Below are 285,895 nucleotides of genomic sequence, written 5' to 3'. Positions count from 1 at the left end.
TTCTCAGAGCCAATAAACAATAAAAGGACCTTTCATTCCTGTAAACTCACTCTCTCTCTCCCCCTTTCTAGCTCCTATTACCACCACCCCCCCCCCCCCCCACCCCCCAACACACACACACACTCACTCCTACATATAAGGGCAGATTCTGGCTGGGCAGGAGCATGCCTTGCCATCTGGTGTGCAGGCAGTGGAAGGGTGAGGGGGATCTGAGTGGTGGGGGGAGGGGGACCCAGGGGACAACACACAGCAGGATACAGTTTCACCTGAGCCCCACTCCCACACACACACACACAAGGACAGCCAGTCAAGAAGCTGTAGAAAGAAATAGGGGGGGGGGGGGGGATGGTAGAGAGGGAGTGAGAGAAAAGATGTAGATGAAGTTGAGATGTAGAAGACGGAAGAAAGACGGGAGACACACACAAAAGAGCAAGGGCAACTTTTCTGCCCGGGGAGAGGTCACACTTACATACAGAGGCGCCTCTCTGCGGTCCAGCTCCATCCTCTGTGCATCTGATGGAATTCTGGGAAGAAAACAACAGCCACATACTAAGTTCTTACACTATAGTACTTTCTGCAGAGTAACATCTCTGTGAACCTGCCCAGCAATAACGCAACCAAGACATGCAGTCCCAAACACGAGGAAGAACTTGTCCTCTTCTGACATTGGTCTTCCAAGGCACTGATATTACATCTGACCTGCTCTACTCTTACAGTTGAGGAAAACTGGCAGAATCACAAGACTCTATGTGTGACCCCGTCTAATCCTCTCTTCTCTCCACCGTGTTTGGGTACACAGCGTCTTAACATGAAAGACCATCATACCATTGTAATATTCTTCTCTGGCATTCATGTTGTTTCCATGGGAAACTCGAGAAAGCTGATGGTTATCTGAGAAATCAAGACTTGTAAACTACTTTGAGTGTGCCTGTGTGTGTGTGTGCCTGTGTGTGTGTGTGTGTGTGTGTGTTTATCTCCAGCGACAGGAAACAGCCATGACTGTCTGAGTCCTGCTGCTGTAACTGTAGAGAGCCACAAAGTGCACACACACACACCTGATCGGCTGTGACCTCACCCTGGTCTGTGAATACTGCATGGACAGCCTCGCATAGCAGGGCTCAGTCTAGTCTCGGACGGCGAGATAGCCAGCACTCAGAGACTCCCGTCACCATGACAGGTTGGCACCCCTGGCCTGTTGATTTGATCATTTACATTGGAATAGGCTAGAATCAAGAAAGAGGGAAACAACATGATCTACCGTCCTCCTTAACTTAGCTGTTTTGATTACTCTTGCTGCCAACATGTCTGTGCGTTCCATAAATCCACCGTTTGTGTGACATGAGTATATATTTGAGTGTGGAATGATCTGGAATGAGGCTACACTATTATATCCAGCATCTGCTTCCCTAATTTGCATGCTTATTTTCCTATGAGGAGCAGGGTTGAAGTCCAAACCTTTACACTCTCCCCACATTACAACCCCAATATAGGCTGAAGCCATTACCAGTTAGGTCCCAGGGGTTAAGAACCCTGCATCCACAACTAAAATGTTTATGTCGACTAAGTTGAGCGGGATATGTCTTCAGCATGTTTCTGAGAAACAAGGTAAAAAAAAAAAAAAAGTGACGGTTCTAAGGAAATACAAGGACGTAATCCGAGTTGATAGACCTGGGAGCTTTTCAATGGTTGAGCTAGCAAACGAGCTAGCTAGCTGGTTGGCATGTTCAAAAGGCAGACAACAAAAGTCCAAGGTGCGTGTGAGGGAAGGCGCAAAGACGAACATTCTCGAACATTCAAAGTCTCGTTTCATTCCCAGCCTGCCCCGTAAGTGGAGCCTAGCCTGAGATCAAAGGGTATGACGTGACAAGCTCCTGTCGGTTCGACATCCAGTATGTCTCGTCTAGTCACTTAGGTGTAGAGAGGTGAGACCACGTGTGGCGACCTGACCCCTGACCTTCTCCAGTGTCTACGTCAGAAAAAATGACCCTGGCCACTGGCCAGAGACTCAAGGACACAGGTTGAGGAGAGAAGCTGACCGCTGACGCACAGAGACATGCACACACACACACACACACACACACACACATCTTAAACATACACAAACAGAAGGGGAAAGAACACCATCAAAACCAGAGGAGGAGATCCCCCCTGACATATCTACCCATCTGGTCATGTGCCCAAAATATTTTCAGCCTCGAAATGTGTCCAAGTTCTCTTTTCTTGAGGTCTTTGGAGGTCACCTGTGAATAATCCTATTCCTCTCACATGGCCTAACTCACTTCAGTCACCCACACCTGGCAAGGCTTCACTAACCACACTACTGGCATGAGGAGGCAATGTATTGACAATGTACTTTTGTTTCGGGCCAATCTCAAGGACAAGGGCGCGGTGCCTGTCAGATATCCTCAGGAACACCCAGCTGAAATGTTCAGCCTAGCGTCGGAGGGTGATTTACGGCTCCTGAGAAAGTGATGCTTGGGTGGAATGACAACCATCCAAAGGAGCTGCCAAGAGCAGTACGGCGCTGCAATGTCTCATTCTCAGAAAAACAAAAACATTTAAAAATCCAGATACCTGAGCAGCAGGTGAATCTTGAACTACAATAGATACAGACACGCCTCGTTAGACGCGCCAAGCATGTTCGGATGCATGTTCATCTTTGAGAAGCGGATGTCTCTCACATTTGTAGCGAACCAAAAAGCATACTAAAGCAATTCGTTTCAATACGTGAGAGAATGAGATATAGGATTATTCTCACTGTGCATTTCACACCTGAAGGGATCATGATTAACCCAATTATGTTACGCCCACCCTTCCTCTTTGTCCAAAAGGACTAAACTTCTGGGACTAGGCCACTAACAGTATATCAAGTCTCATACAAGGAAGTGAGTGAGCTCTCAGATAATAAGCACACTGGCTTATTAACGACCCTCACTAGTTTCAACCATTGACCCTTATCGTATCCTTATTTAAACAAAATTATATTCTTAAATATTCAATATTTATCTTCCTGAAAACAGTGTTAACGCCTGTAACTTCTTTTCAGTGCTCATACAAGGCTTTTGAGTGTTTGAGCAGAAAAAATAATTCAGGTGTATTATTCATGAAATCAAGAGACGTTGGGATAGGCTACATTCAAATATTCAACACAAGATTCAAAACAAGCATAAGGCCTACGGGATCACACAAGGAGAAAAGGTTGTTTCTGTTCTAAACTTCTCAAAGCATGGCAACAAGTGTTTGACATTACCTGTAGCCCGCGCGCACTGATGTGAAAGCTGCAAGTGACGTGCTGCACACAAAATAAACTGCAATACTTTCCACTGTTCGTTTCCTCTAAATGACTGATGGTTTTGGATCGCACATATTCGCCATAAGACAGCTGTCAAGTCACTATAAGCCTTTTGTTTTCAGCTCCGTCCGTCCTTAGATATGATGAGAGGCATACTGAGCTTAAAATGTGTAACGACTGCCGCTCCGCTTCTTCTCTGCTCGAGCCCCGCCTTTCGCTTGAGCGGTGGCATAGCAGAGGTCTCCCTCGCGGAGGGACAATAACATCGTCACGTGTCCACGAACTGGTATAGATAAGTTTTTTGGGGGTAAAATATCTGGTTGACATGAGCCTTCAGAGGAGAGGTAAAATCTTTAGTTCATCAATCATGTCTCGTAGCATTTGGAAGTACAGTTTTAGTTAGATTGTATTTTATCAGGCTACCTACTTTCCACGTCACGTCTGTTCGTCTACCTATACTTTAACACTACACAGTAGCCCTCTGTCCAGAGAGCTTTAGAGAGGAAATGGCAGAGACCAAATGTAGTGACCCACCCTTCCTGCCTCATACCCACTAACTCTGAAAGTGTGCAAATAAACAGAGCACGTCTTTAGTTTGCAGACAGAGTAATCATGCATCATTGTAGCTAAACAGCCTGGTCCCACTGAAGCAAACCCTAACCCTGCAGCAAGCCACCACTGAGCATGGCGTGGAACACACACATTGCCTCTGCAGTTAGTCTGCTATATGAACGAAGAAATATGTGCAATGTAGGCCAGAGGAGGGGGGCTTGGGCAGCTCCAGGATGACTGGACTTAGTTCACAAGGTAGCAGGTGAGTCTGAGAGAGTGACGCCATCTACAGGCACAGAACACAACAAACATCTCCCATAAGCATAGCTGTTAATCATGAATAGAAATTAGGCTATATTGCCATCATGTGGTCAATATTGTACATTACATATAAAACATCACAGGAATAAAAGAAACAGTGTGTTTGTACTACCTCAATGATTTATATGGGACAGACAAGAGGAACAAAAAGCAGTAATATTTCTACGCTATGTGGTCTTTGACTGTACAGTGAATATGCATGACCAAACCTAACTTTGTGCATTTTCACCTTACAGTCGTAACACGATGACTTGTGAGATTCCCCCCCCCAAACGAACGAAATGTACAAACTCACAGAGCAAACACTTGAAAATATTTTCAATGTGCTTATATAAGGCCCTGCCTCCTAATGAGAGAAGTCAACACACACACACACACAGGGCTAAATCCTGGAGATGGCGTGAGCAGCATGAACCACGGACGCAGCGATGCGGAGGGGCCTTATCACGGAGACGAGGCTCCCATGCTCCTGGAAACAAGGCTACTGAGACCGAGAGTTGCGTGTGATCTTGACATAGATATTAGCAGTGAGGAGATTTGCTCAGTGCAAATGACCTGGAAGCTTTTTATTCTCCAGACCCCCCGGTGCCTCCACTGCGGCAGGGAGAGGCCGCAACCCTTGACCTCCTCATTAGAGACTCGGGGGAAAACAAACAAACAAACAACTAAAGCACAATAACAACGGCACAATGGGAGCCTTCTGGGGACATAAAGGCCTCTCTCGATGCCTAGCTCGGCTGTGTTGTGTGAGGTCACGTCATGGCCCACGGTCTTCCACGGCCAGACAGCAGGAGGCAGAGCCGCAAGCACGGGAGGCACAATGGACCTAGGCTCCATGAGCGGCCCCGTTGGTGTCCCTGGCACCCGGGCTCCGGAGCCGACTGTTGGGGGTTTATGGACTGGAAGAACCAGCAGTACCATCCAGGAGTCTCCCACGTCAGCCCACATTCAGCCTTTTGTTGCCCATCCTTCAGCAACCCTCTCCAGTCCAACACCTCCCCCCCCCCCCCCACACACACACACACACATACACACACCACCACCCCTCCCTGTTCAAAGGCCCGGGTCAACCAAAGCTGTAGGGATTTGAGGTGCACTTGATTGACCATTGCTAGGGCAATTACATGAATGGACAAGACCCAGGTCTGCTTCTCTGGCTCTTAGCTGTCTCTGACCCTTCCTGACTTGCTAGCGAGACATTTTGCTCCAGTTTACCTTCCGATTGTTTCTGCAAAAACACAGTTGCCCTCCAAGAACAACAGCTTACGAGGTGAGCCACTCTGAATTGACCATTAGAGTTTTAATCTCTGCAAAAACATTTGGCATCCTGCTCAAGACAGGTGCTTGAGATGGCATGCTGCTGCCCAAGGCCGGTCCTAGGGTTTTGGGGGCCCTAAACAAAAATAGAGTATGGGGCCCTTTATTGGCAATTATTTTAATGTTTTTTTTTTATGTTTTTGGGGTTGAGGGGCCCCGAACTAATCATGGGGCCCAAAACAAATGTTTGTTTATTGGGTCGGGCCAGCCTTGCTGCTGCCTGAACGGCAATATACAGCCTACATTCTAATCGCAGCAATCTAGTTACCTATGCTATCTTTTTGGAAAGGGACGTTCATTTTCCAACATAAAAAAACATCAACATCGCATAAATGTCTTGTAGGTCAGCATACCAACAGACCCTGCAAGACATTCCCCTCACAGATCTGTCAAAGGTTTTTGTGACAGGTCAAGAAATAGGTTAGCCTACTGTATGCTTGATGGTTACATTTTTCTAAGAAGCCTAAGAAGCATTAGTCATGGAGGTCACATGTTTGCTTAACCTCCCGCGAGCTGTCACCTACTTTGGTTATGAATTACTGCCTCACAACTCTGCATTAACTGGAGGGTAGCCTGGTCCAAATGTGAGGCAAGGCGATTGCTCGCAACATGAAAGGACAATTATGTTTTTTTTGGGGTGTAAGCAGAAAGCAGATTAATCCCAGCAAACAGGTTGCTTATGCCAACTCCAGAGATTACAGGACTAATGAACTGCATAAATAGTCAAGGGACTCAAAAAATAAATCCAACAAAGCCTTATAATGTTGTTAGGAAATCGCCACTTTGCAGCTTGGTAGACATATGTCGATAAGCCTCACACAGTCACCTCAAAATAAACAAACACTGGAAGCCGAGGGGGGAAATCAAGTCAAACAAACAATAGATTTTAATCTATAAAATCTACCAACAGTTACAACACATTTCATCACATAAAGTTCTGAATCATAGCCACAGGTTCAAGTAGGCCCGCAATGCCCTCCATGTTTGGGACAAATATATATTTGTTCTGAGGGTTTATTAAAGAGTATTTTCATACTTTTTGATAGAAATTACAACACCATCTATACACAGTGCTCCCCATTTCAGGGCACCTCAATGTTTGGAACACAACAGTATTATGTTCATGATGAAAGTATATTGGTGTAGTATATTGTCGCAAATCTTTTGCGTGAAATGATTGATTGAAGTGTGTGACTCATACGTCATCCGATGCTGAGTGTCCTCTGGTGATGCTCTGACAGACCTGTGGCTTCCTTAACTTTCATTGGTTCAAATCAGTTTTTCATGATGACAAACAGCAACAACACACTCCAGAGGTCATCAATAGCCTGGAATGAAGATGCAATGCGGAAAGCTATCTTATACCTGCAACCTATAAGCGCACCTGACTAGTCACAAAGTCACCTGCGAATCCACTTGTTCTAAACATTGTGGTTTCTTGAAACGGAGTGGGGAGACTGAATAAAAGGTGTTGCACTTTTGACATGTTGAAATCTATGAAAACACCACTTGTGAGTTGTTTGATTACCAATTTAAAACTGTGGAGGACAGAGGAAAGTCAAAAACGTATGTCACAAATTTTTTATGGAGGGCACCATATCTATAGCTTAATGCATGTGACATTCTCATGCTATGTATGAAGCTTTTGACTTTCAAACTTAAACACTATTACGCTTCAGGGAGCATAATGCCCTGAGAAATGTGTTTGAGGACTACGAAGAGATCTGTCGTTCAGGTTTTCTGTTGTCAAACTGTTCACTGTGTCTCACTATGTTGCAACCATAAATGGCAACATACATTTTCAACTAAAAAACGGAAAATAAAAAGAAACTATCGATTGAAGTCCAGAAATGATGATGGGTCAGGATTATAATAATACAATTTATTAGCTAAATATCCTAAGTTTTTAGGATGCCATAAATTGGTTTGCAACATGAGTCGAAAGGTCTGGCCCCAAACTCCTTAATCTGGAAAAGAATCTGTAAAAACAAACTGAAAATAAATAAATAATAATAAAAACAAAACTGAAAACAAGCTCACAAAATGTTTTATGCTTCTTAAATCCCTCTATAAAAGGACTTGACAGCTGATTAAGAAATATTTGCCATATCCCCCTAAATCAGATTAGCATGTTGCAACTTTGACCAGTGAGGGAGAAACCCCTTCAACAATGAGTGATTCCAGATTATTCATGCAGAAGAAAACGTTACAGAAAGAGGCATGGTGGTCAGATGGATGGACTTTGCAGCCATGAACAGCATGCCTGTGTAGGGTCTGAACTTGAAGTCTTGACTTGAAGTCAAGCGGTGTTCCTGTTTTACCTACCACAGACCTTTCCCCAGTACTGGCTACACTGTTCCCAGTATGGGCTACACACTAAAACTATATGTTATTGAAAATGTACTGAATCGTTCGTTTTAACGGAATTTTATAATGTTATAATCACATTGTTATTGTTTACTAACGAGCTGCGCTTCCCATTGCATGACACCATTAACATTATATAGTTATGAGTTATATTAGAGTTATGGCGATAACAAACAAACAAAATTGGTGACTATGCATTCAATGAAGGTTTTTGACGTCTATGTAAATAATTGTGATAGAACAGCTGAGTAAGAATAAGAATCAGAACAATTAGAATCAGTTTAAAATCCGTCCCAAAAATATTGGACGGATGCACGTATTGCGCATGCGTTTTATAGTACAACAGTCAAAACAAGACGTCTCTACAAATCTGTGCACAACAACCCACAGTTAAGGTCATACAATATGAGTTGAGTATGAAATTATTATTTACTATATCCAGGTCATTTATAAAGGTGGTCTTGAGAAGTGGTCATTGAAAATGTAGTCACAAAATATTGGTTTATTGGTGACAGTCAGTGGCTAACGTAGTCTAGCTTGCGGCTAAGCTAACACGTTAGCTCTAGCAAGCTAGCGGGAGATGTTGCTGCTTGCAATGTGTTAGCTATCTGTTCGATAACGTCTGCTTTGCAGTGTTGTGGTCTAACTACAGTACGTGTTAACGGACATATAACTGATATAAGAAATTAAATCTAGATCTGTTTGCATGCTAACAGAAGTATATGTCTTCTAACCTAGGCTTGCATTGACAACACACAAGCTAAAGGATAGAGTCATCTGATGACTAAACGGAGTAACCAGGCCACAGACAGAGTACGTTTAAAAAACAAAAAAACAAAACACCGTTCCTCTTGTGTGGCCAGTCATGGATACGGTCTCTGGCCCAGACAGGACTGCTGAGTGCCCTCTTGTCTCAGAGGAAATGGAGTGCGTGATGCCTGACATTACCACCATAAAGACCGAGCACCCTGGGACTTCGGACACGGACGACACCGGCGGTGCCCAGAACGTCGCCATGGGAATCAAGTTCATCCTTCCCAACCGCTTCGACATGAACGTGTGCTCGCGTTTCGTCAAATCGCTCAACGAGGAAGATAGCAAAAACATCCAAGACCAGGTTAACTCAGATCTGGAAGTAGCTTCTGTTCTGTTTAAAGGTAAGCTACCAACTTAAAGCCGGTTCATCTTCGAATTGTATCCGCTATGCTTGTCGTTGCTTCCTGTCCTAAATACGCAAATATTATGATGCTCTTTGTTAGAACTTCATCTTTGTCTTAAACAAAACAATGACTGCCTAACGACCAAGGAACCCTGCGCCATGTCACTTGTTTTAGGCACAGAGGAGATAAGAAACTTAAATGCAGACAGTATCTGCAGACACAGACAATATCTGCTTTTAAAATACAACAGCAGGCTGTCACCTATACACGTGCACACACACACACACAATACGTACAGCACATGCACAGACTGCCATCACCCACCTAATTGCACACTGCCTATGTGATGGTCAGTATGTTCAAACAGTAGCAAGTGACCAACCTAAAGCTTTGTTTCTGTTTCAGCTGAGTGCAACATTCAGACCTCTCCTTCTCCAGGGATTCAGGTGCGCCATGTTTACACCCCCTCCACCACCAAGCACTTCTCCCCCATCAAACAGTCCACCACGCTCACTAACAAGCACCGGGGGAACGAAGTCTCCTCCACGCCTCTGCTGGTGCACTGTAAGTACATGAGCGGACACCTCAAGGCAAACGTGAAGCTCTGTTCTGACGTGATGTGAGATTGTAGAGCATGTTTAAACCCAGATGGTCTCTCAAGGCTGCTTGTAGTGCAGTTGAACATTCCCCTCGGCCCTGGTCTGATTGTCTAGAAATGTATCCTTCCTCCCCTCAGGGACGTTGCCCGAATGGACATAATCGCATGGTAAAGCTATATAGAGAAGCATGCGTTCACCTATCCATGTTGGATCAGAGGAGCAGGTTTTAGAAAGGAGTGGAGGATGGGAGAACACACTTTTGTGCGTAAAATTGTAACCAAACCCTTCAGTTGTCCCACCATAGCTGTTTAGCAAGATCCCTCAGGTCTTCCTTGAATCTAAGACTAGTATTAGAATGAATGCTGCCTTCAAAAGTGCACCCATATAGAGTATTTGTATCTTTTTCCTAGCCTTGTCCATCCACCAGCTGGCTGCCCAGGGGGAGATGGTGTTCCTGGCAAGCAGGATAGAACAAGGTGATCATCTTATCTGGGTGCTGCTCAAATGAGCATTGGATGTTGGGTCAGGTCTTGTTCAGCATATACTGAAGGTGCGTGTGTGCGTGTGCGTGTGTGTGTGTTAGAGACTGTGATCAACCTGCAGGATGAGGAGGGTTTCACTCCTCTGATGTGGGCTGCGGCACATGGTCAGATTGCCGTGGTGGAGTTCCTGCTACAGAATGTAAGAACAGCTACACACACAAAACAGTCCCCAGCCATGGTGTAGGAATACACATCTAACCTTTCTTATAGGGGCTTCACTAAAAGTAACTTGACACATGTAGTATACATTTACATTTAGTCTTTTAGCAGACGCTCTTATCCAGAGCGACTTACAGTAAGTACAGGGACATTCCTGCCAAGGCAAGTAGGGTGAAGAGCCTTGCCCAAGGACACAACGTCATCTGACACGGCCAGGAATCGAACCGGCAACCTTCTGATTAATAGCCTGTTTCCCTAACCGCTCAGCCATAGTAAAAACTCTAAACTATGGACTAGAAGTTGCATTTGACTTTGATGTTGTCCGTGAGGTTGACAGGGTTGTAAAATTGCAGTCAATGTATTTCAATGCCATTGAATGCCATGAAAAAAAATATTATGAGACATTTAATAGTTTTAATTTTTATAATGAATAAATTAAATATAGGAATAGTGACAGGGCAAACGCATAGATTATGCATTTATGGCTGGAGAGAAAAGATGAACAGAGACACCTACTGTGGTCAGTTTTCATGTCAACACCACATGAAGCAGATACAAAATATCAAAAGTAAATAAATTGCGGTGACAGTGGAGCCACTAAAAACACTTTGGCCATTGTGACTAAACAGGCAAATATAAAAATGCAATTTTACAACAAAAAGACTATTACAATAGAAAGTGAACAAACCATTTACAAGAAATAAACTCAATTGATTTGCTGTAGTTCCACCTGTAGTTATGTTCGCTCGCCCTCGGTGTTCTAATTGGTCAACATGACAGACTGCCAGATTTTTCAGTCATAAAATAATTATAAAAGACATTTGCTATGGATATGGCCGAGTTTGAATGCTATGGTTGTTTATCCAGGGAGCTGACCCGAACCTTTTGGCCAAAGGCAGGGAGAGTGCCCTGTCTCTGGCCTGCAGCAAAGGATACACTGACATAGTCAAGATGCTCATCGACTGTGGGGTCGACGTCAACGAGTACGACTGGGTGAGTAGTCCGATGTCACGCGGCACTTTACCTTCCGATCGACAATGCACCGCACACCCCGTAAACAGATCCCGCCTGACGCTTCAAGGAGTTAGAATGAGATTGCGTTGGCGACTGTGTGAAAGGCCAACGGCGTCGTTGCATTTGCGAGCCGGCGTGCTCCCCCGCACGGCCCGCCTTGTCGTGACGCAGCGTTGTTGTGACTCGCAGAACGGCGGCGCCCCCATCTTGTATGCTGTCCACGGGAATCACGTACGCTGCGTGGAAATCCTTCTAGGTGAGGACATGCTGATCGTTCCCCCCCCCACACACACACACACGCACACAGACAACCAACAGTCATCTCTTGGATGTTTCCAATGCTCAGAGAGCGGAGCCGATCCTACCATGGAGTCCGACTCGGGGTTCAACGCCATGGACATGGCTGTGGCCATGGGCCATCGGAATGGTAGGAGGACACCCTGTAGATCTTCATATCCTGCACTCTGCTGCTCTTATCGACGGGATCAACGAAAACCCCAATTCCCAAAAAGTTGGGACGTTGCGTAAAATGAAAAAAAAAAAAAACTGAATACAATGATTTTGTAATTCCCAATCAATACCCATTTGCAACAAACATAGTTAGTTTCAAAATGTTCCTCCAGCTGTTCATTTTTAGTAACACTTACTTTTTCTAGCCTTTTATTGTCCCCGTCCCAAATTTTTGAGAGGTTGTTGCAAATTCCAAATGACAAATTTTTTTCCTTAACATTTTAAATGCCTCAAGTTGAAGTATTTGATATGTTTTCAATAATTTCTTGTGAATTAAGTGACTTGCTGAGATTCGCAAATCATTGCATTCTGTTTTCATTTCCATCTTACACAGCGTACCAACTTTTGGGGAATTGGGCTTGGACTAGTTAGTATATGAAATAAACGTAAAACAGGGAAACATTTTTCTTCTGTGTTCAGTTCAACAGGTAATGGAGGCCCACTTACTGAAGCTGCTGATGGGAATAAGAGAGTGAAAGTGGCTTGTCCTGAAGCACAGGGAGATACTGGTGTCTCTCCACAAGGTATCACTGGGCTTCTGGATGGATGCCAACACATTGGGGCTTGGACCCTGGACAATCGTGTAATGACTCAACAGACCTGCTGGCTTATCGAACCTCATGCTTGGATGGTTTCGATGAAGCTTGTCACAATGTGAATATTGATGAATTTCGAAACAAGGATAAACACCTGAGACATGTAGCTTAAGATATTTCCCTTTTGTCAATTTTTGTTTCTTGAAACGCCAACTTCGGGCTGAATATCAACGTGAAAAAGCTGATGATGGGAATCAGTCCAAGGCAACGCGTTTGTGAAATGAGTTGGCCGACAACGTTCTCAGACCATGGAAAGTGCTGTGTGTGGATTCATTTGGTGTTTGCAGTAAAAACCTTTTTTTTTTTTTTACAATATCTGAAGTGTATTGTATAATTGTGGTGCTACTTATTGTAAATTATTATAGATTCATTTAATAAATTAATAAAACTGTCTTCAACTTAGTGCTATTTGAGATGTGTTTTGTGGAGGAATCAGTCTTTTCACCCAGGCTATTGTCACATTTGACTAGTTACAGATGCAAACATTGATACTGTGTGATGCATTTTAGGATATATTCCTAGAATATATTACTTGATTTCAACACTTTATTCCTTAGATTTCAACACTTTATTCCTGAGATTTCAACACTTTATTCCTTGGATTTCAACACATACACAGTTTTGCCTTGCCAACAGTCTGTCGAAAGGAGAGAAAGATACAAGTTCTAAAACCTATAGGCAATAGAAAGGGTTTATTTAGGATAATGTGGGTATCAGCCAGGCTTCAGACAACAAACTGTTTGGTAACGGACTGAGTTCATCCCTTAGAAACGGACACCTCACATGGGTACGACCTCTCTATGACCTGGACACGGACAACCCCGGAGCACCAAAAATATATAGATATCTATATATAAGTAGAAAATATATTCTGTCCCGTCACCCAAGTGTTAAGCCTATTCAACAACCCCTGTCCTTTAGATTGCCTCCTCCTTGGAAGCCTCATCAAAATTCTCCACCAGATCTGAAATGAAAAGAGATTTGACGGTGAGCTGACTTGAATCAGACAGGCGGGTTCATGAGAAACCAGAGCCAGGTATAATTTCTTCCCTGACCTATCCCCCATTCAATCTCTCTTTCTCTCTCCTCTGAGGGTGAACAGTGCTCGCTGAGAAACTGAGGACCCCACTGAACTGCCGAAAAACAGCTGTGAAAATCCTGGCAGCTGGAATCAAAAAGAGGGCCCTAATTGCTCAATGAAATCTGATCAATCTACCCTGTCCATATTTGGCTCTGAGGCGGTTACGGGTTCAAATGGAAACAATTCAGAGGTTTGAATATAATGGGAGGGGGGGGGTAAAAATGACAAAAGAATGCAAGTACAAAAACAACATGATGGCATAGGCTGTTAACCCTGTGTCATCAGGGCTTCGACTGGCCACCCTCGCGGAGAGTGGACGTAATCATTTGTTACGTTTGAAAGAACTTGGGTTACAGGAAAAGGAGAGCCCAGGGACAGGCAGATGGAATTGTAATGGCAACCTCATGTGTTTGGCCCCGTTCTCCTCACAAAGAAAAGCAAACGGGCCTTTCAGAACTCATAAACAACGAACAAAAGTTTCAAACGCTAAACGCTTCGTTCACACCACCCACTACAGTCACTGATGTACTCCCCCCCCCCCCCCCGCCCTCGCTCCTTAGAATGACCCCTTCCACTTCCAAAAAGAAAGCAAACCTGTCTTGGTTACATTATCTGAGAGAAAATACGAACCCAGATGTAAGTTATTCAACAGTCACACAAACTTGCAAAAGGGTATAAACTACCACATGTAGTCATTTAGCAGACGCTCTTATCAGAGCAAGTACAGGGACATTCCCCCCAAGGCAAGTAGGGTGCAGTGCCTTGCCGAAGGAAACAACATAATTTGGCATGGCAGGGAATTGAACCTGCAACTTTCTGATTACTAGCCCGATTCCCTAACCGCTCAGCCACCTGACTCCCTATACCACTAAATGAAATAACATCGGAGGAGAAAGTCAGAGAGCAACTGGCCTGTACTTTAAGAGAACAAATGACAATTAAAGATGGTGCCGGAACTGGACTGAACCATCATTATAGGGAGAATTTCTTACACCGTGACTCACCTGGAACATCGTCATCCTCTTCCTCCACTGTGGCAATGGATGCTTTGCTATCTCCGGCTGCAAAAACAGCAATACTTCAGTTAGCAGCCAATTAAAGAGTGATAAAAGCTTGTGCATTACTCAGACTAGCTCTCCATCAATCATGCCTTCATGTGCCAATGCACATGTCAAACTTTACAGTGGGCAAGTCAATGTGTTTCAATGTTTCAAAATCATGACATGGAGTGGGAAAACGATACTGAAATAACACAGACAGGGTTACATAAGGCAGGTTAACTTAAAGTTCGATTTAGAATTGGAATTAGAATTGATTTGTATATATATATATATATATATATATTTATGATTCTCTGGTACTAGTCTCTGTCTTAAATGGCCCATCACTGGTCCAGTTAGTTTGAATCTATGTTCTATAGCTGAGTGTACTAATAACATTTCGATTTGTGTAGTACAGTGTCTACTTGAAAGAAGTATAAATGATCAATATTGGGTTTAAGTGCTCAGGCCTCATTCAGTTTGTGTGTTCTCACAAACCACCGGAGACCTGTTTGAGTGCCGACGTGGAATCCATCCGTCTCCCTTCCATCTACAACACCTTAAAACAGGACTTCTATTCAACCTAGGTTTTCCTTCTATTCAACCTAGGGTCTCTTCTATTTAACCTAGGGTTTCCTTGAAGCCTACTCCAGTACATGTACCCTGTTTGGGAAGGGATTCTGCCAGTCTCCTGAGGCTGGTCAGGCTGTCAGCTCCCAGCTGGTTCAGGATGCTGGGTAGCATCTCGGTCAGCTGCTTGTTCTCTGCGTGGCCCGTGATGGTGAAGGTGTTGGCTGCAAGAGAGGCCTGCACTTTGGGGTTGTTGAAGTGGATTACCATCCCCTGGTTTGTGAACATGTTCACCTGCCAAAAAGAGGATTATGAAAAGATATTGCCCACAGACAGACGTGTTTACAAAGTAAGGCATGACAAGAGTCTCTCTCTTGGAAGTCGCTTTGGATAAAAGCGTCTGCTAAATCAATAAATGTAAATGTAAGAGTGACATGTTGGAGGTGCCATAACCTACCTCTTCAATACCAGATATGTTGTTGACTCCGAGTTTCTTAAGGGAGAACTGAAGTTTCTTGTCGTCTGCAGAAGCTGTTCTGTGTATGACTTTCTTCTTTCTGCGAGCACTGCCCTAAGACAGTGACAGGAACAAACATGCTTGAACAAGGACTCTCCTGGGGCAGGAATACAGACAAGGAATGTAATTATTGACTGTTCACAATGTAACATTCAAATAATCTCTGTTACTATTACTGCATGAACCAGTAAAGACTGATACATAACTGACAAATGTAAAGACTGTCTTACCTTGCCCCCAATGCGGACTTGTGCTTGAAGTTTGGCAAGTTTTTCTTGATTCATTATAGTTTCTTTCATCTGAAACAAAAATGTCAAATAGCGGTTAGAAGCACAGTACTCCTTTCATTAAGTAATTACAACCCATATATAAAGTAACAGTAGTTTTGGTAACTGTGTTGGTGTAGTTTCAAATTTGCGAAGGGCTTTCAAACAACACATTCAAAGTAAACCAAATGTCCAACCGTTGATTGTCGGGAAGGGCGGTGTAGCCTATGCCTGCTGGGCGATAAGCGGCCTGATAACAGCTAGACTGACGTTAGTCTCACATAGGCGTTCTAAACATCACCAGCTATAGTAAATGGGCTCAGTTCAGCCTTAGCTAACCCTAGCTAATTCAGTGATCACAAGCTACTAGCGTTGCATGTCAGTTAGCAACAAAATCCAAACGAGTTCTGTCACGCCTGAAAAATGTTGGTATGTCAATCGACCTAGTTTTACGCTAAAAGTACAACATTAGCTAGACATATTGAATAGTTAGCAAGCTAACATACTGGCTGAGTAACAGCTGCAGTACACCTTGTGAGTTCAGATAGCATTTAAAAACAGAAGGACCAACCATGCTGGTATGGACTTACTAGTACACTATAACGTATACTATATAACCTACATTATAACGTACAGTGTAACTAGCATAGTTTAGCTAGCGTTAGTTCACGACACAGCAACATGCTGACGACGACGACTGAACTTGGCTTTGGACATTCGGATACTGACAGTAGTACAGTTGAAATAATAATTAATTTAATTTATATTGGATACGGCCAACCTATACTTAAAAAATGCTCGCAGTGCTATTGTTGGTACAGTACAGTAGCTCTAGCAACTGTGGATAACGCATTACTGTTTATTGCTAATATCAAATCAACGTTACTGTAGTGCTACAGTTAAACTCAAAGTTTCAGCTACTGTAGCTAATAATAATTGAGGGCCTGTCACCCCGACACTTCCATTTCCAGAACTCACCGTTTACAACGATTCAGGACCTTCTACCATCGGGCGGACAAGGATTTTGTTTACCTTGTTTTGATGGAGCAGGGAAGAACAAACACTGCTGGAAAAAATATATTTTGGAACTCCTCACTGATATACATAAGAAAGAACTCGCGGGGAACAAGATGGAGCGAGAGAGGCTGGGGGAAGTGACGTGCGGTGTGCCTCCGAATGAAGCAATTAACGCTACCTTTTTTCAGAATAGTTGAACTGTCATTGAATTTGTATACATTATTGCGAAAAAATCATAAAATAAGAATAAATAAATAAATAACAAGCAATTACCATTCGTGGGGCGCCTACTTATGCCTGGTCTACGGTAGCCAGCCAGGCAAGTGTAAGTCACCACAGTGAGAAAGATTAGTTAATCATCTCAAATCATTTGATTTGTCAGTATTATTCTACATCACAGGCTGTTTAAATAAACTTAATTAGCTACATAGCCTAGTTAATTATCTAAATATAGAAGTGATGATTCCTATCACTTCACTAGTTTAACTGTCTAGTTCACGTCTCAAAGCCCAAATGTCTGAATAAGACCACTAGCCGGCTCATGCAAAAAAGAGGCGCATGCATACACCCACACCCACTTAGAGAGAGATAAACGCACGCTCAGGGGCTCATCCGTGCAGCAAAGTAAACCCGCACGCATACAATATCGTATACCGATATTTTCTTGTCTTTTATGCATGTGATACAGTGTAATCCCACGCCTTAAGTCCCCCTGAGACGAACTGTTTTGGTGACATTCATGGGATTTGTCAGAGCGAGAAGCAGGGAGGCAAGAATTGCGTTCAGCAGTTAAGTGCTTTCTTGGTACTCCGTGGCACGGAAACACCCTTCGATCGCAGAAGGAAATTTAGAAACACTTTAGAAGTGGTTAACCACACATGAAAGATTTGCTTTAAGTGTCTGCTCAAAAATGCACCCTAATTTAGCTCCAGAGGGCCTTTTGTCAAACAAATAAATCATTTGTGGGAATTACTGATTAATAATAGGCCTTTGGGTTATTGTACATTTGAATGAATCAGCTAAATGATAGGCTTTATAATTCGATAGGCTGTAAGATGAAATCATAGACTTTCACAAATGGCTGATATATATTTCCAAATGTACATGAAGGGGGCTAACACAAGTATGTGGCCCTAATCTGCATTAGGCCTACACGTGGTTAAAAAAAATGTATAGGCTATACTTTGCCACAATTGCATTAATTGTTTTGACAATTTACATATTTGATAGATAAAATAAACTTAAACTATGCTAAATGTAGGCTATAGCCTAATTCTATGCTACTGAATAAACAAGGCCAGTAGGCCTATCTCTGGTAACCAAACGATAAGTCACAATTACAGGTAGGGCGATTTTTTTTAAACAATACATTCATCAGTTTCATTTGAAAAAGTAATTCGCTGTTGTAAAGTGCAGCAGGATCTCATTATTTATTAATAAGGTGAATAAATAGAATGGCAAATGTGGCAAACAATGCAACAACATATGGCAAACAATTCGATGCATATTTGTTCCCGTAGACTATTGGTTTATTTTTCTAAATGTCAGGTAGTTAATATTTCAAAATGTTTCTGATATATTTTGCCGTCACTATAATATCGTAGAATAAGCCTATAGAAAACAGTCCCTATACCTGTTGAAGGTACAGGCTAATTGTATAGGAACAGTCCATGTATATCCAGACCTATTATACAGACAGACAAGGGCGTGGCTTCATAACGTAGCCCATATATAATAATGTGGTGATTTTAAGAAACAGCCTCACACATGGCCCAAACTTTTCTGAAGTTCACGGATAGTACCCTGTCTATAACGTTCTAGACGCTAGGTGGCGCTCGTCAGACGAAAACGTTTCAGAATGTGTCCAAGGTAGGCTACACAATCAAATTGACCCACAGAGATAAACAGATATTTTAGTTTATTACCTTTAAACTGCCCAATGATTGGGTTCCAAAATATTGACAAAATTCTTAGTATTTCAAGGCCATTTTGCCTCCATCATAAGTGACCTGTGGGCGAGAAAGCAACTCAAAGTAGGCTCTGCTGATAATATAATTTGCAACTTTTTCCCACATAAAATGTTCCCATACAAAATGATGTATACATTTAGGATGAAAATGAACTGTAATGTTATACTTTTTTTTATTATGAATGCACTTTCTCTTTTACTTGAACATATTTCTCAAAATTTTCAGAAATTCCACAGTGCGACAGAAATTACTTTAAGTCTGCGCCATTGTAATTAAGTCTCATTCCATTTATACATGGTGTACTACTTATCTTATATAGAATATAATGAAATACTTATTCTGAAATAGCCAAGCTATATGTTTGTGCAGAGTTTGGCAAATCTAGGTAAAAAACAAACTAAAGCACACGTTTGATAGGCTATAAAGTTTCAATTCAATTAGAAGCCGGTCAACGGTTAAGGCTAAAACCGCAAGGGTACGGGTTCACATCCAGCCCGGGCCTTTTCCTGCATGTCCTCTCTCTCTCTCTCTCTCTCTCTCTCTCTCTCTCTCTCTCTCTCTCTCTCTCTCTCTCTCTCTCTCTCTCTCTCTCTCTCTCTCTCTACATTTTTTATCGTTCTTAACTATTTCTATCCAGATAAAGTGCAAATGCCCTAAATTAAGAATATTAAATTTCCCAATAAGTGAAATACCTACCTAATAACCTGTATTAAATATGAAGATATTTCTCTCTGGATTTAAATATACAAAATGTTGACATTTGAAACAAAATACATTCTGTTTTAAAGCTAGGCTATAGACCTTTGTGAGGTAGGCTAATAGCATCCATTGTCAGGATTTACCAAGACAATTTTCGTTAAGAAATTAAATAGGATGACATCTGAAAATGTGTTTATATCATGTGTTTGTTTGGTTGAATTGAAGGCCTATACCTGAATGATAAAATAAACGAGAGTTCTATGCGTGAAACGAGTGCGCACAGCAGATAGACAAGTTTTAAGGTCGGCACTCTCTTTTGAAATCTCTGTCACGCAATCAGGTTGTAGCTTCCACTGCTTAATCCTGCCAATTTGATGACATTAAAATTAGCCACACATATTTTTAACAAAGTACCCTAATCGTTAAAACACTTCAGGACTGTCATATAACATAAACATCCTAAACAGCAGACTTATTGGTACAAAACATAAAATACTCAACGCAATAAAGTCTGCATAGCAGTGGCCCTTATTTCTCGAGCTCGCATGCTCTGCTTGACCCGTGACTGATGCGAGTTAACAGCTGACTCTTTTCCATTACAAATGGCTCGCGGATAATCTAGATAACTACCGGATCACGCAAACTATAAAGCTTGGATAGTGTGCTTGGAAGTATCTTGAATTAAACTCACCTAATAAACGCACGTCGTTGAATTTGATTTTAAGATGTAATTACATGACGTATCCTATTTTATTATGAATATGAATAAGACAATAACAATCTACGCTGCTTTGTAGTTTGAGCTGAAATGTAAAATTAAAGTCCGCATTTCGGCTACGTTAAAGCCCGCTATCACACTAAATTACGATCTAAAAGGGATGGGTCATACCATAAGCTTTGTTCTGACGGATTCTTTTTATCCTCAGTCTGGCCTATTTAAAGTAGCCCATCCATTACTGAGTCAAAAACTGAAATGGAACGGGAGGTTCAGATTAGCCATGTGTGCACACAAAATGACCACTAAAAAGAGTAAAGGCCTTACCAAAACTTTTTAAATCGTCCACAGTTCTTTTTCAAAGACCGTTTCTGGATATTTTTTTCGTTTCTTCATTTATGCCATGGTGACGTCCTGTGGCCATGTGATCAGAGCGCTGGTATAAAGGACGAGGGAAGATCCGCCCTCTTTATGATTCAGGTTTGGCCTTTTCCAGGTCCCGTGCGCAGTAGACTAAGGCATCCGGATGATGTGTGATCCACAAAAATAACGGAAACCTATGGAAGTGGCGAGAATAACGGGACAGCATCTCTCTCCACCGGCGCGCTCCTTTCATTCCCTCATATGAGAATCTCATCATCTCCGCCGTAGCTTCTGGGAGCGCAAGCAGCCGTGAGTCATGACTCTGAGTTCCGAGATGTCGGATGCCTCCATCCTTTCGGAAGAGACCGACATAGACGTGGTCGGCGAGGGAGAGGACGGGGACAGCCAGACGCGCTCCTACGTAGATGAGGTGGCCCAGATGCACGACGATATCCTCCTGGGTGGGTCCCCGCCATGCATAGACAATGCTTCTTCCCGGGATTCCTACAAACCAGCGAGTAAGAACACTCTTGTGAAGCCCCCCTACTCCTACATTGCCTTAATCACCATGTCCATCCTTCAAAGCCCAAAAAAGAGACTCACCCTCAGCGAGATCTGCGACTTTATCAGCAACCGTTTCCCGTACTACAGAGAAAAGTTTCCAGCTTGGCAAAACTCCATCAGGCACAACTTGTCCCTGAATGACTGTTTCGTGAAGATACCGAGGGAGCCCGGGAATCCCGGTAAGGGCAACTACTGGACCTTAGACCCGGAATCGGCTGATATGTTTGACAATGGCAGCTTTCTGAGAAGACGGAAACGCTTCAAACGCCAGCAGACGCAGGATTTGCTTCGGGAGCACAACAGTTTTCTCCCCGCCGCTGCATACGGCTATGGACCCTACGGCTGCGGCTACGGTATCCAGCTGCAGTCATACCACACACACTCGGCGCTCTTTGCGTTTCAGCAGCAGCAGCAGCAGCAGCAGTCCAGGCATTCTCACACGGGAACCATTATCCCTGCACCTTCTTTGATGCCTACTTCCACAGACTTGGCCAGGACCCGGTTTTACCCTCAGCTCAGTCCCAGCTTGTCCTCCCCCATACAGACGGCAGCGAAGTCCATCTCGCCTGTCCAACGGTCTCCCTTCTCCATAGAGAGCATCATTGGGGGGTCGTTAAGCCCCGCGCACACTCACTGTGCCTCGCGGACTTCTCCTGTTGTACCAATGTTATCGTCCTCACTTGGGCCACATTCGCCCAACCTTCCACCGAGCGTGCACCAAGGAACTGTTTTACATACAGTCGAGAACTTTCCCAACAGAATTGTGAACGGCACTAGTGGCTGTTAAATTTCTTAACTTCAAAGTTTTCGACAGGCACAAACCCGCCCCTCTTTGAAGGTAGGATTATTTTTGTATGTTCATTTGATAACACGCAGCTGAATGACGGACATAAACACTATTCGTGCCTATATTCATGCTGTAAAAGGTAGTTGGGCCTATATTTATGTTATCATTCTTAGTGTGAATTAATTATTTTCACGGACTTTTCATTTTCATAAGTGATTCGTTCAAGTCACTGTGTAGGGTGTCTCAGGGTGACTTCTGAACAGTTTATAATGGTCACGTGTCTAAAACTATGTATTTTGTGTCAAACACACCCATGTTTTTAGTTTGACAAATTGAGACATTTGAACTGTTTTGGTTGATTTTTTGGTTCTGCTTTGTTTTGAAAAGACACAATGAAAGAGAAATTCATTTATTCAGTATGCAGTGTGTGTTTCTTTCAATAAAAAAACATTGTACATTCGTTGGCAAGCATTGTATAATCGGAGTGTGATATTTTTACACGATTTGTTTTTCAATAAGAATAAATATCGTTTTGCAAAAATGAAAGATGGTTTTGAATTAACTTATTAAAATATTTATTCCAAGTTAGCAATAAGTTTGGTATTGTGCAAATAGCTATAGGGCCCTATATAGCCTATTTTTAATACAACGTTCCACTTTAAATGGCCTGCATAGGAGTTAGCTTGGAAATGATTTGTTATGAAGTTCATTTGATTTATCTACTTTTAAATAACTAGCTAAAAGGAACAGGCCTAATAGGTTACATCTAATAACAGCGAATACCACTACTAGAGCTTAACAAGAATAGTTTACTATTAATGGTATTAATAATACAACTAATAGCCTACTTGAACATTGTGTAATGTTCAGAAATAGTGATACAACTTACAGTACAATGGGCTATGTCAAATGGGTACAAATTGCCATTTTGTATACAATATATACAATTAAACCGAAACATGAAATACTATCCTTAAACTCTGTGTAAGCCTGTGTGTGTGTCATAAACAACATAGATCCTATTCAGTAAACCATGCAGTCTATTCACTTCCCAATATGCTCCCTTTTGTTGCTATAAAAACAGCATTCCACAAACACACGATAAACACTGTGATAAACCTCGGGTCTATGTCAATTTGCCCTTTCCCACATTCATCCTCGTAATTACAAATTGCTGGACAGCTCGGTGTCGTGACAGAAAATGTATTTTGCTACCTTCAGATTAGTGATTATCGGTGCTGATTCAAGGCAGATGTCCCTGCTTGAGAAAACAGTCGTCCTTGTCCGTTTTTATGAGGTCATTGCCTATTTGTCACCACCACATATTGTCCAGCGCGACTACTACTTCCCAGTGCCCAAGTTAGGTACAAGCTACACGGCTAACGCCTTACAAGGTAGGATTATCATTAGATGCACATCACGAGCCAAACGGTCATTAGGAGACGTGAGCATAATAGTCGTAGGCCTATTGTAGGCCACAGCTCATAAATTGTGTCTTCAAAGTATCATGATGACCTTTGTAATACATAGGCCCAGGCTATTTTGGGTGAAAGTCCACCTATAGCAGCATGTGTCATTCTCTGATGAAAAGACAGGATTACTGGATCGTCATTCGTGTTTTTGTCTTAGGCTAGTGCTGACGTAAAGTTGACCTACAAAGGTCTTTCTCAAAATAGACTATAACAATATCAATAATTATGTCTGGGGTACTTTCAGACAACGTCCAATGATATAGGCTACTGGTCAAGGGAATACCCGTCCCTAGATGATTGGACAAGTTCCGTGACAATTAATAGTCCTACGCATCCACGTCAACTGCGTTACGGTCCCAGCATGCGTGCTCCTCTGATAAACTGCGGAGATGCGTGTAGTAAGCTAAAAACCCATCAGCGCTCAGAGACAGTTCACTAGGCCACAGGAGGACAGCTCTTGCGTGATGATGTAACACGCAACCACAGAGAGCTTTCTCCGACTTCAGTCACACACGAACTCAGGTCGCGACCCGCAACCAAGGTCACACAGGGCCGTTTTTTTTGTTCGTTTTTTAAGGGAGCAGGGGGAATATATAACTGTAATAAAATACAGAAGCCTTATAGATTCTGAGACATAGCACTAGGTTATAGAACCTATATCCATATTCGGCAGGTATCTGCAATACAGTCACTGACCTGCAAATGAGCAACGCACACACACACACACACACACACACACACACACACACACACACACACACACACACACACACAGACTGTTTCTGACAGACATACATGCAGAAAATTCCTGTAGGCCTACTCCTTTTGGACCTATAAAATCTTCTATCGAATCAGATAAACTCTGATTAATACGACTTCATCGAGATTGAAAGACATGCATTTGGGTGCAGCCGGTTGTTATGTTCTCATCAAAGGTACAATTCGGCCAGGCCTACAGCCGTTGGCTGAACGGACTATGTTGTGTTACTGATGATGCATCAACTTAATTGATAAGGCTACTTGATCTCACTTCGTAACTTACCTTTTGGGGGTAAGCATGTTCCACATATCTCCACAATTTTGACAGTACATGAATGGCCTGGAGCTTCAGGTAGGCAATTGTTTGTAGGCAAAATATTCTGGAAGTGTACATGTTTAGGGCTACCACATTTTTGGGGGGGCTGGAAACAGGCAAAAATGTAGGCTGCCAAGTTGGCCTAATTTTAAAAGTTTAAAACCCTAGGCTACTGCTTTTGCTTATTTTTGTTTGCTATGATCTGGCATATTTGCATTTTCGACGCCCCGTTACCAAATGAAAAATATCCCTAAACGTAGCCTATTTCTTTGTCATTTTTAGTTTGATTACAATAAATAAATAAATAGGATAGGTTACATAAATAAATTATAACAATATAAACATGGCGGCGCTATGGTGACTAAAGTAGGCTAAGCATAGTAAAAAAGAAGTGTGGATGGTGCATCCCAAAATCGACCACAACAGAACCAAATAGTATGGAAACATTTCAGTGCTTTGAAAGACCTGAGAGAACCAGAGGTGCTCCAACGGTTGATAACCGGTTTGTCCAAAACGTCACCTAACATGTGGGTATCTCGTTCCATGAGCGTGGCTGAAGCTCCAAGCTCCGCTGTATATCGACGGTCAGGAGGAGTGGGGCTGAACAAATACACTCACCCCATAAAAACAAGTTAACAGTGCAAGTCAATTGGTGCATAATAACATCTGAAAAAAATTCAAGATATTAAATAAATTTAAAATGTTTGTTTTTTTAATTTACACATTAATTGAATACAGATTGACATAAACTATTTTATGAACGAAATTACGTTCTACAGGTTGATATAAATCAAAGTAGATTATTTAACTGGAAACCATAATTATAAAGTTAAACAAAAAACCGATTTAATTTAAAGGGATATTGCAGAATTTCAATAGAAGTATGAGGTGTAGCATCAGTGCAAAGATGAATTTGGAGAGTACATTTGATCTTGTGTTTAACACTCTGACCTAAATTAACAAAAAAAAAATATATATATTTGTGATAATAATTAAACAAATCAACATTCAGCAGAATATACCCAACACAGTGTGCTGACAGTTTGTCCTACTCTCATAGATATGTGTGCATTTACGAGTCTGTTTTTCCCATTCTAGACGTGGGAACAGGCTTGGACAAAAAAATCTAATACATTTTAAGTCATGAAAAAACATTTACAATTTTGATAGTTGATCCTTTCACAATAACTCATTTTTATTTCTCCGGTATTATACAGTTTATGATCTTTGGGGTAAATGTATTACAAGTGAGCTCATGTCATGAATACATTTCATCACAGTAATGTGCTTTAGTTTTTAAACTATTACATTTTTATTATTTCAATAGAAATAATATAATATAGATTTATTTTCTAGACTTCAATAGATCAGCATCTAAAATATGGATTTAGAGGATATGTCTCTTCTTTCTTTTATTTCCTCCAGGAGTTATACATAGCTCTATAAGTTGTATACTTTTTAAGTGAAAGTTCCCCTCGCTCTTGATACAAGTGAAATGCAAACTAATTCTGCGAACATTTAGAAGTTGGAACCCATTCCTCTTTCCCGTGTCAGCATCGTTGAGTTTTATCATTGTTTTGATCACATTTTTTATTTAAGTCATGTGTTCAAAAGTTACAGAAATAAAACAGATCCTTTGTAGAAAAATAAAACTAACATTTGAAGTCACATGCTGTTCATCTTTCTTTTGGAATGCATCTCAATATTTGCTAAAAATCCAAGCATAATAAAATGATGGTTGTGTCTCCTACACTTTGTTGATAGTGTCTCACTTTTTCAGCAATTCCGGAAAGCAGGAGAGATGGGTATGTGTACAGGGAGCGAGTGAGAGAAGGAGACAGATAGGAAAAGGAGGAGCAACAAAGAAAACATGGTGGGAGAGGAGAGAGAAGTACAGAGACTGCAGGCCTCCCAGTGAGGTGTAGAAGCCCTCCATCTGCTATTCAGTGTATGGAACACTCGCTACACTTATCCCCTCTCTTTAAAAAGAGCTCCGCTTTCCGCCCCATTAAAAAGTTTGGGAACTAAACGTCGCTCCTGAATAGAAGCCTAATTAGAGAGGTGCCCAGATTTGCAAGGGCCCAGTTGCACAAGAGAAGCTATGAATGTGGATGGATTTTGCCTTTTCCCTTTTGTTATGGCAATCTTTTCTCTCTCTCTCTCTCTCTCTCTCTCTCTCTCTCTCTCTCTCTCTCTCTCTCTCTCTCTCTCTCTCTCTCTCTCTCTCTCTCTCTCTCTCTCTCTCTCTCTCTCTCTCTCTCTCTCTCTCTCCTTCTTAATGCCACCCCCTCTCTCTTTCTTCATGTTATGTGTAGAAATCAGGGACCCATATCTACATCTAAACAGATCTTTCATCACACAAATGTTTTAGTCTAGCAGTCTTATCCAGATGGACTATGATAATATGAATGGTGTCAGTCTCATTGGAGCCACAGGACACAACCAATGCCCTCTTACGAGGTCACCAGGGTAACCCATTGGTTTTGGTAAAGTTTCAAAAGGGTAAGATAGAACAGAGATAGACAACATGACGTCATTAAAGAGTATCCTGTCACTAAAGTTCACTAATTCATAAAAAATACATTGTAGTAATAAATGTATTTGTACTCTTTGAGCACATTTTTGAAAGAAGAGATACCTTCCACAATAATGTTGGATAAAATGGATAAGGGGATTACAGTTTTTAGAATGTAATAAACAGCCATACCATGACACTACTCAAATCTCTGTCGGGGATTTCGTACATGTGGGAATATAAAGTAATGGTCTCCCTCCTCTCCTCTACCCCTTCCATCCATTTAGTCCATGACATCCAAGAACTCTCTTGCATCTGACCTGTCATAATTCAATGTGGGCGGGGTTTAACTCCAAAGGACCAATGGGCTCCCTCCCCTGTGACAGCATGGTTGGGCAGAGCTGTGAAGGTTTTGTAGTGCTGCCCAGTGGGGTCAGGTCAGTTTTAGTTACGCATTATGAGATCCATTCAAGAAGTGTGGCTTAATCAACTTAATTGCAAAAGGAATACACAGGGGCAGGCCTTTATTAATAAACCGAACAGTGTTGATTAAAGGTATGCTAATCCCCCTGTGATAATCCCTACTAGAATTGTTTTGCAAAATGGGGTTTTATATCAGGTAGAGGAGACACATACATGTTTACCAACAACTGTGAAGCAGCGGATGTGATGATGGGATGAAAGACCTTGGCGTTGGGCCATGACCCCCCCCCCACTCCCCCCTCTCCCCCTGCCCCACTCCCCCCTCTCCCCCTGCCCCACTCCCCCCTCTCCCCCTGCCCCACTCCCCCCTCTCCCCCTGCCCCACTCCCCCCTCTACCCCAGGCCCCACGTAATCCATGTCAAAACCTCTGCTCGGTCCGTGCCGCCATGACTTCTCCAGACGAAGAGTTGGAGGCGTGTTTGTGTTTATCCTGCATCTCCGCCGTCTCACCCCGACGTGAACCCCCCCAATCCAATGCAAGATCCTCAGCCGAGTTATGTTGCTGCCTCTCAATGTCGTTTTGCACCCCCCCCCCCAGCCCAACTGTACCTGTTTGCTTTGGCAGAACAGCCTCTCGTACAAACACCCACAGCCCATAGCTTATTCATCACGCTTGCGCAGAACTTGATGATAAAATAACAGGCGCGCTGAAACAAACCATTTGTTACAGGCGCAGATTTATTATGCTGTCCACTTGAAACAGAGTACAGAGGCTTTCCAAGGCATCTGCTACTTAGGCTGCAACAACAAATATAAGCTAGCAAGGTCGGCTTGGCGCGGCCACAGCTGCCCCCGTAGCTTGGAAAGTCCCGCGTTCCTGGTCACCCCGAGAAGAGTCACAGCCACACAGATTGGCCCAGCCGCTTTCCGACATCTTAGCAACCTACCCGCTCCTGACGGTTTGCGTCCAACACATCATTAAGCATTCTGCATTACAGGGTTCAGAGGGGCCGGCTGGAGAGCTGTATGGCTCCTGGCTACCAGCCTCCGACCTGGTTAGTTACATGCAACAACACCACTGAGCTGTAAACACTTCAGGGAGCACCAGCAGCCCGTTCATCATAGTGACACCCAAAGGTAATCCACACCACAGGCCTTAGCTGACAGTAAGCAGGAGCTACAGGCTTCTCTCAGACCCCTAGACCCCCATGACTAGACCAAGACGCAGACTCCTAGACCCCTAGACCCCCATGACTAGACCAAGACGCAGACTCCTAGACCCCTAGACTCCCATGACTAGACCAAGACGCAGACTCCTAGACCCCTAGACTCCCATGACTAGACCAAGACCCAGACTCCTAGACCCCTAGACCCCCATGACTAGACCAAGACCCAGACTCCTAGACCCCTAGACCCAGACTCCTAGACCCCCATGACTAGACCAAAACCCAGACTCCTAGACCCATAGACCCAGACATACATCCAGACTCTTAAGCCTAAACCTACACCCAATCTCTTAGGTCCAGACCCCTGGGTCTAGACCTGGACACCCAGACTCTTAGACCCAGACCCAGACATGGGTCTATCCACACATGGATAGAAATGTAAAAGTACGAAAAGTTGTTGCAAGATTCAACAATACGTGTGAAATGGTTCTAAACGTAGCAACACAAAAAAAAACCCCACAACAGTAAATTCCTATGTGCGTGATTTTAAGTTCACATTTGAAGTCCGCGTCTGCATCCACTGCACTATGTCATCCATTTGCTTGTTTCTCAATGGCGACGCCCCTGTCAGTCAAGAGAACAACATCAACATTGGAAGCCACCCATGAAGGCCGACTCCCTCTGCCTGTTTTTCTCTCAACCGGCAGCTCCTTTTCTCCTCCCGCTCCCTGACTCTCCCCTCTCCGGCCCGCCTCCCTTTTCTCACTATATCTTTCTCTCCCTTTCTCTTGCTTTCCGCCTCATTGACTCGACCACAAAGTGTCTGTTGCAGATGCCCCAGACCTCTAAAAGGACTAGCGAGACACCAGAGCTAAGCATTTAAGTGGGTTGATTCTCCCCCCCCCCCCCCCCCGCCCCCCCCCAACCCCTTTCTCTCTCCATGCCTGTAATGTACTGTCTATCCTCACCGTAGTTTGGAGTCTGGCCCACAACTGTCTGAATCCTGGATCACTATTTGACAAGCGTTCCGTTAGACGGAGCCACAATGAGATCCAGAGGCGTTCTGATACACACAAGCCCCCTGTCTCGGACAGAGCCCCTGACACCCCCAACCCCCCCCCTGCCAAAAAGGGAGCCACATCAGAGGCAGAGCCCACAGGCCCTCTGTAACACATTATGGAGCTGGGGCTTTGATTTTTTTCTGCAAGATAGTGATCACACCACCACGGGTTATGTATGGGATTTTCGAGGTGAGGGAAATCCCTCAGAACGACGTGTGCCTCGCTAAGTCATGACAACGTGATCTGAGAACGGCGCAAAGCTCTTGAACCAGCTGCCTTGCACTGTTCAAAACGAGCTCGCGATCTGCTCCGAAGATTACAAACAATTTTGCACTTCTTCACTTTAAACCACGGCCCAACGTTCAAAGTGATCATTTCCTCTCCCTGTGTGTGTGTGTGTGTCTGTAGGCCAGGTTCCACAGGGCATCGTGTGTGGCTGCATCTGGTCTCACAGTGACAGACAGTGGCAGGACCAACCGTACTGTGGTATTGTGGAGATGGATTGAGAGAAGAATTTCTCTTTCCTTCCCTTCTTTCCCCCATGTCTGTCTATCCCTGCGCCATCCCTCCTGAGGTGAGGTAAAATAGTAGCAACAACAAAAAGAATATACCTCGGGAGCAGCGTCAACATTGACTGAGTCAGAGGGAGGCCATAAAAACACGTTTCCTAGCGAAAGCCCGTCTCAAAGCAGTCTTTTGTTCGACCCCACGCAACATGTTTACATTATGTTTAGTCATTTAGCAGACACTCTTATCCAGAGCGACTTACAGTAAGTACAGGGACATTCCCCCCGAGGCAAGTAGGGTGAAGTGCCTTGCCCGAGGACACAACGTCATTTGGCACGGCGGGGAATCGATCCGGCAACCTTCTGATTACAAGCCCGACTCCATCACCGCTCAGCCATCTGACTCCCACACAGCGCATCTCCCCGTCTGACGGAGCATTACGAAGCGAGAGAGAGGGGAAAAAAAGAACGGTTTTATCCAGAGAGATCGCGCCAAAGTGGAAAAAGACGTTGTTTGATTTGATACTTCCTCTCACCGGTGGCGGACACTTCCTGTGTCCCGTCACAACATTTCGGCAGTCAGAGTTCGGCCTAGTGGTGCTTGGGAGGGTGTGTGTGTGTGAGGGGGTACAGTGGGTGCTTCAGGGTGGTCAGTACAGCAGATTTTGAGCAAATCCCCGTAGGAGATGTAAAGGGGGCTCCACAGGCAGGTAACTTGATATATACTCACTGCGGGAAGGGGTGCAGCGCGCCTGCTGAACCTGAACACTATTCCACTGTTAACAGGGCTACGTTGACCTCGGCACCAGCTGGGGATGAAAACGCTGCTCTTAAACTCTTTGGTTCCTACGGATTGCATTGGTTCACAGAGTTGTTGTATGTGTGCGTGTGTGTGTTTGAATCTCTCACGGTCTTTCCTCCCACCAGCTTTTAGTGGCTCACTTATGGTCTCATCCTGGCTTCTCTCGCATGGAAAACCTGAAGAGGCTTTTGGCTTTTACAATCCCCCCCCATACACACACACATACACAAACACTCTCTCACACACACACACACACACACACACTTTCCCCCCCTCGACTCTTCCACAGAAACACACACACACACTCTCACCCCCTCACACACAAACTCTCACCCACCCACCCACACACACATTTACACACACTACACACACACACACACACACACACACATACACACTCTCTCGAACGGACAAAGCAAATGAATGCACAGCACCAAAATGGGAATCCAGCCACCACACAGACTTCTACAAATGGTTCCAAAACCCTTCACATTACCACACATATGGTGGTTGGATTCTCTGCTGATATCTCCGAATAAACTAAGTTGTTTACAACAAATGTCTGTTATTCGTCAAGTCATAAATGCACCATTGTGTCACAGCACAAGCGTCCTCTATCAAACCTTGATCTAAACTCTGTTGGATTTCATCGACTTAGTGCTTAGGGCTCCCACCAGATGAATGAACTTGTTCCCGAGGCCTGGTGTAGACCTGGAGTGTAACTGAAATGAAAGAAACCATGTCTGAATGAGATTAAAGCCCAGGGGTCAGAGGTCATTTCACTCCCGTCCTCTCAAGACCAGTGTTTGGTCAGGTGCTTACTCACAATCTTGTGGGAGTGCACTGTGCTCTGAGAGTGTGTGTGTATGTGCGGTGTGTGTGTTTATCTGCATTTTGTTTGCTGACAGAGAAGAAAATAACTGGCATTGTATGTTTCCAAGTGAATGTACAAACTATACAAATATTTAGTTTCTGTATCTGACAGGTTTTTGCAAAACACATGCTGGGATTCACTAATTGTGGTCCACAGTATTCGCAGCCTAAGACAACAATCTCTGAAATTTGTTTCAACTTGGTGTTTGTTGGTTTAGCCAGGGATTCAGTTAGCCTCAACATACTCTAGAAAGTTCCTGGGTGGACCCAAGTGGCTGTTTTTCTTTTACAGATTCATGGACTCCCGTATGTTTTTGCCAAGTCAAACAAGACAGAATAATATATTTGGAAACTTTCAACAAAGCTCGGAGGGAATTAAAAATGTCTCATGTTTCAGTAGAAATTGATTTGATGAACTTACCCATCTATAATATTTCCACAGATTAGTGTAACATTGCAAAGACCCGACATTGTACATGAGCATGTACACAAACTCCTAAACAGGCATGGATCAAAACGGGCAAACTGACAGTCAAGCTAAATTATGCTTACACACACACCTACACGCACAGACACAAATACCACTACACAGAGATGCAATCAAATATATGTGGCAGTAAAAAGCATACATGTACAATTAGAACAGGCAGGCCAGATGTAGGAAGCCCAACCTGACCGCAGAGGAAAAGACTTATAAAATAATTACCCTGGAAAAAAGTGAAACATGCTCAGCAAGTGCACTCATAGGAGCATGGAAGAAATTCAGAGAGCGCCCAGGTACTTGCGGTTAGCGGATTAGCCAAACCGTGTGCGAGTAAAAAGACCATAACGAAGGCGAGATGTCATATGCACGGCACACAGACAACGGCGACGTACGGTGCATGTGAAGGTTTCAAAATACAATATCTGGTGTTCGACATTTCCCAGATGGCACACACACACACACACACACACACTTACTCGCACACACACATGCAGCGTTTGTGGGTACAACCGAGACACAAACAACCAAGCAGCTTTTGAAAGAGTGACATTCAAACATCACACCGGGGAAGACCCAGGACACTGGAGGGACTATGTCTCTCGGCTGGCCTGGGAACGCCTCGGAAAGCCCAGGAAGAGCTGGTGGAAGTGGCCGGGGAGAGGGAAGTCTGGGCCTCCCTGCTTAGGTTGCTGCCCCCGCGACCCGACCCCCGGATAAGCGGTAGATGACGAGACGAGAGAGGAGAGACGAGACATTCAAACACCTCCTGTGTGAGTGGCTAGTGCGACAGGATCAGTGGGAGCTCTCCAGACGCAGCGTCAGACACTACTCCACTACTTCTGTCTGTCTGGCTGGGCCTCCTTGTTTTTCCAGTAGGTAATTGATTCCTATGCCTGCCATCCTCCTCTCCTCTTGATCTCTCCATCCTTCCCTGTCACTCTGCACTCAGGTGGAACCGAGCAGTCGGGGGTCTTGGGGTGGGTGTGTGTTGGGGGGGGGGGGGTAGTGTCCGACGTGAGCACATATGCTACACAGATTAGTGTGTTTCCGTACAATTCCCCCTTCACCCCCGACCCCCGTGAGGGGATAGAGTTTCTGAGGGTCGACGAGAGAAGAGAAGTGAAATGTAGCAGTGGTCGAACGGTGCTAGGATGTCACAGAGCAAACGCATAAATCTGTGCATCTGAACACCGGACGTTTTGTTGGCTTTGTGTGTGCGTGTCTGTGTGTGTGTGTGTGTGTATTTTGTGGGGGGTGGGGGGTGTGGTTGGCCAGACCTACCTCTCTATTTCACCTCCCCTCTATCCCAACCCCCCCCAATATATTTCTCCATCTTCTCTCATTCTATTTTTCCTTTTTCATCTCAGTATTATTTGGAGGGTGCTAAAAGGTTTTCCATTTCGACAAAGATGGAGAATACTGCTTTGTAGATAAATAAATGTCTCAATTCCGTGGGATAACACTTCAGGCAAAATGACGTACAATTACAATTTCCCTCAATTCATCTCACGGAGCACTGCTCAATAACAAAATATGATTTAAAATCATCTTTGATTATTTATTCAATTTTTACATTTCAAACTACAAGCAAACAGATTACCTGTAAAGTGATTATCAATAGCCGTCACAGCTAAGCCATGTCCCCTTTTTCCATCATTCAGAGTTTCAGAGTTGGATGGCAGGCAGTCGTAACGGGCTGTCAGATTGATGCCCCCTCGTTAATACTTGATGACTTTACCAGTCTAAACAAATAATCAGTCGCTCGGAAGCTGAGCGCGGGGATTCATGGCGCTATCAATTCATTCTTTCGTGCTGGGGAGGGAGGGAATGGGGGAGGAGCGTGGCAGAGGGGAGGAGAGAGATGTACAGAGAGAGAGAGAGAGGGGGACATGTGTGTGTATAAAGAGAGAAAGAGAGCGCAGGGGATAACTGGGAATTCATCCCCGTCTTGGACCTTCTCCAGGGGCGCTCCTGGAGGGGCGGCCTGCAGGATGACCTCTGTCAAGGAGGAGGGGTGCCTTGCTGACCCCTGTACTGCACCCCCACCCCCCACCCAAAAGCGTGCCCCCCACCCACCTCCAAACCCCCACCTCCCTCGAGGCAAAGCTCAATGCACACCATTCATGGCTGTGTGTTTATCCTGGAGATGCTCTATGGGGACGGCCTAGGAGAGAGAGAGAGAGAGAGAGAGAGAGAGAGAGAGAGAGAGAGAGAAGAGAGAGAGAGAGAGGGGGGGGGGGAGCTGTTGGTAGAGACAAGTTTCCCTGGCAGCTAAGGGACCTGAAGGAGGAAGTGTGAAGGTTTTAACTACCCTGTGCGCACACACACACGCACACACGCGCTATTGCGTCATCCCCGGGAACCATTCTATCCACCCATCGATGGGGAACTCAACGTTATTTGCTTTTCCAGGCCTTGCTTTATAAACGTGTTAAACTTTCACCAGCCAATATGCTTTTTGCAAACTGGCGTGGTAGGTAAATGTGAAAAGAAGGACTTTAAAACGTACGCCTGAAGAAGAAAAAAAACCACACTCTCACTTTCTCAGTGCCCAATACAAAAACATACGCACGCACGAAAACATACACACTCAGAAGTGTTGAAGTGTGTCCTAACGCATTTAAAGCGCTGGACCCTGGAACGATTGGGTTTCCTTGGAACCAAACAGCCCACATCCCCGTCCACAAACAGCTGCACCTACGCATCGTTCACCCGCGGCCGGTCCGGTCGGGGCCTTGGGGAGGTTGGAAGGTCAGAACATGGGTGTGCGTCCGTGGGTGTCTGTTTTCACATCCGGGGTCATGCTTAAAGTACACAAGAAGGACCCGATGCACACAGTCAATCAGTCCCACCTCCAAACAGGTCTTCTGTATTTGAAAACGCGTGAAACGAGGTTTGGCTGTGCGTCCCGTTTTGGGAACATTTTGCAAGCGTCTAGTCGGCCTTGTGAGAGCTTCGAGCGTGCGAGCGTGCGTCTTTCTCCACTAGCTAATAAGTTAGCCCCCCTCGTGTTGACTTCGGAATCCCCATTTTTCTAGCAACCACTGTACACACAGTCCGCCCCCCCCCCCCCCCTCCGTAACTCCATCTGATATTTTAACACCTCTGGACCACATAAACGTGTCTGTGTGCATTCCTCTACGACATGCTGCAGAAATAAATCCGGCCAGTGCGCCACTTCCCATCTGTCTTCCTGATGCTGGCACACATCGGTCAGATCAGTCGATATGTTCATCCTGGGAATCTATCAACGGCATCCCTTGGCTGTTTTTCCACTCCCTCACAGCTCCATCACAGTTTCGGAGGAAAGTAGAACTCACTCAGCGGGGAGGTCTGCCCCTTACCCATCTCCTCATCTAGCCCCCAGCATGAGAGGACATGCTCCACAAACTCTCCCCCTGACCCCTCACTGCTTGGCATGTTTGCCTGTGTGTGTGTGTGTGTGTGTGAGTGCACATAAGTCGCTCTGTGTGTGTGTGTGTGCCTGTGTGTGTTTGACGTTCAAGTGTAGACTTGGACATCTCCCTCCCCAGCTGACTGGACACAGATGAGATAGCAGCAGTGATGGAGAGGGGAGATGGCTGGTACGGACATTTCCAGAACGCAGACATGCAGACATGGAGGAGGGACACATCTTTATTAACCCTCGGAAAATACGCCAGGTCATGAGATCGACAAGCCGACTGGCAGCCGAGGGCCTGACAAGGGTAACGTGTCCCTACTTCCCGTATGATCTGCTCAACAATGCAAAACACAAACATTTCTCAATGAGATCTGACACGACCTTTCCAAACGACTGTGAAAACACAGGGCGGCTGTTTGGGTCTCCAAAGTATTGTTCGCTTGGTCTAAACGGCAACACAACGCCCCCGGTTCCACAGTGAGAGTGTCCCTAGCTGTCGGCTAGATATACGAGCCTGGTATTCCCCCAGTGGTAGCAAAACAAGCAGCCATGTTTTTGTAGGCCTTTCAGTAAAACCGTTGGACAAACAAAACTGAACTCAGAGAAGCGGAGGAGTCCAGTTCTAGGGGGTGGTAGAGCGGACAGCGCTTCCACGATGAGTAAACACTCGTGGCAGGTAGCCATTAAAGCAACACCAGCATGTTCCTCATCCCCAAACTTGCTCCAGGTTGGATTTTCAAGAGGGACATCTCCGCTGATGCGTCATCATACGCACGTGTAGTGGGAGTAAATCTAAGACGTAAATTGTATTCAATTGTATTTTTTATTGCATTTGATAAAATCTTTGCATATTTTGTTTTTAGATTTTGTATTGCACCTGTCAATGAGTTACAGTGCAATTCCCCCTCCCCCCCACACACAGATCAATAAAGTACTACTCTAGAGTAATCTATTCTACCTACCCATTGTGCAACCAATTTAAATATATAAATGCATGTTAGAAGGAAAATAAATGTGGGAAAGTGTTATGACACTTGCGTGATAATGGCTTCTTGTTACCTTATCATGTGATACTCGCTTTTATAAGGTACCATCATGTAAGGGTGTTGTGTCCGCACAAATGCATCTATGCCCCACTCTCACGATGTGTATAACCTTGCTATCTATAGTGTCTTTGGAAGTATCCCAAGGACGGCTTAACTGGTCACATCCATTAAACTCCCACTCCGAGGGTACGAGCTGTCTGTGCCGTAGCTGCGACAGGCGAGTAAATACAAATGACTTGACTGTGATGACTCATGAGAAAATGTGTACTAATACCCAGAAAATCATTCTGCAAATCTTTGAGAAACGACCTGTCCCACTCTCTTCTCCCCCGTACGTCTCATTCTATTCCGGTAGCTTCCATCTAAACTGGCGTCCGTTAGACCCGGGACGAGAGAGATCTCGATAATGCCGCATGGTCACAGCAGCGGTAGACACTTTAAATGCCCTTTCATCGTTTTATATAGTTGTTGCGCAATACAGGAGGGTCCTTGGCATTAACCAGTGTTATACTCTCAGAGCCGTGCACTTCTAGGCATTGCTTATCTGGTGCACTTATCATACGCGCCTTTATATGTTGCTTTGCATTTTTATGTCAATAAAAAGTGCCTCTCTTGCCATATCTATTGTGCTATTACATCTTTTTGAACTTTCACTAACATTTTCCAGTCACAGGATCCTTTTGTGCTTGTGGGTGCTCCACATCGGTTCACCCAATGTGCATTCAATGCACTCGCACGTCCACTTTGCTTTTGACAACCCCAAAAAATATATTCTGGAAGAGGACCAAAAAACTCATCGTCTTACTCATGAAATCATAAATCCACAGCTGCTGTGATCTTTTTTTCCCATGGGTACATCACCTCATCCATCAACCGGAGTTTGGGAGCTGATGCATTTCGTCTCTGCGCTTGGGTCGTGGCGAGTCACCTCCATCATGAAGCCTCGCTAAGCCCTTTACACCCAGAGCCTGGAGGGGAGTCTTATCAGTGGGCCGAGCTGTCCGAGTGTCTGCCCGCCCCCTCGCTGATGTCTAACTGAGCTCTCTGGGTGGGCAAGGTGCCAGGCCAGATGAAGAAGCTCAGGGGCATCATTCGATCTACGCTCGCTAATTCTGGCACCCGGGAAGTGTAAAAAAAAATCCAATGACAACTGCAAAAGGTGAAAGTGTCATCCGTTACCCAGAAATCTCTCTGGCAGGCCATGTGCATGCTTGTCCCTGTCAGTCACGGTCGCCTCCCTGTGAACACTGTAGGACCCAGAGTTTGGGGTGTGTGTGTGTGTGGGGGGGGGAGGGGGGGGGGGATGTGTAGGATGGATCTTGGGTGGGTTCAAGGCCTCTCATCGCTCAGTAACTGGCCATCTCTCCCACTCCTCTCACTCTCACAGCTTTCTCTCACCCCTTGTACAGCCTAGCAGTGATGCTACACATCCATAATGCCAGAGACAGACACAGACATACCCACGCGAAATTCTACCCACACACACGCGCGCACACACACACGCATGCACGTGACACACGACGTGACACACACACAGAAAAACACAAACACACGCCACACACACACACACACTGAGCCGGAGTGAACATTCCTCCCATCCCCCATCACCTACATCCTCACCCAGCCAGCTCAACATGTCTGCTAATGCATATCTCTTTTTCCTCCCCATCTCCCTCCCTCTCCCTCGCCGACTCCCCCCTCCCCCATTCTCCTCGACTCCCCCCCCCCTCATCCTTCCAGGTGAGGTTTTAGGAGCTCCAATACAACGTGGCCAAACCTCTGCCAACCGCCTGCCCAACCCCTCACTAACTTTATCGGCGAGATGGATGGCCTGTAGTGTGATTCATCCGGCTAAGCGAACTGTCAAACAGATAAGCTGTCGGGGTTAGGGTTTGCTTCTTTCGCCCATCAGCTCACTCCTCCACTGCAACATGCCTCAGTGTCTTTGTTTATGGAGTCGTTTTAGGGGGCAGTGATGCATGGTGATTGGGGTTGGGGGTGGGGGGGGGGGGGGGGGGGTGCATATGAATGCATCAGAGAGGTTGAGGCGGGCACCGGGACCGAGAAGGAAGAGGAGGAGGGTGTGTGTGTGTACCCACACTGTGTCCTATATGATGACTCCATGGGCCTGGCCAATCTCGTGCAGCGAGCGCTCGGGGACTGCGGAGCCACGCGCAGTGTTTCTGAGGGGTTATTAGAGCGAGAGAGATTGAGTCTGTTCTTCAGGGAGGGGTTTCCTAGAAGGACCACGGCAACGTAGCCCTCGCCAGTGTGCGTGCCCTTGTAGGAAAGAGCAAGGGTGTGTATGCGTGCGCGTGTGTCTTTTTTCGTGCACGTGCGCACATGTGCGCAGAGGCATGCAAGCAATTACACCCCGGACGTGGATCACAATATTGCGGCGCCCAGAAATATCGGCGGCGGTAATCGTCGTGACAGATTTGCCAACAATGCTTTACCACCCTTGTGGTAAAGCACGCCGAGAAAAATCACAATGACTTTGGGATCAAGTCAGAAGTTTGAAGTGGCTGCCAAGCATCACATGTTCCGTAGGCAGCTCCCGACTCGCACTGTCCCGTCTAGTCATTGTTTGATTTGGCTTTACCACAGGGTTCTGTCACACCCCAGCAGGAACAACAACTCTACCTCTGCACTGCCCAGGGAACGGGCTGGAGTCTGGAGAACTCATTTTGTTGGGGAACATGTCACAATATATTAGATGAATGTTCCTGGAGTGTAACCTTTAAGTGCTCCTTTGTGTTTTGAGACCACCTTTTAAGTGGTTCCATTTTCTAGTTCCTGGGGGGTGTTTATGTTAGGATTTTTAAGAACGATGCTAACATACACACGTGCTCACACGCACAGCGCCACCAACACACACACACACACACACACTAAAACACAAATCGGACTGCTGAAGTGGTCATTTGTACATCAGCATTGAAGCAATGTTTGCATAGCCTTTTGTAGGAACTTGTTTCATATCAACACGCTTTCTCTAAAAAAAGATTTTATCAACTACCTTAAGGCAATTGGTCGGTCGGAGCTGTCAATCAGATGAGAACAGGAAGTGGTTTGTAGAAGCTTGTTTCTTCAGCTGAAGAAACAGCAACACTGGTAGCAGGCCACAGAGAACAGCACATTGACAACAGCTAAAATGGAGGTATGGGAGGGATTGAGAAGGAAATACCAAGACCAATTGATAAAGTAGAGAGAGAGAAACACACAAGGAAGAGTGAGTGAGAGAAAGAGTTACAAGAAAGAGTGTGGAGAGGAAGAGAGAAGGAGGAGGGAGGTGGAGTTGCAGAAGTGTTTCAGACGAGGAGGCAAAAAGCATGGGGCGGCTTTGGTGAATTCCGAACGCCCCCTTCTTTGAAAGTTTGCGTGAGGCAGCTCAACGGAACGCCATGTCGTTTTTACGCTCGGTTGCTTTCAGGACTGAACTGTAAACTAAAGACGACATGCTCTCATTAGTCCGGCCGCCATGGCCTGGCCGGGCCATTTAGCGTACCCAGAATCCCATTGTTTAATTGTGGGGGTCGTGTCAAAGGTCAACCAAAATATTGATGAACTTTTTTAAGGGGGTTAGTTGTGGGGGTAGGGGTGGGGGGGTATCCACTAAGGCTTAAAGCGGCAGGGGAGGCAGGCCGGGTTAGAGGTGGGGAGGCCACAAACACAGCTGTACATAAAGCACACAGATGCTTGACTGACTGGGGAGTTTCACAGGAAAAGGATGCATATCTGTGTTCTGCTGTTTTAAAATAAAATACTGCGCTTTTTTAAGACCTCGGGAGAGGTGAGAAAGCATGAGCTCCTGAATGACAAAAACTCGAAAACTTTCCAAAAGTATCAAAGCGAAGGAAAATCCTTGTGTGATGGAATGCAACGGGTCTGGGAATGTGACTTCACACACAACTGCACTGTGTAGGAGTAAACAGCAAATAAATAAAGAAATAAGTCACCACTGAATAACCATGTCAACAACATGAGGATCAAACCCTCTGAGCTGTTCAGTGTTGTGAGGATTAGAGTGTTGGTTTGAATCCATGTTGGGTGGATTAATTGTCCTTCACTAAAAAGGACTGGGGAGGTCAAAGACCCTGGTAAGGTCGTCAAGCCACCTCCTGCCTGTGGATCTGGCACAGTTACACAGAGAATCTGGTGCAGTATGACTGGGATATTAGTTGGCTAGAGGATGGTGACAGCAACATTGTGTAATACTTTGAAATGAACACTATGTCATTTGACCAGAGATGTTTACAGAATGTAGCTATCTTGTAATGTATCTAAGTGACATATTTAGACAGAGGACAAACATTTTGAAGGCACGTGTTTGGCAGTAGTTAGGCTATTTTTAGGAAAATATTATTAGTTTTGCCTTGTTTTCTGATCTTTATAGATTTACAAACACACCCAAATGTTCTCCTATCCAAGATAAACTCACAGCCACTGAAAACATGAAAAGAATTGGCAACTGAAAAGATGAGCTTTCTCGGACCACCCTCCCGCTTACAGCATTCTTCAGAGACACAGAAATCTGAAAATAATACCCTCAATATTTATGCACGTGGTCCTGCCGCGACCCCGTCCACTGGGATAGATTAAGTGAATATCTGAAATGTTTTCTTTTCATGTGTGAAGCAGAAACATCTCCGTTAGTGCCACAGTTTAAATCGGTTTAATGAAGGTATTGCAGAACTCCAGTCAAAGCTATTTGAAGATATTACTCTAAACGCTCAACTTGTTGAGTTATTGTTTTGACGTGACGGGTTAACATAATCCCGGGCCAAATTCTCACGAATGCCTTTAACTTGAATTTACTTGATTTCTATGCTGTGTCAATTGATTGGTTTATTTAAATGTTGATGTGTACAGACAATAATACATAGCCTACATAAAAACTATAGTACCTACTTACAAATCATTTAAACACATCCACAAAACGTAATTACATTTAAAATAGGCTAATTTGGGTGTCACTGAGCGGTGGGCCATCTCAAATTTCTTTGTTAAGAAATAACCATTAGTCAAATGTTTGTGTTATCCGTTTAGGTAAGGCGAAGGAAACGTGCACACACATCTGTATTTAGTCTCGACTTGATGAGCTAAACGCGTGTGCTCTTCTGGGAAACTGCTATTGAGGTTACCGAGACGGATTTAAGTACACAAAACAAAAACAAAGTGGTCACTTTATGCTCCAGGCGCATTTCTGGTGACATTTAACAGCAAGGAAAGCTATTTCCTTTACCATTCAAAGTAAAATGTTCTTAATTGGTCAAGAAGTCTGTTGCCGTTTGGGGAAATGTTTGTGATATCCCATGTGCTTTTCACTTCATCTTTGCCGTCCAGTTGATTCTGTGTTTATCCCCCTGTGGAGAAAATTGGTTTAAGCACCAATTTTGATAGGACACTGAAATATTCCCTTGAACTAACGCGCACCATTGAGAAGCCTTTGTAGTTCTAATGGATATTTATTACGAGTGTCAAGATAGGTTTATGTTGTCACTGAATACGACTAAACACAGAAACAAACATATCATAAAGCGCACCTTATCTGTACAGCCGACTACAATGATACGCCATTAGGCTGGGGGAAATTATCTGACAGAAAACAGATAGTCATCTGTTAACCGAGACTGAACAGTGGATAATTTCACAGATAAACATCTTGGGAATTTGTACTCTTGTAAAATCACTTGGTAAAGAAAATCAGCGTGTGTGTGTTTGCCGGCAACCGTTTGGGTTACACAGGGGAAAGACCGGAATGTTATCTTTGTTGATGTATCCTACAACTTCAAATGTCAATTGGGAGCGCACTAAAACAAACGAGGTTACATTTTAAGATAATTAAATCTTGCGTTATCAGTGACTAACTGAGGTCGGTCCATGGTCGCTACACATTACAGTGCGCTTTTGTGGGGCAAAGAGGGAAGATTGAGGTGGGATGTACGCATGTGGCGCTCAGATGTGGGGTACAGGTAGGAACATACATGGTCTTTGAAGAAGGGGTGGTGTGGAGCGGTATGGGGGGGGGGGGGGTGCTGTAAGAGCGTGCGAATAGTAATAAAAGCTTTTAATGTATTCAAAATGGACTCTACCAGAACGTCTCCCATCCCAGTAAACACACAATTAACTCACTCTGCATTAGGGGCACTGCGCATGATGACGGTGAATTAATTATTGAACCCTCACATCTGCTCACCATTACGCATTGTGCACAGGCGCTTCAGCCTATAGGCAATGGCAGGTTTTTTGCTTGATGTTTAGCGGGACGAATTTGGTGTGTTTGGCTTGTAATTAATAACAATGCCCAAATAATAAGGAACAATAATTGCATGCCGTGCACTAAGGATTAGCCAAAAAAAAAATTGGTTCATAAATTCACGAAATAGCCCCACGTGGAGATGCTAGTATTATGCAGCATGCTGTAGGACTAGTATGCTGTGGATTTTGGCAATATTTCAATTCACTTAGGCTTTGTCAAAACAATATGCCATGGTTTGACTGCAGTCTAGCCCATTTGTACTTGCCTTGCCGACTTCAGGCAAAGGCCACACCACAAAAGTGAAATATTAATGAGTAGAAGCCAGCTTGATGAAAAGTCTCTTTAAAAATGAATGGTTTGTTTTTCCACGATTTTCGAAATATTTCTTGGACACAAACATATGGGGAATAATCATTGTAGGTGGTTGATAAAAACAGACGAGGCTGTAGCGCCTGCAGCTAAGGAAATTCCGTTTCCCCCTCTTGTCTCTGATTGAAGAGTTGCCTCTGGTTCGCTTTGCGCCTTTCAGTATGTGTTGCTCACATGTTTGCGCCTGTGCGATTGGATTGTTGTCCCTGTAAGCAAATGCTTAAACATATTTTCGTGTGAACACATCATGCTGGCTGATGCGCATGCATCTTTTTTAAATATCTGTTTTGTTTTTGTAAATCAATGTCGGCATTCGACCAAGTTTATGTTTGCAGAAGGTGACTCACACGTATTGAATGAAAACACTGTAATAGGCTTAAGCATCCTTCCTTAGAACATAGGATCATACTGAGGCACGACATATCGATCTCGGTTCTGAGTATACTAATTAATAATAAAAGGCTGACAACCTGACAACCACATTAATAACCTTTAGAACTGATAGATAAAATAATTGTTTCAAATAACTTTTGTAGAATATCTTTATATAGCTTATTTATTTTCTTTAGCCTATAGATATGTTAGAATTTTATGTAATTAAAATAAACCTCAATGTGGCCTATTCCTGTTTGGCTGTTTGTGCATGTTACCCACGGGTATCAACAAAGTGCTATACCCTCACTTGACTCGACCTGATTCTTTCCTCAAAAGTGAGTGTAGCTTGTGATGGAGCTCAACTTCTTTAAGCCATGACACTACTTTTCTGACCTGTATAGCTTTAGAGAAGATTCAGAGCCCCAGTATTGGTTTTCTTGACACCAAAGACTCCCAATAAGCTTAGGGCTAAAGCCTAACTGTCAAGTCAACAAGGAATCACACACAGGCCTATGTAAACACCCCGCATATAGCCTAGTACGACAAATGTGCCTATAGTCTACATTTTACATGTGAAAAACTTCATATTACAATGTTAATTGGATACAAAGTTATTTGAGCTATGTGCACTTTAGACTATAGCTTTACATCAATATCTAAATTATGTAAACGAAAAGACAATGCATGTTTTTCGTTTAATAGGGTCTAAAATGTAACGAAAGTTAGATAAATCGTTAAACATTTAACATTAACGATTAAACATTAATCGTTAAACAAATAAACATTTTCCTTGAAACACCGGTGCTGTTAGTAAAAAAGATAGGCTAGATGTAGGTATATGTAGCCTACAACATCAACAACAACTCAACTTTATATCTGTGCGTTGACAATTTTGTTTCGTTTTTGTCATATTAACAATGTAATTATTATTCATAACATATTTTACAACTATTTATGAGTAGACTTGGTAATAATTCATAGTCGGCTTTTTCGTTAATTCAGATTAAAGATGAATGTAGGCTATAGTTATTGAAAGTTATGGGGTGTGATTAAAAAATATATAAAGTCGAAAGAAAATAACATTGGCCCTACCCACTAGGCCAGTGTGTGCAGGGGGTGCGTGCGTACATTACAATGTACACACAAGCTAGTAGACTGATCCAGATAGTGTTTTGTTTTCCTTCATAATTGACTGGTCAAGTTCATAGCAGACCATTCTGCGGGAGGGCCTAAAATCTGGGCCGAAACTCCCCACAGGGCAGGTGGGAGGAGACACTGGAACGTATAAGTGATCTGAGCTCACCATTACTATTCAGAAAAATATCTGGTTTCCGACTGAAAGTTATTTTTACAATACCCAATTCTCTTTTTATATAAAAAATCTCACTGTGAACTATGAAGTGCACATCATAGACACATTCGCAGGAAGGGAAAAGAGAGGTTTGCCTTGAAATGTGAGTCTAAATTTATAAATCATCTCCGTAGTCTAAATATACTAAGCCAAAAGGTTGGCAAACATATAACATGAAAAGGACCGAGTCGTTTACCCACAGAACGTTCCCAAACCCCACCATAGAGTTCCATAAAACTGCACGAGGAACTCTAGACCCGGTCCAACCCTTACATCACATCCACTTAACCTAATTAACAATAGGCACAGGTTGGAGCAAGTCACTTTTTCTTCCTCGCCAAAGCTATTTTCTCTCATAATTACCTCACTCTGTCACCCAGGCATGATTGAAAGTCTGAAGTTTGATCAGCCCCCCTACGACTTTTCCCGCAGATGTTCAAATATGATCTGCACATGGTTTGGCAAAACGGCACACAAACCAATTACACCCAACTTGAGTCATGAAATCACGGGTCTTCTAATTATAGTTGTAAACCAACTAGATAATGTTAATAGCAGACGCCAGAACACCATATTTCTTAACAAGTGCTCCATAACTCTGTGCAGTTCCACTTGAGGAACGTTTGATATAAGCCGAAGTTTCAGGAAAACAGAAAAGAAGGAAATTGGGTTCTCTCGGGATCCTACACTTGTGTGGCCCTGCTTAAGTAACATTATTACATAGCCAATAATAAGTTATATTTCATAATGTATTGTCACTTCTATTAAGCCTACTGTAATTATTAAAACACTATTAGCCTACTGATGCTACTGTTTGCTTATTTGTGTTGTTCTTAAGTAGCTACCCTAGCCTAAAACAACCAATTTTGCCTTAAGTTGCTCAAGACTTCAAAGATCGTCACGTTTTAAGGGGAGGCCATTTTACTTTGACCTACATAAACATTTTATACCTGTCAGTGTACATTTTTTTACATTTTAGACCTGTCTAAAATAATCACTGTGAAATAGAACTGAGCACATAGCATAGCATTGCTGATTGCTCAAAGATATGATATGAAAGATATTCATAAAATGCTGGTGTGAAAATAATTTTACGCAGATTTGCAGTCTCTTTCAACGTTAGACTAAGTTTGTTATCGAGAGTTCCGGTGAAATCTAGGTTTTCTCAAACAAAACATTCGATTATTTGATTAAAGTAACACTAACTTTAAAGAGGCACTATGTGCGCAACGATATGTAGGCGAAAACAAGTTATTATGAAGTTATAAATAAATTCATAAAAAATGTAGACTATGTTATATGAACAGGCTATATTTATACATCATAGAAATCCCTACGGTTATTTCTTCAAAATCAAGTTCATAACATTGAAAACACATTTTAGTTCCTTAAAGAAGTATACTTCTTTGTACCAACTCGCTTAACGTTTCATGAAGGGCAACCTTATTGCATAAAATGACTCCCATTCTTCAACCAAGACTCAATATACATACTGAACTTTTCCTTCCCAAACAAAACCAGGCAGCGCTTTAACCTCCTAAATGAGGTTGGAAACATGATGTCAGACCTCTCTACATTCAAATTAACCTCCAGGCATGTCCATTGAGTTGCAAATCACCCGAGCGCGTAAACCTCGATGACTCCTGGTTGCCATTCAACTCAACAAGCGTAGAAGCTCACCTGCCTCTGCTTTCACGGACATGGGCTGTCAATTAACACCCCTGGCACGTTAATTACCCCGCAGTGCCTCAGCACTTCAGCGGGCTTCTCAGGCCCTTCACTACAAGAGCCTCTATTTTCTCAAGAGCCCAAGGAATCTGCATACGCATTTCAGCGCGGAAACAAGACGGATGCCGAGGTCGTACGGTGTTGTGCTATGGCTGTGTATGCCACGTTCAGTGTTCAGTTTTTTATAAATATAACATATTCACAGACAGTCTTAAACTTGGGGGAACAATATATAATTTCTTGGCTTGGATGGCCTGGATAGATGGCATCTGCATAGTTGTAGAAGATATCGTGCAAAAACAAATGACTTATTTTCAGCAGTCTTCAGGGTCTGTAGGAGAAAAGCTGTGAGTAAGCATATGAAAGTGTTGTGTACTTGTTCCTCTTGAGTCATGCTTAATGAGGAGCCCACCAACCCAACAGAGGGAGACAAAGGAAGGGTGAGGGCAAGGGGCATGAGGATGAGGAAGAGGAGAATCAAAGCCATCCAAATGACAGAGGTGAAATCCAATGAAATGTTTGTATTTGGCACAGTTTATTCTGTAAATGGCATGCTAGCATATTTGCACCCCCCCCCCCCCACACACACACACACACACACACACAAACACACACACACACACAATATAAAGTTAAACAAGTCAACAGCGGGCGGTCTCTTCGCACGCACAAGCTTGCGTGATTCACGGTGAGAAATATGTGATCCATCGGGTCGCCATAATGTTATAAAGATATTGTTGATGAGTTGAGGAGCTGGTGTTTTTGTCAAGACCTGAGGCGCCCAAACACAAATAAAAAACAGATCTAACATTGAAACCACTGAGACAGAGATGAAGTGGGATAGATAAGTATTGAAAAAAAGAAAGGAGGGAGAGGCAGAGAGGGAGGGAATACAAACCCATCGCTGTAGACGTGCCTCATAGAGAAGATGGCGCCACCTAAAAGACTCCAGAACAAGAGCAGGACACATCAAAAGGAAAAACCTGAAAACGTCTGCACAATAAGACCAATGAATACGCTTAGATCCTTTTGGAGCTTCTGTGTGTGTGCCCGCCTGTTTTGTTCAGAGAGAGTGTGTGTGTGTGTGTGTGTGTAGGCCTGTGTGGTTCTGAGAGTGTGTGTGTCAGCCTATTTGTTTGGGTGTATGTACACGTACACACCAATACATCTGTACGTGTGTGTTTCTGTTACTAGTTAATGATTGGAACTCCCTGCTGTGTGTGTGTGTGGTGTGTGTGTGTGTCTGTGTGAGAGAAAGAGAGGTGTGTGTGTTGGGACTGTGTGTGAGTGTGTGGAAAATAAAGTATTCCAGTGAATTGTCCACTCTGGTGCTCTTTTGTGTTGTGTCCATGGTTTGTCAGTCTTGTTTCCTTTAGCTCTGCAGGGTTATAGGCACATAGCAGCCAGATACACTAATGATTACTCCTTCATGCTGTTTTACTTTACTTGTGTTAAAAGGGAGCTCCGCTAGCACACAGAAAATATACAGAAGTACACACAGGTGCAAGCGCACATGCCCGAACACACGGATCCACACTAACCCTGATTCCCATGCAAGGTAGTACTATAACAAACCTTGACATGACCGAAACTACAAGAACTACAAGTTGATTTCGGATACTTTGGATATCTTAAAAAAACGAAATGACAAAACTACAAATCAAAATATAATCTAAGACAGCAAATTCGATTTTTTTGTTGTATGGAGCCAAATTGGGCTATTCAGGCTTTAAGAGACTAGCTGAGGCCATCGCAGAAAAATCAGTTTAGAGTTTTACAAAATACTTCAGTTTATACCTAGACACCTAATGTTAACTAGTCTATCAACCTTCACTGACACTACTTTAATGGCATCTTGTCTTTTTCTCTGTTCAGATGAATCTCTCTTGCTGTCTTTACTTTCTTTCTCTCTCTGTCTCTCTCTTTACCCTAGTCTCTCTCTCTGTCTCTCTCTTTACCCTAGTCTCTCTCTCTTTCTCTCTCTTCACCCTAGTCTCTCTCTCTCTCTCTTAACCCTAGGCTCTCTGTCTTTTTCTTTACCCTAGTCTCTCTCTTTTTCTCTCTCTTTACCCTAGTCTCTCTCTCTGTCTCTCTCTTCACCCTAGTCTCTCTCTCTCTCTCTCTTAACCCTAGGCTCTCTCTGTCTCTCTCTTTACCCTAGTCTCTCTCTTTTTCTCTCTCTTTACCCTAGTCTCTCTCTCTGTCTCTCTCTTTACCCTAGTCTCTCTCTTTATCCAGATGTCTCTTTTTCTGTCTCTTTTCCTTCCCTGTCTATTTCTTTGTCGTCGTCCCCCCCTCTTTCTCTCTCCCAGCAAGACCTGTAGATCACCCCTGAACATGGTTCCCTGTGGTCCAAGCTGTGGTCCAGCAGAATTCTACTTCCTCTTTTTTGGTCTCACCGCAACGTCAAAACAATGTTGCTTCGGACGCTGTCAGGAGGCAGAACAGAAGAAACTCAGCTCAGCCAACCAGGAAGTAAACAAAGCCACACAGCTTCGCTTGCGGCCCTGCAACACTGGATTTCATCAAACTGTGTTTGATCCATTTTTGGGGGGAAGGAAACAATTCCTTTTTTTATTTGTTTTACGGTTTGTCAACAAAAGCTTGTTTGGAACGACCTCCACTTTTATGGGCCGACCCCCTCTTTAGTTTAGTATGACATAATTTCCTTATGGTCAAAATGGCAGTTTTCTGGTTTTAATCTAAGCACACAAAAAAGAACCATGCCAAGTGTTGGGCTAATCTCTACTGTAAATATTGTAGAGCCCAACGTCCGTAACTCGTCATCATTGACAAGTGTTCATATTGGGTGGGGGAGCCCCTTTTCACTGTGTACACTGAAAGTCAAACAAGTCGTCGCTAGTGTCAGCCTCTTAGCTGTGTTTTCTACATGTGCTACCATATTGTGAACCTCCCAACAAAACCATTATCTCAACTATCTGTGGTAACTTCAGAAGTCAGCGGCACTTCCTTTGCTTCATGGCCACAATCTCTCCCCCACCAAAAAAAACAGCCTGCAAGGTTTTTATCTAATTTGATACAGAACTGATCAATTCCTTGCTTTTCAAACATTTGTTATTGTTACTTGTCATGGCATGAGGTGAGAAAACGGTCTTGGAAATTGGTTTATGTTACGGTCCAGGATCTGACAAGCACGTTTGGTGTGGGGTTTCCAAACGTTCCACACACTTATCAAAAGAAAAAGGCCAACTGGGGAACCGGGGGGACGTAAGTGGCAAACACTCCGCAGGCCGGCCCAATTTTCAAGGCGATTTCCTAACTTGAGACACGTTGTTCTGTGAGTGATTGTGGTCCACTTCACGCTGGTGATAATAATGTTTTTCCAATGGGGGTGAATGTGGTGCAAATGGAGAGAAAAACCCTTAAGAGAGAGAAAAAAAAGAAGGTAGGACGTCATTAGAAACCACACATTCTAGGCCCTTTGCTTTCCAAATGACACATTCATCATTCTGGATTGCAGGACATTTCCTTTGAAAATCAAAGCAACGTAAAGGTCATGGTAATCCTTACTACTACTACTACTTCTGCTACACACACAAACACACACACACACACATATAAACATAAACAGACTAAAACAGGCTTTCCTGGAGCTTTTCATTGTGATAAAGTATTCCTAAGCTCTTGTAATGAAAATGACCTCACTCTGAGGGGAAAGCCCACCTGGACTCAACATGTGCTCACAGCTCCTCCCATGAACTAAGACAGCAGACAGACCCACCCACACACACACACACACACACACACACAGACACACTCACACACACACACACTCAAAGTCGGCTGCCTAATGAGGGATGACCGAGATCACCCAATCAAAAGACTGCACTCCACCCAGAACATATTACTGGATTACTGTTATAGGTTACCATGACGATGTTGTACTTACAAAGGCAAAGCTGGAGTTCACAACCTCAACCAGTCCAGTGATGTGTGGGATCTGCAGTTACAGCACAGAATCCATGACTAAGATACAGTACACCATTCACTTATATATACTATGTGGATTTCTAGAATGTTGTCAGTCTGCCTGAAGTTATGCAGATTATTGCATTTTTGTATGAGAACGCTATTTCTTTTGCGGGCAGGTGTCACCTTAAAACCATACATATTTTTGCATTAGGATGAACACACGAGTGAATCACGACTGGCGTTTCTTAATGAACGTACACATCACACGACACTTCGTAGGACAGACATGGTAGATGTGTGCGTGTGTGCAGTCTCTGTATTGCACGTATCAGATGTGGGTGAATGTGAACGCGTCATGCGTAAATGACTGTGTATGCACGCTCAGTGTTTAGTCTGGGTTTGCGTGCATGGAGTATTCTCTTCAAGGGGATGTGAGGGACTGTGTGTGTGTGTGTGTGTGTGTGTGTGTGTGTGTGTGCATCAAGCTAATACCTCAGAGAGTACTCCCTGAGTCTCAGTGTACAGACTGAATAATGCATCAGGAGATTCCCCTCCTCTCTCTGTCCTTTTGTCCCTCCATCTCTCTCTCTCTCTCTCTCTCTCTCTCTCTCTCTCTCTCTCTCTCTCTCTCTCTCTCTCCATCTCTCCTTTGCTCTCTCCTTTCCATCACTCTCATCTAAGTGTGTCACCCTCACTCTTAATATCCCCATCTCTCTCTCCCTGGTTGTCTCGCTGTCTGTGTGTGGCTGTCTGTCCAGGCCCCACCCCCTCTTGTCTATCTTCCCTCCCTCCCTCCCATGCTTACTCATGCGTTAGGCGGTGGGTGAAAATGTTACGTTCTCAATGCGAGCTCTGCACGCGATAGTGCCAGGGTTGTGTGAGAAGGCCAACGGCCATGAGGCAGCCCCACGTGGTCAGGGCAATGCAGCTACAGGAGAAAGGAGCAGGAGAGGAGGGGAGGAGACGAAAGGAGGAAAAGAGAGGAGGAGGGAGGGGAGGTGAGGGGGCGAGGAGAGGAGAGGAGGGGAGGGGGAAGGAGAGGAGAGGAGGGGGAAGGAAAGGAGAGGAGGGGGAAGGAGAGGAGGGGAGGGGAGGGGAGGGGGAAGGAGAGAAGGGGAGGGGGAAGGAGAGGAGAGGAGAGGAGGGGGAAGGAGAGGAGGGGAGGGGGGGGGAGGGGAGGGGAGGGGGAAGGAGAGGAGGGGAGGGGGAAGGAGAGGAGGGGAGGGGAGGGGGAAGGAGAGGAGGTGAGATGGCGAGGAGAGGAGAGGAGGGGAGGGGGAAGGAGAGGAGAGGAGGGGGAAGGAGAGGAGGGGAGGGGGCGAGGAGAGGAGAGGAGGGGAGGGGGAAGGAGGGGAGGGGGAAGGAGAGGAGAGGGAAGGGAAGAGGAGGAGAGGACACTAGCATGGCGGGCAGGAGAACTGACCCCCGCCATCCCCCTCGCCAACGAAGGGGGGGGGGGGCATGGGTCCAGGGCCGACTGAAACCATGGCAACAGTTCACACAGATGAGGATTTTTTTTTTCTCCTCTGGGTCTGCCGTAGCCGAGGTCAATCAAGTGGGTCAAGGTGAAACGGCAGAGAGGCGTGCGGGGAAGCGGGCAGAGGGGGGGGGGGGGGGGGGGGGGGGCGAGGAAATAGTTACAGCGCTAAAACATACTTTCCACATGTCCCGGGAACCCCAGACCCCTGACGCAATTAAGGCGGGGACCACAGACTCAAACAGGAGGAGGGGAGAGGTCACATCAAACCCATCGCTCACTTTCTCCATCCCCTCCCTTATTCTTGCCCCCCACCCTCACCTATCTCCCCCCCCCCCCTGTCCCCCCGCCCTACGCTCCCCAGGCCCCCAACCACCCGCAGGTCTCCCCTCACCCCCAGGTCTGGCCGACCCCGAGGCCCGGCCCACGCCTGTGATGTGAGGGCACAGGGAGGGGTTGGGGGGGTCTGATGTATGATCCCCCGGTCCTGCGGGCCGTGTGGCCCCGCCGGCTGATCCAGGAAAGGCCTCTCCGTGGCAGACGGGTTAACGTCTTGTGTCGGACCGCGGAGCCGCCGCCGCTGCAGTTGTGATAACAACCTAATGACTTTCTGCCTCTGATTACCAAGGAAGGCCGAAACACCGCCAGATCAAGGTAAACAAAGCAGAGTAGCACCTTCGGCTAGAATAATAAACCTCCCTCTGAACTGGTGCATTCTGGGAGGATTACTCATATTTTCGCGTCTAATTAGGACAATACATCATTTCCATGCCTACACAGGGGGGGGTGGGGGTGGGGGTGGGAAAGGGAGTGCGGCAGGGAGATTGGGGGTGGAGGGGGCGGGGGGAATAGACGAGATAGACAGGAAAGGGTGCGTGTGTAGGGTAGGTCAGCTCCAACACAGGGCAGTGTAAAAGTAGGACTTTTCAGCACACAGCCAATGATCTCTTCACCTTCTCCTCTGTCTTGCTCTCCTCTTTCCCTGGATCCACGTCTACCAGACACACACACACACAGCAGGGAGTGTTCCGGGCCTCTTGACGTGCTGCCTGTACTGGAGCTGTGGGGTAGAAGACGCTGACATGGCTTCTTTTGCATGCGACCCCTTTCACCAACGACGCATGCAATGACATCGGGGTAGCAATGGCACGCACGGGAGGGTTTTCGCAAAGGTGAACAGCAGACTAGGCGGTTAGGAAATGGTTCCTCTTTGGATATGAGGTCAGGTTAGGTTCCTGCCATTTGTCCCTCTGGGCGGTTCTCAAGTCCGTAAGAATTGGAGTAGGTTTCGCATAGAATTATGTGAGGTATTTCACAAACCAGAGAATGGTATTCGATCTCGTAGAGAATGATAAAATCATGACGAATATGGCTTTGAAGGCTTTGTATCATTGTATTGTATGTCCCAGTATTGTGACTATTCAAAAGTGAGTTGGCACTATGAGTTGGCGCACGGTATTCACTGGTGTGCGTCTGTGCGCTTCGACAAGCGTGCGCGTGGGCACAAGCCGTGAGCGCACAAGTGTGTGTGTGTGTGTGTCTGTGTGTGTACGTCTGCAAGTGTGTTGGTGTGTCTTTAGGCGGCTGCAGGAGTGTGTCCTTAGAAGACGCAGGTGTCAGTGTGTGTGGTCCCACTGTGGTGGTGGTGGTGGTTGAGGGCCTCAAGGGGAAGGAGGCCTCTTTGAGGACCGTCACTCGCGGGGTTAATATCTGTTTCCCATCTTTCCCAAGTGGCTCTCGAGGGGCTGCGGGTTTCCCCCGTTTCATTTTCGAGAAGAGGGGGAGAAGAAAAAAAAGGAAAGGAAAAAGGGGGAAGAGAAAAGGAAAAAAACCTCCCTTATGAAATTACAAGTACTTGGAAAGATCTAATGTGGTCTTAATTGTCTGGCGGCATTGACAAGGGGGTGGGTGTTCCTGAGCATGTTCCACATCACAATAGGAAACGCGATAAAGAAGAAAAAAAGGGGAGTATGTTGTTGACGTGAAGAGGATTGCGAGAAGTGAGGGCTGGAGTGGGACGCACTCTCACACACACAGGCAAACACACAGGCACACTTAGAAACATTCTTGAAGTACTAAGGGTGAGTTTCTCCTGATTCTGTGGCACACAAAGAAATGCTCTAGTGCACAACCCAGCATGAAAACAGCACATCTAATAAGAGGCCAGAGTTGGCACTATAACTCTCAATAGATCCACTTAAGACCTGGCAAAGGACCTCCAAAAGCTCCACGAAAACTCGGCTGCAACATTACTACAATGTCCAGTCTTCTTGATCATTGGCTGCCCTCTGACATCTGCATCCAACCACAGAAGGCCGATGGTCCAGCCCTGTTGTTTGCAGTCATGGTCAATAATAGTAATGATATGTCATGTATGATTGAGAGTTTGTCATTGAACTAATGGCTACATTCAGGTAATCAGCCAATGCATCTTTGTCTGGCCCACAGTAAACTGTAATAACCAAATGGACAAATCGGTTGTGAGAGATGAGGTAAACCGGTTCCACCCGACACTTGCTCTTGATAACCATTCGATAAATGACTTCCTTGACCCAGGATTTGACTGTCCGTCCTCAATGACCTGGTGTGTGCACATGCAACTGACCTTTCTGTCTCTCATGCATCCTGTGAGCCTTCACGCGGAACCTGGATACCTGAAGTCCAGGAGCGTTTGCTGAAAACCTTCAGGAAAACAGGTTCCTGGGTGAAAGAACCCTCTGGGAAGCACCTCCAATGTGCCCATTCCTCCTTCTCTGTTCATGCACACCGCCCGCTCCGTGGCTTAATTAGCGAGCTCGGGGTTTACGCCGCCAGAAAAATGTGTTTTTAACTTGTATGCGAATTTTCTGCGGTATAATTCCCCCTCATTCCCTGCACCCCCACCCTCTACCACCGTGGCCCACTTCACCCATTCTCTCCATCTGTACTTGTTGAAAGCAGCAGACCTTCCCACCCTGCACTGCTAGGCTGCTGTTTGTGGTGCACAGTCACCCCTGGGAACAACATCTGTGCCACAAGATGCTGCGATGGAAGTCTGGAGGGAAAGGAACACACAGGGTGGGCAACGCCAGCTTTTTTGTGCTCGTGTTGAAGCCAAATGCTTTGGAGGTTTGGGTTTTCCCACTGCAGACATCAGGTAGGCCTCTGTGTTGCCTTTCATGTGTTTGCATTCACAGTGATATCTAATTGGTGTGTTCTCCTTGTGGAGGTCTATAAGGGCTTTTGTTGTCCAATTGTGGAGCAGAAGGGGCGTGTGGCCCAGGACTACCACACACATTGTTCTCTGGTCTGGCAATTAGCCTTTATGCTGGGGCTTCACATTTGGGACGGTAGAAAGGGCTTTGATGGCACCCTGTTGTCCGAAAAAAAAAAATCCTGCTTTATACTAACACCGAAAACATGCGCACTTCATCACGTCATGGGTCAGCACAGCTCTTGTGGGAGATACTCTGAGCGTGCAGTGTACCCCAACACAGCTTAAAATAGAGATGCAACCGGTGCTTGTTATATCAGGGCGCTCAGTCATTCAGGGCCCACTGTCACCTGTCAGGCCAGACACACACACACACACACACCCTGCCCCCCCAGCCTGGAGTCTGGTGTCTGCTCCTCATCTCGGGCTGCTGATGGGAGACCACCATCCCTCCTTTAGTTTGGGTGCAGTGGGCCGCGTTTACGTGGGGCAAGCAGGTCTCTAACCCCAACCTCTCCCAATCCCACCTCTCATTATCAGTCAAACAGTCATTAGTGGGAGAGAAAGAGAGCCTGGGAGAGACACAAACAGAGAAGGAGGGAGGGAGGGAGGGAGGGAGGGAGGGAGGGAGGGAGGGAGGGAGGGAGGGAGGGAGGGAGGGAGGGAGGGAGGGAGGGAGGGAGGGAGGGAGGGAGGGAGGGAGGGAGGGAGGGAGGGAGGGAGGGAGGGAGGGAGAAAGAGAAAGAGAAAGAGAAAGATAAAGAGAAAGAGAAAGAGAGGGAGAAAGGGTGAGAGAGCTACAGAGACCCAGAAAATGAGAGAAAGTACTCCTGGAAGGGTGTTGCGACGAGGCATCCTCCTGCACCCAGCCACCTTCAGTTTCCATCACTAGGTTATAATGAACAGGGGGGAGTGTGGGGGGGACCAGAACCCTAAGCCAGATTCTGGTTTGATTTATACAAGATTTTGACATTGTGTGGGTTTAAAAACAATTTCGAAAAATAGTTCCCCCACTGACAGTGGTCTTAAGTTGTGGGTTCCCCCCGCCGTGGGTTCCCCCCCCCCGGGTCCCCCCCCCCATTACACAGAGCAAGTGCTAGGGGAGAGGGCGATAAGGGTCTCAGCTGACATGACACGACTCCACTGCTCTGCTCGGCGGTGCAGTGAAGATCAAGGCACTTCAACACTCCACCGGGCTGCCAGACCTGGCAGCCGTGCACAGAGTGACACTCTGTGACACGTCAGTGAACTGCGTGTGGCAGCACTGTATCCTCAGAGCAACAAGCCATGGAGCTGATTTGGACGGCGAGGATGAATTGGATAAATGCTGGTTGAGGTGCCGTGACTGTATATGGCAGATGTATGGTACTGGATTGGGATCATAAAGAGTGCGTAGGAAATAGGGTGTGTTAAAGGAAGGGGGGGGGAGTGAACTGGCAGAAGTCTTTATCAGCTGCCTCGTTTTTGCCACACAAGTTGATACTATAAAAAAAGAATCAAAAGTAATCACTGACAGAAAGAGACGGGGAGAGGAGAGGAGAGAGAGAGAGAGAGAGAGAGAGAGAGAGAGAGAGAGAGAGAGAGAGAGAGAGAGAGAGAGAGAGAGAGAGAGAAAGAAAGTTAAATAAAGAGGGAGAAAGCGGGGAGAGAGACAGTCAACAGCAGCTACAGCCTGGACTGGCTGCTCAGAGTTTGGAAGCATGAAAGGCCACATTGAAAGCAAAGCTAAGTTGTTTGGTGTCCAAAATAACACATTCACTGAGGTCTGTGTTGGAACACATTACATTAATCTCAGCACATCTGTCCGTCTGTATGTAGAGCTTTGTCTCTGTCTGTCCCCCCAAAAAACAAAGGGAGAAATATTTTTTGTAATGTAAAAAGTATTCTTTAAAAAGGGTTTTCATATGGAAACCTTCTTCTTCTTCCTTACTTGTGGTGCTGTTTAGAACCCCAAATTGTTTCTTTAGACCTTAAAATACGTGTTCTGTTTTTCAATTGTTATAATTCATTAAACATCATTCCTTTGCTTTTAGTTTTTTAGGTATGAGAATGTCTTATCTTCTTGTAATACTGTACAAATTCTGCAACAAAAAAAATTTAAGAAAAGAGAGAGGAATGTTTGTTGCGCTGACAATAAATAATAGAAAACTGTTGCTCAAAATGCAAGCTGTTTTTTAATGGATTTGAATTGTGTGTGAGGCTCTGAAAGGACCTTCAGTGAGATCAAACTCCCATCTCCGCTCCGCTCGCCTGACTACAGCTTGGAATCTCTAATTACGCTGCCCCAAAAAGAGCGAGGGATGACGCTTTTATGATGGGTGGAGGAGAGCCTTTCGTTCCTCTTCCTCCTCTAAGTCCATGATGGATGTTGTAATTCATAGAATAGATGCCTTATCCAGCGCGAAGACCAAGCATCTGGCTGCTTGTGTTCGCTGGTGGTCCTCCCGTGCTATGGTTAAGGACGTTTGTGTGTGAATGTGCTGTATGTGTGTGTGTGTGTGTGTTTATGGTTAGGGAAATAATGTTTTGTGAGATTGTACGTGTGTGTGTGTGTGTGTGTGTGAGTGTTTTGGAAGGCACTCTTGACAAAGCCTGGCTCATGTGATGTCTATGAAGACCACATGTGGCTTGGTCAATGGGAGGAAAAAATATGACTTCCTAAATCACTTGTGGCACTTTTCAACAGAAGTATGACGATGCAAGCACACAGACACACACGCACACACACATGCAGACACATGCAGACACATGCAGACACTTCGCATCTTTAAAAGAATCCAAAAGGATGTATGAGCTGTCAGTGTACGGTGGGTGACAACACTTTCTCTTTACTTTTTAGAGGGCCATAAAATTATGAAAGTAATTACAGACTCACCCACACCCTAAAACGTCATGCTGCGAGATAGGAGGCTGACATCTGTCAGCAAGTAGATGATAGTGTGCACTTTTATCATCATCAGTTTCAATTTAGGCAAAAACACTGGTGCTCTCGTGTGTAGAAACAATTAACCACAGAAGGTTCCGCGGGCCAAACATCTACCCCAATACTTCGCCCGCTTTTGAACATTGAATAGGCGAGAAAAGTAACATTGAAAGTGAAAGAGAGAACGGCGTGAGGAAGACCTCCCTAGGGCCGTGGCGTCCAGGGGCCTGCGCGTCAGCCAGGGAGCCCACCATGGGCCCAGCGTCAGGAGCCCACCATGGGCCCAGCGTCAGGAGCCCACCATGGGCCCAGCGTCAGGAGCCCACCATGGGCCCAGTGTCAGCCAGGGAGCCCACCATGGGCCCAGCGTCAGGAGCCCACCATGGGCCCAGTGTCAGGAGCCCACCATGGGCCCAGTGTCAGCCAGGGAGCCCACCATGGGCCCAGCGTCAGGAGCCCACCATGGGCCCAGCGTCAGGAGCCCACCATGGGCCCAGCGTCAGGAGCCCACCATGGGCCCAGTGTCAGGAGCCCACCATGGGCCCAGTGTCAGGAGCCCACCATGGGCCCAGTCGGGCTGCACGGGTCTGGATCAGCCCTCATGGAGGACCACACGGAACCACGTTGTCTGCCATTAGTACGTTTAAAGCCGTCGAGACCGACGTGCAACTCCCATATTCACACAACACGGACTGATTGATGTTGTGGTTGTGTGGGAGCCTCGAGGCTTCACATGTGTAAGGTGGCTGGTCTTGGGAGTCCATGTTTGTGGTAGGGACTTCATCTGGCAGGAGGGTGGATGGGGCGCTCCATCAAACGAATAGGCTGGCACTTCTGAATTGGAATGCTCAAAAGATTTGATCAACCGTCTCCCATACAAGACCAAATCAGCTCCTACAGTATGGCCTTTTCTTTTTCAAACGCCTGTCCATTTGTCCTGTACTGTACTGCTTGCTGTCTTGTTTTGAATAGGATTCTTTTTACACGTGTCTGCGGTTCACTTCGGAGGGTTGTTCCTGAATGACGGCATGAAATCCCCCACTTTCCTGTTTACAGGTTATATTACCCAGTTCGTTTTTTATCCTCCTGTTGAAATGCCAGTTCATGCCCGGGACAAGCCAGGGTTAGCTCTGGACCAAAGTCCACACATAAACCAGAGTCTGTTTTGAGAGGGAAAATAGAGATCTTTTCACCGTGACATCTCAGTAATTCCGCGGCTCTCCTCCTTCGACCAGCCCACCCCGTCCTCTGCTACATACATCTCAGCGGGCTGTGTTTTTACGCGTGTGATCCATGTATAAATGAATACATAACACCACTATGTGTTTCAGCACTTTCACTCCCTTGTGTTGCCCAAATAAAAGCTTCATTCATGATCAGTTTTAATGGGGACTAAGACGTAGGTCTGGGTGCCAGGACAGTGTGTGTGTGGCTGTAGTGTTCCCCCGAACACACACGGCTGCATTAGACCTCCACCATTCCGCCTCCTGGCAAGAGTTCCAGCTATACAGTTGTTCCCAGGGCCAACTCCCTCCTTCCCGCAGAATAATTCAAATTGAGTTTAATGTAAAGTGTGTGTGTCCTTAAAATGAGGGCCAACCCATACCATAAAATTTCAGCAAAAAAAAAAAGGTTTAACTATAAAGAATAATTGTTTTGCATTTCAACATTTTCTAACTCGACAAAGCCTTTTTGTTTTGAATTAAACTGTTACAGTAAAATTCTCTTAATGTGTCATTTCAGGCGTGTAGTTTGTTCCAGTAAATATAGTAAATGTTGAATTGTATTATATAGGTAATAAATAATATTTTGATTGATTTTTATGTAATAATTATATGTACTGTCTTTCCTAGGAAATTAACAGTTGGGATGAATCTTTGAATGTAATGATTTAAACCTGAAAAAAATGTTTCAATGATTATAATCGACATCTGTTTAGCTTTCAAAACAAAACATTGGAAATAGTGGGCCATAATTAATAACACACTCAGACTTATGAATGAATAATGAACATAGAAGAATTATGAATGGCAACAAATGTGCTAGCATTAGGGACCAATGTCTGCTTCCTGTGAACTCAAGCTGACTCCACCAGATACATAACTGGAAAAATATAAAAATGATAAGTTAGAAAAAAGTGTTAGAGAAAAAGAGAAAAAAAGACAGACAGAAAGACAGAATCCCCAGTGGATAACAAAGATGACAGATAAATCGAAAACAACGTCGGATACACTTGGGTTGCCAGACTCAAGTCGCGGATTTTGTTCAATCCTACAGGGTCCCTCCGGTTGTTTTGAAGGGGCGCGCGCGGGAAACGCAAACAGTATTAATCCTCGGAAAAGTTCAAAATATCCTTCTGTCAAAACAAAAGATCGGGGCCCTTGTTCCGCACAAAGCCTACAAAATAATATTAACTGCAGATGTGAAGGAAGATGGTGGTATAAACACAAGATCCCGCCGTTCCTAAATGTTTAAAAGTGAGCCCAAACGCAGAAGGGCTGCGAGTATTTGCCCAGCTGTTGAGTAAATAAGCAGAGAGCCCTTGCAGGGCTGGATAACCTACAGCAGTGCCCATCAAACCAAACAGATCAGAGACCTCCGATAATCTTCCACTAGTCTGAAGTGGGACAGAGCTGACTCCAATTAGCTCAGCTCTGGTTCCACTGTCGGGATGACAGAAGACGGTGTGTGTGTGTGTATGTGTGTGCGTGTGTGTGCGTGTGTGTGGTGGCGGTGGTTGAGGGGGGTGCTTTAAACAACTGTTTAACATTACACCATCATTGAAGAGTGTTGTTTAGCCTGGCATCTGTGTTTAAGGTAGATGCTTTGTGAAAGCCAGGATTGATTATACACAACAGGCCTATACACTGGTCTCACCCTGACCAAAGCTAAAGACCATAGTGGAGAGACGTCTGCTATTATACAGGTCTACTCCTCTTGCGGTCTTTAGCCTCATGTCCCATTATATTTGCAGATATGGATTTTGGATGCAAGGTCAAGAGGGTTGCAATTTGTTCACCTGTCATTTCTTGGCCTGTACACCATATAAGTAAATGTACAGCAGTTGAACCTTGTGTCTTTTTTGCTCCACTTGTAATCACAGATGCATTATTAAGAAGATAATCAAACCCTACAAGCTGGTTTTATTTAGAAACCTCGCTGCCAGACCCATGAACCTCATTACATAACAGAGTCCCCAGACTTGAGCTCATGACACCTTGCTTGGCAGTGTGTCAGGCTGGATGTAAACAGAACGTCTTCTTGGTTACATTTGGAGCTGAAATGCATCAACGCAAGGAAACAGGCAATGGCTACAACAGCGGCAGGAGCGGGATCATTCTGGAAATATATCGATGTGCCAACGGATCGTGGACCAGGCGGGCTGAGAACAGAACTGGAGAGAGAAGAAAAAAAAAGGTTTTCTACTGCTGAGCCCATTGGCTCTGGTTCGGCACTGGAGTGGAGGCGACAGAGTCCACAAAGCACTAATCAAAGCGAGGTGGAACATGTGAGCAGCTATTCATCACTGGGTGGCGGGGTGTGTGTCACTGCGAGTGTGTGTGTGGAATTAGGCCAAAAAGCACGACCTAATTCTTCATCTACAGTTATACGCTTGGCCGTTCTCTCTCCTCTTCAGTTTGTTTTTTCAAGGTAGGGCCAATTCTTTAGCCAACTCCTCGTACTTCCTCGCTTAATCCAGAGAGTTTATTGTACAAATACAATTTCAAAGTTATGATATAATTAAAATCGTGTTTCGCTGCTGGAAGCTTCAAAGCTCCGGCCGATTCCTAAGACGTTGTTTGCCGATGATGTAATAATTTCCCCGGGATATTTAAAATAAACACATTAGGCCTGAAAGAATTCAAAACTTGTCTCGGACTATAACTCCCCAGCCCCTTTGATTGGCATGGGGCGTGGAATGCCACTTTTTCTTTTCAGTGGAAACCTATGTCCGTCTCTAACGGCTTTCCAAGCTCCCATGCAGTGTAAATGATAGGATAATAGAGTGCAGGCGATTGTAGGCTCTGTTTGTTCAATCCATTTCTTCACACAAGTTCCCATTGGCTTTTTCCTTCCCCCTGCCTGTGTGTGTGTGTGGTGGTCTTCTGATCCGGCTGACCCCGACCATGTGTTTTCACTTTCTCCTCTGATCTGGGCTCGGCGACCAGCAGGGAACCAAATACAAATTGAATAGTAACCATTCACAGGCCACCCTTTTCATAGCGCCGTTAGGCCCGCTTTGTCTTCCCCCGGGAGGGGCTGAAAGATAGATAGATGTTCAGTGTTTGGCCACAGGCCTGCACTCTCTCTTTCTCCCATTCTCTCCCTGAGACCTTGAGGGTGTCCCGTCCCTACAACAAAGGTTTACAGGCCCGTTTTCCAGCATGATGCAGTTTCATTGCAGCCCGTAGTGTACATTTGATAGCTCTTAAATCCATATCACACTTTTACTTGCCTGCACAGATTACCGGGAGTGCAAAACACAAGCTACCAATGGAAAACAGTTAACCTTTACCGGAGTTTAAAAAGATTTTTAAATAGGAATCTGCATGGAACGAATGTGACCTAGGGAAAACACACCAATGAGAGAAGCAAAATGCTGGCGTTTGGGTGGTGGGCCTTTTATTATTTCAGTTAAGGTGAAGTTTTCATTAGGTCTGTAACCCTCTTCCATCCCCCCCCCCCCCACCCTTTTGAAAGCAATATCTTTTTTCTTCTTCTTGTGAAACTCACCGGACAGCAGCGGCTTGCTAGTGGCTGGGTATGTTTGTTCAGCTTTTATTGGAAGACGTGGTTTGAAGAAGTTAAAAAGAACCCCCTTGTTGTTTTTTGGCTTTTGTGTTTTCTCTGGACCTGGTCCACGTGCAGCGTTCTCTCTCCACGCAGCAAGTGAAAGGAGTGGAAAATGAATCCAATAACTCACCTAAGGAAAGAACAAACTCGAGTTGCCTGCGTGAATAATCTGCTAAAGATAGATAAGAGGAACTGCGGAGTAGGTCAAAAACAGTGAGTCTAGTTATTTGTTTGAGGGAATGATCAATCCGTTTTTTTGGGGCACTTTGGTTGGCCTAAATGACATTTAAAAATCACTTACACTCTTGTTTGCCCATAAGAATCATACATATTTCTGACATTTTTTTAACTAAATGATAAAAAATGATCTGTGTATTTTGTATATGATAAGATCTATTGGCTTTTCACCTGATTTTGCTTTGGCCCCCAGTAGAGTTCTACTGTAGTGGCTGCAGGCTAGTGAATTAGCCGTACATATATTTGAAGTGTGAGTGTGTAATGTCATTTTCAAACACTTTTGTTCGCTAGGAATCCTTCTCAGACAGCTTTTACTGGTGTAAAAACACATTCATCACCTGTTTTGCATTAAAGTTTCACGCATTTTTCCCCTCTTCTTCTTCTCCCCCTTTTAAATGATTCTTGTAAACTGGGCTTCGTTTACTTAGCCTGGCTTTCATTGCGGCCGTTTTGCACGGTTTACCTTTGTTTGGTTTATTAACCCAGGGGGTTACTCAACCTAAACATCCCAGTCGAATACTTTGGCTTTGGGTTTCTGCGTTTTTAACAAAATTCTTTTTCTTACGTCGTTGAAAGCGACGGGGGCCGAGGGTGTCCAAGTTTATGGTCCGCATTTACAAACCGTTTCGGCTGTCAGCTGGGAATAACAAATGGAAGAAGTGACATGTTAATCAAAGACATATTTGTGGAATATTCTGCTTATTTGAAACTTCAACAAATATTCAATCACAGCTTTATGGGAAGATGCCACACATATTGCAGAGTTTGGATAAGTTAAATTCAGATCTAATAGCTGCTTACACAAGATTAGCCTTTCAAGTCTGGACCACTTTATGTATTCTTCCATTGTGATGTTGACCATAAAATTACTGTTGTTATTGAGCCAGTCATTGTTTCATAAAGCCAAACTTGACATAATCCTTTAGATTACCATTTTTTCATATTTCATGCACCATCAAATGAAATAAAGGAACAATGGACAGAAAGTGTGCCTGGTCTTTTTCTTAGCTTGAAGATTTTCAACTCCAATTTCTAAATATATTGCCCCTTTCCTCTCTGTTTCTGTGAAGCTGCATCTATTTCAACACCACATGCCTGGAATCCCCAGTGGAATAGTCTTAGACAAATAAAGGCTTAGAGGGGCATTACAGGGAAGGCGAGGGGTGTAGGCAAAAGACAACATGGGCTTGCACTGAGAGTCAAGTGAGACCGTCCTCATTTACAAGACCCCAAAATATCCCCGTAAATAAGGACTAAATGCCGGGTGCTGGGTGCTGGGCGTTCGGTTCCCATGCTCCAACATTGTCTCTCCCTTCTCCTCCAGCTGCAGATGGAGGGAGAGGAGGAGGAGGGGGGAGGGGGGGGCACACTCTCATGGGTGGTCCGCCCCACATGGTCTCACACTCTTGCGGTTTGTGCCATACATCTGATAGCAGTGGCTCTCAGCTGGGGCCCCGGGCTGGGCCCGGCTTTGGTATATTGCGCAGTGACAAAACGACGTGCCTGAGCCCAAGGCTGGGACTGGCTCCACAATACCTCCACAGCACCTCCACAAGGCCCCCATGTCGGCCATGAGAGCCAACGAGGAGAAAGTATAAGGGATGAGGGGGGGGACTTTGCCGCCACGGCCCACAGTCCGCACTTCGATCAAGATTGGTGCATCTAAATGGAGGAAGCTTTTGATCCTTCCCGTGGCCCTCCACTGATCGTGGGCTTCGGTGATCCAACAGCCCTATCGTACCACATCGACCATCAGCTTGTGCGATGTGCTCGTAGACTTTCGTAAGCGTCGGTAGAAATCGAGCTCTGGTTCCAAATATTGCTAAACCAGACGGTTTTACTATATCAACGCAAATGATCCGTCATTATATCAAAACTGACGGGCTGATAGTCAAGTTGGTATGCGAAAGGCCTGTTGGATCATTTATGTTGAAGTGGAGTTGTCCACAGGCCCACAAATACCACACTTCAACTTAAGAGGTAACCCTCCAGTAACCACATTTTATTGAGTCTCTTTCCCTTGCAGTGTAATCTGTGGAGGCACAGGAACACAATTAGCCTCATAATAACGTTTTATGGAAATCATCTATATAGAGTAGAACAGCCTTCCTAGGTTGAGGCGAGGTCCTTCTAGTGTGGTCCTCTAGTGCACAGTGCAGACACTGAGCCTTTCATCCTTCACAAAGTTCTCTTTAGCGGAGAAGCCAGGAGCAATCATCCCTTTTACCCCAACCACACTTGCACAAAGACAGGGTCAGCTGCTATGTCACCACAAATTGTCCTTCATTTTGTTTGGAGAAAATGGGACAGGGCTGTGGGAACTCAATTGAACTGGAAGGGTTGAGTTGTAGAAACATCCGTGAGTTGTAGGTTTTTCAAATGGAGACTTCTCAGTCGCTTACGACTGATGGATCCCAAGATGAGTCTGCTACTTTTTTTCATGGCAGACGTCGATTAATCGGCTGGTAATTACTCACCAGCACACACTCCAACACGTCGCCAAAGACCAACTGAATCGCCTTAGAGCAAAGCATTCATTGCATCCCACACTTCACAAACAGTAAAACTCTGTCTTTCTGAAGGCACAACGTCAACGACTATGACTACTGTCGCACTGAGCGAAACAGAGCAGGGAAAAAACAAACGCCCCCAAAACATTGGACTTCAAAGCGAGCACTTAATTAAAAGGACATGTTTGGGAGGCTTCTTGAGCGCACAAATAATGAAAAAGCAGCAGGAACAGACAGAACATTGAGCCTCACGCTCGTCGACAGCCCAATACGTATTGTCATCTTTTGAAAGATGCATTGCTAGCATGACTGTGGCACTGTTTGCTCGTCGGACCATGCTGTTTGAGTTAAGTCTCTGTCCCCCTCTGCCTCTTTATTTTACGAGCTGACAATTGCCATTTCCCTGTCTCCACGGCCACTTGTTTGCCATCCTGGTTAAGCACTCGCTCTCCACTCCAGTCACCTCATCGTGGATAAGTGCCAGGGAGACACGGGTGAGAGGCGAGGAAGGTGAGGAGGAGGGCGGCTACGAGGCTGCGGGCCGAGTCCCCGCGCTGCCAAGCTAGCGGTGGCAGCGTGTTTTACAAGTGTAATCCAATAGTGGTAAGAATGACCCAGTCTTTGTTCAGCCTGGACACCACAAGCAATTCCAAGGGTACAGTATTTACTTTTCAACTTTGGCCACTACAGTCTCCACTTTGTGCAGAGCGTTTTGGCGGTGAGTTTCATAGGGGGGGATGTGAAATGGGTCATTTGCGTGTGTGTGTCTGTCAGTGTCTGGCGGAGTGTGTTTATGTAGTGTTTGTTTCAGTCTTCCTGATGTTCACTTCCTTTGGCAGGGAGGCCGTTCAGATGTGGCTGCTCCTCTCTTTCTTTCTGTCTGCACTTGGTGTGTGCGTAGATGTGTGACAGGGAAAAAACTTGTGGATTTCTATGTGTGTGGTGGGTTTGTGTGTGCATGTGTGTGTGGTGTCTTAATTTCAAAGGTAAATGTAACCCAAGACTGAAGCAAAGCTGACTAAACACACCCGGCCCAGGTGGTTAATGGTGCTCCAGAAATGACCAGTTGACCAGCACCATAGAGGACCCCATTCTAAGGTACCCTCTCTCCCCTCCAGCTCTCAACCAGCTCCCATCTGCAAGATATTACGCCCAGAAAATTTTCTGTTTGTCCAACACATGTTATGGATGGGTGGTCTTGAGATAACACGACACAAACTCTATGGTGTCACTAAATTACAGGAGGGCGTTGCACTTTATTCCCTAGTTGTCTACTCTCACTACTCCAGAACTGAAAACTTCACTTGGAGCTTCATGTCTCACTCGTGATTGGCTCATTGATTGGGGATCCCATGAGGACCGTGAAGTCAGTCGGCCCCACACGCACTCAGGGTACAGACTCTCTCTCTCACACACCCACACACACCACAGACTCTCACTCACACACACACACACACACAGTGCAGACACACACATGCTCATTTGTGTATAGTGGGGTCATTTACGAGCACCACCATGTGGAAGGCTGGTGGACGATGAGGATGAGGAGACATTTTACAAACAGACAATTTCCACCTGATGATGGAAAAACGGCAGTGTCTCAGCCTCAGCCGTCACCAAGCAATTCATCAAAAAGACAACTGTTGGAAATGCTGGTCTGCTTCTTCACATGCTTCAAATGGTCCGTAATCATATCGAAATGGCTGGATAGACAGTACAGAAGATGGGCGCAGTGGAAGGAGTGAGCTCTTGTCTTCTCTCTGAACACATCTGACAATAGGATTGAAGCCAACAACCATCGCTTTACTCATGTAATCTGTTGCAACCCGTGGTGGGGGGGGGGGGGGGGGGCGGGGGAGGGGCAACGATGCGGTCAGGGGTCAGCGGTTGGAGGCTGGAGTTCAGAGTGGTGTGGGTGGTTCTGATGAGGCCCTGCTCAGAGGTTAGAGAGGCTCGGACAGACACACAGATCATCCCTTGTAATTGACGGAGGCTAATCGCTGCAGATTCCCTTGACAAGAGAGATTACACACACAGACTGGGGCTGGACAATGGGGATTGTTCACCGCAAAGTGGACTCAGGGACAAAGGGAGGGAATCAGCCTAGGAGACTGTGGAGAGAATGTGTGTGTGTGTGTGTGTGTGGGGGGGGGGGGGGGGGCAAAGGCTGAGCGGTGCCACCTTTGGGACTATGTAATGACAGTGGGGTCACGGACCCTAGGAGGACAAAGCAACAAGAATTAGAGAGAGACCAACATGTGCACTGGTCATTGTGACAAGCCCATAATGGGACAAGAGCCGTGTATGGGGGGGGTTTGAAATGGAAGATGTTCATCGTGACAGAAGATGAGAGGTGGGGGGATCGTTTATGGCTGTCTAAGACCAAGACAGGATTCATCAGCAACACTCGAGTCAAGGACACTTGTGGGAGTGTACTGCTGTCTACAGCGTGGGTCCTTGCAGATGAGTTGACGAGGAGAAGAATCCTCACTTGAGACAGAGCTTTTCAGCATGAAGTCGTCGTTTGGGCACTCACCTCAGGTGCTTCCCTTAAAACGAGCGAAAACAGAAAGCAGATTCTTCTCTTGGTAAATCCCATTTCCTCAGAGTGTTGATGAACTCTGGAGTTATTGTCCTCCTTAAGAATGCCATTTTGGCTACGCAGTCAAACGCGGGAAGGGGAAGAAATGAGAGAGGGAGGGAGGGAGGGAGGAAGAGAGGTCTCAATCCATCAAGCGCATGGAAAGCTCATAACTCACTCAGACAGGCCTCGCCCTAGTGGTTTCAATGATACAGATGACTTTCGCAGAGAAAAAAATTATCACAAGCCAAGAGAAGCATATATACCCATACATGTGTGAACCTGCCATCTGAATGACAGACTGAGACCCCAAGGACTTGCTGTGGTGGTCCAATTAATGTACATTACATTTACAGACCAGTACCGTTAAGACCCACTACGAGTATGAGGTTGTCATGGCAGCCGAACTCGGATTCACCACGGAGACCACTCAGACGGTCATTACGTTCCTACACCTTCTTCTCCCCACATTTGTTGATTTTTTATATCTCCGATTTAATGTGTTGGGAGAAATGACTTCTGGGTAATCGACCTGAATCATCAACCGAGCAGAATGAAGAGATGTGTTGGGACGCAGCAGGGTTTTTTCCAGGAGGATGAAGCCCACTGTGCATGTGCGCGTGGACTACTCATCCTCCTTTAACATATTTCAATCATGTGACCAAAACACCCATTATTTGACTGGATTCAATTCCGACACCGTCGACATGCTCTCGCAACGATATGGAATGAGAATTGCGCAACAGCCGCCTACGACGGTAACATCCTGCACTGTACGGTCCACAGCGAGGCTTGTCATGGATCTTTCCTTTACCCTCATTTGTTTTTCTCCCTCCTTCTTCCCCTCTCATCCCTCCCTTTCGTATTGAGTGTCAGCTATATGAGTTGTCTGATACCGCGGCTTATTGTTGTGCCAAAACATTTCTCGGTTTCCACGCGACATCTTGAACAAGTCTGTGAGAACTTTTTTCCCCCTCCTCCCACCTCTCTTTTCCTCTGCAGGCTTTAGAAACGTGTCCCTACAGGGACCACCAAAGATGCAAGCTTACAACAACAACAAAAAAACGCTCCCCAAATCAATTACAATCTCTGGTCCAGAGTATCCCAGTATTTGTCGCTGATGAGTTTCTCCAACTGTCTAACTTCCACTGAGAGAAGGCACAAAGGGCCTTTCGCATGTGAATGTGAGTGCGCGTGTCTGCGTGCTCGAGTCTCTATGTGTGGTTCGGGAACGATGTCGCATATTTGGTCACATGTCTGGTCAGATATCTAGGATCTCCTCATTGCATTCATAGAAAGAAATGTCTCAATGTCTTGATGTCATCTTAAGTAGTAGTCGGATGTGTGTTGCTCACAGGGATCCGAAATGTTGACGTACCAGAAAACGTTGGGGCGTGAAACCTCGAGGGATGTCTAACATCCCACATGAGGATCCGATAAAACAGCCCATCGCTTGTAATCATTTCAGAGAAGATGGATCTTGGGGAAAGACCAACAACAAAAAAAGCGAAGAGAGAGACAGAAGATGGGCCTGCTAAAGTGGGGGTCACGACTGTGGTGCGTTGAATTAACAGCTGAAGTTTCTTTTGAAAGCCCAGCACATATAAAAGCCTGCCATCAACACGTATAATCTCTTAGCTGAGCCCATTGAAAGCTGGGTCCCAGGGGTTAATTCACCCATCGCTCCGTGTTTGAATCAACTCCCGACTCACATTGAGATGAAAGCTGCAGAGTCCAGGGACTGGGCCCTGGCCTGGAGGCCCGCTGAGTCAGAACGACTGGGGCGGATTACTGCATGTTCGTCTGGTCGGACCTCCGTCGGGACAGGGAAACTGAAAAGAAAAACAATAATTAGACATAATTGCTTGTGTCCAAACACGAGCATTAAAGCCCTCCTCCTCCTCCTCCTTCGCCCCCTTTCTCTCCCTCTCTCTTCTTCTTTCGTAGGACGTGAGGTGGAATGGAAGGGACACCCCCCCTGTTTTGACAGCTGGGCAGGCGGACATAATTCGTGACAGCTGAACTGAAACGTCCTTAACCACGAAGACAGGGAGGGGAGAAAGAGGAGAAGAGAGGAGAGGAAAGACATAAAGGGAGACCGAAAAGGAGAAGGAAAAGAGAAAGACAGAGATACAGGAAAGGGAGGGAGAGAGAGAAAGAAACCCCGTCCTGGAGAGAGATCTGCAGAAAGGAAGAAAATGATGAAAGGCGCACGGCGTAAAATAGAGACGTCAGTGTCGTGAAAAGGGGGAGGGACATCACTAGGGGGATGGGAGGAGGAAGGCGGAGGGATGGAGGGAGAGACATGCATCATAAACTTGCAGGAGAACCAGTGTTGGAAACCATCTGCAAAAAACTGAAGACTGGAGAGACTACTCGAGATCAAACGTGCGCCACTGGAAAAAGAGCAAAATATTTAACAACAGAGCACCGCTGAACATGGTGTCATGCCAGGTTTGACGCATTGGGTTAATTTGCTGCTCCCTGGCGGTGACCCCTGACCTCTGGGGTCACAGGGTCAAATCCAACTGGGAGTGAAGCATCCAAAGCCATGTCAGTCTGAAAAGCTGGGGCAAGGGTCAACACAGAGATTCTCAGTATATAGGCCAAAACAAGGACCATATGTGGACTGATACACATTCGAAACAAAAATAACTCACTCAAACCTGATTTTCCATTCTCACTTCAAAACTACTCCCTACTACACCTCCGGCCCCCACCCTCAGCTACCCCCCACGTTTTGACCCACCGCAGATATTCTGCTCTAATTTAATAAAGTCATAAATACCGTTTATAACAGAGAATTGACATAATGTTGAACATGTGCCCCCTTAAATTGACAGTGACAGAAGTTTTCCCTGAGGGGAAATATTAATACAAACAGGGGATTACTTTTCAAAAATACACAGCTCCCAAATTCTCTCCTGTTGACTTTTCTCTTCAGTCCCAATTTGTGTGAGTGTGAGATGTTAGACTGGTTGTTGTTTTTACCAACAAGGAAACTAGAAGACTAGGGAGGGTCACATGACAGATACCTTTACACTTCAGCTATCCATCCTAATTTGTCGTCAAGTACATTCTAAAAGAGCTGGCTACTGGAACCTGTGTCGTTCTAATTTAGGAACTGTAGCTACTATAGACGCTAACGTGTTGATCAAATGAATGAATAAATAATGTTCTGTTGGTGTGGCTTGTATGGATTGTAGTGTGGTCTGACGTTGCAGCTTTCCGCAGGGCATGCAGGTGTCGACAAGATTCCTCCTCAACTTTGATCTCAATTATCCAATCAGTGATTATGCTGAGAGTGACCTTTGGATTGCCATGAGGATTGACGAGTTTAAAAGGTGAGTTTATTTTCTGCTTCTTCCAACTTTGTGGAAGCCCTGGGAATGTCGGGACACAGACAGACCACAGTATGTCACTATGCGCTCAACTTTATTCAAATATGTTTGTAAGTTCCAGTATACTTGAAGTATTTATATTTCGCCCTAAATGCTGTCTCTCACTCAGGTTCCTTAATTCCTTAAATATGTTGCCGTAAATCGAAGGGAGTGACACAGTTTAATGTCAACACTTACACTCTAACTCAGTTTTAACTGCCACCACTAAATCTGAGTGGAGCAGAACTCCGAGCCACCAGATAACTAACAGCCCCGGTGAGGAGGCCAGTGTTTCTCCTCACCCATTCCCCACAGACTGCATACCTCCCTGCCCACAACCTTCTACCTAGCATCTGCTATAACAGTCACCCCAGTTATAGGGTTATGACTATGATTCGATTCACAATCCTACTTTATGAACTTTTGATACCTGGATTATTACAGGGTCGTTCTTTGTAAAGGAAAAGTCCTGTGACACACACTAAGTGGTAAATGAAATATGAACATAAAATGTTCTACAGTTTGCTGCATGGGTCAGTTTTATTCAGTCTGCTTTTGTCATTGATGTTACCATGGTAAAGAGTTATAAAAATGAAATTATACACACAAAAAGATTATGTTGGAAGATGACTGACATTATTGGATAATAAAACATCCTCTTATCATGCCACAAATATGTTTTTATTCGTAGACATTTGCTGTATAGTTTGTAAAGAACTACACAATATCTTACTACGTAGTTACTTCAATGAACCCATAGTTACATTTAAAACAGGCCTCCAACTATTCAATCTCATCTTCTGACACATACGGACGTGCTCCAATGTGTTGTTGTCCTTACAGCTCTTTGAAATAATACTTAATTCCTCCTAAAAAGGGATGACATTAAAAGCGAATGCATCATGTATACTTGCATGCCTTTGGTATGCCATAAAACAAAGCAAAGAAGCTGTGAAAAGAGATTATTGCTCATTCTACAAAAACATCTCACTATTGTTGGTACCCCTTAGAAAAAAAGGCAATAAGCAATTGCATTTTAGTAATTTTTCAAACCCATTCGTTTCTTCAATTAGTATCTCTAATCTTTTCTCTCCATAACTCGCCAATCTTGACATCAGTCATTCAGCCTATTTAAATGGAGGAAAGCAAGAGACGAGTCTAAGGAGATCCAAAAGAAAATAACACGCAAGCATGGTAAAGGTACAAACCACAAGACCATCTCCAAGCAGCTTGATGTTCCCGTGACAACAGCTGCAAATAAGAAGTTCAAGGTTCATGGAACTGTCAACCTTCCTGGGTCCCTGTTCTTATCGAGGGGTATCAACAAATCTGAGCACGTCTGTAAACACCCTGCCCAGAGGGATCTTATCTAAGATCTACTCTGGGATCTACTAGGGGATCTACTCTAGTATAGTATGTATTCTGGAGATTCGAGTCTGACACGACCAGAGTAGATGAGTGAAACACCTGCTCCAGAGGGAAAGACAGACACTCAGCCAAGTCCAGAGGCAAGGCAGTAAAACGTGTCTGGGAAAGACTCAGAGACGAGAGAGAGAGAGAGAGAGAGAGAGAGAGAGAGAGAGAGAGAGAGAGAGAGAGAGAGAGAGAGAGAGAGAGAGAGAGAGAGAGAGAGAGAGAGAGAGAGAGAGAGAGAGAGAGAGAGAGAGAGAGAGAGAGAGAGAGAGAGAGAGAGCTGCTACACAGAGGGAATGAGTTTATCAAGGTTGATCTGAGTTAGTGAGAGGCAAACATGAAAGGACTCCTACCATAGGACCTCTACTACACAAACAAGCTTATCTCTCGCACAGATACTCATTTTAACAATCCTAATATCATCCTTAAGCTGCCCTACAAGTGATACTGAATTCCCAAGATGGTGTTTAAAAAGTATTTGCGTTAGTGTGTGTGTGCATGTTAGAGAAGTAAAACATAAAATATATTATGGGTTAAGCGAGCACACTGGCACAGTCCTGATAGGTCAGTGTGTGTGTGTGTGTGTGTGTGTGTGTGTGTGTGTGTGTGTGTGTGTGTGTGTGCGTGTGTGGTGTGTGTTTAGCCCAGCTCCATTTGCGGAAGCCTATGTAAATGGGTTATTATTCGGAGCAGGTCTGTAAATAATTTCCTGTGGGCTGACTATTTATCCGATTCCCTCGAGGTTTACTGTCTGATGCTCCTCGAACAAACACGTGTGTGTGTGTGTGTGTGTGTGTGACTGTTTCATTCTCTTTATACACAGACACAGACCTGCTCGCTGGGTGGCGACACTGCTGGCAAGCGGACTGAAAACTGCAAACGACAAAAGTTGGAACAACAGGAAGATAATTCCGATTTGATTGGTTTCACGTGTTCTTCATAAATAACAAAGCTTTCCTGTGCCTCCAGCGTGTTTTCCTGCAAACATGGAATCCATTTGTCCCCCCGTCCTCATGCCCTAACGTAGCACATCACACCCACACACACACACGCGCACCCACACACACACCCACGCACCCACACACACACACGCGCGCACACACACACACCCACGCACCCACACACACACCAACACATGCACACGCACGCACACGCACACACACACACGCACCCACGCACACACACACACAAGCGTAGGGTTGGCCCACCATTTTGGCAGGCTGGGAGTCTTTGATATAGCGTCAGGAACTTATTTAAAAAAGAGCCACTTTTAGCTGCTAAAAATAGTTGTGAGAGACCCTAAGACAGAAATACAAATGTCAAATGTCAGATGTGTCTCCCTCATCAACGAATCAAAGACTGATCATTATAACTAATGGCAAGATGGCAACTCTGTGTGCCCTCTGCAATGTGCCTTTAATAAAATGGTTTGTGTGCGTACGTGAACACACACTGTGTATACACACATCCAGTACTGTCATGTACGCAGGACTGACATCATGCATGGGCCGCTCTACCACACATGCCAACAAGGGTTTACTTAGTTTCTCTCTCTCACACACAGCATCACAGGGACCATATTACTCATTATTATGATTCCCATATTAGCACAGTGATCCAATGTTAATTTTCTTTCATCAACAGTTCACAAATCAATGTGGCATATTGGCACAATGCTTCTTTTATGGACATAATCAATCCACTTCATCTTCAATGTTTAGAGTATTGATTCATATTGTTTTTCACTGTGTTAAACTTTGAGTATGTATTGATATTTTTCATCATCGAAGTAATCATGGTCGAATCTGAAGTTTAGTATTACCATAACCCCTAAGGGATTCATGTAGTAGTTCAACATTAATCCTTTAATCAATTGTCTGGCATAGATTTGTTGGTGACTTGTTTTGTGCAGAATTCTAGCAATTATATGCTTAGTTTAGAACTTGAGAACTTGATATTATCACATGTTTGTGATTCAAGCTCCCTGCTCCCGGCCTTGTGTACCTCCGCTCCCTCGTGACCTGCGATCATTAGCACATTCATCTCCATTTAGAGAACCCTCTAATTAATCGCCTGTCGATACCGACGTTCTCGTGAGATTTGCGGTAGAATTGTCTGTGCGTTTGTCTGGAACCCTTTAATTCTGGAGTTGTTTAACGTTTGACGTGTTCCGTAAGGCTTTCATAAAACGGCGCAAATTCTACAAAACTGTAAAATAATGGGCCTTGTCGGCCACCCGCATTTTACTGTGCAGTAAAATTAATGGAAGTCACATTGCACTGCGGTTTATGCATCTACAAAGACTAAAGTCCCGGTTAGCGCACTGTTTAAAATTGTTTTCGAAGTAAGAATTTGCACTTGTCAACTTTTGTTTTGGCAGGAGTTTGGTTTATCTTCATTTTACTTCAACTCAAAACTGTAAAGACTGCTTTAAATGTTTTTAAGTAGCCAATGAAACCCACACTTATTCAGGGCCAAAGTTTAGTACATGGTTCCAGCCGAGGTGACTCACCTGCCTTCTCAAACAAATGCCCTTTTTGTAACTGTAGCTTTAAAGCTTGAAGATGAATAGTGAACATTATTGAAGTTAACAAATTGTTATTCGCCTATATATACAAAATCTTGAAAACATACAGCTCATGGATGTTTGGGGAAGTGGGGGCATACACTAGGAGTGCTTGACAGGGACAAACGTGATTAGCCCACTGTCAAGCAACAGGTCTCAAATTAGCTGGCATCGTTTACATCATCGATTACATTTATTGGTCTTTAATTGCATCCTATACCCAAAGCAAACGTTTTTGTTTGCCATGTAGGCCTACTTGTGATGATTTAATATGGATTACTTATAGGGCCTACATTTTTGAGAGCTTAGATTAGTATCAGCCCGAAGATAAAATAGGCCTAATGACTTAGTCTAATCATTTTAATTTCCGTTGGAAATGAATGTATCTTAATTTTCGATAGTTTGGAGTGGACCCACGCCACCGTAACTATGTGCTAAACAAACCTACAACAGTAATCATAGGTGTGAAATAATAATTCTGCGTCAACTCTCAATTCATTACCTTATCGAATATTCGATAGCCCATTATTTCTAAATATTTCTTAAGTAGATGTGCGTTTTCACAGGTAAAAATAAATAAGAGTAAGCTACAGGGTATATTTATTTTTTATGTCAATAAATTATTTGCTTATTCAACAAATATCCAAAACTTAGTCTGGATAGGCCATATAAAGTTAAGCTACATAGGCCTATCTAAATGTAACATGTTATTCATTTTTGAAGTATCTAGCGACTACTTTAGAATGGTTATTATAATAGCCCAATAATCAGTCCAGTTTTTTATATAAGATAGTCTAAGCTACCATGTTATTATTGTTTATTTATTCATTGTTTTGGTTTATTATTCCGGTTTTCAATAATTAGCCTACCAGTGAACTGTCTTGTTTTATATTCTCCAACAGAGCTCGTCGGTCCTCACCCAGTGAGAGCTCGACCTATCGATTCCCTCAATCTTCCAATTCTGCCCCCATGTGGTTAAGTTACACTTGTGTCTAACCGGCTGCTGCCCGGGAACCTTAATGCAGGGGTGCACCCTTACCGCCTGCGTCTGTCTTAGACACATTCGAAACCCTGATTCCACTGAGGTCTCAATCCTGAAGGAAAACAGCCCGTAACGTCGAATTTAACTCAATTCCGCCCCGCATGTAAAATAAACATGCCTAGAGTCAGACCACTTCCACTACAAGGTTCAGTTACCGCATATGCCCGGAGAGATCTTGCTACGTGGTACGAAAGCTCGAAAGTACTTGGAAAATGTGCATTTCATTGCGTCTCAAGGACATTTTTATTGAAGTCTATTGAATAATAACAGTTCTTGGAGCTGTTGGACCAATTTATAGTGCTCAGTTGGATAATTATTGTGTTTCATTTAAGAAATACAATGCCCTGGATAAATACACGTGTATTCATGTGAAGTAAAAAATAATATAGCCTATGTATATATTGTGTGGATGATTTCGGATAGGCCTGACAAACAATAATGTGCACACTGTCAATACTTATGTCCAGATGCGCGCGCAAGCATGCCGACCAGCCCGTATTCATCATTGTTGTGTTATACAATGCGCATTTTTCTGTGTCAAAGTACAATAATTGTAGTTCAAGCCGTCATGTTGAGCCAAGTTACAGGTGGTCAGTCGGCATTGATGGATAGATATCTTCATAAGACGGTGGTGGAAGACGTGTAGAGGTGCAGTCGTCATCGGAGTCTTTTCCGTTGTCCAAACTCTCTTCGCGCGACCTACGGCGAATATCAAAGATAACACATCCTGAGGACACTATGAAGGTCTGCTAAATTATGCACACTGCATGCTGATATGCGGTAGGCCCCATTAAATCCTGAGCACGGGCTGATCTGGTCAAGCTCATTTGGATGTCACTTTGCAGGTACATTGTCAGATGGTAGTCCAGGCCGTATAATATGGTAGAACACACTAGCCTATATAAAATGACCAAGCACTTCAACAGTCAAAATAACTTCAACCTTGTGGCGTTGTGCAGTACAATATTTATCCAACTTGCTATTTTCCCACTCAAACATTAACTTGTTACACAAGAGTTTCCCCTTGTTAGCTTTGCTTGTGAAAAGCCATTCTCAACAACAAATAGTGCAATGGCTAACACGTCCTCATCCATTATATGAACAAGTTCAGTAAAACAGTATGTGTTATTATATCTACTCTCTTTCCTGTACATTTTTCCTTTAAACATTTTTTCCAACATATTGCAATTCATTGTTTGCAATGGGTTGGGTTTGAGAAGGCATTTTCATCCTAATGCTTGGTGACAAGACTTACATTTTGCCGAGGTATTTTTCTCGGTGTCCCCTATCAAGCTCTATCATCACCTCCTACCTGCTGCCTGTTATGGCGCTCAGTGTGATGTCATCATTGGCGTTGAGTCCCCGGTTCCCCGCTGGACAAACCGTGTAGTACTGAGGGGGAAGGTTTAGGGCAACCGCATTGGCAGGGCTCACGTCTTGGCTGACGGACGCATACGGTGGCGGGACGTACTGCATCACCGTGGCTCCCTGGAACACGATTGGCCGATTGATGCCGTTGAACAGGAACGATTGGCCCGGGGCGACCCGCTCCACGGCGGGATCGGCGTCTTCGTCCGGGCGCTCCGAGCATCCCCCGCAGGTCACGAGCCTGAACTTGCAGATGCTGATGAAGACGAAGCTTCCTCCCACCGACAGGAGAATGGGCCCCATCAATTGGCTCCAGCCTTGGCTGTGGTTGTGGTCCAGGTTGAGCCAGCCCATTGCCGTGAAGGTCATGCCCACCAGGGTCATGAAGATCCCCGAGAAGAGCAACGTGGCGCCCGCATTCTCGCTGTCCGACGCGGCCCCGCCGCTGGCATCTGTACCGACGGCCAGGGGCGAAGGAAGGATGGTGGCAAGGGTCAGAGGGACGCCACCGGGGGATATGACGTCCACGCTACAGCCTGTGTCCCCCCTGTGGGCCGCGGTGCTGAGGGCCGGGTCGGGCAGAGACTGCTGCCCCAGCATGCTCTCCAAGACGCTGAAGATGCCGTGTGGATTCTTGAGCCCAAGTGGTCTGAACCGGGAGAGACTGCCACTGCGGTGTGTGTTTGTTTGTGTGTGTGCGTTCAGCCATTCCCTCAATCACAAGTTGCAGGTTGAACTCCTGAGTGCATCCATTAAGGCACTGGTTAACCCAAGACAAAGTAGTTACAGGTTAATCTACACAGTGTTTGTACCTCATGGTTGGTGGTTCCCATACCTTTTAAGGCCTTAGAGGGCAGCGTCCCTTCCTGCATGCGTTCAAACATTAAGTGTCAACCCCTCGTGAAGATAAACTCTGGACACCTCTGGACATTGGGACTGCATACTTGTCATTTTCATCAATGGATGAGGGAGGTTTACTTACGGTTTCCAGACGGGCTAAAGTTTAACCAGGACAGTAACTCAGAGAGCTGAAGAAAGGCACACAGGCATACTGGGCTATGACTTGAATAACAGACTTGAAGAAAATAATTGTGCCATGTATAGATGATGCTCTTGTTTAAAATGTTTTGTGGTAGAAAGTTGTTAGGCGTCACAGAAAAGCTCTTTGCCGGAGCAGGGTTCAATTATATTTGTTTGATTTCACTTCATCAATTACTGAGGTAAAACTCGACTCCACTGCGTAGATTTTGTATCAATATTTGAATCAGTTTAGTCAGAATGCCAAAGGCCCCGAGTTCAGGAAGGGAGCCTCGCGTTTGAACAGACAAGAGGAGGGTTTGAAGTCTGTGAGAGACAGAGAGTCAGGAAGGGAGTGTGTGTGTGTGGGGGGGGGAGGGGGGGGGGGGAGGAAGGGAGGTGCCTGCACGCACAGACCATGCAACGCGAGCCACAATCCACCTTGTCAAATATCATTTCACACGCTCGCGTCACCGACCGCGCTGTTGTACATAACTTATCACCGCCAGCCCATACTGCAATAGCCGAACAATCAGTGTAGCATGGAGAGCGGAGGGGCTTAAAACACTGGCAATCACGCAATACAGTGTCACAGGGCCAGGCATAACGAGCCGAGCGCTGAGTTAAAAAAAAAATGCACGGCACGCAGGCACTACCGCCGCCGCCTAAAAGGGGGCTCACCACTTAACTCAAGGTGCCGGGGCAGATTCGCCACGCTAGCAAGTCTCTTCAAACTTGAAACTATGGAGAGAGAAGTGTGTGAGAGATAGTTAGTGTGACAGAGGAGAGAGAGATGAGACAGCGAGAGGAGGAAGAGTGGTTGTAAGTTCATCCACGTCTGTTGGTAGGCTAATAGTTGCATGACCTCTCATTGTCACACAGCACACAAAGGCTTGTTCCTTTGCTATGGGCTGATTGATGTATGAAGCAGCAATTATGAGTCAGTATCTGGAAATGGATGGGTCATGTAGCTGGATCCAGTCCAGTGCTTACTCATTCTGCTGACTCAAGACTGATTTGGGACCAAACCAGATGTTAGATATACAGTATATGTACACAATATTCTAAACCACATTTGTATACTCTTCTCTCACTAAACTAGACCTGTTTTAGGTGTCAGTATAGGTGTGGTTTAGTGTAGGTCTGGGTTAGTATAGGAGTTATATACTAACCCGTTAACCAGACCTATACTCACCAATACCTGCTCTACCACAAACCATACTTTATAAAAAACAATATTTATATAATAACACAGACTAGAGTATATACTAAACCAGATATGCTACACCAGACCTATACTAAACCAGACTATAGTATAGTAAACCAGACTATTATATACTACATCAGATCTATACTAAACCAGACTATAGTATAGTAAACCATACTATAGTATATACTACATCAGACCTATACTAAACCAGATTATAGTATAGTAAACCAGACTATAGTATATACTACATCAGACCTATACTAAACCAGACTATAGTATACTAAACCAGACTATAGTTTATACTACATAAGACCTATACTACACCAGACTATAGTATATACTACATCAGACCTATACTAAACCAGACTATAGTATATACTACATCAGATCTATACTAAACCAGACTATAGTATAGTAAACCAGACTATAGTATATACTACATCAGACCTATTCTACACCAGACTATAGTATATACTACATCAGACCTGTACTAAACCAGACTATAGTATAGTAAACCAGACTATAGTATATACTACATCAGACTTATACTAAACCCGACCAACATCAATCCAGCCCCTCTGTGGTCTCCTGCAGCAAGGCTAGAGGACCAGCCCGCCCTGTGTCTGTACCACAGGCAAAACACCTATCGTCATGGATTATTCATCCCCAATGCAAACACAGTGACATGCAAACATGTTTTTCACTTGAATTTCCGAGCAGTCTGCTGCCATCCCTTAGGAGCGCTCTCACTGGCCTGGGCGGAAGTGCCACGGCAGGGATCGCGTGTGACAGGGCCTGCCTCAGATCGAAGAGAAGATCATGCGTGACTTATTGCTTGCCAAGACAAAAGGATCTTATTTGAGGAACCACAGGCTCCGATAGATTCAAAGTCTCACCTACTGGCTAAACCCGTCTGCATGTGTCTGTTGATACAGTATGTGTGTACATGTGGGTGTATGTTTTTTGTGTATGTATAGTATATACTATATGTGTGTGTATATGTATGTGTGTGTGTCACACTAATAAACCCAGATAACTGTACAAAGACTACATATGAGCACCAAATGTTTAAAAGAACCCCCTAAAAACTAGAGCTCTGCAGATTCTTTTAATTAAGAAAAATCCAAATATTTATAACCAGAACATTTCCTCTCTGGAGCCAGTGTGTGTGTGCTGGTGTGTGTGTGTGTGTGTTCTGTGCTAACTAACTCAGGGGGCAGATTGATCCTCTGTGTTTAAGCTTCCATGCCCCTTTGGCCATTGGCAACTTAAACCTCCTCTTTCAAACACACCTTTGAAGGCTTCAACTTCAACTAGAAAGAGCGGGTGCACTGTAGTGTCACACACATCAAACGCTAAATCTCTTCTCATGAAATTGTAGTAATCTCGCATTCGAATGCATTAAACCCCATTGAAGATGATTACGATAGGAATAATCGCAAAAAACACATATCATTTTTGTGACTGGATGATGAGCTTTAGGAAATCAAAACACTCCTCCATTTCCCCCCTCCAACCCCCCCCTTCTCTGATCCCTCCCTTTCCTTCTCACCTCTCTCCCTCCTCCCCACTCCCTCCTCCCTCCCTCTCGTGATAGGCCAGTAGCACACATCCTCTCCAGCTCTACAGTACGCGAGTCACTCCCTCTCCTTCCTTGTCCTCACAAAGGAGGGGGGGGGGGGGGGCCCTCATCTCTATCACCGCCACACCCTGTTTCACACTATTGTCTTCATTCGATAACACCAGAAGGAGCCCACCTAAAAGAGGTCAACTTCCCCTTAGGTGTATGTACTGTGCTGGGTCATATTATCTGATGAACTGGAGGTAAAGGGGTGAAGCCTTTAAGTTACGGGTGAATTCACACCACAACATGTGGAATGTTGGCCCGAAGTAACCGCCTCTCTAACGTCTTTACCCATGGAGAGCAAGGGAGGGGCGAGAGACAAACTCCTCGACGTTTAGCGGTCAGAGGGTGGGGGAGGGAGAACCTGCGGTGTAAGATGTGACCGTTTCTCTGTCGCGTCCCCGTCCCACCCCCGTCCCACCCCCCCCCCACCCCCCACACGCACACACGCTTCTCATGACAGATAGCCTGTGACGTGCCTCAGCTACCCAGGCACGGAAGGCTCGTTCACTCTCTCCTCTGTGCTCCATCTCTCCAGAGCTGGCTGGTAGGGTGTGCTCTGCACGCAGTGGACACACCACAATCCCCCCCGCCGTGGGACTGGGAAGGGAAAGAGGAGAGGGAAGACTTGGACGAAGAGAAGTGTGGGGGGTCAGATGGCTGAGCGGTTAGGGAATCGGGCTGTTCATCTGAAGGTTGCCGGTTTGATCCCCGTCATTCCCCAGATGACGTTGTGTCCTTGGGCAAGGCATTTCACCCTACTTGCCTCGGGGGGAATGTCCCTGTACTTACTGTTAGTCGCTCTGGATAAGAGCGTCTGCTAAATGACTACATGTAAACGTGTGTGGGAGAGGCTTGCTCCTCTGATAGATCCCATTTCTAACTTTCAACCTGACCTTCCAACCAACCTATGGCTGCACAGGAATCAGGAACAGCAGAGCGGAAAGAGGAGGGGGGTGTTGAGAGACAAGCTAACCACAGCTTCCATAGCTGGGGGTTCTGAAGCTCAGCCAATGGGAGAGTCTGGACTAATTCACCTCGGCAGATGGCCAATTGTATCAGTTCCAGCCTCTAAATGGATTGGATGAGATTTCATGGGCAATCGAGTCCCGGGAACAAACACACACACACTGCTCTCCTTCCCTCTGTATGCTGCCACTGTTGTTATGGTTGGCATCTCTAGGCTGGGCAGGAAGAGGCGCTAATTAATGCCTAATGCCCCCCACATTCTAAACAAGGAAGTGACTGAGCACACCATGACACCATAACAAAAGGACAAGAATGTTGGTGTCAGACACCACAGAAAACCACTTTAACTATGCAACAACAACATCTTAAGATTTTAGACCAAAAGAGATCCTCTCCATGATATTGGAAATCTGCGCCTGTTTCCAGCGAGAAGGGAATTAACTTAGAATTTCCTGCTCTGTTGGTGGAAAATATTAGAGCTTGTACTCTTGGATGAGAATCCGACCGGTTCAGGGTTTTGAATTATACTTAAGAGGTCTTCTGAGGGTTGGGGGTGGGGTGGGAGGAGGAGGTGGGAGCCATATTAATGCAACAGACTTACACCATCACTGTTTGTTCAGATGGCTTTACTCAGGTTGGGGAAAGAGACTGAAAAAGGAGAGATCAAATAGGAACATCAATTACAAATTGACCATAAACGTTACTGATGTGGTGCTCGCTCTCTGTCTTGAGAAATAACTCAAGTCTACGGCTCCAGTGGGCCGTTGGACAAACAGGAGTGTGACGGAGGACAGAAAAGGCCAATTGCTCCCCGCGCCCCAGGCTCATACCATCAGCTGCGGCCCAGACTCGATCAATCCACACCAGATAGCATACACTCAGCTGTGCCAATCTAAGACCCCCAGACTCGATCAATCCACACCAGATAGCATACACTCAGCTGTGCCAATCTAAGACCCCCAGACTCGATCAATCCACACCAGATAGCATACACTCAGCTGTGCCAATCTAAGACCCCCAGACTCGATCAATCCACACCAGATGGCATACACTCAGCTGTGCCAATCTAAGACCCCCAGACTCGATCAATCCACACCAGATAGCATACACTCAGCTGTGCCAATCTAAGACCCCCAGACTCGATCAATCCACACCAGATAGCATACACTCAGCTGTGCCAATCTAAGACCTCCAGACTCGATCAATCCACACCAGATAGCATACACTCAGCTGTGCCAATCTAAGACCCCCAGACTCGATCAATCCACACCAGATAGCATACACTCAGCTGTGCCAATCTAAGACCCCCAGACTCGATCAATCCACACCAGATAGCATACACTCAGCTGTGCCAATCTAAGACCCCCAGACTCGATCAATCCACACCAGATGGCATACACTCAGCTGTGCCAATCTAAGACCCCCAGACTCGATCAATCCACACCAGATAGCATACACTCAGCTGTGCCAATCTAAGACCCCCAGACTCGATCAATCCACACCAGATAGCATACACTCAGCTGTGCCAATCTAAGACCTCCAGACTCGATCAATCCACACCAGATAGCATACACTCAGCTGTGCCAATCTAAGACCCCCAGACTCGATCAATCCACACCAGATAGCATACACTCAGCTGTGCCAATCTAAGACCCCCAGACTCGATCAATCCACACCAGATAGCATACACTCAGCTGTGCCAATCCACACCCCAGACTCGATCAATCCACACCAGATAGCATACACTCAGCTGTGCCAATCTAAGACCCCCAGACCCAATTCATCCACACCAGATGGCTTACACAGCGCTGTCCCCAGCTGTGACTCAATCAATCTATAGCAGCTACGTAGAGTACAGGACACACTAACAATACACGCTGAACTAACAGACAGCCTCAATCTATGCCAGAGACGCTTCTGTCTCTGGGTGTCTCTCTCCCAGACAGATCCAGGCTGAGTGGGGTGGACAGGGATGGAGCCCACTGATGGCTCACACATGTTCCTGAAGAGGGACGTACAGAGGGCACAGAGAAGCTTGATTTCAATTTGCATGAAGGAGGTCTGGGAGAGGAGCAGCAGCTGGGGCATAAGGCATGACTTGCTGTGTCAACATGCATGGTGAGGCCGCACACGCACGCACAGATTTCTTAGAACTCACACAGGCTCATATTCACACGCACCATTACCATGTGGTGGCATCAGCACCTTCAACTTTCATCATATTTTCATCATCTTAATCACTGAGACAGCCCAAATGATTCAATGTGCATAATTGATCTGGCGATGTTAACTTAATGTAATATTTATTTATAGCCATTGCACATGACCCCCTTGGCACCCCCTTAAATCATTCTTCACACTGCTTCCATCAGGTTACAGATATACTGTTTATCCCTGGACTGGAAATACATTTACATGTAGTCATTTAGCAGACGCTCTTATCCAGAGCGACTTACAGTAAGTACAGGGACATTCCTCAAAGGCAAGTAGGGTGAAGTGCCTTACCCAAGGACCCAACGTCATTTGGCACGGCGGGGAATCGATCTGGCAACTGTCTGATTACTAGCCCGACTCCCTCACCGCTCAGCCATCTGACTCCCAATATAGGCATGCTTTGATGTATTATTTTCCCTCGGCCATAGCATCAATAAACAAAACATCCCAGTGAATTCCATGAGGAAAGATACTAAAAGTAAATATGTGCCTTATGTTGTGATTGTGTATTTTGTAACTATGTCTAATCTATGTGTTCGATTGGCTCTCTGTATAGACTGACAACACAACAGAAAGTAGGCCTGCAATAAAGAATCTACGGTAGCTTATCTATTCTATCCTTTTTACAGACTCATGAAGGCCTACCAAAGACACTCCCTCACATGATCTGAGAGTTCAGTAAACCTATATATTCCCCATCATGTTATGTCCTCCCTAAAATCATAAAGGAAAAGTATATTGTCATAACCTGTTGCTTGTTTGCTTAAAACTCTTGGGGAATTCTGCTTGCTCGCCATATCTGTGAGCAGTAGATGCAGTGAGAGAAACATAACGAGGTCTCCGCGAGGTCAGTAGGTAAAAACTCACTCCTCCTGCATTTGTTTGGGAGGAGAAATTGCCATGACTGTAACACAGCGCCGCAACTAACAAGGTACTTAGCCTGCGCACGCTTGTTTTCTTCAGAGCCTGTCTCCTCTCTCCCCTCCGAACACGATCCAGCCAAAATACAGAATCTGACGACCCGGAAATCATTCCGTTGACCGAAACCCTTCACTACCTCTCTCCGTACTGCGTAGTACATAGCTCAAAGCGTGTTGTTATGCAAGTGCTCCCAAAATATTTGAGATGGATAGGGCCTACTGAAAATGTGAATTTTCAAGTGCTCATTACTGGACACATGACACATATAGGCCTAAAACCGTAACCAGAAGATGTATCTGAAGACACTGATTAAAGATCAGGCCTTTTTTGGAATTGCAATTCTGCCTACTCGGATTGCGTAATCCAGTGAAATGTCCTCATAATCAAGTAAAATGTAAATATTATTTCAGATTGAAAAAAGCACACGAGACAATCCATTAAGTAGTCATTTTTATATATTTGTATATATTCATATATTACACATTTAATACAGGCACATTGAGAAATCATAAAGTGAAAATGAAAAGTGGCTGAGATATCGGTAAAAATTTACATTTTATGAGAATCATTTACGCTGAATTTGCTCTTATTCTCCTTTCAACAAACATACAAAAAAAGCTGACAAAAATGCCTTGGACAATTTCATTGAGTGTTGTGTTATGAGACAGCAAGAACCAGCTTGCTTTACATTGCATTCAGGTCCATTGTGGTTCTGTAGGAGGTCTCAGTGACTTCATATAGATAGTTGGAAAGAATTTACAACAGTCACTTTAGGAGATTCCCACAAATAATCCAGATTTGATATGTACTTTCAGAAAAAAAGAAAAAAAAGTATTGTATGCTACAACTCACTCCCGTTTTGGGCTACCTTGCATTATTTGGTTGAGTGATGGAGTGAAAGACAGCATTTCTGAGATGGCGAAACACTTGGACTGTTCTGGAAGTGCACCCCAACTAATGTTATCACCTGGCTGCACATCTGGCTGAAGGTCTAGTCTCCATCAGGCAACAATTATTCTTGAATTAAAAGCATACGATTAAAAAAGACCACTAAAATAGCGATGAAAAAGTTTCATATTACAAGATTTTTGTGCCAAGTACTGTGTAGAAAACAACCATGTTTTACATACAACCATTGTTTTACAACATTGTTAACAATAATAACCTTTGTTGTTTCATTAACGCATCAGTGAATCAGACATAAAGACACAAGGCTGCATGCCTGGACAGTTTCCAACTGTCCTTAGAACAGGAAGGCCTTTCGATAAAGAATCTTCACAAACATGTTTTTATTATTTATTCTCATACTAGATGTGATTAATGTCTAGTAAACCATGTGAGAATCCTACAGTCATCATACACTTGAGGAATCCTTTGTCTGCTGATGGGATGGTACCAAACCATGACTAGACATAGTAGGTATTGTTGGCTACTTCCTGGTGTAGCACCTGCAAACCCCTTTTCATTAGCCAACTAGCAACACCAGTCATTGTTACTAGGTACTACAGATCCAATCAGTGACTGCATATTCTAATCATGTGGACGTGGATTTCACAATAAAGGCTTAGGATGAAAAGAGGCAGATAAAGCCCTGTTTGACTGACTGGTAAATAAGGTTTCTCTAAGAGGAGGAAGTCTCTTTACTGCTGATTTTCAGTTGGAATAAGGCAATAAGTCATCTCTCTAACTATTGTGTCTTAGGTCAGAATCAAGTACCACATTTGGCAGTACAGACTACTGAGGAATATCTCCTCAAAGTTGTCAACGCCTGTTGGCTTCAGGTCTGTCTAAGGCATTTCAAGAACTTCATGATTTGGCCTCATTTTGATTCCACTGGATATTATTTGACTAACTCAAGTATTGAATACAAATTTTAAAAGATTTTATATCGATAGAAAAGACATTGAAACATCGTCGTCGCAAAAGGCAGCTACGAGGTTTGGAGAGATTCTACTGGGCCAAACCTCTCTGGAAGACAAAGGCCTTTGGGTTTAGATACAATTCGTAAGACAGGATTTTTCCCTTCGGTATCCGAAAAAAAAAGGTTTTATATTAACTGGCTTAAGATTGGTGCTTTATTTTTTGACTGTGCTTTTGCATACAAAAGAGAAAAGAGAAAAAGCTTTAGGCACATTTCTCCACAGAATTGTCCAGAGTTCAAACAGGCACTGAGGTCAGTTTAGTAGTCATTTTTTGCTTTTGTATCAGAGTACTTGTTAAAATTGACAACAAAATGACAATATATCAAGGTTTGAGCCATACATGTTTGAGAGAGGACTGAGTTGTTGTTTGAGACAGCTTATTCACTTAATCGCTTCATTGCACATGATCGGATAAGAAGGAAACCAGAAAAGATGACAAGGCAAAAATAAATCAGTCCGGAGTTCAGAGTTCAGTCTGGTCAATTAAAGCAATCAGCAATTGCATTTACAGTGGAGATAGATGGAAGAATGGATGGAAAAAAAAAATGGCGAGTAGATTACGTTCATATAATCTTTTCTGTGTTCTACCCATCTTTGCAACAACAAGAGCTTAGATGAATTACAGAAAGTAGAGATTGTTAGTGCAGATTTTTTTTCTTTCATTTTTTTTCTTTTTAGATATAACATAGATTTATATATAATCCATACATTATGTTACCTATACAACACATACTACATGTCTGACTTTATAAAAGTCAGAACAGGTCAGAAAGCATCAGACCGTTCTCATTACTTTACATTTGCTGACAACTCCACATTAGTCCTGTCTGTTAATTTCTTTCTTTTAACTTTTAAACAGTGTTGCATACCCAGTGCGGTGTTCCTGTAGTCTTCTCTCTAACCAAGGGGAGGGGAAGGGGAACCCGGCCTGAAAATGCACGGATGGTTCCAGAAAGTCAAGGCCTGTCCCAAACTCCCCCAAGATTCCGCCTTCATCCTTCATCCGAAAACAGGACAAAAAAAGAGGGAACGTGTGAAAGTAAAACAAAGTAACTTAGTTTCTATAGAGAAGTTGTGCTTAAGGAGTCCTGGTTTGGGTGTTGGCTCAGCAGTCTGCCATGTAGCGCCCTGCAACGAGGGACACAAGAAGCTCACGTTAGTCCCATTCTAACCTTGCTTTTCCACACAAACACATTCGTGTCGTCCAGTCTCTTTGTCTGTTTTACGATTGGGGAAAAAAAATGCACGTTTCAAAAGCCATTTTCAAAAACGCATTCAAAAGTACCTGTGGCAAACCGCTTTTTATTGAGGGACAGTCGGTATCCAGAGCCGGGCAGCTCCATGTCCACCCCCGAGAGGGTGCTCCCCTCGCTCATGAACTGAACGGCCAGGGTGGAGGGGGTGGAGGGGCCGTCGGAAAGCTCAAACTTAGCCCTGAGAGACCCCAAGCCTACAGGGTCACACACACACACATTTTTCGTTTTAATGTCCTATTCTTACTGTAAGTTGCTCTGGATAAGAGTGTCTGCTAAATGACTAAATATAAATGTATTCACATACCAAAATATTTGTTGTGAGACAGAAATGTCCTTCATTCATTTATACAGCCATTATATGAATTACCTTCATTGTCAGAGATGTCGCTCAGCTTCCATAACGATTTCTGCTGCTCTGTGTTCCTGTGGAAAACATGAAACGACGTGTCAGTCCCGGAATCTAAAATGGCTCCCCCTTGATCTGTGTCAACCCTCTCTGTAAGATCCTGACCAGAGGCTCTTTCTGTCTCACCAGATGGCGTTGGGCAGAGCTTGCATGCTGGTGACCCCTCCGTCTACGGGCACTAGGACCTGGAGATTGGTGAGCGTGCCCGGGCAAGTCATGGACTCCGGGTTGTAGCGGTAGTCGAGGCGCAGGTCGGTAGTGGTGGCCGTGCACTTCCAGTACACCGCAAGGTTCAGAGGGGTGGACTGGATACCATTGGACACCACCTGGGAAAGTCAGAGGACCGTTAGACCATTAAGTACTTTGGGTGCACTTGATTCTTTTTTCACTGAAAGGCTATGAATCCAGTGGTTCCGCTCCATGTGTGCAGCTGGTACTCGAATCAAAGACACGGCAATAACTTACCAAATAGTTATCTATTAATTTAACTGGGCGCAAGACTCTAAGTGCTAACCTTTGTCAGCTTAGACCAGATTACTTAAAACGAGCATGCAACTCACATATCCTGTCATACGTGTTTTCTTTTGTAGTTTTTTTCCCACCACCCAGGTGGAATCACGGTCACATACAGTGCAGACTCTGGTGTGGTTGTGGTCATGTTGAAGTGTGGATCTGACCTGGTACTTGAGGATGTCGACGTTGTAGTAGGAGGCTGTGGGGTTCTGCTCTGAGGACTTCCTTAGGTACGACGTCAGGGCCGGCATGTTGAACCAGAAGTCCCTGGTGTTGGAGTCGCTCTGTGAGGGGTCGCTGGATCCAACACACACACATACTTGTTTGAATGCCTTGGGGAGGTACAACGTTGTTTGGAAAAGAGGAAACCAAACTTTTTACAAAAGGTTGTAAAGACATCAGCACAAAGTGAACCCAAAAAAGCACCATCTCCTCTGCAACCTCTACCTCTCCCCCCCCCCTCTCTCTCTCTCTCTCTCTGACACACACACACACACACACACACACACACTCGGACAGAGGGAAAACTATCAGAGACTAAATTATTCATAGCCCTCCTTGGCTGTGTGTGTGCAGCTCCAATAGCTCGGAAAGAATGACCCTTTTATTGCCACCCAGCTATTAAATCATGAATTCCGTTTGATTCAATTAGTCAAGCCATGTGGTCTCCGGGTAACCTCAGTGGAAGCCAAGCGAGAAGAGGAGCAGAGGGGATGAGGGGATGAGGAGAAAGAGAGGGAGAAGTTGAGGGGTAAGGACAGAGGCCCTTCTCCTTTAGAGGAGAGGAAAACCAAAGAAGGTCCAAAGAAAAACTGCCGTGTCAGGTCTTTGTTTAAAACACGTCTTCCCAACAGGTCAGAGTCTGTGTATGCATCAGGCCTTTTGTGGTTGGCCCCTGTCTGTCGAATGAACGAGTGGTCGAATGCTAGAACGGCCGACTGAATAAGAGCGCGTGTGTGTTTGGATGCGCGCAAGCGCGCGCGCCTGACTGAGTCGTTGCGACGTGACTGTTGGAGCGACGCCGCGTGGTGCGTTTGAGGGGCGGGAGGTCAGCGGGACACGGCCAGGCGGGGACACGGCCAGGCGGGGACCCGACGGCTGACGACGGATGGAAAAACACTTCACTTTGGGCGTAATGACAGGTTTACAGCCCATCCTAATTGAATTTCCTCCCCCCTGACGCACTTCTCCTCTAACCCCCCCCCCCCCCCTTATTCCTCCCCACAAGACTGTCATAAATTCTTCTCTGTCTTTTGAAAGATATATTTTGGGGGGTCTTTTTCAAAGTCCTGTCGACCAAGCGGAATCTGACCCCGAACACCCGGCTTGAACAGAAACAGGAACTTCATATTCACGCAAGTGTCTCGTCGCGGACGGCGTAAAAGTCGATTGGTTGCTCGTCTGTACTGTCGTTTACCAACTGACCACAGACACACGACACCCTCCTCCCTGACTGGCCACTCACCTGTACAGTAGCTGCTGATTGGGCAGGATCTGCTCCAGCTTGCTGGTGTTCCTCAGTTTGAAGGTGAGCACGGCGGGGGAGGGGTTGGTGGTGAACACCTTCATGATGCCCATGGGGAAGGAGAGCGTCATGTCTCCGGTGATCTTCACTATGCACCTGAGACACAGACACGGCCCTCATGACCACTCAAACACTGGGTCAATACAGCTGACTTCACTGTGTGAACCTTGTCCAATCTAGGAGTCATCTTTCAAATGGTAAGAATGAACCATCACAACATTGCCTGATGTAATAATACTATTACTTCTGTTTGGAAGAGCGTCTGGTCCAGTTTTCAACCAATCTAACCCAGGTCCAGTCTAACCCAAAGCAGACTAGTACAAGTCCAGTCTAGACCAGTACCAGCCCATTTAACCAAGGCCCATTCTAATCCAGTACCAGACCAGTCTAAACCAGGCCCAAAACAGTCAAACCACAACCTAGATTAGTCTAGGCCAGTACCAGCCTAGTCTAACCCAGGCTCAGGTTAGCCCAGCCATCTAACCAAGGCCCATTCTAGTCCAGGACTAGCCATGTCTAAGCCAGGCCCAGTGTAGTCTAAACTGATTGTGTGGTTTTAGCGTGAGCCCCAACCCCTGTGTCCACTCCATTGCTTATGAAATGTTCCATTGGCTAATCCCTGCAAAAAGAAGACTTTTGCACAGCAGCAATTTAACAGCAGTTAACCAATAAAGGGGTATATGTTTTCTCTGCCCCAGACTATCATCTGCCCCGTGTGGTTTATCCACTCTGAAAGAATGGTGTCGGCATGAGGCAAATCTAAAACATTCCACACGCAGGGAGAGGAGTCACACACACACACACACACCTCCCATGTGTGAGACAACAGTGTGAACTGTTAAGAGGGGGGGGGGGTGTCATTTGGGACTCGAAGCGTAGTGCTTGTTTGCACGATACATTGCAGCATGAGCAACGGTGAGTGCTAAAATGCTAATATCCATGTGCGTGTCTGCGGTTTGGGGAAATTGGGTGTAAGCAGCTTGCTGCCTCTCAGAGTGTGCAGCGTGTGTGTGTGTGTTTCTGCACGCATGTCTGGGTGTGTGTAGTGTGTGTGTGTTTCTGCACGCATGTCTGTGTGTGTGGGGGTGTGTATGCATATACAAACATCGTCTGGCTATGTGTGTGTGTATGTGTGCGTGTGTGTGTGCAGGCCCGGGCTGGGGGTAGCTGCAGGAGGTCATGTGAGACTCACTTAGTAGGATCAGCTCCTTTGAAGTAGGCATTAACAGATTCTGTGAAGGCCACAGCGATGGGCAAAGCATCCTGGGAAGCCAGGGTCACCGGGCTGGGTCCGCGAGATGTCCCTGAGAGAGACAGGGAGACAGAGAAAGACAGAGAAAGACAGAGGCAGAGAAAGACAGAGGCAGAGAGAGAGAGAGAGAAAGACAGAGGCAGAGAGAGAGAGAGAGAGAGAGAGAGAGAGAGAGAGAGAGAGAGAGAGAGAGAGAGAGAGAGAGAGAGAGAGAACAAGATTAAGTGATGGAAACATACAATAATTTCAATTTTGAAGTTTTAGTTCATTATTACAAACAAGAAATCATATCAAAATATAAAAATGTGTTGTGAGGTTAACAAGACACAGTTACAATGAACAGTTCTGCAGGTACAAGACACAAGGTACAGTTCTGTAGACACATGCTTCTTGGAATAAAATGGTTGTTGTTTGGGATTAAAGACAGTGCATGAGTAGTCAGGTCACTTAGGCTTTTGAACCAATTAAAATACAAGGATTATTTGAGCAAGAATGGTTCATTCAAGACGGAACAACTGCTAATATTAAACCTCCATTCCATCATTCAGGATTAATGAAGACACACCCATGCCGTTGACCCAGGGAGAAACACATACAGACGGACCAACCACAATCACATGTCAAACGTCTGCAAAGCCGACAGCCAATCCGGGCGGCTGGTATTAGTGCGTCACACAGAGAGGGGCGGTGCCCCGACCTCGTGAACCAATCCCATCGTTTCCTACCTGCGGGCGTCTCACAGCGCTTCTCAAAGGTGGGCAGCTTGGCTATGAAGCCATCGTCCTCTACGGCGGCCATAACAGAAGCGGCCAGACAGAGACAAGACACCACAAGACCCACAGAGAGTCAAAATGAGGTGACACGATGCCAGGTGGGAGATCAGAGGAGGACACGCACAGCCAAGAGTCACCCCAAACACTGAGACTAGCATCCTCCTCCAGCCCTCCTTCGATCACACACACACACACACACACACACACTGGTCACAATGCAAGAGCTACCAAGGACAAAGCGCCGCGGGGGCGTCGTGTGACACACAAACTCTGGAGGAGGAGGAGTGAGCGGTCTACGCGTTGCAGGTGGAGGACAGGAAGTTAGGGTGGAGGAAGTCGCGTGGAAGGAAGGAAGGAAGGGGAGAAGGAGAGAAGGGAGGGGGGAAGGAAGACTCACTCTGACTGAGGAGGAGGAAGGGAGAGAGGGAGAGGAGAAGCTCCGGCCCTGGAGAGGAGGACGAGGCAGCGTGGGCACGCTCCGGCCCTAGCAGGAGGAGGAGAAGGGAGGGAGAAGGGGAAGAACGGAATCGCAGACACACCATTAAAAGGAAGAAAGACAGAACGAGGAAGGAGAGAGGACTGCAGCGTCCTGGGGGGGGGGGGGGGGGCGGGGGCGTGTCCTTACCCACTGTGGGCGTGTTGCTGGCGCTCAGAGAGGCGTTGGAGGACAGAGAGGAGGAGCTCTCTGCCCGGGCCAGCGGTGCCGGAGGCGGGCTGGCGTTGGACGTCGCCGCCTTGGGCGGGCTAAACGGCCGCACCTGATTGGTCAACACAACAACATAAACAAAAGGGGCGGATGGATCGGATGAGTGAATCAGTTGTCAGCGGACCGACAGCCCATCTTGTAAAGGCATTTCACGCCGGCGTGAAAGAGGAAGCTCTTGCCCAATGGGTTGATAAGGCCACCCGGCACATGTAGTGCACGATTAGCAGTGTCGTGTGACACATATACACGTTTACTTGGATCGCAGTGCCGAGATCAGGTGGATACTCACAATCTCATTGATGCCAGTGAGCTTGCTGGTGGGCAGCTTGGGCCTGGAGGAGGGTCGAGGGGGGGGCACCAGGGCTCCGGCAGCCAGGGGGGTGGTGGGCCGGTTGGGGACAGGCACTGTGGGGAGGGGCGGGCGGATCAGTCACAGGGGAACAGCAGCACAGCGGCACGGGCACAAGGAGCCATTTGAATGGAGTCGAAGCAGAGGCAGCAGGGAAAAGATGGCCGGCCGTACACGCTATAGTGAGGAGGTGTTCCTCGATGCCCTATGACATGGCACATCACTTTAACCTGCCGACTGCTCAAAGAATTGCTGAGTCACTGCACTCAGAGTCATTCCGACAAACAAAACCCCAAAAAAACATGCATTAACACTTCAAACATGCGCAAATGGAAAACGGTATTCAAAAGAAATATAACAAAAATTAGGAAATATTGTGGGTAAGTTTACCCAGGATATTGAAATAAACACCAAAATAAACAAAACAATTATTCAACCATAACAGAAATTGTGCAAAAGTAAAAGCTTGACAGAAAAAAACAAGATTTTAAAATAAAATAAAATCATATATAAAATAGAAATAAACAACTTCCTAATAGGCAAACATTGCAAGTGCAGCAACGCCCATGCTGCTTGTTACCGTTGGCGATCTGGCTGATTGTAGCTGCTGCCAGTGGAGCGTAGATATCCTGGTCACCGGTGGTGCTGTTTGGCTCCCCTAGCCTAACCTTTGCCCCACTGCCCAGAGACACCCTGTTGTAGGGGTCGGCGGGGTCGTCAGAGAAGAAGCGGGGGGGCCTCCCCGTGGGAGGAAAGGTGGGGGGGATGGACTGGGGCCGGGGGGGCTCCCTCGCCCCCCCACCGCTAATGGTCTGGCGGCGCAACGGCACAAAGTCATCGTTGAAGGCGATCCACTGGCTCTTGGACCAGGAGGGGGAGCAGAAGGCGTCGGCACTCTGAGGCTGCGTGGCTGTGGCCCGGGTTGGGACTAGCGCTGGGCTCTGGGAGGGTTCCAGGGGCTCCACGGGCCTGCTGAGGGGGGCGCTATGGGCCCTGGTTGGGATGGGCCTCAGCCCCCGGAAGGGTTCATCCAGGGAGTCCCAGGGAGAGGTGGAGGTGGCCGAGGATTGGAGGGGAGAGACACCAATTTGGGGCTGCTGCTGCAGGCTTTCAGCAATGTGGGGGGAGAGCTCTTGCTCTGACACCACCTCAGCTGGAGGGGGCGCTGGAGAGGCCAGAGCAGTGATAAGCACACAACAGAGAGGAAGACTAAGTACATCATTAGCAATGTCACCATGACTAAACAGAAAGGTAATCTGATACAAAGATAAACACTTGAACTTTAAGCATAATGATATCCATAAACATAATGATATCCATAAACACAAAACATATTTAACACCTCACTAAATCAGTTACTTGCTGAAATTAAAATGCCATTTCCTCGTTGTAAAATCAAAGTTAACCTCAACAATTACCTATAAAAAGGCGGAGACTTCTGTTACACAGTATAATGGTTTAAACGTAATGGATGCAAATAGATGCAATTTTGCTTCGAGAAAGGTGTTAAATCGTTCACTTATTCCAATGCAATCTCAAGGCAATATTAGGCAACCCCTGCTCCTGGTCAGGCCAAGAATACCAGACATATTTGAGGCTAAAGCCAGTCAGTAATAAATGTGCATTACTTCCGTCTGAGAGGACCCTTGATTCAGAGGTAGACACACACACACACACACGCATGCATGAATGCACACACACTCTCTCTCATTTTTGGGGTTTTCAGTCCCACACAAAGTTAGACTACTGCACTCACATACTGAACCAAGCACTGTGCATCCCACAAATCGACATAAGAAGCATGAACACAAATAAAAACGATTACAACACGGCCAGCATGTGAACAGTGAATGCCAAACGTTGAAATGAAAGAAAAAGGAAGGAAAGAAAACACGAGGAAGACCAAATATAGGTCACGGTGACTTTGATACAAAAGAGGCGAGGCGCACCCTCTTTACCTGGCTCCTCTGGCTGAAAGACATCTAAGTCCTTCAGGTGGAGGGACGGAGAAGGAGGACTGGGGAAGAAAGGGAAGCAAGGTCTGGCGAAAAGCGCGCGGGGGGGGGGGGGGGGCGAAAGAGAGGAAAGCAGGGTCAACACAAAACGAGACAAATAAACAAAAACAAAAAATACTTCAGACCAAATAGAAAAACATCCCCAGATGAAGGCCAGCCTCGGAAAAAGACCCTCGAATAACCTAATCTGTAATCTTTTCTTTCACACCTCTCGCAAGAAAAGCGTCCAGCAGATTAATGTTGTGGAGTGTTGAGGCTGGGCCTGTTGAGAAGTGTTGTGTGTGTGTGTGTGTGTGTTCGGCACTGGTAATACCTGCCTCCATTGTACACACAGAGACTTAGCAGGTCAGATGCAGGTTCTAAGTCCTCTAGCTGCATCTTAACTAGGGCACTTTAACGCTGCTCTTTTGACTGGTAATCCCAGACCTCTGACAGTAACAAGACAGTGTTTGACAACAGACGTGCCAGTGGGCCTTACGTACGGCCCTTTGACCTCAACTAGGTGCCAATTACCAGTGGATTAAGATTAGCCGAGCCAAAGGGTCACGGCTAACGTCAGCCTGTTTAATCACCGGCGATGCACACACAGTGCTCCCCGCCCTGCCCTGCCCCCCCTCCACCAAACTGAACTTCAACACTATAAACGTTCACCCACATGTGTTTATGGCCTGGATGGAGATAAAGGGAGTGAAGGAAAGAGAGGGTGAGAGAAGGGGGGGGGGGAGTGTAAAATACAGATTAAAAAAGAGAAAAAAAGAAAAGAAAAATCCACCATGACATACAAGGGCAGTTGAATGAAACTGTACATTACAATATAAACAGACAAACTCAAAAATAAAACTAAAAAAGCTCAATGAATCCCAATGTTGAAACATTCATGAAATGTTTGATTCGAGTCTGGTTCCGGGAATACTTCTGCTGTGTAAACTGGGTTAAATGGATCAGAACCAGACTGCAGAACGAGATAAAAATGGCTACCAGTCTAACTCCCTAAAGTGGAGTGTAGGGTTCACTGCAGCGGTCACCGGCCCCATCTGAGAGAGTAGACTTCCAACTGACTGGTCAGGAGGAAGAGAGAGAGACACCGGGGAGAAAGGGAGAGAGAGAGAGAGGGACCGGAAGGGGGTGGGGGAGAGAGAAAGAGCACGTTACCTGCAGATGAGGCGACAGAGGGGGAGGAGCCGGCTCCAGGGGAGGGGCCAAACGGATCCAGCGACAGCAGGTCACTGTTGGTCAGTCTGCTGCTGAGATAGAGAGTGACAGGGAGAGAGAGAGAGAGACAAGGGATGAAATAGAAGGCTACTCTGATACAAACAAAGTCATTGTGGCATATGAACGAGGCAGCAGGATTCTGTCTGCCGTGAGACAGGGGGATTGTCCTCCTCTACTTACTCATTATAAGATGTTGGCATCCGGGTCTTTCCTGGCTCATCACCTGGACCAGAGTAGAGAACACACTAATTAAACCCTGTATACACACACACACACACGCACGCACACACGTTTGCACGCACTCGCACACGCAGGACCGTTCACACGTCCGCACACACTCCCAGCCGACACATCCTCTCAGGTGGAGGTTCACTCCCAGCAGACACATCCTCTCAGGTGGAGGTTCACTCTCAGCAGACACATCCTCTCAGGTGGAGGTTCACTCTCAGCAGACACATCCTCTCAGGTGGAGGTTCACTCAGCAGACACATGCTCTCAGGTGGAGGTTCACTCTCAGCAGACACATCCTCTCAGGTGGAGGTTCACTCTCAGCAGACACATCCTCTCAGGTGGAGGTTCACTCTCAGCAGACACATCCTCTCAGGTGGAGGTTCACTCCCAGCAGACACATCCTCTCAGGTGGAGGTTCACTCAGCAGACACATCCTCTCAGGTGGAGGTTCACTCTCAGCAGACACATCCTCTCAGGTGGAGGTTCACTCCCAGCAGACACATCCTCTCAGGTGGAGGTTCACTCTCAGCAGACACATCCTCTCAGGTGGAGGTTCACTCAGCAGACACATGCTCTCAGGTGGAGGTTCACTCAGCAGACACATCCTCTCAGGTGGAGGTTCACTCTCAGCAGACACATCCTCTCAGGTGGAGGTTCACTCCCAGCAGACACATCCTCTCAGGTGGAGGTTCACTCTCAGCAGACACATCCTCTCAGGTGGAGGTTCACTCTCAGCAGACACATCCTCTCAGGTGGAGGTTCACTCAGCAGACACATCCTCTCAGGTGGAGGTTCACTCTCAGCAGACACATCCTCTCAGGTGGAGGTTCACTCCCAGCCATCCAGGCACACACGTGTGGGTCCAGCTCTGGGAGTCGAGATTGGGTTACAGAACAGGTGCTAATCCTGGAAATCACACCATCCCTATTCATGATTCAAACCAAGGATTCTGTGAATTAGTTTTCCAAGAGCTCTACCAAGACCCCCCAGCCCCTTCCCCCGGCCCCTTCCCCCGGCCCCTTCCCCGGCTGCCTCGCGGCGTGGTGTCAGGGTGGGTTATCTGTGCTGCCATGGTGCCAGTGCTGCTAGCATCGAGGCTCTGCGTTAGCTTGCTGTAGGTTAGCGGGTGTTAGTACGCTCTGTGTGTGTTTGTGTGTATGTGTGTGTGTGAGCGCACAGGGAGCTGTGCCAGGGCTTACGGCCTGGGCTGAGGTGAGGCCGTAGCACAGGGAGTGAGTGTGTGTTGTGTGTGTGTGTGTGTGTGTGTGTGTGTGTGGGAGAGAGAGAGTGCGGGGGCTAGTGCAGGGTCAGACTGACTGACAGACAGGGAGCTACTCACCTGGTACCTGAGCCTTAGCGACTGAGCCTATTCTGCGGGGGGCGAACCCTGCTGACCCTTCCGAACCCATGTAGAACACACAACTATCAATCTCAACTCAGCCTATAATGTTGTATCAATGTCAACTCTACCCATTACTTTGAATAAAAGTGTCAATATATACTAAATGCTGAGTGAATACATTTTTACTGTTATAACTGAATTCTGAATATAGACTGTACTGGTCAATATAAACTCAGCTGACCAATAAGTTCCTATCAGTTTGTAAACTCAATATCAATCAATATCTTTTTTTTCATAGTCATTGGATACACTTTTCGGGTTCATTTGAAGAGATAGTTATGGTAAATACTGTCCATACAAGGTGTGATTTGGTGTATTTCTGTCTAATGTCTTTGACAGCCTGGGATGTTTATCAGGCTCTTTAGCAGAAATGAAACTTCATTTCAGTAAACCCAGCCAAAACGCATGGGGGAAAAAGAAAAAGCTAAACATGGTCGACATGCAAAATAAAAACAGGCAATTAAGCAATTAATCTTACTTATAGCTTATAAGATGACATGTCTACATACGCAAACATGGAAAAAAATCAAAATAAATAAATAAAAGTAGCCGAGTTTGGCTCTCGTTCGGGCCGTGTTGATTTTGGCGAGAATGCAAAAATGAACTTCTTCAAAAAGCAACCCGAGCATTAGAGAGAAAAAAAAAACGAAGCAATGAAGACATCTAAATGGTAGCTCCTTTTAGAGTCACACAGATATAGTGCAAATACAGCACACACGAGCGCGCCCACGCACACACACACACACACACACACACACACAGAGACAAGGAAAATACTCACTGGATTGATTCCTCCGAATCTGACTCTGAAAACACAAACAGACATGAATTAGTTCCAGCGGACACACACATGGGACAAGCTGTGAACTTCCTTGCTCCCCAGAAACACAGCCCCTTCACATGTCCACACTGTGGAGAGGCTGAGAGCACAGTCAGTTTGTCTACCATTCAACCAGATGAGCTGTATGACCACTCGAACAGCGACAACGAGCTATGTTTAACTATGTGTACTGACAGCACGAGGGGCATAAAAAAAAAAACTGATGTTTTGAAACGATGTTGAGAACGATATTATTAACTGTTCCCCGAGGGGAGGGTGCATTTTACACTTCAGAGTTTAAGAGACAGTAAATCATACTGTTCTCAGACTGTTCTCAGAGACACTCTCTCTTTTTCTCTCTTTCTCTTTCACACACCAACACACACACACACACACACCAGGCGTTAAACCTAGGGTGAAACATTCAGCAATACAAGACCTTTCCCCCTCCCCTCCCCTCCCCTCCACACGGCGATGAATCAGGCCCAACAGAGAGAGGGACCCGGATGCTTCCACGAGCTCCCTACCAGAGCCCGCTGAGGACATCAATCTGACGCGGCACACAGGGCTCACACGACACACGCACTCCTGTGTGTCCGACCCCATGGACACACAGAACATCTGTCTCAGTAACGTTTTTACTCACACAAAGGGGAGAAAGGGAAGGGGAGAGAGAGAGAGATAGAGAGAGATAGACAGAGATAGAGAGGAAGAACGAGAGAAAAGTAGGAAAGAAGAGTAAAAAGTAAGAAGAGCGTAGGAGGGAGAGAGAGAGAAAAATATTTTCTTTTTTTTCTTCTTTTTTTAAAGTAAATAAAATAAGAATTCGAAAGGGGAGGAAAAAGAGAACTGGACGGAAGGAGCAGGCAGGAGAGCTGCTGGGGAAGGTGGTTGAAGCGTCGGGCCGCCGCGGAGCAGGGAGGGCCACGGTTTAGTCCCCACAGGCACTGAGCGGCAAATGGGTTCAATTACGGCTCTCCTCTGGCCCACACACACCCGACTTCCACCGGCGTTTCAATAAAGCACCGCCACACAGGGGAACGAGCAGGAGCAGGCGGGAAGAGACGGAGAAAAAGAAAAACCAGAAGGAAAGAAAGGAGGAGGGGGAGAGAAGAGAGGCATGCGTTCAATAATTCACCCCAGATGACGCAACCTTCGTCATCACCTACATTTTTTAAGTCAGGAACATTTAGCCCAGAACTTTTCTGTCAACATGAAAGTGGAAACAACAGGAAAATACTTTAAAAAGACGTGAATGAGTGGGGTGCCGGGTGAAGAAAAACATTGGGGATGGAATATTCTGGTTTTCAAATGATAATAGAACTCAAGAAGACAAACAACTTTTTGTGTTTTCTTTTGTAGTTTTGGACGAGGAAATATTTGAGAGGTTAAGTTGTGTCGTCTACCAAAAACTCATTTGTAATGCACAGAATGAGAGGTTCAGGCCCTGGAAAAGCCAAACATTGTTTTTCCTGTAGATACTTTCTGAAACGATTCAACAAAAATTAAATAAATTCAGTGTCAGTAAACCCTGGACTACTTGCCAAGGTTGATTCATTTGGTTTAAAACAAATAGTTAGCTTATTCAAAACATATCTGTAAAAAACATTACCGAACACTCCATCAAATCTAATGGTTGACTTAGCCCATAAAGTGTGCATAAATACTTGTACACAAGTCATGTCCAAACCCTGAGGTCGCATCGTATAAAACATGAGAGGAAGAATGAAGAAGAAAGAGTTAGAGAGAGGCAGAGAGAGGCAGAGAGAGGCAGAGAGAGGCAGAGAGAGGCAGAGAGAGAGAGAAAGAGAGAGAGAAATAATAGTTTGAAACAAGGCTGATTAAAACAATGAAAGTAGTGGAGAAGTGTGCAGGAAGATAGGATAGAGAGTAAGTGGAAGAGAGTGAGAGAGAGAGAGAGAGAGATAGGAAGAGAGAGGAAAAAAGGCTCGATCGCAAAAGCGACAGTTGTGTCGTGTGCAATAAAGATGGTGGAGTGAAGAGGGAAAAAAAGAGGAGAGGCTCACACAACTGCCGTCTATACACCGAGCGTATGCGACAACAAGTAACATCAGAGCACCCGCCCACCCCCACTCAAAGTGGTTGGAGACGAGGTCGGCTCTGGGCAGAAGGTCAAAGGTCGACTTGGATCCAGCGTGCTGCCGGGCTCTGGTACTCTGCACGCCAAGCCTGGAATAACTCCACAGAGAACAGTGTGTGTAACTGTCTGAATCCCCCTTTCGGAGAAAGAGGACTTAGCAAAACCGAGCTCTTCCCCCCCGGGTATTTAAAGAGACAGCTCCATCTGTACACCTGTCGCACCTTGAAATCTGTTTTCAACCCCCCCCCCCCCCCCCCCCCCGCCAGCTAACAACACGCCGGCGGCTACCTGCGCGGATAATCACGCCTCCCCTCCATACCGTCTCAACGCGCCCGCTTCGGCGTGAAAAACAAATAAACGGGAGACGGCGATGAGGACGCGAGCGCCGCGGGCTCTCGTGGCCGGGCCTCTGTCAACACACAAGCCCGTGCCAGACACCTGGCCAAAGCACACGGAGGTTTCCAGAAGAGCGGTTGAGGAGAGGTGGCGAGGTTTGTCGCTGAGGGAAAGCTGCTGAGCTCTGCCGGTCCTGACGAGGAGGGGATAGGCTGTCTGCTGTTGCCCTCTAGTGTTCCAGGAAAGAGACAAACTGTGGAACTGCTCTGTGGGACTCGAGAAAAGGGGAAAATCGACAGGTGTACGGCGCCACGGTGTGCGTGCGAGTTTGCGAGGTGGGTGTAACGGGGGCGTGCGCGTGCGTACGGGGTTGGGCGTGGGCACGTAGGCGGGCGCGTTTATGGCTGTGTACACGCAAGTGGTGATGTGTATGACTTTGTTTATCTGTGTGTGTGTGTGTGTGTGTTGGGTGTAAATGAGAACACAATGTGTGTGTCCTGTGTGTCCCGTGTGTGTGTGTGTGGGGCACTAACATACCGTGGCGGAGGGCGATAGGCTGATGTTCCCAATGGAGGCCTTGAGCTCGTCGATCGTGGCCCGGCTCTGGATGGTTCCGTTGTTGGGCTGCACCGGCTTGATCTCCACGTGGAACTTCTTGGGCTCGTCCTCGTCCTCGGAGTCACTTGACGAGTAGAAAGAGTTCTCTTTGGCATGTGGACACACGGGGGGGGGGGTGGGGTTAAGGAATCAGAACCGACCGCAGAACACGCTGAAGGCCAGGGGACAATGTGTCTGACAGGTCCACACAGGACCTGACTGTGTTCTCGTTGGGTTTAAGAGGCTTCAGTTGGTTCATGCTGGAATGAAAACCAGAACTTCACCCGTGTTTACGGTTCTCACAAACACAGCCTCGCAAAAGACGCTCGAAAGGAATGAGTTCACTTTTTTTTTTGGTGAAATATTGAACAAAACAAGTCGCCGCGACGCATAACCACCGCTCGTACTGTAGCTGCATAGTCACGTTGCACATTTCTTGTCGAAGACAAATAACGAACTTATTGTGTGAGGCAAAGTGGGTCAAACGGGGCACATGGAAGGATATCATTTTCATTGACCTCGGGCCTGATACAGAAACCGTCTTCGTCAACCTGGGGAACATTCTGGAAGAGAGAGGGAAAAACCTGTCATTCATATAGAACGAGGAGAGAAGTTCACATGTATACTGTGCATGTGTGTGTTGTTTGCTCACAGCGTTTTGGATGTCTATGTTCCCATTGTACCCTGGGGGTGCTCCATTGGCAGCGTTCTGTAGTCAGACAAAAAGGAGAGACAGAGAGGGGGGGGGTAGGGGTAGGGTGGCAAAATACAAGAAGTATGAATTTACTGCAGAGGTACTTAGATCATAGAAACAATTACAGTGTTATCTGAAAACAGAAAACAACTTCAAATGTAAACTCAAACTTCTATGGTTAGAGTACAAACAAAAAAAAGAATCCAAGATGTAAATCTCCACGTAAATGTACTTACAGTAGCTTCAACTTCAGTGGATTCTCTGAGAAAGACAACATAAACAAAATTTAAAAATTCACACAATCATATATTTCATTGTTCTAAGGATATGTATGGCTTTTGGTCTATACATCATAGCAGGAGAGTGGTCAGAGTTCTCAACGCTCTTGTGTTCACTCACGTGGAGTCGGTGTCCTTGTCTTTTCTGCGTCCTGGGATAGCGAAAGTCTTCCTCTTCCTGGGTTTGGCTCCTAACAGCAATGACAAACAATCACCTCACCGTTACCGATTTTTTCCTCAACCCAATGACTCCAGAAATTTCTATTTGACAGTTAGCGACCAATGATCTGTGAATTGGTTATTTTAACAGCGGGCCAAAAAACATGGTGTGTTATGTTATTCATTCATGATCTCCAGATTAGAATGTCTGACTCAAGTTCTATGTCATTTACTGTGTGTGTGTGAGTGTGAGTGTGAGTGTGTGTGTGTGTTACCTTCAGTGGCAATAGCTGTGTTGCACTCCTCAAACTCGATGGGCCCTAAGCAAACAGAACACACTCTTAAAGCAGGTCGAGTCACGTTGAACTGAAAGGGTTAGCGACCCTCTGCTAAGTTATGCACACTCCGTTATTTTGTTGAAGGAAATGAAACCACAGACACACTTCTTTGAGGATGGTGTGGACACATACACACAAGTACAGACATTGAGAGACCCTGGCAGACCCCAGAGGGCACATGGGGTTCATCGCAGAGTCAAGTGTGTGTCTGTTGACTATGAGGAAAAGATTTGAGTCACACACACACACACACACACACACACAAACACAGCAGCTCCCTTTTAATTCTGATAAAATGCCGTCATTTCCCACACGTGCACACACTCAGACATTTACACACAATTTTGAACTCATGCTCACACAACTACACGCACACACAGCTACAAAACGCTGATTCACACACACATACACGCACACTCCCTTGCAGCCATGCATACAATTTTGACAGAACCAACGATGGCGAAGCTTAATGATGATCAAAATGATTAGATTAACATCCGAAAGCAGCCTTAATCAATTCAGACTAATGACCGTGATATCATTCGGATCCTAACCAGCCTCAGATTGTGCCGTGAAGAAAAGGAAAAAAAAGTAATATGCATAAAATGACTAAGAAAAAAAAGAAGAAAGAAAACTCTTGCAAAAAACAACAAAGCTCACGCTTAATTTACTGCTCATCAATTATGCATGCTTAACTCTGAGTCCTAGCACTTGGAATGGCCCGCCGCCAGAAGGTCTCAGAAAACATTTCCAAACGGGTTGTGGCTGAGAGGTTTCATGGCGCACGCACATGACGAAAAACTCGCTCATCCTTAAGACACACAGAAAAACCTCTTCACAGACCCTCTCCCTCTCTCCCTCTCCCTCCCTCTCTCTCTCCCTCTCCCTCTCTCTCGCTCTCTCCCTCTCTCACGCACACTTGCAAAGCCGTGGGAACAACCAGAGGCAACACTTAGGATAAATGTTCGCCTTCAATTACCTCCTCTCGGGATAGTGGTTCTGGCTACGCCGCTCATTCCAACTCCAGCACCATCACACACAGCCATTAGCTGAAGCCACTATACCATCAACTAAACCAGCCATCAGGAATCACATCCAGGGAGAAGGAGCAGACGATTATGGTCAAGTCCCAGCCTCCCAGCAGGTGTGTGACTTATTCAAAAGTCTATTAGAGATTTAAAAACAACCAATTGATCAAATAAATATTTCCCCCCCCCTCTCCCATTAACAATTGATGTTCCTACAAACGGGCCGACAGGGCGTCCTGGCAATGCTGTGACTGCACTGGAAGAGATGGCGAGCATTCTTGGCAGAGAGCAGATCTATGTTCCAAATGCCCTTTAGAGCCTTTCTCTTTTGTATTTGTTTTCTTAGAAGCTAATGCACAATCGGGAGGGATTAGAGAGAGAGAGAGAGAGAGAGATAGAGAGAATGGAAGAGAAAGAATGAAAGAGAGAAAAAAAAAGAGAGAGGAGGGGACGCCTCGAGCGATGTTTTCCGTGGCACCGAAATGTCTTTGACCTGAAAAAAAACAAAGCCAACGATAGTCGACTCAAATGTATACGGCAGCGGACGCGACAGCCTGCACAGGCAGCATCAGTGGTGAGCCGAGCTGAAGCATTGTTGTGGGGGCGGGTGGGGGCTGGGGGGAGGAGGGGTGGGGGCTGGGGGGGAGGACTGAAGCGCAGGGAAGCGGCGAGTCACGAGAGGCCGGCATCACGGCAAGTGTAGTGGATGGAGTGCACCCATGACCCACCGACTCTACTGTGCAAATATTGGGCCTCTTTACCGCCGGCGAACACACACGATTGCCGAGTGTGCGCCCCATTCCAGTCACAACACACACACACCATGCTCAGCCAAGACCATGTTCACAAGAGCCAGCAAGATGGAAAGAGAGAGAGAGAGAGAGAGAGAGAGAGAGAGAGAGAGAGAGAGAGAGAGAGAGAGAGAGAGAGAGAGAGAGAGAGAGAGAGAGAGAGAGAGAGAGAGAGAGAGAGAGAGAGAGAGAGAGAGAGAGAGAGAGAGAGAGAGAGAGAGAGAGAGAGAGAGAGAGAGAGAGAGAGAGAGAGAGAGAGAGAGAGAGAGAGAGAGAAGAAGCCAGAATGAGAGCCAGAGAGCGATGAACAGAATGAGCGGCAATCTTACACCCAACACTCCCTCTAAACCCAACGTGCACTGACGAGAAGCAGCCACATGCACACTGCGACGACGGAACACTTCACATCATCATCATCATCATCATCATCTCTGCGCAACACTCGACCGGGGGTTTTCTCTCACAGATGTGACTCGCTGTGGCTGCCAGACAAGGTCACGCCAGAAACAAAAAGACTAACTGGACCATGACAGATGTCAGAAGGTAAGACCCTGTCGTTGCTCCAGAGTTTAGGAGAGACGCTGTGGCCAGAACGCCAGCCAGGGTGGAGCCCGGGGCTCAAAGGGCAGGGGAGTGCTGCTGACAGCGCGGCCCCACCGTCCGGGACGTGTCGCTCTCACACACTGGGGAGGGTCAGGGCGTAGCGGTCGGGCGTCGGCGCGAACGCGGACGGGCGGAGCGCTGGGAAACGCAGCGGCCGAGGTGGACACGCCACGCGGAGAAGATGTTTCGGTTTCTTCCCCTCTCTCCCTCTCTTTGCTCCTCTCTCCGTCTGTCTGTGTGTGTGTGTGTGTGTGTGTGTGTGTTAGAGAGAGAGAGAGAGAGAGAGAGAGAGAGAGAGAGTGAGAGAGAGAGAGAGAGAAAGAGAGAGTTAGAGAGGGTGTGGGAGAGTAAGAGAGAGAGAGAGAGAGAGAGAGAGAGAGAGAGAGAGAGAGAGAGAGAGAGAGAGAGAGAGAGAGAGAGGAGAGCATGCAGTCACGCATGAAAGCAGGAAGCTCTTTTAAATTGCATATGCTTCACATGGCGCTGGGAGCGGAGCGGAGTGGAAGAGGGGCGGGGCCATGTTGCGTGTCTGGCTCTCTGCCAGTTGACAGCTCAGCTGGATATCGGTGAACACTCGGTGCTAACTCCCCCCCCCCCCCCTCCCTCCCCCCAAAACCCACACCCCCGGTGTCACTGTTTCCGTGGTAGAACGTTTATTCAAGCTCTCTCTCTCTTTTTCACCCTCTACCTCCCTCCGTTGCCCTCTCTCTCCCTCGCCCTCTCTCTCCCTCCCCCCCTCTCTCCCTCCCCCTCTCCCCCTCCATCTCTCTCTCCCTCCCTCCCTCCCTCTCTCACCCTCCCTCTCCATCCCTTTCCCTCTATCTCCCTCTCCAGCCATCAGAGTGGTAGTGTCATCATAGGGACGTCTGGGTTATTGTTCTGACGTGGCGGAGGTCACAGCGCGACCTCTTCTGAACAGCTGGACAGGAGGAGGAATTCTCAAACTGTTTTTAGCCCCAATTAATTTGGCTGTCAAAACATATGCAAGCCCTTGCACTGTGTCTGGACAGAAGGGTGAGCGTGTGTATGCGCGCACACTCACATACACACACACACGTACAGCCCTCTGACTGCAAAACCTGAAGTAATGTGGCTCAAAAGTAGTCTGACCAATGTACACTGGGGCTCAGGATACACTATAGTCCAGGCCACACCAGATGGCTGAATTAAGAGAACACGTACAACATGTGTGTGTATGTGTGAGTGTGAGTGTGAGTGTGAGTGTGAGTGTGAGAGAGAGAGAGAGAGAGAGAGAGAGAGAGAGAGAGAGAGAGAGAGAGAGAGAGTTGGAGATTTGCTCCTTGATTACTGTGGCATGGCCAAGTTGACACAAGACTCGTTGTTAGACCCTGACCTCCAGAAGAGGTCTGTTCTGACTGCTTAGCCTGGCCCCTCTCCATCCCTCCCCCTGTCACATGCTGGCTGGAATGCAGTGGCCCAGCCCAACCCTCCAGGAGATTACTATGATTGGTTCTGATGGGCCTTGACCAGCTTTAATTGGCCCTCTCCATACCATCCCCCTCAAACTCACGAGCCTGACATAGGGACACAGTCTCGAGGACTTGGTACTGTCCTCACTTCCCTCTGGGAACTGATCCAGGGCCAGCCTTCCGAGTTACAGGTAGTCACACGCACACACGTCCATAAGCAGCTCGCTTCATCCCTCTCACAGTCTGTGTGTGCTTCTCTCACCTGGCCTCTCCTTTCCTGTTCCTTTGCTCTCCGCCAGTTTCTGTATCAAACTCTCCACCGACGTGTTCTCCATGTTCCTTAGAAACTCTGTGTGATCCTGGAAAAAGTGAGTGAGAGAGAGACAGAGAGACACAGAGAGAGAGAGAGAAACACAGAGAGAGAGACAGAGAGACAGAGAGAGAGACACAGAGAGACAGAGAGAGAAAGACAGAGAGAGAGAGACACACAATGAGAGAGAGAGAGAGACAAAGAGAGAGAGACAGAGAGACACAGAGAGAGAGACAGAGAGAGAGAGACAGAGAGACAGAGAGAGAGAGAGAGAGAGAGACAGAAAAGGGGCAATGAGTGACAGTTTGTATCCCCAAGTCGTTTGTTTGTACCCGCAGGAGGGCTGACAAACACAATACGCAAACATAACTCCTCTCCAAACACTGCATTACCCACAACTCACTGCGCCGCCCGGGTGCCTGTCATGCCCGCGGCCGTGGTTTTTACCACGGCTTCTCTGTGTCAGCGTCCGTGGCCTGGGGAGAGCGTCTTCCATAATAAATGTAGCTATTGCTTTGTTGTGCTGGTAGTTGTTCTTTGTTGACAGTGTGAGTCTCCTGAGTGTCTTGGGTATCGGAGGAAGGGTGGTGTTTGTTTTGTTTGTTTGTTTTGTGTGTGCTCGCGCGTGTGCGTGTGTGTGTGTGTGGGGGGGGGCTGCGTGAGTATAAGGGAGGGATGAGTAACATGTTCTGACTGTGTGCCATCTCACCAGACGTTCGTGATCCTGTGAGCACAGCAGAAGCCTTCCCGAACGCACACACGCTACCACACAGACGCACAAACGCGTACACACGACAACACACACATATGTGCCCCCCCCCCGCCCCCTGGCCCCTTGGGCGAGGCGGAGTGCATTAGCCCCCTGTTCCCTTGCGAAAGGAGGGGTCTGGTCTGCCGCGGCGGGATAGAACGCTCCCTCCAGCACACGCGATCCGTCAGGTGCTGCTGCCGTGACAACACTGCTGTGTTGTCATCACCTGCGTGCCTAACGCACGCACGCACGCACGCACTAACTCCTCCCTAACCTCCGCAGATTTTTCACACATGCACAGATAGGCAAAGAAAAGAAAAAACGACAGCATATCCGCCTTCAAGGGCATGTCACTGACACGCGCGCCTCACTTTGAAATACAAACAGGGCACGCACACCGACACAAACACACCTGCCCTCCTTTGAGCACCAGTGCCGCGCGCGGCCACGCTTTGTCAGGCACAGCCTCTCGAGGCCGTGTGCCGACAGTGTGGTTTGACGGCCCAAAAACCGCCGCGCTTCTCTCTCCACACTGCTGCGCCCCTCCTTTTCTCCCTCCGTATTCTCTACCTAGCTTTCTCTCTCCCCCCCCTCATCCCTTTGTTTCCGGTCTGTGGTTTCAGAGCTCTACTGCCCCCCCCCCGTACCGGGCGCTCTCACCTCCTCCCCTCTCCCTCATCCCGTGCGGTCTCTAACGACCTCGTCCAGTGCTCTGCCCTCTCTCCTGCTGGGGTGGGTGTGTGTGCTTCATCAGGCTTCCATCCATGCCCATAGAGGTGGTCATGGTTGGGACACGGCCACGCCACGGGCTCACACAGCAGTGAACCACACTCCAGTCCACAGAATTACACTCAGGAGCCAGCCAGCCAGACAGCCAGCCAGCCTGCCTGCCTGCCTGCCTGCCTGCCTGCCTGTCTGCCTGCCTGGCACGGTCGGGGTGCGAGCTAACTTCAACGTGTGCTGCTAAACTGTAGCCCTTTTTACACAGTCTGTTCAAGGTGGGAATCTTCTCAATGCTGTCTGTATAGAAGATACACACACCAAAAAGGGGGGGGGGGGATTGTGGATCTGTGTTAAAGGGAGAGTGGCCACGCCGGGACAACACACACTAGCCAAAGCCAAAGATGAAGTTGCGTTTCGGATCCTGGAACGCCGGCATGCTATCTCAAACCACACCTGGCGGCATTATGACGCCTTTGTTTTGGTTTAGTGTAAACAATAGTGTGGTCTTCTTAATGCAATATAGAGGGATCACTGTCTTCTAAGTGTGTGTGTGTGTGAGTGTGTGTGTGTGTGTGTGACTGTGTTAGTAAGGGATTGTTTGAGAGGATCCCATCAATGATTCATGTGTGATGGGATCATCTATGATGGGACAGTTGAGATGCAGTCCCCCTAAGTGTTGGTATCCATTTGTGTTTGTGTGCGTGTCCATGTGTATGTGTTTTGACATTCTGTGAGTGTCCTTGTTATTTGTTTATCTAAAGTGAACCAGTTGAGTGTGTGTGTGTGTGTGTTTGCATGCATGCATGCCTGGGAGAGTGCGTGTTTGTGGTCTCCCTGATAAAGCAGCATCTCGCACGACTAAGAGTGGACCACGATTTCTCCCCCTTTCCCTTTCCCTTTCCCTTTCCCTTTCCCTTTCCCTTTCCCTTTCCCTTTCCCTTTCCCTTTCCCTTTCCCGGTCCCTCCCTCCCTCCCTCCCTCCCTCCCTCCCTCCCTCCCTCCCTCCCTCCCTCCCTCCCTCCCTCCCTCCCTCCCTCCCTCCCTCCCTCCCTCCCTCCCTCCCTCCCTCCCTCCCTCCCTCCCTCCCTCCCTCCCTCCAATGGTGTTCCCTTGCTTCACACAGCCTGTTCTAAAGGGTATTCATCACGGAATCACAATTACTCGGGCTGTGCTGTAATTTTCCAGCTGTTTGGAAGAGCACTCACCCACCTTCGGGCAGGATGTTAATTAAGCCCAGACAGCAACCGACAGGCAGGCAGGGCCACAGCACTTTGCCGTATCTGCTATCCATTCGCCTTCTTCACACGGAAGCAGATGAGCCGATTGGGGCTCTGGCGCCCCCTCTGGCGACCGCTCGTACTACAGCAGCGAACCGCTCTCTGGGTCGAGAAGGAGATCTTCTGGAATGGCTCACTAATCTGTCAGCCAAACGCCGACTGTTGACTGACAAACATTCAGTATGACCCTTTTCCCCCCCGATTGGGAGAATGCACATTCCAGACATATTTATAGGATGAACTTCATGGGGGAACATGAAGTTTCCCATCCAGAGTGGTCCTCTTTGGTCTGGCGTGTGTGTGTGCTACGACCAGAGAAGACGAGCCAGTACACTCGGCCACTCACAGGCGCAGTCGAAGGCTGGCACGCCGGTAACATGTTGAAAGTGTTTTAGATTGGCTGAGAGGGAGTTTTGATCAGTTTTTAATTGGTTGGTATAAACGGCTGAATGGAAGGCTTCCTGGTTCTCAGTGGAACGATTAGCAAGATCAAAGGCAACGCTAATTGATCTGACGCGCAGTGAACCCAATGAGCACAGCGTCAAGGCAACCAGACACCCCGCCCCGCCCACAGGAATTTGTGTGTGGACGTGTGTGTTTGTATGTGTGTGTGTATGTGTGCATGGATGCGTGTGTGGATGTGTGTGTGTGTGTGACCTCACCACTCCGATCTGCACGTGAGTCTCGTCGACGGACTGCGAGTACGACTGGATGATCTCCTTCATGTGGACAATGTGTCTCTCTTCGATGTCCTGAAATTTCTGAAACAGAGAGCAGAGAGGGGTAAGGGAGGGTAAAAAAGTGAAGGGCCTGACAAACGTCCACATTATTGGGAGTCCCAGATCCAAGTGGTCACACAAACACACACACACACACACAACAAAACTAGGAACGTCCTCCTTCTGCAAACAAACTTCTTCCTGTTTGCGTTGCTCGAACTGGGTGGTCTGGTCAAGGCGCAGCCCCACAACCTGGTACACCCTCCACCCCCACCGCCACCACCGCCACCACCGCCACCACCGCCACCTCCGCCGCCAGCACAAGGTGCCAATTATCTCGGGTGGGCTGTCCCTGGGAGCCGCACGGCGGCCGTGACGGCGTGCTCATCCCGGGGGTTTGGAGCGGCCCGCGTGGGGGGAGCTGGGGGAGCGACACTCTGGTGTTTACTCGCGGCCGGCCCTGGCACCAGGGCGAGCCGGGATAAACCGTGGAGGACGCCTATAAATAATCCTCCAAAGTGGAAAATCACAGCGTGGATGGAGAGAGGGGAGGGATGAGCACTGCCAGACCGCGTAAACACACACACACACACACATTCTCAGAGGCCTAAATGTGCATACGCACACGCCTCCTCTTTCTAATCTTTTCCCATGAAGCACACACACACACACCGAGTGATCCCGCACAGTCAACAAATAGACACACATGTGGGAGACGCACACGTGCAGTGATGTCAGAGAGAGCACATGTGTGGTGTGTTTAGTGCGGATAAGCACATGTGCTGACAGTGAGGTGAACTGCGGTGACGGGGATGAGAGGAAGTGGAACTGCCACATTGCTTCCTCTGGGGGAATAGAACCAGGAAGGCTGGGCTAAGTCAAACCATCCCCTGCCTCCCTTCCTGCCTCCACGCCTTCCTGCTGCCCTGCCTCCACGCCTTCCTGCTGCCCTGCCTCCACTCCTTCCTGCTGCCCTGCCTCCACTCCTTCCTGCTGCCCTGCCTCCACACCTTCCTGCTGCCCTGCCTCCACTCCTTCCTGCTGCCCTTCCTCCACTCCTTCCTGCTGCCCTGCCTCCACACCTTCCTGCTGCCCTGCCTCCACTCCTTCCTGCTGCCCTGCCTCCACACCTTCCTGCTGCCCTGCCTCCACACCTTCTTGCTGCCCTGCCTCCACACCTTTCTGCTGCCCTGCCTCCACACCTTCCTGCCGCCACACCTTCCTGCTGCCCTGCCTCCACGCCTTCCTGCTGCCCTGCCTCCACACCTTCCAGCTGCCCTGCCTCTTTTCCCCCACGCCCCCGTACCTTCCCTGCCTCTAATTATCTCCCGTTCTTCCATTCTTTCTTACCTCCTTCCCGCTCAGCCTCCTTACCTTACCTCCTTGCCTTCCTGGCTCCTTACCTCCTTTCGTCTCCGCTTCCTCACTTTTCTGCCCCCATCGCTCCTGCCCTCCCTGCCCGCCTAGCTCTGTACGTTCGCCGAGCAGCAGGAGGATGTGGAGCCCAAACTCTGTTGATCTGATTTTCATTTGCAGTTGATCTAATCAGCCCTTCAGATGGTTCCAATCAGGACTTTCCACAAAGATGAGGGCAAAAAACACAAGCTGGAGACGATGAGCACGGAACACAGGACACACAACCCAGAATACGGAACACACACACACACACAGTCCCTGTCCCACACACACAGATGCACAAGCCCGCCCTAACGCGTCCCGTGCACACGCCGCGCCACATACGCACTCTCTCCCCCCCACACACACACACACAACGTGCGGTCTTGAAAACATCCACTCAAAACACATTGCATGAATAACACGGCACAGAGACACATACCACAGAGACAGAGCGGGGGGAAAACACACACACACACGCACACACACACGCACACACACACACACGCACGCACAGCAGATACCTGTGCAGTCTCTGCCATCTTCTGTTCAAACTCAGACTTGGCCGTGGCATATTTCTCCACGTAGGATTTGTAGGCCTCGGTGGCCTTCTTGGCCTTCACTCCCGCCTGTGGAACACACACACACACACAGTGTATTTGAGTACATTACACACTCACACACTGTACACACACAACATTACACGACCCGGCACTCTCACAGACTCCACACGGAGAGAGGCTGTGACACGCGAGACACAGAGGCTTTCAAATGATTGGACTGACTTACTGCACCGCGACATCGTGGGCATTCCGTTTCAAGAAAAGATTGGCTCTGCTCGTGTTCTGCATGCGCGTGCCTGCGTGTGTGTGTAGGCCTGTGAGCGTTTGTGACCCCCCCCACCTTGTCGGCGTCTCTCTGGGTGGCCCCCTCCTTGCGGAGGCGTTCGTGCTCCACCGTCTTGGCGTTGTAGTTCTCCTTGGCCTTCTGCAGCGCCTGCGAGGTGGTCTGGATGCTCTGGACCGCCTCCAGCGTGGACGCCACTTCCTCCTTCGTCTGGGCCGACCAATCACAAAGGACGGCGTGGGCGTGAGAGAAGACTACAACCATAGGAAACTTACAACAAACCCCCCCCCCCCCCGTTCGTGGACGGCTTAGACTCGATTCTATGTTCCGGAAGCTTACGGACGTATCCGTGTTGAAAATACGAGGTGTAGACATGTGGGGAGGGAAAGGGATACAGATGAGGTTGTGACGGAGAGACGGTGGTGTTTTTTTTTTTTGTCGTCTCACTGTTCACGCAACGCCACACGTCCAAAGAGCGACGAGTCAGATACTGACAAACATCCCAAAAAACAAAAGGGGGGGGGGGGAAACCATGAGAGGGAAAAGAGAGTATAAGCGAGACGGAGGGAGAGCACAAGTGAGGGCGACAAGGAACAACAGAACACGTGTCGCGCTGACAGCCCCCCCCCACCCACCCCCACCCCCGAACCCAGCTCAGCTCACCTACGGCTAAGTCACAAGCCGTGTTTCGGTGCGTGCCCTCCGCCGCCTCCTGCATGAGACACGAGCCCGTGTTGTGCGAGAGGGCGGGGCGGAGGAAAGAGAGCGAGCCGGAGAGGGTGTGAAACGCAGGGGTCTGCCGCACGACAAGGGGCAGAGCACGGCCGGGGCCCGCGCCGCGCAGACGAGAGGCCCCCCGGGAGGGTTCGCCGCTCAGACAAACTCAGACTCGTGTGCTTTTGCGACCAACGCGGCTCGCAGGCCTCCTCCGGCGCTGCGCCGCTACTCGAGGCCTCGGTCACGTGACGGGGGCTGAGGGGGGTCACTGGGAGAACAGTGACGGAGACAGAGCTAGGGGTAGGGGTTCGGATGTCTCCACTGGAGCTATGGGGAGCTGTCGAGCAGAGACGGGGAGGGAGGACGAGAGAGAGAGACAGAGAGAGAGAGACAGAGAGAGAGACAGAGAGAGAGACAGAGAGAGAGAGAGAGAGAGAGAGAGAGAGAGAGAGAGAGAGAGAGAAAGAGAGAGACAGAGAGAAAGAGAGAGACAGGGAGAGAGACAGAGAGGAGCTTCACCGGGGTGCGAGGCCGTTCTGCGGCTCAACAGCTACACGCTGTGGCTGCTTCGCAGGAGTGTGGCCTTCCACACGGACACAAACACAGACGCACCGTCTTTCCTTTCTCTGTCTCCATCTCTCGCTCTCACAGGCGCACGCTCTCGCGCGCACACACACACACGCACGCCATGACCCTTCTCACGCGCACACACACCGACTCACTAACGCGCGCGCCCGCACGCTCACTGCCCCGTACCTTCTTGTGAGCTTTGGCCTGGTCGTCCACGTACTTCTGCACATCCTTGATGAGCTCCTGCAGCTTCCTCACCAGCTCCAGGTGGCAGCCGGCCAGCTTCTCCGTGGAGGTCTTGAACACGTCCCACACCGGAGCAAACGTCCTGAGGGGACAGACAGACAAAGAAAGAAAGAAAGAAAGAGGGAAGGAGGGAAGGAGGGAAGCGATGGAGAGAGAAGGGTAAGGGAGAGCAGAAAGAGAGCGAGAGTCAGGAGTATAAAGCGACACGTCTTAAGGACTAGGTCATCTCTGTTCGGACCTCACACGCCAACCAGATTCTTACCCCAGCTGGGAGAAGTTGCTGGCTGACTTGGCGAGTTTGGTCATCGATCTTGCATACACCTCCTCGATCGTAGCCCTGGGAAGGGGGAGAAACACGGGCAGTGATGTCATTACTGTTATCTTTCCATCCCGACCGGTCGTTGTAACATGGTCGGTCAGAGCATATCAGCGTGACTCCGTCACGTGAATTGACTGTCCAAATCTGCGATCGAAACTGTGCTTCCTACATAACACTTTTGACTTTGATGAACTGCTTGTTCAATATTTGAATTTAAGGAGTTGGCTGAATGAATTCTAAAGCTGGATAATGGAATGAAGGTACTGTAAACACACATATGAGCTGAGTTTAGCCTCAGTGAAATCATATCGTGGGAGGAACTTTGTTTTGGTGGCAAGGTTCATGTTGAGCAAGAGTGGACAGCCACAAACTTTTTTCTCTAAAGTACTGTCCTTCAGTTTATTTTTTTAGTTGATATACTTCCTTCAGTATTTGTAAAAAAATGACTAGTTACTAGTTAATCTATGACGTTTGAAAGACAAATAATGTACTTTTGAGTCCACAACACGTCTATGAAGGTTCCCTTTACTCGAGCCATTGAAGCACAGATTTGAAGTCACCGGTTAAATGTTCTCTCCTTTTCCTAAAATGCGGTCGACCGTATGCGTTGCTCGTCACAAGAGAGACCAATGTCGTTTTCATCAAAATGAAAACGACATTGGCTGTCCTTTTGTCAATATAATTGTGTTTTCTATAGGCATTTCTATAGCCTTTGTAACACATACGACAAGTCTTTTATTCAACATGCTGGATACCAAGTCAGCGCATTCAGAAGGTCGTTTGAGTCATGAGGTTCATACATTTCACAAACAAGGATTTGACCTTAAAAGTAACATTTTCTTTTTAATACTTCAATCTTTTTTTTTTTTTTTTTTTTTTAAGCAAGTACTCCATGACCTTACACCCTAAATAAAAATGATACTGAACAATTTTCACTTGTTTTGGTGTAGGCCTAACATTTGACCAGAGTTATCTCGAAGTCAGCACCTCTAACTTGGACTTGAGTAATGGAGTTGTCTACTTCATCTAACATAAGAAAGTTTGCCTTCCTCACGCTCCTTCCTCCGTCATCCCACCCTTTCCTTGCATGGAAGCGACAGAAGTAAGTACTACAAACATTTGTTGCGCGCGAGTCTTGAATTATGCACGTTTCATTCAGGTCTCTCAGCCTCTCTGCAGTCACGACACCGTAGGGGCAAAGTCAGGCTGGGCCCACAAGCACGCGCATGCACTGGGATATATCCATGCTGAGGACACAGCTAGCTCTATCCATCTGCACATACTTTTTGGGGGGTCTGTCGAGCAAAAGTAGAGAGGAAGAGAGATCAAGAAAAAAGAAAAGACTTCCCGCGTGTGCAATCACAGGGGTCAGGACGCATGAATGGCGTATGGCAAGGCAGGCCCCCACTGCTCCTGGCCAGAACACAAAGCTAACAGTCGTCTTCTCTCTATACACCGTGCTTCATTTCGGTTCTGCTGGTTCGTCATTCCCGAGCAGTGGTTCTCGACCCTGGTCCTCAGGAGGGACCCCCTGTCCTGCAAAGTTTGAGATGTCTCCCTGCTCCAACACACCTGATTCCAATGAAAGGGTCGTTATGCAGCTCTGTAGGAGCCTGGTAACGAACATGCATTTGAATCAGGTGTGTTGGAGCAGGGAAACGTCTAAACTTTAGACTCTAAAGCGGCGAGCAGGACAGAGGGTCCCTGAGGACAGAGTTGAGAACCACTGGTCGAGAGTGTGTAGCGGTACTTCTGGTATTCCAGAGGCCTGAGTGACAGAGGTGTACTGTGAGCTGTTCCCCTGCAGAGGGGGCCAGAGTGCTGGGGACGGCGCCACACAAAACACACCAAGCCCAATTCTCCATGAACACAAGGTCATTTGTTCCAATAAAAGATGATGTTCGTCACCTGTTATTTGTATAATCATCCATCTGCACGGTGACCAATGACAGTCTTCTTATCAATAAAAAAAACGACACTGTCCAATGCAGGAAGAATGCCCCCCCCAAATATTTGTTTAAATGATTTAATTTCTATACACTGATACATCCATCTGTGATCAGATCATCCCTGTGACTGATAACCACATTCCTGAGAGGGGCTGAAGCAGACCGTGGAATTACAGCAAGAATTACAGCCTTTTTCAATTGAGGTTACCAAAATAGATTCCTTACACAATGAAGCTCATGGCATGCATTGTGAGGAATCTGAAAGGAAGGCATTATTACAACATACTTGACAGACTCCAAGTAGGCAGGGTTCACGGTGTGGATTAAACCTTAAGGAGGTGTGGTGTGTGTACTGTAGGTGTGTGGGGGAACGTGCATGCGTTGGTGTGTGTTTTTGTTGGTCCTTGAGTATGTGTGCCTTAGGGGTGGGTGTATGAGTGAGTGTGTGTGTGTGTGAGTGAATGTGGCCTAGGTTTGTGTACATGTAGCTGTTTTAGCTACTTTACATTCTATTCAGAAAACAGGATTTGTCCTCAGCCTTGCTCCATAGACATTTTATTTAGCATACACAGAAATGTGCTTCAAATGTCAACGAATCCTGTCTCTCATGCTCCCTTTTCAAGTGGTTCAAATGGGAACCTGTTTAAAGGGGAACTGTTGGACAAGTGGTGACAATGGACCATACTGTAGGCTAATCTACTGTAGAGTAAATATAAATCAATAAGAGGAACTAAAACATTTAAAAAGATCAGTGACAGTTCAATTCCAATGTCCACCTGAGTGTTGGCTAACTCTGGCTGTCTCCGACTCTACGTTGTTTCCTGGTACTTATTTCCTGGTAATTCATTCTTGGTTGTATACACTGCAAGTGTGAAAAGCTTGGTTAATTTGTCACCAATTTCGTCTTCGAATGGCTTTGAGAGATTATTGTTCTCTCTGTCTAGATCAACAAACGATTCTGTCTGGTGTGAGAAACAGTTCAGTTGTCTGAGGTCTGCACAGAGCAGTGCCTGACTCTTGGAAAATGAACTGCTTGTAATACCGGGTAACAAGTCGAGCAGGAACCTTTCCTGACACAATGCATGAGTGTCAGCATTCAGACAAAAACTGGCTTCAGGACACCTGATTTGGAGCAAGTGGAGCGGCACTAGACATGACATGGTTAACATTTTACCTAACTCACACACACACACACACACACACACACACACACACACACACACACACAAACTCAGTTGTTACCTTTCTCTGATGAACTCAGACAGCTCCTTAGAGGACATCTGGCCATGCTTCATGTTGTGGTAGAGGACGTCGAATCCATTGTTTTTTTCTCCCTGGAGACCAGAACGAGAGGAGCAGAACACATCAGATGCCTCGTCATCTCACGAGATGAACCAGCCAGCCAGTCAACCAGCGAGCTAACTGTCCGGCCAGCCAATTCAGTATTGGCCGGTAGGCACAGTACTCTTTCAGTATTACCACGTAGGCACTGGCCCGGTCCACCAGCAGTACTCTCATGGCCTGCAAGGCCGACAGCTGCATCTGGAGAACCCTCTGATCCACCATGCTCATCCTAGCCATGCAGCCTCGCTCCTCAAGCCCACGGTACTCTAAGTTCTAAGCTCAGGTCCAAGTCTACGGTCTGTTTTTTTTTTGTTATCCTGTTCAACGGTCTGGTGTTGATGTACCAAGTTCTGCAGACTGTAGGCCTGTAAGTACAGTCAGAACCCTTTAGAACCTTCCCAGGATTATGTCTGGTATCTTGAGGAACGGATGAGACCTATGTTTGTCGAGGAGTAACCATGCCGATACTCGAGGGAAGGAGTCCTGTTGCACAGCGGATGTAAAAAATGCATCAGCGATACTAAATAATTCATAGCAAGTGGACAAGTGCAGTTGAATGGGTGGCGATTGGAGAGATTTAAGAAGGAAAACAAACAGAATGAATGAAGCCAGATTTAAGTTAAATTCTGACCAGTTTTCGTTTCAACTCACAGTCCAAGTCAATATAGGCCCTTGGATTGACATAGCTTTTCCTAAAACACCATTATTATAGCTCCAGCACCGACTAAATCTCCTTATCTTTCCCAAACCCAAACACACAAAGAGACAATACACAAGTATTTTGAAAAGTCCCCTTTCCGACACTGGGAAAATGCTTACTATCCAAAAGTAACCAAGAAATCATCCCCTGATTCGACCTCATCACCATGGCGTTGTGTTTTGCATCCAAGGCTTATTATCTGCTACATGCTCAGTTTGTGATATGAACCCTTCAAGGGAGTATGTGTGTGCATGTGTGCGTGCATGTGTGAGCCTGCCCGCCCGTCTGTGCACCAGCTGTTGCTAACCTCCCCTTCCCTTGAGCATCACACAGCCATTTCCTGGTTCATGAGCTCATCCAATAACACGAGCCCATTCAGCTTGCTCTGACAGATGGAGCCCACCCTCAGCCAATCAAATATAAGAGTAACCGGCGGTCCGAGGTTAGGGGTCGGGGAGTTCAGGGAGGTGATTTGTTTATTGACTTGTGAGTTCGGTCACATCAGGATACATCCAAACAGACTTGGGCAAAGAGACAGTAGGAATGTGCGTGAGAGAGAGATAGAGACACAGAGAGAGAGAGACAGAGGGAGAAAGAGACACAGAGAGAGAGAGAGAGAGAGAGAGAGAGAGAGAGAGAGAGAGAGAGAGAGAGAGAGAGAGAGAGAGAGAGAGAGAGAGAGAGAGACTGTCAGAGACAGAGAGAGAAAGAAAGAGAGACAGAGAAAGAAAAAGAGACAGAGAAAGAGAGAGAGAGAGAGAGAGAGAGAGAGAGAGAGAGAGAGAGAGAGAGAGAGAGAGAGAGAGAGAGAGAGAGAGAGAGAGAGAGAGAGATGCACTGTGGTCACCTCCTGACTGAGCTGTTGCACAGTCAGCAACCTCAGAGTTCTAAGCTGGACTTCCTGTTTGAGAGCGACGCCAAGCCTGCTAGTCAAATCCGCTCTGGCTGCTGCTATGAAGCGGTCACTGCTGGTGTGACTGGAACACACACACAGTCTCACGCTCACTCACACAAGTGATACAGTAAAAGGCTGGCGGTCACCTCCCCAGTATTTGGTCATATCTCTCAGCGAGCGAGACTGAAATAGAGACAGACAGCACAGAGAGAGACAGAGACCAACTCTTGCACTCATGCCAGGAGAGTTCAGGACAGTGTCAGTATACGACAGGGAGAGACCACTCTGACCAATAAGAAACCAATCATTTAAAGAGGATAATCAGAACATTTATAATGAGATATTTATGGAAGCACTGGCCCATGACAAAGATCCAGACAAGGGGAGGCCACCCATCGATGGGTAGCAAGGACAGAGCATCCTGTCACCTGACCCATAAAAGAAAGGAAAACAAAAACAAAAAATACCTGAAGGAGAGGGAATTTTTGCACCAATAAGAAACGAGACGTGGCGAGCACAATGGCCAGCAGGGCGGAGCAGCAACAGGAAGGAGTACTACTGACTGCTGCCCGTGTGCACGTGTGCGACGCAGCAATATAAAAGAATACAGTAGACATATAAAAACAAAACCAGGAAGCAGGTCGGGGCGTATTTGCTTTTCCACCCCAGAGGACAACAATGATCCCTGTTCCCTGCACACAGAGGCAGGTTTTCGCACTGGGGACCGAGTTTCACATCTCGGAATTGAGGAGAGTAAATAAACTGCCTGCTGTCACTGTGCAAACTACCATAAACTCGACCCTCCATTGAAAAATATGTCCGAAAGACAGTCTGATGTGACTGGGATTTGAGCCACGCCAGGCCCAGTTCAAGTAGGGTTTATGCAACTGTCCCTAACTGCCCCGAATGGCCTCCAACTGCCCCCAAATGCCCTTCAGGTCTTCACTGAACAATCCCATTCTGAGATTCATTGACTAAGACCCTTGCCAGGACGGATTGAGATTCTAAGCGCGTTGCGGAAGTCAAAGCGTTACTCGGGGACAGCCTTTAAGGCTGTGAAAGATAACATGGAGGGGGAAGGGGGGGTTCTGGCACACTGTTATCAACCCCTGCTGCTTTGTCAGTGAAGGACTACAATATATATATATATAACTGTAAGAACTGGACAGAGAAAGAGAGAGATAGAGAGAGGGGGGGGGGAGTTAATACGGAGAGTTAGATCACTACAACCTAAATGTATTTATGAATGCTGCAAAGGATCAAAGTAGCTTTTGCGTGTGTGTGTGCGTGTGCGTGCTGTGCACCAACGGACTCTAGAAACACTAGCTCCTCTCAGTCGAATCAGGATCACGTCCCAGTGGGACGGCCAGCTGCAAAACCAGTGACATCATGCTGTTGTCGCCAACTCTGTCACCTTCTCACACACACACACACACACACATGGCTCTCTCTATTGACACTGTCTACAGATCGGAGAGGGGAAGGTCCTCTGTCCATGTGGAGAAACAATACCACGACACACCACAAAGAGAAACAGCAAGTGTCCTGCATCCCTCGCAGGCTTTCCACCCCTTGACCTTATCCTTGTTCTGCGTCAACGTGTATAACACAGTGACACAGTGTATAACACAGTGACACCACGCGGTGACACCATATAGGCCAGGCGTAACCCCATTCGTAACACATCTCGGGCCTAGTTACTCAGTGATGAGGAAGGAAATGTGACCCGCCACTGTTGCAACGCTTTCAAATGTCAACGCCATGAGAGTGGATCTCGTGACTGGACGGTTTTCCATTCTCCTGTATCAGTGTACTATGGTTCAACACATCCAGTCCTCTATAGAATAAGAACAAAATAGAGAAATGCAGGGGAGGGAGGGGGGGGGAGGATGGGCAGAGAAAAAAAGTTAGCGAGAGAGACAGAGACAGGGAGACATACACAGGTCTCTCTATCATATGATACCTGTCTGACAGGGGGGAGGAGGTGAACCCAGTGAATGTCAAACAACAGCAGTATAACATCCCATATCCTGTGGAGGAAGTTCCATTTGTTTATGGTTGCATGACTACTTATGTAACGTTGTATGTCACCGCGAACCAGTCTGGCTTTCTTTACAGTGAAGCAGCTGGCCATGTTGCTTCACCGCAGACCGGCACCAGACCTGACAGTGGATCTGGGTGGGTTGCCCACGAAGGAGAAGGCAAGCAGAGAACTGACTGAGATTCGCGGTCGATTCTGGAAGTCGTTGGGGGCAGCGTGCAGTGGGTCCACCCTGACTGTGACACGTCCTCCCTGTCTCCCTGGACTCTGTCGGACCGGGAGAAAACGCTAACGTCGCTGTGTGAAGTGTTCTGTTTGTTTTTGGCAGAACAAATTATGCGAAATTTGCAAGTGGGTGAGCTGCCATCATCTAATTTGAGAAGCGCACGAAACGGAGCCCCTTAATGATGATGAACAGTTCCAGCAGTCATAACATAGGAGGGAAACACAATTAACTTTGATGCAGTGCAGTGCACTGACGTGAAATAGGCTAATTCTATGTCAAACTTAAATGCAGGCAAATTAGCTATCCACTTAGAAAACAGGCGTCTTTTTTAGGTCCCATGATAAAAATGTGTACAAGTGGGTTAAACAAATGACTGTAGCTCAAACCACAGATACAGTGTGCTTGCAAGAGACGCAATTCATTTTTAGCATGTTGAAGACTAAAGCATTCTGGGAAAAGTGTTTTAAACAAGGTTAGGCTAATTGAATGTCCTGTCCTTGATTGTTTCTAATCCTTAGCAAAGGTTCGGTGGAATGGAAGAAAAAAAAAGCTTTTATAAGGAGATAGGGAAAGTTATTTGAGGGACCTCACAGCTGTCTTCAGATGGAATGACAATATACTTAGTTGTTGCAAAGGTGGTAGTAGTAGGTACTTTATTGATCCCCGAGGGGGGAATTGTGGAGTTGCAGCAGGTAAAAACAAAATATCTCAAATACAAAATAAATAAATAACACAAAATACAAACTGAAGATATAGAAAATACAAATATACAAAATACCCAACACAACAACAAAAAATGCAGGGCTGTACACAGGGTAAAACAAAGGGTCGATTCAAGGGGTATTGTGAAGAATTTAACACGGGTGACACAAAACAACTAACGTAGGTGACACAGGGAGACACACAGGTGAAGCAGACAATGCTGCTAATACATAGCGTGTACCAGCAAACTGTACAGATGAATGTCGGTTTTAAGAAGCCCTAATCATATTCAATCTCTTATACCTCGTACACTATAGGGAGACGTGTACCAAGTTCTGTGAGATGTACCTCAACGGTGCTAACAGAGCAGCATAATTACAGTTATGGAATACCAATGTGCAGAATGGGAACATTGAGGTAGCGTTAAGATAAAGTCATTGGGTGGTGCCCCAACAGCACTGCCAGTGTTCTGGCTTACAGTAAGGTAGTATACGATCGCTGGCAAGACTTTTTCGATAGCGCTACCTGTGACACCGGGGTGTGATCAGTCTGGCGCTGAAAGGCTTTCGTTTCGCCACGACCATGTGGCGGAGGGGGTAAGACATATTGCCCCTAGGGGCCTGAGGTACGACCGGACTAGCCCCATGATGTGGGCTGATGTACGCACTACCGGCCTGTAGACATTCAGGACAGTGGCGTGCCTCTTCTCGGGCACCGGGACCAGACAGGACAGACACACGTCTTCCACATCCCAGGGACCCCATCAAGGCTCAGGCTGAACTCGTTCTGGGGCGGCCTACTCCACACAGCCGGGCGTTGCGGCTCCTCGGCGTCATTGGGGACCCGCCATCGGGGCCCGGGGGGGGGGCTTGCCCTCGTGAAGCATCTCCAGCTTTCTCTTCACGGGGAATGACGGGGGTGCAGTTGTGGGAGGAGGTATAGATGGGGTACTGGTAGTGGCAGGAGGAAGGGGTCAGGGTGGGGGGAGAGAGCGGGTAGGGCCGTTGTTACACTAGTTGAAGAACAGATTAGCTTGTTGGTCCTGTTTTGGCTCCCCTCAGCCCGTCCATCCGTTGACGTTGAAGCCTGTGATGTTTGTTCATCCGCTGGCAGACGTCCCTCGCCCTGTCTTGCTGCAGCTGGTCCTCCATCTTGTCCCTGAAGGCTTTCTTATCTTACCCTCCCTGATCAGCACCTTCAACTCCTTCTGGACACTCTTCACTTTGTGCCTCCCGCTCCTTCTTATCGTCCATCAGAGCCTTCAGGTCGGTTGTAATCCAAGGCTTGTTGTTGGGAAAACAGCGAAATTTCCAAGTTGGCACATAATTGTCCGCACAGAAGTCGATGAAGTCAGTAACACATTCAGTGAGTCCATCCATGTCCTGTCGGTCACTTGCTGAAAACCTCCCAGTTTGTAGTCCCAAAGAAGTCATGTAGGGCATCATTGGCATCAGGTGACCATCTCCTCACTGTCCTGGCCTGTGGTAGGCAGAGGGGAGAGAGGTGCACCAGATTGTGCTCCAATCGGTCAAGTGGCGGGAAGGCAGAGGAACGGTAAGCATCCTTGACGTTTGCATACGGAAACTCCAAGTGCCCCTGGCCTGCACACACTCACTGGAGATTTTAGCATCAGCAAAAGCTTCCCGAGAAGCCCTCTCTTGCAGGCTCCAGACAGCCACACGGTGGAGATCCTGTAAACAGAGACTGCCCAACTGTAAACCAGGAAGTGACCGGTCCGCCCGGTTATGACATCATCGAGATTCGAGCAGAGGTCAGCCTGGGAAGTACAGAGTGTCTGGGAGCCCGACTGGAACACGGAGCTGTCAGGGCTCTGACGTGGGGAGGTGGGGTTCTCAAGGATTTGAATAAACAAAAGGTTGTTATGATGTAAACTTTGTTTCCATTGCTGCACGAAGGGGCTATGTAGGTGGCCTGCTTTTAGTCGGCAACAGAAACGTACAGGACAGACATTTTTGTCATAACATGCCACTTCAGTATCATATTTTACAGTGAGGGCTACATTTTACACAACTGCAAGTATTCAAAGCACAAGTTCAGACCTGGCCAACATAAGAGGATGGAAGTTTATCTTGTACAATGGTATTCAATAGCAATTCAAATGTGAATTTAAAGTCCTTACTGATTGGAAAAAATACCCTGTGAACCCTGTATTTGTTGACCTAATCCTCCACAGCCTACATGACAGGGGAGTGTTCTAGTCTCTACAGGCTCTCACGTGGTCATCTCCTGCAGACCTTCCAAATGGACTCTCATGGCCGAGGTCCAAAACCAAACTAAACCACGTATCATCCCGCTGCACCTCGGCACAGTCACAGAGTTGACAGCCATCTGCTATCTACCTTGGCCATTTGTGATGACCTCACGGAAAAACAAACACAAGCCTATCCGAAAGGAAGGCGGACCTTATTTGGACGGTGCGGGAAGTGTTGTCTTGCCATATTGCCAAACTGCACACTTCATGTTACCAGTGTGTCAACAATGCAGAAGTGTGAAGAGCAGCATACGTTTGCGCGCGTGTGAGAGAGAGAGAGACAGACAGACAGACAGACAGACAGACAGACAGACAGACAGACAGACAGAGAGAGAGAGAGAGAGAGAGAGAGAGACAGACAGACAGACAGACAGACAGACAGACAGACAGACAGACAGACAGACAGACAGACAGACAGACAGACAGAGAGAGAGAGAGAGAGAGACAGACAGACAGACAGAGAGACGGAGAGAGACAGACAGAGTGTCTAACTCACATCCACACTGGTGAGAAATTATTATACAGACTGCAGAGACACACACACACCCAACAGCAATCATCAAGCTGTCCGGCTGCATCAACATTTGCTTATCTTTGCTTAATTGTTCCCATGAAACACTGTCAAGATGTTCACAGACACTGCCACAGAATACAGAGGCTAAGACCCAATGCCAACGCAGAAAAACACCCCAGAACCTAAACAACCGAAGTGTGGGGTTTCGGTACAACGTACGCCACTCCAAAAACAAGTAACTGAATATTTGACAGAAAAAAGGGACTGGGGACAAACGTTTGAGGTAATCATTGCAGTGATGCAGCAATTCAGAGAGAGGAGACATGCTGGAATGGCTATTTCCATTCTGTCATTCCTAAGACTTGTTTGTTCAGCTCGGGGAGAAGGTACGGTCCATATTTAAAATGCAGGGCATGGTAGTGACTAGCCGTAGACAGAGAGATAGTGTATGTGTGTGTGTGTGTGAGTGTGTGTATGCCTTGCATGTCAAGCATACAGCTGATCTTTGCCATCGCTGTCCTCTTGTGGTTTATCTCAGTGCACAAAGGGCAGATTGAGCGACCAGCAAAGGCAGGGGTCTTAGCCTAGCACCTAAGATACAGCACAATCTCTTTCCTCTCTTCCTTTCACCCTCCTCTTTTCTTCTTCCCCCTTTTGCAGTTTTTCTTCTTCTTGTCTTCCACTGCTAGCTGGCTCGAATACTAAAAATATGACTCAACATTAAAAGTGAAGTGAGTCGAGTACTAAATCCCACACTGGTCTAATTTAACAACACAGATAAAGATAGTTCCTTCTGACCTTCAACTTGAACCAACAAATGCAACTAACCAGAGCAGACCAGGTGTATGTCCGGGTTGCCAGGATACATTCTTTTTGGGTCATTAAAGAGAACTGATTGAATTCTATTTTCGGGCCTCAACCTAACAGTGGTTACTTATGACACATTTGCAAGGATCTCTACTAGGTTCAATAGGCTGTTATAGGATGTTAGTTGTCAGTCAACTGACAGTTTAGATAACATCAGTTGGGCAAGGAATACACCCATGAACCACCCATGAACCACATATCATTTAGCTTTCACCACAACATCATTTCTACAGTGAGATGTAAAGCTTATATTAGGAATGCATGACGCTGTGCGGTTTCCTGTATAATTAGACGTGTCTTAATTTGATACACAATTTTCTATTCGTTAAAATGAGAATGACACATACTGCCTAAATGCAACTAAAGGTGAAATGTAGCTCCAACTGACTTTAATAATACAATATTAGAGTTTATATGACAAAGCTAAAAGATTAGCTTCGGACGATTGCTGCAACCTGCTAGCCAGCATACGTAGCCACGTCAAAACATAACCAGCCAGTCTGGCCACGGAAGAAGCACAATCAAATTGTAGAACATTTAACAGTAAGTAATATTTAAAACATCGCTTCAGTTACGCACTTTGTTGGAAAGGGTTGCTGCCTATTTTGACCTACAATGTGTCAATGTATGTTACAACTATTCCCAAACTTATTAAACACCTGTACTCTCACTGAAACTTCATTACAAGAAAATGACGCGTGCACTGTTGTGAATGACAACTGGGAACGTCCAATGGCTTTCACCGCAACGACCATAAACATTCCAAGACACTCCATGACAGCCAATTGAAGGCGGTGGAGGTGGATTCACTCAACAATGATGTTAGCTAGCACTTAGAGGCCCAATGCCCGTGGTAGCAAAATATCATTCGCCGAGAAAATGTAACAGGGGCAACTGTGCTGTAGAATGGTAACGCTGAATGTGACCCATATTTACATTTACACAACCACTTTAATGCGCGAATAAAAAGATAACAAGTGGTTTAATAGTGAATAATTTAGTCCTCCTGCTTATTACATTCACTTACGGGGTTGAGGAAGGGGTGGGGGGTAAGGGGGCTAGAGTTTCACAATACCACCCGGCTAAGGAAAATAAACAAAATCAGAACATACCCAGAAATTCTCAAGGAAGTAAGGCGTTATCATCTTGGTTTCTTCCACTCTCCTCGTTGCGACACTTTAATTAGTTGTAACTAAATCACAATTTACGTAATAGCTCCGCCGTCCTCCCCCCGTTTCTGTTGTGTCTGCTTTTTTCTCTCTTTCCTCCTCTCCTCTTTCTTCTCCCTCTCCAGACTCCACCTCCGTCGACTACTAGAATCGGTTAATTTCCCTTCCCTTCTCCACAGAAATTGTTGCTCGAGGAAACAGCGCCATCCATGGCAGGAACAAAACGATTTACCAACTCGCCAATTAAACAAGCACTCTAGAGACTGTTCAAGAAGATCCGGTTTTGCCCAAACCCACACTGAAGCTGGTCAATTTAAGGTCCAAAAGTCCAGTTGTTGTAACTGCCAACGTTCCATCGTTGCTTGGTTTTGGTGAATGAGGTTGTACACTTAAAACATGTCCATGTGACTCAACTCAACTGCCTTGATGGATATCTGCCCGGGTAGATTCACGACCAAGTTTATAATTGAATAGGGCCTAAGTGCAATTTGGAAGAAAAAAAAAGACGACAAAATTCAAGAGTTTCATATGTATGTAAACAATTTATTGTCAACAATGTACAGATCCAAGCAGTGATAACCATTCACATCCATTACCTCATACAAATGTTATTACAAAATTACTACAGTACAATATAGATTCTTTGCATGATCCAAAATATTTGGTGGCCCCCAAAAAATATTTTTTCTCAAATTTCAGCAGCTTGCTTATCAAAAAGGAAAATAAAATAAAAATAAAATCATATTGTCACAATTCAAAATGAAGTTCCTCCCATTACAGCGAGTGAAGGTGAAGGCAGACTTGGAGAAATTCTAGTCAAGTTTCATAGTTAAATAAACATCATAGGGTATCCAGGAGTTGTCATTTGAAAGAGACATTCTGCTGTTGTTGGTTGATGCTGTAATAAAGGGACACGTAAAGCATTTTATACTCTTTGTAATATTAAATACCTCAGTTTGGACACCTAGCCATGAGCCATGAGCACAAGTTGCTTGTGTGTATCACATATTTATTCAGATAAATCAGCTAAATTATTATCCAATAGCTCTCAAGGCATCTTGTATATTATTACACTACATATAAACGACTACAATTCTTACAATCACTTTGCCAAAGTTGCATGAATTATGTGCAAGGTTACTCTTTCCACTTTATTATTCTCTTCTTCACCAAAGTTGTGATTCCAATATCAGTGTATCTGGTAAATATTTATTTAAAAAATGGTGTGCGTTTTAATCTCTCAGAATCCTGTTGGTAAGCTATGTAGCACACATACTGTTGAACAGCACCCACATATACACACTCTGTTCATGGTTGAAATAGGAGAGGTTTACAACTAATCTGTTTTGGTAAAGGGAGATGGAAAAAGGCATACATTAGGCAAAACAACAGCAAAATAACAGCGGTAAACACAAAACAACCTGAGGTTACTACAACAAATATTCAAGTAGAGAAACTAAATTGTATAGCAGTGAACATCGGTAAAGACAGCACATCGACAGCAAATGCGTTTTTTTAAATATTATTTTTGCTGTCTCTTTAGTTTGTGTCCTAAGTGGACAGAACCAGTCAAGCCATGCTTCCTCCGTTTTGTTTGCATGCCAAGCAGCTGGAATGTGACAAAGACAAAATTATTTAAAACTTCAGGACACCAAATATACATGGCACAACACAACAAACAAAGACAAGTGCCTCCACATATCCCATGATGCTTTGTTTCTGCTGTGTCATTTGACCAATAATAAAATAATAGAACTAATTGTCATTGAATAATTTCCACATTCAAATATTATTCAAATTCAGTTTTAACAATCATTATCAATGAATTAAAGAGTTAGGTCATTCAATTTATAATGTATTATTTATCTAAAAAAAAGACAAAATAAACCAATAAACGGAGGGGATAATACTTCTTCTAAACGTAGCATAATTTATTGTGCCCATGATCAATTATCAATAAATTATTACAGTACAATTTATGTACGAGTGGCACTGCATATTATATTTTCCTATCTTTCTTTTTGAGTGCATAATATGGCCTTAACACAGGCCTTAAAGTACTGCAGGAATTTCTCTGACCAGCAGAGCCGAGTTGGGCCCTGCCCACCTACCACTTCATCATGGGATACAATCAGACAGTCAAACACTTTTTTTTTTTTGATTCTCAAAGAGCCATAACAAACACAAAACGAAAAAGGGAAAATTGAGTACAAGATTGTATTTCTAAATCCTGGTTTCACAGCATTGAAAAGTTAATGACTAGGTAGGACAATAGTCAAAGATAATGAATAGTAAGATTCTCCAGTCGGCTTGGATTCAATGAAAATTGGCAAAAAGAGGGTGGGTTTTGCAAAGAAATAGTCCTTAATTATTATTTATTTTTATTCAAAGCTTTGTTGAATATTAACATACCCCCCTCCCCCCTGCTAGACTGGGATGTGAAGGGCCACCAACATGCAAGTGATCAGTACCCCGCAAAACACAATCACTCAAAACAATCATTACAATCATCCTCCAGATCATGCTTTGAACACAAAATGCAAAAACAACTAACAGCATGACCACAGTACATAATAATAAAAAAAAGATGAACAAAAGATTCACTATAACAATAGTTTGCTGTTTGTCGAGTTTGCATTGGAGCACAGAGGTCACAAACACCAATGTAGGACTAGATTCATATCCTAATATTACTCTAGAAACGCAAACATGGCGATGACGACAATGATAAAGGACACTATACATGACGAACACCTGTATGCCATTTCCCTCCCCCCCACTGGAAGAGAGCCGGCTGCGGATCAGTGTAAAGCCACGTCGACTCGCGTAAGAATTTGGGAGTGTGATATGCTCGCCGGTAAACGCACATAGCACGCCACAGCCACGGCACAGGACAAAAGAGGACCAGCGTCGCTCAAGAGATGGCTACAGATATGTACACACTCTTTCTCGTCCACAGCCTAGCCCCTAGAGGCCGTACTACTATACGAGCTACCTTCGAGTTAGCCTAGCCATGCTAGCAACAGTAGACATTTATAGAGGCTCCCCAGGCAAGCATAGAGGGGACGAAAAAACAACTTTGAAATGGAGTAAAAACACTGAGGTTAAGGAACTTTATCACAGGGTGATGCAAACATCACAACTATCCGATGCAACACACACAGCACTCTAAAGATGAACACCACCTTCCCTGTCATGATGCAAGCATGCTACCTACCCCCACACCACCACCACCACCACCACCACCCCCCCACCCTGCGTTAAGACAAGTTACTTGAATTTCAACCACAACAAACAATACTACGTCTGTGATGCCATTTTTGACTGTCTGGCAGAGTAAACAACCTCTGACCAGTTGTAGACGAAATACTCTCAAATTACTTTTGAATTACTCCCGAATGTCTCTTTTCAAGACACCCCAATCTATTGTTATCAACCACTCCACTCAGATATCTAGAGACAGCAGACACTTGATTGAGGACTACAAGTAAAGACAATGCAATTATCATACTCTTATTAAGATATGGAAAGGAGGACTCCTTTTTGGGGGGCTATAAAACATTGCTGGCAAAAAAAGAAGAAAAAAGCCTCTATATATGATAGTTCATCAGCCTTTTACTCCATTACCATACTGCGGTTAGTTGTTAACTAGCAGCTGTCCACACCATTGCGGAAACAATATTACCATACAGACCCACTGCATTTCCATGCAATTTCCTGATTTCAGATCTACGACTATGGTACAATCCAGTCTAGTGCTTGTAGCTCCCTTCCTCCTCACCCCCACATCTATCACTGAGTGGTAGATGCCTACTGATTGTTTTTTTAATTCTCCACAATACCGCCCACCCTCCCTCCACCCTCAAAACTCGAAGGATTTTCCAAATCTAAATAGCTTTTACAGAGTCAACAGATATCTGCTCTGCAGTGCTGAAGAGGAGCTCAGAGGATGTATATTCTATGAAAGGCTGGAAATTTAAAATGGTGAAAATACGAAAGAAGAGGCTTTTCCGTTTATCTTCAGTCTCTGATTGAGATGCATTGGATAGCTGAAACTAAATTTTCTCCAATGATAAAGTTGGCCTGAAGGTCACCCCCCCCTCCCCCCTTGCCTACGCAGAGGGGGGAGGCGTCGAGTGCCTGGTCTAACACCTCCCATCCCACCCCGTCCAGAAGGATGGGAAGGGGTGTGCAACCCCTCCCTCCCCCAGCTGGCAGACCCTACCCCCCCAGTAAAGGGTAACTTATCCCTGGGTTTAAGAGACTCCTGTCGTCTCCCATATGGACTGACCTGGGAACAGAGAGACAGAGGGGAGCACTTGTGAGTGAATGGTGACACACAGTTACATCTATCCAGCCTCATATTGGCATACGGCTAAGTTGACCACCCACGCTGGACTTATTTGTTTGACATTTTTAAAGAGAGACTCACCCCCTTGAACAGGCCCATTCCTATGGACACAGTTAGACCCCATAAAAGGTGGCCAGACGTTCCTTAAGAGGCAGGGGGAACTGGTCAGAGAACCGCCTCCAGTTCTCCTCCCCCACCTGGTTTTTGAATCCATGGAGGATCTGAGAGACGACAATTCCTACTGTGAGATCGTAGGTCGACAGGAAACTCTCATACATAGGCAGATGCACGCACAGTCTCCCATTCACCCTCACACACAAACAACCGTATTCTATTCTTAAATAATGGCATACAGTGTACCTTGCAGAACATGTCTCGCAGGTCATCTTTTGGATTTACCCAGGAGGCCACTGCATCACAGAAAAATATAAAATCCTAGGAAAAATGGGGGTGGGGAGTCACTGGTGAGTGCAGAAGCGACGACACTACTTCAGGTTATCACCAGAGTCAAGGAGCCATTTTACTGGTGAAGCAGTTCTGGTTCTGTCCACTAGTAGGCACTCACCTGCACCACTCCTCCAGGGTTGACGCTAATCATGGTGCAGATGCCTCGGAACGCAGAATCTTTCTCCTCGTTGTCTCTTATATTCCGTAGAGAGGTGCACCTGACAACAGGAACAAACCCATTTAACCACAGGAAAACTTTAGCAACAGCAACATGTGTATAGCCAGTACAATACTATTAAGTTGACTTGGAACTATTGTGAGACTACCTTGAAAAATATATACAATTATTATTTTAAAGTACGCATTCATCTTTACGAGTGATGATAAATTATCTATCAACTGACTTTTTTTACATACAGTAACGGTAAACATAATAACTATCTAGTACGTAGTCTTGATAACATAAGCATTATTAGCATTAATTCATTCTTAGCTCAATACTACAACAAAAGACTATCAATTTAAATTGTATCCCTAACTTTACTGTAGGGGAAAAAATCCTCTCTCTCTAAGCATGCATGCATCAGACAAACGGCACCAGTACAACGCTGCCCTTCTGAACACAACTCAGTTATAAAATCATTCTAAAATTAGCTTACTAATATTTCTAATAGCACTTCTTAAAGTCTAGTCGCATGTCTGGAGTCTGGAGCATGTACACTAAGACCTTCCTATCCAGACTGATGGGACCTTTATAAATGCCAATTACTTTTCATTGATAACGGGAGAATATTTAGGTAGTGCATTCTGGGATAGGCGCATGCAGCTGGAGGACTACTGAAACAGTAGGGGGACGATTTGGGAGGAATGATCTAGACAGGAAGTCTTTTTTGATCCTTCCTCTTGTATATGTAAACCCAGCAGGCATGTGATAATCTAATCCCATGCACTAATTAGTTGTTAGGGACAATTAACAACATAAAAAAAATCAAATAAATCAATGTGTAATACATGGAGTTGCTACCGAGAAGAAAACAAACCACAGAAGACCTAAGGAGTATTAGTTACACGGTTGGCAATGGTTAAGGACTGATTCATAAGAGACAAATGACTTCTTTCCAGAGAGAGAGACAGGGAGGAGCGAGAGAGAAGACAGCTACAGGGGAGGATGAGAGAGAGAGAGACGGACAGGGAGACGGTCGAGGAAAGAGGAGAAAATGAATGAAATAAAAAGATTGAATAATACACACCAGGGTCTTACAAACTGCTGAAGCATGGGTGCCACCTCTTGAGGACAAACGTAACCAAGACGACCAATTGTTATTGCTAAGGTAACGCAACCACGGTTATACACCACCAAACGCCAACCAAGACATGAGCAATGAGGGAGGGGGGGAGGAGAAAATAAAAAGAAAAAACAAACAAACAACTCAGAAACATAAAATCAACATAATCTGTGTATGATCATTAACAGAAGATTTCACTTGTGTTGATTCTAACTTCCCCGTTCACTAAAGGGGGAGGAATGCATAACATCACACTCTAAAAACGACAACACGTTTAAGGGAGAACCCTTTGACAACACAATATCTTCCACAATGCAATGGACAGCATGCAAGTCTAGCGGACCAGAAAACCTCTATTTACGTGCTATGGGCAACCTAGTAAGTGATTTTTACAGTACTGTGAGTTGTAAAAGGACAATTTATGGTTCAATAAAAAAAAAAAATGCAAATTTTCCAACTGATATGTGCATTCATACAGCTTCATTAAATATAAGCGCCTTCATTGGGCTTTCAGAGGTTTCTCCCTTAAACTCACAAAAAGGTTATCTTTTCAGAAGAAACTGAAAATAAATATATAGATATTTTTTTTTGTTGAAAGAAATGACAGATTACTCCGAGTGAACTAGATGAAAGGAGACTAGTATCCAGCAGGGCAGGAAGAGGGACCTAAGTTTAAGAGACACAGAACTATGCAACATTCTCATTAAGAAACAAGCATTTATGAACAGTCCAATGACACATGCAGAAAGCAGATGATAGGCTAATTAGAAATTGAGTTCAGTGCAGGATAGGCTTATATGTGGCCCATGAGCGCGGAGGGGCGGGTTTAGCGTTATGAATCTCTGCCGTCTGTATGAGGCAATCGGTTTATTGATTTGTCGAGCTTTTTTTAGAGACCGACATTTACATTTGATGTCACATGACATGTTGATTCTCTCCGTGGATTGGTTTAACTGAGAGCTGCCAAGTTTTTCAACATAAGGCAGATAGAAGTGTTACCGTTGTTTAATGCCGGGTCATTTCGACTTGTCTGATGGTTTTGGGTATCCATGCATATCCTGCACCAAACATCCGCCATCCTTAACTAAACAACATTCAACATCTATTGGCAGATATGCATTCACATTTAGAAAAACAGTAACTAAAAAACAACAAATAAATAAAACTGACAAACAAACAGAACACATCTACAAAGTTCTGCATACGTCCCTGTCGGTTAGTTGAGCAGGTTACACTTCACCCTTGCCTCAGCCTAGATGGGTTGACTTGTTCGTATTGAGCGGACATCGTGGCTCATTACAGCCCAGTTTCCAAAAGGTGTGTGTGTGGTAGGGGCAGAGTGTAACCATGGTAGTGGGCTCTAAAATAGGTGGCATTTACATATCGCTCAAGACATGTTTAGAGTGGGATTATCTCTTGTTAGTTATGTTCAGTTAGCATTCCGTTGTCTAAATAGCTGTGACAATTTAGCTGTCATATGGTAGTAAGGAAGTTATCAATAAACTAATCTTGGTCTTTGTCTGGTGCTTTACACTGAATATTGCACAAAACCTGCTGACAGAGCACAGAATCAATCAGTATCAGTTAATAGCACGCCTGGACATCTACAAGGTTCGCCAGATTATATATATATATATTTCTTAAATAGACTTAGAGGGTCAAACAGGCCTACCCAAGTAGTGGGTGGAATAGTTGACGTGTTAGTGTGGGTGGAACCGGCAAAACCTGTAGGCGCCCGAGGCTAGAAAAGACTGTTTGGCACGCCTGGCCTGTATAGTGGAGAGGCCTGGTCATGTGCTGTCGAGGGCCTGCGTGGACAGAGCCCCTTCCTGTGTGCCTGGCTGGCTTGGCTGGCTTGGCTGGCTGGCATGGCTCATTGGCTGCTCAGCAGCGCCACCGTGTGGTACCTGTGTTCTCCAGCAGGGTCTTTGGCGTGTTGGGTCTGTTGATGATCTCCACCAGCTGGTGCAGCACCATGGCCACGTACGGCTGCATCTCAGAGCCTGGGACAGAGGAGGGGGGGCGGCAGGGAGGGGGGGCGGCGGGGAGGGGGGCGGCGGGGAGGGGGGGCGGCGGGGAGGGGGGGGCGGCGGGGAGGGGGGTATTGATCAATCTGGACGGGTCAGTTGTGTGTGTGTGTGTGTTGTGAGAAATAGAAAAGTAAGCGAGAGAAGAAAAATCAGAGAGACAGAAAGAGGAGACAAAAAGAGCTGACGCGACAATATCTCACCCATTTGTATTGATATCTCTCCGATAGCCCATGTTGCATTGTTGCACACTGATATCAACTCAGGATTGAGATTAGTGCCCAGTATAGGCATGAAGTCAGCTGAGGAAAGAGAGGGAGAGCGTGGTCACACACAACGAGAGCCTGCCGTCCAGATATTGAACGGAAAGTTCACATTTTTGGCTTTGTTTGGTCGAATGACGCCAGGTGACAAGAGTTCCCACCGATGCATGGCTTGACGTGCTGGAAGCAAGCTTTGGTCAAATCCCCCAGGAGAGCAAAGGAACTTTGGCGAACCTCCGGCATCTTGTCCTGAGAGAAGGGACGGAGGCAAGGCGGGAAGAAACAGGAAGAGAGCTCAGGGAAAAAATGTCGCGTCATCCGCTGTTCGGGCGGCTTTTCGTTGTGTAATGCAACCCGCCTCATCGATCTCTGTGTCATTGGCGAAGCACAATTGACAAATGGGCCATGTGGGGGACTGGTCAGATGGCCTGGCACTTCGGGAGCATACCTGCATGCACTGGTACATGAGGGTCAGGATGTTGCTACGGGCGACCAGCTGCTCAATGTTGCCCCCCAAGCCCTCAGCCAATCCGCTGAGCAGGTCCAGCGCCACGATCATGAAGTCCTTATCAGGGGCCTCGTACTGGTCCGGCTGGGACTGGTGGAGCTTTGGGGGTCGAGATGATACAAAGGACAACAAGAGAAGAAGAAAAGAGAGAGAGAGAGAGAGAGGCATGAGAGAGGCATGGAGCAGGCACAGAGAAAGGAGAGGTGCGCGACAGTGAGTAGAGAGAAAAGAGAGAGCGAGAAAGAGAGGAAAAAGGTCGTTGGGAGGGAGACGGAGCTGGAGGAAGGAGAGGGGAACGGAAGGAGCTGAAACAATTACATCCAACATTCCCGAAGCGTGACAACCCACAGAGAGCCGATCGCCTCCAAATGTTTCGCAAACGCGCGTTCCCATTCACCCCAGCCAGTAGCCAGGCTCGAGTGCCAACTCGCGCACCGGGATGGCAGCAACGACGTGCTGTTTACAAGCTGGAACACAATCGCAACAAAGGCAGCACACAAACGCCATCTCATTCTCACGCACATGGTTCTCACAGGTGAGCAGCAGCCCAAGGCCAGGACCTCACAGGACCACGGCACACACTCTGTAGCTTTCACGCGAGGGGAAGGCTTCGCGTGAGTGGGTACGTCTGTATATCGGAGTTTATACGTGTGTGTACGTGTGTGCGTAAGAGTATGCGCACATGAGTGTAGGAGTGGGTGTGTGCCTGTGTAGGGGTCTAACAGACTCACCATAGCCTGGGCCAGGGTTTTTTGGACCAGGTTGACACAGCGCTGGTAGACGGGTTCACAGTAGGGCAGGAAGCCACTCTGCAGTGCTGTGGCCACGGATGAGAGACACTGTGTGTGTGAGAGAGAGAGAGAGAGAGAGAGAGAGAGAGAGAGAGAGAGAGACAAACAGAGACAACAAGACAGACAGACAGACAGACAGAGACAGACAACAGGACAGGAAGGACCAAAAAAAAAAAAAAGAAGAAAAGGATGTAGGGATCAAATGGTCAGTCCAACAGGAGCAGCTCTGGGTGGAAGATATGAGGGAGCTACTGAACCACAAGACACCTCATGATTCGACTCAGCTCGCTCCGTTTAGCTGCGAGTGCCAAGTTAACGGAGGGAAGACACAAGGGGGGGGGTTTCTAGAAGGAGCCGAGACTCTGAGACTGGTTGGACAGCAGAACATCTCGGTAGCTTACTGACCTCCAGGAGAGGGAACAGATCTTTATCTTCATCCTTGAGCTGGTTCCACTTCTGGATTAGGGGAGGCATCAGCATCTGAATGTACTCCTGGACACCGGCAGGGTGACATCACATCAGACATACAACATACACCAAAACACGTGTGTGTCTGTGTGTGTGCACGTGTTTGTATGAGGGTATGAGAAAATGTGTGTGTATGAGCGTATGACTGACTGTGCAAATGTGTGTTTATAAAAATATGAATGGATGTGGTTGGGTGCTTGCCCCCACAAATGATGTTGCACTTAAGACATTGTAAAGTGTCTGCTAAATAAATAATATGTAAATGCACAAGTGTATGATCCTGTGTGTGTGTGTGTGTGTGTGTGTGTGTGTGTGTGTGTGTGCGTACCGGCTTGTTGAGGTGGTGTCCCACAGAGTCGGCCAGGGTGCCGATGGCATCATACAGGATGAGCAGGTTCTTGTGCTGGTACTTGTTGAAGGCAAAGACCAGCGTGTCCAGGATGTAGGCCAGGTAGGGGACAAGCTCAGTACACGCCTCCTCCTCCAGGGTAGCAAACGCACTACGGGAGGAACAGGGAGGGGGGGGGGGATTCAGTGGCGGAGAGGTGGGGTGAGTGACAAAAGGGGGAGACAACTTTAGAATCAGAAGGCTTGCGGATATACATTAGGGGTGGGCCGATTATCGGCTTGGCTGATTTGAGGATTTTTTTGGTTATCGGTATCGGTCATTTTCAAAACCGATTTGCTGATAAATAATTTTTTTGCCCATTTTATTAGCTTATAAAACTTCAGGGAACAATTCCATTTATTTTTACATTATTTGTTCCATTGTTGCTTGTTGTGGTTAAAATGTACTTCTTTAAGTTTACAAAATGTTTACAGAATACTGCTGGATGCTCCCTGCACTTTTTATGTTGTTGTTATTATTAATATTGTTATTATTAAAAGTTCTCAGAATTAAAGATATGTTTACAATAATTTAAAGAGAGTCTTTGTCGGAGGCCTTTTTATTCTTAATTTTGACATACATTTTCATTTTTACACTAGACATATATATCGGTTCAAAATATCGGTTATCGGTCTACTTGATCTGTAATAATCAGTATCGGCCCTGAAAACGCATATCGGTCGACCCCTAATATACACCTACATCCACTTGAAAAAGCATTTGAGGTTATGAGGCCCAAGCAAAAGGGCGCCACAAGGTCAAGTCTCTCATGTTTTACTATACTTGTGAGAACGTTTGGTCCCCTAAACAAGACCACACACACACACACCCACAGGCCTACCTGCAGGCAGCCTCCTGCACCCTCTTGTTGCCGTCCAGGATGCGCTGCAGCAGCTCCGTCATCAGGGGCTTCAGGAAGGTGTCCGGCGGCTGGCTGACCACCCAGTGGGCATAGCGGCTCAGCGTCCAGCAGGTGATGGAGCGCACCAGGGCCTTCTTGTCCGACAGACACTGGACCAGGTGGGGGATGAGCTCCGGCAGGTAGGGGATCATGCCCTGCATGCAGCCTGAGGAGGATGGAGGAGGATGGGATAGGGAGAAGGAGGAGAAGACGGTTAGAAAGAAGTGGGCAGGAGAGGAATTAGACCTCTTGACTTCTATTTCCTACAATGGCAGCACCGTGTGAAATGAGCGGTTTATATTCAGCAGGAGAGTCAGACTCGCTGACTTGACACATGTAGGAGTGGATGACCCGATATTCACCTCCTCAGTCTTCATCCCCCCCCCCCCCCCCATTACCTCACTCAGTCACATCGTCTCTCTCCCCTCCCTCGCTCTCTCTCCTCCCTCGCTCTCTCTTGCTCTCTCCCCTCCCTCGCTCTCTCTTGCTCTCTCCCCTCCCTCGCTCTCTCTTGCTCTCTCCCCTGCCTCCCTCCCTCCCTCCATTCTCCTCACCCTCAGCGATGGCCCCCAGCACCAGGATGCCAGACTCCTTGATGGCCCAGTCTGGGTGGAACAGCAGCTCCTTGAGCAGGGGCAGAATGGGTTGGAGCAGGTCGTCCCGGAACACGTTAGCCAGCACGTCCAACGCTGCCGCCGAACACTTACCTGCAAAAGGGACACACACACACACACATACAAAGACAGGCAAAGGTCAAGAAGTTCCATCACATGACCTTCCAAGGAGTCACGTGTCAACCCATGACATCACGGGAAGTTTAAAAGATGTCAAAGAGCGCGCTCAGCCGCGAGAGCGAGGGCTCCCCAGCCGGACGGCGACACTCACGCAGGTTCCAGTCGGAGATGGTGTCGTCGTCGTCGTCCAGATCGTCGTCGTCCTCGTCATCCTCGTCCTCGATGCCGTCGCCCTCGTGTTGCTGGGCGACCGTGCGCGAGCGGTGGAACCTCGGCCTGATGTCCTGCTCGTTGTCGGGGATGGCCTCATCCTCTTCCACGTCGCCCTGACAACACACGCACGCGCACACACACACGCGTCATTGCTCTTGCTATGATATAATGAGCTGCCCCTAGGGCTTCTCGTTGCGTTCCAGTGCAGTCTGGATCAATCTGTCGGGCCGTCCATCACGCAGACCGCCGGTGAGGTCGACAGCCTTATGTATGCCTGGTCAATATTCAGAGCACTCTGCATACACAGACCAGGGAGGTCCCAGAACACCAAGAGACAGGGACGGAGCAAGGCATAACGATGTCGCTCAGTCTTGACCACACTCACATCCGTCTCAGACAAACACACATACGCTGGGCGAGGGGCCGTTCTATGGGCGTACGTGAAGCCCTCTGTGACATGCTCGCGTGTAAAAAGGGCTATACAAATACATTGGATTTGGCACAACCACTGACACATACCGAAACGCGCGCTCACACACACACAAACACCAGATTGAGACACCTTGGACTGAGAGGTAGCCAATAGATCACAGGTGCCCCCCCCCCCCCCCCCCCCCCCCCCCAGCAGGTTATTTCACAGTTCCAGAGAGACTGACCTTGAGGAGAATGATGTCGATCTCAGAGTACTTCATCCCGTTGACGAGCACCGGAGTGAGTCTGGGGGAGAGGCGGAAGAGAGGCGGGGTATGAGAAGACACGAGAGGAGGCAGGAGAGGAGAAGAGAGGAGGGGAGAGAAGAGGAGGAGGGAACAGGAGAGGCAGGGGAGGAGAGGGGGAGCGGAGAGGCAGTGGAGGGGAGGAAAGGAGAGAAGGGAGAGGCAGGGGAGGAGAGGAGTAGGAGGAGGGCGAGGAGAAGGAGGAGCGGAGCGGCAGGGGAGGAGAGGAAAGGAGGGAAGGGAGAGGCATGTGAGGAGAGGAGGCAAAGGGAGAGGCAGGGGAGGAGAAGAGAGGAGAACAGGGGAGAGAAGAGGAGGGGGGAACAGGAGAGGCAGGGGAGGAGAAGAGAAGGGAGAGGCAGGGGAGGAGAGGAGAAGGGAGAGGCAGGGGAGGAGAGGAGAAGGGAGAGGCATGTGAGGAGAGGAGGCAAAGGGAGAGGCAGGGGAGGAGAAGAGAGGAGAACAGGGGAGAGAAGAGGAGGGGGGAACAGGAGAGGCAGGGGAGGAGAGGAGAAGGGAGAGGCAGGGGAGGAGAGGAGAAGGGAGAGGCGAGGAAAGGGAAGAGGCAGGCGAGGAGAGGAGTAGAATCATGACAAGTAAACAGGAGGCCGTCAGGGGCAAGGACAGGTCAGAGCCTTCAGGCCATCACTCAGGCCCTAAATACACTAGCGCTCCTTGATTAATATGTCAGTGGTGTCAGATGCTGGAGCCGAGGGTTACAGATAGGGTTCTCCATCAAGACCTGGCCAAGGGCATGGGGTGGGGGGGCTGGGGAGGGTTGGTGTAGGCAGACGTCCAGATACACAGATGGGGGTCTGATCTGAATTAGTAGGGGTGGTGATAAATCATAGGGAGTCTCTGCTGGAGCGAGTGTGTGTGTGTGTGTGTGTGTCACTCACTGGGAGAGGTGTCCACCCAGCACGTCCTTACACACGGGCTGCTCGGCCAGTGTGAGCCAGAACTCGCAGGCCTCCAGGGCCACATTCTCATCCTGGTCCTGGGTCCTCAGCAGCATGTACTGGGGTAGAGGACCATGGGAAAATGAGTTTTTCTTTACTTTTTTTTTTTTTTTTTTTACATTTGTAGTAACTCTTTTTGTCATTGAATAATTGCAGAGGCGCACACACACAGGTGGGACAAGAAGTGAATGTCGCTGACTGCACTACAATGTCTCTCCAGCAGATGTCACCGTGATAGCAGTGTGCAACGCTGGACACTGACCCCTCAAACTCTTTCCCCATTTCTTGCTCCCATTCATTGTTTCCCTCTGTTACCCGACGCTCTCTTTCCCTTCTCTCCCTCCGTCCGTCCATCCCTGCCCCTCCCACCCATCATCTTTCTCCAACCATGTATCCCTCCACCCCTCCCTCTGTCTCTCCAGCCGTCTCTCTCTTTCTGACCCACCCACCCACCCACCCACCCACTCTCCCTCCTTCCCTCCTTCCCTCCTTCCCTCCCTCCCTCCCTCCCTCCACCCCTCCCCTCCCTCTTCTCCAGGCAGGCGGTGGGCTGCCTCACCTCGATGATGTTGTGCATGTGCGGCAGCAGGCGGTCCATGCGGACCTCCAGCAGCATCACCAGGGCCCTGCACACGTTCTTCCTCACCTCCGGCTCCTCGTCCGTCGCCAAGGCAAACAGGTTCTACAGGGAGGGAGACAGAGAGAGAGAGAGAGACAGAGAGATGGAGAGAGAGAGACACAGAGAGAGACAGAGAGAGAGGAGACAGAGACAGAAAAAGAGGGTGAGAAAATGACCTGTTCAAGTTTAAGTCTTACTCTCAGATGCACAGAACAACACAGGGTCAGACTGGGCACTGAAATTCTTAAGACAGGAAAACGCAAAGTAACCTGGCATAACATATAAGTACACAGAACAGATTACATCTATGATAAACTCAAATATAGTAAACCTCCTCATGTACAAATAATATACAATATTCAATATAGTATACTCAACCTCTAAATACACATGACACACAATAACCTTATAAACCTATACTAACCTAAGTGAAGTACAATAGTGCAATATTGCGGATAGTGCAACCAGTAGCTGAAATAACCTATACTACATTTACATTGTCATTTAGCAGACGCTCTTACCCACAGCGACTTACAGTAAGTACAGGGACATTCTCCCCGAGGCAAATAGGGTGAAGTGCCTTGCCCAAGGACACAACGTCATGTGCATGTGAATCAAACTGGCAACCTTCAGATTACCAGCCCGATGCTCTACCCGCTCAGCCACCTGACTCCCATATTAGCCTTATAAACATACCTGGAGAGGAGGTGTACACTCACAGCAACTATCCATCACACTTTAGGAGGGACTATATAAATACAGCTTGATTTGATTCATTATCAACCTGAATTCTCTCTGGATTCTTCTAGAGCCTCCATGGAGACTCAGAGGAACTATCTGTCTAAAGAAGGACCCTCGCCAGGTGTCTGTGTGTGACAGGCAGTTGTTTTGTAGACACCATGTGCGCCATTTAAAAAAAGGTACACACACACACACACACACAGAGACTCCTACAGAACTAACCAGCGGCCAATCATCTTGAACTTTCCCCCACAAGAAACTCGAGTAAACAACGGCAGATAACCCGCAGATAACCCACAAACCCTCGAGGGACCTCAGGAACTGTGTGGAGTTACTAAGCATGTGAATGCCAGAGAGAGGGACAGAGTGAGAGAGGGACAGAGAGAGAGAGGGAGTGTTAACCCGGTGTTAATCTTTCCCCAGCTGAAGCGTCTCTCTCTCTCTCTCTCTCTCTCATCGTTCCACCTGTCTGCTCCCTCTCTTTGTCCGCCGGCCCGTCCGGCTCTGCCGTCCCCTAACCCAGCTGACCCGGTCATAAGCTCATCAGCGGCGAGTGGCCGCCGTGACCAGGCACTCCTCTGGATTACAGCCTCTCGTCCAAATCGCCGGGATTGGATTGGTGGACGGTGCAGAGGGGGCGGCCCGTGTTGCTGTGGGACGGCTCGGTGCTAACCTACTGACACACTGCTCTCTGCACAGACCCTCCTGGGGACACGGAGCGTGCTGTTCTGCCTGGCTGCCTGGCTGGCTGGGACTGTGGGTACGGATGCAGCTGTCTGCTACGTGGTTCTCTCCAGGCTTCACACACCATTTGTCTTCCTCCTGCTCAAGAGTTTGGAACGGTGTGTGTATGTATGTATGTAGGTATGTGTGCGTGCGCTGGTGTGATTCAGTGCAGTACGATCCATCTATGGTAAGAGCTGGGTTTGGTTCGAGGGGGTACAGAGGAGGACCGCTGGAGCCGGAGGTGGGCCGGGATAGTTTAGGAACGTCGACTTGCCTCTATGAAGGGGTCGATGTGCAGCATGAGAGCCTGGGTTCTGCTGATGATGAACTGGTTGACGCAGGCGATTGCGTGTGACCTGCAAAGCACACATGGGAGGGGGGGGGGGGGGGGGGGGTTAAAACCGGTGCACCAACTTGACTCACATGTCCATGTCCCCTCCCCCACCCCATCAATGCAGCCTCTGTCTTCCACGCTCCCCTCCACAACCTCAGGAAAGACAGACAGACAGAGCTGGGATCATCTGAGCCCGACCATGTTGTCAGTGAGGTTAGAGGGGTGACTGATCGGGGATGGAGGGGTGAGGGATCGGGGATGGAGGGGTGACTGATCGGGGATGGGGGGGTGACTGATCGGGGATGGAGGGGTGAGGGATCGGGGATGGAGGGGTGAGGGATCGGGGATGGAGGGGTGACTGATCGGGGATGGAGGGGTGACTGATCGGGGATGGAGGGGTGACTGATCGGGGATGGAGGGGTGAGTGATCGGGGATGGAGAGCTGAGAGAGGAGTGAGCGAACGCGGGGATTGGGGATCAAGGGAGGAGTGATCTGGATTAGAGAGAATAGTGATCGGGGTTTGAGAGACGAGAGAAGTGCGGTGATGGAGAGGAGGGGTGAGTGATCGGGGATGGAGGGCTGAGGGATCGGGGAAGAAGGGATGAGTGATCGGGGAAGAAGGGATGAGTGATCGGGGAGGAAGGGATGAGTGATCGGGGAGGAAGGGATGAGTGATCGGGGAGGAAGGGATGAGTGATCGGGGATGGAGGGCTGAGTGATCGGGGATGGAGGGCTGAGGGATCGGGGATGGAGGGATGAGTGATCAGGGAGGAAGGGATGAGGGATCGGGGATGGAGAGAAGAAAGAAAGGAGTGAGAGATTGAGGGCAGAGGGGTGGAGTGACCGAGGACAGAGGGCTGAGGGATGGCCAGAGGGCCGGGCGGAGCTGGAGATCATCTAAGAGAGAGAGACCAGCTGGGATCAGATGAGGAGTTCTGTGAGACCTGATCTTGGCGCTGCTGTGCTTGAAGAACTGAAGGAATTTGGGGATCATGACGTTGAGGGGCCGGTCCAGCATGTCGCTGTCCAGAATCTCCGCCGAGTCCTCGCATATCTTCTGCAGGGCTCCAAACGCTCCCTGAGAGAGAGAGAGAGAGAGAGAGAGAGAGAGAGAGAGAGAGAGAGAGAGAGAGAGAGAGAGAGAGACAGACAGACAGACAGACAGGGAGAAATAGAGAGAGAGACACAGACAGAGAAAAACAGACAGGGAGAAATAGAGAGAGAGACAGGTTGGTTAGAGAATGTTTCAGTGTCATACTCTGTGCATCGGGGCATAAATAAATACTTGTCCGACATTAACCCCGTCCCCCCCCCATAAAACCTCAGGGACAAGCGGACATCATGCCAACATTGACACAGCCCCATAAAACCTGAGCACGTCTCCACCTGAACACGTTTTAGCGTTTAAATTGGCTATACACCCAGCTGTGTCCAAAATGATGTCATGGAAACATAAATCCTTGCAGTGAGCATTAAAAGCACCTCTGCTTGAAAACAATGAATGACCCTCTCCAAGGAACACATTCATCACATTGGCTATTATTGTTACTTTTCTCATTCTGTGGCCGTAAAGTGGGTTTGACCACATGGCTGATGGATAACAAAATGGTCCCATAACCTTGTTAAGTACCTGCCAACACTGTCCCTTGGTGATGGGGATGGGGTGGGGGGGGGGGGGGAGTCAATCTCCCCCATTTCTCTCCCACAGGAATTTGCACACACACTCAAACACACGCACACACACACAGAGTGGTCTGAAAAGCATATGCAACAAAAAGCACAGCGGCAGAGGCTGTCAAAGGGCCGTTTCCATGGCAACCATCGCCGCGGCAGGCCTGGGCTCCTTCCTCCTCCAGACAGTTTCTAGACAGGGACATCAAAGCTACGAGACACACGGTGTGTGTGTGTGTGTCTACATGTGTGATGCGACAGGAGAGATTGACATCTGCTGTTTGTATTGTGCTTCTTTGCATGGACGTCAGGGTGGAAGGGTTTCTACCTGCAGCCAGCGAAGAGCGGTCGAGGACAAGGAACAGTGTCACCAAGGTCAAAACCAAGGGTAAACTAGAGCAGACACGAAACCCCTCAGAGAAAAGGGGCAGGGGGGAGTAGCTTGGTAGCTTGGAAAGCCTGAAGGACCTGTGTGTGTGTGTGTGTGTGTGTGTGTGTGTGCGTGTGTGTGGAGCTGCGTGACACACACTGTTGACAGACGGGAGTTGTAAGTGAGGGTGGGGGGAGAAGAGGGGCTGCTGTGCATACCGATGGCTTCTCCAGGGCCGGGCCACTGTTAGTGTGAAGGGAGAAAATGACAGCGATGCTGGAGGAATGGAAGCTCAGCCTGCTGGGGGGAGAAAGACGCTTCAACAAACATGCCCTCCGTCCCACGCTTCCCCTGCTCCTTATGTCTGCTTTCAGATGACATTTGAAATCACTGTTTTTTTTGTGTGTTTTTTTTTTTTTTAAGGAATGGGAACATTTCCTCGCCCCAAAAACAAATCAAATAAATATGACATTGAATCGAACTGAGAAGTCGGGCGTTGAACGGCGACAAAAAATGTCGCTCAAATAAAACTAAAAAGGGTCCCTCCTCCTCTGCCCGCTCTCCAGGGACACCCTGTGACAATGTCATTTCCAGCGTCCCGTCTGAAAGCAAAGCTCCTCGGCGACATGACACCTGACCTCTGACACATCCAACCGCCGTAAATCACCACGGCCAAACGGCTCTCCGGCTAAAACCTAAATAGAGAGGCCTGCCGGCGCTCTGCGGAGCCTCACTGGGACACACACACCTGCTCCAGGCTTTTTATAGTGTGCAGATTGGGTGGGGCAAAGAGGAACAGCCGCCACCCCCCCCACCACACACACACCTCCGGACTACAAAACGGGGAGGGTCCTAAGGCGTTGGGGAAGGGGGGGGGAGAGACAGTCTCCCTCCCCAGATGTTAGTGGGGATTTAGTGTGTTAGCAGCAGGTCTAAAACACTGCTGCCGCTATTGGCCGAGTTAGACTGCGCCACAAAGTCCGGTGTGAGAGCCCATCCAAGTCAGCGTTTCACGGTGTCGTCCGTCTCAGGATCCCTCGCTGAATTGCTCCTCCCAAGGTTTCTTCCATTGTTTCTCGAATGAGTTTCGCCGGGAGTTTCACCTCGTCTTCCTTGACGGTCTTGGCTGGTTGAGGGTCCTATGGGCGTATGTGAAGCCCCTCGGTGACACCGCTTGTAAAAAGGACTGTACATATCAATTTGATGTCGAGTGGACAATATAAGCCAAGGCCAACGATGACATTCTCATCATGGCAAGCAGAGCCTTTAAGTCCTGAAAGTGGCGAGGTGGAGCATCCGTGGATCAGACTTGTTAGTCCAGCACAGTCCACAGATGCCCCACTGGATAGACAGGGCCCGCTCTCAAAATGGTGTCAACCTAAAAATATATTTGGACGCAATTGTGTGAGAAAGACCACATGAAAAAAAAAAAATGGGGGGGGGGGGGGGGTTGCCCCGAGTTGTTGCTGTTTTTTTTGCTCCTAACTTTTGAAAGTTGGGCGCACCACTGCTACCAAGTACAAAAGTTCATTTCAAGCCTTGATAGAGATATTGGGAATTTGGAAGCCAAGTCAACACCTTGAACTGTCTTCCTATAACCATTCCGGAACCATTCCTGCTTTGTGGCGGGGCGCATTATCCTGCTGAAAGACGCCACTGCCATCAACGCCGTTTTGAAAGGATGTGCACGGTCTGCGAGAATGTGCGTGGTGCGCAACAATGCTTCGCTAGGCGGCACGTGTCAAAGGTGGATGTTCCACATTGTGGGTGTTCCACAATGACTGGCAGGACCCAAGGTTTTCCCCGCAGAACGTTGACGAAAAAGCATCACACTGCCCCCCGCCGGCTTGCCGTCTTCCCAAAATGCATCCTGGTACCATGGGCTCCCCAGGTCAGCGCCACGCAGGCATCCATGTGACGTGACAGCAGGTGGGATTCACGGTCCAGCTCTGAAGCTCACATGCCCATTGTTAGGCACTTTCTGCAGTGGACAGCAGATTGTGTGTGTGCGCGCGCGTGCGCGCGGGTGTGTGCATAGAGGACAATCTTTGGGCGCACAGATATAAGCAGAAGCACACACTTTGGCTTACGGGTCAACGTTCAACCTACTCAGCAGTATCTCCCGACTCGCATCACGACGTGAAAGGTTCCTTTTCTAAAATACGCAGCGCGGATAGTCCCGTTACCAAACCTCCGTTATCAATGTTATCCTCGTTACAAACACACACAGACACACGATCTCCTCTGCAGAAAATAGCTGACCTCAATCTAGACTTCTGAGGGAGCTCTGTGTGGCTGTGCACAGAGAGGCATTGTGGGTCGTTTAGTTATGGGAAAGATGCAGAGCATATTTCCAACATTTCCTTCCATGCACATCCTTCCTACTCTGACTGAAGTCGAACCACTTTAGCACAGCTGGAAACGTCATAAAGGTCGCGGAGAATAGGACATACTGTTGCAGATGCCATATGACTGTGGTGGGCAGCGCATTGTCCTGCTTACGACAGGAAAAGACAGGAGCCGTTTTAGAGAGTAGAAGTGCTATGATGGAGATGGCGATCCATGCTCATTGAAATTGAATTCATGACACAAATTGAAAAAATGTGAATACTGACATACAGAGGGCAGAGTTCTAATAATATATGTACTGTACGTGTGCCGAGCTCTCCAGGGGAAGGCTAAGGGTGTGTCTGAGCACCTGTGCGTGTGTGTGTGTGTGTGAGCAGTATGTAAATGTCCTTCAAACCCTCACATCTGCATTAAGCCTGCCGTTGCTGGCATGTGCAGGGCACAGCTGATGAGTGGAACGTGGCGCGCGTGTGTGTGCGCGCGCGGGTGTGTGTGTGTATGCGCGTGTGGCACCTTCCATCAGCTCGTCGGTGAGGCACCAGCGTGTTGGCTTCATATTTACTACCTCTGGCAAGGCGCCACGGAGCCACCGCAAGGCATCATGGTATAGCCAGGCTATTTTAGGAGCTGTTGCAATGGAGCGCTCCCCCATGATGCAACTGTATGTTAGCAGGACAGGAAACTGAGTGGCAGGCTTGATTTCACTTGAGACATAATGATATCATGGGTCAAATCAAAGGGTGAGCCATATTGCCGCGACCGAGCAAGCTAGGAGTTTGCCGTAGCCACAGCTCAACCCTTTTCCACACACACACCTGCAACTCGCCTGACTTGAATACAAATGTCCCCAAGTATGCGACAAAGACCCCACGTGCTTACAGTCATACATCACTGCCTGTGCAAACACCCACTCTCTCTTTCTCAGACACACACAGACACACACGCACACGCGCTCACTGGGGGTGAGTGTACCGTCAGGGCTGTCACAAGGGAGAGCGAGCTCAAGGTCGCAAAGTGGTCAACCGACGTGAGGTCGTAGCCGGCAAGGCGCAGCTCCACCGCATAATAACAAGAATCCCTTTGTTCGGCTGGGGCACGCTGCTCCCCGGAGATGTTCTGTGAAGCAAGGCACCCTGTCCCGGGGAACCGGGGGAGCAGTGACCAACCACCGGCGGGCTGAGGGGGAGGGCCGCGGAGACCAAGCGGAATCCCTCCAGCCTTCAGGGAGACGCTGAGGTCGCCGGCTCGCCTCTTACGAAAGCCGTTCAGGGTTCACCTGGGAGCCTGGAAACGGGGTCAGGTTTTTTTTCTCTCTCTCCCTCCCCCCAGTTGTAAATAAAGGACCGGAGACATAGGGGAAATGATTCCATGTTGAATAAGCTGGTTTTAGTGGGAGGTTCAAATCCAGCTGAGGGACTTTGCCTTCGGCTGATCCAACCAGCAGGATGTCATCCAGATGCTACTTCACCCCCCCAACACACACACACTCTCTATTATTATGGCTCCCCTCTGCCCTTCAAACCCTTTCCCTGATGCGGAAGACACCACCAGCGCTGAGCCGAACGGCATCAAGACCACAGCGGTGCTCTCTGGTCTGGTCCAGAGCTGGGGAGCCGGGCCGTGCCGGACCCACCTGAGCCTCACTCACCTCGCAGGTGTTGTAGTCCTCCGAGTCCAGCAGGAGGCAGAGTTTGGGCAGCAGCTCCGGCCAGTTCTGCAGCTCCCCCTTGGAGGCGATGGTGGTGATGAGGATACCTGAGACGGCGCCGGAGAGGGGGGGGGGGGGGGGGAATGGACGATAGAGAGAGACAGAGATAAGGCCGTGAGAGAGAGAGAGAGAGAGAGAAGGCCGTGAGAGAGAGAGAGAGAGAGAGAGAGAGAGAGAGAGAGAGAGAGAGAGAGAGAGAGAGAGAGAGAGAGAGAAGGCCGTGAGAGAGAGAAGGCCGTGAGAGAGAGAGAGAGAGAGAGAGAGAGAGAGAGAGAGAGAGAGAGAGAAGGCCGTGAGAGAGAGAAGGCCGTGAGAGAGAGAGAGAGAGAGAGAGAGAGAGAGAGAGAGAGAGAGAGAGAGAGAGAGAGAGAGAGAGAGAGAGAGAGAGAGAGAGGGCAGAAGTCCAGCAGACAACTCTATACTATAAAGTTGAAGAAGGACTGCAGAGCGTGCACCCTTTTGGCTCCATCCCAGCTCCACCCGATCCTATTCATCTACATTCTACTGTCAATTTGATGGATGTGACGTGGCGCATGCCTTTGCACGTCTCACCGCCACCTTGTCCTTTAATCTGTTCCCTCTTAGTCGATTTTTATAAACATGAGAGGAAGAGGAAGACCATTTCCATGGCATTAAACTGTGAAGCTCAGAGACCACACCAAACTGTCACACCTCTGAGTCTGCATGGGTGGTGGCGCCGGGCGGCGCCAGCGAGAAGCAGCTTCGATTTTTCGCCATTTTGGAAGCTTTCCTTAACAGAAGGAACAAGCGGCCGGGAAACCTGCATTCTGAAATAAATCTGTTGTTGTGAGGTGATTTGTGTTCAGCGCAGATGTTTGGTAACCACGGCAACGGAGCCCCAGCACTGGGCTGTGCCGGTGGGCTGGGATACGAGGAAACCGTGCAAACCTGTTCAGCTAGCACACCGTGACACGGTGTTAATTATTAATATACCGTACATATATCTCGTTCGTATTTCTCCCAAAGAATTAGGATTCATTATATTCCTGTCAAGAGTGCTATGTTTTGTATCATTTGGATTTAAAACCACGACATAGAATTGAGGGGTGGACAAAACTATCAAATGCACCTGTACTTGCTGCAAAGGGCAACAACAACAAAAAACCATGAAACTCGTACACAGTGCTGCCCAACCAGCATCACTAACAAGGAGACATGAATGACCTCCACTTCTGTGAACTCGGCAATGTATCGAGAACAGCATCTAGACGTGCCATGCCTAAAGTACGCAGAAACCATACCGCTGCGTCTTGTTATTTTCAACTTCCGGCATCGGGAAAACACTGGCTATACTGAGACAGGTGCGATCATAGATATATATATATAAACACTAGATGTCTCGTCTGCGTTGCCGGACAACGGAGTCAAACGTCCGCACATGGCGGCCATCTCGCTACAGTCAACTCGCTCACCCAGAACATTGGCTTGGTGCTACATATATATATATATAACCATACACATAAATAACCATAACTTGCTCAATTTTCAACCGATTTTTCAACAGTTTGGTTTGTTATCAACGTCAGAGATGTAGCTATGCCACTGCATACTTATGAATAATTATGTAATAAAAAAAATGTTTTGAATAGAAGTATGCAGTGGCATACGCCGTAAGACATCTAGAGTTTATATATACATATATATATATATATATATATATATATATATATCTATGGGTGCGATATCCAACACATAAACCAGTCTCAACGTGGCGCCAAGCCCAACTCTGGTGGTGATGGTGTTTCTACTGTAGGACTAAAGCAGGACGTCTGGCTCTGGGGCTTCACTCACCCACAGTGGCGCGGATGAGGGGCGACGAGTCTCCGATGTTCTGCAGACACTCGCTCTTGATGAAGTCGGACACGCCATTGGGGAAGCTGTGGTAGTGGGCCTTCACGTTGTTCTTCAGGATCAGCCCGCTCAGGGAGCGAGTCGGCTCGTCTGGGGGGGGGGGGGGGGGGTTGGGGAGGAAGGGGGGGGGGGGGGGGCACAGGGATATTCCAGAGATGAGGCCAGTTCTACAATTTCTCAGGAAATTAAGTTTCTACGAACATAATGAATAACGGCGCGATAATAGATGAAAAGTAATAAAGGGCCGTGACATTTGCCGATTGAAAACAAGGAGACTGGGCGCCTTTCCAGTGCAGCGACCTCCTCACGATTTGAATTCTGTGGGCTTTCAGAGGTTTGAATATCATTCAAATCAGTGCATCTGGCAGGCGTCCCAAAGAGCATCAGCCGCAACGTCGCTACAGCCAGCTCACGGCGACACAAACACAAGGCCACTTGTACCATACTGTGCACTTGCTAATAGGAAAAATACATCAAAGCTCAATGGAAAGCGTCAAATTAAATGAAGTCTGCAGATGATTTTTCCGATAGTCGAGCAGACTGAAAAAAAGTAATGAGTACAAGCTCATCGACAGATAAGGTAGGTAGGTGAGATGAACTCTGAATAGCAACAGCAGGACAGCCAATTAGGAATAAATGCATTTACAGCTCAGATGCTGACAGGTTCTGACTAAGTCTTCTAGACACTGGGATTAAATAAGAGCTTCTGCTTGCTGCAGAAGTCATTTCAACCTTTAATCAAACGGAGGCGCTCGATGCATTGTCCGTGCCTTAACGAAAACCAATGGATCTATCACATATTGATTTCCCATTATAGGAGGAATAATGATTCCCATTAATGATCCTTAAATTCCTCTCTGGACAGTTGGCATAGCACATGCCATAAATGGCTTAAAGGACAAAATCATGGGGTCATCAACCGTCCAGTCAGTCAGCTCTGGAGTTGACTGGAGCCCGGCATTAGGGTTAAAATTAGAGTGACCCATATTCTTGGGCCATCGAGTTGGTGACAGGCTCTCAAGGGGGGTTGCTCTCGTCGAGGACGCCTGGCTTGTTCTCGGAGGCGGCGCTGCGACACGTCAGCAACACCAACTTGTAGAGGCACACTAGCGCCAACGTGATTGGTGGTGGGTGGTGGTGGTGGTGGTGGTGGTGAGGAACTGCTGGGGAAACGGAACTTACCTTCTGACTTCAGCTTCGTGAGAACAAATATCAGGTAGTTGTTGAAGTCTGGGAACTGATTTAGCTGTTCGAGTCTCTGAGGACAAGGAGGTTGAGGATAATAGGCGTGAAGGGTCAGCGGTACCTGATGCTTATAACGTTAATTACTGAGCCATATAACTATCGCAAAGAGCCCTCCTCTCTTTCATCCTCCCTGTATGACTGCCATTCACTCAAAACACAGACAAGCTGCCACTACAGATAGAAGACAGTAACGTCTGCATACCATAACAGCTAGTATATTTATGGACACCTCAGTCATCTCCTTAACCAGGCTTTGACCAAGTTGCCAAACTACCTAGTGTCCACCCTGCTCCGTGATGCCTTTACTGAGAACCAAACAGGCTTACGCTCCATTACCAGTACACTTATCTATGGGTTTAACCAGTAAAGTATGTTGTAGACAACTCATGCCTTCTCTGTTCCAATATGGCCATGTCCTCGCTATTGATAATATGCTTACGAGATGTGAAGGGTCTTATAGAGTTCTGATACAGAATACCCAGTATTACAGAGGACATTTCGATTGTATATGGCACAAATAGCAAGGTAGATACCCAATTCTGCTAACAAACCCCAATCATCATGACATAGCATTCATGTGTCATCGTACACAATTACTAGCAGGAAAATAAGCACAGCACAACACTGACAGTACACAATGGGCCTGATGAGATGACCGTCTTTACAGTGTGGTTAATTTGAAGCTAGGTAAGATCAATGTTAGATGGCTGTCAAACTCTGCTTGCTATATAGTGATAGCCTAGACAACAAGCTAACGACGTACTAGTTACCGCTTTAGAACATGCATTATCAATAAGTACAAAACAATGATTAATAATCAATATCAATTTCTACCAATACGTCTATTATCAGCGTACTAGCCAGCTGTCAGTGTCGATGTATACACGCTAGCAATGTAGCATGGTAACCCGCCGCTGTTGTGGCTGACACAAACCCAGATTGTAGCTAACAGACATATGTCTGGACTTCCACTTTCGTCTGCGAGCAATGCCAAAGGATACTTGCTGTACGGATCTTTGAGTGGTGGTATCAGGCGACTGTGACTCTTTTAAAAGCTGTATGATTTGCTGAAGTCCTTGCTCGTCTGGTTTCCACTCACACTCCATCTTGGTTTGCTGCAAAGAGATTAAACGGAGAATGAACTGTCAGTCACTAGCTCTAGCTACTGTACTGAGTAACGACGCGTTAGCAAGCTTGCTAGTAGCTAGCACTGTCTAACGCGTTAGCCAGCAGTCAGATTGTCAGACAAAGGTATCTAGCATTGCTAGAAGTAAAATAGCCAGACTAGCTTTGTAGATAAAAAAAAAAAACTACAACTAGCGACCATTAAACGTTTTAATAACACGCTATTATTTCACATACCAGTACCCGATATAGGTTGCCTATAGTTTCTTACTGCAATATACTGTAACTGTCCAGAATTTTTAGACATGGGGCGGCTTGTCTGTGTCAGCGCAGGAACATTCTGTTTTTGCAACAACTAGCTCAAGCTATATGATTGCTTTGCTAGCTAGTACTCATACAGATTCATGGCGCATTTGCGATCCTATCGCAGATCTGGACGGTCCTATTGCCCGTCCGATTTTGAGACTGAGAACTGCATTCCAGACAGGTCACTCCACATTACCAGTGTACGCTAAAACGATGCCGCCGACCATATCGATTTTGGATCATAGAAGGCGAGGAACATTTAAATTAATGAAGTGTGACCACTCTTATACAGTGGCACTGTATAAATATGGGTGGCATGCATCTGGTGTTACAATTTCATAAGTTAGAACATTTGCTGGATTTTTATGTGATCACTGTTACAAAATCGATTAAGATAATCCCCAGGGTAATTAAATTTCTTATTTTATGCATGGTAACAGGTATAAATGGTATCAATACAATTTTAGGGACAAGCTGTGTTGAGAAGCTAGCCACAGTTAAGCAACACTGCTCTCTGCTGGCGAGTACTAGGTAAAATGTTTTCCGCAAATTAAAGGGTAATTCACGTTGATTTAATTTTGCAACTAAAACAACAATCTCAAAGAGCTAACACAAAGAATATTTTTTTTTAGATAAAACATTTATAAAAATCTCATCACATTAAAACCTTGTCTCAAGGAAACGCTCCGACTGCAAAACACACTCTGAGATCAGCAGTGCAAACAATGTCCACTAAGGGGTGTTCGATTATCACAAATACATTGTAATTGGTAAACCACAAATATTTTTATATTGCAATCAGGTAACTTGTGTACAATTTGTCAGAAAAATTTTCTGGAATTATTTATATATATTTTTACTTTATGCTTCAAGAAAATATTTTAACAAAATTGATTCTGGATTTTTAGCACCTTATAAGGTGATCATCTGGCACTTTGATGGCAAACACATTTACCATCATGGGGAAAAACAACACCCCACACATTCCTTACAGACTATTTTACTCAACACAAAATACAATACAGTACCTCATGCATCGTATTAATGTTACTATAACATAAAAAAAATAATAACTGAGTGTCTTTTCTCATTGGAAAATCAGTGCCATGCAACAACATTTGACTGACTCCAAACATATTCTATATCAAACAGCTGCTAATCTGCGATGGGTTAGACAGCTAGAACACACACACACACACACACACACACACACACACACACACACAGAGTACGAGACACAGTCGTGTCTTATCGTTGAGCTGCGGTGGCAAACCTCTTTCCATTCCTGTTACCAGCAGTCTGATACAGACTGTTACCAGTCTGACACTATGGACACTATGGAATGTTGATTGAAAAAAAGTCCCCCCCCCCCAAAAAAAAAAAAAAATACCACATCTCAAATAATCTTACATTTTTGTATCTCAGGCCTGTGAAAATTATTTCAATCAGCATGCAGTCTAATATACATTCAACCACAATTTTTAAACGAAACATATCTGGCTTTGATTAACTATAAACTATGCATCATAAATGTTTTTCATGATCATAATCTAATATGATCTGCATATGCATGCAATCAGCTGTCTAAAGTGCAAATCTATAATTGGCCATTAGTAAACATTGAAGCTCACACCAAATAAAACATGGGGTGAAACATGTATAATTATCAGTTGTAGATGTCTTCTGTCACTTTTTGAGTGAGGTAGTAATATATAACTCTAGCATTTCTGCAGACATAGACATATAGGTTTACCAGCTTCCACCATAAACTGGGTGCCTCTGACTGGATTAAAGATACTTTACATTCTTCTGTTTGTGACAGTGATTTTTTTCACAGCCCCGTAGCTGGTAACGAAATTTAGCTTATGTAGTCTCAAGTGAAGAGTCTAGATTCTAGAACAATCCTTCTCAGTTGATTACAAACACCGGAATGAGTTCAGTAAGGGAATGTAAGTTCCGGGGTTTCCAACCAATGAGCGCTTTCCACATGCGGACCGAGAGGACAGTATTCGGAGCACGCGAGAGGTGCAGCGGAGACTTGCGATTGGTGCTGATGATGAGAGTAGTGAATCCGCAGCATACCGGGCAGACGACGGATTTGACCGTGGACATTCAGAGACGTTACTTTTAAGACCTGTCGCTTAGCTAAATGCCTCGGCAATTTTCAGGGAATATATACAGAAAATAACTATCATGAACAATGCAGCTGTTATGAAGGTGATATGAATTTATTGTGTTTGTTGTAGACCTAGTGGAGCGTTACAACCTGCGAAGTCAAGGGGTAAGGGAAACGTATCGAAATAGTGGTAGCTAGCGTATCGTTCTACCGGCACGGACACGCTTCTTGACACCCAGCCTTTGAACACTTAGAAGAGGGAGAGTTCTTGGTCCACGATAATACCTTAAGTATTTTCCAACTTAGTTTTAGGAGAGAATCAACGGTAAAACCGTAATAGTTAATCCAAACAGCCGTGGTTGGTAGTAAGATTTAGAGCTACTGTAGCTAGCCGTGTCGCCAAGTGGCCGTTTCACCATGGACAACGCACACACAAAGACAGTGGAAGAAGTTTACAGTAACTTCAACGTAAATGAAAGCACCGGTCTAGGCTTAGACCAGGTAAAGAAACAACGGGAAAAATGGGGACCAAACGGTAAGTTACATTGTATAGAATAAATGCATTACTATACAATCGGCGTCAAGCTAGTTAGCTTGCTGCTAGCGGTTCGTTTAACTCTGTAACGTTAGCTAATCCGTCACTGCATGAGTCAGAAAAAAATGGTGCTCTGACGTCACTAAATTACATGTTGAAAAACTTAATTCAAATGTTTAACGTATCCTGGTAGGGGAAATGCTGTCTGAAATAACAGTATAATAATCTGATATGTTAAAGAATGGTACATTTAGACAATTCCTTCTTGAATGAATGTCACAGAAGCTCCAGAAACCCATGTGTAATGTGTCGCTTGTCTTTCCCCATATCCGGTTTGGTGTCGTGTGGATGAACCACAGAATTGCCGGCTGAGGAAGGTAGGCGCAAACACTCACTACATGCGTACATCCATACACGTGAGACGTGACCATCGTAAGATTAGTTTATCAAATTATTTTTTAATGTATTCAAATTCTGAATTTGTCCCTACTAGGTAAATCTCTTTGGGAGCTGGTAGTTGAACAGTTTGAAGATCTACTTGTGAGGATACTTCTTCTTGCTGCCTGCATATCCTTTGTAAGTACATAGACACTGCTGAAAACATTGGTGTCTAGCACCAAGTAACATGTTCGTGTCACCTTTCAAATCAGAGCCCGTGTACCTCTGTGACCAAAAGGTGTTCTCAGTCAGACAGGTGTGTGTGTTGTATACTTTGGGAAAGATTCAGCACTCGCCTACATTTAATCAGGAATGCTTTCCAGCAGGAGAGTAAGATGCCCAGAATATGTCCGGTGACATAACACAGAAGCTTATGAAAAGGAACATTCTCTGTCAGACTGTCTGAGTGTTTAGGCACGACACTTGTAAATGGTACGTTTCCACTGTTGTGACAAATTACTTGTCTGCAATCATGTTGAAGTTCATCTAAAAATCCCACATCCTTGCTTGAGGCCCTGGTGACAGAAACAGTCTTGATTTCACAGTAAATGCAATTAAGGGGATACAATTCAATACCAATAATTGTATTTAACTGAATCTATGAAAATCTACCACTAGAAATGTGAGTATAAGACAGCTGTCTCCTTCAAAGTTGAGGGCTTTTATAGAGTGTGTGGCTGTCGGAGAGACAGAAACAGTTAGTCTTGATTGTTGCCCGACTTTTATACCCGAGTATCTTGGAGTATGCCTCTTCGCATGTATCAATTGCAGACGCTCGCAAAAGACATGAGCGTCAAGACCAAAGTTGCGATATCTCTGTTTCCATCTTGACGAGCGAGGTGTGACAGATCCCCTGGCAGTGTTGAGCTCTGTTCTCTCTACCGCCGCGTCCACCTGGAAGCTTTGGCCTGGGGCCATCTGGCTGAGCAGCACTACCCAGGCAGGGACATGCTAATGATGTGTCAGGGATGGTCTGGCCTGCTTGTGAGCCACTGGCAGGAGTACGCGCTCCATTCACAACTCCCACAGATACTCATGCGGCCCTTTTTTTTTTTTTTTTTTTTTTTACTATTGGTTTTTCAGTTTGATCAGCTGTTCTCCAATGGATCATGGGGGGGGGATGTGTCTCATTCAATGAGAACCTTCTCCCGCTCGCGTCCTTCTAAAGCCGACATGAAGGCATGTTCTCCGTGTGGTGTCAACTGACTCGGGACAGAGCACTGCAGTTATGGTCGAGTGAGACATGTAATAAACCACAATATTCTGGTGGCCCTACTCTACAGTTCCTTACACTTATTGGTCCTGGTATGGAGGGATGAGTCGATTTGTGTCGTTTCTACCGCAAATGGGTGTCATGTCACATTGACAGTTTTGTCGCCAGAGTGCCGGACAAGCTCTTGACGGGGGCTCTGAAGTGGCGAGGTTGTGAGCTCTGTGGGCGCCCTAAAGTGGCTCTTCTGTCGCTGCGAGCATAGAACAGAGACATTCAAACCAAATGGGACTGCACAGGGATATATTTAGCCTTCGACGAGAGAAGTGGTCAATGTTGCCCCGTTTGCTCACAAGCCACTATGGCCTCGCTGATTCACTTATATTGAATTTTTGCGTGTAATTGCGGCCCAGTGTGTGTGAAATCTCCAGCTTGCTGCTTCATGCGTCATTACAAGGGTCTAAAATGCTTGGGCCTTATCAGACTGATGAATACATAACATAGCGTAGCCATTGGAACTGGAGTGGTTGAAATGCCTGTCACCTACATTAGGGGCTTGAATGGAGGACCGACCCCTCCCCCCTCCTCCTCCCCGGGTACTGGACATGCCGGTATAGGCTACGTCTGAAGCGGTTGAGAATGTGTTTTAATCATCCTGCTTGTTTGTTTGTTTTTGTCCCTCCAAAGGTGCTGGCCTGGTTTGAAGAGGGAGAGGAGACCATTACAGCCTTCGTGGAGCCTTTTGTCATCTTGCTGATTCTCATAGCCAACGCCATCGTTGGTGTCTGGCAGGTAAGCACATCTGTCACAGCGCTGCGTGGCGCTTGAATCCGATACATTGTTCAACATGTAGACCATTTCTGTAGGTTTGTGGTGTTGTTTTCTGCCTTTCTTGAAAAGGTCAGACCGTAATTTCAGACATACAGGCTGTTATGCACTCAGTTGGCTAGTGGTTACCAATAAACTGACTATAAAAAGAAATCATGGTTGGGAAGAATCTCAATGGACTTGATGTACAATTTTTTTTTTCTTCTGCTCACTAATGCTTATTCCCTGGAACTGATCGATGGTTGTTCGTTGGCAGCTTTCTGGCCAGTTACATGCCTGCTAGCCTAACAAACCCAATGAAACCTTAGGGAGTAAACAACAAACAAGAAGACGGCTAAATATAGAATACTCTTGTACAGTAGCTGAGCCGGGGGGTCAATCTATTCTTTTCAGTCATGATCTGCTGCGGCGGGAAAGTGTATTTTGTACAAAGTTCAAAAGGAGAAAGAGCCTTTTCTGGATAAGTATTATCAATCCAAATAGTGCACGGCACTCAAAGAAAGTGGATTTCGTTTTGATTGAAATCATTGAGACCCATGGCAATATCAAAGGCAAGATTCGTTGTCGTTTTATTGCTGCTCCATCCTTGTTGCCAGTTCTCTAGCTGTCAGCACATGGCCAATGACACAGATCATCTGACCGTGAGCGGGACCCTCCGCTAACATAGTGACCCACGGCAAGCCAACCACCGCTTTAAGTGAATTTCTCCCGCTCAACAAAGGACTAAATGTCCTGATTTAAGCACTGCAACAACAATTCTATAGAATACTATGTCGTTTGGGCGTTCTCGAGTCACCCCACTGCTCACGAGACGATCACAATTCCAGAACTTTCTGTGTGGAGACGTTCTCATTGTGGTCTCTGTCCACCTACACGACACTGCAGTACAACTGGCTCTAAATACATGGAAAGGATGATCGTTTATCGAAAGGAATCAGTTCATCCACGGTCCCCCCCTTTTATACCGCCAGGTATTATCCTGCAGAGGTGGTACATCCCTTTCCCCCATTAACTCTCATGAGCCTCGTTACATTTTCAACGTGTCTAGACCAAGGGAGGGAGTCCACAGATTCAGGACAGGTGCGTCAGGGACGTATCGGTGTCTAATGAGCTCAGTGGCTTAGCTCCCTCACTGCAGCCCTCGCTGTGGTCTCCATAGCAGGCTGGTGCCATCGATAGCATGGTTAAGTCCCGCTGAGGCATGAGTCGGCGAATAATCCGAAAGACGCGCTCTCACGGTGACAAAGCGTTTCTGGGGACAAAACAGTTGCATGGGAGTACAGTGCATTTCAATTTAAGATGGGACCATTGTGTGTTCTTAGCAAATGGCGTATTATAACTGTAACTTTGCACTTGGTCTTTAGTGTCAGATGCATAAGAAGTTTTGACTTAGTTGAAGGTGTCAACTGTCTCAAAGTGAAAACAAGGAAGTACTTGTGAAAGTAAGTTTCTTTTGGAGTTCAACAAAAAGGAGAGTAGGCTATTTATAGTTGTGTGTGTGTGTGTGTGTGTGCGCATGAACCTCAAGAACGAGATAACCATCTGAATCCAGGCTAAGGATAGAGTTGTAACATCCCACTGGAGCCTTCGAGGCAGAGAGAGAAAAGAGAGGGAGGGGAAACTATTTTCCTCACAGCCTTCCTTTGTCACCCCGAAACCCTCGTCCCACTTTCTCTTCCCTTGTCTGATTTTATTTGGGTTTCCATTCACTGCCCTCCACTACCAGCCTGAGAACCCCCCCCCCCCCCCCCCGCCGTAGTCTCTGACCTGTCCCTTAACTCTTAACCAGCTAGGTCCTTCTATGGGTAAAACAGGAAATGTAATAAACAGTCACAAATCAGATGCCCCAGAATGGTGTCTGTGTGTATCGGATGGTCTCTCTGCATGTCGGCCTGTTTTTTTTTCCCCCATCCTCTTGTTTCTTTTGGTTATGCTTACCTCTTTCCATTTAAGGCCTAGTCCTGCCCCAAGGTGTTACAATGGCAGGTAGAGATCGATTGGTGCCCTGATGCCAGGCAAGCGAGGTGTCAGAGGCCCTCAGCTTCATCACATGGCCGTCTCCTCCAATCAGCGGCGGGAGCCAGGGCAGGCCGAGCGCCATGTCCCTGCAGCGGGTCCACCCCGCTGCCCAGCACAGGGGACTCGCGGTGCAAGCCCGGTAGAATACGCCACCAGAGTTAGAGGGCCGCAAAGAGAGGCTGGTGCATAACGCTGGAGCGTCTCTCCGCCTCTGTGTGAGAGACTTAAGGGCTGGCTGGGTTGGGGGAAGGAGGGAGGGCAGCTGTAGTCGGATGGTCGTGCTGGTAGTGTCTCCTCAACACGGTTGTTGCTAGGGGTTAACGTTTTCCAGTAAGCTCCTGTGCTGTCCGTTGCCAGGTAGGCAGTTTAGCAAAGACTTGGCCTAGTTGTCATGGAGATGTCTTGAAGTTTTGACGTTGGGGGAAACATGCAAATAGAACGTTGTGTTGAGTTGTTGGCCATTTGTCGTCTCTCTTCCTCACCCCCCTACCTTCTGAGGACAGGACTGGGACAGCGAGCCAGCCACTTCCCACGTGTGAGAAATGTTAAGGAGACATTACCCACATTTACAAAGAAAGGCCCCGTCATTGTAATTCACACCGACCGCGCCCCCCCCTCCCCACCAGCCCTCGTTTGCGAACAATCACTTACACAGTCCGCTCAGCCTGTCAGCACACCTCAGAGTACCTTGTGCTTTACGACGCTGCCTGCCTGCCGCCCCAGCCAGGCTGCACTGTCTGCTGGGTTTCCTCCAGGAGGCCCCTCCGGGGTTCGTGTAAAGAGAGGAATCCGCTAACTGTCAACTGCCTTCCCTATTGTATAAGCAAATCAAGTTAGCATGGGCACCACCGACGTATGGTTGAGGAACGCAAACGTTTTAAATGCCAGACATGTATTCAGCCACGTTCAGAGCCAGTAATCCCCCCACCACCACCACCACCTCCTGAAAGCAAAGCAACTGTGCTCTGCCAGCCTGTGATGACTGGGGCCCTGTGGTCATACGGAGGACTGTTCCCCTGCCTGCGTCCCATCCGGTCGCGTGGAATGACTTTGGCCCCGCGTTCATGTTGTTGCTGGGCTACCAGTAACCCCGCCCCCGGGCGGGTGTGTGCCTTTCCCTCCCTGGCCTGGAGGGATCAACCCGGAGAGGCAAAGGTCAGGGGGAAGAGAGCTGGTCACGGTGGGCCGGGCCGGGCCTCAGAATAGGGGGAATGGCAGGGAGATGGACAGATGAGGCCGAGCAGTGAGGACGGCTGGGTGAAGGTTTGGTTTGGAACACTGGGTCCATGATCTGATTGTCCAATGAGACGTCGCCAAGATGTTGCCATAGCAAGAATTCCCAGGGCTGCATGCATGACCCACGAGGACTCTGGGTCCAGGCCTGATCCAGGTCTGATTCAAGTGCAATGGCTGCTGTGTTGGTGTTTATTTGATGTTTGTCATATTTGACGTGTTTAAGAGGGGTAAAAAAAGAAAAGCGCTTTGGGCTCATTGATATTTCAATGAGTTGAGCTGGGATGCACCCTGACACATTGTCCAGTGACGTTAACGCGGTGTGATATTCAATTGGTCCCGCCTCGTCCCTTTCCAGGAGCGGAACGCGGAGAACGCCATCGAGGCTCTGAAGGAGTACGAGCCGGAGATGGGCAAGGTCTACCGCCAGGACCGGAAGAGTGTCCAGAGGATCAAGGCCAGGGACATCGTCCCCGGGGACATTGTGGAGGTGGCTGGTAAGAGACCCGTCCATGCTGAGCTCTTTCAGGGTCCGTCGAGCGCCGTTTTGCCCTTCCTCTCCTTCCTCCCGCTCTCATCTAGACCTCTCTCTTCCTCTCTCCCTCCCTCCTCTACCCTGCCCCTGGCAGTTTGCCTGGGGACATCCTGGTAGTGGTTGGTAGGAGTCAGTGACTAACGATCCCTTCTGCATCATCATCCACTCTATTTGTTGTGAGGCGGTTTGACATTCAAGCCCCTTACCCCCCCCCCCCCCCCTCTCTCTGGACAGGATGCTAATACTCGACCCTGTATGTGACTTGTCAGCCCCCCCCCCCCCCCCCGCCTGGGTGGCCTTTAGCACCAGCACTGCCAGTCTGCCTGGCATGATAGGGTGTGGGAGTCGTCCATACAGATTGGGAACAAGACTTTAATTGGCTTACTCCATCTTCAGTGTACATTGTCGGTCCCCCCACACACAAACACACACACACGCACAACCACGGTCAGGGCACGCTCACATGTAGACAGACAGATGCTCATCTCAACACAGGCTGCTCGTCCCTGACTAATCCACCAGGTGAGTCACCGTTACATAAGATGGAGAGAAGCGAACGGATTAAGAGCGTTATGCAAAATGTATTTCATTGTGTGTTTGTGTCACAGCGTAGGTGAGCGATGCAGAACAAAAGCTGCTGTACTCAGCCAGTAACACCCCCCCCCCCCCCCCCCCCCCCCCCCACCACCTCCCCCACCTGGGCTGACCTCATATTGTCTGCTGTCCTTCCCTCATCCACTCGCTCCTCGCCGAGTATCGTTCGGCTGGTTCAGGAGCGACGCCCGTCCTGTTAACGCTGCTGGAACACGGGAGCTCGAGCCCCACCCCGTGTTCCAGAAGGTGCTCTGCTTGCACAGGCTGCATGCTGAACCGTGTTGCTAAGCGCCGTGGTAGAGCAGCGTCTGGCCTCGCCGGGCCCGTAATCTAACAAGGCCCCGGCCGAGGACTCCTACTCATGCTTGTCAAGAGGTTTAACGGGCTACTGTATACACTATCTGTGTGAGCAGTCTGGCCCTCTTCCTGCGAGCGTACGCTGCGTGTTCTTCTCACCGTGAGCGTTTATAATATTTTGGGTTCAAGCAAGTACATCTTAGCTGTTAAATATGTGAGTACCTTCCCGCTGGTTTGCAAGCAGGCTGTATAGTCTCTGCAGCATGGTGAACTAAACCCCTCTCCTGGGGGGGAAGGGGGGGGGGTTGTCAGAGCTGTTGCTTGTCGCATTGCCACCCCCACTCCCTCCCCCCCTCAATCTCTCTCTCCTTTTTACTGTTTGGATACCGGTGACCTTGGAGGGACCATCCTTCACAGTATGAAAGAAGGCGCTCTCTCTCTTCTCCCCACTTCCACATGATTCATTTGTCAGTTGTTAGTGTGTGTTTGGGAGCTGCCGACGCTAAAAGGATGAGCATCGTCTTCCTTGTCCGGTTCGATGTCTGGCATCCGTGTGCAATGACAGTGCCGTCTCACAGCTGCTGCAACGGCCAAGCTTCTCCTCAGTTCAGGAGTCGCCATTGCACTTTTGACGCGCAAGCAGCCGTAATTGTTTAAACACCCCCTACACCGCCGCGTTCCTGTTTTGCTGCGGCTGTGTTGAATGTAGTGGTGAGGCGCTAACGAGGCATCGAGCTGACCCTCCACGTGACCCTCCCTGCTCGCTCTCTCGGTTTTTTTCTTTTTTTTGCGCCCCTCTTTCATTTTGTTCTTTTCCTCCTGCCTCACCCTCTCTCTCTTTCCTTCCCACCTCCTCGCTTTCTCTTTCCATCATCATTCATCCTGTCAGCCCAGAGGACCCGTGTTTCCGTAATCTGTCCTAAGATCTGTGACGCCAGCTCTCTGATCTGTGGCCAGCGCGCCGCCGACTCCAGCTGACCACTCAAAGCGTCACCCCCCCTCCCTCCCTCCTTTCTCACTTCTCAGTATTCAGCTCTTGACTGGCCAAGAGTCGCTCGGTTGCCACGGGGACGGCCCCGACCATTGCTGCATCAACATCCTGTGTAGAATCAAACAAACAAGCATGGTCTTTATTTGTTGAGTGTGTGTGACCTAGTTTGTGTGTGCGCGCTTGAGCTAACTGGACCATAGCCATGGTTGTCTAGTACCAGGCCAGCATTTCCACGGTGGCGGGGTGAGATCGGGACGCAGCTTAGGGCAGTAAGTCACGATATGTCCAGTGACGGCACACTGTGTTCATGTGGTCCGGGGTGGAGGGAAACCCTGTCCGTCTTCTCTCTCCTCCGCCGCTCTCCACCAACCTCTCTGCTCCGGGGGGCGCTCGGCTCAGTGTCTGGACCCGTGAGTCTCGAGGTCAACGTGCCGGCTCATGAGTGCGGCCCCAGTAGAGTAAACCAAGCGCTCCCCAGACCTCCCAGGGATACTGGACACGGCCCGCTCCCCGTGACCCACAACGGCCCACAACTCGATTCATTATGTAAAGACATTCAGAGGGTCAATGACTGAACTGGACGGAAGTCTACAGTTCTTGTCTATTTGCCTTTTTACTTTTGATAAATGTCACAGATGTCCCTTTCTTGTGCATGTGCGTGTGTGTGTGTGTGCGCGCGCTGGACAGGACCTCCTGTGCCTCCTCCGGCTGATCAGATGAGGTGGCTGGCTGGTCCCTTGCTCCAGCAGCAAGGGACCAGTGTTTAGCTGTGTTCAAGCCTTGCTTAAACACAGCATCCATCAGGCCAGAGGAGTCGGTGACCTTGACAACAGTCGCACACTCGTTGTTTTCCCACTCGCTCTCTGTTTATCCTCTCGATCGGTCCCATGTCCGGTCCCTCTTTTCACAGTGCTCTCCCCTTTTTGTACTCCACTGTTAAACACGGCGCTGAACCCAGTGAGGGCTGTGTGGTGTGCAATAACGCACAGCTTGTACGCCAAGTCATCCATGTGTTTTCCAACCTAAGCTTTGGGTGTGTTTATGCACGGACAAACAGTGGGCGGATGTGTGCAGTACACGTCCTCTTCCTCCCACAGTTACATTTAAGGACGGCCAGCGGTGCTCTTACAGCCACCGTGCTCCCATTGTCAGAGAAAATTGGGTTAGCCTATCTATTCCTGACCCATCTTCTCCAGCCCCAGGTGTCTATCTCCAACATCGCCCTCCTGCGTGGGTGTGGGTGCTGCTCAGGGGCGTTTCTGCGCGACTTTTTATGAAACGGATCCATACGGGATGAGGAAATTAATAAGCTCTTTTTTTTTCTCTCAAAAACTAGGACCCCCCACCACACACATCTCCCTTTTGTGTGTTTTTTTTTTTTTCTCCATCTCTTCCCCATCCATCCTCTGTTCAGTCTTCCTTCGTGGAGACAGATGGAGTTGAATGGCAGCTTGTCTCTGCAGAGGTTTCGACAGCCCTGGGACCCGCAGGGCGCGCCCTCCATCCTCTGTCTGAGCCCATGTGCTCCAGGGGCTGGGGCTACATCGAAATATCCACATCGAGATGGAGATATCTTTAGCCTGTGTTCTGCAACTCTTTTTCACCAAACGTCTCAGAGGAGGGGATCCCTCACCGAATTGCTCTTCCCAAGGTTTCTTAAAATAATTCCCATTGAGGTTTGCTGGGACTTTTTCCTTGTCTTGAAGGGCAGTTATAAGGGCGTATGTAAAGCCCTCGTGACATTGCTTGTTAAAACTTGTACAAATCTCTCTCTATATGTAGATATAAAATGTGTGCACGCACACACACACCATAGTTTTATGCAAAAGTATGGGCACCCCAGGTAAAGATTTCTGTTACCGTGAATAGCTAAGTGAGTAAAAGATGACCTGATTTCCAAAAGGCATAAAGTTAAAGATTTCACATTTCTTTAATATATTTTTTTTGATTACCATCTCAAAATCTTATTTTTTTTGTCAGAGGATCTTTGGTATACTGCCGCGATTTCAGTAGGTGTTGCACTTGGGTGTGCGTACATGTAGGGGCCAGGGAGACGTGCACCCAAACGACCACAGCCACGTGCTGCAGCCGTTCAGCACGCGCACACGTACCTGGTGTGGTGTGTCCTTCAGCCTGGGAGGCCTCCTCTGCTCCGCCAGGTTCAGATGGGAGCCCCTCCCACGCCAACGCACGCACTGGAACCGCTGGAAATAGTTTTCCCATTTTTGGCCTGGCGCTTTGCGCCGGTCTCGTGCAATCTCTCAGCAGCCCGACTCTTGCTCTTCCCTGCGCTCTCAGCCCCTCTCCCTCCCTCTCACCGCCCCTCTCCCTCCCCCCCCCCCCCTCTCCCTTCCTCTCCTCGATCCGCACCACTACACTTCACACTCGTCCACCGCCACTCTTCTCCCCCCGGTTTGTTAGCACTAAAGGGCACTGCGGAGGCCTCCAGGCTCGGTTTACACGTCTGTCAAAACGCTGTCCTCCTCAGAGAGCTTCTCCCGGGGCTTTTCTGGCCTCACGTGTTCGACGACAACAACAACCACGACACAGCCAATCAGCTACTTCCGAGAAGCAGAAGTCCGTGCAAAAGCCCCCCCCTCCCCCCGTCTGACACAAACACCACTTATTACTTTGAACTTCCATATGGGTGAATCCAACCGTTTAACAACTTGTTGTACCCTTGCAACAACAACAACATATCCTCCTCTTCCCTTCACAGCCAGGCCCACCCTATGACACCCTTTCAGCCGTCGCTAATAAATGCCAAGGTTTTTTTTATTTTATAGGCCCTAGTGCCTGTCTCTGTGGTCCAAAGGGTTTGTTTGGAAAAGGAGGATGGGAGGTATTTACATTTGACGTTTGTTTTACTAGCATTTACCAAAGCCCTCTGTTATTGGAAAGAATGAGCGAACCCATCTATTTCCGTCCCGGAACGTGATGCTGGCCCGAGCCTGTAAACGGGGACGTTCATAATTCTGATCAATCGCTTGGCGACTCTGTCTTCCAGAAAGAAGCGACGCGGTCTTTGATTCCTCTCTAGGGCATTGTGAGAGTGGAGTTTTGGATGCCATCGGGTGTGCTGCTCGATGGAGACTGTGAGCATCCTGCGGTCTCTACCTGCCAAGGCAGCGTCAGTGCCTTCGACACTCCCATGAAAGCACTTCTAGGGTGGGATGAAGGTGTCGGGTCTCCCTGCGCATGTCGTTGGCTCGCATCGTTTAATATGAGCTGGAGGCGCCACCGTTCCAGATATTAGTGTGTGTGTGTGTTTACGTTGGGTTCTTATCTTAAAGGTTAGAAGAAGTTGCTCTTGTGGTTAGTGGTAACTGGGTACATTTTTGTACTCGCCGTGATTTATTGTCGCTTGTTTTTCCACAGGTACACTTGCACTTATAGCGGTCCATGTTGTTTAGTTGTAATTTGTTTAACTACATGCTCTTATGGTTCTTTCCTCTGGCACTTATTTTGGTTGTTCACAATATTTGCTTCATGTTTTGGCGACTCGCAATGTTTTGGGGCTATCTCGTTGTTAGTATCAGTGACCTATGCACTTTGTAAAGCTCTCTCTTGGAAGTCGCTTTGGATAAAAGCGTCTGCTAAATGAATACATGTAAGAAATCCTTTTCTCTAATCCTCACACTTTGATTCTCAGAAGCCGTTTCTTATTTTGACGGCTTGTTGTGGTATTGAACCTTTTATTTCCTTTGTTTCCTCTCCACAGTCGGCGATAAAGTTCCTTCAGACATCCGTCTCACCTCCATTAAATCCACAACTCTGAGGGTCGACCAGTCCATTCTGACAGGTGAGAACCACTTTGTCTCTCTCTTTCTTGTCGTCAGTTATCCTGCTCATTTGTTATCATTCAACCGTGTGCAGGGATTACATGTCTCCATTGACATTTCCATATGATGGTTTAGGATACGGTTTCAGCACCAACATGGATTTGGGCAATCGTGTCTTTTATCTTCGTCTCATTTGCATCCGACCTCGTAAAGGCTTATCAGATCCTCGTCTCCCACATCCACCCACCCATCTATCTGTTGTGTGAAACCGGAACGCGGTGTTCCACAAATTTGCGGGGCCGAGATTTCAGCCTTGACGGCTTCCCGCACGCGGCGCGGCGCCCTCATTGAGCAGCCTGCGTTTGTTGGCCGCGTCGACGGCGGGGTGAATGTCCACTGGATGACTCACCTCGGGAAGCTGGATTCCATGTCTTTTTTGTTGTTGTTTTTATTTTTATTTTTCTTCCTGTGACTCACTGGAGCTCTGTGCAAGAAAGGTCGTCAATACTGAATGGAGGGGGGGGGGGTGGTAGGGAGAGGAGGAGGAGAGAAGGATGGGAGGGATTGCTCCAGACGCTGAGAGGATATGGAAGAGGGGGAGGAAGAACGAGTGTGGACGAATAAGCAGCCCTCCCCTCGCCCCTCGTTTTGCTCCGCTGCCTTAATTGGTAGCAGATTCCTTCTGCGGTATTTCTGTATTTCAGCCGTTTTCTCCTCCTCCCATTCATGGCCATGATCTGCCAAAGCCCGGCTTAAGAGAGCGTGGGTATGGGGGAGACACACCTCAGGGTTTTAGTAATTGGCAGCCCTGTCCGGTCAGCTGTGAAGATCTACACGCACACACACACCCTGACCCCCTGTACTGGGAAGGTCAGCCCATTCTCTCCATGTTGTGGCAGCTTTACGATATGTCTGTTTTTCTCCTCCTCCCCCCCCTTTCCTGTCCATCCTCTCTTCTCTCCCTCAAGGAGAGTCTGTGTCCGTGATCAAGCACACCGACCCGGTGCCCGACCCCCGAGCCGTCAACCAGGACAAGAAGAACATGCTCTTCTCTGTGAGTCTGGAAACCACACATTCCTCAACCTCCTCCTCCACCTCTTCCTCCACCGCATCAACCTCCTCCACCTCCTCACTTTCTCAACCTCCTCCTCAATCTTCTCCACCTCCTCAACCCTCTCCACCTCCCTTCTCTCCCTCACCTTTAACCTTGCTTTTGACTTCTCCTTCACTGGGATTGGAGACCTGTGAGCGAACCCACCCCACCCCCCAATGAGCCCATTATACATTTCGCAGTAGGACATGCATCTTTAGCATATTCCCTCATCTCTCTCTCTCTCTCCGCCCTCAGGGTACCAACATTGCAGCGGGCAAAGCGGTGGGCGTGGTGGTGGCCACCGGCGTCAACACGGAGATCGGCAAGATCCGCGACGAGATGGCGGCCACGGAGCAGGAGCGCACGCCGCTGCAGCAGAAGCTGGACGAGTTTGGCGAGCAGCTGTCCAAGGTGATCTCCCTGATCTGCATCGCCGTGTGGATCATCAACATCGGCCACTTCAACGACCCCGTGCACGGGGGCTCCTGGATCCGCGGGGCCGTCTACTACTTCAAGATCGCCGTGGCGCTCGCCGTGGCCGCCATCCCCGAGGGTGAGGCCGGGAGGGTGGGGAGAGAGACTGTGTGTGTGTGTGTGAGAGAGGGGGGAGAGAGAGACTGTATGTGTGAGAGAGACTGTGAGAGAGGGGGGGGGGAGACTGTGTGAGAGAGGGAGGGGGGGGAGAGAGACTGTGTGTGTGTGTGAGAGAGGGGGATAGATGATGGAGATGGATGATGTTGAAATGGGAAGAGCTGATGACATGGGAGGGAACAAGGGAAGAATGGGGCGGGCGGGCGTACAGACGTGGCGTGTGTAAAAGTAGATGGGGGGGGGGGGGGGTCACGTGTCGTCTTCTGTATGTTAACATGGTGCCTGAGGCATCGGTCCACACCCTCTCATCACGGGTCGCCCGTCCCTGCCGCAGGCCTGCCCGCCGTCATCACCACCTGCCTGGCCCTGGGGACGCGCCGCATGGCCAAGAAGAACGCCATCGTCAGGAGCCTGCCCTCCGTGGAGACCCTGGGCTGCACCTCCGTCATCTGCTCCGACAAGACGGGCACGCTGACCACCAACCAGATGTCTGTGTGCAGGGTGAGGACACGGGCGGGGGGCGGGGGGGGGGGGGATCTGCCTAGGGAATGATTTGGTGCACGCTGTACAATATGTGCCTTCACACCTGTGAAGCCTAGGACACACGCTACACATGTGGGCCGTGTGTGTCTGGAAGATTCCGGGAAGTTGGATGTGGCTCTGACCAGGCAGCAGTTGCACGTCTAGAGAAGGCCTGAGAATACAAATGCAAATAGCCAGCTGCTCAATGCAAATGATGTGCAAAACACAGCACCCCACGCACACACGCACACCTTCACCTCCAAGGACCAGCACTCGACACCAACCCTGGCACTGCCTAAGGCTGTCAGAGGACAACTGAGGTGAACCTGCTTATCCACACACACACACACACACACTGTAGGTATGCTAAACAGGGAGACGGGACACCACAGTCTACATCTCCTACTTTTACATGGCCGCTTATTTGAATCTGAATTTGGGAGGCACTGATCCATCGGTGACTTGATTCATTCAATATCTCGCTACGCACCCGAAACCCCTGCAAACCAGTAACTCCCTCTTCCAAGCATCCCAACTCTCGTGGTGGTGCAAGTACTCCAGACGTTTCAGATTTCTAGTTGTGACAGTGTCAAAGCTAAAGGCATCACAAATAACATGTGGATAGAGACCTCCCCGGAGATAAGAATCCTCTTGGATACTGCGCGATCCAGCTCCATCCCCTGAGCTTGCACAAATGACACGCAAGTATTTATGAGCCCCATGCACAAGCACAGATTGCAGGCGACTGTTTCATACCGCGTCTCACCGATGACAACAGAAACTTGTGTGAAGGCAGAGATGCCTCTTTATAGAGACAGTGGTTGGGGGGGGCTTCCCTGTGGCTCACCGTGGAGCGCATAACACACAGGCTCATTTCTTACTGCATGAACATGGGTTTGATTTCTGCACGGGCCATTTCCTCCATGTCATCCCCTCTCTCTTGCTCGCTCTCTCTGCCTTTCCTGCCACTTTCGCTGCCTGTCTAAATTAGGGATGCACCAAATCCAGGATTCGGATTCGGCCGAATATTGGGCTTTTTGACGGAGTTCGGTTTTGGCCGAACTTTAGAATTTTTTTTTCACCGAACCCTACACTTGCACTTCCTGCGCTACGCTGGTGGACATAATGACGCCGCCGTTGATTACGGGAAGGTGTTTACGTAGGTGGACCGTTCAATGCAGTAGGCTGAGAGGAAGTGAAAATGCTACTTGTGAGCAGAAAAGGTGTTGTTTGGCAGTATCTTTTGTCAAAGAAGGCGATTCAAGTCAAGCTGCGTGTTTAATTTGCCGATATATCCTGTGGTGGCAAGGACCTTAACCAATACACAACACATCCGCTGTTAAAACATTTGCGTATAAAACATCCGAAAGAAATTCAAGAAATCAAAAAGGCTAATATTTGAGGATATTGATTGGATCTTGAGATAGGGTAAACAGGAATAGGGTAATTGATCAAAATAGTTTGTCCCACTTGTCTTCCTGTCATGTTGCATATTCTTCTTATTTACTGCTGTGGACGTTGTTTACTTCATTCATGTGTTTACTGTGTTAATGGACTGAGGATGGGAGAAGGATTCGGATTCAACCAAACCCCAAAAATCTGGATTCGGTGCATCCCTAGTCAAATGACATCAAATGGGAATCTACCCTTTTTTGCTAAGGGAGTAGCACTGTTAAACAAGCATCACGGCTTGAGCCGATGAACAACACGGACAATCGTTTGCCTCCTTAACTGTATTTAATAGACTTTTGTGCTTACAGGTTAAAATGTTAGCTTATCCAAATGTATATTGTTTTCTGTCAGTTGTATGATGTAAACAATACGCGCTGAGTATATATATATATATATATATATATATATATATATTTTTTTTTTACACAATACAATACTGAAAGATTTTGGGGGGTGAGAGACATTTGGAAATAAGCTGAAACTCAATGGAACCCAGGTCAATGCATTCGGGCCTCAGCCCATATGGTACGAGCCCTGCCCGGTGAGCCAGATATTAAAACACGTTTTACATAGTGTTTGCCCTTTAAGTGTTATTAAAATGTTATACGGGCTGAGGGTAGACATGCCAGTTAAAGACTGAACACAAGCAAAACCATCAAGAAACGGAATGTTACATAAAGTAATACAAGTGCTTTTATTTGACCTCTCTATTTGTTATTGAATCTGAATTGAATCTACCTTTTTAAAAGGCAATATATTTACATTTATTTGCTCAAGGGCTCCAAGTCGTGAATTGTTTTAACAACTATTGGTATCGACTGCGTTTTTTTATTATTATTTTATTTTTTTACCATCGGTGTCTACCACATTATTTCATATCCAATCACAAGACTTTCCTACACAGCTTCCATTAAGTCACTCAGCGATCCACCATAAAATTCTTGCTTTATCCAGGGAATAGTTCATTTATTTGACAAGGACAAAATACGGGATACAGTCGGAGAAAACCTCTCGGTCTGTCCTTCTCTCTCACTTGAGGAGGCTACTAGCTTGTCCACAAACCAGAAACGGCCAAGTGAGAGGTGGGCCTGAGCCTACATTCAGAAAGCATTGCGTCTGACAACATTTTCTGACTGGGGCTATTTTTATTTCCCCCGATGGAGATGCAGCTCCAGTTGGATTCAAGGTTTCTCTGAGATGCGAGACTAGCAGCGGGAACATTTTATTGTTTTGGTGTATTCACATTGCCTCCTGTAGTATTGGAATGAGTTAAACACCATACATTTAACATTGCCAGCACTTAATTGAGTTGTGTAGCGTTCAGCTTTCGGTTTCTGTTCCCTACTCAAAACTTAGTTCCTATTCCTGATGTCCATGGACAGTTTCATGTCCCCAGACTGTGGAGAATACTTCCGTTTAGGTCCTCCCTCTCTCTCCCTCTCTCTCCCTCTCTCTCTCTCCCTCTCTCTCCCTCTCTCTCCCTCTCTCCCTCTCTCTCTCTCTCTCTCTCTCTCTCCCTCTCTCTCTCTCTGCTGCTCGTCGCATCATCCTGGTATTTGATCATTCCTCCCTTTGTTCTTCTTGCCTCTCCCCCTTTCCTCCCTCTTCTGCTCTGTGGCTTCGCCCTCCACACTGAAGCAGCATGCTGATCTGTATGCAGCAGTCAGTAACTTGCAGTGGTATTGCATAACTGACCTTGTGTTGGATATTTCTCTCGCTCTTTCCCTCGTCTCTTCTCTTCCTTTCCCTCTCACTGTCTGTTGCTCTTTCTCGTTCTTTGTCTCTTCCCCTCGTGTGTCTCCCCTCCCTCTCTCTCTCTCTCCTTTTCTCTGATGAATTGACCCTCAGTCAGTCTCACAGTTAAAGCACAGCAAGATGCAGAACGGCAGAGCCGTTTTGAACTAGATTAGGGAAAACCCGGATCACCCTCCCACTGCCGAACATTTGATGGTTCCGACAAACTGAAATAAGGCTCTTAAATATTTTTCTCCCAATTGTCCGAATCATTCAGCTCATTCTAAAATTAGCCGTCTGAAGCAGCGGGAATGTTTTTCTTAATCCAATCGGGGGGGCTTTGGAAAGGGCGTCCGTGACGTCAAAGTCCTGCGAAGTGCGTCCGTGCCTCAGGAGACCGAGGCGGACCAGATCACTCTGCCTGGGCCTCCGAAGGCCTCTCTCCTCCCCGTTTGTCCTCCCCACCCCGCCGGGTGCCAGAGACGTCCCGTTGAAGTGCGTCTCTGTGTGTGCCTGCCAGCTGTGGAGGGAGGCAGTGACCTCTCTCACACACTTTGGGGGTTTCTCTTCTCTTCCCCCCCCCCCCTGTTCCTCTTAGCACTTGTTCTCTCCTCCCTCTCCTCTTGCCACTCAGTGTAGCCTCCCCTTATACTAAACCAATGCCACCCTTCTCCCCTCCGTCACCGATGGCCCCTCTCCACCGACGCGAACCCCGTTTGGGTTCTGGGTTCATGATGTCACTGGAGGTGTCCGTGTCTTTGCTCTCCCTGCAGCCCCGACTCCAAGCACACTGACGCCGTAGGACGACACGTGCTCCAAGTACACGTTGGCTCTTGGTGGTCCAACGGATTTGTGCTTCTTGTCGCGATTGTCCTCGGCGCTCCCCCTCAAGCGTCTTTTGTATATACGCCAAGGACCACAGTGCAAGGGGCCCGTTTGTCTCTTCCAGGACCACTGTTTAGATTGGACGTCTATGCTGTTGCTGAAGACAAAGTAGTAGTAGCACAATCAATGTAAATTCATGGTTGAAGCATTTACATGTATTCATTTAGCAGACGCTTTTATCCAAAGCGACTTCCAAGAGAGAGCTTTACAAAGCGCATAGGTCACTGATAATAACAACAAAATAGCCCCAAAGCATTGCGGGTAGCCGCACTGTTAAAATTTTTTATATATATATATATATATATATCTCAAATTCAATTGGTCTTAGTCACGATAATCCCACGCCCTCAGCCCCTGACATAAATGGAATGGCTCTAGACCAGCTAAAGCCACATTGCCACCACAAGTCCCCAAACGTGTATTCCCCAGAACTACTACTTTTCATGGAGGTCGACAGCTCTAGATAAAATCTCTGGCATGTTAAGCGAGTAAAACATGTTTCACACTGCAAAATGAATATATTCATTCGTTCCCAGAATGAGATTTTGGTTGAAATACTCATGCTACTGCAAGTACCCAATCAACCTGAAATGTTTATTGCCGCAAGGCCGGTCCCAAAAGTTCTATCCACAGAGCTAGGACTTATTGGTTCCTGCTGTTTGGAAAACGGTGAAGACCTCCATTTCCCTCAAAATGGTGTTACATCAAAATGTTCATCCCAGCAACAATTCACTCCCCACGTTGTTCAACTGCCTTTAACATTGATAGTAGTCCAGTTATGGATCTGCTGTGATTCCAGATCCTGTAGTGCACTCTGCTGGTTGGTAGGATGCACTGCAGCAGTCAGTCTGATTGGTATTGTGTAATAGAGATTCAGTCACAGTTATATTAGCATCTGTTTGTCTTCTGGTCCTCTAGACAAGGAGAGCCACACAACTAGGGTTTCATCTTTTGTTGACTGTGTGTCTGTGTGCGTCTCTAGATGTTCATCCTTGACAGTGCTGAGGGAGAGAAGTGCTCCCTGAAGGAGTTCACCATCTCTGGCTCCACCTACGCCCCAGAAGGAGAAGTGTGAGTACTCTACTCAGCCCCCCCCCCACCCCCCCATCAACACAGCTGATTGGCTCATCTAATGTGGACTGGAACCAAATGCGACACGACTTGCATGTAACAATGGGCCGTGAGTTTTAGTACCCATACATCATGCTGACCCATACAGCTAATCAACCTGACGATATACATGCAGTGCAATGCTATATCTACATGCAGTGCTAATATAGCATTGCATGTAGATATAGCACTGCATTGTAGATATAGCATTGGATGTAGATATAGCCTATAGCTACATGCAGTGCTATATCTATGTGCAGTGCTATATCTACATGCAGTGCTATATCTACATGCAGTGCTATATCTACACGCAGTGCTATATCTACACGCAGTGCTATATCTACACGCAGTGCTATAGCTACACGCAGTGCTATAGCTACACGCAGTGCTATAGCTACACGCAGTGCTATAGCTACACGCAGTGCTATAGCTACACGCAGTGCTATAGCTACACGCAGTGCTATATCTACACGCAGTGCTATATCTACACGCAGTGCTATAGCTACACGCAGTGCTATAGCTACACGCAGTGCTTTAGCTACATGCAGTGCTATATGTACATGCAGTGCTATATGTACATGCAGTGCTATACATGTTCCTCCACACTGCTCTGGCTCCTTGCTGAGTCAGACTCTCTGACTCCTCTCCACTGGCTTCAGGTCCCACAATGGCAAGACAGTCAAGTGTTCCCAGTACGACGGCCTGGTGGAGCTGGCCTCCATCTGCGCCCTCTGCAACGACTCCTCGCTGGACTTCAACGAGGTCAGCGACCCATCCAGTTGTTGTATCAAAACATTTCGTTTCTCGTCTTGTATGTTGAGTTTGCTGACCAGACATGGTTACAGCATACTTACGTGTGTGTGTGCGCGCGCGCTCCCCTTCCAGACCAAAGGTGTGTTTGAGAAGGTGGGCGAGGCCACAGAGACGGCCCTCACCTGTCTGGTGGAGAAGATGAACGTGTTTGACACGGACGTCAGCGGCCTGTCCAAGATCGAGAGGGCCAACGCCTGCAACTCTGTAAGTCACCACTGTTTGTTCACTCAGCACTGATACTGGAGCTTCAGTTTCCCCTCTCCCGGTCTACCGTCCTCTGCTATCCATAACAGTAATACGTCCTAATGACAATGACATGTATAAACAGCACTGTACCCAGTGTCATTGTTGCCTGGTTCACGGTGAACGTTGACGGGTGTACCGTGTTCATGGTGGCCTCTGTGCGTCCACCAGATGATCAAGCAGCTGATGAAGAAGGAGTTCACCTTGGAGTTCTCCCGGGACAGGAAGTCTATGTCCGTGTACTGCACCCCCAACAAGGCTCGCTCCTCCATCGGCAAGATGTTCGTCAAGGTAAAGCCACACCTCTTCCTCCACAGTGTGGCTGGAGTTGTGTGTGTGTGTGTGGATGGATGGGTGTCTGCAGTGTGTTTTCAGTGAGTATTTGGCTTTTCGTTTTTGTGGACGTGTGCATGGCTCGATGTTTAAACCTCGCGCAACGAACCTGCCGTCGAGTTTTCCCCCACAAGGCCGTTTGTTTCGTCTCAGGAAGTAGTCATCCACCGTTGACACGGCCTCACGTGTTTACATCTCCTCCACCAGGGAGCGCCGGAGGGCGTGATCGACAGGTGCACGCACGTGCGCGTGGGCGGGAGCAAGGTGCCGCTGACGGCGGGCATCAAGGAGAAGGTGCTGTCTGTGATCCGGGAGTACGGGACGGGGCGGGACACCCTGCGCTGCCTGGCGCTCGCCACCAAAGACAACCCCGTGAGCAAGGAGGACATGGTCCTGGAGGACTCTGCTCGCTTCATCAACTACGAGGTGAGGGACGAGGGGGAAGAGGAGGGGGAGAGAGGGATTGAGAGGGATTGAGAGGGGAAAAGATGATTCGGAGGGAGAGACGCATGTGGTGGGAGAGAGTAGGAGAGGAGGGATGGAGTTGAGCAGCGCCTGGTAGGATGAAGGAGAAAAGGTCTGACCCGTCGCTCCTCGACTAGCGGTGAAATACGTTTTACGCAAGATGGTGTTTTTGGCAGTTTCTCACGTGTGTGTGTGTCAGAGGGACCTCACGTTCGTGGGCTGCGTGGGCATGCTGGACCCGCCCCGGGCCGAGGTGGCGGCCTCCATCAAGCTGTGCCGCCTGGCCGGCATCCGGGTCATCATGATCACCGGGGACAACAAGGGCACGGCCGTCGCCATCTGCCGCCGCATCGGCATCTTCTCCGAGAGCGACGACATCTCCAGCATGGCCTTCACGGGGCGCGAGTTTGACGACCTGTCGCCCGCCGCCCAGCGGGACGCCGTGATCAACGCCCGCTGCTTTGCCCGCGTTGAGCCCTCGCACAAGTCCAAGATCGTCGAGTTCCTGCAGTCGATGGACGAGATCACGGCGATGGTGAGGGAAGCAAAGGGCGACGCTCGATCCAAATGGCTGTGTGTTGGTGTTGAACCGAAGCGTTACCTTAGCTCTACTCTGCTTCAGGCTAAATTGGACGCTGTGGTTAAAATGTAGTGAAAAACGACACTGCTACTGGAGTAGAAGACCCTACGAAGCTCCAAAAGTGAGATTCCTGGTGTGTTTTGGGAAACATGAGTCAAAGAAAGCCTCTTTCTCCCCCCTCCCCCCCAGACCGGCGACGGGGTGAACGATGCGCCCGCCCTCAAGAAGGCGGAGATCGGCATCGCCATGGGCTCCGGCACGGCGGTGGCCAAGTCGGCGTCCGAGATGGTGCTCGCCGACGACAACTTCTCCACCATCGTGGCGGCGGTGGAGGAGGGCCGGGCCATCTACAACAACATGAAGCAGTTCATCCGCTACCTCATCTCCTCCAACGTGGGCGAAGTCGTCTGGTGAGGAGAGCCACGTCCCCACACACGCACGCGCGCTTTCATGCACTCGCACACACTCCCTAACACGGCGCCTTCTCCTCCATCCTCCAGCATCTTCCTGACCGCCGCCCTGGGCTTCCCCGAGGCGCTGATCCCCGTCCAGCTGCTGTGGGTCAACCTGGTGACGGACGGCCTGCCCGCCACCGCCCTGGGCTTCAACCCCCCCGACCTGGACATCATGACCAAGCCCCCACGCAACGCCCGCGAGCCCCTCATCTCCGGCTGGCTGTTCTTCAGATACCTGGCCATCGGATGTGAGTCGGGGCCCTCCTGGCTGGAGCGCCAAAAAACCCATTGGCCCTGTACAGCATCCGACGTTTTGTTGGTTGGAGAGCGGGTGCTTGTGTGTGTGTGTGTGTGTGTGTGTGTGTGTGTGTGTGTGTGTGTGTGTGTGTGTGTGTGTGTGTGTGTGTGTGTGTGTGTGTGTGTGTGTGTGTGTGTGTGTGTGTGTGTGTGTGTGTGTGTGTGTGTGTGTGTGTGTGTGTGTGTGTGTGTGTGTGTGTGTGTGTGTGTGTGTTCTGACCCATGTGTGTGTTCCAGGCTATGTGGGAGCTGGCACAGTGGGAGCAGCTGCATGGTGGTTTGTTGCTGCTGAGGATGGACCTAGGATCACCTTCTACCAACTGGTACGACACACACACACTAACGCCCTCCTCGCTGCTTATCTCACACACCCACACACTAACTGTCCTCTCTGCGTGTATGTGTCTCTCGTACATATTCATGTCTACATCTTCTCATACTGCCCCCTCCTCCCCGCTCCAGAGCCACTTCCTCCAGTGTGGTCCAGACAACCCAGAGTTCCAGGGTCTGGACTGCCACGTGTTCGAGTCCCCCTACCCCATGACCATGGCCCTGTCTGTGCTCGTCACCATTGAGATGTGCAACGCCCTCAACAGGTACCGTGCCCTCTCACTGCTCCTTCAGCAGCCCAACACCTGCTGCAGTTCAATTGTAGGCCAATCAAAGGAGGGGATGTTTTATTTTTGTTGCTAAAAGTTAGTCATCTTTCCGACAATGTGTGGTGTTGGTGTTTACCCTTGCACTATCTCATGCGCTCTGTCTCTCTCTTTCTGTCTGTCTCTCTCTGTCTCTGTGTCTCTGTCTTTGTCTCTCTCTCTGTCTTTGTCTCTCTGTCTGTGTCCACCCCTCCCTCCAGTGTGTCAGAGAACCAGTCCCTGGTGCGTATGCCCCCCTGGGAGAACGTGTGGCTCCTGGGGGCCATCTGCCTCTCCATGTCCCTCCACTTCCTCATCCTCTACGTGGAGCCGCTGCCGGTGAGTACCTCCGTCACATCACTCAACTTACCTGACTGTGGAGAAACGTCCTCAGGAAACGTTCTCCAGGAAAGATGTGTGTGGCCTGTAGTTGTCGAGCCGCTTTGCCCTAACCCGTGTCCTCCCTGTCCCCTCCCCTCTCCCAGATCATCTTCCAGATCACCCCTCTGAACCTCACCCAGTGGCTGATGGTACTGAAGATCTCCCTGCCCGTCATCCTGCTGGACGAGCTGCTCAAGTTTGCCGCCCGCAACTACCTGGAGCCGGGTAAAGATCTGGAGAAGCCAGCCGCCACCCGAGGCTGCTCCCTCTCTGCATGCACTGAAGGCATCTCCTGGCCCTTCGTGGCCCTGTCTATACCCCTGGTCCTGTGGATCTACAGCACCGACACTAACATGGCCGACATGTTCTGGTCCTGACTGACTTGAGCACACCCCCTTCCTCCCACCAACCCACTTGCTCCAATCCCCACCACCCCCTCACCACCCTGCTCCCGTGTGTGAGTAGCTAGTGTGTGCGTTTTGTTTAGAACTAGCGCGTGTGCCTGTGTGCCTGCCTGTGTGTGTGCACGAGAAGGACCAAATTGTAACACACAACGATACCTAACGAATAATATAAAACCAACACAAAAAAAGTAACAAATCAAAAAAGTATTTTGTAGAAGTTTTCGCCGACGGGTGAGGCTTTAACAAGTGTGTAGACAGGCGATTGTTTTTGGTCGGCTTTTCTGCTGGTTTGGAACGGAAAATACTGTTGTTACCTTGTTTCGGTTCATCTTCATTTGTTTGTGCTAGTTGCCTTTTTAAATTTGTGATTTTTTTTTATGATTTGGGATCAATATTTTCATCTCAATTCACTACAGTACAAATAATCGATTCCTGGATTTGTCTGCTCTTCCCGTTATGAGTATTCTAATTTAAAAACAAAGGTCCATTGACCTGTACAGAGATTTAACACTATTTTATGCAACTGTTCTGTTTTGTTTCTGTATCATCGCTTGTAAAACTGTTGAACCACAGATGCTTAGTGGTTACCGTTGTCTTCAGCAGACCTGAGTTCAAATACTATTTGAAAGGATTTTTAATACTTCATCTGTGCTTGACTAGGCTTGTCTGTATCAATGGAACCTGTGGCCTGGTCTGAAAAATTCCAATCACACCCATCCCGACCCCCTTGGCAGATGAAATATGACCCCCAAAAAATCCTTTAAAATACTATTGGACCCCCAAGTCTGGTTGTCGGTATGAATTCGGAACTCTTTCAGAGCCAATGGACAAGCAACGTGCGGCACCCAATAGGATTACAGGAAAAGGTCTCGAGGAGTCTTTTTTTTTTTTTTTTTTTTTTTTTTTTACGAGAAATGAGAAATGACCAATGAAATATCTGAACGGAAAGATGCATGTTCTGTGACTTTGCATGATCTGTATGTGGTATTCTCATAAATGTTTTCATTTTGTGTCTGTCTAATCATCATTAATGTAAACAAAATAATAATAACCTTCAGGAATTTATTTTGTATTATGTATGCTTCAGTTGATGATTTTAAAATCTGGTTTTTCTGCACTAGGCAGAGCACAGCTACCTCAGTACGAGCCATCATGCTCCCCTCTCGATGCTAATCCCCCCTCCCGCGCACACACAGATTGCTTTCCATGGTCCCATCCAGTTGTTAGTCATCATAACTCGCTCGATTAACACTTGAGGTGTGCCGCTATTTGCTTGTGCAGATAAAGACCAAAACACAATAGCCCCCTCATCTTATGGAGTTTTACTTCTATTTTGCCATTGACACTCAGTAACTTGTTGTTTGCTAGGAAGGATTGGGTTGGGCTGGGTATACGAGACACAGTGCCCTCTTTACTTAACTCAAAGGACCATACATATGAAATAAATAAATATTAAACAACTAACATCATTGACTCAAATTGGCATTGAGATCTCAAACGTTTGGTAGTTTTTCCTCTTTTTTTCCTATTGTTTTTTTTTTATATATACATCAAAGAAAAATACACTCATGAACACCTTTTGACTTAAGTGGTTTTTGTGTTCATTTCTCCAGGACTTAGAAGTGACTAATTTCATTTCACGCAGTGGTTTTGTATGTTAAATATATATTTGAACATTATAGATATTGTACAGGGGACAAAGAATGTTGATCTGCCACTGTGGGACATTAACAGGTATGGGGGTAGATGGCAGTATCTGGGGTATTTTTTTCATTACTTCGGCAAGTGTGCTTGTATAAAGATCTGTACATTTCTACTGCTTTTAGTTGGACAGCATATTTGTTGGTTAGGAGTCCATACCAGCACACTCATCCTGGTCTGCTAAACAAGTTCATTTTGCTCAACAATTCACTGGGTGTGCACGTGCTTCAATATAAAGCATGTGTTTAGGTAGATGCTTGGATTTGCACTGTGTGTGTGTGTGTGTGTGTGTGTGTGTGTGTGTGGTCTTAACTGTGTGTGTTTCTCCTCCAATGCCTTCCACCGGTTCCACTATCACGAGTGAGTATATCCTTCCTCCTGTCACACACTGCTCAGCCCACAAATCACCTTGCACCAGTACACCCAGGGGAAAACTCCGGAAGAAAGGATTCGGCTTCTTTTTTTCAAATTATTTTATTACCCTGCATCAATTGGCCTGTCCTTCACGAAGGTCATTTCAAATGGTGAAAGTGTGGTCTCCATTAACAGTTTCCACCAGTGCAAACACATTGTTCTGTTCTTTGGACCTAGATGTTACTTTGAACTCTGGAGGGTGTGGTGGTGCTTCAGTTTAGTTTTAGCATCACTTTTCTGACTTCACCAAAAGCACCCTTCGCTTCAACCCCCCCGCTCACCACACTTAGAAAACAGTTAAGCACTTTCACACCCGTTGAGCTGCATGGACGTTACAGTTTTCTTTGAAAAGTAATTTTATAGAGGAAAGTTCCTGTCACGGTTTTGTGCTGACATCTCATTCTCATACAAGTTCTTTCTTTTTCAACAGGTTGGACCTTGTAGACTCGACCAGTCTCTTTTAGTTTAGTTAGCATAGCAGCTGCTGAGGCTAGGGTAGTACTGTCTGTTCGCATGGGTGCTCAGTGTAGCAGCACACCTCACCAGTCCTGTACCGGACAGTATGTAACCAGGGCAACAGCAGAGGCGCGACACAAATATATCAATTATGTAGGGAGACGAGAACAACCCTGATATTCTGATTTTACCGTTTAGATTCAGGTGTACAGGGAAGCTCTTCCATGTCCCTAATGAGAACTCCAGCCACTTCAAAAGAACACATACTTGGTCAAGTATCACCGTTTTATATTTATGCACATTACATGGTAGTGCATGCCCTCCAGCGGTAGCCATGACATTTATATTTCTGTAGTCAAGTATTATTGTACAATTCTCAACACCTCTCCTCAGCGGTGGCAATTCACATAATGGTATTTAATAACCGGATGAACGTTTTGGAGACTTAACACAATGTTGGACCAGTATCAGAAGTGTCATTGTGTAACCTCTAACTTAAAAGGACTATACAAATGGCGAAAAATGACTTAACAATTCCCTCATCAGTGATCTGCCAACAGTGTTGTGTTCTGTATCGCTTTAAATGAGAGTTCTCCTTTTACGTCTTTCTCTGCAATATGATGTAAGTTGTTAATCAACGACAACAAAACTGTGATCTGCCGAGAGAAGTGAGTGGGTTAGATTCCAACCAGAACAACACGAACATCTGTATATAAGAATTATTATAATCTGCACCTGATGATTGTAAATGGCATTCCTGTATTGTGGTTTCAGGTAAATAAACCCAACAAATTACAACAAATAACTTTTTTACTGGTATTTATTTCTGCTTGTTGATCTTGTGGAATTGATCTTGTTTCGGGAAGGATTCAGGAAACTCAGGCCTAATCAATGACGATTATCTTGCATGACCGTATTGTATTAACTGGCAAGAAGAAATAGCCTACAAATTATCCGGATGCTTGGTTTTGTGCCACAAGATAGCGCTGTCGTGCAATTGTTAATGCAATGTATACGCCACAAGTAGGCTATCACACCTGCATAACAGGTACACCATTGTTTGGATATCGAGTAAAATTTAATTGGCTATTCATTTTTTCGTTTGAAGACAATGTACATTTTTATAGCTCTACAACAATTTGTGGTATAGATGGTCTGCCTACCAAAAGCACCCAAGTTCATGTTTGTTAGTTTGTAATTTGGTTCAGTGAATGCAAAGGGGAACTTAATTTAACGATTAGCTCTCTATGACTTCCCCACTGTCCATCAGGTTAATCAGTGGAACAAGGTTTTTCAGGTAAGACTTAAACGCATCCATGCCTGCCTCTTTAACCAGTGCGACTACTGTCAGTCATCTTCCGTCTGGGACTGGTCCCTCCCTTTCCTGCAGCCTTCCAGTGCGAGATTGAGATGGGAACATTCAGCATATCCACAGGCGAGGAGAAAGGGGAAATCTGGAACTAGTCTTCCCTCGTGAATCGCTAAAACATGGGATAACAGGGCCAAACGGACCGTACTTCAACCGCGATCCCGATTAGTAACGGAGAGACGGGATTTATCGTGGGAAAACTGTCTCTTTGTTTTTTGATTCGGTTCTTTTTGGACTCTCGATACAAAGGATTTATCAGCATATGTGGAAGATTGGGGTCCTGTGTTGTTAATACAACATTAACATCACGGAATGCATTTGAAAATGTGTAAATAACTGAAATGTAAAGTAAGTAGGCCTAATTAGAAAGCTATTATCACTTTTCTCGTCACATGGGACTTGCATGCCCAGATCATCAGCGCAAGGAGAGGACAGATGCTGTCATTGTGTCGAGACTGAGATTTTTTTACCGTACATATTCTGCAAGTGATCTTGTTGGAATGATGCAGTGTCGAGAAAGCCCTTTAGTTTCTTACACAGTCACTGGTTTTAGTACAAAAACATCAATTTATCTGGATGAAAATAGATATTGTGATTGCGAAAAGGTATTAATAGATACATTGGTGTTTTTTAAGGGTGTTATTAATATCACAATTACAACTGGTATTTTTCAGTTTTAGTTTGTTTCAGTATTGAAAGCCACGTAGGCTATCTGTACCTTTCTTCGGTCGGAACTGGATCATTAGGCAATTCGAGAAATAGCGCTTCAGTTCTGGTGACATCACCCGCAGCATCGAATAGAACTGAACTGTAGATTATCAACAATGGTGGAGCCGGTGGGATTCATCGAAGCGTGGAAAGCGCAGTTTCCCGAATCGGATCCCCCTAAAATGGAGCTCCGGTCGGTTGGGGGCATCGAGCAGGAGCTGGAAAAATGCAAAGCCTCTATCCGACGGCTGGAGATGGAGGTCAACAAGGAGCGCTTCCGCATGATATACCTGCAGACACTCCTGGCCAAGGAGAGGAAGAGCTATGACCGCCAGCGCTGGGGATTCAGGAAGGCCCAGATGGCGGAGGGGGACCAGGCTGGACTGGGGGCAGACTCCCAGCAACCCCACGTCCAGGAGCAGGGGGAGAGGACGAGGTTCCAGCCGGTGGGAGAGACACGCTCCAAACCTCGGCCGCCTCCGGCCCGGAAGTCAGCCTCCCACGGGGATGGCCTGGAGCTCCAGTCTGCCTTCGAAGTACCTCAGCAGGTGGAGTCCTGCGACACAGACGGACTCTCGCCCTCCAAGCAGAGAGGGGGCATCTCCCCTCGCCGTCCGCACCCCGTCCCCGACAAGGACCTCGTCATGGACCCCAAGGACAAGCACGCCATGGGGCTCGGCGTGGCGGCGCTGCGGTCCAACTTTGAACGAATCAAGAGGGCCAACTCCCACTCTGCGGGGGACGTGGCCAAGACCCAGGAGAAACAACAACAGCAGCAGCAGCAGCAGCCCTTCTACACCAACATGGAGTTCCACCACGACCGGGGGCTCGTCCGGGTCAACGACCGCGAGGTGTCCGACAAGATCAGCACCCTGGGCAGCCAGGCCATGCAGATGGAGCGGAAGAGGTCCCTGCACTCGCTGCCGGGCAACCTGGCCACGGTGGCCGGCGAGCTGCGCACCCGGCCCGTCTACAGGGGGCGCTCCACCGAGAGCACGTGCGGCTACGACGCCGAGTACGAGGACGGCGAGCCCAACCCGCGCCACCCGAGGGCCAACGGGGGAAGCCCCCGCCGCCGCCGTGGCAGCCGTCCGACTTCCAGCCCTACACGAGTGTTTACGTGGGAGGGGTGATGATGGGCGAGGGCGGCGGGGACGGGCGGGGGCTGGGCGTGACCATGAGGGACCACGGCCTGGGGGACGAGCATCACCTGACCTGGCCCCGGCGTTCTTATTCACCGGGCAGCTTTGAGGACGTGGGCGGCGGCGGTGGAGGCTACACGCCGGACTGCAGCTCCAATGAGAACCTGACGTCGAGCGAGGAGGACTTCTCCTCGGGCCAGTCCAGCCACGTGTCCCCCAGCCCCACCACGGCCTTCAGGCGGCCCTTCAGGGAGAAAAGCCGCTCGCCGTCGCAGAACTCCCAGAATTCCCAGCATTCCTTTGACAGCAGCAGCCCTCCGACGCCACAATCCCAGAAGCGCCACCGCCAGGGTCATGTTGTCGTTTCCGAAGCCACCATCGTCGGCGTCCGCAAGACCGGTCAGATCTGGCCTCCGCACGACCCCGAGTCCGGCCCCCATGGCAGAGCCTCGCATGACAACAGTTTCCATGGAGACCTGGGTGAGTGGCGGCTGCCTGAGCTAATCTTAGTTGCTCGTAGAAGGCTGCTCTCTCTTTTCCTGTGTGGGGATTTAAGAGACTGTCACTTACCGCCCAGGGCTGGGAGGTCGGGCTACAAGGAGGATTGGCTCATACCACCGCTAGTTACACACACACACACACACACACGTAAATTCATGTATACACTCATTAGGAGTTATGGCATTGGGTAGAATTTCATTTCATTCACAGCTTCTAAGTAATTTGACTGCAAATTATACTCACACAATGTGTCCGATCCTGGATAATGACTGCCTCCAGCATGCCTTGGCCTTTACGTCATGTTTGACCTCTGCTCTGAGGTGACCCACGCAATGTTGCCTAACGAGATACAGAGAAGAAAGAGTCTGAAGTCCTAATGATTAACTCTCCTCATTACCTGCTCATTACAAACACTTTAGAAGCACTAAGCCTTGGTAGACACATTGGGGGTCTGGGTAAAAACAGCTGCACAATCTTTTGTCGGTATTGTTGTTCCTTTGTCTTAATAAGCAGCTTTTGCTCCTCGTTCTTTGTTGTGGCTAAGTGTTCTGGACTTTCACCCCCCCCGACCCTGGGCAGGTACAAACTTTGTTGGGAGGCATTAGAGGCTAGACAAAAGGATACTCGCGAGTGTGTGTGTGTGTGTGTGTGTGTGTGTAAGGGTATTTGGCTGTGTTTAAAAGGAGTTACTATAATCGTGACTGTCCTTGGATGGCCTCATGTAGGAGAGCAACCTCTGCCTTTTTGCTGGAATGTCAGTTCTGTGAATAACAAATGTGGTCGGTCCGAGTTGAATCCGGAGGTCTACCTTAATCGACTCCAGGGCTTCCGTGAGAGAAATTCCAACCACAGGTGTCTGTCTGAGATGCCCGGCAGACAGAGAGCGTCGGCTGACTCAGCACATCGCTATTCACTCCTGAAACCCAATCAGATTTTGCAGACATTCACCTCAAACCTGGACAAAAGAAAGCCCCCCTGTTTGGGAACAATTAGCAACCATATCTCACTGCCAGGCCCGCTGCCAGTGAATCAACAATTAGCGGTTAGCGGATTAGTCGAGCCTGTAGGTGGATGTGCGGGCGCTAGGCTAGCTGCAGCGGTGTCACGTGCCTCCTCTTGGCCCAGTGTCCCCAGAGTGTTTCTGCTGACGAGGTGAGCGGCGTTTTGGCCCTGGCGCCCGACAAGGCAGACAGAGCTGCAGGAGGTTGGCAGGATGTGCCCACTTCTGTGCCAGGGAGAGCCCCTTGTGTGTGTGTGTGTGTGTGTGTGCACATGCGTGTGTGTCTGTGTGTATGCTGGGAGGCAAATACGAGTGGACAGCTAGAGGATGTAGAGACAGTGAGCGAGAGCAGGGAGGAGAAAAAGTAGGTAGGTAGAAGTAGGGTGAAAGGAAGTCAAGAGAGAGGGGCATCCGCTTTGCTGTGGGTGTCGACCTCTGTTGATGCTTTCTCTTATGGAGGATGAAGCCATCCCCTCACCTCCTCAGCCACGGTGACTCAGCCATCGTTAGCAGACCAAATGACCCACAGGGATTACCCCCACCCGATGTCCTTTGCTGAGAATTAAACAAACGATCCATGTTAAGAAACTCAGGCTAAAATCAAGCTTATTTGGAACTGGAGGGCTTGGCTTAACCTCAGGTGAACCAGCTTTGGCCCTGAGGCTGGTGCCAGTCAGGACTTCTTAGTTTGGTTCAAACATTGTCTCTCTTGTGCTGTGGAGGAGATGGATGGACTCGGATCAATAAGTCCTCTCACCCCCTTGGGTAGAACTCTCTCTACTACTGCCTCTCGGGCCATGATTGGTGGCTTAGCCGAAACCCTGCTTTTTTACATTTACATTACATTTACATTTATGCATTTAGCAGACACTTTTATCCAAAGTGACTTCCAAAAGAAAGCTTTACAAAAGTGCATAGGTCACTGATCATAACAACGAGATAGCCCCAAACAGTGCGGGTAACTAAAACATGAAGCATACATTGTGAAAACTAAATAAGTCCCAAAGGGAAGAACCATAGAGCATGTAGTTAAATAAGATACAATGAAACAACATGAACCTCGAAAAGTGCAAGGGTGTACCTGTGGAAAAAAGGAAGCAACAAAAATATATTACACAAGTACAATAGTTTTAAGTCAGTTACAACTAACCAACAAGAGCAACAAGTGGAGGAAACTAACATTGGGTCCAGCAAACCATTCCTAAGTACCGTTGTACTCCCGGAACAAGTGCGACTTGAGCCTTTTCTTGAAGGTGGGGAGACAGTGTCTCTGATGGAGGTGGGGAGTTGATTCCACCACTGGGGGCCCAGACAGGAGAAGAGCTTGTGTTGGGACCGGGCGCTCTTGAGTGGTGGGACCACCAGACGGTTGTCAGAAGAAGACCGTAGGTGGTGGGTGGGGGTGTAAGGCTGGAGTATAGACTTGTAGTCTGGTGCAGTACCGTTCCACTGCTCGGAAGGTCAGTACCCGGGTCTGCACATTGCTGGAGACTGCAGCAATGCGGGCCGTGAGGGAGAGCTCGTCATCCATGGTAACCCCAAGGTTCCTGGCAGAGGATGAAGGGGCCACAGATCCCAGGGTGATGGAGGGTTTGGCCGGGATGATGAGGAGTTCTGTTTTGGCGAGGTTCGGGTTCTTTTTAAACAATACTTTATTGGTCTTTTCACACATACAAAGTACACAAATTGCCACATCAGATTTGATTTGATGAGCATAGTACCCGGTTGCTCACTTTTAAATGTGACGTAGAAACCTGAGTCCTGCTTATGAGCTGTAAGAGAAAACCTAACTTCTTCCACCTTCTCTGGCTACACCTTTGCCTTGTGCCCCACTGCACAGTCTAAAACCTGGGCTAGCTAACGGCTAGCTAACGGCTAGCTAACGGCTAACTCCCAGCTGCTATCTAAGGGATTATCTCCTCATCTTGCCTGGTCCCTTTGTTTTACATGTTTCACACCCCAGTGGGCCTAGCAGGGAGAAGAAAAGGTGTAAAGAAGAGAGAAGGAGAGGAGGCCAGCGCTGGTGAGGGCCGAAGAAAGAGGAGGGAGAGAGGAATGAATGAGAGAAAAGCTGGAAATAGGTTAAACTAGTGAGGGGCATGCAGAGATGTGGAAGAGTGGAGTCCGTATTAATAAGGGGCAGGGAGAGAGAAGGGGGGGGGGGGGATATGTGTTAGTGTTGAGCGTGAGTCACTGGGGATGGTGAGAGGTTGTTGCAGACCACTAATGTATGTTGGGGAGGGGATAATCTGGAATTTGAGATATAGAGAATGTGTTGGTGGGTGCCCCCTGTAGAGAGGGGTGTGTCTGTGAATAAACTGGGTAGTAATGGGGGGAGGGAGAGAGAGAGAGAGAGAAAGAAAGCAAGAGAGAGAGAGGATGGTCATTGACTGGAGGGGGTTGGGGGGGGTGATAATACGACGGTCGTATTTCAGAGCCTGCGGTTGGGGATGAGAATGACGGCCGATCGAACGAGGAGGTTGCAAGGAGCGACGAAGACGATGGTGCAAAGGAGAAGGCGTATAGAAGATGACAAGCGAGGCAGTGAGCTGGGGGGGGGGGGGGGGGGGGGAGTGCAAGGCTGAGCTGTCGTCTCGCTTCACTGGTCAGCGATGCGGGGGCTGGGGGAGAGGCACAGATGGGAAGAGCTCTGCCGTTGCATAAGAGAACACACACACACATCATGTGCACTCGCGCTTCTTAGGGTTGCTGGGCTGTCAGCAGGGTGAGTTCAGTTGTGTATGCAGTGTGTTCGTATGTCACGGCCAGGTGCTAGATGTGGAGAGGCTGCGGGCTGGAGATTCAGGCTCTACCCAAAGACTGATCTCCTAATGGCGCGCCCTGTCAGAGGAGGACACACACCATCTGCTGAAACCTTCTTTTCTTTCCATTCCTTTTCCCCCTCCCCTGTCCTGCCTCTCTTCCCCGTCTTCTGCGCTCTTCAACAAAAAAAAACGATCCTCCCTTTTCCTCTCCTCTCCTTCCTTCTCGTCGCCTCTTTTCTCTTCTCCCGGCCTACCTTTTCTTCTTTTCCCCTCTCATCTCTTCCCTCCCTCTCCTCTTCCCTCCATGTTGGCTGACCACTGTGTAAACAGAGTCAGTAATGGCTTCACGATGTCCCTCTGTTCTTCTCAGCCGGCTCCCCAACATGAAAGGTGGTCAGGGACGAGGGAGGAATGAAGGACAGAGAGTTCATGAGAGAAGACGGAGGGAAAGAGAGCGAGTGACGGGAGAGGGAAGAGAGGAGCTGTCTCTCTCTCTCCCCGCTGTCTCGCATGTAACAGTACTCCACAACGGCAACACGAAGCTAACCAAACATTCAACCTGCCAAACGACATCAGCAGAACTCGGGACCTCAGCTTGTCGGCCGTTGGAAGCTTCAGTGGAGCAGTCTCTCCCCAGGCATATCATTTGATCATTCAGTTCAGTGACATTGCTGGCATACTGTCCCCTTCACACACACACACACGTGCAGTTAACGCCTTACAATCTTTATGTAGACTCCACATGAATGGGGTGGTATTTTTACCTGTGTCATGGTGTCTCACATTCAGTAGGAAAGGACTTCTGCTCCTAAAATATGGAACATAAAGGAGACCAAGGACGCAACTCGCACTCAGGACTCCTCACTTTGTGAGAATAGGGAGAGACCAAAAATAGAGACGTCAAAGAAAAATTGAAGTCCGATTTTTTTGGGCAGAGGATTTTTTGGAGAGAGATAGGGGAGAGCCGAGAACCTTAGCTCGGCGTTAAGTAGGTGAGCTTTTAGGATGGGGGTAGAAATAGGGCTCCTTAAAGGAACAGATTAGACCATCGGAAGCAGCGAGGGTTCGGTTTTGACATATTGCCCATGATCCTCTTTGGCATTTTGCTGGTCTCCTAAACCTCACATCACTAACTGTGTGACCTATTTCATAGAGGATGGAGGGAAGCTGGGAATGATGACAGATTTAAGGGGGTTAAACACACGCATACTGTATTCGTGCATGCAGACCTTCCACTCCCGACATACCACACCCACACACACATGGACACCAACCAAAATAAGGACTGAAGTTTGTCGGGTCATTCCAAGTCGAGGGAGAGAGTGTATGTTTTGTCTGAATATATGACTGGCCTATGTGGTGTTGAAAAGGTTGACTCCAGTCATTCATCCGAATGTCTGCGAGGAGAAGCTGGAGCCCTGCATTCCTGCGTGTTCTTTTTCCATGGTGGTGGTGCCAAGCAGGGCAGACCTGCGCCCCACCTCAATGGGCACATTGTCCTCCCCGCCCCCTGATTCCTGGGTCCTGCCTGCCATGGCTGTATTTTTAGACAGGCATTCCTGTCCAGTCAGGATAAGACCCTCCCTTCGTCTCTCCCTCCATCTCTGTCACTCCCCCCCCTCTCTCTTTTTATGTTTCTCACCCCGTCCCCGTCCCCACCCTCCCCTCTTCCCCTCTCATGACCGGGCTCCGCCCCCCCCCCCCTCTCCCTGGTTGTGTCTAGAAGAGGAGGGGAATGTGCTCAGATGCGATATGGTGGGCAGGACTGACTGACGCCAGCTTACTGGGCCAGAGTGTCGCTGGAAGACCTCTCGGATTGCTCCGGGATCCATTCAGCGTTGCTGAGGTGCGCGCGCGAGAGGTACGCGCCGTGATACACTCCTTTTCCTCCAACTTCGGAGGACTCGAAGGAGCTTTTGGTTTCGGTGAGGCGCGGGGATTGTGTCTGGGGATTTCAAACCCCCGTGCAAAGGCACCGAACGACTCACATGAGATGGACGCCCGGAACAGTCAGCGGAGAGATGAATATGAGCTGGCATGCATGTGTGGTAGCGTGTGTGTGATTCTCTGTGTGTGTGTAGCGCGCGCGTGTGTGTGTGATTCTGTGTGTGGGTGGGAGATGGAGAGGGAATGGCGATGCAAAAAGCAGTGAAGCATTCCCCAAGCAGCACTCGGAGCCTGCACCGCGCACTCCTGTGTGGAACGCTCACCCTCTTTTCACACTGAAGATCCGGAGGTCTGCATGCTTGTCTGTCTCTCTGTGTGTGTGTGTGTAACAGGGACTCTCTAAAAGACTCGTTTAGGCTTCAGTGCTGAATGAATCTGGCTGCGGAAGCCTCGGTAACCACAGAAGGCAAACGGGCTGGAGAGATACCAACTGGCCTGGAGTAGAGGGGGAGGAGGGGGAGGATGACAGTTGTGGGAGGAGCCTGGTCTTTGTGAGCCCTGCCCAGCACGGGGCTGAACCTACAGGGGCTGAGGAGCCTTCTGAGAGGACCACGCCCTTCCATGTCCTGGTATAGACCAAGCAGCTTTCACGAACCCCCAGCCAATCAGCGGATGATATCGAAATCCCGGCCTGCCCTGCACCACTTGGCTCATGGAGTGTCCTGTTTTTATTTGGTGCCGCGGTGTCCAGTCTTATTATGTGAGGCCGACCTGGCGACGTGCTGTCCGACAGGGCTGCCTGGGTGGGGGCCAGGGGCAGATGGACTGGGTGGCTCAAGGCAGACCCCCAGTGAGAGTCAAAATGTTTGGCAGGAAGTACTTTGTTGTAGATGGCAGATTGGACGTGGCTGGACTGGTTTAGCTGGAGGCTTGCTGACTGGCCGACTGACTGACTGGCTGGCTGACTTGCTGGCTGATTGTCTGGCTGGTTGCCCTGGCTTAGTCTCTGTGTGTGTGCAGCAGCATAAGGCCTGGAGTCGATTGGAAACTGACCTCCACCCCGAGGAAAAGAGGGCAAGACTGACCTATCCCAGACAGATGGACTGTCCCTGCCCCTCGATTCACACGCGCACACAACCATGCAAGCATGCACACAAAGATGCAGAGCCAACTGCCAAGGGTAGTTAACCTGTGGTGCGTGTGTGTGTGTGCGTCTTTTTGACTGCTGTGTGCTTGTATTAGCTGTGTGTGCGTGTGTTGGGTTCCATACCCAGAATGCAGCCACAAACGTCCCTCAGCTGCAGCTGTGGTGACAGACAGCTCTCATCGAAGAACAAACCTGGAAAAACCCCTCTCATGAATGTTTGTAAGGTTTTTTTTTATTTTCTATCTCGCGTCCCTGCCCGGCCTTGGAGGGCCAGGGGCTACGTATTCATAAGCGACATAGCAAGCAGCCTTTGGTAGCATCCATTGCTAATTGTCCTCCACATGTTTGTGGTGCAGCTTCCACTAAAAATGATCGGATTTGAAGCAAATTGCTAGCTAAGCGCTAGCTGATTTGAAGCTATCTATCGTCTTACTGCTATCCTGGTCTGTCCCCATGCCGAGGTCAGCTCTGAGGCTTGTTGATCTCAGACAGTTAGCTTTGAGGGTGGGGATTGGGGTTGGGGAAGGCGAGGGTGGGTTGTAGTTCTTGAGGCAGCTGGGGACTTCTGTAGGCCTGGTGGCAAGGTGTGAGTGTGTGTGTGTGTGTGTGTGTGTGTGGTGGGGTTAAAACCTAGTCTGGTGCCACTTTCTGGATTACAGGGTCAGTGTCTAAACCTGTCTAGTCATGCAAACACTCTAAATGTAATCCCTAATCCCTGCCTTCAGTCCCCGAATTAAAATCTCGACAATCAGATTATAATTTGGTTTCTCTTATGTAGCTCACGCCTCACTGCTTAATGCTTCTTTAATGCATGTTGTCCTATTTATTACAATAGCTTTAGGTTCACAGTCACACACGCACACACACGCACGTGTCACCAGTGATTGTATTGCACAGGAGGGGTCCACGATCAGTCCTGCAGTATTATGTTTAAAGATTGAGGCCGTCTGGTCCAGTTGTAACAGCTGATCTGAGACCAGCTTCCTGTCATTGATCAATGATCAGGTATATAAACTGTAATAAACGTTGCCATTGGTTGCTATTGTTAATGGAGCGGTCTTCCATTGCACTTTATAATTGGCTACTCCTCAAAATGCACGTGCATGTGTGGTGTTGGCTGAATCAGTTGGAATTTTCCAGGGGTATGACAATCTGTTCTCCTCACCTCATTTCACCTCTCCTTACCTCTCTTCTCCCTCCCCTTCCCCTCCTCTCCTCTCCCTACCTCTCCTTTCCTCTCCCCACCCCTCCTCTCTTCTCTTGTTTCCTTTCTCTCTTCTCCTCCTCTCCTCTCTTCTTTCCTTCTCCACTCCTCTCTCGACTCCTCCTCCTCCAACAGCTGCTTGCAGTTTGCTCCTCTGGCAGACCATCAGAGCTCCTGCACCTTTCTTTTCCCATAATGCCATGGGTTTTCCGTGTAGCGTGGGGAAAACCCAGAGAGATCAAAGCCGTACCGCCCCTCTCCACACACAGACACACACACACACACACCCGCAGGGCCTAACAGGGGTCTCCCTCTAATGGTCCACTAGGGCTTCGAGACGAGCACTAAAACAGAGAGAATCAATACCAAATGTATGCACAGCCTTCCATTTGCATGTCCTTTCTCTCTTCCTCCCTCTTTGTCTCGTCTCTTGCCTTACCCGTCTCCACGACCCCCGTCAGGACATGGCCGCCGCGTCGCGTGCGGGGCGGTGGTGGTCCATCCCAGCTTCGTGTTAGACGTGGGTCTGGGACAGGAAATGGGTTTAGCGGTCGTTCACGGGGTTCGCCTGCGCTCAACTCTTGGTCCTCTGTTCAGTCAGGGTTAAGCCACACAATCAAGGTTGGGCTCAAGGTCGTCGACAAGTTTCTAGCACAGACCCATGTGGCGGGTACTATACTGACCGTTATGTAAGTGCCGCAGTGAAAGGCTATTTATAAAGAGATTGTTTTATTTTCACACACGGGCAGACGCACACATATACACCCCCCCCCCCCCTCTGTATATATATACACTATATCATCTGCTCCGTCTTTTTTTCACCCATAAACCCCCATGTCTGTAGATGGACACAGATGCATACAGTTTACACACACACACACACACAAAAACACTGTATTGACAAAGACACACGCACACACATTCACTTAATCTCTGTTGCTCCCACACATACTTCTGTGCACACACGCGCGCGCGCGGTGATACACACAGAAAACAAAGAGCCAATTACAGGCATTCCTTCTCTCCTTCCCCGTCCTGCCTGTGGTCTTACACTCGGGGCAAACTCCCTCCTCTGAGTCTTGTCAACCCTCTCTCTCTCTCTCTCTCTCTCTCTCTCTCTCTCTCTCTCTCTCTCTCTCTCACACACACCTCTCCCGGCTCTTTGTTGCTGGAATTTGTTTGCTCACAGAGGCTGTGTGTGCGCTCGATCTGTAAACGACAGTTGCTTAGGGCTTTGTGAGCTGTAGGAGGAGGGGAGGGAAGAATCGAGAGGAGAAGGCCGGAGAGAGAGAGCGAAGACCGAGCAGAGGTCAGGAAGAGAGAAGAGAGGGGCGAGAAAGGAGACAGGGCAGAGGTGATGAAGAGAGAAGAGACAGAGCAGAGGTCAGGAAGAGGAGAAGGGAGGGGAGAGAGAGAGAGGAGACAGAGCAGAGGTCAGGAAGAGAGAAGAGGAGAAGGGAGGGGAGAGAGAGAGGAGACGGGGCAGTAGACGCCAGATGTTTTTGGCACTCCTCCTTTCCCTGTTCTCTCAGGCTGTCGTTCTCTGTCTTGCAAGCTATTATGTCTCCTTCAGCTGGTGAGCGATAGAGGGATGGGAGAGAGAAAGAGAGAGAGGAGAGAGAGGAGAGAGAGAAGGAGAGAGAGTAGGAGAGAGAAAAAGGGAGAAGGGCATAGTCTGCCTGTCTAACCCTACGCTCCAGAGCTGGTTCATGTTTCACTGGGACTCCTCTCCAGGCAGTTATGTAGTTAAGGTGAGGTCTGGCTCAACTCTATCTCCCCTCCTAAATAGCAAGCAGAAGAAAGGTTTGAGTTTTCCCAACTCAGTGCCTGTCTCTATTTCTGTAACTGCCTTTTATCTACAAGGGCTCCAATTGTGTATACCTCCCGACTGAATGATTTTCCTAGTGATACACTTTAGGAAAGTGTGTGTGTGTGTGTGTGTACATTACAAACGCACGCACGGGGGAGGCCATGCCTGTCATCCATTATTGATATTTGAGCCCCCTTCTAGAAAAACGGCCCTAACACCAGGTGTCATGTTCACCCTCTCCCTACCCGTCATCGCTGGCCCCATCTCCACGGAAACAAGTTTGCTGTGATGTCACGCACTCCCCGCCCCTCCTCTCCTCCCTCAGGCCACACTTTGCACACATCGACTAGAAAGGTGAGCTGAGGCGACGCTCATTGGGATTATACTTAGTTTATCTGACATAGGACAATGCCAGCATATAGGCACAATGGAATTCGACCCTCCCCTCCCTCTCTTCACACACACACAGACCCCTCCTACAACGTTCCGGAGTTTCACCAGAGGACATGGTGTTTTCCTACCATCGCGAAAACGTTTTCTGCGATGCACACATACAAACAAACACTGTCAAACAGCAACACACTTGCATATCAGTGTGAAAGACTTGCTCACACAAACTCTTTACACTGGAAAGCTGATGCATACTCTGCATCCCCTGCTACGGATCTTGTCCTAAACACACACACACACACACACACACACACACACTTTCCTGAGGATACCGCAGACCAGTTTTGCTCCCTGAGTCCTGCAAACATTACATAACATACCACACAAACCCCACCCTCCTCTCTTCTCCACTTGCTCAGTTATAATGCAGAGTGTATTTGTTTCTAGGGAAGTCTGGCATACATAGCACTGTTACTGGATACCCGCAGGCCCTCCATCCCATAATGCAGTTTGGAATAGTCCTACTGGAAAAGGAGGTGTGTGTGTGTGTCATCTTGAAAGTGACCCTGCACCCCAGTATAGAGATGTGAGCAGAAGACTGTACTCTTGCAGTCCTGCGGCCCAGGTCCTAGATGTCTGCTAATGTGCAATGACCTCAACCACATGAAGGAGCTAGCCAAGCTGTGGCAGCCATATTGATTATTTAAGTGATTTCATTATGAATTTATCCACACGGTGCCTCTTTAACCCTGGAACCTCCCTCCTATGAGGTTTATTTGGACCCTTTTTGAACAGGAAATGCATCAATGGTACAGTAAAACGAATATGGTCTACAACGGATGCTGATTGGCTGAAGTTAATCACTCAATGGTTTTATTTAATCACTACGTCTAACAACAACTGCTCAAGCTCTCTTAAAGACACTTTTACCTCGAATAAACACAGAAACTGGTGCGGCAACTCGTTTTTTGTAAGCTCACATCAGCTGGAGAGCCAATAGGACAGGCTCTTACAATCATGTGATGCCCAAGCCATGACCTGCCAGTGCGGCCTGAGCAATCCGTCTTCCTTCACACCATGAAATATGGCTTCCAGCCACACCAACACAGCAAGGTGATAGCAAGACCCAACGGAGATGTCCAGGGATGTATGCTAAAAGGTTTAGCTGTAATGAATTCAATTAGCTGCCGAGATGAAACAGTTTAACTGGGGAAAAAAAACAATAAGAAGACTGAATGTGATTCCCTCCCCTGGTAGAAGACTGAATGTGATTCCCCCCCTGGTACTAGACTGAATGTGATCCCCCCCCTGGTACAAGACTGAATGTGATTCCCCCCCCCCCCTGGTAGAAGACTGAATGTGATTCCCCCCCCCCTGGTAGAAGACTGAATGTGATTCCCCCCCCTGGTAGAAGACTGAATGTGATTCCCCCCCCGGTAGAAGACTGAATGTGTTTCCCCCCCCCCCTGGAAGAAGACTGAATGTGATTCCCCCCCCTGGTAGAAGACTGAATGTGATTCCCCCTCCTGGTAGAAGACTGAATGTGATTCCCCCTCCTGGTAGAAGACTGAATGTGATTCCCCCCCTGGTAGAAGACTGAATGTGATTCCCCCTCCTGGTAGAAGACTGAATGTGATTCCCCCCCTGGTAGAAGACTGAATGTGATTCCCCCCTGGTAGAAGACTGAATGTGATTCCCCCCTGGTAGAAAACTGAATGTGATTCCCCCTCCTGGTAGAAGACTGAATGTGATTCCCCCCCTGGTAGAAGACTGAATGTGATTCCCCTTCCTGGTAGAAGACTGAATGTGATTCCCCCCCTGGTAGAAGACTGAATGTGATTCCCCCCCTGGTAGAAGACTGAATGTGATTCCCCCCTGGTAGAAGACTGAATGTGATTCCCCCCCTGGTAGAAGACTGAATGTGATTCCCCCTCCTGGTAGAAGACTGAATGTGATTCCCCCCCTGGTAGAAGACTGAATGTGATTCCCCCTCCTGGTAGAAGACTGAATGTGATTCCCCCCCTGGTAGAAGACTGAATGTGATTCCCCCCCTGGTAGAAGACTGAATGTGATTCCCCCCTGGTAGAAGACTGAATGTGATTCCCCCCCTGGTAGAAGACTGAATGTGATTCCCCCCCTGGTAGAAGACTGAATGTGATTCCCCCCCTGGTAGAAGACTGAATGTGATTCCCCCCTGGTAGAAGACTGAATGTGATTCCCCCCCTGGTAGAAGACTGAATGTGATTCCCCCCCTGGTAGAAGACTGAATGTGATTCCCCCCCTGGTAGAAGACTGAATGTGATTCCCCCCTGGTAGAAGACTGAATGTGATTCCCCCCCTGGTAGAAGACTGAATGTGATTCCCCCCCTGGTAGAAGACTGAATGTGATTCCCCCCCTGGTAGAAGACTGAATGTGATTCCCCCCTGGTAGAAGACTGAATGTGATTCCCTCCCAGTAGAAACACACAGTGCTGCACTCCTTGGCCTCCGTACACAGAATGGGATGAGCAGATGTGTGGAAAGAGAAAAAGGGGGAGAGTGAAATGAACACACACAAGGGCAGAAGCCAAGGACAGAGTGCGGCTGGGCGGTTCAAACAGGAGTTCCTCCTGGCCTCACACACCACCAGTCTAAGAAAGCAGCCCATTGAACTCGGGTTCCCACCCTAGGAAACTTGTACAAGCTCTGTGGCCAGCATGACGACGAGTCACCATGACTCTACCACAGGCCTCTTCCCTCTGGCCAAGATGGCCGTTCTTACTGTTCAGGTCGGAACAGTACTGAGTTAGCCATCCGGACGAGTTAGTCATGCCCCCAGGCATGTGGTCTTTAAGCAAGTATGCTGGTTAACTGTCACTCACACATGCTCAACCCATACAATAAACTGTATGTGTGTTTATTTCATTTGATTTGTCTCACCCTGAAGGACACACACACACACAAACCCTGTGACGAATGGAAATCAGCTCATCCCTCTCTTCCGCCACGAAAAGGGAACTTTGAAAATAAAATGTTCTCAACCACAGAATCTAAAAAAGCTGCTTGTGCCTGAAATAGGCTCAATGAGAAGCCTGTCCTTGTCTTAGCATGCATTTGCACCGACTGGCGTAAATCTCTTCTGTCGCTACCAGACAGGAAGGAGGAAGAGACACCGCCGTGGGAGCACTGCTGTGATTGGCTGGCTGACCGAGAGATGATTAGTGGTACAGTAGAAACGTTAACAGGATGTCAGGGTAGCCCGCATTGCAGTCATTTGTACAACCTTATAACAAAGTGAATATTCTGTCGTTACTATACATAGTTCTTGTTCTGTTTAACTGGGTTTTAGTAGTCAGTAAGCCATGACAAAATTGGCCATGTTTAAATATTGTGGTATTTACAGTGATAGTGATACAGGAGTTCACAAGTAGTCTCTTCTTAAAAAAAAAAAAAAAAGAAGAAAATAGACTCTCCTCCTATCTTCTCTTTGTCCTTCTGTCACTTTCCCTGAGGTATTATGTCTTTGTGTGACCTGGTTGTGACAAGGACAGCATGGGTGGTGAGAGCAGGAGCCCTGTAATGTTAATGAGACGCGTTGAACACGCTATGAAGTGACATTCGGGCATCGATCGCCCGGCTCGCTCTCTCTCTGCGTGTTCAGGGCTGTGGCGGGCGGCATACATGTCCACTGATAAATGGCTGGTCTGTTGGCGGGCTGTAATTCACATGGCGCGTGTACGTGTGTGTCCCTTGTGAATGTGGGCGCGTGTGCGTGCGCAGTCTGTACGTGTGTTGTCATATCGTTGCTCGAGGATTGACGAGAGGCACCCTTTACAGTCATGTTTTATTATGAGGTACTTCATCACGAAACGCCAGACAGGCTAATCCGCAGTCCGTCTAATCGTTCTAATAGCTGGTCCATTCAGCGAATCAAAGGTTACATCGAGTGTAATTGCTGCCACATTCAACCAAGGTGAATTATATTGGGTAAAGCTTATTATTCCTGGCCAGGTGGACAGCCAGGTATTGACCTGAGACACTTGATGTAGCTTTTTTTGTTCCAAGGCCAGACTTGAATGGAAACTAACCTGCCAGTAAAAAGCCATTAGCTCTCTTTGCCCCAACAAAAGCAAATACTGTGAAGTTCATTCGTTTGTTGTTGCGTGATATTAAGTGTCGTGTGTCGGGATATTTGCGCGTGAGTGGTGTTAGGCTTGTTGGCCGTTACGAGTTGTGCGTAAAGGTTGTTTTGTGTTCGTGGTGTGTGTGTGTGTTTGAGCGTTTGGAGATGAAACTGCCAAATGCTGAAGAGGATGACTCAGACGGGAGGCCATGTTTGGCTGATGACGGCCCAGTCCTTCTGCTCTCAGGCAGAGTTAGAGATGGGACACCCGACCTGGACGACTCACATCTGAGACAAAGCGGTGAGTGTGTGTGTGTGTTCAGTACATGAGCCTGCCTTCAGTGATGTCGATTATGGATGATTTCAATCAAAATGGGACGATCCTGGGAATACACCACTATCTTTGTGTGTGAGTCTTTTCTGAGACATTCTACTCCCTTCAATTCTTCAATCACATTCATCAATCCATGTTCTGTGTTCATTGCCCTCTTTCGTCCCAGCGTACGTTTTCCCTCAGGTTTAACTGCTACAACACATCTGTCACAGTCATACGCTCTCATAACCTGGAGGAGAGACGAGGGGGGTTGGGGGGTGTCTGAGGACCTCACTGTTCTGATCGTGACAGCGACAGAAGACCAATCACCATGATGTTTGTTTAATGAAAGAACAGTTTACTGCCTCTCTCTCTCATTCTCTTGCCCACTCTTTCTCTTTTCTCTTTGTCTGTCTCTCTCTGTTGTCTGTCTGTCTAGCTCTCTGTCTCTGTCTCTGTCTCTGTCTCTGTCTCTCTCTCTCTCTCTCTCTCTCTCTCTCTCTCTCTCTCTCTCTCTCTCTCTCTCTCTCTCTCTCTCTCTCTCTCTCTCTCTCTCTCTCTGTGTGTTGCTATCTCTCAACAGACATGCAGTCTGAGGTCTAGTATCTAGCAGTACCTGTGGAGTAGAGGGGTTCTATTGAGCTTGAGGCTGAGACACGTGCACACACACAGACACACGCACAGACACACACACAGACCAGCACAACAGCAGAGACAGCAGACAGAGGTGGTGATAAGTTCAGCCACATGCTGCCTTTCCCACGCCCCTCCCTAACAGTCACACCGTACTTTCTCACACTCGTCACACACACACACACACACACACACACACACACACGTTCCAAAGCTCCAAAGCACCACAGAGGCATGCTGATTGGAGTGACTTGGTGCTCCTCGAGTGGAGCCTGGGCTGCCTTTGGCTGCAGGTTTTTGGTCCATTTATGCAAAAGTGGGTCACATGGGAGACTTGTCCCATTTTTGGGCCTTTTGTTTGTTTTCAGTGGAGTGTGCCTGTCCAACTCGGCCTTTGTAGGATTTCTCAATGGAGGTCTCTCTCGCACACACACACACACACATACTCTGTCACCACTGGCTGACTTTGAACACTAGTGAATGGGGCATAGCCTCAGGCCCCTAGAAAGATACAGTAAGTTGGTGTTCGCGAAGATTTGGGCGTTTGCCCTCCTGCCCTGGGTAGTGTGAGAACTACCTTCGGTGGGGTGAGGACTGCCTCCAGTGTTTGTCTTTGGGATCTACACACAAAGTTGTGTCTCACGCTGTTGCGCTTCCCATTGTTGTGAAAACAATAACAACCTAATAAGGCAATAATTCACTCCTGATCATTTTATTTACGCTGTCCTATCAAAAGTGGAAACCCAGCTGTGATAGGATGAAGGCTGGGCCTCTTTCGTCTTGCGTCAGCTTGCTGCCTTCCGGACCAAAACACTGTCTGTCTTCCTGACAAAAATGCAAGGCTTTGCTCACATCATTAACAAGACACACCCCGGCACAAGGCACACACACCGTTAACCCCCTCCCATACACCCCTCTCTGACCTGGATTTGAGGGTGTAGACAAGCAGATGCAGACAGACACCTCCTTAGACACTTAGACTGCAGGCTTGTGAGAGAGAGAGAGAGAGAGAGAGAGAGAGAGAGAGAGAGAGAGAGAGAGAGAGAGAGAGAGAGAGAGAGAGAGAGAGAGAGAGAGAGAGAGAGAGAGAGAGAGAGAGAGAGAGAGAGAGAGAGAGAGAGAGAGAGAGAGAGAGAGAGAGAGAGAGCTCCAACCAGCTCATTCATTGATATGACAACATTAACAGCTTGAGGTTATCAGAGCATGGTCATTGCCAGTCACATGCTTGTTGATACAGTATGGTGGACTGGTCTGGTGGGGAAGTGCCAGGTCTGGGTCTAGATGCTGGGTCTGGTCTGGGTGTGGTCTGGGTCTGGTCTGGGTCTGGTTCTAGATGCTGGGTCTGGTCTGGGTCTGGATCTAGATGCTGGGTCTGGTCTGGGTCTGGGTCGGGTCTGGGTCTAGATGCTGGGTCTGGTCTGGGTCTGGTTCTAGATGCTGGGTCTGGTCTGGGTCTGGGTCTGGTCTGGGTCTGGATCTAGATGCTGGGTCTGGTCTGGGTCTGGTCTGGGTCTGGGTCTGGGTCTAGATGCTGGGTCTGGTCTGGGTCTGGGTCTAGATGCTGGGTCTGGGTCTAGATGCAGGGTCTGGTCTGGGTCTGGGTCTGGGTCTAGATGCTGGGTCTGGTCTGGGTCTGGGTCTAGATGCTGGGTCTGGGTCTAGATGCTAGGTCTGGTCTGGGTCTGGGTCTAGATGCTGGGTCTGGGTCTAGATGCAGGGTCTGGGTCTAGATGCAGGGTCTGGGTGTGGTATAGCTCAGGGTTCTGGGTGACGGTTTGAGGAATAAGACTGGGAGGGTGATACTGGGCCAGACTAGAGGTCCTCCTCCCCTCTGGTTTCTACACGCTTCATCTCATACACTTTATCTGGCTGAATAGATGGATTTAAGGTGGAATGCCCACCGCCCCCCACCTCCTCCTCCAGTCTCCCCTGTCATGAATCATTCATGGGGGAGGATGGAGGGTGCAGTCTGTTTGGCTGGCCAACCTCCACTGATCAAGAAGTGTGTGTGTGTAATTCTGAGAGAGAGAGAGAAAGAGAGAGAGAGAGAGAGAGAGAGAGAGAGAGAGGATGAATTGTGAATGGTAAGGGTGCATTAACAGCATGACAGTATAAGTCTCCCCCCCGGAGCCAGACATGGGTTGACGAGCCCCTCATGAAAAAATCATTCACGTGTCACTTTTTGAAAACCAAAAACAATCCTTTGACATGTCAAACAGGCCTGTGTGAGTGCTAGGAACTTCGGTCAGACCACACGAACGCGCACACACACACACACACACACTCATACACACACCTCTGACTATATTTGTATGGGCATGGCAAGGGAGAGGTCTGGGACTGTCTGGTGACTGCTGTCTGGATAGCTCCACTGCTTTTCTCATCACTAAAGGAGGAGGAGGCGAATGTTAAACTGAGTTTTGTATCGGAGCCATACACACACGACCACTATCAAACAGACATATAGGAACATGTTGGAAGCAGAAAATTTCTTCAACAAAATGTGTCCAATGGTTTATTGCTCATTGAGTTGGGCGTATTGGACATGTGGTCATGCGTAGTGTGTGTGTGTGTGTCAGTGTGTGTGTGTGTATGTGTGAAATGGAGGAGGGAAGGCAGAGTGTCTCTGTTTGTTCCAGCAGAGCTTCCATGTGAACGCTCAGTGGAACGGAACAACAGAGCTCACCACGGCCGAGTAAACAAGCAAGCAAGCACACACTCATACACACACACACATAAACACACGCTCTTACTCACAGTCCCAAATGCGTCTCACACACACACACACACACACACAGACACACCCTTACTCACAGTCGCAAACGCAGCTCACACATACACAGACATCCACAACCACTTACAGTCACAAACAAAGTATGTGTGTGTCTCTCTGACACACACACACACACACACACACACCCCGTAGGAGACAGAGTTAGGCTGCTGCCCCCAGGTTGCCGGGGCAGCTCTTGTATATTCCCTCCATTTGTTGTGTTGATAGATATAGATTCTTCTCTCCACCCTCCTCTGCTCTGCTCTCCTCTTCTCCCTCTCTCTCTCCTTCAGACCCCCCCACAGAGAGATTACTGGAGCGCATGCCCCCCTCCCACCCACCCCGGGGGAATAGTTGTGTTCTTGCCGCTGCAGAGGGTGGCTAAAAATACACCCATGTTGATCTCTCCTCCTCTCCTCTCCCGTCTGTCCCTCTGTTCCTTTTCTCCTTCCTCCCCTCCTCTCTCCTCCTCTGCTCCCCCCACTTCTCTCCTCCCCTCCTCTCTCCTCCTCTGCTCCCCCCCCACTTCTCTCCTCCCCTCCTCTCTCCTCCTTTGCTCCCCCCCCACTTCTCTCCTCCCCTCCTCTCTCCTCCTCTGCCCCCCCCCCTTCTCTCCTCCCCTCCTCTCTCCTCCTTTGCTCCCCCCCCACTTCTCTCCTCCCCTCCTCTCTCCTCCTCTGCCCCCCCCCCCTTCTCTCCTCCCCTCGTCTCTCCTCCTCTCAGGTCCCCTCCTTCATCTCTCCTCCCCTCCTCTCTCCTCCTCTGCCCCCCCCCCCTTCTCTCCTCCCCTCGTCTCTCTTCCTCTCAGGTCCCCTCCTTCATCTCTCCTCCCCTCCTCTCTCCTCCTCTGCCCCCCCTTCTCTCCTCCCCTCGTCTCTCCTCCTCTCAGGTCCCCTCCTTCATCTCTCCTCCCCTCCTCTCCTCCTCTGCCCCCCCACTTCTCTCCTCCCCTCCTCTCTCCTCCTCTGCCCCCCCCCTTCTCTCCTCCCCTCCTCTCTCCTCCTCTGCCCCCCCCCCTTCTCTCCTCCCCTCGTCTCTCCTCCTCTCAGGTCCCCTCCTTCATCTCTCCTCCCCTACTCCCCACCACTTCTCACACTCTCTGTCGTGGCGGTGATCATGCAGAATCAGTCTGGCCACTGTCCTCAGACTGAGGGTGAGTTCTGCAGGGGAGGAAGAGAGAGGTCAGACGACAAGCTCAAGTGGGCCCAAGTCTGAGATTGCTTTTGATGGTGGACATGACCAGTGAGGATCCTCCTTTCTGGGGTTAAACCAGCGGTGCAATCAAGGTGACAGCATGGAGTCCGTTTGAACTACATCTGGAATAGCTTTCCAGGAACACACATGACCCATGGCCCAACACCAATCAACGAGCCCCATTTCGTAACTGTAATATCCGAATGCGTCAGTCCACAACGGAACTTACTCCGTGTCCGGGGAGAAATCACAAAAGTATTGAACCTGGAATGGAAGAATATGCCACGCCAGGTTGTGTTCTCCAACATGTTTGGTTGCACACCACGCTGGCCACAGCAGTTCTTTCAAGGGTGAACGGCCAGTTGCTGGCTGGGCAGGGAGTGATTTATTCCGAAAGCACGGTGAGCACATGTCATCATCTTCAAGGGTAGCAGGGCGGTGGACCTTGGCTTGGCTTCACCCAAGAGAGAACACACGCTCACTCTGCACCGATGCGCCGCACGGCACGCAGAGGAGAACACAGAACAGAACGACGGAGCAGGGGAGAACCGGACAGGACAAAACAGAAGGATAGGACAGAGCGGAACAGAGAAGGGTACAGTAGAGCAGAGCAGGACACAGCAAAGATGTGTAGAGTACAGTAGAGACCATTACGGTGCAGTAGGACATAACACAACAAAAAGCAGAGGCCAGAGAGGGGGGCTTGAGGGGGGGGGGGGGGGTGTCTAGCTGACACACAGCCCTGATTCTCACGTCTCCCTGTTAACAGAGACGAGGAAGAAAATGACTCCTTTGTTCTTCTCCGTGTGGCACGTGCTGTTCTCCCTCTCCACCCTCTCTCTCTCGCTCTCTCTCGCTCTCTCGCCGCCTCTCCCTCCCTCCCTCGCTCTCTCTCATTCCCTCTCTCTCTCTTTCTACCCCCTCTCCTACTCTCTGTCTCTCGCTCAGCCTCCCTCTGTCTTTCTCCCTCTCTTGCTCTCCCCCTTTCACTCCCTCTCCCCGCTACCTTGCTCTTTCCCTCGCACATTGTTCTACTCTCTTTCGCTGTCTGTGTTCCCATCCCACTCGCTTACTCGTCGATTTATCTCTCTTTTCGTCGATTGTCTCAGCCTACCCTCCTCCCTCCCTTTCACAGTCCTCTACTCTTCTTCCTCTCTCTCCCTTCCCTCTCTCTTTTCCTCCCAGCAATCCCAGGTCATCCGCGGTTTAAAACCTGCCCAGCGGTGTGCGCGCGCGCGTGTGTGCGCCTGTATGTGTGTTTGTGCGCGTTCGAAAAATGTGAATTCCCTCATGGACCTTCCATGGGGCCGGTCCAAGCATCACACAGCTGGCTAGATCCTTCCTGCAACAGTATCAGAAAACAGATAGCATTCTCTGCACATGCTACTTGAGCCTCATGGATGTATATGGGTGAGTGCGCACGCCTGTGTCGCTGCCATCATATTAGCATTATTTTTACATCTATGTGGCCTCGTTGCGGTTGCCGATATGAGGTCATTTGTCAGTGTGTGTGTCAGTGTGTGTGTCAGTGTGTGTGTCAGTGTGTGTGCGTGTGTGTGCGTGTGGTTTTCTTGGCCCCTCCCCCAAGTCCTTGGCGTGTAATAAGCATGTGGGACTGCAGCAGTTTGCACATCTGGTGGGCTGGTCCAGGCGCTGCACTGCTGCAGACATGAACCAGTGCCCCACCCCCCACCTGCTCTCCCCTCCCCCAGCCTTCACACACGCACACACACACGCGCGCCAAAGGAGGTCTTTTCCACGTGGTCCGAGGACACACACACACCACGGGGAAATCTCCCTTTGTCTGAGAGTTGCGCCAGAGGCCGCTGTGCTGACTATGTTGTTTTTTTCCCTCCCTGCGTGTGTCTGTGTGCGTGTGGGTGTGTCTGTGGGTGTGTCTGTGTGGATGTGTGTCTGTGTGGGTGTGTGGGTGGATGGGTTTAAAGTGTATCTGTGTGTGTTGACTGTCTCACATAAGCCGCTGGGTGGGACAGGAATTACTGACAGCGTCCTGGGCTATGACACACACACACACAATGTAGAACTATTCAGGCTCGGCTACCAGATCAACGCCTCCCAACCAAATTGGGACATCATTGAATTAGAGGAGTGGAGTGATAGGGATGGTTTAGGTTCGAGATCTCATATTGAGTTTGAGGGCTTAGTACACGCCGAAGGATCTTGGATTTCATCATCATGGATCTCCCGCTCGGAGTCATTGAAATGGTCTGGCACGCATTCGCAGTGTAGATAACGGACACACACACACACACACACACGCGCGCCGAAACCAGCTCACACACATACAGTGCACACTTGCCCACACAGACTATCTTATTACAGGTGTGTAGCGTTACCTCAACAGACTATGTAACAGGCACCTTCTCGTCTCTCATCAGCCTAACAGAAAATACAGCGGAGGAGAGGGGGATGGAGAGAGAGGGAGATGACTAGCGGAGGAGTGGGGTGGAGGGAGGGTGTAATGCAGAGAAAGAGAAACATAGGGGATCCAGGGGTACTGAGGTGGAAAGAGGGATTTCTCAGCTCGTTTTTGGCAGGATGCGGCGGCAGGATCGTCAAAGCAAGCGAGACGGCCATGTTTGTAGTCATCGTGAGTGACAGCCTACAGCCTGCCGCAGGACTGAACTGAACCCGCTCGGTTTTTATCCGCCAATCCCTGCCTCGTCCGTGGTCCAATTGTCTTTTTATGGCACGATGCTCTCTCTCGTTGAACTTGAATTGAACATTAGCCCTCCCCAGAGACACAAGAGCATACCCCCAACTCTGCATATCAGTCTGGCCAACTCACATACTCCCTTCTCTCTCTCTTTCCTTATTTGGTCTCTCCATCCAATCATTTGCATAATGCTCTCTCTCTCGCCCTCTCATCCTGCCATTATGCTCGCTGTCACAGTAGGAGGCATATTAATCCCTTCTTCTATCCATCCATCTGTATGCCAACACTGGATGGATGGATGGTTGAATGAATGGATGGATATATGGATGGGTGGATAGACAGATAGGCAGGTGAATGGTCGGATATCGATCTTCTGGTGTAACACTGACACCCAGACCAGTGTGTCAGTCTGGTAGAGATGGACATGGTCACATGTCTAATAGGGTCACAGGGAAGGGTCAGGGGTCAACCCTCCTCTAGAGGTTACTGACGATCCATCAGGGAAGAAGGCAATTACATTATCAGATTCAGATGGATTGTCTCACTGATTATTTAAAAGTGTTTCCAGTGGAAAAAAAGACCTTCCTTCGATCCGTTAGTTCCATTTTCATCTCCTTCGAATAGAATGTCAGTCTAGTTATTTTGTATTTTATTTTGTACAGCATGTCTACAGGCCTTTTGGCAGATAGGCCTTTGATTACACAACCAATCGCTGTTGAATGGAATGCTGATATGTAATCATGAAATATTAATCTGAGTTTACTTAATGCGGTGGGTGTGCGTCTATGTCTTTGCTGCAAGGCACTTGTAGGTTCACATGAGAGATCCCATGTTGTACGATTCGTTTTACCCTGCGTGTGGCATACGCAGGTTGACGTGTGATGGTTTACACTGTATGCATGTGTTTATGCGTGTTTAACCAATTCCAGTTTGAATGTCAATTTGAATTTGCGCGTATGTTTGTGTTAATCTGGGTAGTCCCCTCTCTTAGAACATCATTTGTTCCTGTGTTTATGTTCTGTACATGTGTGTGTCCTTCTTACGGGTTTGTCATGGAAGGTGACCTTGCAGGCAGAACACAGGAGGACGCTGCCTCTGTTTCCGGTAGGAAGCAGATTAAGAGCGCGCGCACCCCCGCTCAGGTCTACCTCCGAGCTTCCTGTGCTCCGCTCTGGGTGCTGTTGCCAGGGAGACCAGACCCTCAACGAGATAGCCTGGACCTGGGGCAGCTTTTCATTCAAGTCTCTCGTTCATATCCCTGTCTTGACACAATGAGACTCCAGTGACAGCCGATTGGCTGCTGGCCATTAGTTCACTGCGTGGAAAAACACACTGACTGTGTGCGTGTCTGTGTGCGTGTCTGTGTGTATGCACGTGTGTGTGTGTGCATGTGCACGTGTGTGTGTGTGTGTGTGTCAGGAGTCTCAGGAGCCCAGTCCGTAACCTTCAGGAGCCAGTCAGAGGAAAGAGATAATTGAAATGCCTTTCTTTGTAGCAACTTGCTTTTTTCATCCAACTAATTATTCGGTGTCCTTATTCTTGAAAGCTCTTCGTCCATATGAGTGTGTGCGGGGGGTACTTCTGTTCAAATTCCACAGTGTGTGTGTGTGTGGAGGTGTGTTTCGTAAAGTGGTGCGTGTAAAGTAGCAGAGATGAAGCAACTATTTGTGTGTGTGTTGGAGTGTGTGCCCGGTTCAGTCTCTGAGCCTCTGCGTTTGACGAGGGCGGGTGGCGATTGATGCCATGAAGGAAGAGTGAGAGCTGAAGTCAGGTGGCTGATTCTGGATGGCTGCAAGCTGGCATGGGGCCAGCGGGGGTGGGCAGGGCTGGCACATTTCCAGCTGCCCTCATGGTCATAGTATAAAATACCTGCGTCATAGGCCTTAAAGGTTCACGATGTAACATGTAAAACAATTGCCGAAAGGCACAATCTGCCTAAAACTATTTATTATTCTCCCGTGGAAAATATAAAGATGGATGAATTCAAATGTCCTATAATTCCAAGTATGTTTTATTAGCTTGCTACCGTGGCACTTATTGAAGTGGGAGCCATTGTGTCATTCCTAAGGGAAGGGTACTAAATACACTTCCTGTTGCTTCCTGGTTACCAAGGCAACAGCCCCTAGAGGTCTGTGTGTGGTAGAGCCTTGTTTCCCCAAAGCTGGCCAAGCCACAGAGAAAGGGAGAGCCGACAGCTGGGAGTCGACCGGGCCTGGCTGGGGCAGGCTGGGCCAGGCTGAATGTTTGACTGGAGATTAGGACAGATCTGGGTCTTTTGTACAGGACTGTGCTGGTAGGTGATGATAAGACCCAGTGTTTTCTGGGGCTCACAAACCAGGAGGCGGGCCAAGGACCCTTTGGTGAACTCTGATTGGTGGATGAGCCAGTACGGTTTGTTCTTTCTGTCAGTTCGTTGACCCGTTGGGCCATTTAGCTGTCCATCCGTCGGTTAGTAGTGAGTGTGGTTGGTAGTGAGGGTGGTTGGTAGTGCGGGTGGTTGGTAGTGAGGGTGGTTGGTAGTAGGGGTGGTTGGCAGTAAGGGTGGTTGGTAGTGATGGTGGTTGGTAGTAGGGGTGGTTGGTAGTGATGGTGGTTGGTAGTGATGGTGGTTGGTAGTGAGGGTGGTTGGTAGTGAGGGTGGTTGGCAGTAAGGGTGGTTGGTAGTGAGGGTGGTTGGTAGTGAGGGTGGTTGGTAGTGATGGTGGTTGGTAGTGATGGTGGTTGGTAGTGAGGGTGGTTGGTAGTGAGGGTGGTTGGCAGTAAGGGTGGTTGGTAGTGAGGGTGGTTGGTAGTGAGGGTGGTTGGTAGTGAGGGTGGTTGGTAGTGAGGGTGGTTGGTAGTGAGGGTGGTTGGTAGTAGGGGTGGTTGGTAGTGAGGGTGGTTGATAGTGAGGGTGGTTGGTAGTGATGGTGGTTGGTAGTAGGGGTGGTTGGTAGTGAGGGTGGTTGGTATTGATGGTGGTTGGCAGTAGGGGTGGTTGGCAAGCCTATGCCCGTCCCCATCTCCCTGCAACCAGAGCAGAGTAGCAGGGCCCGCCTCAGACAAGCCCACAGCCTGGAACAGGGGTCATATGGAGTACCATGAAGTGGGGCCGCACGCGCACACAGAAACACACACACCTCCCTGCCTATCACTGACACACTGAAGAGCAGACTAGTCAGGCCGCCTCTCTCTCATTGGACAGCACCATGTTCCATACCCAGCCTGTAGGACTAAGCGCAGATAAAAAAATCCCTGGTTTTGGAGTGGCTGCTTGCACAACCAGCCTCAAACACTATTTTGCCTGGGAATAGCCCGTCTACAGCACGTGGTCCAATTGATAGATATGCTAATGCAGTTATTGGATTGAACCCTTCTCCCCCACCTGGCCCCCGCCATTCCCCGTTCTCTTGGGAATCGTAGAAGCTCCCACTGGATAGGAGGACATGTGCTTCATGACCTCTGACTTCTCCCCCAAATAAACTGAGCGCTGACGCCCCCACCCTGTCAGAGGGCCGGTGCCTGTACCCTCCCCAGCCAATGGCCGTGTGTAACATAGCTAGACAGGGCCGCCTCTGACAAGGAACAGCACTGTTTTTCTTCTACACTTTTGTTGTTTTATCTGCCAGAACACAGCTGGTCTCCCACTATCAGTTCACACCACCTATTAAACACTCTTCCTCTCTTCCGTTCTTTTCCATCGCTGGCTCTCTCTCTCTCTCTCTCTCTTTCTCTCTCTCTCTCTCTCTCTCTCTCTCTCTCTCTCTCTCTCTCTCTCTCTCTCTCTCTCTCTCTCTCTCTCTCTCTCTCTCTCTCTCTCTCTCTCACTGTTTCTCTCTCTCACTGTTTCTCTCTCTCTCTCTCTCTCTCTCTCTCTCTCACTGTTTCTCTCTCTCTCGTCTGTCCGGGTGAGGAGATACACAGATGGGGGCACGTGTGGTTTTGCTGGTAGTCCGACGAATGAAAGTGTCAAGTAACACACAGATAAATTAACGAGCCTGCCCTCTGCTTGTTCGTGGACCCACACACACATCCCCGCGCACACACACACACACACACACACACACAGTCAGAGAACCGTTGCTACGGTGCTCACAGTGCATTAGCCGGGACGTCAGTGGCCTTAAGTGGGCCCTTAAGATTTACTGCAATGGTGAGATTGCAGGCAGGCTCCTGCAAAGCCCGACGGGAAGGTAAAGAGGAGAGAGAAAGAGATTGAGGGAAGAGAGACCGAAGGAGCGGGAGAGAGAACGTGCGAGAGCGAGAGAGGAAGAAATGGGGTGAGATGAGATCCAGAGAAAAAGTGGGGGAGACAGACATTTGCCTGACTGACGGCACACGTCCTGCAGACATGAAAATGTACCCAGCCAAGTCGACAGCGAGGAGGAACCTGAAGGCATTAGTACACATTCATCAGCATTAAAGCTGCTGCACTTAGAGCCCGGCCAGATACACTGCTGCACTCCCCAAAAAACTACTTTTCCCATAATTCACCATTTTTGCTTTTTTGGGGGGCCCCAGACAGAATTCTTCCTCATACATTAACGAATCCTGCTGTGGAGGCAGCAGCTTATGAGCTGCATTCATGTTCCAGAGTTTAGCGGGTCATTAAGCCTACTGTATTATTAATCGTGTGATTTTGCCACAGTTTCTGAAACGCTTACTTCGGATGTGGGCCTGGGTAATGGATCTCTCTGTCTGTGCTAATGACTCGAGTGGCTGTGGGAGGGAGTTCAGGGTATCGGAGCCGTGTTGAAGGTGGTTGAAGCTGATTGAGACACACAGGCCCAGAGTCCGCAGAGATAACCGGGTGGAGCACACGTTTCACCTCATCAGAGAGATAGAGAGAGAGAGAGAGAGAGAGAGAGAGAGAGAGAGAGATGAAAGGAAGGAAGGAGGGAAAGAGGAGGGGGGGCATGGCAGACCGAGAGAGAGAATAGTGGAAGGAGGGAAAGAGGAAGAGAGAATTCCTTAGGTGACGAGAGAAAAAGCGAGGGACACAAGGACGAGGAATATGGGGTGGGGGGACCCCCCCCCCCCACCCGATTGTGTTTCCTCTAGGGGCGTGTCTGTCGTGGGTCGCAAGTGGGGGAGGGGTGAGGCTGGGGGGGGGGGGGGGGGCTACTCTACCTCTCCAGACCCAGAATGTCAGACACCTTCCTGCCTCCCTGTCTCTCTCTGGCAGGGTGACTCTTTATCCAATTGACCGACTAACTGGCTGTCTTTCTATCTGACTGGCTGTAATTTTGACCTGACTAGATGACTGTCTTTCTAACAGACTATCTGTCTTTCTATCTGACTGGCTGGTTGCCTGACACTGGTATATCTCCACTGAAGGCGGTGGGTGTGAGGGGAGATGGAGGAGGCGTCTGTCTCCGTGTTTGTTTTTAGAGCCTTGCTTGGGGGACTTTTCTCCTCTCTAACCTTGTTATCCATGATTCAATCACAAGGAACTATTTCGGAAAAAAACTCAATCACTTCACTCACCGCACACCCCCATCTGTCACGGTGATAGCGAGCTAGCTGCTACACAGTGATGTTAACCAGCTGCCCCAGTGACAAACCTGCTTCTAGAACCTTCACTGGAACAGCAGACTTCTTTCTAACCCAATTGCTCTCATCTGCAGACTCTAACAAATAGAGGGGCTGCAATGTTTTCTGGGATTTTGAGTCCATTCCAACACTCCAGCATGATGAAAACTCCTGACAAACTATAGATCATGTGTTATCCCAGCGGTGTGTCTGTTGTCACCATGGTAACAGCAGAATGGTGTTTTTAACCTCCACAGGGTTGCTGTTGGTTTACTCCCGGCACTGCCGCTTTTGGCAACGGCCCCAGTGTTCCACCTTAACCACCGATGTGTTACGCCGGCATGTTTCCATAGATATTAGTGCTGCTAGCACAACCATGTAGGGAGATTACTTCCTGGAGACGGGTTGTCTGATGATGATTCATTATTCAATGTGTTGATTATCTGAGACAAAGCAAGAAAATGGACGTCTAGACATGAGACAGTTGACCGGTTTGATGTATGAATAGGTAATCTGGGTTTCTAAGGCAACTGATTATGGGATAGCCTTGATTCTGGATGTTTCTGTGCAGATGACACAGCTTGTGGTGGAAGTCTGTAGTAATTATGGTGAGAGAGAGAAAGAGCCCCTCCCATCCTGAGAGTTTGTGTGGAGATGAAGGCGCTACTGTTGGCCGGGCCGGGCCAGGCCGGGCCGGGCCCGGCTAAACTAGGCCAGACCAGGTCTAGCTCCACCCAGGCATTTCATGGCACCGCCATCCCATAATAACATGACAGGCCGAGATGCATCTGATCAAATTAGCTGCCGTCAAGCTCGCTAACGTCATGGGATTACCACGGCAACACTGTGATCAAGTTCATTTGGTGCCATCGGTTGCCCCCGGCGATGCTGAGGCTGAGAGCCTTCAGTTTAATTTTCAACGCTTTCCATTTGCGCTCCCTTCTTTTTTTCCCCCTCCCCTTTTTCTGCGGGGTTAAATTGGCTCCAAATTGGATATTTAGGGGATGGAAGGACTCAGGGGTAAACACCACCCTGTCTCTCTTTCCTTGAGGCTACTCCCGGTGCCTTGCCCCCCCCCCCCCCCCACGCACACACATGGCCACACACACACACAAAGTTCACAAGGGGCCGTCCAATTTATCTTTCCCATCCAGACCTGCTTCTCCACCCCCTCCTTCCTGATGAGCTCAGCGTTCCAAAATCCACTGGCTACCCCCCCCCCGTGAATGGGACCAGTCATAGGGTGGGGGGCAGGGTGGCGGGGGGGGGGGGGGGGGGGTCACAGCAGGGTATACTAATGGAGGCTGTCCAATCTCTGATTCCATTCTCATCCTCCATTGTAGGGTGGATTAAGGGCAGGGCCTTGAGGCGTTGCAGCGCCACGCTCAGCTGTGTGCTGCATTGGCTGGCGTGGGGCAGTGGTGCTCGTGGTGATAGTGGTTATGGGTTATGGGGAGGGGCGGGAAGGGAGGCGGGAGAGTCCTCCTTCTTTCTACTCCTCTATAAAAGCTGGAGGAGATTTACAGCCCCCCCACCCCCACCCCCACCTCCTCACCCACCTAGTCCTCGTAACCGTCCTGGAGTGCGAAGGGAGGTGGGGTCAGGAGAAGCCGTTGGTCGGATGCCGCCTCCTCCCGGGCCCTCTGTCTTTGTCTTCTCTCGTATTCCTCTCTTCGCTGTCCTCGTCTCTCTCCGTTTCTCTGTGTGTTCATCTGTCTCTTCCCCTTCTCCACCTTGTGTCTCTCTCCTCTCGTTCTCTGTCTCTGGGAGAAGCTGGGCTCAGGCACGGTCTTCTCCCCTCTCTCCTGTGCAGCTGAGAGTGCGTGTGTTTGTGTGCTCGCTGTACTAACAGTGGGCGATGGTCTTCCCAGATGTGAATCCAGCAGTGTGCGAGTGAGTTTGCCAGCAGACAAATGACGGACCTGTTCAGGGAAGACATGGTGGAGGGGGGAGGGGGGGGGGGTAGGTTGGGTCTGGGGGAGAGAGAATGAGAGAGACACAAGGGTGACTCAGTCTGCTTTCACTCCAGAGCCAGAGGTCTTCCTCCTACGACCAGGGTACTGAGGGTATTGTGCGCGCACACACAAGCATGAGCACACACACACACTCACACACAGACGCATGCACCAACGTACAAACAGGCATTTAAACAAGACTGCTATGTGGGAGCCAGCATCAATGGACCAGTGTCACATGACACCGTTCAAGCTCCACCCACGGGTGTTTTGGAGAAGACCTGTGCGTTGCCATGGCTGCAGAGCACCTGCTGTCTCTCGTGTGATTGTAGATTTCCACCTGCGGGAAAGAAAATAACCTCTCCCCCCCCAACCCCCCCTCCCAAAAAAACAGTGTCCATGCCAACAATGTTTAACTGTCGTTTTGTTCCGTTGGCGATGATGCGAGTTCTGCCCTCTGCCAAGTGCTCCGGGGGGAAATCAATGTGCAGGTCTTTTTTTGGAGGAGAAGGGTTTGTGTGTGTGTGCGTGCAAGAGAGAGACTGAGAGAGAGAGAGAGAGAGACTGAGAGAGAGAGAGAGACTGAGAGAGACTGAGAGAGAGACTGAGAGAGAGAGAGAGACTGAGACTGAGACAGAGACAGAGACTGAGAGAAAGAGAGAGAGAGAGACTGAGAGAGAAAGAGGGACTGAGAGAGAGACTGAGAGAGAGACTGAGAGAGAGAGATTGAGAGAGAGACTGAGAGAGAGAGATTGAGAGAGAGAGACAGAGAAAAACTGAGAGAAAGAGAGAGAGACTGAGACTGAGAGAGAAACTGAGAGAAAGAGAAAGAGAGAGAGATTGAGACTGAGAGAGAGAGAGGGACTGAGAGAGAGAGGCTGAGAGAGAGACTGACTGAGAGAGAGAGTTAGAGAGAGAGATAAAGACAGACAGACAGACAGAGAGAGAGAGAGAGAGAGAGAGAGAGAGAGAGACAGAGACAGAGACAGAGACAGAGACAGAGACATAGACAGAGACAGAGAGAGAGAGAGAGAGAGAGAGAGAGAGAGAGAGAGAGAGAGAGAGAGAGAAGGAAAGAGAGAGAGAGAGGGTTAGGCAGGAAGCAGGAGTTTCAGGAGTGTGACCCGACTGAGGATGAGTGCAGCTGTGGAGAGGCTGCCAGCAGACAAATGGTGGACCTGTTCAGGGCAAGAGGGCGATCCGTCCGTCTGCAGGAAAGAACAGAGGGAGGGAGACAAGGAGAAAGAGTGAGAGACTGGAGGGGTTGAAAACTGAGAGAAACAGCATACAAAGCTATTGGAATACTCTATGACTACTGTAATAGTGTTGTAGCCATACCGTAGTTCTTGTATAATCCTTCAAGCACATCTACACCATAGGACTAACTCAAATCATATGACTGGCAAGCTGACCTCATGTTCAATACATACAAGGCACTCACCCACCTGCTCACACACTTGTGCTTAAATGAGACTGCGATGTGTGTTGGCCATTTAGTTTGTCTGCTGTGCTCTGGACAGCGGACACTAGGCCTACATCTGTTCTGCACACACACACACACACACACACACACACACACACACAGCCCCTGAGTGTTCCTTTGGCAGTGCCACGCATGCCCTCTCCAGTGGTCTCTCTATGAAGTGAGTCTGTGAGTGGCCTGGCCCCTTGGCACAGCTGGCCTGGCCGCGTGCGCCCCCACCCAGACAGCCTCTTACTGTTCCTTCACATTGGCACCCCTCGCCCTTGACGAGCCGTTGGCACGGCAGCCGGCGCGCCCACTGCCCCGCGCGCCGGCTGCCGTGCCAACGGCTCGTCAAGGGCGAGGGGTGCCAATGTGAAGGAACAGTAAGCGAGTGCGTGTGTGTCGTTGGATGAGTGTGTGCGGGTGTTTGAGCCTGTGTGTGACACACTCTGCCCACGAGGTCCGTCTCATTCGGGAGACGGGCCACGGATAAGGAGAGACGGAGAGAGAGAAGGACGGAGTGAGAGAAGGAGGGGGAAAGAGCAAAGGAGGGCCGCACGTGCAGCCGGTGTCTGAGGCAGAGACGATCCTACTCCCAGACTTCAACCTAGAGCTTCAGAAGATCCTGTCTTGAGAAAGAGACTCAGGCTAGGGATTAGGCTTAATCGGTGTTACAGAAAGCGCCGCGTCGTGTCCGAGATGGATACAAACTGGAAACGACGATGGGGGGGGGGGGGGGGAATGAAAGTTGCAAAAACGTGCCTCCCTCTCGCAGGCACCTCATCCCATTTCCACGCTCGGTGGATCCAAGATGCCTTCATGGAATATCTTATGAACATTTGGTATTCGACGGTTTTTTCGTTGTTGTTGGTCTGATGCATGCAGAGCTTTGACAGGAAGACTCAGGAGGCTTGTGTTTTATTAGTCGTTTTTTTCTTTTCTTTCCCTGTGTCATGTTTCTTTCATGCTGCCCGTCTGACAGCAGAGAGGGGAAGCTGCGAGTCGTCTGTGTCTCACTGTCAAGACTCCTCCTGAGTTTGGGGGGAGGGTGGAAGAAGAGGAGGAGGAAGGGGGGGGGGTAGACTGATTGTGTGTCGTGAAAGAGAGGGAGAGAGAAACAGAGGGAGAGAAACTGAGAGAGAGAGAGAGAGAGAGAGAGAGAGAGAGAGAGAGAGATGCAGAATAAATGGCGAGAGAGAGACTCTCTGAGTCAGCACAGAGCTCATGAACCATAGCCTGTTCTCAGGGAGAGGTGTGTGTGTGGGTGCATGTATGTGTGTGTATGTTCAGTCGGGGATACGAATAACTTCCTCTCAGCCTTTCCTTGCTCCAGTTTTCAGAATTCCTGACTGTTGCCCCCCATGAATAAAGCATTGGGCCTTGGCAGGTTACCTTCTCAAAGCTCAGTGTGTGTGTGCAGCATGTGTGTGTGTGTGTGTGTGTATCTGGACTCTGAAACATGCTGTATAGGAACTATTCAGATTACCTGACACCTCTTAAATACATTTTACTGGCAAAGAATAAAAAGCATTATAAATGTCACCTTTTAGTAATTTAGCTTAATATCACATTGTTACATAAACAAACATTGTGTTTGTTCCATGAACAAAATGTTGATGTAAATTTGATTTGAGAATACAAAAATGTGTTACCAAAAACTATTAGTTTATTGTTTTGTTTTTTAAACCACTTTTTACTCATCTTTGCCAGGGGTGCCAAAAATACCGTCGTTGACTGTAGCTGTGTACGAACTCTGACAGGTCACAGCTGCGTTTAATCTCCACCAATGACCTGCCAGCACATTGTTGACTGACGCCTCCTCTCTCCAATCACAGAAGGCCCCTTCACGGGAACCCCTCCCACCTATGGCTACGACGCGGACCGGGCGGAGGAGCAGCGGAGACACCACGACATCCTGCCGTACATCGACGACTCCCCGTCCTCCTCGCCGCACCTCAGCTCCAAGAGCCGCAGCAGCCGCGACACGCTCTCCTCAGGCTCGCTCGAGTCCTCCAAGTCGGTATGTGAGCTGTCCCACAATCCTCCATTCACCCACTGCCTTTGCCCTTTAAAGGGAAAGGCCTCTCTCCTCTGTTTGATTTATCCGCTGCCTCTATATTCTTACTTGTACTATTCTAACTATGAAGCGTCGCTCTCTTCAACAGTTACCATAGAGAGACCACCCACTCAAGCACACACACACTTGGACCCTTTTCCCAGCATACGGGAGTCATACATGATGCTACGAGGTTTGCAAGCACAGGCTCTTACTAGATCAGCTCTATGGTGGAGTTGGTGTTCAAATGTGACACATTCTTTGCCCATCGGAGAAAGTAATCGCATCCGTGGCTATAAAGAAAGGCCTGTGACCCCGCCCTCAAGTCTTGCCTCAGTGGCAGAGTGAGCACCTGTCACATTTGATTGATGGCTCAAACCTGCCAATAAACGATGAGTCCCCGGGCTGCACCTAACCTCTGACCTGCAGGGTGCAATTCAGAGGAAGTCCAGCTCATACTCCAACATGCTCCTGTCACCCCCCCCCAGCGTATCGGGACGTCACAAGCACGAGTCATCCCCACCTCCAGCCTTCTCCCAGAGTTCCGTAAGGCGGTGCCCAAGCAATGTCATCCTGCCCCCCAACCTGCCCCCACCGCACACACCGCGCCCAAGGGGAGAACGTTTGTGGTCGGACGCTCGTGGCCGTCCCCGGCTCCAGCTGACGTCTCTCTGGGCCGATGGTCTTCACCCCCCTCACCCCCCTCACCCCCCCCTCAGGCTAGGGCTACTTCTCCCTAATGAGCCCTGTCTGCCTGTCTGTCTGTCTGCCTGGGACATGCGTCTCGCTCTCCTGACAGACAAAAGTCACACAGAGATGCAGTGTGGCAGATGTCAACACGTTGGCGTTAGCCCCGTTAGCCTCGAGGCCCCCACGGGGCCGTCCCTGTCAATGCCCGTCTCGTCCGCTCCGTTCTGAGACCGGAGGGGGGGGGGGGGGGGGGTTACAGAACCGTCGCTCAGTCACTCTCTCCCCGCATAGCCAGGTGATTCACCGACTGGGAGAACGAAGGCGTATTTCGGATGTAGAGAGGTCTCATTAAAGATGGAAGAGGATGATAGTGATGTCCACATTAAATATGAAAAAAAAATAAAACAAGACACTTATCATGCCCCATTTTTCTTCCTTTCTTTCCGTTCCCCCCCATTATATGAAGTGACACACCACTATCCCCCCCCCCCCCCGCCCCCCCCCCCCACCACCGCCCCCTCACCCCAACTCCCCATTCCCTGGCGTCTCTGCTCTGAGAGGGGCTCATTAGTTGCCGCAACAATGAATAAAACATCAGTCTGGAGATGCAGTTACCCCCCCCCCCCCCCCCCCAAACACACACACACCCGCCCCCCCCTCCACCACCCAAGCGGGGGGCATCAGGGTCTGAGGAAACCACAGACACACGTGCGTACTCTCCGTCAGTGGGCTGAACCTGCGTGGCTCTCTGAGGCCATCCTCTCTCTCTCCCCCCATTCACACGGTGCCAGCCCGAGGCCCTCTCTCTGCGCAGCCCCTGGAGGCCTTGTCAGTACAAGACGTAGAGGGACCATTGTAGATGATAGTCGAACACTCAGGGGAATGCCATACAAGGGATTTGAACCTCCAAAGTTGTGATTTATTTATCTCCTCCCAGCGTACACGGCGCTGAACCAAACCAGGCCGTTATGGAGCTCAGTAGTCGTACGAGCAGTGAAATGTTTAATCCTGTCTCCATCTGTATAAACAGGAAGCCGATCAGAGCTTAAACAGACTTATGGGTACTGTAGCCCCTTTTGAGCATAAACTGTGACACTCCCCCGGAGTTACTGACTGACATCTGCTGTCTATACAGCTCGTTGTCTTCTCTTCGTGTCTCCTCTCCTCTGGTTTGAGAGGTGTGCTGAGGTCGTGGAAGGCTCAACGTGTGTGTCTGTGTGTGTGTGTGTGTCTGTGTGTGTGTGTGTGTCTGTGTGTGTGTGTGTGTGTGCGCCCCCCAGACGGAGCTGGACCTGGAGAAGGGTCTGGAGATGAGGAAGTGGGTCCTGTCTGGGATCCTGGCCAGCGAGGAGACCTACCTCAGCCACCTGGAGGCGCTGCTGCTGGTGAGCTGCTGCACACACACGCACGTGACCACGCGCACGTGACCACGCGCACGTGACCACGCGCACGTGACCACACGCACGTGACCACACGCACATGCAAACAGACATGCCGACACAGATACACGCGGAACAGGTGTAGTTGCGTTGCTCATCGGCGTCGCCTCCTCCCGATCTTGCCCGTATTGGAGTTCGAGCTCGCAACCTCCGACCCCCTTTTACCAACACCGCTTTAACCAGCTATGCCACCGCAAAGTTAGCTCTTTGACGGCGCGGGTCGGAGATATTTACACGCTCACACCCAAAGCCGCACACTCACTGACCCCCTCCTGACCTCCTTCCCCAGCCCATGAAGCCCCTGAAGGCCGCTGCCACCACCTCCCAGCCCGTGCTGTCCATCCCCCAGATAGAGACCATCTTCTTCAAAGTGCCGGAGCTCTATGAGATCCACAAGGAGTTTTACGACGGCCTGCTACCCAGGGTGCAACAGTGGAGCCACCACCAGCGCGTCGGAGACCTCTTTCAGAAGCAGGTGAGGCACGCGGAGCAGACTAGGGGGGAGGGAACCTTCTGTCAGTCAGACAGCCAGTCCGAGAGACAGCCCGTCCGAGAGACAGACAGTCAGTCATACAGACAGCCAGTCCGAGAGACAGACAGACAGACAGTCAGTCATACAGACAGCCAGTCCGAGAGACAGACAGACAGACAAGCAGTCAGACAGTCAGACAGTCAGACAGACAGAAGACTAGTTACTGTTAAGAGATACCTTGTCTGTGTGTGAGGTCATGAAACCCCAAATTCGACAAACTCCACCCCAAACGGGACAGGAAGGACTGTCCACTAGGGGTGCGTTGTACCTGACAGGATGTCTCCCTGGTCGTCCCTGTCCTCCTCCCTGACCCAAGGTCTGCTCACGCTGACAGAAGGACTGCCAGCGGAGACCACTGCTAGCGCCTCTCGTTCTCTGCCCTGTCCTCGCCCGCCCTCCCTCCCTCCCTCCCTCCGTCTTCTCCTTTTCTCTCTCCCCATCCTTCCCCTCCTCCACCACCACCCTCCCATCTGGCTGTCTTCCGACCATCTCTCCCACTCCCTCCCACCTCCCGATCTCTCCGTCTCTTCTATGTCAACCCCCCTCCCTCCCCCCGCTCACCCTCCTGTCTTCTTCTCTCCCTCCCTTCTCCTCACACCCCCCCCCCCCCCACCCTTCTATTCCAGCTTTCTTCCCTCCCACCACCACTCCCTCCTCCCCTCAGTGCAGGGCTACCAGATTGGCCAGTGCCAAACATACACCGGGCTTATTCGAACCATTTACACAAAGGCTCAATGTGGATACACGTTTCACTTCCGTAGAGATCCTCCCGTGTCCAGTCAGCGCTGTCATGAACAGGACACACACGAACACACACACACACACATACACACTCTCAAACATACACACACATCACATGTGACACCGCTGTCTATTTAGCCAGGCAGATGAGAGATGACGAACACTACACTGTGCTTTGTGTCTCTAAGAAGCTATAAATAGGCCTGCGTAGCACTGGGGCAGCAGATCCTCGTCTCTGTTCCTCTCCCTATTAACTTGACTAAGCTGACTCCCTCAAGGCCAGAAGGCAGAACACTGTGTTTGTCTCTTGCCACCGTAAAAGCAGGCATTCGAAATACTACACTTCGGTTTTTTTCATCTATTCGTGAATGTGTTTTTTTTCGTGTGGTCTCCAGCGGTTTGTCTCTGTCCTTTCAGGGGTCTTTGTCTGGTAGACGCGATGAGAGATGGCATCCGAAGCCGTGTCACATCTGCCTGGAAGAAGGGTGTTTTTAGAAACCGATTGAACAGAGAGTCGCTGGCGCCTTCTCCCTCATTTTCTCCCTCTTTCTCTCGTTTACTTTAAGAGACAACATCTCGCCCCTATCCTCTCTCTCTCTCTCTCTCTATCATTACCCTCTCTCCCTTTATCTTTCCTTCACTCTCCTTCTCCGTGTTTTCACCAGACATCTTCCCTTTCCTTAATCTCCCCCTCTCCTCTTCCCCCCCCCCTTCTTCCCCTCTCCCTCTCCTCCAGACACAATAAAGTAAGAGATAGAGGTTGCAGAGCCTGCAGAAAGGCCTTTCCTAACATGAGAGCCATTTGGGGGTGAATGAGGGGGAGGGAGAAGGAGAAGGAGAGGAAGAAGGAGAAGGACAGGGAGAGGGAGAAGGAGAAGGAGAAGGAGAAGGAGAAGGAGAAGGAGAAGGAGAGGGAGAAGGAGAAGGAGAAGGAGAAGGAGAAGGAGAAGGAGAAGGAGAAGGAGAAGGCGAAGGAGAAGGAGAAGGAGAAGGAGAGGGAGAAGGAGAAGGAGAGGGAGAGGGAGAGGGAGAGGAAAGCGGAGTGGAGGAAGGATAGGGGGATGAGCTATGCAGTGGAACAGTAGCTTTAACTCAGGCTCTTTTGGAGCTGGTTCTGCGGGGGGAGACGGACAGAGCGGCACAGTGGATGGAGGCAGACATGGATCGATGAGTGAATAGATGGACGGAACAACAAACGGCAAAATGAGTGGAAAGAAAGAACAAGGGAAACAATGGGTCCAATATATATATATATATATATATATATATATATATATATATATATATATATATATGTACAGGCGTAAGTGTATGCAATATATGCTGTAAATATATTTGCAGAAGCGTGTGCGTCTGTGCGGTTGGAGCTAAGCAAGTCACACAGTGGCTCCACGGCACATACTCTATTCTCTGCCTGCGAATTGGCTGATTGTGTGTGTGACCACTGTTGGGAGGATTGGTTATGGCCTAGGATTACTCTGTGCGGCGTAAATTGCCTCAGCCCTTGACTTCCCGTCTAATGGCTTTTGTAACGGGCCGGAATCGATTCCGATGGCGTGGCGCCGAGGCGCGTGAGGTGCGGACAGAGGTCAGGAGTGAGGTCACAGCTGGGCTCGTCACGCTTCTCTCTGGGACGGTGACATCGCGGGGGAATGACGTCATCGGAAGTGGAGACGGAGGCCGAGAGAGGGAGCGAGAGCGGGGAGCAGACAGACAGGCCGGGCGGAGAGCGGGGAAGAGAGGAGTGAGGGATGGAAAGAGGTACACAGGGGAATCACGGGACGACACGGAATACCAAATAGAGAAGGAGAGAGATAAGAGATTAGCATATTCATGAGCATATGCTAATTGACCTGTAGTAAGGTTGATTAGAGAGCCATATTGGGCCTGTGTTCTGTGCCCCTCCAGTCTGTTCTCTAGGGATGCATCTCGTGTCTTTGTGTGTGTGTTTGCGCTTTTGCATACGTCCGTGTGTGTGTGTGTGTGTGTTGGCGTTTTCCTCTCGGTAGCCCCCTCGCAATGTCACACCCTCCAGACCCCCCTCTCCGCATTGGTTGGTCTGCAGAGCGCTGAAGAGATGGATGGGCGTCACCGCTAGGTGTCGTTAGGCTGGCGAGGGAGGTCAAACATGTGCCTCGCATCGACAAATATGTTGATATATATTTACAGCAGCCGTTTCCAGTGGCTTTAACAACTGACTTGGTATGTCTCCTCTGAGAGCCCACATACTGCTGCCATGGCAACAGCCCTGCTTGCCCGCAGAGCACCGACTGCCGGAACGGGACGGGGGTTCCCCGCGGCGACGGTGACAGTCTCCAGTCTGTCGGCGATTAAATCCTGTGTCTGTTTCCGTTAGTTTTGCGTTGGTTGGTGATTAGTATGTTTGGGTGTGGGGGGAGGGGGGGGGGTCGAGGGGGGGGGTCGAGGGGGGGGGGGGGGGGGCTCCTCAGTAATTCCATCCCATTTTCACTCCCCACTATGCAGTCAGATGACCTCACACACAGACCTACTTGTATGGTGATGGAAACGTTTTTTAACTGTGACTTTTTGTCGCCTTGTCCGTCGTCCTTCTCCCGGCTGACAGGCCAGCCAGCTGGGAGTTTACCGGGCCTTCGTGGACAACTACGAGGTCGCCGTGGAGACGGCAGAGAAGTGCTGCCAGGCCAACACGCAGTTCGCCGAGATCTCTGAGGTAATGGGAACCTCGCCGTCAGAATGATGTGCGTGTGTGTGTGTGTGTGTCGGCGTGTGTGTTTTATTTCACCATTTGTGTCCTTTCATCTTCGTCCTTGGGGTGGCGGGGGGTTCTGGAATGAGGGTTGATTTAACACTGTGACTAGCAGTCACGCAGTTTCGCAAAAACGGGAATCAGTCCCAAATCTATGACTACCAACCTCTCACTTGCCCACTCACCCTCTTATTTGACTGTTTCATTGCTTTCAACAGGACCAGGGGCGAGAATTCGGATGAATTCGTGTGTGTTTGTTGGCGCGTGTGAGTTGTTGTGCGTGTGTGTCAGGCAGCTGTGTGTTAGCAATGCAAGTAGGGTGTGTTTGTGTCTGAGTATTTTGGTGTGGACCTGTATTTGTGTGTGTGTGTCTGTGTGTGTGGGGCGGAGAAGACTGGGGTTGTTTTTGGTGTTCCTTATACCTACTCAAGCCCCCAGCCAGCTTCCCCAGTCCCCTGGAGTAAGGTGCCACGCTCTGTCTCAACTATGAACAAATGAAGCATGACAGGCACAATATATTCATTTATCTTCCCCATCCCCAAGACCTTCACTCTTCCGTGTCCTCCCCCCCCCCCCTCCTCTACACAGTTTCAGGGGCCTCGGGGTAGAGGTGGTTCCGGGAGAGACACAGGGGTGTCTGAGGGCCTGGGGAACGAGGTCTCGTGTAGACAGAAGACGGAGCCCTACAGTAACAGAACCATGACCGCTTCTCCAAAACCAGAACACTAGAACAGGCTTGGGGCTTTGTCATTTCTGTTCAGCAGAAACTGCTGTTAGGACCATCGTGAGCGACGAGGCGGTGTCGCGTTAGAGTTAACACAAGACGCCTCATTGGTTATTGGACTACAGGGCAGATCATGCTAAATGAGCCCATCTGAGATTTAGGCCACCCTTCTCGTTGTGTTTCATTCTTATACCGGACTTAAAATATAAATATAAATGATACTTCTCTCCGTCGAATACGAGAGCAACCGTCACCATTTTGAGTAGAAGCCAGTGGTTGGCTTTATGATCGCCACGGCTTTGTCACAGATGATCAATCTTTCAGCGTTTTCAAGGTTAAATGTAACGATGTGTTGCCCCCCTCTTTTTCCCTGAGCTGAATGTGGGTGTTTGTTTGTGTGTGTGTGTGTGTGTTTGTTTGTTTGTGTGTGTGTGTGTGTGTGTGTGTGTGAGAACTTGCTGAGCACAACATTTCACTGTGGAAGGAGCTGACATTGTAGTGAGACTAAGATGTCCAGATTTCTGAAACAAAACACCGGGGCAAATGTTCTCGTCATTATTTTCTCGTGGCTTATTCATTTTTTCCTCCCCACAGTGTTTATCTTACAGTATGGGGACATAGTCAACGCGTTATTGACACCAATATTGTGTGCTTGGTTTTTCCCTGTTATTTTATGACAACTCCCTCCCCCTCCCCCCTCTCCACAGAACCTGAAGGTGAGGAGCACCAAGGAATGCAAGGACCAGTCCGCCAAGAACTCCCTGGAGAGTAAGTACCAAGGGCGCTGATCAGAGACAGGCTCCCCCAGAAAATCCAGTTTGAGTCCCGTAGCCCTTTGCTTTCGGGCTGCGGATGGTGTGTGTTGCCCGGCCAGGGCCCGGTGGACGTGACGGCTGTGTTTTGTGCTCTCTCCTCTCCTTCTCTCAGCTCTGCTTTACAAGCCGGTGGACCGTGTCACCCGCAGCACCCTGGTATTGCACGTAAGTCGTCATAACCCGTCGATCAAGCACTCGTGGCTCGACGAGCTTTCCAGTCTTTTTTAATTTCCCCGAGGAAACCTCGGCTCTCGGTTCTCCGCCGTTGGGCCGTGCGAGTAACGCGCGCGCGTCTGTTTGTGCGAATGTGTGCCGTGCGTCTGCGTGTGTGTGTGTGTGTATTGTGCGTGTGTGTTTGTGCGGGCGTGCGTGTACGTGCGTGTGCGTACGGCTCTCCTTCAGGACCTGCTGAAGCACACGCCCTCCAGCCACCCCGACCACCCCTTCCTCCAGGACGCCCTGCGCATCTCCCAGAACTTCCTGTCGAGCATCAACGAGGAGAGCACCCCTCGCCGCCAGTCCATGACCGTCAAGAAGGGAGAGGTGAGGGGCCAGAGGCTTCAGCCAATCAATGAACGGATGAAATCAGTCAGCCAGCTGGAGGAGAAAAAAAAGGATCAATTATTCAATCAGTCAAACTTTAGTTGGTGCCGCGCTTTGCAAGGGTAAGGACGGAGGGAGGGGGGCATGGTGTGTGTGAATGGGGGCGGGGTCCGATTGTTTGTGTCGCGACACAGTCCCCCTCGTGCCTTGTGGTTGGCCACCGTGAGGCCGACCGGGACCATACTGAGGTCACAAGGTCACGTGGGTGTTGGGATGTGATGCAACTCTCATGGATGCGCTGCACTGCACCACGACCTACGACCCCACCACCCAACACACCAGTAAGACGACCCGGGGCGTCACCCTCTCAATGAGCAGCAGCCAACCCCGAGAGAGAGGGGCTCTCCACTGCAGAGCAGGTTCTATGCCCATGTATGGTCATAACCAAATCTTTCTGTGCCGCCCCACTGTCTGCTCACTGGGGCGGATTCTTGTCTCCCGCTAGGCCCCGCCTCCCAGTTCGCCACGTTTCCCCGGAGACCATGTGGTCGAGGCGTGTGAATGGAGGGCACACTTTGATTGGCAGGTGGCGTACACAGCCAGAGATAATGCCCTGTAATGAGCCGACAGCTCGCTTACTGTGGGGAGTCGGCATTCATTATTTAGAAGGCAGGGGGGGGGCTGTGGAGGCTCCGCCCCTCTGCACACGGAGGGGGGGGGGGGGCATTACTGTACCGCACCTCCTCTTGACTCTTATCTTGTCTGCTCCCCCCCCACTCTCCCCTCCTCCCTCCCCCCCTCTCCTCCCCCTCCCCCCCTCTCCCCCCCTCCCTTATCCCCCCCATCTCCCTCCTCTCCTTCCCCCCCCTCTCCTCCCCCTCCCCCCTCTCCCCCCCCTCCCTTATCCCCCCCATCTCCCTCCTCTCCTTCCCCCCCCTCTCCTTCCCCCCCTCCCTTATCCCCCCCATCTCCCTCTTCTCCCCCCCTCCTCTCCCCCTTCCCCCCCCCCCCCCTATCCCCACCGGCCCCATTTGCAACCCTGCCTGCCCCAGACCACACCGATCATCAAATATTGATAGAGGATACATGAAATGAAAGTAGCGCCTGAAAGCAGCCTAAATCAACAGGGAGGGGTGGGGTGGTGTGGGGTGGGGTGGGGTGGGGTAGGGCTGGGCGAGGGCGAGGGCTGGGAAGGAGCCCAGGGGCTGTTTCTGTGTGTCAAGGATCAATCCTTACAAATAGAATCCAGATGACCTGAAGGAATACTCTTGTATCAGAGACTGAGGACGTTCATACAGACAGTCTGACTTTGTATCGGAACATCACCACCATCATGTCCAGTGAAGCCTCACAGACATGGTTCTTCAACTGTCTGAGCCCATAACAGGCTGCTAACTAGTTACCATGACGCCCAGTGCGGTGGTGACGTGTGCTGGTTGGAACCAAACTCAGTCCGGCCTGTGGGTCTTGAAGTTATTGTTCATGGTTTCTGATGTGGGAGGTCTAGGGAGTCTGGAGGGGAAATACTGTGAAGAAGCTAATCTGAGTTAACCTTCCTGAGCAGTGAGGAAGTATGCAGTTACTGTACGTTAAAATAGGTAGGATTGAGGAAGTCTGCAAGTACTGTAAAAGACGGAAGGAGTGCAGAGTATGCAGGTCCTGTAAGTAAAGGTAGGCAGCAGTGAGAAGTATGCAGGTCCTCTAAGTAAAGGTAGGCAGCAGTGAGAAGTATGCAGGTCCTCTAAGTAAAGGTAGGCAGCAGTGAGAAGTATGCAGGCACTGTGTATGAAATGAAATACAGGGAATTGAGAAGAGACGGCAGGTCAGTCAAAGGTTGGGGGTTTGTGTGTGTGGTGAAGGCAGGGAGGGGGGGGGGTGCTACAGTTTTATCATCACCTGTGGGGGTGAAGGTACAGCAGTGAATTTGTGCAGGAATTCTTTTTTTTTTGGGGGGGGGGGGGGGGTCAAGTGTCCCCTAGGGGCCCTGCCCAGCCAGATGGGGAGGGGCTCTGTGACAGAAGCTGCTTAATTAAAATGCAAATGAGGCCGCCTGCCTCTCCTCCTCGTCTCTCCTCAGCCCTGGGAAAGATGTGCTCCTGATGTGTGTGTGTGAGAGTGTGTGTGTGTGTGTGTGTGGGGCTACATGCCAACACACGCATGTATGCGTGTGTCGGCATGCCTGGTAGGCAAACCTACACGCTTGTGTGCTGATGCACGGCTGTGCTCCCATTGATACTGATGTGCACGCTCGTGTGTTTTTAACACACACATCCGTGCACACTCGCCCGACGAGGCGATCTTTGAGTACGCACCTGCTTCATCCACACTCACGCGTCAGTGTGTAGGAGCCAAACACAGCTCTATCTGTCGTGGATTATTTCCCCCCTCGAACCACTCTGCTCCCACCTAGCGACTCCTCCACAAAACGGGTCAATATTTCACCGTTGTTTTTTCCCCCATCAGCAGGCTTCGCCCCCCCCCGGTCTCTCTGCTCTCTGTAGTGGTGCCGTCGCTGGGTCAGCCGGCGATCTTCATTAGAGAAGGACCTGCTGTACGCTTCTCATATTTCTTTCAGAGGCCCGCAGCATTGGGAGAGAAAAAATGTCGTCTGATTCGCTGAGACGGCTGGTTTAATAAAAGACCTCTCGCTTTTTTTTTGGAGGCCAGAAAAGAGGCCGTCTTGTAAATATTTCACACTCCAATATTAGGGGCTCGCCGTGCCGTGCTCAGGTAGGAAACGTCTCTCTTCTTGGCTCTCTATCTGTGCATTTAGTCTCTCAGACTTTCCGGTCTAAGGCAACAAGACAAGGTCACTTGGGTTACTGTCTATTGGTCAGTATAGCCGTGGTAAGCCCTGGTTGAGAGGCCTAATTTGATTGGTTTCCAATCCAACTTTGTTGAGTGCCGAGGACTATTAAGCATGATGTCCAGTGTGACGAGTGTGTCTGGGGTTTGGGTGGGAGTGGGTTTTCAATCCTCAAGGACCTCCTATACACACACACACGCGCACACACACACACACACAGGAGCTATAAATCCTATGTCTGCCTGTTATTCTGTTATCCCTCTCAACTGGCTTATCCCCCTGTTGTGAGATGCCTGGAATTGTGGAGCCCTGTCACACCCTTATGGGATATGTAGTTCCTTTGTCATCCAGTTACTGGGATGGGGTTCCGCCAGCCACCGCACGCAACAAGACGGGGGTCGATCTTTTCTTCTATTTCTAGTGTATTCTAACTGTACTGAGCTGTGCTCCAGGGGCCCAGTGTCAGTGGGGGGTCTACTTTCAGGATTGTAAGCCTGGCTCATCTGAGAATCTGTCTCTGATCGACTTGGCTGCTTTCAATCCATTGGCTCAACCCCCCCCCCCCTATCAAGCCAGGACCAACAGGATCGGGGAAGGTGGCAGGAATCCTCTTCTAACAGACGTCTGTGCTTACAGACGGTTCCAGAACGTTCCCTGAGGTTGAGCCCCTGCGACACAGACAGCACAAGAGACGGAGGGTGGTCAATCTCCAGTTGAGCCCGTGGAGAGAGCGGACGCCACGTCCACACACACACACTTGTCCCTCACCGGCGCACTGTGATGACGTCATCACTGGGGGCCCCGGCCGTGTGTCCAGACAGTACAGACGATGGTGACCCCGCGCGTGGTGTCATCGGCTACACGGCACTAAACAAGAGACAGCGAGATGTCGTGTGTGTCCCCCCCCCCGATTTACTTGACGTTTCTTTTGTATTTAGGGAGATCATTTGGAGTGGCAGGTGGGGATATGAAGCATCTCGCGTGGAAGTTATCTATCACAGACTGCCATCGCAGGCTTCATTATCTGGCTAATGAATAATTACACCCGCCATTGGGAATTCAAACTGTCTCACCTCCTCGGCTTAGGAACCGTGCTCTGAATGTAGATCATTCTGGAAGAGTGTGTGTGTGAGCGTGTGTGGGGGGGGGGGGGGGGCGTCTGCAACTCCGCAGAAAGGTCGGCCGCCCACTGACTGTTCCGGCCCACCCTGCATTTTGCCAGGGGAGACCCTGTTAGGTGTGCGTGCTTGTGTGACTCACACACACACACAGGCGTGCACACACCAGCATATTGTCCTCCACAGCAATGCTACGGCAGAGGGTCATGACTGAGCGTTCAGGAGAGAGACGCCGCAGGGGAGAGAGATGGGGGAGGGGGGGCTTGTGGTGTGGGGGGGGGGGTACTGTGATTGGCTTGGAGAGGCTGTGATGTCATGTCTTCCAGCCCTGCTGCCACGGCGACGGTATCGGGAGACGGCGGGGGTGGAGTGGGTCTGTGTGTGTGTGTTGGGGGGGGGTAGGAGGAATGAGAGAAGGTGGAGGGGGGAGGGGGGAGCTTCTAGTGTGTCTCGTCCCCTCAGGCCCAGCTTAAACAGGGCACCATTGGTTGCGGTGAGCAGCGCTGGAACTGAGCTCAGATCCCGCCCACTCAGGAACCAGTGGCCTGGCTCCTACTTCCTGTGGGTGGGCTTTACCTGCTCTGCCCCCGTCTCGCCTGTGTGCTTTGTTCAAACATCACCTCCTCCACCACAGCCGACAGACACAGGCCGCCTCGTTTTGACACTGTTTGTGGACATCGTGTTGTTCGTGACTGCAGGCACACTCTCCTCTAAATCTGTAGGTCTCTCGGTTAGACAATATGTGGTGTTCTGTGGTCTGACATTAGTCCCTTCCTCTGTTCTAGCTTTCTTCTATTAAATCCTCATCTTTGGAGTGAAAAGGGCATGACTGCCCCCTCCTGGTGTCAGCCCATATTACAGGGCACACACGCCACTGAAAGTGCCAGAAGTTGATGAGTTTGGGAAAACGATATGTACTGGCTTTTAGGATCTATCCGATCGTGCCTCTGTCTCACTTTGGATGTGTGTGTCCGTGTGTGTGTGTGTGTGTGTGTGTGTGTGTGTGTGTGTGTGCAGAACCGTCAGCTGCTGAAAGACAGCTTCATGGTGGAGATGGTGGAGGGAGCCAGGAAGCTTCGTCATGTCTTCCTCTTCACCGACCTGCTGCTCTGCGCCAAGCTCAAGAAGCAGATCGGAGGGTGAGCCTGTCTGTCTGTCTCTGTCTGTCTGTCTGTCTGTCTGTCTGCCTGTCCGTCTTTTCTATGTCTGTTTCAGAATGTACTCAACATTTCAATGTATGTTACTTTGTCTCTTTGTCCTTCTCTCCCTCTCTCTCTCCCCCCTTCCCCTCTACAGGAAGTGTCAGCAGTATGACTCCAAGTGGTACATCCCTCTATCAGACCTGACCTTCCAGAGTGGCGAGGAGGCGGAGCCTCTGTCCATCCCCCAGGTGCCCGACGAGGAGCTGGACGCCATGAAGGTCAAGATCTCCCATCTGAAGAGTGAGATCCAGAGAGAGAAGGTACACACACACACACACACACACACACTATCAAGTATACGAGCACACGCACACTCTCACAGTCACGCACGCACGCGCACACATTCTCACCCCCCGTTCATCTCCTCTGTCGTTGACCCCCCCCCCCCCCAGAGAGCCAACAAGGGGTCAAAGGTCATCGACAGGCTGAAGAAGAAGCTGTCGGAGCAGGAGTCTCTGCTGCTTCTCACGTCCCCCAGCATGGCCCTCCGGGTCCACAACCGCAACGGCAAGGTAGGGCCTCTCTTCGTCGTGGGCCGACGCTGGTACCGTCACGGTCCTCGCCCTGACCGTCGTTTGCGACGATCGTGTCGGGCTCTGGGGTGCGTCGGCGTGTGCGCGCGTTGTTTTCACGTCGTGTGATGTCGCTTGTTTGTCCGTTTTGCCGTCGCTTCCAGAGCTACATGTTCCTGATGTCCTCCGACTACGAGAGGGCGGAGTGGAAAGAGATGATCAGAGAGCAGCAGAAGAAATGTGGGTGTCTCTTGACCACACACACACACACACGCACACACACCCCCCACACACACACACACACACTCTCACGCACATAGACGCGCACTCTCACACACTGCGGTTGACGCTCCCCTTTTGAACGTGCAGGTTTGAAGAGCGTGTCCCTGACGTCTCCAGAGCTGCAGATGCTGACCAGCTCGTGTGTGAAGCTGCAGACGGTCCACCACATCCCCCTCACCGTCAACAAAGAAGGTACAGGTTCACCTGGCCTGGGGCCAGGGGCTCCGTCCTGTCTGACTCTGCTCCCACACAAACACAAAGTCCCAATCCGGTCTGAGCCCCCCCCTCCCTCTCTCTCTCTCTCTCTCTCTCTCTCTCTCTCTCTCTCTCTCTCTCTCTCTCTCGCTCTCTCTCTCTCTCTCTCTCTCTCTCTCTCTCTCTCTGTCCCTCTCTCTGTCTCTCTCTCCTGCTCTGTTGTTCCAGATGACGAGTCCCCCGGCCTCCACGGGTTCCTGAATGTAATCGTCCACTCGGCCTCCGGCCTCAAGCAGAGCTTGAGTGAGTCACCACCACCTCTCTCCCCCCGTCAAGACCCTTCTGCAGCGCTGTTCACTCCATTCCTTGATCCTAGCACCCTAACTACGGTAGAAATTCTCAAAGAGGCCCCTGCGCGGGCTCCCGCCATAGACTGCAAAGAGTATCCAATGATTTGGCCTCGATACAGGGATAGTGTGTCGTGTGTACTTGCACAACGCTGTCACGTGTGTACTGTGTCAGCGCCTTGCGTGCCCTTCATGTGTGTTTTTCGAGGTCGATTGTGTGATTAGTTCATTCAGGGTCAGATGGCAGAGGCCAACCATAGTGTGTGTGTGTGTGTGATCTTGACAGCTCCCCCCCCCGGTCTCTATTAAGGAGACTGTGTGTGTGTGTCTGATTTGAATAGTCTCCTGTCTCCTCACCCAGATCTCTATTGCGCACTGGAGGTCGACTCCTTTGGCTACTTTGCGAACAAGGCCAAGACGAGAGTTTACCGCTACACCACTGAACCCAAATGGAACGAGGTGAGAGGCTTGATTGCGCGCGTGTGTGTGTGTGCATAGTGCTTCAGTGTATGTTCAGAGGGCATCGCATCTGGTACTTATGATGTAACAACATCTTAACGAGGGTCGATGTGTGTGTGTGTGTGTGATTAAGTAACTTGCTGAGAAACAGCAGAGGCCTGACAGCGATGCAGCTGTTTCCCCTGTCACCACACACACACACAAACACACACACACAAACACACACACACACACAAACACACACACAAACACGCACACACACAAACACACAGTGTTACGACATGACTACTAGACTACCTGAAGAAACCACGTGAAGACCAGGGGTAAACCAAACTCAATACTTAGCCAGCCAGATTCGAAACTAAACCCAAATGAACTTTGCCAGACCAAAATACACATGAACCCACACACACCACCCAGACCCAATCAGCAGAGTCTGCTCACCTGCTGTAGAAAGCTTCCCCTGGCCTGGCGGTTGCCTAATGACTTTGCTCACCAACGCGGAAACGGCGCGAGGCTAACGAGGAGCTGCCGGTGATGACTCATGGCGTTGGAAATGCTAACGATGAGTGTTGTTGCCCGGCAACACACCCCACCCCGCCCCGTCCAGCAAATTGATGTGTGTGTTCTATCTGGTGTGTTCTGGTTAATAATTGAAGAGGATTTTGCTCGGCTGTGCACTTGGCTATGAGTCGTATGTTTGTAGTTGCCACAGAGGTTTGAGCGAGGGTGTCGCGAGGCCTGTCTCTTGCGTTTGAGCTCGCTCTTCAAGCAGCAAGGTGCACACCACAGTGCAAATGATCTCAATGCCAAGTGGGGAAACACTATTGTGCCAGCACTGTCACCATTCTCTGAATTCAAAAGATTTTTGGTTGCACAATATGATCTCGATAACATGTGTTCTTGTGCGCTCCGCAGGAGTTTGAGATTGAACTGGAGGGCTCGCAGACCCTGAGGCTCCTCTGCTATGAGAAGAGCTACAACAAAAGCAAGCCCAACAAGGAGGACGGGGACAGCACAGACCACATCATGGGCAAGGGACAGATACCGGTAATGATGTCAACAATGTTCCTCACCTGCGCACAGCCCTCACCCCATGCAAGTCATCGCCATCGTCGTCATGCTGTTAGAAAATCGCTGCATCGTGCGGCGATGTCATCATTGCGGGACTGCAGTGTGATGTCACGATGAATACAGTTCCAGCAATGAAGGGTTCTCTTTTAAGATTTGTGCAATGACTAGCACAGTTCATACAGCAGCCCGACCTGGGTCTTTTCTTGTCTTGTATATGACCCCATAAACTTCAGCCTCAAGATCTTACCGTCTGCATAGCGACTGCCACAACACAGTCCTCCTTGTATGTACACTATGCATCAAAACCTTACTATACTGTACATGATCCTATCATTGGTTATCTATTCATTTTCATTTGAAGAAACAGATGTGGTCAGTCTGGTAACTGGAGATGAAAGAGATCCTTGCTTTCAGGCTGTCAACCCTTTTAAGAGAGCAGGTTATCTGGAAAGGCGAAAGTACCAGGACTTCCTGTGGCCGTCTTGATAGTACCCATAATTCATGGCTTCCTGTAAATGTCATGTCCTTCATACGGTCTCGACAGTGCAGACCTTGGGGCTGGCGCTCAGATCTGGCAACCCCGTCTCCATGGCGACCTTGCTTCTGCAGATGTAGTGTGTGTGTGTGTGTGTGTGTGTGTAACTACTAGATTTGAAGGACAGAGGCAGGCCTTGTTAAAGGTCTTGGTTAGACTTTCTGCTTTTATCTGGTTGACGTCCTGGGGTTTGAACCCTACCGTCCCTGCCTCCCCTTCTATTGGTGTCCTCATCTCCTTCCCCTCATCTCTTCTACATCAAACCAGGTGTGTGTGTGTGCATTGGTGTGTGTGTGTGCAAGCATGTGTGCTAATTCTGAAAGCCAGAGCAGCAAAGTTTGCTGGAGGTAGTTTTGCTAATCTTTTGTTGTCTGTCAACTGAAAAATGGACCCATAGCCCCCTCTAGTGGTGGTCAAAGTACCTGCAAAAGGAGCATAGTACTTCTTCATTCACCGTTCTCCATTCTCTTGTCCTCTCCTCCTGCTATAATATATGCATCCCTTCATAGCTAGGACGGAAAATCCCATTTTAGAGCAGGGAAGTGAATAAGGAAGGCTGCATTTTTGAAGAAGCCAAAATAAGACCCAGATGATTGGTCCACGGATGGCTGCCAGAACAAACCTCCCAAAGCTGTGAGAAGCTGTGTAGCAGGATCATCCTGCTTTGCGGTACACACCACGTGTTTATCTACTCTACGCTGTCCCATGATCCTCTCTGGGTGGTATGGACTGTACCCATGAAGCCTTAGTGTTTCACATCTAGCTTCACAACACACACAAACACACACACATACACACAAAGTACACCAACACGTACTCCACGCACACACGCACACACAAATTCACACAAACAGAAATTCACACAAACGTTGTTGAAAGCTAAGCGGCTTATTATGAAAGTCCCAGCAGATGATTCCGATCAGCGTTCCTTGTGCTCACAGTCTATCCTGAGGGTTGGAATCTGATGCTCTGGGCTCAACTCGCTGGCCTTGCTGGTTGTTTGTTGTGGTGTGTGTGTGTGTGTTTGTTTTGGATGTCGTTAATCTAGGGTTTAGACGGAGGCGTCTGGGTAGAGTGTAAAGAGGCTGGCGATGGGAGGAGGGGTGACGGTGCATGTAACAGCTTAGACCAAAGCTACCTTAAGACAGGGGATTAGCTGTGACGAACTGGAGTGACGGGAAGAGGGAGCAAACCACCGAGGAGGGAAGGAAGGACGGAGGAGCAAGGCCAGGGGAGGAGGACAAACGAGCAGAGGGGGAGCGGAAAAAGTGGGTCTGACAACACAGGTGCGCGTGTGCCTGTGTGTCATTGTGCCGGCCGGTCAAACGCGCGGCAATTCATCCGTCGCTCCGGGTGTTAAGTGAGAGGAATACCGAGAACTATGTTTGTAGAGAAACCGTCCTGCAAGACTGAGCGAGAGGGAGCCACACTTCGAGGCCCAGCGACCCCAGATGCTTCCCCAGGACGAAGGGGAGAAGGTGGAGGAGAGGAGGACAAGAGAAAGGGGAGGGACCCTTGGACGTTTGTGTGTGTGGCGCTACTTTAGTGAGGTGCGTAGCGTAAGCTGGCGTAGTAACATGGTGTGTCTGCACTGAACAGTCACTGCCTGGACTTTAGGTTTGGTGGGCAGCCACATGTCAAGCCCTTTCGTCCTAGGTTTGAATAGGGAGATGTTTTTTCCCCAACTTTTATTTGTTGTTGTGCCTGTTGAGATGACCTGTGTGTGTGTGTGTGTGTGTGTGTGTGTGTGTGTGTGAGTAGACCTTCCCCTGATAGCATAGGCGATTGGAGCATGGTGTTAGTGGTGTGTGAAGGTTGTGGGTTCATCATCAACAGATCACTGTATAACATTGATTCATCCCTCATTCCCCAGTGTGTGTGTGTGAGCAGATGCTTTGACACCTCCGACAAGCCCTCCCTCATTCTTCTACCAAACTCACTTCCACCCCCCACCCCCCCCCACCCTCCCACTCAGCCACCTCGCTCTTACCATCCCCAACCCACCCCTATCTCAGACTCACACACACACCTGTCCTCAATGACTCAATGATGTTCAGGGGCTGGACAGACTGAGCCGCACTGCCTGCACTCACCTGACCAGACGACCAGCGAAAGTAGTCCACATGGGGACGGCAGTTCAAACTCTTGTTTGTCTCCACCGCTTTTAGGTCACTTAAAAGATGACACTGCATGTGGAACACAGGAGTAGTGAAAGGGTTCACTATGGGTGCCTGGACTGTATGCGGTGTAGGGCCATTCATGTAGTCATTTAGCACACGTTCTTATCCAGAGCGACTTACAGTGAGTACAGAGACATTCATTCATTCATGTGTTTATTGTTTGTTTGCCCTACCAGCTTGATCCACAGACGCTCCAAGGCAAAGACTGGCAGAGAACAGTTATCCCCATGAACGGGGTGAGTATGTTTGTCCAGGTGTGTGTGCGTGCGGGAGTAACAGAAGGGCGTGCGGGGGTGTTTGTGTATTTGTCTGTGGGTGGGTGCACTGGTGTATGCGTGTGTATCAGAATCAGAGTTTAATTTCCAAGTAAGTGGTCACAAACGAGGAATTTTTCGTTTGGTGGGAAGGTGCTCGCAGTGGACATTTCAACATAATGAACATCGAAAATGTAGAGAACGTACAACAAAATCAAATAAAAGTGTATGTATGAGTGTCAACGCTAAGCCCCCTCCCTCACCTCCCCCAGATTGAGGTGAAGCTCTCTATGAAGTTCACCAGCCGGGAGTTTAGCCTGAAGAGGATGCCCTCGCGGAAACCGATGGGCGTTTTCGGCATCAAGATCTCCACGGTGACGAAGTGAGTCGTCTTGACGATTTGTTCGGAACCTAAACACTGATCACCGCCTTGACCATCAGGCCCGTTAGCATGGCGACAGGCGTCTCTACGCCGGCCGGTGAAGGCTGTAGCGACCCGAGTGAATGTGACGGGCTGATCTCACATCCAGGGAGAATACTGACAAGGGGTGGGAGGTGGGGGGGGGGGATGAGAGACGAGTTGAAGACCGAGAGAGGAGTGGAAAGGAGAGAGGGAAAGAGAAAGAGAAGTTGCATGAATTGGCTCCCGACTCCTCAGAACACTGCACGGGAATAAAATGTGGCAGCAAAAGTCACAAGAAAGCAGCGTTAGGGTGTTGGGGAGCGATGGTGTGCGAATGTGTTTGTGTGACTGTGAGTTTGCGGTACAGGGAGAATTGTGTGTGTAGTGTGTGTGTGTGTGTGTGTGTGTTACTGGATGAATTGTGTGTTCTCTGGCCAGTGGTGGTTTGTGTGAGTGACAGTAATGAGGATTGGTTCTAATGAGTGTCCTAATAGGTTTAACAGCAGATGATGAGGGAGACAACATGTTAGCAATAACACCAACACAGACCACTTACAAGCTTTTACACGGACACATGGTTGCCAGGTTCTTCAGCACATAATCCCCTTTCCGTGCTGGCACAGCGACCATAGACACAAAAAAACAATTGATGTGCGTTTCACCATTGAAATGGAAAGCACATGTTTCATGATCTTGTGGCCTTGTCAACACTGTTACTGACATGGAAATGACTCATGTAGCACACGGGAGCACGTTTGCAGCTCTTAACACTTAAAGCCTTTTACGTCTGCTGTAACGTACAACAGAACGTGTTCCTCGGTCAACTGAGCGGTTAGGGAATCGGGCTATTAATCTGAATGTCGCCAGTTTGATTCCCGGCTGTGCCAAATGACGTTGTGTCCTTGGGCAAGGCACTTCACCCTACTTGCCTCGGGGGGAATGTCCCTGTACTTACTGTAACTCGCTCTGGATTAGGGCGTCTGCTAAATGACTACATGTAAATGTTTCCCCCCCCCCCCCCCCCCCCATGTAGACGGGAGCGCTCCAAGGTGCCCTACATCGTGAGACAGTGCCTGGAGGAGATTGAGCGACGGGGGATGGAGGAGGTGGGCATCTACAGGGTCTCTGGGGTGGCCACAGACATCCAGGCCCTGAAGGCTGCCTTCGACACCAGTGAGTGGAACGCGTCCACTCTCCCACCCTACCCTCCCACGCTCACCTCCTACTATATTCATTAATTTTTTGATTGATTTGTCCCCAAAGGGCAGTTTGTTCAGCAGCAAGACCAGCATCCAAACTGTTATGGCATACATAAAAAAACACCATTAAAATACCACACAAAACTATAAAAAAATACAACAAATTAACCCACAACAGCAGCCCCAGACAATATCCCCACTAATTGCTCTCCTGCTCCCCCCCACACCCAAAGTTTACGGAGAAATAGCGGCGGGAATGAAAGAATGGCCGTACTTGTTACTCCTTTATGTACTTTGTGTTTTTATTTAATGGATTTAGCTTTCAGTGCACATGGTCAGTTAAAGCAAGTTGATGTGATATATGTATATAGCCAATACAAAGTATTCGGCATTCAATTATATTGATGTGTATGTATGTATGTACATGTGTACCCAAGTTACATTACTCAGAAAAGACTTACTATGACGATGTGTTCCTCAGGTGAACCACAGGTTTTGCTGCTCCTTTGTTGGGGATGATGGGTATTTTTGGTTTGATGAAAGCAATGCACTTGTGTCCCTTTCCCTCACTGTTTCCGAGTTTTGTTTTTGTTGGATTGAGAACTAACACTAGTGTGTGAGGGTGTGCATTTGTATGTTTATTTTGCTTTTCTGTCCTCTAACAGACTGGAGCATGCTGATGGCTCTCCTAGACCTGTTGTGACAATACAAATTCAATGACCTCACCGTAGCTACACTTCCTGGGTCTCTGACCTGCGCTTCCTGCCCCTCCTCCCTGTAGATAACAAGGACGTGTCTGTGATGATGAGCGAGATGGACGTCAACGCTATTGCCGGGACCCTGAAGCTTTACTTCCGAGAACTTCCGGAACCCCTCTTCACAGACGATCTCTACCCCAACTTTGCTGGAGGCATAGGTAACAGTGCCTCCCACCCTCATCATCATCATCATCATCACGATCACAATCCCCATCATGATCGTCATTAGCACTGTGTGTTTACATATCCTCTTACGACGTCCTGTCCACTGTCTCTCGACATACAGCCTTGTCTGACAGTGTCGCCAAAGAGAGTTGTATGCTGAACCTGCTGCTGTCTCTACCGGAACCCAACCTGGTCACCTTCCTCTTCCTGCTGGACCACCTCAAGAGGTAACTGTCCTTCCTTGTCGTGGCAGAATCCTCGGATCTTGTCCTCTCATAAGGGGACAGTGGAATTCTGGGATGTTCTCAGAGCTGTCGAATGGGGTTGCCGTGGTGATTCATCGTTTGGGATATTGGTTTCCTGCTGTTGTCAGAAGAGCCTGAGAAGAGCCTTGAGAAGAGCCTGTATTGCTGTGGTCAGGGTTGATTCTTTTTACCTCTTGGGTCCAATCTACTTTGTTCTCTTTGTCTTCCCCCAGGGTGGCAGAGAAGGAGAGCATCAACAAGATGTCTCTCCACAACCTGGCCACCGTGTTTGGGCCGACCCTGCTGCGGCCCGCGGAGAAGGACAGCAAGATCCCCACCAACCCCACGCAGCCTATCAGCATGGGCGACAGCTGGTCCTTGGAGGTCATGTCACAGGTAGGGCTTGGCTCTGTCTGTGGCCCGTCTGTCGGTTCCTCTGCCTGTTCCCTCTTATCGCTTTCTGTTTCTCCACCTGTTCCTCTGTATGTGCCTCTGTCTGTCCCCTCTGTCTCCCTCCATAGCCGTGTGTCTGTGTCTGTCCCTTCTCACGTGTTTAAGTCTTTAAATCTTTCTTTTCATCTCCCTCTCCCTCCCCTTCAGCCTCTCTCACCAACGGTCTGTCTCTCCCCGCTCTTTCTCCCCGCTCTCTTTCCTCTTTTCCACTCAGTCTTTGGCTCTCTTTCCCCCTTTACCACTCCCTCTGTCTCAGTTTGTCTCCGTATCAATTCACATTCAATCGTTTTATCAACATGTGTGTCTGACCAACAGTCTGTCCGTCCGTCCGTCCGCAGGTCCAGGTGTTGCTATACTTCCTCCAGCTGGAGACAATTCCCACTCCGGACAGTAAACGACAGAGCATCCTCTTCTCCACAGAAGTATAGAGTGACCCTCGTTTGACCTTACAAAGACAATGAAAGACGGAGAGAATGAGAGGACGTTTGGCTCAAACTGAGCCTGTAGTTCAGTATGTCTTATCTGGGGAGATTTGTGTGACCAGGCCACTGCTGGACTGAAGCAGTGCTGTTCTACTTTCCACAGTGCAGCCCCCCCCCCCCCCGCCCCCGTGTTCTTGGAACAGTCAGCAGAGGGAGCCAGAAGACCAGTCATCCACGTCACACACACACATCTCAGACGAAGCAGCATCACGTCACACCCAGTGTGATTCTCTGTGCCTCCTCCAACGCAGCTTAACTTTCGCTCCTCTCTTTGTCACTCTCTCCCCCCGCCCGTAGCCCTCCAGCTTGGCCCCTAGCCCTCCAGCCTGGCCCCTAGCCCTCCAGCCTGGCCCCTAGCCCTCCAGCCTGGCCCCTAGCCCTCCAGCCTGGCCCCTAGCCCTCCAGCCTGGCCCCTAGCACTCCAGCCTGGCCCCTAGCACTCCAGCCTAGCCCCTAGCCCTCCAGCCTGGCCCCTAGCCCTCCAGCCTAGCCCCTAGCCCTCCAGCCTAGCCCCTAGCCCTCCAGCCTGGGTTCCACAGCTTGTGTTGTGTGTGGGATATGGCTTGACCAAATGCCACTCTGCAACTCTGCAAAACCCCATGGCTGCAAACACAGACACAAACACACCAGAATCAGCCTCTCTGAGACAATACAGTATCCCAGGTAGAATTCTGGCTATTTGGGGGCTTTTTTTTGGCTTCTGATACCTTAGTTTCCTTGTTAGGTTCAAGCCGTAGGCCCTATATTGACAAAACATCAATTATTTTACAGTTCCATTCGGAGATCTTATTCGTTTGGGACAGTCATGCAAGCGAGAACACCTTTTTTCGAAGGTGTTTGTGGTGAAATGTCCAAGATATTTCTAAGTGATACATGTTCTGCAAGATAAACACACCAGACAGAGAAACCTGTTGAACTGAAGCAGATTGTCATTCTTACATCACAATCAGCCTACTCCGTTTGAACCCGTCGGAAACAAGCAATTTCCTTACTTTGCGTGCTGTTTGTGTCTTGACTAGTCCCCAAGCTTAGACATCCTGGAAGCAATATATTTTCTAACGTAGGATTTTTCTGCGTTCAAAGCCTTCATGTGGAGATGTCTTTCTTTGTTTTAATGTAGGATTTCCTGCCAAAAGAATCTGTTTGTGGGGGGAGGAGGAAACAACAACGGTGTATTTGCAGATACAGCATGTACATAATCTTGAAGCTGTCATTTTTCTTTTCTCTTTTGTTAACAGTGTAATCTATGCTACATCATAATTTATTTTAGGAAGGGGAAAAAAAACATGTGTTTTTGTTTTTATGTTTTCTTTCTGATTATATGGAGCATTGCAGTGGTAGGTTTCACCCTGTCTGCTCCTGCCCTGTGCAACCTGGCTTTGTTCCTGAAGTACCTATTCATCTGCGTCATCCGGCCTTTTGTTAGTCATTAAATCATGATGATAAATTGATTGCATGCCTAGAAACATTTTACACAAGGCTGAGAACCATCATAACTTATTCAACTGCTACAACGAGTGCCACCCTTTTATTAGTTCAACTCAAGACCACCGCCCACTCATCTCACAGTTACATAACTTGAAAACAATTGAGAGCATGTCAGAGGGTTTGATGCGTGCTACAAACAATGTTTTCTGTCTGTGATTGGGCCTTGCGCTTAAATACCGAAGAAACAACAGTAATTAAAAAAAAGACGGAACTTAACAGTTGAACTTGTACTGAAGAAAACTGTCCGGTTGAACTGTCCGGTTGTTAATGAAGGAATATCTGTTTTTTTTATTATTTTATTTTTTTAATGTAAGAAGTAAGTAAGAAGATCTATCTTTTCCAAGCCCAACCCATTCCTATTGGATGTTTCAGACAGCGAATAAAACCTCCTGATGATCCCTTTATGTCCACTCCAACCTGTCAGGAGTCAGCCACTGAAGTTAAAGACTTAAAGCTCTTAAGATATTTTGTTAAAAAGGTAAAAAAGAAAATATGATGATAGTATAGTTTAATGTTAGTACCTTGATTTGACATGCAGGCATGTTTTAATAAAGTTTTGTTTCTTGGTTCTCAGTGTTGTCATAGATATTGTTGTCATGTTTGTCCAGGAGGTGTGAGGGACACACAGGGTTCAGAACCAGTCTGGTTGAGCTCGTTCGAAGATGGTTTGGTTATACAATGTTTAAAAGCTGGCTGGCTGGTTAGAAACCAGAAGATTGTGAAGTGGCCAGATTGTATACTGCCTGCGCTGCTGAGATAAATATGTTGAGGTACTGAGTTTAGCACATAGACATTTATAGCATAACCCATAAAACAGCGTTGGCATGTCTACAGTAAGTCTGTGTGCGTGTATCTTAGGACGTGTGTGATTGTGCATGCAGATGAGCATGCATGTTCACATGCACGTGGGTGTGGAATGAATGGATTGCTGTATTTGAACATTAGAAGTTTTGAAGGGATCCCCGTGAAAGATGTTCAAAAAAGAAACCCGGCAAAAGAAACAATAGAACATTCTTCTTAGAACTATAGAATTCTTCCTTCCGACACACATTCCGGTCTCTTCCATGACCTGTGCATTGCATAAGTGTACACATTAGAACTCACATAGGAAGGAAGTGGGCTATGACTAGGACAGGCAGCGCATTCATCATTCATTTACACCCCTTTCATTACTGTAATTAGGCCTTTTTGGGTGCCCTGCTCTGCCCCTTTGTGCCTCTACATGCTTGCTTTGATAAGTTTGTATTCATGTTGGATGCAAAGCATGAATATGTCAGTAGAACATGTCAGGAAAGACTACAGAAACCAATGTCCCACTATGTCTTTGGGGAACAAGGATCTGGGGCATATGGACTACTGTGTTCTAGGATTAACAGCAGAAAGAGACCTGAGATTTGTTTGCTTTCAATACATTGTAGGATGTGGGTGCTGCCATGTTCCCATCGAAGTATAAAAGGTTTGACCAATCTTACACCCAAATCATCTTTGGGAGAGAAAGTATCTCAAAGGTTTTTGGGGTGAGAAAAGACAAATGTCACTAAGTCAACGACCCTCACCTTGCCTTAGGCCTCTGTGACCATTTGAAATAAACAGGATATCCAATGCCGCATTCCGTTTTTTTGTTGTTGTTTCACGTGTGTACAAAAAAAGTCGACTACTGTATCTATGAAGTTGAAAAAACTCATCTGAGGGGAATTGAATTAGTAATAGCCGGGTACTCACTTTGTACAGTAGTAAGAGAACGGTGTCTGTATTGTCTGTCATTTTTTGTCATAACTGACTCATATCTAGCAGTTTGCTTATTCAAAGTTTGGCAACTTCTGCTACTTTTGTTTCAATGTAATTGCCAAACAGTCTGTAACCATTTAGTCCTGTCTGACAAGTCAACATGCAAACCATGCAGCATACACAATCTGTTTTTCAGTTTCATTATTGTTTTTAACTGCACGTTGCCCACTGTGAGGACGTGGGCATTTGAAACAGTTCATTGTGTTTGTTTGTTTTTTAAACATCTACAAAAGCAAATATTAGATTTGACATTGTATCGCTTCATGTTTAACTTTTTCTCATGGTTGTACGATATGTATCATACCAGAGAAATCCAAGATGTCTGGTTCTTGAAGTTTATTTATTGTGCTGTTCATCAGAGTTTGGTCAATACATGCATCTGAATTAGACTTATTATTCCTGTAAGAGCTGTACAATATCTGTTTCCAAAGTTGAGATATGGTTCCTGCTATAGGCTTTCTAGCCTTATTGTTCATGAAAAAGTAATATATGTCAACATAGGACAAACTGTGTCATCCTGAATATGTGGATAAGGTTTTAAAGTCTAAAGATATAGGATATATTACTCTATGTATGACTTTAGCATTTCAGTGTAGCCTATGCATAGTGTGGAACAAGTATTCATTTTGGTTATTGTAAAATGACGAGCCTGGCAATAGTTTGTCATAATGATACATAATAATACATTTCCATATTATATGTGGTATATTTTGAATCATCTACTACTGTATATTTGAAATCATATGACATGTATTACTCTTTCCTGTTGGGAAATCTATTCCCAGCTATGAAGCTGAATTGATGGGACTTGCTGACCAACCACAGACACAGTTATTGTAATTGTTTCTTTCTGTTTTTTCAAATTGATTTCTCTGACCATCTGCGTGTTCTGCTCAAGCTGTAAAGGGAAACGGAGGACAAATACATGTTTGGAAGGCATTTGCAGCCTCTGTTTGTACACAAAAGTTAAATAAAATCTCCTGTATCTGTGTAAATGACTGAACCCGCAAACTTTGCAAAACACAACATTTGTCATTGCCAAAACTTATGGCCACAACTGTATAAGCACTATCAGTTAACTAACCATTTACAGAAAGACCACCACACTAACAGGCTAATAAAAATGATAATTTCTGTGATCTAATATTACCAATACAAATAGAAATGGAAAAACATGACCACAGCATTTTTGCATTTGTTTTTAATCAGTAAGCCCTGCATCAATTATGAAACAGTAGATGCATTGAATGAAGTTGGAAGGGCGAACTCCCAAGTCAATGGGACTTCACAAAAGTTGTTCTTGTTCCTTGTTACCTGCTTGTTCCGTTTTGATGGGATAAGGAATTAAACTCACGCACACGGACCCCAAATCTTTGCTGCATTGACACCAAAGTTTATATAGGGTTTCAGAACCGTGTTGTAAAGAGGTCCACAAAAGGTCACGTTATTTAACCTCTAGGGGCACTGCAATAAGCAACGATCCGTTTCAGCCAATAACTGTTGGTTTGTTTGCCTTAATTAAGTGATTCCTTTGTCTGGTGATATCTTGGGAGATCCCATGGGTGAACCATGTTACAGTAGTAACTACAGTAACTAAGATACCAGCTGTATTGATGCGACCACCATTTTTGATTCATAAATTTTAAAAAATGAGCTACTCCTCCTACAAAGTTTGACCAATCGTCAATATTGATCATCTTGGCACTGCCACCCCCCACCCCCCCTCGCCCCCCCGAAATACAACCCGAATTCCGTAAAAGTTAGGATGTTTTTTAAATTGGAATAAAATGAAAACTAAAACTAAATCACATTAGACAATATTTTATTCACAATAGAACATAGATAACATGACAGTTTAAACAGAGAAAGTTTACAACTTTATGAACAAAATGAGATAATTTCAAATGTGATTCCTGCTCTAGGTCTCAATAGTTGGGATGGGGGAATGTTTACCATGGTGTAACATCTCTTTTCAAAACAGTTTGAAGATGTCTGGGCATCGAGGTTATGAGTGTCTGGAGTTTTGGTGTTGGAATTTGGTCCCATTCTTGCCTCATATAGGTTTCCAGCTGCTGAAGTGTTCATGGTGTCTTTGACATATTTTTTTCGTTTAATAATGCGCCAAACGTTCTCTAAAGGTGAAAGATCTGGACTGCAGGCAGGCTAATTGAGCACCCGGACTCTTCTACGACGAATCTATGCTGTTGTAATAGCTGCAGTATGTGGTTTTGCATTGTCCTGCTGAAATACACAAGGCCTTCCCTGAAATAGACGTCGTCTGAAGGGGAGCAAATGTTGCTCTAAAACCTTTAAATACCTTTCAGCATTCATAGTGTTCCAAAACATGCAAGCTGCCCATACCATCTGCACTAATGCACCCCCATACCATCAGAGATGCTGGCTTTTGAACTAAACGCTGATAAGACTATGGAAGGTCTCCCTCCTCCTTTGCCCGGAGGACACGGCGTCGGTGATTTCCAACAAGACTGTTAAATTTGGACTCTTCAGACCATAGAACACTGTTCCACTTTGGAATAGTCCATTTTAAATTAGCCTTGGCCCACAGGACACGACGGCGCTTCTGGACCATGTTCACATATGGCTTCCTTTTTGCATGATAGACCTTTAGTTGGCATCTGCAGATAGCACGGCGGATTGTGTTTACCGACAGTGGTTTCTGGAAGTATTCCTGGGCCCATTCAGTAATGTCATTGAGACAATCATGCCGATGAGTGATGCAGTTTCGTCTGAGGGCCCGAAGACCACGGGCATCCAATAAAGGTCTCCGGCCGTGTCCCTTACACACAGTGATTTCTCCAGTTTCTCTGAATCTTTTGATGATGTTATGCACTGTAGATTATGAGATTTGCAAAGCCTTTGCAATTTGACGTTGACGAACATTGTTTTTAAAGTATGCCACAATCTTTTCACGCACTCTTTCACAGATTGGAGAGCCTCTGCCCATCTTTACTTCTGAGAGACTCTGCCTCTCTAATACATCCTATAGCCTATCATGTTACGGACCTGATATCAATTAACTTATTTAGTTGCTAGATGTTCTCAAAGCTGAATCTTTTCAAAATGTCTTGCTTTTTCGGCCATTTGTGGCACCCGTGCCAACTTCTTGGAGACCTGTAGCAGGCATCAAATTTTAAATGAGCCCATTTAGTGCATAAAAGTGTAAAGATGTCACAGTTTAAACATTTGTTATGTTACATGTGTTCTATTGTGAATAAAATATTGGCTCTTGTGATTTGAAAGTCTTTTAGTTTTCATTTTATTCAACAACAACAAAAAAACGCCACAACTTTTGGCGAATTCGGGTTGTATAAAATTTAATGTATCAGTGTTAAGTAAAGTACTCCTGAATATTATAATTATGAGCTGAAGATTTATTTGACTTATAAATAATCCAATAAAACACATTTGTGATGGTGGACTCCCACTGAGTGTGTATACATATGTGTATATATTTCACCTTTATATAGACTTTTCCTTTAGATATTCAGGAAAATAGATAGTTTGAACACATTACATATTAATGAATAAGTAACGAACAAAATGTGTAGGAACATACTTTTTTTTGTCTTGTCATGGTGAACCAATGTCTTGCCAATTCCTTTTTTTAGGTCAATTTGGCTTTCTGTAAAAGGGAACTGTCTTGTTCCTTAGTAAAAAATGGTGCTGCGCAAGGCTTTACTTCCCTGCTAATCTTTTTTGTAGACATTAAACTATACTGTCATTCTTTCTTAGGAGGCTCAGGTCCTTTGAGGTGTATAGCAGACAACTGCAGATGTTCAACTAGTTAGCCAGCACACTGTCCTTTGCTGTGGTGTGCAGGGAAGGCAGCATCAAGGCTGGGGAGACTACCAGACTCAACAAGCTGGTGAGGATGGCCAGCTTTGTTGTTGGTCTAGAACAAGACAGTCTGGACACAGTGGTGGAGAGGAGGATGAAGGACAAAATCAAGACCATCCTGGGACACCTCTTCCATCCCCTCTATGATGAGTGGTGGCTGATGAAGAGTATCTTCAGCAACAGGCTCTGAGTGACTCCTTTGATCGGACAGCCATCAGGCTGTACAAAAGTACCCCCCCCCCCCCACACCCACACCCACACAGTATTTTATATGATATGTTCATATTGTTTATATTACATGTTTATGTGAACTTACATGGTGAATAAAGTTAATTCCGATTCTATTATTTGTCCATTTAATTATATTTGTATTTCTTATTTTATTGTAAAATAATTTGCGTACCTCTCTGCTGCTGTAACACCTACATTTTCCAAAGTATGTGTAGATAAATGTAGATCAATAGTGTTATCTTATCTCTCACCTCTTACACACTTGCCTCTTAGACACTTAAATACAGACACACACACACAGTAATAAGGCACGCAACCCTGTTGCAAAGAATTACCGCCATTAATTTCTAATCTATTACTTCTAAGCCCAATACCTTATTTTGATTGATAAATTGTATTGAGATGAAAAGTGCTCCAGTCAGGGTTAACCCAGAACAATAATCCAATTCAAAACATACATCTACATGATTCATTGACAAGTACTGAGGAAAGTCAAACATTACCAGGGAATTTCCTGGTCTTTTTTTATATATGATTTCCTTCCCCCATTCCCATGGTAATTTTGCTCAATAGAAGTAGTCCCACTTCATTATGGTTTAGTGGTATAAGTTATCAGTGAAGCTTTGTCTAAGATGCTCAGATAGTAATGACATTGGACACTGTGGAAAGTTGAGTGTGTAAATATGAAGGTGGTAATGTGTCTACAGATAAATCTAAGATCAGCAGATACAAATAATGAGGGAGTAAAAATGAATGACTCACTAAATGAATCTGAATGAAATGAATTGATTGTGTTGTCTTCTTTTAGTACGTCTGACTCTGACTGTAAGATATTTGACAGAGAGCTGCAGCCCACGAAAAGAGAAAAGGGTGTCTGTAACATAATTGGCTTGGCTAGCAGCAGTAACATCAAAGTTATCTCCATGTAACATAAGTCTTGACTCACTTCCTCTACTGCACAGAACGTTCCTTCTAGTTAACATTCTGTGTGGAAATAGTTTACAGCAACGCCATGTCAACATACTGTAGGAGAAGCAACATTTCCATTTAAGGCCCAATTTCAACAGAGACACAGTTTGAAGGTGAAATAGTGGTTCTTCAGGGGAACTAAAGTTTAAATTTATGCATCCCTTAGATAGAAACCTTGACGGTGATCTTGTCCAAGGTAATTAAAGTGGGTTCATGTCTGTGCAAAATTTGTTTCCCAAAAGCTTTAAGGTGTGTAGTCATTAGTTAATGAAAGATAAGGCAATAAAGATACAGTACGTAATGCAAAAACTATGCATGGCCGAGAAATACACCAATGAACCACCTTTTGTAAGTAGCGTTAAGTAAGTAAGCGAGTAAGTAAGTAAGTACAATTTATTTATACAGCGCTTTTCACAGACAGGGTCACAAAGTGCTTTACAATGTACATTGTCAATATAACATAAAAGTCTAAAAATAAACAATAAAATAAATAAAAAAACATACAAATTATCAATAGACCAAAGACAGAGATTACTCAAAATCTAACCTGAACAAGTGAGTCTTCACTTGTCCCTTAAAACCCTCAACATTTTCTTTTGTTTATAGTTAGCTATTAGTTATGGGACTATAGAAAGCAGTCTTCATTCCATCAATCATTGAGGGGATGAGACAAGGTCTCTAAGTGGAAAGGAGGAAGAGGTAAGTGGCGGTTTGTGAGAAACATACTGCCCTCTTGAGCAACACAATAAAGGGTGAGGCTTCACCTTTTTCTATAAAGACACAGTTCCTGGTTAGATATGACACTAGGCTGGTCTTCCAATTCATGCAGTTGTAGAAGACTCACACAGGTAGGATGATTTAAGCCTTACACTTAACTTACTTTACAGATGAGGGTCATAGTTGTTTTTTATTTATGCGTGAACATCTAACTCAAAGTAGATTGGTAGGTTGTGTTCAAAGCTGTGTCTACTGTTTATGTATGTATGTGTGATTATAAAGCCCTTTTTTGTCATAGTTGTTAAATACAGGTGGTATATATATATATATATAGAAAGAATACCAAAGAAACAAGTTTTAAGAAAAAATAATATATACATTTATATATATATATATATATATATATATATATATATATATATATATATATATATATATATATATATATATATATATATATATATATATATATATATATATATATATATATAAATGTATATATTATTTTTTCTTAAAACTTGTTTCTTTGGTATTCTTTGTGATATTATTGGCTTGACCAAAGAGTCTTCTTGAGGAACTCAGATGGGATCGATGGTCAGATGGCTGAGCGGTTAGGGAATCAGGCTATTAATCATAAGGTTTCTGGGTTGATTCCTGGCTGTGCCAAATGATGTTGTGTCCTTAAGAGTCATCTAAGGGAATGTAACTCCCAGTTATGGCATCTCAACACCATTTCTTATCATTATTTCAGAGATGAATCTCCTTCCCTCTCTCCTTCTGACGTTGGGCTTGGCGCTGATACTCAACTACTCTGTCCTATCAGGTAGCAAACATAAACAGACAGGCCACATTTCTTAATCTCATGTGCATATATCATATTAGACCTATTTTGCTTATCATGATCAACAGAGGCAAGCTTGGGCAGCCCCTACATAAGAAGTGCACTGGAGGAGGCAAAGAGAATTGTGGACGATGCCTATAAGTACTCCAGAGAAAAGTGAGTGAAGCTGACAGGTTTCCATCTTCTATTTGCATAATTGTCTTAGTACTTCTAATCAGTGTTCAGCAACTGTTTGTCTGGCAAGAAATCGCAATGCGATTAAAAATCGTTTTAATCGCAGTTGTGGTCAATGCAGGCAAAACATTTCTGGGTTTCTAAATATTTCAGCTTTTCGTATTCCTGTCAGTGATTAATAGATACACAGCGGTGCTAGGCCATGTTATATCAATTATCTGTGTATGTTTGTTTGTGCCTCAGGAGTCTGGCCAGAGTGCGTAGCGAGTCAGTCAAGCCTTCAGATGTGCTACGCCTTTACAAGCAACCGCGCAGAGACACACGGTCCGCAGTGAGAGCTGCAGACTACATGGAGAACACCCTGAGACTGATCAAAGCCAATGTACACCATGCACACAAACGCTCCATTAATGCAACAGGTCAGTTAGACATAGGCATGCAAACAAACAGAGAAACACACACGCTGACGTATCGGGCACTCACACACATACTAATAATCATTTCCTGTCACCTCAGATATACTCTCAGACCAGGATATTGAAACCATCGTCAGAGTAACTGGTTGTGCGGCTAGAGTAAGGCCTCCATCCTGTCGTTCCACCCCCAACATCGACAAGTATCGCACAGCTACAAGTGTCTGCAACAACTTGTAAGGGTTTGTTTACACGTTGGCAGGTTTGGTTACATTAAAACGAACTCTGGTGCGATTGCTCAGTCTGTTCGTTTAACAAGTGTGAACACTGCCATCTGAATCTTTGTGCACCTAACAAGCGTACCGAGACCGCCTGAATAGTGGGTCTTGGATTCCAAACAAACTTTATCTGTATGCCATTTGTTTAGGTTCGGTGTTAAAAATGCCAGTGTGAGCGCTAAGCGAACCAGGACTAAATGAATCATTTTCTTTTTTGGTCCAAACTAAAAGAAACAAGAGAACCGAACTTCAAGTGTGAACACGACCTATAGACCTCTTATAAAAGCAACCACATTATCTTTTTTTCAGACTTCAAATATAATATAATAATATAATTATTTTCATACATTTAAGGGTACCAACACATTTGTGTGGTTAGTCTGTTGTGAAACATGAAGGTATTTTTTTGAGGAAAAACAGCTGAAGTTTAAGGATGTTTCTTTGAACCTTGGCCAAGCCTCACTGCACATTTTGAAAACCCTTCCCGCAGGGTTTCTAAAGTTAGGTTTCTCAATGTCTATTTTCCAGGAAGAACCCTTTCTTGGGGGCCTCCAACACCCCCTTTACACGCCTGCTACCTGCCCAGTATGACGATGGCGTCTCTGAGCCTATAGGCTGGGACCAAAATAAGAGGTTTAACAACTTCGTGCTTCCTCTGGTATGACTGTAGAAGCAGAACTTAGAAATGAAAGCAAGATATCACCTTAAATGTGGTACTTAAAACTGGTCATGAATACACCTTTTTTCTTTTTTTTTCTCTGCCGTTTGTTCTCAGGTCAGGGAGGTCTCAAACCTCATTGTGAACACAACGGATGAGGCCGTGGTGAGCGATCAAGAGTTCACCCATCTCGTGACCCTGTTTGGCCAGTGGAATGACCACGACCTGACCTTCACGCCTTTCTCCCCTAGCATCCGCTCTTTCAGCAATGGCCTGGACTGCGACGAGAGTTGCGAGCGCTCAGAACCCTGCTTCCCCATCCCAGTCAGTGACTTTCACTACCCGAGTTTTGAATACGTTTAACGTTTGGAAGTGTGCTTGATTGTGTATAAATGGGTCATCCTACATTGTAAACACTCAACGATTTTGCCAGTAACCATATACCATCCTTCGAGAGCAGATTCCACGGCGGGACCCTCGCATTCCCTTTGGCCCCAACAACTGCATCCCTGTCTTCAGATCTGCACCTGTCTGCGGCACAGGAAACACAGCCTACATGTTTGGCGGTGTGAGCAACAAGAGGGAGCAGATCAACGCTCTAACAGCCTTCCTAGACCTAGGACAAGTATATGGTTCAGAGGAGAAGCTGGCTTTGGACCTCCGTAACCTGACGGATGACGGCGGCCTTATGCGCGTCAACACCGAGTTTACAGACAACGGGCGGGAGTTGCTCCCCTTCGCCACCCTCAATGGCAACATGTGCGCCACGCGCAAAAGGATCACGAATGACACAAATGCCAAGGAAGTGCCCTGTTTCTTTGCAGGTTGGTCGACCTCAACTGTGTCTCTCTTACAATATGCTAACACCTTTTAGTCAACCACAAACTTAACTTAAGGCAGCCAGAAACTGAAGGCAGAGACGATTTAAAACATCTAGGTTCAGTGGTTGGCTGTGGACATTTGTCAATTGGAACTTTTACAATGATGGTGCCTGTGACTATATAAGTGGATGTTTGAGTCACTATCTTCGCCCCAGGTGATACACGTGTGGATGAGAATATCGGCTTGACATCCATTCACACACTCTTTGTGCGTGAGCACAACCGGCTGGCTCGTCAGCTGCGTCGCATCAACCCACAGTGGGACAGTGAGACACTCTACCAAGAGGCCCGCAAGATTCAGGGCGCCTACGCCCAGGTAACCCATGCACACACGCACACGCTTGCACACCGTTTTTCTTCTCACCGTTTTGCCCTCATACACAGTATCTCTCCATCCCCCTATCAGATTTTAGTCTTCCGGGACTACCTGCCTCACATTGTGGGCCCGGATGTGATGAACCGTCAGCTAGGTCGCTATCCTGGTTACAATGAGGCCATTGATCCAAGTATCGCCAACGTGTTTGCTACGGCTGCATACCGCTTTGCCCACCTCGCCATTCAGCCCCTGGTGTTCCGTGTTGACGAAAACCTCAATGACAATCGTCGTTTTCCCAGCGTACCTCTGTATGAGGCCTTCTTCACCCCCTGGAGAGTGGTGTTTGAGGGTAAGTGACAAGGCAAGGGCCTATGGAGGAACCGCCTGTCCGATTGACATCACCCGGGAGTGAGAAGCCTTTGATACCGTGTGTCTCTCTCTTTCTCTTCCTTCAGGTGGTGTTGACCCTCTCCTCCGTGGTTTGATCATCCGTCCGGCCAAGTTGGGTACTCAGGACCACATGATGGTGGACGCTTTGAGGGATAGACTGTTCCAGTTTGTTATGCACATAGCTCTGGACCTGGCCTCTCTGAACATGCAGAGGGGACGTGACCACGGACTGCCCGGTACACTCCGCCTTCTCCATTCCCACTTAAAAACTCACTTGTTCCATTTCCTCCGGAGTTTAATCCGACAGCTGACACTCACCTCCCTCTATCGTTTATAAGAATTAACAGTCCACCAGGCCTTTTTCCAATGCACAGCGTAATCTCTTTTCTTACACATTCTGGCTTATACATTCAGTAAAAGGCATTCCATTTTGTTCTATTGTTAACTATTGACATCAAAAAAGGCAAACAAAATCATGTTTAACTGCATAGAATAAAAGAAAGTGAACAGAAACATAACTGTACATTTACAGTATATGCCAACTTACACTGCCTGTTCCCTTCAAGGTTACAACAAGTGGCGCAGGTTCTGTGGGCTCTCTGAGCCCCAAAACCTACAAGAGTTGACACAGGTCCTGAACAACCCGGCACTGGCCCGCAGGCTCCTACAGCTTTACGGCACACCAGCCAACATTGATGTTTGGCTGGGAGGTGTGGCCGAGCCCTTCGTTCGGGATGGACGTGTGGGCCCACTCTTCGCCTGTCTCATAGCCAACCAGTTTAAGAGGATTCGCCAGGGAGACAGGTAAGGGTTTTGGTGCATCGAAATGTATTATGTATTATGAGGCTGTGTTTCACCTGTTACTGTATTGCTGTTGCCAGGTTGTGGCACGAGAAGCCAGGCGTCTTCACCTCAAGGCAAAGAGCTTCCCTGATGGCAGTCTCTTTGAGTCGTATCATCTGTGATAACACTGGAATCAACATGGTCCCCCGCGACCCTTTCCGCATCAGGTCGAGAACAAACCCTCTTGTCAGCTGCAGTGGCCTCCCTTCCCTCAACCTCTCACCCTGGATGGAGAGACCCTGTGAGACAGGTAAATAGCCACTGGATAAGGTTTTGTTTCATCCCTTGCATATGCTGTACATTCTATCAGCAAGCAGCGGGTAACCTTTCTTTTGTTTCAAATCTGTATTCCCATTTGAATATACAATGATCCTATGATAGAGAGCAAAGAGGTTGTCTTCAGGGCTCATGCATTTGTGTTTGGTCTTCCAGGATCAACAGGCAGTTGCAAGAATGACATTGAAAATGAGGTCAGATTCTGAGTGACGTAAAGTCATTTAAGCAAGCACGACACATACAGTCAAATCGAATATTTTGGTGGTGGGTCTGTTTGCTGCAATGTTCCTTCTGACACAATCTGACGGTTCTATTTATTTAGAAGTGCACTTTATGAATCAAATGAATCAAGGTTTTAATAAATATGACAGATATTTTCATGTTAAATGCTTTCTCCTCCGAAACCCACAGATTGTTGACAGGGACCTGCTGGGCCCCCAGGACTCCCAGGAGAACGAGGTAGTTCTTTATTGCAAAAATATTATCAATGTATCGATCCAATATATTTTAAGTTGTAATTAATATCACACATTGTGTAAAAAGCCTACTTTAAACATGATATATCAAACAATATAAATTTTTTCATTTTATGTCATGAGTACTATGACACGCATTAAGAACTTAACATCAACTGTCCATAACTCCCACCTACTCCTTGGTGATTATCCCCAGGTCCTGAATGCATGAGGGGTACCCCCGACACCCTGATCCAACAGCAACCCTACCCAGCAGCTAGGGCTGGGCGATATAGATTACAAAAATTGATATCGGGATGATGTAAAATGTTAAGCCTAGTTTCCCTCTTTTTAGGCTTTGAGGAAACTGTCAGTAGGCTATTTTATTAATGTTTCATTCAAATATAAGTGATGTTGCGCTACACTTGAGAGCCTATACGATTTGTCTGTTGTGCTGCATGTCAAATCTGAATGATTGTCTCACGAAAAATAGACGTGATTTTGAGCTGCACTTGAGAAACAATGTTGATGCTGTGCTACACTGTCCTATTATTGGAATGAGGTAACATGTGAATTATGTTGTAGTCGTGACTGCTGTTATCATAGTCACTGTCTGGTAAAAGCGAGCATCTTTGTTTGTATTCATTTGTACGAATCACTTTTAGTAGAACTATTCACTTCTGATTCTTGATTACTTGCTATTATAGGCTACTTACTAAATGCACTATATGCCAATTGTAATAGAATCGTCTGGTAAATGAGTATGGCAACATTATTTTAGGTCCCTCCTATGAATTCAACTTCTATTTCCCTCTCAGTATAGTACTTGCCACTGTTTTGTGTTTACAATCATATCCTTTTTATAGATCCTGCTTCCCACCGCCTTGTTAGTATCTTCCCACTTGCAATGTACAGTGCTTCATTTGTGAATGGCTAGTAAAAAGATTCTAATATGATGAAATTCTGATTGGTTTCATCAAATTTATTTTTTAAAACTATGATGATATATTTAACAAAAGGTAGAAAAAAAGAAAGAAATAGAGTGACAATTTAAATAAGAGTTTTAACAAGTCTGAGGCTTGATCATGAAAACAGGTCAGGTCTGTTTACGGCAGACAGCACAGACGTATCCCTCTGTCAGGTTGATTTGAACACAACACTGATGGAACCATCTGGGGCAGCTGTCACAGCCAACCTGAGATTTTGGAAAAACATTAAGACGAATATGTGGAATGATAATGAATGATCAAACATTAGGAATGGCAAATATATATATATATACACCAATAAAAACAATACCTCTTATACAAAGAAATATCAATGCTTCATTATAAATGGGTCTAGTAGTGAAAAAGTATTGTATTCAATACCAGTTTACAAGCTATTACACAGTTAGTGTTACCATCCAGATTGTCCACATCCCTACATAGTTGGAGTGTGTCAGATCTTATAGTCCCAAGATATGGGGGGGTGGGGGGGGATTTCGGTAGGTATGAAAAACAGTGTTGTCAAAATCTTACTTCCCTTCTAACTATTACATTTTTGCAACTAGTATCAAAAGCTTTTTATGGCACACTTCACCGCATAATTTATTGGTCCTAGAGGTTCACCAGAAAATTAAATGGGGCCTACCTGGAGTTGTCTGTTGAAAAGCTACAGATCTGAATGCATTGTGAGATTTATCCACAGGAATGGGTTAATATATCACGATAGAAATGGGTTGGTTTTTAATATATGACGTACTATCATTGAAATGATTAGAAATCACAATAAATGTCTGACAATTCGAACCTTCTGAGCAACTGGTAGGACAGGAGATGCCCTACTATTTGATTCAAAGCTGTGATTTTTTGGGGGGGTGACTATTTATGGTTGTGGTGGATCGCTATATGAAACGGGGGGGGGGGTATAATTTACTGCCCTTTTGCATCTTTAAAGGGGTGATTGACTGGGTTTTTGGGGTATTTCACACTGTTCCTTAAGGTCCAGGGTGGCTCATTTAACACACGCGGTATATATCATTAAACAAATCGAGTAATTCCAAACTTCTAAACTACTGGTAGGACAGGAGGTGCCTCACCACTTGATTCAGATGGGTGATTTTTTTTGTGATTTAGGCTACTTCGAATAAATTGATAGATTTTATTTATCGGGTGAAATATTCAAGTTTTTTTTAGGGTTCATGGGGAAATAAATCATAATAAATTATAAATATATATCTGAGATTACAATAGGTTGTGCTCTTGCCAAACGCAAGCACACCTAATGACATCACTTTCCCATTTAATATCCCTATGACTTCTTGATGAATTAATTTAATTGTCTCTTTACACAAGTGTCACTCTATTGTGCAATATATGGAGTAGGCCTAATGGAGAAATACTGTATGAAGTAATGGAAGTCTAAGGGTTTGGCAGGGAGGGCTCTAGAAGCCTACTACTTTGGACTTTTGCAATTCCAAGTCATTTCCCCCCCGGTCTTTTCTGTCAAAGAGAAGAAAGAGGCAGGAGAGAACGGGATGCTGGGAAGCGAGATTTTTCTATTTTGGAACTTGAAACCAATCTTAGCATCTATGTAGCTTACTTGAACGAATCCATACCAGGTAAAACTGCTTTTTGTCGTTGTTGAATGTACTGTTCAATGAGTGAGCGAGACATACAGTAAGCTTATTTTACTAGCTAGCCCAGCTAGCTGGCCATGTTCTCTGAATGACTGTATCTATCTAGGAATACAATTATGTACGAGCCTTCAAACTACAGTAAGGTAGCACTAAAATCACCGACAAATAGTCTAACAAACCTAGCTGACTGGCTAGACGTTAAAAGTGCATTATGTTAGGGAATTATATCAGTTAGCTAGTAGGCTAGCCAACATTTAGCTAGCAAACTGTATCGTAATAGAAACGAGCTATTCTTTGATAATAGCTACATGCTAATGATGACAGTGTCGTCATCAAATTGGTCTGGAAAGCTTGTCTGACTTGATCAGTAGTATTCTATTTGGGCGTCGGCTCTGCTGGTAATGCTTGAGTACATAGTAGGCCGACATGTTCTACTAGCTAGTTCAGTGACACGTTAGCTTAGCAAAATTGTCAACTTGCTTTATGACCTATGTTCCTAGCCAACAATCTTGGGAACGTATTATTATCCAGCTGGGGAGTATATTAGCTAGATACCACAGTGTCATCGACCCAAAGGTGTGAAACTATGAATCATGACAGTGATGAAGGTTGACACTATGCAGTAAACTATAAATAACGTGTCTAATAATACTCAGCTTCTCGGTAATAATGCAGTTAAAACCCCTGACAAGGAAAGCAATGAAAAACTATATTTTTCTTCTACTTTTTTTCTACTTCACATTCTTGGTTTCATGTCCTTTGCTACTGTAAATATTGCAAACATTCCTCCCCGTCCCTGTGTATGGAGGATTTACAATAAGCTGTAAATTACCAATAGACTAAGGCAACTTTCAGTTAACCTATATGTGACCAGATACATTCTGTCATCTTTCTATCTTCTCCAAGTGATATGCATTCCTGTCCGGTGGCCATGAAGGCTGTTCTTCTGATGATATAATCGCATACCTTTCAGAAACCATCTGGTGTTGTAAATACTGGTGTTGTGTGAACTGCCTCACATTGATGGTTGGAAAATCAGCAGTTTGTGGCACTGTAGGGTTTCAGTTGAAGTAGCTAATTATTGTCTATAGAAAACCAAATTTTATAGTGGACTTCTCTTCCTGAGCTATCACATTTGTTGTCTCCTAGATATTTATCTCTGCCGTCAACAACTTATTACTAACCCTAACTCCTTGGTGATAGCTTATTGGACCTGTAGTTTACGATGCCACTCGGCCATGGGATCTGATTGGAGTTTGATTTAGGCCAATTGGATGACAGTCGGTTACACTCCTGGGGATTAAAAGCCACCAGTAGCCGATCCCAAGAGAAGAGGTTAGAGAAGTATACAAATGTATTAGTGGTAAGAAAGCCTGTGCACTAAGAAATACACTAGCTCAACCTACCTTAACTCATGTTTATTTTCCCATTTGCTATATGCTGAACATGTGGATGTCTTGCAGTAAACTTGACATCAGAGATTGGTTTGGGGGTGTGAAAGCGATTAATTAGGTTTAATTAGGAATTAGGTTTGAGTGTCTTGTCTTGGCTTTCAAGACAACCCCCCCCCCTTTCAACTCTCTGAAGAGTTGAGTCAGTTTGTGTTGCAGTGTTGACTAGAGTCTGTTACTCCAAGGGCTGAAGCTCTTAAAAACAGTGACGTGAAACAACATTTTCCCTTCTGAAAATGCAGTCCGTTCATCTGTTTGGAGTGTGATCCTCCTAAAGCTCACCTGGGAAACAAAAATATCAATGTGTAAGAGGGGGGGGGGGGGGGGGGGCTAGTTAGTGCCAAGCGTCTAGCTTGGTTGTGTGAGGTTGTGTGTTGGGGTTGGGGCTGGGGCTGGGGCTGGGGTTGGGGCTGGGGTTGTGTCCACGGAGGGTCATATATCCAAGGCGGCGGGGCTGTCTTTGTTTGGTCGTGCATTTCAAACAGATCAAGTTCAAAAAAGAAGGGGGGAGGGGGGGCCGGGTGGAGACTAGATGGTCTGTTGATAGAGACAGTCTTAGATGAGCTACCTGCTTTTTTCTTCCATTTGTTTAAAGCTATCGTGTCTTCATTTCAGTAAGGGCCCGGGCAGGTTTCTCCTTGAGAACATGACAACATCCTTTTTCTTTGAGCTGGCACTCCTGTAGCCCTGTCTTTGCCGGCCAGCCATGTAACGGCTCAAGCTACACAACTGCATTCCCTCCGGTCACAGGGAAATGTTATGACAACAGTAAATACCTTCTGTCTGGGTACCGTTATCTTGGCCTGCCTCTACACACACACACACACACACACACACACACACACACACACACACACACACACACACACACACACACACACACACACACACACACACACACACACACACACACACAGAGGCATCCCAGACCACCACTGCTGTCTATGGTAGTAAAGCTGGGAGCCACTTCAGACCTTCAGTCTAAGACCTACCAATCACACGCCTTGTGTGCTTTCAAACCTTCATCCAACAACCGCCGTTTGTCGGTTGTCTCCGAGTTAGGTAGCGCAAGCATTTTGACATAAATAGCGCACAGCACTACATAGCTGGAAAGTTGCTAAGTCTCTTACAACGACCAGCTCATCGACTGTAAACCAGCATGTGTTCTCCCAAGAAAACAACTGCTTCAGGCATCAGGTAGTTTGCTTTTCTACTATAAAGGCTATTTCACTAACAACTGAAACCCAGGCCTAGGCTCTTTAAAGCTTTGTTGAGTGCTTGTTAGACTCCACCACATACCAAAGATGCGTGAATACATTCTCAAACGTTTAAGAATGTTCCCTTAAGTGTTGACAGTTGATTGAGATCTTTAAAAAGGTTACTGCCTACCATACAAGAATGTAGTACCATTTGGTCATTTAATTACAACAATTCTACCGAGTTGTTTTTCGCAGTGTCATGTCATGGTACAGGCTGATTGTGGATTCTGGAGGGGTTCTACCATTCTAGTTTCAGTGGTTCTACCAACAGTTTCCTGTTTTTTGACTGTTCTCTTTCGTTTGACTAGCCTCTAACTGTAATATATAAATATTTGTTTTGATACTTTTTTTTGACTTTGTGCTTCATTCTTCTCTGACTTTCTGTTTATACTTTTGACTTTATCCGACTGATTTTTTTCCTTTTTATTTGGACTCCCTGAATCATTTTTGGCTCTGACAGTTTTGTATTCCTCTTCATTTTGATTCTGACTCGGATAAAGACTCATTTGACTGCGCTGACTCTGGTTTCATCTGCCTTTATTTTCACTGTCCTCAACTTGGTTTGGACTCTTTTGACTCTCTTACTCTCTGACTCTCCTCTGACTCGCAGGTTGCGTAGTAAATGTCGGAGAGAGCTGGAGCCCAGTATGAGGAAGGCGGGCAGGCCAGTGTTCAAGGCCACCCCAAGTACCACTAAGACCCAGAGCGCAGACAGAGCGAAGCCTGAAGGAGCCTCCATCAACACTACCATGGGCACAGCTGGCAAGACCACCACCAAGACCTCCACCTCTGCCCCCCTCTCTAAGGTGAATACAAACGCTCACACTAATAATAAACGAATCAATGAATGAATCAATGACAATAAAGACCTTCAAAACAAAGGCCTAAGCCCGCATCGCTAAAGGCCGCCATTTTTCCTGTCTCTCCAAAGGCAAAGAGCAGTGATGATCTCCCATCAGCCACCACGACAGGAACCGGGGCCACGGCAGGGAGTGGAGCTGTAGCCAAATCAAAGAAGACAAGCTCCGCCCACTCTTCAGCCTCCTCCAACCCTGGTGTCAGCAACTCAGAAGCCAAAATCAAGACCAGCTCAGGTATGGACCCTCAAACCATTATGGAGTAATGCGAGAAAATCGATTTCGATGAACCTATTTAATTAACATGCATACTAAATCTACAAATAAGCATCAGAAATCTACTAACACACTGTAGCCTTTTTTACGAGGCCAGAGTTTGCCCAGCCTCTCAGCTCTGGTTTCTAAGCTTGTCCTTCCTGTTCCTCAGCCAAGCGTGGGATGTCCTCCGGGGCAAAAGAGCCCGTTTCAACCCGAGAGAGCGCCAGGGAACGTTCCAGAACCTGCGGCGCCAGCAGGAAACCCTCCGGCTCCTCCGATGCTGCCGGCCCGCCCAAGAGAACCCGCTCCAGGACCCTGGCCGAATCCGAGTCCCGGATGAGCAAGTCCAGATCGGACGGGCAGATCAGCAACAAGGCGGTCCTGGAAACCCGGGTCAAGGACCTCATGGGTCTGGCCCAGAGTAAGGATGTAGAGATCCTCCACTTGCGCAGTGAGTTGCGGGGCATCCGGGTCCAACTGGGACTCCCGGAGGAGGAGGAGGACGAAGAGGAGGAGGAGGAGGAGAGTGACAGGGGGAGCCGAGCCAGGGAGGAGGGCGAAGGGGAGGAGACGGAGCCGAGCGCCGACCCCCCCCCGGCGAAGGAGGAGCGAGAAGCCCCCCTCTTCATGTCGGCCGGCGTGGAGTCCACCCTGCTCCTCCTGCAGGACCAGAACGCGGGCATCCGGGGCGAGCTGAACCTGCTGAAGAACGAGAACCGCATGCTCAAGGACCGGCTCAACGCCCTGGGCTTCTCCCTGGAGCAGAGGCTGGAGAGCCCCCACAAAGCCCTGCGCCTCCCCTCCCTCGGCCCGGAGCCCATCTCCTTCTGCAGGGCCGGCGAGGGAGACTGCGGCGCCGGGGCCGCCCGCCGCTCCGCCTCCCTCCTCCGCGACGGGACCTCCCCTCACGCCTCCGCCCCCGGGTCCGCCCGCGGCTCCACAGAGGACCTCCTGACCGACAGCCGAGGCGGCGCCGTCTCCCCGGAGGCGGCCGACGACAGCGAGTGCAGCGAGGCCTACCAGCCCGCCACGTCCAGCGACGACGCCCCGGACGCCCCGTCGGGCTCCGCCTCGGCCTGCGGCTCCTCCTCCGAGTCGGAGGGCTGCTGCGGCCCGCCGGGCCGCGGCGGCGAGGGGCGCTCGCGCCGGGGCAGCAGCGGCAACACCAGCGAGGTGTCGGTGGCGTGCCTGACCGAGCGCATCCACCAGATGGAGGAGAACCAGCACAGCACGTCGGAGGAGCTCCAGGCCACCCTGCAGGAGCTGGCCGACCTGCAGCAGATCACCCAGGAGCTGAGCGCCGAGAACGAGCGCCTGGGGGAGGAGAAGGCCATCCTGGTGGACTCGCTCTGCCAGCAGGGGGACCGCCTGGAGCTCTACGGCCGGCATATGGACTACTTCAGGGGCCTGCTGGACGAGCACCGGGTGCCCTACGCCGCCGCCGACAAAGAGGAGGCCAAGAGCGGCCGCTACCTGGAGCTGGAGCGCCGCTACGCCGAGCTGAGCGAGGGCGCCCGCTTCGAGCGCGAGCAGCTGCTCGGCGTGCAGCAGCACCTGAGCGGGGCGCTCAAGATGGCGGAGCAGGACAACGCCGACGCGCAGGGGCTGATGGCGGCGCTGAAGGAGCGCGTCCACGCGGCCGAGCGGGCGGCGGAGGCGGCGCGGCGGGAGCGCGGGGCGGCGGCGGGCGAGCTGGACGCCCTGCGCGAGGCGGCGGGCGGCGAGCAGGCGGAGCTGGGCCGCTGCCGGCTGCAGCTGGAGCAGGAGCGGCAGCGGGTGGCCGAGCTGTACGCCCGCCACGACGCCGGCGAGGCGACGGACGTCCGCCACCTGCTGGAGAGCGAGAGGAGGGACAAGGAGAGGGCCGAGGCGGAGGCGGCTCGCCTCCAGGAGGAGCTGGGTCACACCAGGAGCGAGGCGGCCAGGCTGCAGGACGGCATCAGCAAGGTGAGGGAGGGGGGGGGGGGGGGGGGGGGGGGTGAGGGGGCAGTGGCAGACGCGTAGCAGGAAACGCTGAATGAAACGGAGCTTTTCACTCAACGTAACCGTGCATGAAATGCGCTGGAGCTCCGTGGCGCGCTTGAGCTTTGTGCAGCTTTGTGGTTTTTCGCCACGTCTCGGTCGCGAGCATTTCCCATTCACCCGTGTCTAATGCCATGACTCTCAATGTCGTTTCAACTAAAGTGTGTGTGTGTGTGTGTGTGGTTCCCGCTCAGCTGGAAGAGGACTTCCGGGCGTTCCGCGACGGCGTGCAGAAGCAGCTGGCCGAGCAGAAGCGCGCCCTGGCCCAGCAGCGCTCCCAGCTGGAGGAGCGGGACACGGAGGTGGGCGACATGAAGGAGACCATCTTCGAGCTGGAGGACGAGGTGGAGCAGCACCGGGCCGTCAAGCTCCACGACAACCTCATCATCGCCGACCTGGAGAGTGAGTGGGGGCGACCGCGCGCCCAGTACGAGGGGCTTCGCACGAGCGCCCGGGAGGTTTAACCCACGGACCAAAGATACCTTCGTGTGGCCAGCGAGTCCATCCCAAGTCCTGGAATGGTCACGCAGAATACGATCCTTATAAGCTGCTCTGCATTGCTTAAAATACACTCGATGTCTGCGTCGGTGTCATTTTGACGAGGCAAATTTGCGACGAGGATGGTGGGGTCACGGGCTGTGCCGCACGCAGCTGATTCTTCAAACACTAGGGGGCGCCTCTGCTGCTGATTCCACCCTCATCTCCCTCGCTCACCCCCCTGCCGTGTGTCTCTTCCTCTCCAGACTCCGTAAAGAAGCTGCAGGATCAGAAACACGACATGGAGCGAGAGATCAAGATTCTCCATCGGAAGCTGCGGGTGAGTTCCGGCACGAGTTCCGGCAAACGCACGCTTTTTCCTCATTGCGGCTCTTGACCCTGTAAACACATCCGAGTCGACGTGACTCTTATTCTGACACCCATAATACGTTCTCCACTGCGTTGGTCTGTCGGCCGGAGTGTAACCACGCGTTGCCGTGGGCGTTCCTTTACATGGGCGTGCTTGTGTGTGTGTGACGGGCGATGGTGTGTTCGTTTCCCCGTGCAGGAGGAGTCTATCGAGTGGCGCCAGTTCCAGGCCGACCTGCAGACGGCCGTGGTCATCGCCAACGACATCAAGTCGGAGGCCCAGGAGGAGATGGGCGACCTGCGGCGCCGCCTGCTGGACACGCAGGACAAGAACGAGAAGATGAGCAAGGAGCTGGAGGACCTCAAGAACCGCAAGTATGGGTTCCGAATCTCAGAATCCGACTGAGCCAGTGCGTGGATGAGTGAGTGAGTGCATCTCTACATGTGTGGGCACCTCCCCCTCTCCCAGTGTAGTAACCCCCCCCCCCTCCCCCCCCCAGGCAGGATGAGGAAAGGGGCCGGGTGTATAACTACATGAATGCCGTGGAGAGAGACCTGGCTGTCCTCAGGCAGGGCATGGGGCTGAGCCGGCGCTCGTCCGCCACCTCCGAGCCCTCGCCCACCGTCAAGACCCTCATCAAGAGCTTCGACAACGCCTCCACCACAGGTACACCCCTCAGCCCTGGTCCTCAGCCCTGGTCCTGAGCCCTGGTCCTCAGCCTGGTCCTGAGCCCTGGTCCTCAGCCCTGGTCCTCAGCCCTGGTCCTGAGCCCTGGTCCTGAGCCCTGGTCCTCAGCCCTGGTCCTCAGCCCTGGTCCTCAGCCCTGGTCCTGAGCCCTGGTCTTCAGCCCTGGTCCTGAGCCCTGGTCCTGAGCCCTGGTCCTCAGCCCTGGTCCTCAGCCCTGGTCCTGAGCCCTGGTCCTCAGCCCTGGTCCTGAGCCCTGGTCCTCAGCCCTGGTCCTCAGCCCTGGTCCTGAGCCCTGGTCCTCAGCCCTGGTCCTGAGCCCTGGTCCTGAGCCCTGGTCCTCAGCCCTGGTCCTGAGCCCTGGTCCTGAGCCCTGGTCCTGAGCCCTGGTCCTGAGCCCTGGTCCTCAGCCTGGTCCTGAGCCCTGGTCCTCAGCCCTGGTCCTCAGCCCTGGTCCTGAGCCCCGGTCCTGAGCCCTGGTCCTCAGCCCTGGTCCTCAGCCCTGGTCCTGAGCCCTGGTCCTCAGCCCTGGTCCTGAGCCCTGGTCCTCAGCCCTGGTCCTCAGCCCTGGTCCTCAGCCCTGGTCCTGAGCCCTGGTCCTCAGCCCTGGTCCTGAGCCCTGGTCCTCAGCCCTGGTCCTCAGCCCTGGTCCTGAGCCCTGGTCCTCAGCCCTGGTCCTGAGCCCTGGTCCTCAGCCCTGGTCCTGAGCCCTGGTCCTGAGCCCTGGTCCTCAGCCCTGGTCCTGAGCCCTGGTCCTGAGCCCTGGTCCTGAGCCCTGGTCCTCAGCCCTGGTCCTCAGCCCTGGTCCTGAGCTCTGGTCCTCAGCCCTGGTCTCCTGCGTGCTCGGGGGCTGTAGGTGGCAGATAGGCCAGTAGATGGCAGTAACGCACCTTATTGTTGATAGCTTCGTACCGTAGACCACCCCTTACGATGGGCTAATCCAAGCCTAAATCTCTGCCCGTAGTTTGATATTGTGGAAGACAGTTCTGTCCGTCTTTCCTGGAAAGGTGTGACCATCAGTTTAGGTTCTGGATTAAGTATTATATAACCAGCAGATTCAAAAGGAAGTTAAACAAACGCCTTGACTTAAAAATGACAATTTCTGAGACACAGCGGAGACACACGGCCGTGTGCCTTACCAAATAAGACACACGGCCAGTAGATGACATGACATAGAACCCGTGACCAGATAAAAAGGAAATAGCTAATAGTGCATTAGCGCATCAGAAATCCCAGACTCATTCCACAACGCGCCTTCCACAGCTGTGCCCCTGCCATGTTCTAGGCTCTCTGACATCACCAGCATCACCAGTTTTTGCCTATGGGCAAAAACTTCTAACTTCCCTTCTAACAACCCTCCCTTTGTGCTTGTCTCCCTCCTCCTCTTCACCTGCAGGTCCAGTGCCCACCACACCCACTGCCACTGTGCCGCCGGCCGTCGCCACGGCGATGACGCGGACCCCCCTCAGCCCCAGTCCCTTGAAGACCCCCCCTGCTGCAGCAGTGACCCCCATCCAGGTTGGAGCAGAAGTTCACACACACACACACACACACACACACACACACACACACACACACACACGTGGACTCATTCATTAGTCACACATTAGCACATGAACCCACACCGAGACACACTCACACGTGTATGCGACATACACTCACAGGAGACGAGGAAAGGAAGGGGGGAGCAAAGCTTCGAGTCTCAAAGCTCAACAGATATCACGGCTCTCCTACTTTCCCGTGGTTCCCCTGTCAGGGGCGGGAGGGTGGGGGTGCGCTCGATACGAGAATAGCAGACCTGCGCTCAACATGACTTGGGGGAAATCCCCGGGCCATTCCCTGCCTCCCTCCTCTCACGGGTCAGCGGTTCGTCAGGAAGTCCTTCCCTTGCTGACACCGATTGTGCTTGAGTGACACAAGGCCACCACTGTGTGACAAAACAGGATGTTTGTGTGTGTGTGTGTGTGTGTCAACTTGGATCGGAAGATGGAGGAGGAAGGATGCTGTAAATTCTAGACATGTTCAGTCACTTGCTGATTGCTCACACAGAATTACACACGTTTGACACGCCGGCCTAGATCAAATGTTCCCCGGACACCAACATAAGCCGAGTTTCCACTGCAAGTCTCTGGAACTTGTACTCCCCAGAACTACCTTTCATGTATGAAATACACGCAATACACTTTGTCACTGTTAATGACCGGTTCCAATTGCTGCTCACTCGACCAATCACAAATCTTCCTGGCTGCAAGCCCTGCCACTAATGTTCCTGTTTTTTGAAAAAGTACTCACTCTGAAGCAGGAACTTATTTGTTCCTGCTTTTTGCTCCCCATAACTAAAAGCAGACTAAATGTGTTTACTGCCGATGAAAATGGTGACTTCTCGGGGAAACGTCCTAGTTCCATGGTAAAGTTCCTGCAGGGGAAATGCGGCTAGAGTCGCCGATGGAAACTTCTCCGATGAGTTTGCACAGTGCACCACCACAAAGGCCCGTTGGACACCACATGACGGATCCCTCTCCACAGACATAAGGCTCCTTCCTTGAGTTGGCTTTCACGGTTTACATCAACGTGAAGGATCACTTTAATCTGACGAGGCCGGGCCCACTCTTTGGCGGGAGACGGACGGTCATTCTTCCGTTCTTGTGACGGTCGACACATCGCTGCGAGTGAGAAGTCTGCGCCCTGTGTCTTTCTCCTCGACGCGTCTCCCTTATTCTCCCCCTCTCTCTTTCCGTGTCCCGCTGTCGTGCTCTCCGTCACGCTGACTGACTCGTGTCGGGTTGACGATCCATTGTACATCCGGCCGTTTGAGTAGAAGGCTTCACTTGATTTCCCCTTGGGTCTGATTGGATGTTTGGATGGATGGATCTGCTCGGAGATGGGCCCAGTTCAAGCAGGGTCAATGATTGATTCCCCCTTCGGAATCAGAGAGGCAAGAGGGAGACAGTCAGGGAGAACGGCAGCAGCGTTGTTGTTTGTACATGCTAAAGAACCGACTATGCAGCATGTCGAATATGACATATTTCTATATTCTTTTTTTTATTATACATTTAAAAAGGTGTAGTCTCATTGAGTGATTGTCATTCTCCCAAATTCACCATATCCTGTGAATGTCTCTCGTGGGGTCATTTTGGGGGTTTTAGTGTCTGGGTCACGTCATTAGGTGAGAGACAAATGTAAATTCTTCCAATTCCCTCCATGTTCTCTGAGTCTTTGTGTTTGTCGCTGTGTTGTAGAGGCACACCGTGTCGGCCACCAAGCCCCTGTCTTCTATGGTGGACAAGAGGTCCAGCTACACAGACCTCAGCATGGCAGGTGGGTAAACACACACACACACATCCTCTCTCACACCACTGCAGAGCAGTCACTGCAGGTTAGGAGAACATGTTGCATATTTAAGAACCTAATATCCCAGTGCCATAGCAACATCCCTGTCCCACAGTAATATACCAGTGCCAGGTCCCAGAGGGGGAGCAATGCTACAATATAACATAAGTGCTGGTGTGTATTTGTCCCTGGGTTCATATACTCGTATACAGCTTCATCCTGTTCCGACACACACCTTTTTCCACTCTGCTAAGCACCAAAGCCCCATACTGCGAGTGAGGCCTACAAATACCTGGGATTTGTCGCCACTGAAAAGTCGTTTGGCATGAGCTGGCATTTGAATGCAGGTGGTGTTATTGAGTTTGTTAATGACACACAGTCTTGTTGACTCTGGCTGTGTCCATGCGTAGGTATGACTGTGAGAAACACGAGTTCCCTTTGGTTGATTATTGGTTTTGAGAGCGTGCGGGAGTAACAACCTGTGTGTGTGTGTGTGTGTGTGTGTTGTTTTCCACAGCAGATCACCTGCTCCGGGCCTCACCTGGGCCTCACACACCCTCCGCTCTCCAGCGGATGCCCAACATGGACTCCTCCAAGTCCCTCTCAGGTGTGTGTGTGTGTGTGTGTTTGCATACCTACCTGTGTGTGTGTGTGTGTGTGTATAGTCTGCATTAGGCCAGTTCACTCGACATAGTAGTGTGACCAGCAACAGGGGTCTAGAAAGTGTTAAACGTGCTGATAACCCCAGCAACGTTCTGGTACATTCTCATTACTTGCAGTGTGGTCACCTAAACTTAAACAGCCTCTGTATAGTGCGGACGTCTGTTACCCCTTTTCCACCAGCGTGAACCAGGTGCTGGTTCAGAGTTAGTGCTGGTTCAGAGTAAGTGCTGGTTCAGAGTTTAGTGCTGGTTCAGAGTTAGTGCTGGTTCAGAGTTAGTGCTGGTTCAGAGTTAGTGCTGGTTCAGAGTTAGTGCTGGTTCAGAGTTTAGTGCTGGTTCAGAGTTTAGTGCTGGTTCAGAGTTAGTGCTGGTTCAGAGTTTAGTGCTGGTTCAGAGTTTAGTGCTGGTTCAGAGTTGGTGCTGGTTCAGAGTTAGTGCTAGTTCAGAGTTTAGTGCTGGTTCAGAGTTAGTGCTGGTTCAGAGCTGGTTCAACTAACGAGCCTTCTAAGAACCGTTTAGCTTTTTCCCCTGGGTAGAGAGCCCCCACAGAGCCAGGTCAAACATCACTGGATCATGTCTCATCGTTCCCAGTAACGCTAGCGCCAAACACAACATTAACAGTGGCCGACGTTGCCTTACATTCCAAATCACAATTGAGAATAACAATGATAACGTAACAGCCTATTTGGATTCTTGTTAACATCGGAAGTAAGATATCGATGTCAGCCGTGGCATGGAGCTACCCACCGAACGTCCATGACGCGGGTCATCGAATGGAAGAATTCAGATATAGCTAGTAAAGGAAGGAATCGCTGTCTCATCCTGTGGCTTTTATTGATCTTTCAGTCATATACGTGGTACAGTGCACAGTGAAGCAAAACAGAGTTTGGCTGTCGAAATGTAAAGAACTGGTTTGAGGTTAGGCACTGGCAGTCAAAATAACTGAGGTATTGTGGAGGTATTGATTTGAATGACATTTGCTTCGCAAATGTTTTCATTCAAAGCTAAACACAAATGGTGCATAGTAGTAAGCACAGCCCACGATCGAGGAGGGCGTCCTCTTCGCAGTTTCAGATTGTTTGTTGCCGTCGAAGTCTGGCGCCGGCTCGCGTGTGTGTTCACTCCTGCCCCCCACCCCCCCAGTCTCTCGCAGGAGCAGCGAGGAGCTGAAGAGGGACCTGTCTGCGCCGGACCCCGCTCCACCCTCCGTCTCCCTCATCACCCTGGCCGTGGCTGCCTCCTCCCCCTCCTCCTCCCCGACAGCCTCCGTCACGCCGTCGGCGAGGGGCCGCTTGCGGTAGGGCGCAGCCTGTGTACAGTGTGCGTGTGTGTGTGTGTGTGTGTGTGTGTGTGTGGGGGGGCTTGTCCGTTCTCAGCCCCCCTCCTCCTCCTCCTCCCCCGCCACCTCATAGATAAACATGGAAGCAGATGAGCCTTGCTGACAAATTAATGGCCAGTTCTAACAGCAGGGACGGGAGGATGACGGGAACCCCTGGCCAGCACAGAGAGGCTTGACTGGAAGCCCGTCCAGCTGAAACCTGATAAGCAATCAACCAGCGCTCGATTAGCTTGAACGTCCGGGCGGCCGAAAAGACCCGTCCTCCTTTTTTTCCCTTTTTTTTGTCCCCCTCGCTTTCTGTCACAGTGTTTGTGAAGGATTTAATCTGGCAGAAGGGCCTCCTTTGTCCTTTAGCCCGTCACGCTAGTCACTCAGCGAAGGCTGACAATGAGCAGGGGTAGGAGAGTTGTTTTGGGAGGGTAATGTTACCGTTCCTAAGGCGGGGCTTAACAGGACATTTTGTTTCACCTTTGGAGATGTGTCGTGTTTCTGCAGATCACCGACACTGTAAAAAGCTATCAGCCATGTAAATACTGAACTTTATATCTCCCTTTTTTCCCCTCTCTCTCCCCGTCTCTCCCTCTCTCTTTTTCTTTCTTTCTTTCTTTCTTTCTTTCTTTCTTTCTTTCTTTCTGTCTCTGTCTCTGTCTCTGTCTGTCTGACTCTTTCTCTCTCTCTCTCTCTCTCTCTCTCTCTCTCTCTCTCTCTCTCTCTCTCTCTCTCTCTCTCTCTCTCTCTCTGTCTCTCTGTCTCTCTGTCTCTCTCTCTCTCTATCTCTCTCTGGGTCTCTCTCTCTGGGTCTCTCTCCCTCCCAGGGAGGAGAGGAAGGACCCCCTCTCGGCGCTGGCCAGGGAGTACGGGGGATCCAAGAGGAACGCTCTCCTCAAGTGGTGCCAGAAGAAGACTGAGGGATACCAGGTACAGCCTGCCAGGCCCGGCGGCTACAGGGGCACCGTTACTCTCCTTAACGTTACTGGCTCTGTGGCATCTGGCTCTGGCCCACAGCAGGCTGCTCGTTTGTCAACAGAGTTAGCATACACACACACACAAAAATACATACATATATATATATATGCACACATGCCCATACACAATCACACACACACGTATACACTCTTGGGTGTGTACTGAAAATGAACTCGCCGCGGGTCTATATGTCATGCGTTGGCCAGCGTCAAGCCTGAATGCCTGTGTGTGAATGGATGGATTTTTTCATGCTAATTCCAAGCGCCACACATCCGTAATGCTATTGGTCGAGGGAGCTGTCAGTCAGGGGAGGCTTACCCCGATGAGGAGGATGTGCCCGTTGTAAGTCTATGTCAAGTTCTCGCGTGCGTCCAGAGGTTTGATGTCAACCGCGCAGGCGTGTGCAGGCGTTACTGTGCACTTTGCATATGAACCGGTGACGCGTATTACACCTCATGCACGCGCACAGACGCGCGCGCACACACCAGCATCCTCTATTTGCCCCAATCCGTTTTGTCAGGTTTGCTTTCTCAAGGTTCAATGACGTATTTATGGGATACACAATGTGATTCTTACCTGTGAATAGTGTTTTGATAAGCGCTGTCTGGCCCTTGGGGCTAGAGCAACAACAGTCTTTTCCCGTCCTGTTCATTTCCAAACTGACCACCTCCCCTCCATACATCCCACCTCCCCTCCATACATCCCACCTCCCCTCCATACATCCCACCTCCCCTCCATACATCCCACCTCCCCTCCATACATCCCACCTTTCCTCCGTACATCCCACCTCTCCTCCATACATCCCACCTCCCCTCCATACATCCCACCTCCCCTCCATACATCCCACCTTTCCTCCGTACATCCCACCTTTCCTCCGTACATCCCACCTTTCCTCCATACAGCCACCTTTCCTCCATACATCCCACCTTTCCTCCGTACATCCCACCTTTCCTCCATACATCCCACCTTTCCTCCGTACATCCCACCTCCCCTCCATACATCCACCTTTCCTCCGTACTTTTCTTCATCCTGTCTTCTCTTTCGAGGCTTTTAAAGATGTTTACCTACCAGGCCAGACCGTGTAGTAACCATGGCGCCAGTTATGTCCGGCCCACAGCAGGAAGTGAGCCAAATTTGACCAACAGTCTTGTCCTCTGCCGGCCTGCCCTCTTTTCGGAGGAGGGAGGGTGCAGGTTAGCGCACATTAGCATGCGGACAAACTTGGCCGTCCTCTTGTATGGAAGACCAGGCCTCAGGTTTAAACCTCCCCTTCTGTTTGTGGTTGCCGCCCAAGACAAACGTGTCTCGTTTGCTCGACTCGTTTGTCTCCTCCGTCTCCTTTGTGTCAGTCATATCAGCGTCGGAAGACTGAGTGAAAGTTGTTTGTTAAACGACCTCAGTGACGGTTGTGCGCGTGTGTGGAGTGAAACGCTCGGCTTTTACACACACACAGCCCTGCCAGGAAAAAGATGAGAAAAGTTCAAGCCTGTCACTTACGAGGATCCACTTGCCACCTGCCTCTGGTTGGATCCGCCCTGCATGCTCTGCTAGCACCATGATTCCATGGCCTCTTTCCACCCGGTACAGAGCGCAAAGATCCAGACCCCCCCCAGCTTCTCTGCTGTCACACTGACATAAGTGGTCGCTCTCAGGGCCCACGGGGGCGCTCCCACACCTCCGGGTGTCGCCCGCTGCGCGCTAACTACCGTCCGTTGTCTCGGGGTTCGCATGCTGTTGGTTTCTCCCCGGGAGGCCACTCAGACTGCGCGACACTGTCGATTGGGCGCCCTGTGGTAACTGGCGTCAGACTCGGTGAACCTATGTCCTCTCCCCGGGGGCCTCTCGCATTCCACACCACGTTTGATTGATCCCCCGCGTGGCAAACGGCGCACCGCTTGGCCCAAAATGGCCGCCGCGCCTCAGTGTCGATGAACGAGGTCACCTGTCCTCTGAAACCCGGAGTTGGAGTTGGCTCCCCTTAGTCTCCGTAGCCTCCGTAGCCTTAGCGTCAAACGCGGGCTATTTTTCAAACAATTCGTCCGAGAGCAGGACGTCACCGGGGCCCTAGCCTGGCCATGACCAAGCCACGAAATGCACAGGCGCCCTTCCTCCCTCCGTGCCTCCTCCGTTGAAGTGTGCCAGAGGTCTCGTGGAGGAGGGGTGGTCCGCACGAGCGGACTCGTCACACTCTGTCTGGGCTGCAGCTGATCCTTAGTTTACTCTAACTCTACTTTTTCTCCTTTGCCTTTCTGATATTCGCGCTGGTTTTCACACGTCGTGGAACATCACGGAACACACGTTGGATCTCAGAGGATGGTCGAGGCTGTATGTCAGGGGTGTCAAACTCCGGTCCTCGAGGGCCGCTGTCCTGCATGTTTTAGGTGTTTCCCTGCTCCAACACACCTGATTCAATTAAATGGGTTGTTATAACGACCATTCAATTGAATCAGGTGAGCTGGATCAGGGAAACATTTAAAACATGCAGGACAGCGGCCCTCGAGGACCGGAGTTTGACACCCCTGCTGTATGTGGACCGCTCCTTAAAGGTTCCACATTCTTTAGCATACCCCGAGTGGCTATGGAGTCGGTGTGGCTCTGTTAGGGGGGGTTTTCTTTGTCAACCAAAGAAAACGGTCATCTCTTGTCTCTTCACCTCTCTGTGCTTCTCTCCTGCCCTCTCTCTAGAACATTGACATCACCAACTTCAGCAGCAGCTGGAACGATGGGCTAGCCTTCTGTGCTGTCCTCCACACCTACCTCCCTGCCCACATACCGTACCAGGAACTCTCCAGCCAGGACAAGGTGAGGACGAAGATACACACGCACGTGCGCGCCTCTCGAAAAAAAGACACGTCGTCTGATGGTCTCAAACACACACACACAAGCACACCCGCACATCTCTATCACAGTCGCATCACAAATATTGGAGTCCTAAAACATATGGTTAGACGCAGTCAAATACTCTTTCAGTGGTATGTCTCATTTGCATAAAAGGTTTGCATAATGTACTTCCGTTGACCGTTGAGCAGCATGAGCGGAATATTGTCCTGCTCGTCTTATTGGCCCTTGCCGAATCATGGAATGTCCTTGTCTGTCCTCCTCTCCAGAAGAGGAACTTCACGTTGGCTTTCCAGGCGGCCGAGAGCGTGGGGATCAAGTCCACACTGGTAGGTTTCTCCAAAGACATTAGAAACGGCCAAAACTGGGGCTTATTTCAAACGCTTTGTCCCTCAAGGATTTGTCATACAAGCCTGTTTAGTCAAATGAGCTATGGGATTTATTCGACTCGAGCCCTCTCACCCCTCCAATCCTCAGATAAGCGTGTCACGGTTTGGATTCAAACCGCCGAACGTCCTCGCGACCAACTCCAACCATTGACCGTGAGAACAAGGAGAAATGATTAAACTCATACCGTCGACAGTGGTTCTCAATCCTGGTCCTCGGGACCCCCTGCCCTGCATGTTTTGGACGTTTCCCTCCTCAAACACACCTGATTCAAATTAATGGGTCGTTATCGGGACCATTTATTTGAATCAGGTGTGTTGGAGCAGGGAAATATCAAAAACATGCAGGGCAGGGGGTCCCGAGGACCAGGATTGAGAACCACTGCCGTACAGTATGTCAATATTTAGGCCGTGGCCGCTGCAACTTCGAAGCGTTGTTTTAAACAGCCTGAGCCGAACAGGAACACCGAGCTGATCTACAGCCCCCCTCAGCCCCCCTCAATCCCCTTCAGCCCTCAGTTGTGCCCAGGAGGCCTGACCTTAAAAGAAGATATGGCTCCATCCATGGTTGGGGTGAATGTAAATTCAGGCAAACAGGTCTGGGTTTCGTCTTGAGAAAGCCACACGCCCCCCTCCTCCTCCCTGAACACACACGCATGCCCTTTACACACACATACCTTGAACCCCCCCCCCCACACACACACACACACACACACACAAACATGTCAGAAAGCCTGACACATTATGCCTGTGTCAGTTATATGGTCATTTAAATGCTGCATACAACAAAACTTTCCCTGGGTTGGAGAGTTCAGTGGAAAATGTTTGGGAAGACATCCTCCTGTGCCAAGTGCTGTGTGTTCTTACTCGGCGGTCTGTTATGCTGTACCTGGGCGAAGAATGTGTTGTCCCTCACGCACTCCGAGCAATGTTAGAAGGGCTTCTCTGCACGTTCCTCTTTCTCCTCTCTCGAATGAGCTTTGACGTCCTCATCTTTCTTTTCTTCCGCTCATCTTCCATTTTTGCCACCACTCTCTGCCCCTTTTCTCTCCATTCCTCTCTCTCTCTCTCTCTCTCTCTCTGCCTCTACGTCCGTCTTTCTCTCAGGACATTGGAGAGATGGTGCACACTGAGAGGCCAGATTGGCAGAGCGTGATGACCTACGTCACCGCAATCTACAAGTACTTTGAGACATGACCTCCGGTCCCGCCTCGACCCCCACGCTTCCTTCCATCGTGACGACAAATCCCACGTCTCTCCGCCACACCGGACATCGAAAAACAATCTGTGCTTATGCCATGCAACCTGCAATCACTGCTGTGAAGTGGCGTTGAACTGTAGAGATAAATGCCAAGTCCTGAGATTACTTTATGTTTGGCACTCAAGGGCAAATTCTTAAATACATTTCTTGGTGGATAAAGGCTATTGGGGATAATATCCTTTGACTTTGAGCTGTCCACCTTGCCCAGACTACCTGCAGTGATCTGGTCCCGCTTGGAGTGACACCCCACACAGCAAGCCGAGCCAGTCCATTCAGGCCAAGATGGATTGAAGAATTGCAGTCTGTAGCGTTCTGACTCTGCTATCCTCTTAAAAACAAGCTTGCCAGTAGAAAAAATGCCTTCATCCACAATTATTGTGTTTGCTAAAAAAATGTTTGGTAGGAGTGCCTTACCAGAAAAAGTGCTTTGCCAACCTCTGGAGACACCAGTAAGCTATTTTTAGACCTGTGATTGTTGAAATAGACCACGGGCTTGAACCAGGCCTGATTTTGTTCGCTCACTTTTGTGACTATTGAAGCAAATAGAAGCACAGTTGCCTGTGCTATTGTTCTTACGTATTCCAAAGATGAGGTCACAATGTTGACGCTGAGGAAATCATTAACTCATTCAGTGTTATATTAGTCTGTCTCTCAATCTCTGCAAACTGTGAATAGGACGATCAACAGTGGGAGACATTTTGTCATTTGTCATTTGAACTAGTGGCCGTCTCAAGTTTTCAACGGCACCGTGTATGTTGTTGGGGTTAAGTTAGTAAAAGTCAGAGCTTGGCCATATTGACCTTGCTCAAGGGCTACATTGTTTTCAGTGTGGCGAACACCCACAGTCTTACTGAACATGACAGGGAGCTAACGTAATAAGCTAAACGTTGGGGCATTACAGTAAACGAGTCATGGATTAGTGTTTAACAAATCCTTGTTGGTTTCGTAGCACAACTGGGGTGGAATTGGCAACGGGGGGGGGGGGGGGTGTGGGGTGGGGGTGGGGTGGGGGGGGGGATCTTGGCTGTTCATTCCTGCAATGGAATGTGTTAAACCTTCATTGATGCCATGGAAACCACTTTCATAGCCTCTCCCCTCAAAGAAGACAACCGGGTTAGTTCTAGTAAATATGCTCCGAATCATGGAGAAAGCTTATTGAACTGCTAAAATATGTTTGACAACTTCAAAGTTTATGAAAGCACACTGCGAAGAAACGTAACAGCTATGTCGTTCATTTGCTACTGCACGTCATATCATCACATACAAAGAAATGACTTTTGAAGTTGTTTTTTTTCCTCTGACTGAGGTGGTCAGTGTAGCTTTCGGTCACCATATGCCTTTCCCTAGCAAACTGCACCCATCATAGTCAAATACAGTGGCTCTCAATTGTAAAGTCAGTCAACTGACCTATCCGTCAACAACAATGCAGTTTTTGAGGAAGATTAAAGTGCTGTGATGCCTCTCACCTCGGTCAAACGATTGTGGCGTGGTTGAGAAGCACTTTGTGGTTTAAATTTCACTTCCTGCGCAGTAGAAATGACCAAATTAAGCAGCAATTGGCTTCATCTCTATAAAACTTCTAGACTTTTTAGATAGCAATCTGTTTCAAAATAGGGCTATGAATGTCCGTTCATCTACTGTCATTTCCAGATATTCAGCATAACCTAGTCTAGGCCTGCTGGTCTGGGCTTGCTAATCTATGTCTGCTTGTCAAGGTCTGGGTAGTGTAATGGCGAGTCTTTGTTGTACATCTAACAGATGTGCTGTGGAAAGGGAGTCTTCAGTCGACAGGAAACTGATGCTTGGTGTTGATTCCTCTCCTGTTTGTACCTCTTCTCACATGTCTAGAGCCACAGGTAGCTGAATGACTTATTGATGTGTCAATCCTGTCAAGCCATGGACTCAAAGAATGTTATTTGTGTTTGTTATTTTTATGTACTGTAATATTGAACACTACATTCATGAATTAGAGGATTTTCTTCAAGGCTTTGGTGAATTGAGTGAATAATATTATTATTTTTTTTTTTTTTTTTGGGGGGGGGGGGTCAAAACCTTGATGTAAGGAGTTAATTCCACATAAAGATTATTTTGGTGTAACTTATTTTCGACAAATTGCTGGGGATTTGTCTTAATTGTGTGAGGAGAAAGGTATATTTAAAGTGTGTTTTATACCCACTTATTAGTGGTGTATGTATGTGTGTATGTTGGGTACTAGATGCCTTGTAGCAGTATTATACAGTATGATTCCATTTGAGTGTATAATGTTAATCTTGGACACTTTTATCATAATTGTATGCACCTCTATACTTCTGTGCCATACACCTCACTCCATTATGTACTAACTTGTGTGTTTGTTCCATTTGATGCTAATAAAATCACTGAGTTAAAAGTTTCCTTTTCATCAATCCTTATCATCATTATTCTATTGTTTGTCTTTATGGTAAAAAAAAAAACATGGCCTGAAATCTTCTGTAAAAACCATGAAATGAAACTGAATTGGAAGTGAAACCCTTGCTTCGCACCTCCAGCAGATGACGGAAACAGTTTATGTGCACATCATGAGCAGCCTGGAATAGGTTGAGGTGTTGCCACAACACCCACATCTCCATGTCTGGTCTGTGTGTGGGCCAGGCCATGCATCTCCCAACATCAGACTGGAGGAAGCAATACAACTGTTGCATAGCTCATGCAACAGGGGTGGGATGTTTCTTTTCATGTGTAGAGACATGTGCATAACAGCCGACAATCTCTTTGAAAGGTGTGAATGTAGAATTTGTAGTCGGATTAGAATTCTTATTTTATGTTCCGTTGTCTCTCAAAACTGGTACGGGTCCCTGTACCAGTTAAATCCCAATCAGCCCATCTCAAACAATGGTCTGTGCGGATCTAAGACGGATTCCAGAGACTGCAGATAGTGCGGCTAGTCTGGTTTGTTATATGTTTTAGATCTATTACTTTTATCACTTATTGTTTTTGTTGATTTTATGTAAAGCACACTGAGCTGCAATTCTTGTATGAAATGTGCTGTATAAATAAAGTCTCACTAAAGTCCTACTGGTCTCCCTGCTTTCTGGGCATATGAATGGACTGGTGCCCACGCAAATCAACCATATTCAACATATTCATCTGGAGACAGGATTAGACATCAGTGTTACCGGTCATCAACCAGATTGCACTTCTCTGAACACCTTTAATCCGAGGCAATGACTGCATTTATGAGAAAGTGCCTTGGACACTAGGATTTCAAATCAATTTAATATACAAATCTGTGTTCTTTTCACTTGCTTCCGTGTGCATGTCAGAGCAAATGTTGAGTGTCCTGAGGTCACAGTGATTTGAAATGCATTTAATGCTGCAATAGGTAACAGTATAACAGGAATTAAAACATGCTAATGCCTGGAACCGGATAGCTGGAACATCATTGTCTGTAAGTAGCAAGAAACTGACATTGATATATTGACAAATTGACATTGATGTTCAGCTGGCACTGAGCTTTCTGTGTTTCTAAACGACTCAGAAAGCCACATTATCTTACACAACACGTCTAGAGGGGGGAAATGTAATTGTTTCTGAAAACAAATTATACCTATTGTAGCGTTAATCTAATTTCTAATCTGTGTCCCTTTGACTCAAGTGTATGATTAATTGAAACCTGGTTTATGTGCAAGTTGCTGAGTGGTTTCAGCTTGACATAATACTATAGATCAGTGGTCTTATGCCTACAACAATGGATGCATTTTTATTGTGATCTAATTTTAGCAACAGACTGGTTACATGACTAGGAATTCTTCTGACACTGAGAAGGACTGATCCCTGCAGTTGTACACTTGATGATGTTAAACCTCAACATGGCCCATTATAGTCTATTAATCTTCTCAACACTGAAACGGATCCTGGCAAGGTATTGTTATGCAAACACACATTTACGAACAGAACACGCGCGTGGTAGTGAACTTTTGAAATAGAAAAATTATCCGGCATATCTTGTCTTTGAGTAAAAAAAAAAAGAGAAAAAAAATGCGCGCCTTACATGTGGCTCATGTAAGGCGCGCGCCTGGAAAAGAGCGCCTGCCACTGCGTTTCCCTGTTAATACCTCAAAACGCTCTCTAGACCTATAACCGATCGGCACCCGTTAGAAGAAACCGTTTATCCAATTTACGCTTTTTCAATAAACAAGTCTTTTTAATATTTCGTGAGTCAGTGTTAAAGCGATGATTCACTTTATAGTTTTCGTATACTGTAAAAGTAGAGGGGAGCGCTTAAGACGCACGTAGCCTGCTTGGATAGATGGTTTGATCGTTGTTGTGCGTTTGCTTGAGAACATTGCAGACTGACCAAGAAGGTAAGTACCAGTAGTACCTTCTATCTATCCACACTTTGTATCCAATGTAAATGTAACAAGACTTCGCTATTTATGAATTAATAGGCTTCTGCTTTCTGGCAGGTGACATAGCATTACAGTTACCTAATTTAATTGATAGATTCATTTTTTACCTAATTACATTGTTTTGTAACTGGCTCTAAAAAGGTTGAGTTATTTTGGGAGAACCTGTTTTAGTCATTACTTTATCATGGTTACACTTAACATTTTCGAATCTGATGGTCATGACTCATAAAGATAATGCAATGCTATACCCTAAAAATGAACTTCCTGCGTGATAATGAAACTATCCTCGTCTTAGAGCCACACGTGGTATGCAGCAACTCTTTTATTGTCTGATGCCCATAGGCTACTTGTTTTTAACAGCAAAATGTATTTTTCCTTATTTACTAGATCTTATAAGTCACATGATCCGATGTAAGTGACGGTTCGAGTTTGTTTTGCATAGTTAGCTTGGTTGAAACTGGGTTTTTGTTTCCATCCTAATCTTAGTCGACTCGTCAAGGCATTGATGTTGTAGGACAGACCTGTAGTCTTTCACCAGCACTTTACACACAGAGTAATAGCCAAAAGCAACATGACCACTGTTATTTTTTACTGTAGTGGTGCCTAGTCAGTATTTTGATTGACAGCACTGTGATAGGGTCCCTCCAAAGGATGTGAGGGTGCTTATCACTTCCCGAGGCACACACACACACACTCACACACACAGGCACACACACACATGTGCCCCACAAACCCTCCCTTACTCATACCGATGCTGAGTCATGTACTGTAATTACTGCTTCCCATACGCTGGCACATAGCCTACAGTTACACGCA

The 285,895-nt window shown here is 48.0% G+C and overlaps 11 protein-coding genes across 32 annotated transcripts in view; 6 read left to right on the top strand and 5 right to left on the bottom strand.

The window, feature by feature from the left end:
• Positions 1-3,488, bottom strand: part of arhgef28a (Rho guanine nucleotide exchange factor (GEF) 28a) — a 38,467-nt gene extending 34,979 nt beyond the window's left edge. Inside the window, exons 1-2 of the mRNA XM_084687469.1 lie at positions 3,251-3,488; positions 470-524 (exon numbers count right to left, since the gene is read on the bottom strand). Of these exons, the coding sequence (XP_084543595.1) occupies positions 470-502 (33 nt within the window). The 5' untranslated portion in view covers positions 503-524; positions 3,251-3,488. The remainder of the gene's footprint in view (positions 1-469; positions 525-3,250) is intronic.
• A 4,657-nt stretch (positions 3,489-8,145) lies between these two features.
• Positions 8,146-12,831, top strand: ankra2 (ankyrin repeat, family A (RFXANK-like), 2). 6 transcript variants are annotated; one of them, XM_084686742.1, is made up of 10 exons: positions 8,146-8,258; positions 8,588-8,662; positions 8,741-9,006; positions 9,415-9,573; positions 10,019-10,084; positions 10,192-10,289; positions 11,177-11,302; positions 11,513-11,579; positions 11,670-11,750; positions 12,254-12,831. In XM_084686742.1, the coding sequence occupies exons 3-10, from the start codon at positions 8,772-8,774 to the stop codon at positions 12,307-12,309; spliced, it is 888 nt and encodes a 295-aa protein (XP_084542868.1). In that variant the 5' UTR covers positions 8,146-8,258; positions 8,588-8,662; positions 8,741-8,771; the 3' UTR covers positions 12,310-12,831. The 6 variants fall into 6 exon arrangements, with proteins under 6 accessions (XP_084542868.1, XP_084542867.1, XP_084542865.1 ...); XM_084686741.1 differs by having other exon boundaries at positions 8,737-9,006; XM_084686739.1 differs by having other exon boundaries at positions 8,588-9,006.
• Positions 12,832-12,961: 130 nt separating this feature from the next.
• On the bottom strand, positions 12,962-17,066 carry btf3 (basic transcription factor 3). 2 transcript variants are annotated; one of them, XM_084686745.1, is made up of 6 exons: positions 16,882-17,066; positions 15,868-15,936; positions 15,578-15,691; positions 15,213-15,414; positions 14,515-14,571; positions 12,962-13,393 (listed from the first exon to the last, which is right to left on the bottom strand). In XM_084686745.1, exons 2-6 carry the CDS (start codon positions 15,934-15,936, stop codon positions 13,347-13,349), a joined length of 489 nt encoding a protein of 162 aa, XP_084542871.1. In that variant the 5' UTR covers positions 16,882-17,066; the 3' UTR covers positions 12,962-13,346. The 2 variants fall into 2 exon arrangements, with proteins under 2 accessions (XP_084542871.1, XP_084542870.1); XM_084686744.1 differs by having other exon boundaries at positions 16,936-17,062.
• Positions 17,067-20,795: 3,729 nt separating this feature from the next.
• On the top strand, positions 20,796-22,564 carry foxd1 (forkhead box D1). Its single transcript, XM_084687089.1, has one exon. The coding sequence runs from the start codon at positions 20,984-20,986 to the stop codon at positions 22,016-22,018; it is 1,035 nt and encodes a 344-aa protein (XP_084543215.1). The 5' UTR covers positions 20,796-20,983; the 3' UTR covers positions 22,019-22,564.
• Positions 22,565-77,361: 54,797 nt separating this feature from the next.
• On the bottom strand, positions 77,362-79,219 carry tmem174 (transmembrane protein 174). The gene is made up of 3 exons (XM_084686988.1): positions 79,160-79,219; positions 78,292-78,980; positions 77,362-77,678 (listed from the first exon to the last, which is right to left on the bottom strand). The coding sequence occupies exons 1-3, from the start codon at positions 79,217-79,219 to the stop codon at positions 77,561-77,563; spliced, it is 867 nt and encodes a 288-aa protein (XP_084543114.1). The 3' UTR covers positions 77,362-77,560.
• A 7,520-nt stretch (positions 79,220-86,739) lies between these two features.
• On the bottom strand, positions 86,740-129,912 carry fcho2 (FCH and mu domain containing endocytic adaptor 2). 13 transcript variants are annotated; one of them, XM_084686562.1, is made up of 29 exons: positions 129,535-129,912; positions 120,104-120,195; positions 116,856-116,930; positions 116,534-116,675; positions 115,118-115,270; positions 114,739-114,843; positions 112,763-112,861; positions 109,302-109,398; positions 105,125-105,169; positions 104,812-104,881; positions 104,649-104,673; positions 104,371-104,427; positions 104,224-104,281; positions 103,659-103,834; positions 100,646-100,670; positions 98,412-98,460; positions 98,172-98,263; positions 95,585-96,169; positions 94,945-95,060; positions 94,575-94,707; positions 94,347-94,433; positions 93,902-93,961; positions 93,117-93,228; positions 91,865-92,020; positions 90,564-90,696; positions 90,013-90,212; positions 89,848-89,903; positions 89,510-89,674; positions 86,740-89,352 (listed from the first exon to the last, which is right to left on the bottom strand). In XM_084686562.1, the coding sequence occupies exons 1-29, from the start codon at positions 129,565-129,567 to the stop codon at positions 89,330-89,332; spliced, it is 3,219 nt and encodes a 1,072-aa protein (XP_084542688.1). In that variant the 5' UTR covers positions 129,568-129,912; the 3' UTR covers positions 86,740-89,329. The 13 variants fall into 13 exon arrangements, 11 of the variants coding, with proteins under 11 accessions (XP_084542688.1, XP_084542689.1, XP_084542690.1 ...); XM_084686563.1 differs by having other exon boundaries at positions 98,172-98,260; XM_084686564.1 differs by having other exon boundaries at positions 98,412-98,454.
• A 201-nt stretch (positions 129,913-130,113) lies between these two features.
• Positions 130,114-156,827, bottom strand: tnpo1 (transportin 1). Of its 3 annotated transcripts, none has more exons than XM_084686846.1 (25): positions 156,676-156,826; positions 156,281-156,394; positions 155,217-155,292; positions 153,975-154,124; positions 152,103-152,209; positions 147,009-147,142; positions 146,004-146,085; positions 144,203-144,325; positions 143,584-143,702; positions 142,625-142,685; positions 141,907-142,081; positions 141,576-141,728; positions 140,962-141,187; positions 140,061-140,232; positions 139,670-139,756; positions 139,205-139,312; positions 138,414-138,572; positions 138,127-138,214; positions 137,906-138,004; positions 137,583-137,678; positions 135,640-135,715; positions 134,508-134,607; positions 134,303-134,377; positions 134,024-134,163; positions 130,114-133,882 (listed from the first exon to the last, which is right to left on the bottom strand). In XM_084686846.1, the coding sequence occupies exons 1-24, from the start codon at positions 156,709-156,711 to the stop codon at positions 134,056-134,058; spliced, it is 2,724 nt and encodes a 907-aa protein (XP_084542972.1). In that variant the 5' UTR covers positions 156,712-156,826; the 3' UTR covers positions 130,114-133,882; positions 134,024-134,055. The 3 variants fall into 3 exon arrangements, 2 of the variants coding, with proteins under 2 accessions (XP_084542972.1, XP_084542973.1); XM_084686847.1 differs by having other exon boundaries at positions 156,642-156,799; XR_014740926.1 differs by lacking the exons at positions 130,114-133,882; positions 134,024-134,163; positions 135,640-135,715 and having other exon boundaries at positions 156,676-156,827.
• A 1,905-nt stretch (positions 156,828-158,732) lies between these two features.
• Positions 158,733-186,657, top strand: LOC146236051 (sarcoplasmic/endoplasmic reticulum calcium ATPase 2a). 2 transcript variants are annotated; one of them, XM_084686251.1, is made up of 22 exons: positions 158,733-159,361; positions 159,721-159,738; positions 159,855-159,937; positions 161,697-161,801; positions 165,448-165,586; positions 171,228-171,308; positions 172,257-172,342; positions 172,637-172,934; positions 173,307-173,473; positions 178,548-178,636; positions 179,335-179,437; positions 179,561-179,692; positions 179,903-180,022; positions 180,272-180,490; positions 180,729-181,064; positions 181,299-181,519; positions 181,610-181,812; positions 182,099-182,184; positions 182,324-182,457; positions 182,718-182,835; positions 182,982-183,102; positions 185,827-186,657. In XM_084686251.1, the coding sequence occupies exons 1-22, from the start codon at positions 159,244-159,246 to the stop codon at positions 185,838-185,840; spliced, it is 2,991 nt and encodes a 996-aa protein (XP_084542377.1). In that variant the 5' UTR covers positions 158,733-159,243; the 3' UTR covers positions 185,841-186,657. The 2 variants fall into 2 exon arrangements, with proteins under 2 accessions (XP_084542377.1, XP_084542376.1); XM_084686250.1 differs by lacking the exon at positions 185,827-186,657 and having other exon boundaries at positions 182,982-184,745.
• Positions 186,658-187,226: 569 nt separating this feature from the next.
• On the top strand, positions 187,227-247,393 carry LOC146236050 (breakpoint cluster region protein-like). Its single transcript, XM_084687083.1, is given in 24 exon segments — positions 187,227-188,988; positions 188,991-189,551; positions 222,234-222,418; positions 224,425-224,529; positions 224,873-225,058; positions 228,441-228,548; positions 230,016-230,076; positions 230,236-230,288; positions 230,526-230,666; positions 235,608-235,729; positions 235,887-236,052; positions 236,185-236,304; positions 236,469-236,544; positions 236,674-236,778; positions 237,010-237,084; positions 237,490-237,587; positions 238,506-238,637; positions 241,553-241,612; positions 241,903-242,012; positions 243,067-243,206; positions 244,014-244,148; positions 244,277-244,382; positions 244,634-244,796; positions 245,192-247,393. Coding segments are annotated over 24 exon segments (4,041 nt in total). The 5' UTR covers positions 187,227-188,045; the 3' UTR covers positions 245,282-247,393.
• Positions 247,394-254,452: 7,059 nt separating this feature from the next.
• LOC146236049 (eosinophil peroxidase-like) lies at positions 254,453-260,876 on the top strand. Its single transcript, XM_084686702.1, has 16 exons — positions 254,453-254,517; positions 255,138-255,209; positions 255,296-255,383; positions 255,645-255,820; positions 255,918-256,050; positions 256,621-256,750; positions 256,868-257,074; positions 257,211-257,574; positions 257,787-257,947; positions 258,038-258,296; positions 258,403-258,573; positions 258,904-259,141; positions 259,219-259,430; positions 259,613-259,650; positions 259,868-259,915; positions 260,129-260,876. The coding sequence occupies exons 2-16, from the start codon at positions 255,140-255,142 to the stop codon at positions 260,141-260,143; spliced, it is 2,310 nt and encodes a 769-aa protein (XP_084542828.1). The 5' UTR covers positions 254,453-254,517; positions 255,138-255,139; the 3' UTR covers positions 260,144-260,876.
• A 1,388-nt stretch (positions 260,877-262,264) lies between these two features.
• On the top strand, positions 262,265-281,663 carry specc1lb (sperm antigen with calponin homology and coiled-coil domains 1-like b). The gene is made up of 16 exons (XM_084686701.1): positions 262,265-262,513; positions 265,852-266,047; positions 266,173-266,335; positions 266,526-268,303; positions 268,573-268,780; positions 269,122-269,195; positions 269,424-269,599; positions 269,725-269,891; positions 271,306-271,427; positions 273,149-273,227; positions 273,757-273,846; positions 275,045-275,198; positions 276,056-276,158; positions 278,892-279,008; positions 279,314-279,373; positions 280,538-281,663. Exons 2-16 carry the CDS (start codon positions 265,889-265,891, stop codon positions 280,625-280,627), a joined length of 3,540 nt encoding a protein of 1,179 aa, XP_084542827.1. The 5' UTR covers positions 262,265-262,513; positions 265,852-265,888; the 3' UTR covers positions 280,628-281,663.
• Positions 281,664-285,895: the final 4,232 nt, after the last annotated feature.

This window comes from Hypomesus nipponensis, chromosome 22 (genome assembly GCF_054491055.1).
Source record: "Hypomesus nipponensis isolate SF chromosome 22, ASM5449105v1, whole genome shotgun sequence".
In the NCBI taxonomy this organism is placed as follows: domain Eukaryota; kingdom Metazoa; phylum Chordata; class Actinopteri; order Osmeriformes; family Osmeridae; genus Hypomesus; species Hypomesus nipponensis.
Note: the sequence above shows the minus strand (reverse complement) of the source record. Positions and strands in the feature narration are given on the sequence as shown.

What these genes read in the sequence shown, in the direction of transcription:
- fcho2 (XM_084686562.1), bottom strand. Translation starts at nt 129,567, where the DNA reads ATGATAACGCCTTACTTCCTTGAGAATTTCTGG. An exon ending in ATGCCAACATCTTATAATGA is followed by an intron (nt 98,264 to 98,411) that starts GTAAGTAGAGGA and finishes TCTCTATCTCAG; the next exon opens with CAGCAGACTGACCAACAGTG. An exon ending in AAAGGAGCTGATCCTACTAA is followed by an intron (nt 92,021 to 93,116) that starts GTGAGTCTCACA and finishes TCTGTGTCTCAG; the next exon opens with GTGCATAGTGAAGATCACCG.
- tmem174 (XM_084686988.1), bottom strand. Translation starts at nt 79,219, where the DNA reads ATGCAGGAAGGGACGCTGCCCTCTAAGGCCTTAAAAGGTATGGGAACC. An exon ending in TGGGAACCACCAACCATGAG is followed by an intron (nt 78,981 to 79,159) that starts GTACAAACACTG and finishes CTTGGGCTCAAG; the next exon opens with AATCCACACGGCATCTTCAG. An exon ending in AGCGCCATAACAGGCAGCAG is followed by an intron (nt 77,679 to 78,291) that starts GTAGGAGGTGAT and finishes TATTCGCCGTAG; the next exon opens with GTCGCGCGAAGAGAGTTTGG.
- btf3 (XM_084686745.1), bottom strand. Translation starts at nt 15,936, where the DNA reads ATGAAAGAAACTATAATGAATCAAGAAAAACTTGCCAAACTTCAAGCA. An exon ending in AAGTCCGCATTGGGGGCAAG is followed by an intron (nt 15,692 to 15,867) that starts GTAAGACAGTCT and finishes TCACTGTCTTAG; the next exon opens with GGCAGTGCTCGCAGAAAGAA. An exon ending in AGAATCCCTTCCCAAACAGG is followed by an intron (nt 14,572 to 15,212) that starts GTACATGTACTG and finishes CTGTTTTTGCAG; the next exon opens with CCGGAGATAGCAAAGCATCC.
- LOC146236051 (XM_084686250.1), top strand. Translation starts at nt 159,244, where the DNA reads ATGGACAACGCACACACAAAGACAGTGGAAGAAGTTTACAGTAACTTC. An exon ending in TTGCTGCCTGCATATCCTTT is followed by an intron (nt 159,938 to 161,696) that starts GTAAGTACATAG and finishes GTCCCTCCAAAG; the next exon opens with GTGCTGGCCTGGTTTGAAGA. An exon ending in GGGCCAACGCCTGCAACTCT is followed by an intron (nt 179,693 to 179,902) that starts GTAAGTCACCAC and finishes TGCGTCCACCAG; the next exon opens with ATGATCAAGCAGCTGATGAA.
- tnpo1 (XM_084686846.1), bottom strand. Translation starts at nt 156,711, where the DNA reads ATGTCTAAAAATTCTGGACAGTTACAGTATATTGCA. An exon ending in CCTCATCCGCGCCACTGTGG is followed by an intron (nt 152,210 to 153,974) that starts GTGAGTGAAGCC and finishes GCGCCGTCTCAG; the next exon opens with GTATCCTCATCACCACCATC. An exon ending in ACATGCACAACATCATCGAG is followed by an intron (nt 143,703 to 144,202) that starts GTGAGGCAGCCC and finishes CCTCTACCCCAG; the next exon opens with TACATGCTGCTGAGGACCCA.
- LOC146236049 (XM_084686702.1), top strand. Translation starts at nt 255,140, where the DNA reads ATGAATCTCCTTCCCTCTCTCCTTCTGACGTTGGGCTTGGCGCTGATA. An exon ending in ACAACTTCGTGCTTCCTCTG is followed by an intron (nt 256,751 to 256,867) that starts GTATGACTGTAG and finishes GTTTGTTCTCAG; the next exon opens with GTCAGGGAGGTCTCAAACCT. An exon ending in GGAGAGACCCTGTGAGACAG is followed by an intron (nt 259,431 to 259,612) that starts GTAAATAGCCAC and finishes TTGGTCTTCCAG; the next exon opens with GATCAACAGGCAGTTGCAAG.
- specc1lb (XM_084686701.1), top strand. Translation starts at nt 265,889, where the DNA reads ATGAGGAAGGCGGGCAGGCCAGTGTTCAAGGCCACCCCAAGTACCACT. An exon ending in CCTCTGCCCCCCTCTCTAAG is followed by an intron (nt 266,048 to 266,172) that starts GTGAATACAAAC and finishes GTCTCTCCAAAG; the next exon opens with GCAAAGAGCAGTGATGATCT. An exon ending in AGAAGACTGAGGGATACCAG is followed by an intron (nt 276,159 to 278,891) that starts GTACAGCCTGCC and finishes CCCTCTCTCTAG; the next exon opens with AACATTGACATCACCAACTT.
- ankra2 (XM_084686738.1), top strand. An exon ending in AGCTTCTGTTCTGTTTAAAG is followed by an intron (nt 9,007 to 9,414) that starts GTAAGCTACCAA and finishes TTTCTGTTTCAG; the next exon opens with CTGAGTGCAACATTCAGACC. An exon ending in GGCAAGCAGGATAGAACAAG is followed by an intron (nt 10,085 to 10,191) that starts GTGATCATCTTA and finishes TGTGTGTGTTAG; the next exon opens with AGACTGTGATCAACCTGCAG.
- foxd1 (XM_084687089.1), top strand. Translation starts at nt 20,984, where the DNA reads ATGACTCTGAGTTCCGAGATGTCGGATGCCTCCATCCTTTCGGAAGAG.